Here is a 288,358-nt window from a genome sequence, read left to right as displayed (position 1 = left end):
AACAGCTGACGTTACTGAACCCCAATAACAGAGGAGGGACTGTTGGGACTGTGCGTACAGCACTACCAGGCAACAACTATCGGTGTTGGAGCCCATGGACAGGTGGAGGAGGAGGAGGTGGAGGAGGTAGGAGGGATTGCCACACACACAGCAGGGGAACAGCTGACGTTACTGAACCCCAATAACAGAGGAGGGACTGTTGACTGTGCGTACAGCACTTCTGGATGGCAACTGGCGGTGTTGGAGCCCAGGGACAGGTGGAGGAGGAGGAGGTAGGAGGAGGTAGGAGGGATTGCCACACACACAGCTGGGGAACAGCTGACGTTACTGAACCCCAATAACAGAGGAGGGACTGTTGGGACTGTGCGTACAGCACTACCAGGCAACAACTAGCGGTGTTGGAGCCCAGGGACAGGTGGAGGAGGAGGAGGTGGAGGAGGTAGGAGGGATTGCCACACACACAGCAGGGGAACAGCTGACGTTACTGAACCCCAATAACAGAGGAGGGACTGTTGACTGTGCGTACAGCACTTCTGGACGGCAACTGGCGGTGTTGGAGCCCAGGGACAGGTGGAGGAGGAGGAGGTAGGAGGAGGTAGGAGGGATTGCCACACACACAGCTGGGGAACAGCTGACGTTACTGAACCCCAATAACAGAGGAGGGACTGTTGGGACTGTGCGTACAGCACTACCAGGCAACAACTAGCGGTGTTGGAGCCCAGGGACAGGTGGAGGAGGAGGAGGTGGAGGAGGTGGAGGAGGTAGGAGGGATTGCCACACACACAGCAGGGGAACAGCTGACGTTACTGAACCCCAATAACAGAGGAGGGACTGTTGGGACTGTGCGTACAGCACTACCAGGCAACAACTAGCGGTGTTGGAGCCCAGGGACAGGTGGAGGAGGAGGAGGTGGAGGAGGTAGGAGGGATTGCCACACACACAGCAGGGGAACAGCTGACGTTACTGAACCCCAATAACAGAGGAGGGACTGTTGACTGTGCGTACAGCACTTCTGGACGGCAACTGGCGGTGTTGGAGCCCAGGGACAGGTGGAGGAGGAGGAGGTAGGAGGAGGTAGGAGGGATTGCCACACACACAGCAGGGGAACAGCTGATGTTACTGAACCCCAATAACAGAGGAGGGACTGTTGACTGTGCGTACAGCACTTCTGGACGGCAACTGGCGGTGTTGGAGCCCAGGGACAGGTGGAGGAGGAGGAGGTAGGAGGAGGTAGGAGGGATTGCCACACACACAGCTGGGGAACAGCTGACGTTACTGAACCCCAATAACAGAGGAGGGACTGTTGGGACTGTGCGAACAGCACTACCAGGCAACAACTAGTGGTGTTGGAGCCCAGGGACAGGTGGAGGAGGAGGAGGTGGAGGAGGTAGGAGGGATTGCCACACACACAGCAGGGGAACAGCTGACGTTACTGAACCCCAATAACAGAGGAGGGACTGTTGACTGTGCGTACAGCACTTCTGGACGGCAACTGGCGGTGTTGGAGCCCAGGGACAGGTGGAGGAGGAGGAGGTAGGAGGAGGTGGGAGGGATTGCCACAAACACAGCAGGGGAACAGCTGACGTTACTGAACCCCAATAACAGAGGAGGGACTGTTGGGACTGTGCGTACAGCACTACCAGGCAACAACTAGCGGTGTTGGAGCCCAGGGACAGGTGGAGGAGGAGGAGGTGGAGGAGGTAGGAGGGATTGCCACACACACAGCAGGGGAACAGCTGACGTTACTGAACCCCAATAACAGAGGAGGGACTGTTGACTGTGCATACAGCACTTCTGGATGGCAACTGGCGGTGTTGGAGCCCAGGGACAGGTGGAGGAGGAGGAGGTAGGAGGAGGTAGGAGGGATTGCCACACACACAGCTGGGGAACAGCTGACGTTACTGAACCCCAATAACAGAGGAGCGACTGTTGGGACTGTGCGGACAGCACTTCTGGATGGCAACTAGCGGTGTTGGAGCCCAGGGACAGGTGGAGGAGGAGGAGGTAGGAGGAGGTAGGAGGGATTGCCACACACACAGCTGGGGAACAGCTGACGTTACTGAACCCCAATAACAGAGGAGGGACTGTTGGGACTGTGCGTACAGCACTACCAGGCAACAACTATCGGTGTTGGAGCCCATGGACAGGTGGAGGAGGAGGAGGTGGAGGAGGTAGGAGGGATTGCCACACACACAGCAGGGGAACAGCTGACGTTACTGAACCCCAATAACAGAGGAGGGACTGTTGACTGTGCGTACAGCACTTCTGGATGGCAACTGGCGGTGTTGGAGCCCAGGGACAGGTGGAGGAGGAGGAGGTAGGAGGAGGTAGGAGGGATTGCCACACACACAGCTGGGGAACAGCTGACGTTACTGAACCCCAATAACAGAGGAGGGACTGTTGGGACTGTGCGTACAGCACTACCAGGCAACAACTAGCGGTGTTGGAGCCCAGGGACAGGTGGAGGAGGAGGAGGTGGAGGAGGTAGGAGGGATTGCCACACACACAGCAGGGGAACAGCTGACGTTACTGAACCCCAATAACAGAGGAGGGACTGTTGACTGTGCGTACAGCACTTCTGGACGGCAACTGGCGGTGTTGGAGCCCAGGGACAGGTGGAGGAGGAGGAGGTAGGAGGAGGTAGGAGGGATTGCCACACACACAGCTGGGGAACAGCTGACGTTACTGAACCCCAATAACAGAGGAGGGACTGTTGGGACTGTGCGTACAGCACTACCAGGCAACAACTAGCGGTGTTGGAGCCCAGGGACAGGTGGAGGAGGAGGAGGTGGAGGAGGTAGGAGGGATTGCCACACACACAGCAGGGGAACAGCTGACGTTACTGAACCCCAATAACAGAGGAGGGACTGTTGACTGTGCGTACAGCACTTCTGGACGGCAACTGGCGGTGTTGGAGCCCAGGGACAGGTGGAGGAGGAGGAGGTAGGAGGAGGTAGGAGGGATTGCCACACACACAGCTGGGGAACAGCTGACGTTACTGAACCCCAATAACAGAGGAGGGACTGTTGGGACTGTGCGTACAGCACTACCAGGCAACAACTAGCGGTGTTGGAGCCCAGGGACAGGTGGAGGAGGAGGAGGTAGGAGGGATTGCCACACACACAGCAGGGGAACAGCTGACGTTACTGAACCCCAATAACAGAGGAGGGACTGTTGACTGTGCGTGCAGGACTTCTGGACGGCAACTGGCGGTGTTGGAGCCCAGGGACAGGTGGAGGAGGAGGAGGTAGGAGGAGGTAGGAGGAATTGCCACACACACAGCAGGGGAACAGCTGACGTTACTGAACCCCAATAACAGAGGAGGGACTGTTGACTGTGCGTACAGCACTTCTGGACGGCAACTGGCGGTGTTGGAGCCCAGGGACAGGTGGAGGAGGATGAGGTAGGAGGAGGTAGGAGGGATTGCCACACACACAGCTGGGGAACAGCTGACGTTACTGAACCCCAATAACAGAGGAGCGACTGTTGGGACTGTGCGGACAGCACTTCTGGACGGCAACTAGCGGTGTTGGAGCCCAGGGACAGGTGGAAAAGCAGAGGAACACAATGTAGGCCGAAGCCTGAGAAAGTCGAAAGGGAACCTTTAACCCCCCCCAAGGCGTTTGTAGCTGAAAGAGCCAGCTTGTGCAGCACAAAAGATGCAAAAGGAAAAGGTGGCTCTTTTCATCACGCTCATTGCAAACACAGAACTAAACACTTATAAAATGTGTCCCCTGAAACCGTGAAACCGTCCCGGAGGTGGGACTTTCCTTCGTAATATGACGCAGCACAGCCGTCATTCCTACCCCCCCGGCGCCGCACCCCGGCTCCTCAGCGTTGTTTGATTCCGTCCCGGAGCCTGCGCTGTTATGTTATCCCTTGGCCAGGCACACTTAGCGCTGCCCATCTTCTGACATCATTTGGTGTCAGGCTGGCTGCGCCTGTGCGGCCGCGCTGGCCGAGAGCCCGCCTCGCAGTGTCTTCTGATTTTATCCCACTGGGGGCCTGGGATCCATGGCCATGCGCAGTGCATATCCTCGCCTCTCACTCCCCTCCCTACGGCTTCTTAAGACTGTGCGGTGTCACGGCCGTGGCATGCTATTAGGGACCAGCTGACACCGAACAGTTTGAAGAAGCCATAGGGAGATGAGTGTGAGGTGGAGGTTCAGATATGCACTGCGCATGTCCATGGATCCCAGGCCACCAGTGGGATTAAATCAGAAGACACTGCGAGGCGGGCTCTCGGCCAGCGCGGCCGCACAGGCGCAGCCATCCTGACACCAAATGATGCCAGAAGACGAACAGCGCTAAGTGTGCCTGGCCACGGGATAACATAACAGCGCAGGCTCCGGGACGGAATCAAACAACGCTGAGGAGCCGGGGCGCGGCGCCGGGGGGGTAGGAATGACGGCTGTGCTGCGTCATATTACGAAGGAAAGTCCCACCTCCGGGACGGTTTTACGGTATCAGTGGACACATTTTATAAGTGTTAAGTTCTGCGTGTGCAAGGAGCTAAAACAAAATAGCTACCTTTTCCTTGTGCAGCATTACTGCTGCACAAGGTGGCTCTTTCAGTAACAAACGCCTTGGGGGGGGGACAGATTCCCTTACATTTCAGTTGTTGTGTCAGCGTGGCGGTCGCATGACACATTGCCGGCTACACAGCTGGGGATCAGCTGACGTTACTGAAACCCAATAACACTGGGTCGTATGTTTTGACTGTGCAGACGGCACTTCTGAGCCTCAACTGGCGGTGTTGGAGCCCAGGAATTTAAGTTCAGGTGGTAGAAAGATGAACACAACAGGAGACCTGGATAACGTATACAGTGACCTAATTATTTAATCAGGAGGAGGAGTGGCAAATTCCTGCGAGATCCAGGCCTTGTTCATTTTCAGGAAAGTAAGCCGGTCAACGTTATCGGAGGATAGTCGCATGCGACGGTCAGTTAGTACACCACCTGCAGCACTAAAGACACGTTCCGATAATACACTGGCCGCAGGGCAAGACAGCACCTCCAATGCATACTGGCTTAGCTCTGGCCATGTATCCAGCTTTGAGACCCAAAACTTGAAAGGGGAAGAGCCGTCTGGGAGTACAGCAAGAGGGCAAGACATGTAGTTTGTCACCATCTGACGGAACCGTTGCCTCCTGCTGACTGGAGCCGTCTGTGATGGTGTAGACTTTTGTGGGGGGCACAGAAAACTGTGCCACAGTTGGGCCATACTGGTCTTGCCTTGGGCAGAGGCACTGCTTCTGCTCCCTCTTTGTGCAGAGCCTCCACCACTGCCTGGACGCACTGAGCTGCTTTGGAATGCACTAGCAGCACTTCTCTTAGTTGGAATGGAGAAGATGATGGAATTGACCAGTGTGTCTTGGTACTCCCGCATTTTTCGCTCCCGGTTCAACGGTGTGATGAGGCTTTCTACGTTGTCCCGGTAGCGAGGATCGAGGAGGGTGAACACCCAATAATCAGACATGTTGAGAATGTGGGCGATGCGGCGGTCGTTTCTCAGGCACTGCAGCATGTAATCCACCATGTGCTGCAGACTGCCAACTGCCCAAGAAACGCTGTCCCCTGCTGGAGGCGTGATCTCTGCCTGCTCGTCATCACCCCACCCTCGCTGTACACACTGAGTACTGGACAATTCGGTAACTCCCTCCTCTGGATGGATGTCTTCCTCCTCCATTGACTCCTCCTCATCCTCCTCACAAACTGTCCCCTGCCTACGCATTTGTGAGGAACCACGTGGCGCTGACTGTCCAGAAGATGATGGAAATGCTGAATCCTCATCCTCCACCTCTTCCACAACATCATCCCTTAGCGCTTGCAGTGATTTTTCAAGCAGGCAGATAAGGGGGACAGTCATGCTGACTAGTGCATCATCTGCACTCGCCATCCGCGTGGAATAATCAAAGGGACGCAAAACCTGGCAGACGTCATTCATAGTGGCCCACTCTGTGGTTGTGAAGTCTGTACGGCGCTGACTGCGACTTCTTTGCGCCTGAAGCAGCTGGTACTCCATTACAGCTTGCTGCTGCTCACACAACCGCTCCAACATATGTAACGTGGAATTCCACCTGGTAGGTAGGTCACATATGATGCGATGTTCCGGCAGGCGGTGTCGGCGCTGCAGAGCCGCAATGCGCGCTTTTGCCGTGCTGGAACGCCGCAAGTGAGCACACTCTAGGCGGACCTTGTGCAGCAGTGCATCAAGATCCAGATAGTCCCTCAAAAAGCTCTGCACGACCAAATTGAGCACATGTGCCAGACATGGGATGTGAGTGAGGTTGCCGAGGCCCAGAGCTGCCACCAGATTTTGGCCATTATCACACACTACCATGCCTGGCTGGAGATTCGCTGGCACAAACCACACATCGCTCTCCTGCTTGATGGCATTCCAGAGCTCCTGCGCTGTGTGGCTACGATTCCCCAAAAAAATTAATTTCAAGACGGCCTGTTGACGTTTGGCCACGGCTGTGCTCATGTCGGTCGTAACAGGTACACGTTCATCACGGGTCCATGTGGAGGTGGACTGTGACGGCTCCTGCAGCGATGATTCTGAGGAACTGGTGTAAGAGGAGGAGTCAATGCGTACAGAATGGATTCCTGCAATCCTTGGAGTGGGCAGGACACGTCCTGCGCCACTCGCACGGTCTGTACCCGGCTCAACGACATTAACCCAATGGGCAGTGAGGGAAAGGTATCGCCCCTGTCCATGTTGACTGGTCCACGCATCGGTGGTGAGGTGGACCTTGCTACTGATGGCGTTCAGTAGCGCGTGTTTTATGTGTCCCTCCACATGCTTGTGCAGGGCAGGGACGGCTTGCCTGCTGAAGTAAAAGCGGCTGGGCACATTGTACTGTGGGACTGCCAATGACATCAAGTCACGGAAGCTGTCAGTCTCCACCAGCCTGAATGACAGCATTTCCAGTGAAAGAAGTTTGGCAATGCCTGCAGTCAGAGCCTGTGCTCGTGGGTGGTTTGACGAGAAAGGCCGCCTTTTCTCCCATGCCTGTACTACCGATGGCTGTAGACTGGGCTGGGGGTGTGTGGATGACTGGGAAAGTGGTGCTGCGGGTGGAATTACAGCGGGTCTCTGGACAACAGGGCCAGAGGTTCTTCCACGGCGATCCTGGGAGAAACCGAACCAGCTGCGTGTGAGCTAGAGGAAGAGGCAACACGAGCTGAAGAGGTGGTAGCTGCCGCTGTTGGTTGGCCTAGCTCTTCAGTGTGTTTTTCTAACTCCGCCGGGTGCCTGTTGCGCACATGTTTCCACATGTTGGAGGTATTGAGGTTGCTGACATTTCGACCTCTTTTGACTTTTTGATGACACACCTTGCATCTGACATAGCAAATGTCATCTGCAACTGTGTCAAAAAAGGACCAGGCACTGCAAGTCTTGGGAGCGCCCTTTTTGGCTTTTGGAAGAGACATGCTCCTAACGGGTGCCAAAGCGGAGGCTGCAGGATCCGCAGTCTTCCCCCTCCCTCTCCCTCTTTGGGCCGTACGGGGAATCTCTTCCTCAGAGCTGCTCCCACCACCTTCCTGTCCCTCACGCCAAGATGGGTCAAGGACCTCATCATCTACACTACCCTCTGCCCCCAACTGCTCCTCCTGGGTAGTCTCAGCAGCAGAGCACGCACCAGTAAGTGGCACCTGAGTGTCATCATCAGCTGATGCGGCCTGCGATGTGGTGACCGGAGCCACTGGCCCACCCGCCTCTTCAGAGGAAGAGAGAAAAAGCTGTTGGGCATCACTGCACCCTGCCTCTTCTTCCATTTCTCCAATGCTGCTTGGCTGGCCCCCTGTTTCCAAGCCAAGAGATTCAGAGAACAGAAGTAGAGACGGCTCCTGTCCTGGGCTCTCTGTCTGCCTGGGCAATTTGGCAGGTGGTGAAGAGACAGATGGCTGCTCTCCAGTGCTCTGTGTCTGAGAGGATGTGGCACTAATTGAAGTTGATGCATTAGCTGCCATCCATCCGACAACGGCTTCAATTTGTTCTTCACGCAGCAGCGGTGTACGGCGCTCTGACACAAAGCTGCGCATGAATGACTGTTGCCTGGTGAAAGTGGGTGCTGATGAGTCACCGGTGCCCGCAGCAGGCACAGAATCCCCACGTCCCCTCCCTGCTCCGCGCCCACGCCCACGTGCCTTACTCACTGCCTTCTTCATCTTGGTTGACTGATAAAGATAAGCAGAAAAGTACTAACGGCTTTGTGTGCTTATTCCTGAGCAACTCCTCCTAACAGGTATAAGAAACACTAATTTTCTAAAGTGTGGACTAGACTTTAATATGAGCTAATGTGGCCTACACAAATGTAAAGTGGTGTAACTGGTGTGTTTGGTGAACTTTATTATTTATTTATTTTTTGGGGGCTGAACTGACAACGGATAGAGCTGCAGTCACACGGAGACCGTGCAGACAGACGTAAACGGCGCTGCAAGGCCCAAAAACCCTCCTCTACGTTATCCTATGTAGTGTTTTTCCACAAGTTAGCTGGAGACAGGTGGAAAGACACTAATAGGATTTTTTTGAAAAAATGTGCAGCAGCCTGCACTACTTAAAACAAAATGAAAATTGATTTGGCGGTATGACGCAGTGAAGAACCCTGAGCTGGAGACAACCAGGCTATGGCTGCTCACAGACTACAGGGCGAGCTGCAGTCACACGGAGACCGTGCAGACAGCCGTAAACGGCGCTGCAAGGCCCAAAAACCCTCCTCTATGTTATCCTATGTAGTGTTTTTCCACAAATTAGCTGGAGACGGGTGTAAAGACACTAATAGGAATTTTTTGAAAAAATGTGCAGCAGCCTGCACTACTTAAAACAAAATGAAAATTGATTTGGCGGTATGATGCAGTGAACAACCCTGAGCTGGAGACAACCAGGCTACGGCTGCTCACAGACTACAGGGCGAGCTGCAGTCACACAGAGACCGTGCAGACAGCCGTAAACGGCGCTGCAAGGCCCAAAAACCCTCCTCTACGTTATCCTATGTAGTGTTTTTCCACAAATTAGCTGGAGACGGGTGGAAAGACACTAATAGGAATTTTTTGAAAAAATGTGCAGCAGCCTGCACTACTTAAAACAAAATGAAAATTGATTTGGCGGTATGACGCAGTGAACAACCCTGAGCTGGAGACAACCAGGCTACGGCTGCTCACAGACTACAGGGCGAGCTGCAGTCACACGGAGACCGTGCAGACAGCCGTAAACGGCGCTGCAAGGCCCAAAAACCCTCCTCTACGTTATCCTATGTAGTGTTTTTCCACAAATTAGCTGGAGACGGGTGGAAAGACACTAATAGGATTTTTTTGAATAAATTAGCAGCAGACTACACTACTTGAAAAAAAAAAAAAAAAGAACAGTATGAGGCAATGAACCACCCTCCCTGAACTGAATACAACCAGCTATGGATGGCCTATGTGGCTGCACTCAGACTAGAGAGTGGGCTGCACTCACACACACACACAGACCTTGCAGATCGCTGTGAAAACAGCGCTACAAGGCAAAAGCAAGGTGAATAGTAGGTGAACACAGCGATTGCTAAATTAGCCTTTGGAAAGCACAAAGAAGCAAATCGCTATCTCTAAACTGTCCCTCAGTCAGCAAACAGCGTCCTGTCACTAACTGAATTCACAGCAGAGTGATCGCAAAATGGCGCCAGCGACTTTTAAACTGCATCATGACATCATTTCAGCAGCCAATCACAGCCTTGCCAGTAGTTTCATGCCCTCCATGCTAAACAGGATGTGCCCACACTTGGAATCATTCTCATTGGCTGAATTTCTGCATTTTGAATCTTGGAACTTCCGATTCCGGTATCCGATACGCGGCAAGTATCGGAATCCCGGTATCGGAATTCCGATACCGCAAGTATCGGCCGATACCCGATACTTGCGGTATCGGAATGCTCAACACTAGCTGTGATCTTTGTAGCGGACAGCTCTCAGCTATCATCCAGACATTGACACAATTGGGCGACTGTTAACAATAATTAGTTCTTTGAAAAGTAATAGTGAGAGTACAGCTTATTCACCTCTGGAGAAGAATGCATGGAATATGTGTATATCCCGCTGTACGATCACTGCTAACGCCAAAATAACTCTTCACTTCTCACTGCCACCACCATTCCTGTTTTTAGCCAAATAAAAAAATACAGGCTGATTTTTTTGAGGTTCACATCATCAGGGTGTTCCATCCCCTCTCCCTCAGTCATATACTGTCCCCCAGGCTCACCCATCCACTTCCTTGACTACTTTTATGCATTGCTGCCACACTTCATTTCTCAGAATTGTCAACCCTTATCCTGGAAGACTTCAACAGCCCCACCTCCCCAACTGCATCCCAGCTTCTTTCCACAACTTAAACATTTTTAGGCACTCCCTAAAAACACATGTTTAGGGCAGCATAGCATGTTCCCTAATCAAAGTCCTTTATATACAGCTCTGGCAAAAATGAAGAAACCACTGCAAAATTTTCAGTTTGTCTGATTTTTCTCTTTCTTTGTATATTTTTGAGTAAAATGTAAATTGTTCTTTTATTCTATAAACTACTGACAACTAGAGTTGAGCGACTTTTACTTTTTTAGGATCGATTTGGGTTTCGCGAAACCCGACTTTGTCAAAAGTCGGGTCCGGTGAAATTGGCCGATTATTACGAAAAGTCGGGGATCCGACTGAAATACGAAACCCAATGCATGTCAATGGGGAAGCAAAGTCAGCAGTGAGTGGAGGACAGGAAAACACCTACAGTGCCCATTTTAATGCCAAAAACATCCATTCTTGTTACTTAAGCTTGTCAATCTTAATTTACCTTATAATAATAGTTAGGCATTGAAAATTGGGGGTCATTTGGCTAAAGTTGTGGGGGGGCAGGGCTGGCTCAAGTTTTTTGTGGGCCCAGGAAACGCGGACTACGTCATGGCGGTGGAGCAGGGATAGGTAAGTATTTCAACTTTGCAAGTGCTGTGATCCTGAGCAAGCAGGGGGGCACACTCATTCGCATTGGCACTGGCACAGGGCCCCTCAAAGTACGGCGGTGTGTTTGACAGCTGGGGCGCCTCCCACCGGCAGAGACACTTTTGCATACTATGAGGGGCCCTGTGCCAGTGACGTCACCAATGAGTATGCCCCCCCACCTGATGAAGGAACCTGCACTTTCATCTGCACCTTCCTCTTTGTCCCCATGTAAGGTGATATAGTATGCGGGAAGGGGTACCTGACTTTCAGCAGGGTCAGATTCTGGCTGTGTAGAGTGCAAGGGGAATATAGTGGTCTGGGTCAATGTACCAGCAGACTCATCTAGCACTGGCTGGGCAATGGGCAGGATGAGGAGGAAACACAGATATAGGCCCAAATAATAAAGTGGGCTAAATGCAGTTCAAAATTGGTACAGGACTAACCAGGTGGCATTGCTTTGTTCAGTGGAGGACAACTGTAATGAGAGGCTGACACAGTGATTAGGCCCAAATAAGTAACTAGGCTAAATGCAGTTCAAAATTGGTAACAGGACTAACCAGGCGGAATTGCTTTGTTCAGTGGAGGACAACTGTAATGAGTGGCAGACACAGTTAGTAGGCCGAAATAATAAAGTGGGCCAATTGAAGTTCAAAATTGGTAACAGGAGTAAACAGGCGGCACTGCTTTGTTCAGTGGAGGAGAAAAGCAAGGAGCGGCAGACACCATTAGTAGGCCCAACCAAACTAGTAGGCCAAATGCATTTTCATATTCTAAATATAGGACAAAAGCCTGAAGATTGAAGCTCAGCTTTGTTCAGTGGAGGAGAACACCAAGGAGCGGCAGACACCGTTATTAGGCCCAACCAAACAAGTAGGCCAAATGCATTTTCATATTCTAAATATAGGCCGAAAGCCTGAAGATTGAAGCTCAGCTTTGTTCAGTGGAGGAGAACACCAAGGAGCGGCAGACACCGTTAGTAGGGCCCAAACAAACAAGTAGGCCAAATGCAGTTTAATATGTGATCTAGGCTGAAAGACTTAAAATTGAAGCTCAGCTTTTTTCAGTGGACGACAACAACAAGCAGCGGCAGACACCGTTAGTAGGCCCAACCAATCAAGTAGCCCAAATGCAGTATAATATGTGATATAGGCTGAAAGCCTGAAAATTGAAGCTCAGCTTTTTTCAGTGGAGGAGGACAACAACAAGCAGCGGCAGACACCGTTAGTAGGCCCAACCAAACAAGTAGCCCAAATGCAGTTTAATATGTGATATAGGCTGAAAGCCTGAAAATTGAAGCTCAGCTTTTTTCAGTGGAGGACTGCTGTATTGAGTGGCGCAGACAGACACAGGTGGTAGGCCTAAAATAAAAAAGTAGGCTCAATGTAGTTTAATATAGGTTACAGGGGTACACAGGCAGCATTGGTTTGGTCAGCGGAGGACGATTGCAAGGAGTGGCGCAGACTTACTAGGCCTAAAATAAAAAAGTAGGCTTAATGCAGTTTAAAATGGGTTACAGGGGTACACAGGCAGCATTGGTTTGGTCAGCGGAGGATGATTGCAAGGAGTGGCGCAGACTTACTAGGCCTAAAATAAAAAAAGTAGGCTCAATGCAGTTTAAAATGGGTTACAGGGGTACACAGGCAGCATTGGTTTGGTCAGCACAGGACGATTGCAAGGAGTGGTGTGGACTTACTAGGCCTAAAATAAAAAAGTAGGCTCAATGCAGTTTAAAATGGGTTACAGGGGTACACAGGCAGCATTGGTTTGGTCAGCGGAGGATGATTGCAAGGAGTGGTGCAGACTTACTAGGCCTAAAATAAAAAAGTAGGCTCTATGCTGTTCTAAACTGGTAACAGGAGTAAACTGGCTGCACTGCTTTGTTCAGTGGAGGACAACTGGAAGAAGTGGCTGACACAGTAAGTTGGCCAAAATAGTAAAGTGGGCTAAATGTCTGCAAAAAAATGTTCCTAAATAAACAGGTGGCAAAGCTAGGTACAGGGGTGGGTTCCTCTGCTGAGTAGCAGACAGTGGCAGTATTCACAGGTCTAAATGGAGGGCAGGGCCCCTGTTTATTTTTACTATCATCTATCATTTCAACAAATTTGTATTGGCAGTGCCATTGAAGGATTTAACAGCACACACTAAACAGTGGTGGAGCAGTGAGAGGTAAGTTTTGCAAGTGGTGAAGCACTGTTTGAGCTGGGGGGACACGCTCTCATGGGCGGCGTTACTGGCCCAGGGCCCCTCATATTACGATGGTGTGTCTGATGTTGGGTGTGCACCACCACCGCCAGAGACATTTCATTGTACTATGAGGGACCCTGTGCCAGTGCCGTCTGCCAAAAGTGGGCACACCCACCTGTCCAGTCAAACGGCACTTAAAAGGGTGCTTGCGCCAAGTGGTGACCACGGCCCCATGGGGGGAGTCAGCCCATTTAGGGAAGTGTAAAAATGGCCTATGGTGGACATTCAGCAGCTGCAAATGGAGGAATTGGAGCAGTCAGTAAGAGGAGTCCAAAAGCAAGACCTTTTTACAGGAAAGCTACGTGTCAGCAGGGGAAGGTGGGGCAAAATAATTAGAAATCCATGATTGGTTCATTTTAATGAAGGTTAGATCATCAACATTTTGGGTAGCCAGACGAGTCCTTTTTTTGGTCAGTATTGAACCAGCAGCACTGAATACTCTTTCTGATAGCACACTAGCAGCTGGGCAAGCGAGCTCCTGTAATGCATATTCTGCCAATTCAGGCCAGGTGTCTATTTTAGATGCTCAGTAATCAAAGGGGAATGACGTGTGAGGGAGAACATCAATAAGGGAGGAAAAATAGTTCATAACCATACTGGACAAATGATGTCTCCTGTCACTTTGAATTGATACAGCAGTAGCTGTCGTGTCTGCGGTCATTGCAAAAACACTCCACAACCTGGTCATAAATCCCCTCTGTCCAATGCCACTACTGATTTGTGCACCTCTAACACCTCTTGCATGTTGCCCCCTGCAGCTCATGTGAGAACCATCACCTCCGCTGTGATAATGCGGGGGTCCCTTTTTAGGATACGCAAGGCATAATCAGCCATGTGGGCCAATGTTCCAGGTGTCAAATCACTGCTTGTGCTGGATTGAGGAGCACTTTCTGGCAAATCAACATCATTTTTCTCCCGCAAAAACCCTGTACCTGACCTTGCAATGCCACCAGTTTCTATTGCCCCCTGAGAAGTTTCCTCCTCCCATAAATATTCCCATCATCCTCCTCCTCCTCCTCCTCTTCGTCCTCCACCTCGTCCAGGAGAGTTCCCTGAGTAGACAATGGCTGACTGTCATCAAGGCTTCCCTCCTCCTCGGCTGCAGATGCCTGCTCCTTAATGTGCATCAAACTTTGCATCAGCAGATGCATTAGTGGGATGCTCATGCTTAGGATGGCGTCGTCTGCACTTACCAGCCATCTGCATTCCTCAAAACACTGAAGGACTTGACAGAGGTCTTGTAGCTTTGACCACTGCACACCTGACAACTCCATGTCTGCCATCCAACTGCCTGCCCGTGTATGTGTATCCTCCCAAAAATACATTACAGCATGCCTCTGTTCGCACAGCCTCTGAAGCATGTGCAGTCTGGAGTTCCACCTTGTTACAATGTCGATTATTAGGTGGTGCTGGGGAAGCTTCAACGATCTCTGATGGTTCTGCATACGGCTGAAGTGTATGGGCGACCGGCGGATGTGCGAGCAAAGTCTTCACACCTTCAGGAGCAGGGCTGGTAACCCCGGATAACATTTCAGGAAGCACTGCACCACCAGGTTCAAGGTGTGAGCCAGGCAAGGTATGTGTTTCAGTTCAGGGCTATGGCAGCCATAAAATTCCTCCCGTTATCACTGACTACCTTGCCTGCCTCAAGATGTACACTGCCCAGCCATGAATGAGTTTCTTGCTGCAAGAACTCGGCCAGAACTTCCGCGGTGTGTCTGTTGTTGCCCAAACACTCCATTTCCAACACAGCCTGCTGACGCTTACCACTAGCTGTTCCATAATGGGACACCTCATATGCAACAATGGCAGCTGCGGATAGAGTGGTAGGGCGACTTCGCTCTGTGGACGAGCTTTTGCTTCTGGAGGAGGAGGAGGGGTGTCGAACGCCTACTGCCAACTGTTTCCTAGACCGTGGGCTAGGTAGAAGTGTCCCACTATCGCTGTCCCCTGTGGACCCTGCATTCACCACATTAACCCAGTGTGCTGTGATGGACACGTAATGCCCCTGGCCATGCCTACTGGTCCATGCATCTGTTGTGAGGTGCACCTTTCTACTGACTGATTGCCTGTGTGCATGGACAATGCGGCCTTTGATATGCTGGTGGAGGGCTGGGATGGCTTTTCTCGCAAAGAAGTGTTGACTGGGTAGGTCATAGCATGGTACTGCGTAGGCCATCAGGGCTTTGAAAGCTTCGCTTTCAACCAACCGGTAGGGCATCATCTCTAATGAGATTAGTCTAGCAATGTGGGCATTCAAACCCTGTGTACGCGGATGTGAGGATGAGTACTTCCTTTTCCTAACGAGAGTCTCTTGTAGGGTGAGCTGGACTGGAGAGCTGCATATGGTGGAACAAGCAGCGGTGGTGGTGGTGGTGGACATGGCGGATTGAGAGAGGGTTGGTGATGGTATTCTTGATGTTGACCTACATACAGTGTTTCCTACCAAAACCTTGTGATTCCCTGACTGCTTTGGCCTTGCGACGATACCTCCGCATTTGCTGCAGGTGGTGTCCTAAACGGTGGGCTTACAGTGAGGGAAGCAATGTAGCGTTGCTGACTACCTTCATTATGAGTGGGTGCACCAAAGTAATGGGACGTTTGGTAGTTAGTCCAGGCTTGCAAGTGCATGCTGGTTAAATGTCTACGCATGCACGTTGTATTTAAATTTAGAGGATTCTTCCCTCTGCTAAAGGTCTTTGAGCATTTCTTACAGATAACTTTGCACTGATCATTCGGATCTTGGTTAAAAAATTGCCACACTGCACTCTTCCTACTATTGAATAACTTTTCAGGCATTGCATGCTGTGCTACTTTCACTGGATGGCCATGCTGTCCTAAAACTGTTTTTGTTTTAGATACACGTTTTGGGCCTGATACGGGCCTGCCAGATGAAATTGCGATGTTGATGCCTGCTGCGGGTCATCCTCCTCCGCTTCAGAGCTACTGCCAGCGGCACCCTCTTCCCCCAATGGCTGCCAATCTGGGTCAACAACTGGGCCATCTATCACCTCCTCTTCAATGTCCTGTGCACCTTCCTCTGTGTCACCGTGTAAGTTGCTATAGCGTTCGGGACGGGGCACCATATTCTCATCAGGGTCAGATTCTGGCTCAGTACACTGCGAGGGCAATGTAGTGATCTGAGTCAATGGAACAGCATAATAATCTAGCTGTGGCTGTGCATCTGTGCACTCCATGTCCGATTCATCTTGTAATGGGCTGTTAACTATTTCGCTTTCTAACCCTGGCACGTTATGTGTAAAGAGCTCCATGGAGTAAACTGTAGTGTCGCCTGCCGCATCCTTCACTTTTGCTTTGGGTGAAAGACTCAAGGAAGTGACTTGTTCCTGACCAGGAGCATCCACTGATGACTCACTGCTTTTATATTTCGAACTTTTGAAAGCGGAGGCGAAAGAGCCAGAGGCTGAGTCAGCAATGAAAGCCAAAACTTGTTCCTGCTGCTCCGGCTTTAAAAGCGGTTTTCCAACTCCCAGATAAGGGAGCCTTCGAGGCCTTGTGTAGCCAGATGATGATGCCGGCTCAACAACTCGAGCCCTAGGTGCTATTTTGCTTTTCCCACTACCACCAGATGCTCCACCACCACCACCACCATCATAACCAGCTGGCAATGACCGCCCACGGCCTTTTCCACCAGACTTCCTCATTTTTGGGAAAGTGTAACCAAACTAACAACCGTTATATGGTACTATGAAACAAGGTAGAAGGTGTATATAAACTTGTTGAGAATTCAAATCTCCCTTTATTATGTGGGAGACTGCTGCAAAAAACCAGGCCCGCTGTATTATACTAAACAATGTAAGTGGCAGAACGTGGCAGGCAGATATACGACAAACAGAACTGATGCTGATCCACTTAGGAGCAATTTAAATCTCCCTTTATTATGTGGGAGACTGCTGCAAAAAACCAGCCCCGCTGTATTACACTACACAATGTAAGTGGCAGAACGTGGCAGTCAGATATACGACAAACAGAACTGACGCAGATCCACTTAGGGGCAATTTAAATCTCCCCATATTATGTGGGAGACTGCTGCAAAAAACGAGGCCCGCTGTATTACACTACACAATGTAAGTGGCAGAACGTGGCAGGCAGATATACGACAAACAGAACTGACGCAGATCCACTTAGGGGCAATTTAAATCTCCCCATATTATGTGGGAGACTGCTGCAAAAAACCAGGCCCACTGTATTACACTACACAATGTAAGTGGCAGAACGTGGCTGCAAGATACTGTATAAAAAAAATTAGACCGTGCTACAATAACAATCTCCCTACCATGATCTCAGGACAAGTATGACAACAATAAAAAGGACTGCTGCACACAAAAGTGTGGACAAATAAACAATAGAACTGTGCAGAAAGGAGCAACAGGATTTTTGCTTTTAAAAAAGCAGTTGGTTTGCACAGCGGCATACAAACAGCAATGCAGCTATCATGGAGCCTTATAAGCTACAGAGCTGATGAACAAAAATTTAGCCTCCACTGTCCCTGCAAAGAAAAGGTGGTGTTGGACAGTGGAAATCGCTACAGCACAAGCGGTTTGGGGGTTAATCTTTCCTCCCTAATAATATCCCTGCTTCTGACGAAGCTGCAGCAACCTCTCCCTATGCTCAGATCAGTAGAAGTAAGATGGCGGTCGGCGTGCACGCCCCTTTATAGCCCCTTTCTAGCCCCTAAGGATCTACAAAGTCCACCGGGTAGACAAATCGTGGCCTCCACTGACTCTGTCCTAGCTCCCATTTCTATTTATTTAGAAAAAATTCTAACTCCTCTGATTAGGAACACTCGGTCCTTCCTACTCGACACCGGAGCCTTTCTCCAAATCATTAAGGACATCACCCCAGTCCCTCCGGACACTATTTTCGTCTCTTTTGACGTAAAGAACCTGTATACGTAAATACCACACGTAAATGGCATCCAGTCTACCCAATGACTTCTTTCTAACAGTAATATGAGCTCAGACTTAATTGATTTTTGTTGTACACTTCTATCAATTGTCTTAAACAACAATTTTTTCCTTTTTGAAGACACCTATTATCTTCAAACCAAGGGCTCGGCCATGGGCTCAAACTTGGCACCTCCATATGCCAATGCCTATATGACCCACTACGAGGATACCTCAATATACACCCATGAGCTCTTCCGCAACCATGTCTTGACATGGAAATGATATATCGATGATGTCTTTTGTATTTGGAGGGGTGATGTTGATTCTTTGCAGGCCTTTTTTCAATTTCTAAAAACCACGTGGCCCGGCTTGGATTTTACAGTGACATACGATCTCCACCAGATCAGTTTCCTGGACACATTGGTCACATTTGGATCTTTACTCCAAACCCACTGATCGCAACAGTTTGTTGCATTTTGATAGCTTCCATCCGCTTAACATGAAAAAGTCGATTCCTAAATCTCAACTGAATAGGATCACTAGAATAGTCTCTGATCCTGATCTCAAAGACCACCGATTATCTGAAATGAAGTCAAAATTCTGTGAGAGGGGCTACCCGCCAAGAATTCTAGAGAAGTCCACTACGGACCTCGCCGCTAGGGAAAAAATTCCTGCCACTTCACATATTCCATTTGTCCATCAGTACCACCCTGCTGCTTACAGATTACACAAGACTATTCGCCAACACTGGCATATCCTTCAAAAAGCGTACCCCTCAGTCAGGGAGTTTCAACAACCCTTTCTTCCATGTTTTAAAAGGCCCCGCAACATAAAAGACTGTTTAGTCCGTGCCGACATAGGCTCAACACAACTCCACACCACTCAGCGGTTCTTAACTAACCCCAAAACAGGAACTTTCCCCTGTCTTAGTTGCAACCAGTGTAACAATGTTCTTAAGGGCAACATCATCCACCACCCACATACAGGCAAGGGATACCCCATTAACAGTTTTTTCACCTGCAACACCAACTTCGCGGTATACCTGATTAAATGCCCCTGCGGTCTTCTGTACATCGGTGAAACCACCCAACCAGTTAAATCTAGGATATCTAAACACAAATCGACAATAAGATGCAAGAACCTCTTACTTCCTATACCAGCACATTTTGTTGAAAAAGGCCACAACTAGTGTTGAGCGATACCTTCCGATATGCAAAGGTATCGGTATCGGATTGGATCGGCCGATATCCAAAAAATATCGGATATCGCCGATACCGATACCCGATACCAAGGCATATCAATGTGACCCAAAATATTGGAATGGTTCCCAGGGTCTGAAGGAGAGGATACTCTCCTTCAGGCCCTGGGATCCATATTCATGTATAAAATAAAGAATAAAAATAAAAAATATTGATATACTCACCCCTCAGACAGCCCCGGCTCTCACCGGTCCAAGCATCTGCCTCCGTTCCTAAGAATGCAGGGAGTGAAGGACCTTCGATGATGTCGCAGCTTGTGATTGGTCGCGTGACCGCTCATGTGACTGCTCACCCGACCAATCACAAGCCGTGACATCATCGAAGGTCCTTCACTCCCTGCATTCTTAGGAATGGAGGCACCGCTAAGAGCCAAGGTCCGCCGGAGGGGTGAGTATATCAATATTTTTTATTTTTATTATTTATTTTTTACATGAATATGGATCCCAGGGCCTGAAGGAGAGTCTCCTCTCCTCCAGACCCTGGGAACCATACGCACCGCACACTTCCGATTCCGATTTCCAATATCGCAAAAATATCGGAACGCGGTATCGGAATTCTGATACAGCAAATATCGGCCGATACCCGATTTTTGCAGTATCGGAATGCTCAACACTAGCCACAACGTATCTCAGCTTAAATTCCAAATAATAGAACAAGTCACACCACCCCGCCGTGGCGGAGACTGCGTCTCAATACTTAAGCGTAGAGAGGCGTACTGGATTCACGAGCTCAATACACTTAGCCCTAGGGGGCTTAACAGAGACTATGAGTTATCATCTTTCATGTAATGTTACTATCCCAATATGATTTTGTATAGAAAATTTGTGAGGTTAGCCGAGCCGTACGGCTTTGTAATCATATGGTTTTTGCATTATATTTGTTCACCTTTTATGATGGTTTATCATTTTCAGCTCAACCTCCTTTACCAAATATACCATTGCGGTCCTAAATGTGATGTCCGTCAGCCAGGTTCCTTTTATTATGCAATTGCACAGTTAAGCTCACTTGCTTATTCTTGTTTGTCATCTACCCAACAAGAACATGTTTATTTACACAAACTGTGGCCAGCAATGGATGACGTTTAATGTGATTTCTTATGCTAAGATACGTACATCTGCCTCATTATATTATATACTAGGTGCAGGACCGTTATTTATTATTATTTTCATTAATTATGCTGTTGGTTGGTATCATACTAATCTTTTCCCTCTCCTTACAGAATCGGCCTCTTTGAATCCACTCCTCTGCCATCTGTGACACTCTGCGGCCACCGTACTGCACTTCTGCACAAGCAAACCCACCGCTCTGGAACGCACTCCCATCTTTTGTTCTTACAGTGGGACGCATTGCACACTGCCCCTTGCGGTCATGTGACACCGATGTCACCTTAGCTCCGCCCCTTCCAGCTTCATGTGCCAGCATTCCAATGCGCACACCATCCTCTCTCCCCACTATTTAGGGAGGTCCCGGGCACACCACCCTCTAGCCTGCACTTGCAGTGGATACCGCGTGTCTCCTGCGCTTATTGAGCGGGTAAGTCCTGTGCACCACACGCTCTTCAGCACAGCGGTTCACTGTGTCATGCTATCTATGACATACCATTCTCTTTATGCAGATAGTGCTCACCACCCTATAACCTACACCTGCGGTGGATACCGCGTGGCTCCTGTTTTTTGGGGGGCGGGTAAGTCCTGTGTACTGTATGGGTTTACAATACAGCGGCACACTGTGCCATTCATATCAAACTATTTTTCTCCTGCAGATAGTGTCACTTGTGACTAGTGTTGAGCATTCCGATACCGCAAGTATCGGGTATCGGCCGATACTTGCGGGTATCGGAATTCCGATACCGAGATCCTATACTTTTGTGGTATCGGGTATCGGTATCGAAACAACATTAATGTAAAAATGTGTAAAAGAGAGAATTAAAATAAAAAATATTGCTATACTCACCTCTCCGACGCAGCCTGCACCTTACCGAGGGAAGCGGCAGCGTTCTTTGTTTAAAATTCGCGCTTTTCTTTCCTTTACGTGAAGTCCCGGCTTGTGATTGGTTGCGTCGCAGTCACATGGGCGACGCAACCAATCACAGCAAGCCGTGACGTAATTTCAGGTCCTTAAGGATTTTAAAATTACGTCCCGGCTTTGTGATTGGTTGCGTCGCAGTCACATGGGCGACGCAACCAATCACAGCAAGCCGTGACGTAATTTCAGGCCCTTAAGGATTTTAAAATTACGTCCCGGCTTTGTGATTGGTTGCGACGCAGTCACATGGGCGACGCAACCAGTCACAAGCCGTGACGTCACGGGAGGCTGGACACGCGCGCATTTTAAAATGGGCGCGTGTCCAGCCTCCCGTGACGTCCCGGCTTGTGATTGGTTGCGTCGCGGTCAACCAATCACAAGCCGGGAGGCTGGACACGCGCGCATTTTAAAATGCGCGCTTGTCCAGCCTCCCGTGACGTCACGGCTTGTGATTGGTTGCGTCGCCCATGTGACTGCGACGCAACCAATCACAAAGCCGGGACGTAATTTTAAAATCCTTAAGGGCCTGAAATTACGTCACGGCTTGCTGTGATTGGTTGCGTCGCCCATGTGACTGCGACGCAACCAATCACAAAGCCGGGACGTAATTTTAAAATCCTTAAGGACCTGAAATTACGTCACGGCTTGCTGTGATTGGTTGCGTCGCCCATGTGACTGCGACGCAACCAATCACAAAGCCGGGACTTCACGTAAGGAAAGAAAAGCGCAAATTTTAAGCAAACAACGCTGCCGGTTCCCTCGGAGAGGTGAGTATAGCAATATTTTTTATTTTAATTCTTTCTTTTACACATTAATATGGTTCCCAGGGCCTGAAGGAGAGTTTCCTCTCCTTCAGACCCTGGGAACCATCAGGAATACCGTCCGATACTTGAGTCCCATTGACTTGTATTGGTATCGGGTATCGGTATCGGATTGGATCCGATACTTTGCCGGTATCGGCCGATACTTTCCGATACCGATACTTTCAAGTATCGGACGGTATCGCTCAACACTACTTGTGACACATCATTCCCCTTCTGCAGATTGCTTCCACTACCCATGGCCCATACATCCTCAGGCCTCTTTATTGGTATGTAAGTCTTATTATATACACAGCACCATATGCCCCAATGAGATTTCATTTAGCCTATATATGCACTCATTGTTCACATCAATATGCACATACTGGTTCATTAGGTAGGTTTTATCCTCCCCCTCATACCTTATGGCCATTTTGTGCCCCCTATCTACACCCAACCACCTTTGCACACCCCAACCCCTCAGTCTCCTCTTCCTCCGTGGTACTCTACCATATCTATACATTTATACATCTGGATTTTGCAGCAAATATATCTCGGCTACTTTGTTCTGATGGTCCTCCATTGGAGTTGTTGTTTTTTACCTTCAATCATGACTTTTGTTCATTTTGTTTTTTGTTTATGTTTATTTTCTATATTTTGTTCCATTTGTTTTATGCATTGGATGTCACGTTCTTTGTATATATTTCCCTTTAGCACACTGATGAAAGTCCAGTAACGACCGAAACGTTTGTGATTACCGTATGTTAAATAAACCCCCTTTTTGCATCACAACACTTCTGGAGTGTGCCAGTCACTTGTAGCTTACACCTTTATAGCCCCTGTGATGCCACAGAAAGCAAGCCAATCACTGTCATGCCCTTCTCTAAGATGGTGGGAACTGAGACCTATGTCATCACACTGCCCACACTCTGCGTCCTCCTTCATTGGCTGAGAAATGGCGCTGAAAGCATCATACGAAACGCGACTTTGGTGCAAAGATTGCCGACAGCATGGCTGATCCCACACTGGAATGGGTCGGGTTTCACGAAACCCAACTTTGCCAAAAGTCGGCGATTTTTTAAATTGACCGATCCATTTTGCTCAACCCTACTCAACAGTGCTACTACTGGGAAAGTTCACCTAACCATGGACACGTGAACAAGTGCTTTTGGGTAGAGATGGCACACTGGGTTAACATAGTGGAAGCCAGGACCCAGTTGGACCTTGGGATGGAACACGTCCTCCCACCGCTAAGGATTGCGGGCCCTATGTCAGTCAGGATTGCACCCACAGTCTACAGCTCCTGCACCTCCTCCTCCTCTTCAGCCTCCATCTCTGAACTGAGCATATCAGTCAAAAGCTGGAAGCACTGCAGCACTGCCTGAGCCAAGCGGCAATGGCTGTGCTGAAGCTAATCTGCTTAGGTGATGAACCACACAATGCTGAAGAGTTGTGGACAGCTCTGAAAGAGCAGTCAGATTTGTGTCTGACACTGCTGAACCTACAGCCAGGCTTGGTCATGTGTGACAATCGCCGGAACCTGGTGGAGACTCTGAGGCGAGTTGAGCTCACACACGTATCATGTCTGGCCCATGTGCTTAACCTTGTTGTTCAACAGTTTTTCAAAACTACCAGGAGATGCCAGATCTGCTTGTGGAAGTGCGCCACCTGTATGCCCATTTTAGAAAGTCAGCTACAGCTTCAGCCACCCCTGCCGTGCTTCAGCAGCGTTTGCAGCTTCCGGCTCACAGACTGGTGTGTGATGTCACCACGCATTGGAACTCTACACTGCATATGTTGGAAAGGATTTGTGAGCAGAAGAGGGCAGTTGTCGACTACCAGCATCATCAAGGCCATCATTATTCAGTTCAGACTCCACATATAAGACTTCAGGAGTGGACATGGATGTCAGACATATGTACCATCCTAAAAAACTTTGAGGACTCCACCAAGATGGTGAGCGGCGATGACACCATAATTAGCATCACCATCCCGCTCCTCTGCATTCTGAAAATCTCTCTGCTCACATTGAAGGAGGATGCATTGCAGGCGGAGCACAAGGATATGGATCAAGGAACCATACAGGGTGATTACACACAGCCCAACCTCATGTCATCCCAACGTGGATTGGTAGACAATGTGGAAGAGGAGGAGGAGGAAGAGGAGGACAGGATGTTCATTCATCCTGTTGGTGAGGACACGGAAGTCTTGTCTATTTGCAGTCTGGCATGCATGGTTGACTTTATGTTGCGCTGCCTTTCCCGTGACCCTCACATTATGAAAATCTTCGGTGACACTCATTACTGGTTGATGTTAGGTGTCGAGTTCCTGCCGCTGTACAGGGGGAATCTCGAACCATGTCTGCTGTGGTCTCCCATTCTGCTCCAGCCGCAGTGGAGCCTGCTCAGCAGAGACGTCAGTCCCAGCATCTGGCTCAAGCTGATACTGTGTGGCTGGTTACTGCTGTCCTTCCAGGCTCAGCCATCATAACCAGTACTGATCACTGGTGAGCAGGCGCTCCTGGGACTAAGTCCTGCTTTTCTTCTTCTGAGCATCCCCAAGGGATGACCTCTCATTGGAGGTCGGGGATCACATGCTCAGGTCCTGTAGCAGCTCCTCTTGGACCACTAGGGAGGTCCTGGAGAACTTCTGCTATAAAAGATTTGCATGGCCGTATGGCTAGTATAAATCAATTATTGTGTGTGTGTGGATGTATGCCTGTTCTGGTGAAAGCTCCGAATCATACCCATGCCTTTTGTTGATGACTGCTCGTAAATGTTGAAGCTATCTAGTGCCAGTTAATGCCATCCAGCACCAGGCACAATCTATAGCGTCTATCTGCAGCATTAGCCAGTGCGGCACCATGCGCAACCAGTGTGCTTACCTTTCCCTACTTGGGCGGTTAGTGGTGTCCACCAGAGCGGCTCTAACCCCGCATCTTGGGTCAGAGTTCTGTGACTCAATACTTGCATTTCTTCTGTGGTATTGCAGTCCTGTGATGCAACAGGGTTTGCTTCATTCATACCGGGTGTAGCTAACCGTGTGTGTTTTCATTAAACCGCCAATTACTGTCCGCCATTACCTAGCAGCAGGTATCACCCCTGCACGGTGGACCCCGGGCTGCGAATGCACCTTATTTCATCTGTAGAATTATTTGGTGCATTCCGCCAGCCCTAACAGTTGGTGACACTTCTAGACACATGTTACAAGGCAAATAAATCTCTTCTTTCAGAGGCAGACAGGTCTACTAAAATGGTGCAGTACCAGAGGGCCCTTTTTTGTGGAATTATTAAAAAAAATTCCCATCTGAGAACTCTGGCGACAGATGTCATAGTTCATTGGACAACCAAGGAGTACAGGTGAGAGAGAAACAACTCTGATCGAGCAGAAGCAGGGGAGCACTGGCAAAGTTCTGGGAGAGATTTTTCAAACCCTCCCATCGCCCTAGCCCAGAGGCACAGGGTACTGTCACCTGGAGTGCAATGTTTGGGAAGTTGCTGAGGGAGTACCTTGCTGACCGTACCAACGTTCTCTACGCCTTGGAGGTCCTGGCCTGCCCTGCTGCTAGCGATTTGTCAGAGTGGGTTTTTAGTGCTGCTGGTGGAATTTTAACTGATAAGCGCATCCGCCTGTCAACTAAAAATGCCGACAAGCTCACTCTTATAAATATGAACAAGGGCTGGATTGGGCCACACTTCTGTACACCACCGAATGATAACAGCGAAACATAACCTCCAATACAGTGTCTATTTTGGGAGGTGTATTCCCATGCACCTCTTCACACCCACACATAGGTATACACTTTCGGATTTTTGCTATTTGGTGTTATCCTCCGCCTTCTCCTCATTCTCATTGTCCACCACCACTTGAACACCAGGGTGAAGGTGTTCCATGATGCTACAGCCACTCTATTTTTTTTCAAGGCTGTTTATGATGCCAGTAAAAAAAAAAATTAAAAAAATAATAATAATATGTACCCCCCAGGGTCCAAGTATAGGAGACCCGCTCTTTTAAATTGGGAAAAGTGTCATAGGAGGACATCCACCATGTCTCTTCAGAAACCACCACTAGAACACCAAGGTGAATGAATTCTGTTATGCAACAGCCACTCTATTTTTTGGCAAGGGTGTTTATGATGCCCGTAAATATTTTATTTTAAAATAAAAAACATGTGTACCCTCCAAGGGGAAATGTTAGTCAGCCCATACACTTAGTGTATGGGCATTACTAGTTTAGGCGACCCGCTCCTTTATAATGGGAACATTTCTTTAAGAGGCCATCCTCCACATCTCTCTCAAGGGGCATTGGAGCACCTCCTAATTTTTTGCAGGCCCTGCATTCACTGCATATGCAAACACTATGGGAGACCCACTTCCTAATAATGGGAACATTGTTTTCAGGATGCCCACCTCTTACTTATCTTCCAAGGCTTATTTGAGTGCATGTGAATTTGGTGCAGGGCAGGCCTTGCATTCAATGCATAATCAAACAGTATGTCAATACCAAATGAATAATGTGAACTAGTTTTTCCTGTGGCCATCCAGTACGTGGGCTCAAAGGCTTATTGGGTTGCATGTAACTTTGGGGCAGGGCAGGCCTTGCATTCAACGCATAGGCAAACAGTATGGCAGTACCAAATGAACAATGTTAACTAGTTTTCCCGTGGCCATCCAGTACGTGTGCTCAAAGGCTTATTGGGGTGCGTGTAACTTTGGGGCAGGGGAGGACTTGCATTCAATGCATAGACAAATAGTTTGGCAGTACCAAATGAATAATATGAACTAGGCTTTCCTTTGGCATCCAGTACATGTGCTCAAATGCTTATTGGGGTGCGTGTAACTTTGGAGCAGGGAGAGATATGATGCACACACTGCAAAGTTCAGAAAAGTAGGTGCTGGCTGGACACCCAAAGTCAAATATAAAAGAGAAAAACAGCTGCACTCAAGTCTTTGCGTTTATGCAGAAAGTTTAGTTGCTTTTATTCACATGTACAAGCACCACCCAAAAATTTTTTTTCAAGGAAATAGTGACTGCGGACAACAAGGTTAACATTTCAACCAGGTACGGTCTTTGTCAAAACCTCACTTTTGTAAGGGGAGTAAATAGGAGAAAGATGTACAGGAAGAGAGTCCAAAAAGGCAGCTCCAGGCAAGGTTCAAGAACCAGGTGTCCGTCTCCTTGGTGATGCAGTCCTGGAAAAAAAAATTTTTGGGTGGTGCTTGTACACGTGAATAAAAGCAACTAAACTTTCTGCATAAACGCAAGGACTTGAGTGTGGCTGTTTTTCTATTTTATATTTAACTTTGGGGCAGAGCAGGCCTTGCATTTAATGCATAGGCAAACAGTATGGCAGCACAAAATGAATAATGTAAACTAGGTTTTCCTGTTGCCATCCAGTACATGGGTTCAAACGCTTATTGAGGTGCATGTAATTTTGTGGCAGGGCAGGCCTTGTATTCAATGCATAGGCAAACAGTATGGCATTGCCAAATGAATAATTTGAACTAGGTTTTCCTGTGGTCATCCAGTACATGTGCTCAAAGGCTTATTGGGGTGCGTGTAACTTTGGGGCAGGGCAGGCCTTGCATTTATTGCATATGCAACCACTATGAGAGACCCACTTTCTTATAATGAAATTATTTTTTTTCAGAAGGCCCTCTTGTACGTCTCATGAAAGGGGTATTGTAGTGAGTCCTAATTTTTTCCAGCCCAGCCACTCAGTGCATAGGCAATAACAGTATAGGAGACCCACTGTTTAATAATAGTTCCTTTAAGAATATTAAAGCCACGTAATGCCACTATAAAAATAGGCTTAGTGACTTTAAGAGTCCCTCCTTCATAAATGAAACAAGATGGAAAGGATGTTCCTTAACATATTTCCCAGGAAAATCCATTTTGTTTTTGTTTTTGTATGTTTTAGTGTGGGCCTGTAAAAGTGGCATCACACTCTGACTACATTGGTCACAGCTGTGACCTAGGAGTCAGAAATGATTCCAGGGGTCTTCCCCATGATGTTCACATGTCATTTGAGCACTGTTCCCATCAATTTCTGACATCTTTACACCCTAAAAGGACCCCCGGGTTGATCGTGTCAAAAATGCTTGGGTTTCCCATAGACTTGCACTTGGCTCACTGCTCAGGTCGAGTACCGGAGAATTCTAATTTGCTCAACCCAAGCAAAGAGTACCCGAGTATTTTAGTGGTCGTCCATCACAAGCTATAGGGAACTTTTCTTTTCTCATCTTTGCGGTCTAGAAGTTTTGAAACTCCAGTAAACTTGCACCATGGCAAATCCTGAGTTCCAAGAGAGCCAATTCCATTAAAAGTAATAAACTATGACATATACAGTATTTTCCGACAGAGATGCTTCAGTTCCTCAAATGATACAGTTATTAATCCAGATGCAAAATCAAATTCTTTTTTACAGGTACAACACACTTAGAGGTTTTGCGAGGGTTTTTATATGTTGTACATTATCACTGTAATGCTGACGCAGTGCAGTTTGCACAGCCTCTACCAGGGGGAGCTGGTGGAGGAAGAAAGGTTGCTCTGACAGAGTAGCACCACAGTGCACCAGCGCAGATGCCACTAGGTGACGAGAGAGTCAGTAATGGTCAGGAAACAGTACCAGAGGAAACAGCAACAAACATGGTAAGATGCAAGCCAGAGAAGTCAAAACCCAGACAGGAACAGAAATGCCAGAGATGTGAGACAGGTCATATACCAGGAGGTCAGAGCACGGGAAACAAACACTAATTCAAGCGGGGTAGCAGGAGTGGGAAAGCACGGGGACTGAGCAAATGGGCAGAGGACAAATCAGGGTGTAACGGGGTCAGCCACTCAAGCCTGGGCTGGAACTGTAACTAAAAGTGCCTGCAGACAGCAGTGGGCAGAAATAGCCAAACAAATCCCATACAGAGGAAATTTAACCCCTGCATGACCAGACCGGGGAGAGAATAGTAAAAAACAAACCCCTGCCTGCTGGATCATGACAATCACGTGATAAACCACACAAAGTGCTTCTGTCAGAGGTTCATGACATATGTCATAGGGTATTAGCATTAGTTTGACATACTTCATCTTTTTGGCTTCATAACTTTAACAGTTAGGTATGTATGAAAACAAGAACAATTATAGATTAAAATGGATTAGAAAGGTTTAAATTAATAAACAACAATTTTCTTAAATGTTCAGTTTTTGGTATTCTGCTTAGAATATTATACATTTTATTTTCATGCACAGTTGAAAGCTACCTAATATCTAATGCCAAACAACCGTAACTTGAAGGTAAATACTAAGTTTATAATTTAAGATACAAATGAACAAAGACTGCAAACTGTTGTGGATTTTAAAGGTAAGGATATAAATCATCAGTGGATAATAAATTGTTTGTATCACTGGGTTTTGAATGATGTATGGGGTTGTCATAGCATACAGAACTTTACTTTATAGAATATTATTTTAAAATTGCAACTTTTTCATAATGTTCCTTTAAAATATTAATTTCATATCATTACAACTCAAATGAAAGTTTATATACACTAAGTTAGCAATTTTACAAATATTCAAGTAAAAGGTAGCCAAATTAGTTATTGATTATTTTTAATAAAGATGGATAAAAATAATTCAATGCTACATTGGTTAATATTGGTATATTTAATTTGTAATGCTTTTTCAACATTGTACTTTTGAGAACGAAGATCATTATTTTTCTCATTTAAAAAGTAGCAAAGCAAATATAAGAAACCTTAAATATATCTTGTTAAATTATTATGCTTTGGTCTCCTCAATAACTGATCATTCACTCTCAATTCACTGCTAATATCTGTCTTAGGTGACTAAAGATTTTCAGCTCAGTGAGCTATGAGATGACACTAGCTTTTGATAAATGTATGTGAAGGAGAGAGGAGGAAGAGACAGACAGAGACATGTAGAAAATTCATGTTTTAACACTTACAATTTAACCTACCAACTATCCTATAACCATAACTATCAAGTAACCTATACAGCTCTGGCAAAAATTAAGAGACCACCACATCAAAACCATGTCATGGGCAGCCCAATCTCCAGACCTGAACCCTATTAAAAACCTCTGGAACGTAATGAAGAGGATGATGGATCACAAACCATCAAACAAAGAAGAACTGCTTACATTTTTGCCCCAGAAGCAGTGTGAAAGACTGGTGGAAAAAATGCCAAGATGCATGGAACTGTGATTAAAAACTATGGTTATTCCACAAAATATCGATTTCTGAATAGTGTTGAGCATTCCGATACTGCAAGTATCGGGTATCGGCCGATACTTGCTGTATCGGAATTCCGATACCGAGATCCGATATTTTTGTGGTATCGGGTATCGGTATCGAAACAACATTAATGTAAAAATGTGTAAAAGAAAGAATTAAAATAAAAAATATTGCTATACTCACCTCTCCGACGCAGCCTGCACCTTACCGAGGGAAGCGGCAGCGTTCTTTGTTTAAAATTCGCGCTTTTCTTTCCTTTACTGAAGTCCCGGCTTGTGATTGGTCGCGTGCCGACCATGTGGCCGGGACGCAACCAATCACAGCAAGCCGTGACGTAATTTCAGGTCCTTCAGGATTTTAAAATTACGTTCCGGCGTTGTGATTGGTTGCGTCGCAGTCACATGGGCAACGCAACCAATCACAGCAAGCCGTGACGTAATTTCAGGTCCTTAAGGATTTTAAAATTACGTCCCGGCTTTGTGATTGGTTGCGTCGCAGTCACATGGGAGACGCAACCAATCACAAGCCGTGATGTCACGGGAGGCTGGACACGCGCGCATTTTAAAATGGGCGCGTGTCCAGCCTCCCGTGACGTCCCGGCTTGTGATTGGTTGCGTCGCGGTCAACCAATCACAAGCCGGGAGGCTGGACACGCGCGCATTTTAACATTTTAAAATGCGCGCGTGTCCAGCCTCCCAGCTTGTGATTGGTTGATCGCGACGCAACCAATCACAAGCCGGGACGTCACGGGAGGCTGGACACGCGCCCATTTTAAAATGCGCGCGTGTCCAGCCTCCCGTGACGTCACGGCTTGTGATTGGTTGCGTCTCCCATGTGACTGCGACGCAACCAATCACAAAGCCGGGACGTAATTTTAAAATCCTTAAGGACCTGAAATTACGTCACGGCTTGCTGTGATTGGTTGCGTTGCCCATGTGACTGCGACGCAACCAATCACAACGCCGGAACGTAATTTTAAAATCCTGAAGGACCTGAAATTACGTCATGGCTTGCTGTGATTGGTTGCGTCCCGGCCACATGGTCGGCACGCGACCAATCACAAGCCGGGACTTCAGTAAAGGAAAGAAAAGCGCGAATTTTAAACAAAGAACGCTGCCGCTTCCCTCGGTAAGGTGCAGGCTGCGTCGGAGAGGTGAGTATAGCAATATTTTTTATTTTAATTTTCTTTTACACATTAATATGGTTCCCAGGGCCTGAAGGAGAGTTTCCTCTCCTTCAGACCCTGGGAACCATCAGGAATACCGTCCGATACATGAGTCCCATTGACTTGTATTGGTATCGGGTATCGGTATCGGATTGGATCCGATACTTTGCCGGTATCGGCCAATACTTTCCGATACCGATACTTTCAAGTATCGGACGGTATCGCTCAACACTATTTCTGAACTCTTCCTGCCTGAGATAAAACATTAGTATTGTTGCTTCTAAATGATTATGAACTTGCTTTCTTTTCATTATTTGAGGTCTGAAAGAAGTTTTTTTTAAATTTTGTCCATTTCTCCTTTTCAGAAAAATAAATACAAAATGTTTTGCTTGGAAATTCAGAGACATGTCAGAAGTTTATAGAATAAATGAACAATTTACATTTTACTCAAAAATATACTTATAAAGAGAAAAATAAGACAAACTGAACATGTTGCAGTGGTCTCTTAATTTTTGTCAGAGTTGTATCTGGCCAGTGGCCAAAGGACTCATCAATGTCTTATCTTCCAGGATTCTTGTCATGGCTTTTGATTAGCTGGGCTGTTGAGACATCATCTGTGAGTTGCGTCACAATGATGACACCATGCCAACCTAAACAGCATTCAGAGACTTCTGATTGAACTTATGAAAATCGATCTGCCGCAATCTTCTATAAACCTATTGTTTTTAGAAAGTTGTTATCCACAATGCTTTCTTACTGAAGCTCTTTTATTTGTGATAGTTTTTCTTGAGCCAAAAAATGATTCGAAAATTTAAATGAAAAGTGTTTACTTCTCCTTTCTGTTGAATCTATTCCTTAAGCTTTTGTTTTAGCTTTTGTCAGGGTGCTCTATGTATGATATCTTTGAAGTACCTAATAGGGTTTCCAAGGAAAAGTTGTGCTATAGCCACTCCATCTAGCAGATCTCAGTAGCTGCTTTGACCTTCATCCTTTAATAACTATACTGGAATCTGTGTTTATATACAAGCCACTGGGTTGGGTCCGCAGCGTGTCTTCTGGCCATTGGAAAGGACTTACTATAAGCGGTGAGAAAGCAAAGTCAACACAAGGCGATTAGGAAAAAAACACAGAATCATTAAACAACTATATTGTCGAAACACAGGCAAGGTCAGAAACAAGAACATTTGTAGCATGGCAGTAGAAAAGAACAAAATAAGGCAAGAAGCCAGGGAATTAAAATGTGTTAGCTCCACTTGAGTATTTTAGCTCAATTCAGGATTTAACTTCCAAGCTACCTACCTGGATCCAAGAAGTATTGTTTCTCCTTGCGGAGAGTGACATGTTAAGCCTGTTGAGATCAGGAGACTTAAAGCCGTATTGCTCCTCTGGCAAATATGCAAATTGTCTCTACAGAGAGGAAGAGGACTAGAACTCTAGTGCCATCTATTGAAAGTAGCAATCCTAACAGTCAATATCGTCCCCTTTAATGAGCCTTGTCACATTACTTGGGGTAAAAGCCAAACCAGAATCTGAATCTGCAGAAACTGTGTTTTGGGGTATTGCCCCCCATGAGTGCAAAGTGGAGATCTGGTTTTGCTGAGTGAGAAGCGTCTGACCGGGATCCAAGAAGTATTTTTTTTTTCCTTAAGGTGAGTGACATGTTAAGCATGTCGAGGTGAGGAGACTTAAAGCTGCAATGCTCCTCTGGGAAATATTCAAATTGTCTCTCCAGAGAGGAAGAGACCTAGAACTCTAGTGCCACCTATTGGAAGTAGCAATCCTAACAGTCAATGTCAACTCTGTAACGAGCCTTGTCACATGACTTAGGATAAAAGCCAAACCAGAATCTCAATCTGCAGACACTGTGTTTCGGGATACTGCCCCTCATCACTGCAAAGTGGAGATCTGATTTGGCTGAGTGAAAGGCATCCAACCAGGATCCAAGAAGTATAGTTTCTCTTTGCGGAAAGTGACATGTTAATCATGTTGAGATAAGGAGACTTAAAGCTGCAATGCTCCTCTGGGAAATATGCAAATTGCCTCTCCAGAGAGGAAGAGTATTAAAACTCTAGTGCCACCTATTGGAAGTAGCAATCCTAACAGTCATTGCCAACCCTTTAACGAGCCTTGTCACATGATTTACTATAAAAGCCAAACCAAAATCTCAATCTGCAGACACTGTGTTTTGGGATACCGCCCCTCATCACTGCAAAGTGGAGATCTGATTTGGCTGTGTGAGAGGTGTCTGACCGGGATCCAAGAAGTATTGTTTCTCCTTGCGGAGAGTGACATGTTAAGCATGTCAAGATGAGGCGACGCAAAGCCACAATGCTCCTCTGGGAAAAATGCAAATTGTCTCTTCAGAGAGGAAAAGGACTAGAACACTAGTGCCACCTATTGCAAGTAGCAATCCTAAGGCCCATTTCATAAATCAGATTTTTGCCATCAGTAGCAATCCGTCAAATTTTGAAAAAAACAAATCCAGCGACTGATGCCTCCGGATCTGTTTTTTTTTCTCATGGCCTCACGTTTCATCCATCGTTCGCCGGATCCATTGAAAATTGTCACTCTGGCGGCCAGAGATAACGGACAAAGTAATGTTTCTTGTGTCTGTAGAAAAAACGGACAGCGACAGATCTGTAGCCGTCCATCATTTGCCATAATGGAAGCCTATGGCTCTGATCCATCAAATGAGGGATTCCGTTTTTTTAAACTTAGCATGCTCCGATTTTTTTAGGATCCAAATAGTTGGATCAGCTAGTCAGATCCAGCAAAAATACGTATCCTTCGCATCAGTTTTTCACAATCTGCGATGGATCTGTTTTTTTTGAAAATTCAACAGATTGCGACTGATGGCAAAAAACTGATGTGTGAAAGGAGCCTAACAGTCAATGTGGACCTTTTAACGAGCCTTGTCACATGACTTAGGATAAAAGCCAAACCAGAATCTCAATCTGCAATTGCTACTTCCAATAGGTGGCACTAGAGTTCTAGTCCTCTTGCTCCTTGAAGAGACAATTTGCATATTTGCCAGAGGAGCATTGAGACTTTGAGTCTCCTCATCTCGACATGCTTAACATGTCACTCTCAACAAGGCGAAATGATACTTCTTGGAGCCCGGTCAGACCCTTTTCAATCAGTCAAATCAGATATCCACTTTGCACTGATGAGGGGCAGTACCCCGAAACACAATGTCTGCAGATTGAGATTCTGGTTTGGCTTTTATACTAAGTCATGTGACAAGGCTCGTTAAAAGGTCAACATTGACTGTTAGTATTGCTACTTCCAATAGGTGGGTGAAGAGACAACAAGCTACCTATCTGAAAGATATCACTAATCTCTGAATATCAACCCAAACAGTGCAATCAACTGCCACCCAGCATCACTCATGGAGATGGCATGACACAAAACAGTCAACAGAAGCAGAGGCAGACAGAGTGAATGTAGATGTGACTGCTTTGGCTCAAAAGGCCGCATCAAAATTTGTAGTGTCTTTTTTCTAAACTATTGTAGATATTTTTTTTGAAAGTGTAATTTCAATTGGATCTTTGTTATACATATATGAAATAAAAAAAAACATAGGAAAAGCATATAGGAAAAGTTATCAGAGTTTACAAAAATGTATTCAGTAAGTAACCAATGTCTAATAACAAATAATTTAATTAATCCCTTAATGACTGCCGATACGCCTTTTATCGGCGGCCGCTAAGGGTACTTAAACCACAGCGCCGTTAATTAACGGCGCTGTGGAAAAAGCGAATAGCGCCCCCCAGAGTCGGATTTTCTCTGGGGTCTCGGTTCCCGGCAGTAGCCGAGACCCCAGAGAACATGATTCGGGGTTTTTTTACCGACCCCCGAGTTGCGATCGCCGGTAATTAACCATTTACTGGAGGTTGCAAAAAAAAAAAAAAAAAGCGATTTCCCATTTAATATCTCTGTCCTGCGATGTGATCGCACATCAGAGGACAGAGAAATGGGGTCCCTGATGGCCCCCGATGGCTCCCCGATACTCACCTGTCTCCCCCGGTGCTCCTCGTGGCTCCCGATGGGCGCCGCCATCTTCTTCTGGCAAAAAAATGGCGGGCGCATGCGCAGTGCGCCCGCCGTCCGGCACCCGGGAGATCTTTGGGGTCTTGGCTGCTGGGGGTAGCTGAGACCCCAAAGAACATGATCAGGGTCGGTTTTTACCGACCCCTGTTTTGCGATCGCCGGTAATTAACTGTTTACCAGCGACCGCAAAAAAAAACCAAAACGATGTGTAATTCTCTGTCCTCTGATGTGATCGCACATCAGAGGACAGAGAAATAGGGGGATTCGGGGACCCTACCATACTTACCGGTGTCCCTGGGTCCTCCTGGGTCCTCTCCTGCCTGCCGGCTTCTTCCTATGGAAAGAAAATGGCGGGCGCATGCGCAGTGCGCTCGCTCTCTGCTGCCATCTGCCGGCCGGCAGGAGAGAGGAGTTGGGGCTAAAATTAGGGTTAGGGTTAGGGCTAGGGTTAGGGCTAGGGTTAGGGTTAGGGTTAGGGCTAGGGTTAGGGTTGGGGCTAAATTTAGGGTTAGGGCTGGGGCTAAATTTAGGGTTAGGGCTAGGGTTAGGGTTGGGGCTAAAGTTAGGGCTAGAGTTAGAGTTGGGGCTAAAGTTAGGGTTAGGGTTGGGGTTAAAGTTAGGATCAGGGTTGCGGCTAAAGTTAGGGTTAGATTTGGGATTAGGGTTTGGATTAGGGTTGGCATTAGGGTTACATTTGGGATTAGGGTTAGGTTTGGGATTAGGGTTAAAGTTAGGGTTGGGATTAGGGGTGTATTGGGATTAGGGTTAGGTTTGAGGTTAGGGTTGAGATTAGGATTAGGGGTGTGTTGGATTTAGGGTTCTGATTAGGGTAATGGTTGTTTTGGGGTTAGGGTTGTGATTATCCTTAGGGTTGTGATTAGGATTATGGATCGGGTTGGCATTAGGGTTAGGCCTCTTTCACACTTCAGTCTTTTGGCGTCAGTCTGAAACCGCCATTTTCGTCAAATAGCGGATCTGCCATTTTTTTGGGGGCGGATCCGCTATTATCCCATAGACATGCATTAGCGACGGATTGTGGCGGATGGTCGTCCATTCCATCCGCCATGTGACGGATCAGTCGAGATTTGGCAGACGTCATCTAGACATTGACGGCCATTGTAACGTTTTTTGTCTGCCCCGATCCGTTTTTTCAATTGCGCATGCTCCAAAAAGTAGATACTTTTCCCAGACAACCCCCAAGTAAAGGATCCGTCAAAAAAACGGATCCGTTAGAACCATTTTCTCAACAATTTTGACTGACGCCAAACAACTGAAGTGTGAAAGAAGCCTTAGGGGTGTGTTGGGGTTAGGGTTGGAGTTAGATTTGGGGGGGTTTCCACTGTTTAGGTACATCAGGGGGTCTCTAAACGCCACAGCCAATTTTGCGCTCAAAAAGTCAAATGGTGCTCCCTCCCTTCCGAGCTCTGCCGTGCACCCAAACAGTGGTTTACCCCCACATATGGGGCATCAGCGTACTCGGGATAAATTGTACAACAACTTTTAGGGTCCAATTTCTCCTGTTACCCTTGTGAAAATAAAAACTTAGGGGCTAAAAAATCTTTTTTGTGGAAAAAAAAATTTTTTTTATTTTCACAACTCTGCATTACAAACGTCTGTGAAGCACTTGGGCATTCAAAGTTCTCACCACACATCTAGATAAGTTCCTTGGGGGCTCTAGTTTCCAAAATGGGGTCACTTGTGGGGGTTTCTACTGTTTAGGTACATCAGGGTCTCTGCAAACGCAACATAATGCCCGCAGACCATTCTATCAAAGTCTGCATTCCAAAATGGCGTTCCTTCACTTCCGAGCTCTGCCATGCGCTCAAACAGTGGTCCCCCCACACATGGGGTATCAGTGTACTCAGGACAAATTGCTCAACAACTGTTGGGGTCCAATTTCTCTTGTACCCTTGTGAAAATAAAAACTTGGGGGCTAAAAATTCTTTTTTGTGGAAAAAAAAAGGATTTTTTATTTTCAGGGCTCTACTTAATTAATTTTTGTGAAGCACTTGGGAGTTTAAAGTGCTCACCACACATCTAGATAGGTTCCTTAAGTGGTCTAGTTTCCAAAATGGGGTCACTTGTGGAGGTTTTCTACTGTTTAGGCACATCAGGGGCTCTCCAAACGCGACATGGTGTCCGATCTCAATTCCAGCCAATTCTACATTGAAAAAGTAAAACGGCACTCCTTCTCTTCCAAGCTCTGCGGTGCGCCCAAACAGTGGTTTACTCCCACATATGGGGTATCGACGTACTCAGGAGAAATTGCACAACAACTTTTGTGGTCTAATTTCTCCTGTTACCCTTGGGAAAATAAGAATTTGTGGGCGAAAAGATCATTTTTGTGTAAACAAATGCAATTTTTTATTTTCACGGCTCTACTTTATAAACTTCTGAGAAGCACTTGGGGGCTCAAAGTGCTCAACACACATCTAGATAAGTTCCTTAAGGGTTCTAGTTTCCAAAATGGTGTCACATGTGGGGTTTTTTCACTGTTTAGGCACATCAGGGGCTCTCTAAATGTGACATGGCATCCGATCTCAATTCCAGCCAATTCTGCATTCAAAAAGTCAAACGGCGCTCCTTCTCTTCCAAGCTCTGCGGTGCGCCCAAACAGTGGTTTACCCCCACATATGGGGTATCGGCGTATTCAGGAGAAATTGCACAACAAGATTTATGGTTAAATTTCTGTTTTTATCCTTGTTAAAAATAAAAAGATGGTTCTGAATTAAAATGTTTGCAAAAAAAAGTTAAATTTTCATTTTTGCCTTCCACATTGTTTCAGTTCCTGTGAAGCACGTAAAGGGTTAATAAACTTCTTGAATGTGGTTTTGAGCATCTTGAGGGGTGCAGTTTTTAGAATGGTGTCACACTTGGTTATTTTCTATCATATAGACCCCTCAAAATGACTTCAAATGTAATGTGGTCCCTAAAAAAAAGGTGTTGTAAAAATGAGAAATTGCTGGTCAACTTTTAACCAGTATAACTCCTAATAAAAAAAAAAATTGTTTCCAAAATTGTGCTGATGTAAAGTAGACATGTGGAAAATGTTATTTGTTATCTATTTTTTGTGACATATCTCTCTGATTTAAGGTCATAAAAATAAAAATTTTGAAAATTGCAAAATTTAAATTTTTTTTGCCATATTTCCATTTTTTTCAGAAATAATCGCAAGTAATATCGAAGAAATGTTACCACTGCCATGAAGTACAATATGTCACTAAAAAACAATCTCAGAATCAGCAGGATCCGTTGAAGCATTCCAGAGTTATAACCTCATAAACTGACAGTGGTCAGAATTGTAAAAGTTGGCCTGGTCATTAAGTACCAAATTGGCTCTGTCACTAAGGGGTTAAAATACCAGAATAAATTACATAAGATATTGGCTTAATTAGTTTTTTTTATATATTGCAGCTCAGTTGAATATCATCCTTTTGTTCCTCCCTTATCCTCAATAGACTTTTGCAGACTGCAACTGTAATCTTATTCAGAGGGAGATAAAGGGGTGGTCTACTACTCTCGTTCCTCATGCTTGGCCTCGATAAAGCAAAAACCTATGCTCATCTCCCATGCCGTTGCAGTTATAGTCAAGTTGGCACTCATGTTCATGCAGTCCTGTGAGGTTATTATGTCACGTGGGCCCTAAACCGAACAGGTGTAAGCTTCACTATCCCCAATGCAAAAGTAATCAAGAAGAATTGAGACCTGTGGTTGCTCTCTGACTTCCTCTTGATTTTCCAGAAGGTGGAAATAGTGATTGGACCAGAGCTCACATGATAAAACAACCTCGCATGAGCTCCGGGAATGAAAGTGCCGACACCGCTGGAACGATGCCAGCACTAGAGATGAGTTTAGGTGTTTTTATTATAATAATGCCAAACATGAGGAATGAGAAGGGTTTGTTCAAATAGTGGACAACCCCTTTAATAACCTTTCTTTTCAAAGAAAAGATTTGGGAAGTGAATACAGACCAAGTGTGTGACAAGGATGTGGAGAAAAAGAGTCTGAAAAGTGCAAAAATAATTATTTTCTCTAATAAGACAACACATTATAGAGTGGTTCTTATTTCTTTTCTTGCACTATTGATTTAGGGAAAAAATGAAGCAATCAGTATTTAAATTTATGCTGCAATATTCTCATTGAAAAAAATGGAAGATAATGCAATCAGATATTGATCACTATTTGTTGTGGTAGAGAGCTTTGATAGCAAAAAAAAAAAGGTATAAAGGTAAAGAAATATGTAATCAAATATCCATGTCTTGGATAATCAAAATGGTAATGTGTTAGTGAATTGCATAGGTGGTAAGCAAATCTATTTTGTATGTCAGAAAAAAGGGATTACTAGTTGAAAGTACTATGAAGCCTGCTTAAAAAAAAACCTATGTTCAGATATTCATTGACATTCTAGGCTACATAAGCAAGCTCACAAATCATGTCAATGGCTTTGATTGTCTATCATATGTGAGGCACTAAGAGCAGTGAAGAGGCAGTGACCCACAGAGTTCAAACATAACATTCTCTTTAATGCGTTATCTTCACACAGAAAAGATAACAAGCATATAACTTAAATGCACATAACTTCAGTGTTCAATTCACACCAGTGCATATAAGAGCATCCTTTAGATTGCAGTCACTACACATCAGTGGCAGATTATAACAGGGTCAATCTGGGCGGCAGCCCAGGGCCCAGTGGTGTGGGGGGGCCCTCGGCTACCGCTCAGGTTGCCCGCCGCCATCAGGGCATTACTGTCCTGGCTGGTGTATGGGCCCGGTGGGCAGAGAGGCCCGGTCTCATCTGCTCAAAGGGTCCCTACCGGCGCTGTGGCAGTTTCACCTATTGACGTGCGGGCACGCGCCTGCACGTCAATAGTTAACAACTGCCACCAGCCAATTGGAGGCTGGCAGCTGAAGTCGGCCGCAGGCGCAGCACACACGTCACCGGCATCTGACATCATTGTCAGTCACCTGCGAGTGCGCGCTGCTGGAGGGAGCTTTGCTGCTGGAGTGCAGGTCAGGTGAGGAGATCTCGTTTTTTGGGGGTTTTTTGCTAACAGCAATCCGGGGGGCCCGGGCCAGAATGCTGGACACTGGGGGCAATATGCTGGACACACTTTGGCAGATTGCTGGACACACTGGGGGCAATGCTGGAGACACTGGGGCAGATTGCTGGACACAATGGGGGCAATGCTGGAGACACTGGGGCAGATTGCTTGACACACTGTGGGCAATATACTGGAGTCAGACACTGGGTCAGATTGCTGGACACACTGGGGCAATATGCTGGACATACTGGGGCAGATTGCTGGACCTACTGGGGGTAATATGCTGGACACGCTGGGGGCAATATTGTAGACACCGGGGCAGATTGCTGGACACACTGGGGGCAATGCTGGAGACACTGGGGAAGATTGCTGGACACACTGGGGGCAATATGCTGGAGTCAGACACTGGGGCAGATTGCTGGACACACTGGGGGCAATATGCTGGAGTCAGACACTGGGGCAGATTGCTGGACACACTGGGGCAATATACTGGACATACTGGGGCAGATTGCTGGACACACTGGGGGTAATATGCTGGACACACTGGGGGCAATATTGGAGACATTGTGGCAGAATGCTGGACACACAGGGGGCAATAGGCTGGACACAATGGGGCAGATTGCTGGACACACTGGGGGCAACATGCTGGACACACTGGGGGCAACATGCTGGACACACTGGGGGCAAAATGCTGGACACTTTGGGGGCATTATGCTGGACACACTGGGGCAGAATGCTGGACACACTGGGGGCAATAAGCTGGAGACACTGGGGCAACATGCTGACACACTGGGCGCAACATGCTGGACACACTGGGGGCAACATGCTGGATATTTTGGGGGTAATATGCTAGACACACTGGGGAAGATTGCTGGACACACTGGGGGCAGGATGCTGGACACACTGGGGGCAGGATGCTGGACACACTGGGGGCAGGATGCTGGACACATTAGGGGCAGGATGCTGGACACATTGGGGGCAGAGATGCTGGACACATTGGGGGCAGAGATGCTGGACACATTGGGGGCAGAGATGCTGGACACATTGGGGCAGAGATGCTGGACACACTGGGGGCAGGACTGGAGACATGGGCAGAATGTAGATATGGGGCATGATTGGAGACATGGGGCAGAATGAAAGACATGGGGCAGGATTGGAGACAGATCGTGCATGATCATGGGGCAGGATGGATATGATGGAGACTGATGGGGCAGGATGGGGAGATCATATGGGGCAGGATGGGGAGATCATGAGGGCAGGATGGATGGGAGAACATATGGCTGGAGCCAGGAATGAGATACACAGGGCCAGGATGGGGGGTATTATTATTACCATAGGGGCTAATTAAGGGATATTATTACTGCAGTGATGTATTTATTTTATTTTTTGAGGACACTGTTTTAAATGGGGGGGGTCCTGTTACTGTATATATTTACACTATGTTGCCTCTTTTTCTTCATGTGGTGTATTGTAGAAGTTGGGAAAAATTAAGTAATGTGTTCTGCAATCGGAGATCGAGATAACTGTTATTTCCTGCAGAGACGAGTCCTGGCTGGAAGATGTGATGGCGGTCTGTGCTGGATGAAAAATGAAGGACTTCACCTAGAGAGGTCACTGGTGAGTCAGTGTTACCTGTACACTGACACTATACACTGTATACTATATACTGAACTGAAGGGTAAATTGACTAGATCAATGGATGTTTGACAGGTTATAGTTTCACACAGCAACTATTTTTCTGGAATAATCTGGTTCAGGTATATGATGACCTCGTCACATGACCCCGTCACATGACAGGGGGGTCTACAGTGTCTGAACATCCTGGGGCCCTGGCTACCCTTAATCCAGCCCTGCTACACATGCTAGTCTTTCTCTGACTACTTCCATGGGTGTCCTGCACCACTGTATCACAGTCTCTACTCACAGCCGTACACAGACCTTGACATTCTCCTGTCTGCAGCTGTGACACGTGACATGCCAGTCCTTCCTTTGGGCACAGGACAGTCTACCTGCGGTTCACCTCTGGGCACAAGACCTGTCCACATCCGTGACCAGCCTTCATGGACAGCAGCTCCACTGTGTATGCTGTGGGCTGTCAGGCCTCACTCTGGCCTTGACACACCTGAGACGCCTCAGACTCAATTCTATAACCTCTCTATACTACAGGGTTTCTAATAATTGTAATCACAGCCAGACCTGCAACTACAACGCCCCCTCATGGCTTCACTATGCCTCTGTGTGCATCCTGGGGAGAACAAACAGTGCCCCCTAGTTGTAATAGGGGTCACTGTCTCACAAATTCTCCCCCTTGTTCATACCTGTGGGTTTGAACATTTGTTACCCAGTATGGACATATGCCTGCCCCTGTGACATCCCCGCACAGCACTACAATAAGAAACCAAAGTAGAGACCAGAACCATCGATCGGTGCATGCATCCCTCTCCTTTTAATTTCTCCTCCATACTTCCTTACTGAACCACCCACCACCCCGGTATCCATTGCTGACGACATGTGAACTTTCATGTTTTACCATAGGTTTGGTCCGGTTTTGGGTGATCTCAACCTTGATTATTTTGGGTTCACTAACCCCACAGCTCATCCTGTCACCTAAATACTGGCCTTCAGGCCCTTGGTACCATTTACTCTGTACTCTTACATGTGGCCCGGTGACTATGTCATGCTGAAACACAGCGGACCGCACCAGCAACTGTGAGCATGAGCATATGTCTGTATTTTGTCGCACCCGAACCTGAGCTATCTAATTTACCCTGACCCCCAGCCCCATCCTTGGCCAGTGCCAGAGGGTTCCGCCTGCTCATGTCCCCAGTTGCCTCCTTGATCATACACTCCCCGCTCTTCTCAGCGCCTTTTCTATTTGCACGTTTCTTATACCTGTGTCTCCGCGTGAAACCCTGGATTTGCACTGTCCCGAACTTACCTGGGAACACCTCTAGCTCGGGGTTCAATGGGGTCCCCACGACCTCCACTGCCACAACCTCTAGGGGGAGCCTATCATGGTTACACTGTAGCCTAAACTGGCTACCCCTGTTGCAGACATCTTAGCATCTTCTGGTTCTACGCCCCAAAGAACATTTTCAGTTTCTCCTGCCATTATCTCTAGGGGGAGCCTATCTGGGTTACATTATGTCCCTAGGTTAGCGACCCCTATGGAAGGTATCTTAACATCTTTGGGTTTTGCACCCTGTACAACATTTCCTGTGAGAGGGGTGACCTTGGTCTCCCACAGGGACGAAAGCAGGGGCAAGTCTCTCCCCAACACAGTCTCATATGGAAGGGACTTTGCCACTCCCAACACCTGTTTAAAGTCCCCACATGGTGTGGAAAAATTGACCTCCTCGGTCTGGTACTCCCAGATTTCCCCCGTGGATACCCATCACCTCCACTTTCTGTCCTTTGGTGTTGCCCCATCAACAAGGGACCTATGGACAAGAGTCACTTAACTCTCTGTGTCCAGGAGAGCCTCTGTTCGGCACCCATTCAAAAGTACCTGGCACAATCGTGGTTTGTTGCCAACAGTGCCTTTAATGATGGCATATACTGGCTGGGCACACATAGATTCATGGTGAGTGTTCCCACAGTCCATGGGCTCAGATGTCACCAAACAGTTACTAGCCCCATGCCCAAGATCTGGTACAATGTCCTGAAAGTGTTTATACTGCTCAATCAATTCTATCAGCAGTTCCAGGGTGCCTAGGTCCCTTAGCGCGACACAATGCTGCATGGTGGCTGGCAGAGTCCTCACCATCCAGTCAACCACGATTCTCTCCATCATCTCAAATGGGGAAAAAAACTCAGGCTGGAACCATTCCTCCACCAACTGCAACAAGTCATGTGTCTAAGACCTGGCGGATCGAGACTCTACATAGGACCACTGGTACACCCAATGATCATCCCTTACATTTGCGGTCTCTTCATGACTGCTGATTGCCCCTCCTCTTAGGGGACTCCTCTTTACCATGCCGAAGCTCTGCTAGCTTCCACTGCAGCGCCTCTTGCTGTCGCTGCTGCTGCAACTGCAGCTCCTGCTGCTTCAGAACCTCTTGCTGCGACCTCTGAAACTGCAGCATCTCTTGCTGAAGCTTTTGCTGATTGAGCACAACCTGCTCCAAAAGTTCCTCCATTTCTCCAGCAGACTTGCTCAATGATCTGCAGCATTCTCTGGGGTATGCCTTAATTCACGTGTCCCACATTCTTTCCACCATATGTAAACACCGGTAGCATTGAAGAGGCAGTGATCCGCAAAGTTCAAACATAAAAGTCTCTTTAATGTGTTATCTTCACGAATAAAAGATTCCAAGCATATAACTTCAATGCACATAACTTCAGATTTCAATTCACACCAGTGCATATAACAGCACCCTTTAGATTGAAGTCACTACACATGCTAGTCCTCCTCTGACTAGTTCCATTTGTGTCCTGCACCACTGTATCACAGTCTCTACTCACAGCCATACACAGACCTTGACATTCTCCTGTCTGCAGCTGTGACACAAGCCAGTCCTTCCTTCGAGCACAGGATAGTCTGTCTCCAGTTCACCGCCGGGCACAAGACCTATCCTCATCCGTGACCAGTCAACATGGACAGCAGCTCCACTGTGTATGATGTGGGTTGTCAGGCCTCACTCTGGCCTTGACACACCTGAGACTCCTCAGACTCAATTCTAAAACCTCTCTACACTACAGGGCTTTTAACAATTGTAATCAAATCCACGCCTGTGACTACAACGCCCCCTCATGGCTTCACTATGTCTCTGTGTGCATCCTAGGGAGAACAAACAGCATGCTCTTGCTGTAACAGGGGTCACTGCATCGCACAAAAATAAATGATTCAATGTATAGTTTGCTCAGCATAGGATAAGATACAAAGGACTAGCACATGACTCATTCCTTCCAAAGACCTTACAAAGGAACAAGAATAGAGATGGGCAAACCCGAATAGAAAAGTTCGGTGCCCATACCAAACACCTACTGTTTGGGCATGGACACCTAACACAGACCTCACCAGGAACTCCGTGTTACTGTTCAGGTTTGATCCCCCAAACACCGGGTGTTTGTCGTGCTGTCAAGTGCATGACATTGCGGCAAGCAGTGCTTCTGATTGGCGATAAAATCATCACCACCGGTCAGACAACATTAGTTCCACACTTTCAAATGACAGTGTGAGCCTGCAGCTGTGATTGGTTGTATAAAGTTTAGCTCCTGTCATTGATGTCGGCTGGTGAGACTACTGCTTCCATCAGCTGAAACCTCCTGCCGTTATTATCGGTAAGAGCAGGAGATAGGAGCATTCATCAGCCAGCGCCTGCAATGTAAACAAATAATATTAAAAAAAGGCATGTGTTCTCCTGTATTTTGATAACCAGCAAGGCAAAACTGACAGCTGAAGGCTGCAATTTTCAGCTGTCAGCTTTAGCAAGGCTGGTTATCAATAATAATGTGGTCCCATGCCATATTTTTCAATTATTCAAATAAATAATGCTCCCCAATTCTGACAACCAGCCAAGCTAAAGCATACAACTGGGGGCTGGTATTCTTAGGCTGGTAAGAGGACATGGATATTGGCTCCTACCAGCCTAAAAATAGCATCTCACAGCCACCCAGAAAAGGTCCATCTATAAGCTGTGCCAATTCTGATGCTTTTCCTGGCTCTTCCCACTTGCCCTTTAGTGGTGGCAAGTGGGGTTCACATTTGAGGGGTTGATGTCACCTTTGTATAGTGCAGTGACATCAAGCCCATGGCTTAGTGATGGAGAGGCATCTCGTGACCAGAGGTAAACTTTATACCTATGATCAAAGCTGTGCACTTATGCTGTCTTTTGACAGCATGGGAAACGCAGCTCTCTGACTGGCATTGATGATTTTACAGCCGATCAGAAGCGATGTTTGTCATGCTGTCATGCAAATGACAGCATGGCAAACACTGGATGTTTGGGCCCCCCATTCAAGTCAAACGGGTTCGGGTCCTGGTACGGTTCTGGTAACCAAACCCACATTTTTTGTAACTGTTTGGCCAAACATCCAGACCTGAACATCCAGGTGTCTGAGCATCTCTAACCAAGGGACATTCTTATATCTTGAGGAAAGACAGCTAAATAGGAAAGAGTTCTTTAAATTTAAAGTAATCAGACTGTGGAATCCCCTACTTCATGAGGCTGTAATAGCAGATACTATAACAATTTATTAAGGTTAGATGCTTTTCTCACAACAAATAGCATTGCGTGTTAAAAATAATCTAGTGATAGAAAATGAATAACTGTTGAAGAAAGGTGAAACTTATGGACGTATATACTTTTTTAACGTATGTAAGTATGTAACCGTATAATCTCCAACTTTTTTGTGAATGTAAAATTATTTAATTTTTTCTATTGTTATGTGTCAAGTTCCAGCCGCTGCACAGTGTGAATCTCGAACCATGTCCACTGTGGTCTCCCATTCTCCTCCAACCACAGTGGAACCTGCTCAGCAGAGACGTCAATCCCAGCATCTGGCTCAAGCTGATACTGTGCGCTTGGGTATTGCTAACATTCCAGGGTCTTCCTTTGTAGCCAGCACTGTCCAGCAGCAAGCAGGCATTTCAGGGACTAAGTCCTGCTTTTCCCACTCTGAGCATGCCCACGGGACAACCTCCCATTGGAGGTTGGGGGTCACATCCTGTTGCGGTTCCTATTGGACCATCAGGAAGGTCCCAGAGCGCTACTCCTATAAAATGTTTGCATGGCTGCTTTGCCATGCTCTAGTGTAAACTTATTAACTTGTGTTTGTGTGGATGAATGCCTGTCGATGGTTGAAAGCTCAGAATTAGGGTTGAGCGAAACGGGTCGGCCATTTTCAGAAGTCGCCGACTTTTGGCAAAGTCGGGTTTCATGAAACCCGACCCCTGTGTGGGGTCGGCCATGAGGTCGGCGATCTTCTGAATCTGGTATCGGAATTCCGATACCGAGTTCCGATATGTTTGCGATATCGGAAATCGGTATCGGAATCCACATTTAAGTGTAAAATAAAGAATTAAAATAAAAAATATTGATATACTCACCTCTCCGACGCAGCCTGGACATCGCCGCTGGTAACCGGCATCTTCCGTTCCTAAGAATGGCGCTTGAAAGACCTTTCGATGACGTCACGGCTTGTGATTGGTCGCGGCCGCCCACGTGACCGCTCAGCGACCAATCACAAAGCCGTGGCATAATTTTCAGGTCCTAAATTCCTCATTCTAGGAATTTAGGACATGAGAATTACATCACGGCTTTTGATTGGTCGCTGAGCGGTCACGTGGGCCGCCGCGACCAATCACAAGCCGTGACGTCATCGAAAGGTCCTTCACGCGCTCATTCTTAAGAAGGAAGGCTGCCGGAAAGAAGCAGGGCGCGTCCGAGGGTGAGTATATACCTAATAGGAATATACTCACCCTCGGCTTCTTTCCGGCAGCCTTCCTTCTTAAGAATGAGCGCGTGAAGGACCTTTCGATGACGTCACGGCTTGTGATTGGTCGCGGCGGCCCACGTGACCGCTCAGCAACCAATCAAAAGCCGTGACGTAATTCTCATGTCCTAAATTCCTAGAATGAGGAATTTAGGACCTGAAAATTACGTCACGGCTTTGTGATTGGTCGCTGAGCGGTCACGTGGGCCGCCGAGACCAATCACAAGCCGTGACGTCATCGAAAGGTCTTTCAAGCGCCATTCTTAGGAACGGAAGATGCCGGTTACCAGCGGCGATGTCCAGGCTGCGTCGGAGAGGTGAGTATATCAATATTTTTTTATTTTAATTCTTTATTTTACACTTAAATATGGATCCCAGGGCCTGAAGGAGAGTTTCCTCTCCTTCAGACCCTGGGAACCATAGTATCCCATTGCACTGCATTGGGTTTCGTGTTTCGGCCAACCCCGACCCTGACTTTTTTATAGGATCGGCCGATTTCACTCGACCCGACTTTTGAGAAAGTCGGGTTTCGTGAAACCCGACCCGATCCTATAAAAATAAAAGTCGCTCAACCCTACTCAGAATCATTCCCATCTCTAGTGTTGTTGCCTGTTCACGAATAGTATAGCTACCTAGTGCCCAACAGTGCTATCCTGCACAATTTCACAAGTTGCTGAATCCAGTTAGCAGTGACTGCCAGAGCGGCGCTGTGCGCAGATAGTGAGCCCTAATGGCCCTAGTTAGGGTGGTTAGTGGCATCCACCAGAGCAGCGTTGCATGCACTCCTTAGAAAATATTTATTTTAGTTGTTTTCCTGGCACCGCTACAGCAGTGTTGAGTGCAACAGATCTCGAGGGACTCTTACCCTTAGTCTTGGGGCAGAGTTCCGTGTCGCCTTGCTTACGCTCTCTGTGCGGTATCACGGCCCTGTGATGCAACAGGGTTCGCTTCCTTCATACCAGGTGAAGCTAACCGGTGTGTGTATTCACATTATACAACCATATAGTCCGTCATTACCATGCAGCAGATGTCTTAGCTGCATGGTGGACTCTGGACTGGACTGCGAACGCACCTTATATCATCTCTAATTATTATTTGATGCATTCTGCCAGTCCTAACATTACCCTATCGCCAGGGTCTGGCTTCTAATGCCGGACGAACAGTGTCTACACTGGTACATCCAGCAGCTGGAGAGTAGGTTGGCGGCTCTTGAGCGTACAACCTCGTCTGTGGATGTCTCCGCAGTCGGCATTAAGGCTGCTACCGTAGCTGCAGCCAGTTTGTCCACTGCTACCCCTGCTCTGACCTTATCCCATCTCCTGCTACCTGATAAATTTAATGGGGACAGTAAGCTGCATAGGGGATTCGTGAGTCAGTGTGCCATACACCTTGAGCTCCTGGCTGAACATTTTCCCGTGGAGCAGGTGAAGGTGGGATTTATTGTATCCTTGTTGTCGGGCAGGGCGTTGGAGTGGGCAATGGTGCTGTGGGATCGTGATGATCATGTGGTGCTGAGTGCTCCAAGGTTTCTGGACTCTCTGAGACAGATCTTTTTGGGACCTCGTGTCACTCATGATTCAGCACTCCAACTGCTGGCTTTGACTCAGGGTTCATCCATGGTCAGTCATTTTTCCGTTCACTTCCAGACTTTGGCATCTGAGCTGGAGTGGCCTGATAAAGTCCTTATCCCTGTGTTCTGGAAAGGACTGGCTGACCCTTTGAAGGATGCCTATGCCACTAGGGAGATTTCCGCCACACTGGAAGAGCTGATAGCCATATCTACTCGCATTGACCTCCATTTTCACGAGTGGGAGTTGGAGCGAGCCAAGTGTTGGCAGGGGTTTCGGCTGGCACCTACCTTCACCAAGCCTCTGGAGTCCCCTGTTCAGGCGTCCGAGCCCTAAGAGGCCATGGAGGTTTCTCGAGTGGGTCCTAAGTCTCGGGCAGCTCGAATACCCATGGTCTGCAATGTCTGCCAGCAGTCATGACATTATACCAAGAAATGTCCACAGCGGCAGGGGAAACCACTTTGTCTAGTAACTGTAGGAGGAGGTTCACTAGACACAGCGGCATTTTCCTCCAGATTGTCCTTTAAGGGGACAATTACCTTTGGCCCTTCCACTTTTATGGTTGAGCTTTGTGTGGATTCCAGGGCGGAGGAAAATTTCACATCCTCAGCCTTTGCCCAACGGCACGCAATACCCCTGATTATGCTAGCCAAACCAGTGGCCATAAGAGTGGTGAATGAGTCGATACTGCACTCAAAAATTACACACCAGACTATCCCGTTTACATTATCCATGTCTCCATCCCATCAGGAGATCATTTCCCTTCTTGTCATTCCTGAGGGAATAGTCAAGATTCTGCTAGGAATACCTTGGTTTCGTAACCAACCTCCACATATAGAGTGGTCCTCTAAGAGAATTCTGGGATGGAGTAAATCTTGTGAGGGCAGATGTCTGAGGGAGTGCATTCAGGTTGCCACAGCAGAGGTACCTGCAGATCTTACCTCTCTCCCAAAACACTATTGGTCTTATGAGGACGTATTCTCCAAGAGCTGCAGAGACTCTTCCGCCTCACAGCCCCTATGGCTGTCCAATTGATCTCTTGCCTGGGTCAGACCCTTCCCAGGGATGAGTCTATCCCCTGTCTCTCCCGGAGATGGAGGCATTGTCATTTTACATCCAGGAAAATCTGGGTTCTTCTTTGTGCAAAAGAAGAACGGAGAATTGCGTCCATGTATTGACTACCGGGATCTTAATGCCATCACCATTAAGAATAAGAACCCTCTGCCTTTGATATCTGAGCTCTTCGATAGACTACAAGGGGCGAGGGCATTTACTAAGTTAGATCTGCGGGGTGCTTACAACCTGATTTGCATCCGTGAGGGGGAAGAAAGGAAGACTGCTTTTAATACCAGGGATGGGCACTATGACTATCTGGTGATGCCCTTTGGGCTCTGTAATGCCCCAGGCATCTTCCAAGACTTTGTGAATGACATCGTCCGGGATATGCTCTCAACCTCGGTGGTAGTCTATCTGGATGATATTCTCATCTACTCTCCAGATATAGATTCCCTCTGGAGAGATGTTTGCAGAGTCTTCGACCTCCTACAGGCAAACTCCCTCTATGCCAAGTTGGAGAAGTGTCCGTTTGAGCAGAAGTCCTTGCCTTTCCTGGGCTATATCATCTCAGGGATTGGCTATGGATCCTGCCAAGCTACAAGCAGTGATGGACTGGCAGGAACCTCATACTCTCAAAGTGGTGCAGCACTTTATGGGGTTCATTAATTATTATCGACAGTTCATTCCCCATATCTCCACTTTGGTAGCTCCCTTGGTAGCTCTCACCAAGAAGGGTGCAAATCCCAAATTGTGGTCGGAGGAAGTCTCCAATGCCTTCTTATCTGTTAATTCTTAAGTCCCATTTCATTAGCGCTCCTATTCTGCATCGTCCCGATGTAGATAAGCCCTTCATTATTGATGTGGATGCCTCATCTGTCTGTCCTGGAGCTGTCATCTTCCAAAAGGACGCTAAAGGTCGAAAGCATCCTTGCTTCTTCTACTCCAAGACCTTCACTTCGGCAGAGAGGAATTATTATTGGACTATTGTAACTCTCTACTAATCGGCCTCCCTCTTACCAAACTCTCCCCGCTCCAATCTGTCCTGAATGCTGCTGCCAGGATCATATTCCTCACCAACCGTTACACCGATGCCTCTACCTTGTGCCAGTCATTACACTGGCTACCCATCCACTCCAGAATCCAGTACAAAACTACTACCCTCATCCACAAAGCACTCCATGGCTCAGCACCACCCTACATCTCCTCTCTGGTCTCAGTCTACCACCCTACCCGTGCCCTCCGCTCCGCTAATTGTTATGATCCCAATGGCAGAGGATCTCTGATATTCCGGCAAGATAGCAAAAATATAAATACTGCTCTAGGGAGGTGGAAACTGGGCTAACCGCAAACCTGATCCTGACAGAAACAACTAAAAGTAGCCGGTGAACGTTCCTACGTTGGTTCTAGATGTCTCGAGCCAGCCGGAGAACTGATTACTAGTGTTGAGCATTCCGATACCGCAAGTATCGGGTATCGGCCGATATTTGCTGTATCGGAATTCCGATACCGAGATCCGATACTTTTGTGGTATCGGGTATCGGTATCGAAACAACATTAATGTAAAAATGTGTAAAAGAAAGAATTAAAATAAAAAATATTGCTATACTCACCTCTCCGACGCAGCCTGCACCTTACCGAGGGAAGCGGCAGCGTTCTTTGTTTAAAATTCGCGCTTTTCTTTCCTTACGTGAAGTCCCGGCTTTGTGATTGGTTGCGTCGCAGTCACATGGGCGACGCAACCAATCACAAGCCGTGACGTCACGGGAGGCTGGACACGCGCGCATTTTAAAATGCGCGCTTGTCCAGCCTCCCGTGACGTCACGGCTTGTGATAGGTTGCGTCGCGATCAACCAATCACAAGCCGGGAGGCTGGACACGCGCGCATTTTAAAATGCGCGCTTGTCCAGCCTCCCGTGACGTCCCGGCTTGTGATTGGTTGCGTCGCCCATGTGACTGCGACGCAACCAATCACAAGCCGGGACGTAATTTTAAAATCCTGAAGGACCTAAAATTACGTCACGGCTTGCTGTGATTGGTTGCGTCGCCCATGTGACTGCGACGCAACCAATCACAACGCCGGAACGTAATTTTAAAATCCTGAAGGACCTGAAATTACGTCACGGCTTGCTGTGATTGGTTGCGTCCCGGCCACATGGGCGGCACGCGACCAATCACAAGCCGGGACTTCACGTAAAGGAAAGAAAAGCGCAAATTTTAAACAAAGAACGCTGACGCTTCCCTCGGTAAGGTGCAGGCTGCGTCGGAGAGGTGAGTATATCAATATTTTTTATTTTAATTCTTTCTTTTACACATTAATATGGTTCCCAGGGCCTGAAGGAGAGTTTCCTCTCCTTCAGACCCTGGGAACCATCAGGGATACCGTCCGATACATGAGTCCCATTGACTTGTATTGGTATCGGGTATCGGTATCGGATTGGATCCGATACTTTGCCGGTATCGGCCGACACTTTCCAATACCGATACTTTCAAGTATCGGACGGTATCGCTCAACACTACTGATTACCCCTAGAGGGAAAAAATAAGACCTCGCTTGCCTCCAGAGAAATTGAACCCCAAAGATATAGAAAGCCCCCAACAAATAATAACGGTGAGGCAAGAGGAAAACACAAACGTAGAGATGAACTAGATTCAGCAAAGTGAGGCCCAATAGTCTAGATAGCAGAAAATAGATAGTGGACTATGCGGTTAGCAGAAAACCCTACAAAACATCCACGCTGAACATTCAAGAACCCCCACACCGACTGACGGTGTGGAGGGAGAATATCAGCCCCCTAGAGCTTCCAGCGAGTCAAAAATCAAATGTAAAGCAAGCTGGACAAAAACACTGAATAATGCAAACGATCCAAATTGTACAAAACAGACTTAGCTTTTCTTGCATGAGGCAGACTGAAAGGAATCCGGAGGAGACCAAATAGGTCTGGATACAACGATGCCAGGCAAGAGACTGAGTCCAGAGGACACTCAAATAGGAAACACCCGCTGCTTAACGACACAGCTGGAGCTCAGGCCTGCAACAAGACATACCTAACACAATACCGTTAGTGACCACCAGAGGGAGCCCAGAAACACAGTTCACAACAGTACCCCCCCTTGAGGAGGGGTCACCGAACCCTCACCAAGACCCCCAGGGCAATCAGGATGAGCAGCGTGAAAGGCATGAACCAAATCAGCCGCATGAACATCAGAGGCGACAACCCAGGAATTATCCTCCTGACCATAGCCTTTCCACTTAACTAAATACTGGAGTTTCCGTCTAGAGATACGAGAATCCAGAATCTTCTCCACCACGTACTCCAACTCGCCCTCAACCAAAACCGGGGCAGGAGGCTCAACAGCAGGAACCATAGGCACCACGTACCGCCGCAACAAGGACCTATGGAACACATTATGAATAGCAAAAGACGCTGGAAGGTCCAAGCAAAAAGACACCGGGTTAAGGATTTCCAAAATCTTATAAGGACCGATAAAGCAAGGCTTGAACTTAGGAGAGGAGACTTTCAAAGGAACATGCCGAGAAGACAACCAAACCAAATCCCCAACACGAAGTCGGGGACCCACACTGCGGCGGCGGTTGGCAAACCGCTGGGCCCTGTCTTGTGACAATTTCAAATTGTCCACCACATGGTTCCAAATCCGCTGCAACCTATCCACCACAGAATCAACCCCAGGACAGTCAGAAGGTTCAACCTGACCCGAGGAGAAACGAGGATGAAAACCAGAGTTGCAGAAAAAGGGTGAAACCAAGGTGGCAGAACTAGCCCGATTATTAAGGGCAAACTCGGCCAGTGGCAAAAAGGTAACCCAGTCATCCTGATCAGCAGAAACAAAACATCTCAAATAAGTCTCTAACGTCTGATTAGTTCGCTCGGTCTGGCCATTAGTCTGAGGATGAAAAGCCGATGAAAAAGACAAATCAATACCCATCTTAGCACAAAAGGATCGCCAGAATCTGGACACAAACTGGGATCCTCTGTCAGATACAATATTCTCAGGGATGACATGCAAACGAACCACATTCTGAAAGAACAAAGGAACCAAATCAGAGGAGGAAGGCAACTTAGGCAAGGGCACCAAATGGACCATTTTAGAAAAACGATCGCACACCACCCAGATGACAGACATCTTCCGAGACACCGGAAGATCCGAAATGAAATCCATGGAAATGTGCGTCCAAGGCCTCTTTGGGATAGGCAAGGGCAAAAGTAACCCGCTGGCACGAGAACAGCAAGGCTTAGCCCGAGCACAAATCCCACTGGACTGCACAAAAGAACGCACATCCCGCGACAAGGAAGGCCACCAAAAGGACCTGGCCACCAAATCTCTGGTACCGAAAATCCCAGGATGTCCCGCCAACACCGAAGAATGAACCTCAGAAATAACTCTGTTGGTCCATCCATCAGGGACAAACAATCTCTCTGGTGGACAACGATCAGGCCTATCAGCCTGAAATTTTTGCAGCCCTCGTCGCAAATCTGGGGAAATGGCAGACAAAATTACTCCCTCTCTGAGAATACCAGCCGGCTCAGAGACTCCCGGAGAATCAGGCACAAAACTCCTAGAAAGTGCATCAGCCTTCACGTTCCTCGAACCAGGCAGGTACGAGACCACAAAGTCAAAACGGGAGAAAAACAACGACCAACGGGCCTGTCTAGGATTCAGGCGCTTGGCAGACTCGAGGTAAATCAGATTTTTATGATCAGTCAAGACCACCACACGATGTCTAGCTCCCTCGAGCCAATGTCGCCACTCCTCAAATGCCCACTTTATGGCCAACAACTCCCGATTACCAACATCGTAGTTCCGCTCAGCAGGTGAAAATTTCCTTGAAAAGAAGGCGCATGGCTTCATCACGGAGCCATCAGAACTTTTTTGCGACAAAACAGCCCCTGCACCAATTTCAGAAGCATCAACTTCAACCTGGAAGGGAAGAGAGACATCCGGCTGGCACAAGACTGGCGCTGAAGTAAACCGACGCTTCAGCTCCCGAAAGGCCTCCACGGCCGCAGGAGACCAATTTGCAACATCAGAACCCTTCTTGGTCATATCCGTCAAAGGTTTAACCACGCTGGAGAAATTAGCGATAAAATGACGGTAAAAATTAGCAAAGCCCAAGAACTTCTGCAGGCTCTTAACAGACATGGGCTGAGTCCAGTCATGAATGGCACGGACCTTAACTGGGTCCATCTCCACAGTAGAAGGGGAAAAAATAAAACCCAAAAAAGAAACCTTCTGTACCCCAAAGATACATTTTGAGCCCTTCACAAATAGAGCATTCTCCCGCAAAACCTGAAACACCATCCTGACCTGGTTCACATGGGACTCCCAATCATCAGAAAAAACCAAAATATCATCCAGATAAATAATCATAAATTTATCCAGATATTTCCGGAAGATGTCATGCATGAAGGACTGAAACACAGAAGGAGCATTAGATAATCCGAAAGGCATCACCAGGTACTCAAAATGACCCTCAGGCGTATTAAATGCCGTTTTCCATTCATCTCCCTGCTTTATGCGCACAAGGTTATACGCACCACGAAGATCTATCTTGGTGAACCAACTGGATCCCTTAATCCGAGCAAACAAATCAGACAACAATGGCAAAGGATACTGAAATTTAACAGTGATCTTATTCAGAAGACGATAATCAATACAAGGTCTCAGAGACCCGTCTTTCTTGCCCACAAAAAAGAATCCTGCACCAAGAGGAGACGAGGATGGGCGAATATGTCCCTTCTCCAAAGACTCCTTTATATAACTCCGCATCGCGGCATGCTCTGGCACAGATAAATTAAAGAGTCGTCCCTTAGGAAACTTACTACCAGGAATCAAATCTATAGCACAATCACAGTCCCTATGAGGAGGAAGGGCACTGGACCTGGCCTCATTAAATACATCCTGAAAGTCTGACAAAAACTCAGGGATCTCAGAAGGAGTAGAAGAAGCAATAGACACCAATGGAGAATCGCCATGAATCCCCTGACACCCCCAACTAGAGACAGTCATAGCTTTCCAATCTAAAACTGGATTATGGGCCTGTAACCATGGCAGACCCAAAACGACAACATCATGCATTTTATGCAGTACCAAAAAACGAATCACCTCCTGATGTACAGGAGTCATGCACATGGTCACCTGCGTCCAATACTGAGGTTTATTCTCTGCCAATGGCGTAGAATCAATTCCTCTAAGAGGAATAGGATTTTCCAAAGGCTCCAGGACAAAACCGCAGCGCTTGGCAAATGACAAATCCATCAGACTTAAAGCAGCACCAGAATCCACAAAAGCCATAACTGAGTAAGAAGATAATGAACAAATTAAAGTCACAGACAAAATAAACTTAGGCTGAAAAGTACCAATGGCGACAGGATTAACTTTTTTCTTTAAACGTTTAGAGCATGCTGAGATAACATGTGTTGAATCACCACAGTAGAAACACAACCCATTTTGACGTCTATGATTTTGTCGCTCGGCTCTGGTCAGAATTCTGTCACATTGCATAGAATCAGGTGACCGTTCAGACAGCACCGCCAAAGGATTATCAGATTTGCGCTCCCGCAAACGTCGATCAATTTGAATGGCTAGAGCCATTGAATCATTTAGACCTGTAGGGATAGGAAACCCCACCATCACATCTTTAATGGCTTCAGAAAGACCATTTCTGAAATTTGCGGCCAGTGCACACTCATTCCATTGAGTAAGCACGGACCATTTCCGAAATTTTTGGCAATATACCTCAGCTTCGTCCTGACCCTGAGAGATAACCAGCAACATTTTTTCAGCCTGATTTTCAAGATTAGGCTCCTCATAAAGCAAACCAAGTGCCAGAAAAAACGCATCAACATTCACCAATGCAGGATCTCCTGGCGCCAGAGAGAAGGCCCAATCCTGAGGGTCCCGCGCAAGAAGGAAATAATAATCTTAACTTGCTGAGCGGAATCACCAGAGGAATGAGGTTTCAGAGACAGAAACAATTTACAATTATTCCTAAAATTCAGGAATTTAGATCTATCTCCAAAAAACGGCTCAGGAATAGGTATTTTTGGTTCAGACATAGGGCTATGGATAACAAAATCCTGAATGCTTTGCACCCTAGCAGCAAGCTGATCCACACTAGAAGTCAAAGTCTGGACATTCATATCTGCAGCAGAGTTTCAGCCACTCAGAGAAAAAGGGGATGGAAGAATCTAGGCAAACTGCAGCAAAAAAAAAACAAAAAAAACCTCAGAACTTCTTTTTAATCCCGCTTCTGCGATGCATTAAACATTTTCTTTTGGCCTGGCATTCTGTTATGATCCCAATGACAGAGGATCTCTGATATTCCGGCAAGATAGCAAAAATATAAATACTGCTCTAGGGAGGTGGAAACTGGGCTAACCGCAAACCTGATCCTGACACAAACAACTAAAAGTAGCCAGTGAACATGCCTACGTTGGTTCTAGACGTCTCGAGCCAGCCGGAGAACTGACTACCCCTAGAGGGAAAAAATAAGACCTCGCTTGCCTCCAGAGAAATTGAACCCCAAAGATATAGAAAGCCCCCAACAAATAATAACGGTGAGGCAAGAGGAAAACACAAACGTAGAGATGAACTAGATTCAGCAAAGTGAGGCCCAATAGTCTAGATAGCAGAAAATAGATAGTGGACTATGCGGTTAGCAGAAAACCCTACAAAACATCCACGCTGAACATTCAAGAACCCCCACACCGACTGACGGTGTGGAGGGAGAATATCAGCCCCCTAGAGCTTCCAGCGAGTCAAAAATCAAATGTAAAGCAAGCTGGACAAAAACACTGAATAATGCAAACGATCCAAATTGTACAAAACAGACTTAGCTTTTCTTGCATGAGGCAGACTGAAAGGAATCCGGAGACCAAATAGGTCTGGATACAACGATGCCAGGCAAGAGACTGAGTCCAGAGGATACTCAAATAGGAAACACCCGCTGCTTAACGACACAGCTGGAGCTCAGGCCTGCAACAAGACATACCTAACACAATACCGTTAGTGACCACCAGAGGGAGCCCAGAAACACAGTTCACAACAGCTAATGACCTCAGGTTAGCATCCTCAATAATCAGAACCTCCCACTCCCGTCTCCAAGACTTTACACGTGCTGCGCCGATTCTTTGGAATGCACTACCTAGGTTAATACGATTAATCCCCAATCCCCACAGTTTTAAGCGTGCCCTAAAAACGCATTTGTTCAGACTGGCCTACCGCCTCAACGCATTAACCTAACTATCCCTGTGTGGCCTATTAAAAATGGAAAAAAAACCAAAACACATAATCAGGTTCCTTGCATCGTGTTTTCATACACTTTATGCAGTTAATAGCACTCTGTGTCTGTACTGCTACATACTTAGGCAGTTAACTGGTTCATGTAGCTTTACATGAACACCCGAGCCTTACACTATGGCTGGTCCAAATAACTAAAGCAATTGTTACCATCCACCTCTCGTGTCTCCCCTTTTCCTCATAGTTTGTAAGCTTGCGAGCAGGGCCCTCATTCCTCCTGGTATCTATTTTGAACTGTGATTTCTGTTATGCTGTAATGTCTACTGTCTGTACAAGTCCCCTCTATAATTTGTAAAGCGCTGCGGAATATGTTGGCGCTATATAAATAAAAATTATTATTATTATTATTATTATTATTCCATCGGGGACAGGGAGTTGCTAGCAATGAAGTTGGCCTTTTCAGAGTGTAGACACCTCCTGGAGGGAGCTCGCTTTCCCTTCCTAGTTTACACTGACCACAAAAACTTGGTGTATTTGCAAACAGCCCAGCGGCTAAATTCTAGCCAGGCTAGATGGTTCGTGTTCTTCTCCCGGTTCCACTTCACCCTTCATTTACTCTCTGGAGAGAAGAACATTTGTGCTGATGCTCTCTCCCACTCCGTGGTGTCATCATCATCAGAGGAGGAGCCTCAGCTAATTGTCCCCTCCAAGAGTCTGAGAACGGTGGATCCAGAGTCGCTAAAGACTGTTCCCCCGGGCAAGATTTTTGTGCCATCTAATTTGCAACCAGAGGTTCTCTCTTGGGCTCACTCATCCGGGGTGGGTGGACATTTTGGTATCAAGAGGACATCAGAGCTTCTGGCAAGGACGTACTGGTGGCCGCATATGACCCGTGACATTGAAGTCTATATTCGGGCATGCGTCTCCTGCGCCAAGAATAGGTTTTCCCGACAACAGCCTGCTGGGCTACTTTACCCATTACCGGTTGCTGATAGGCCCTGGGAAATGGTCGGGATGGACCTTGTGGTTGGCTCACCCAAGTTCCATAGCTGCACCGTTATTTGAGTAGTTACCAATCATTTCTGTAAAATGGTGCATTTGGTGCCTCTCCCACGGTTACCTTCTGCACGGGCCTTGGCGGCGTTGTTTGTCAAACATGTCACCGCTTACACGGTATGCATGATAAGATTGTCAGTGACCGGGGTCCCCAGTTTGCGTCAGTTCTGGAGAGAGCTTTGTCACCTGTCAACTTAGTATTGAGATGCATCTCTATTCAGCGTACCATCCCAAGGGGAATGGGTTGGTAGAGAGGGCCAACCAGACCCTGGTCACATACCTATGACATTTTGTCTCGGCCAGGCAGGATGACTGGGCATCCCTGCTACTGTGGGCAGAGTTTGCCTTGAACAACAACATAACCAACTCCACTTGGTAGACCCCATTCCTCCTTAATTACGGCCAGCATCTGCGGGTTCCTGTGCCCATGCTCGTGTCTTCCACCGACTCTAGGGTGGCAGACTGGGCAGTGGAAGCACGGGACATCTAGGACCGCACACAGGATGCCATCTGGGCCTCCAAGGAGAGAATTTGGGTCTCTGCCGATGAACATTGGCGCCCCGCTCCGACCTTTGCTACTGGTGACTTAGTGTGGCTCTCCGCCCGTAATATCAGGCTGTGAGTTGAGTCCACTAAGTTTGCACCTCACTACTTGGGTCCCTTCAAGGTTCTGGAGCAGATTAATCCTGTGGTCTACCGTCTGGCTCTTCCTCCATGTCCGGGTCTTCCTCCATGTCCGGGTATCACCAACACCTTTCATGTGTCCCTCTTAAAGCCCGCTTACATGTCCCGGTGTTCCGAGTAATCTGCCGGGACATCGGGTTCATCCACAGATGAGTATGAGGTGAATTCTATCTTAGGGTGCAAGGTGGTATGTGACAAAAAGTACTATCTGGTAGACTGGAAGGGTCATGGCCCAGAGGGCAGAGCCTGGGAAGCACATTCGGGCTCCGCTGCTCATTGCACACAGCGATGCTCAAGGAGGGGGGTCATGTTAGGTGTCGAGTTCCCGTCGCTGCACAGGGGGAATCTCGAACCATGTCCACTGTGGTCTCCCATTCTCCTCAAGCCGCAGAGGAACCTGCTCAGCAGAGACATCGATCCCAGTGTCTGGCTCAAGCTGATACTGTGCAATTGGGTATTCCTAGCTTTCCAGGCTCTGCCTTTGTAGCCAGCACTGTCCAGCAGCAAGCAGGCATTTCAGGGACTAACTCCTTCTTTTCCCACACTGAGCATGCCCACGGGACGAACTCCCATTGGAGGTTGGGGTCACATGCTCAGGTCCTGTTGCGGCTACTTTTGGACCATCAAGAAGGTCCCAGAGTGCTACTGCTATAAAAGGTTTGCATGGCCTCTCGGCCATGCACTAGTGTAAACTTATTAACGTGTGTGTGTATGAATGCCTTTCGATGGATGAAAGCTCCAAATCATTTCCATCCCTAGTGTTGTTGCCTGCTCGCGAATGGTAGAGCTACCTAGTGCCCGACAGTGCTATCCTGCATAATGGCGCAAGTTGCTGAATCCAGTTAGCAACGACCGTCAGAGTGGCACCGTGCGCAGATAGTGTACCTTCTTGGCCCTAGTTAGGGTGGTCAGTGGTGTCCGCCAGAGAGGCGCTGCATGCACTGCTGTGCAGTAAATATTTACTTTAGTTGTTTCCCTGGCACCACAGTAGCGGTGTCGAGCGCAATAGATCTAGAAGGACTCTAACCCTGAGTCTTGGGGCAGAGTTCTGTGTCTCCTTGCTTGTGCTCTCTGTGCGGTATCGCGGCCCTGTGATGCAACAGGGTTCACATCCTTCATACAGGGTGAAGCTAACCTGTGTGTGTACTCACATTATACTGCCATATAGTCTGTTATTACCAAGCAGCAGGTGTCTTAGCTCCACGGTGTGGATGAATGCCTGTTGATGGATGAAAGCTCAGAATCATTCCCATCTCTAGTGTTGTTGCCTGTTCACGAATAGTATAGCTATCTAGCGCCCGACAGTGCTATCCTGCACAATTTCACAAGTTGCTGAATCCAGTTAGCAGCGACCACCAGAGCGGTGCCGTGCGTAGATAGTGAGCCCTAATGGCCCTAGTTAGGGTGGTTAGTGGCATCCGCCAGAGCAGCGTTGCACGCACTCCTTAGCGGTTAATATTTACTTTAGTTGTTTTCCTGGCACCGCTGTAGCAGTGTCGTGCGCAAGAGATCTCGAGAGTCTCTTACCCTTAGTCTTGGGGCAGAGTTTTGTGTCGCCTTGCTTACGCTCTCTGTGCGGTATCGCGGCCCTGTGATGCAACAAGGTTCGCTTCCTTCTTACCAGGTGAAGCTAACCGGTGTGTGTATTCACATTATACCACCATATAGTCCGTCATTACCATGCAGCAGATGTATTAGCTGCAAGGTGGACTCCGGACTGCGAACGCACCTTATATCATCTCTAATTATTATTTGATGCTTTCCACCAGTCCTAACAGTTATCTTTACATTATGCTGTGCATTTTAACTATATATGTATATTCTTTGAAACATAAAGTTTGCAATAATTGAAATGCTGACATTACTACAAAGAGGGCTGCCAGCACTTGTCCATATCTTCTATGTTATTATAGGTCTCTAGATATCTTGTCAATGTGATTTTATTGATTTAATTTTTGATATTCTATTTTTCAATGTTAAAATTAACCTACCTTTAAAATTATAGACTATTAATGTCTTTGCCCATTTTCAGCCTATTTTTTTAGGCTGAAAGTGCCCCTCTTGGCTTATACTTGAGTCATTGTCCCAGGGGGTCGGCGGGGGAGGGGGAGCGGCTGATGTCACATACTCACCTGCTCCTGGCGTGGTACCTGCATCTCCTATTGTCTCTGCCACCAGCTCTTCCTGTGTTCAGAGGTCACGTGGTACCGCTCATTAAAGTAATGAATATGGACATGACTCCACTCCCATAAGGGTGGAGCGCATATTCATTACTTTAATGAGTGGTACCAGTGACCGCTGAACACCGGAGCAAGCTGCCGGCGCAGAGACTATCTGTCAGTGATAAGCAGGGACCATGTCGGGAGCAGGTGAGTATAACGTGGGAGGGTGAGCATTGCAATATTCACCTGTCCCCGTTCCACAGCCGGGTGCCGCTCCATCTTCTGCATCCTCTGGCTGTGATGTTCAGGGCAGAGGGCATGATGATGAGTTAAGTGTGCACTGCGGTGGAATGGGGACAGGTGAATATCGCAAGTGCCGGGGGCCTGAGCAACGAGGCGTGAGTATGCCATTTTTTTTTTAATCACAACAACAGCATATGGGGCATATTACTCTATGGAACCATAATCAACCTTTATACAGCATTGCATGGGGCAAAAGTTTCTAAGGAGCATCTTATCAGCCATAATCAACTTTTATGCAGCATTATATGGGGAAAATGTTTCCATGGAGCATATTATGGGGCCATAATCAACCTTTATGAAGGATTGTATTGAGCAAATGATTCCATGGAGCATCTTATGGGGCCATTATTAACCTTTATGCAGCATTGTATCGGGCAGATGTTTCTATGGAGCATCTTAAGGGGCCATTATTAACCTTTGTGCAGCATTATATGGGGCATATTTTGTATGGAGCATCTTATGGGGCCCATCGTGAACTGTATGGAGCATTATATAGGGCTCCTGATTCAATATGGATATTCAGAAACACAATCTACTGATGTCTCAATTAATTTTACTTTTATTGGTATCTATTTTTATTTTTGAAACTTACTAGTAGCTGCTGCATTTCCTACCCTAGGCTTATACTCGAGTCATTAAGTTTTCCCAGATTTTGGAGGTAAAATTAGAGGTCCCGGATTATACTCAGGTCGGCTTATACTCGAATATATACAATATATATAATTTGAGAAATGTATTTTATATGTTTTAACTTCTTTAAGGACCATGTTCTCCTGCTGTTCATCATAAAGGCACCATATGAGCACATAATTGATGCCATGGGTGCCATGCATTACTGTAGATCACTTTGCGAAAGGGTTTATCAGTTTTTACACTAATGAATAATATCTCCGGACGCAGAGAAAACATATGAACTGAATTATTAAGTCCCACTAGAAAACATCTCTAATTTATTTTATATTCCAAGGATGTCACATTTGCATGTTCAAGACTTATTATACAGCAGCTAAGGCAACAATTATTTACATTGTATGGTCTTTTTAAAATGTAATGTGACATCTCTCTGAGCCACATTCCCTTGTCTATGGCTTTAAGGTCATTAGTAGGGTTGAGCGACTTTCATTTTTTTAAGATCGAGTCGGGTTTTGCGAAACCCGACTTTGTCCAGAGTCGAGTCGAGTGCAGTCGGCCGATTATCGCTAAAAGTCGGGGGTCGACCGAAACACGAAACCCAATGCAAGTCAATGGGGAAGCATAGTCGGCAGTGAGTGGAGGCCAGGAAAACACCTACAGTGCCCATTTTAATGCCAAAAACATCCATTCTTGTTTCTGAAGCTTGTCAATCTTAATTAACTTTATAATAATAGTTGGGCATTGGAAATTGGCGGTCATTTGGCAAAAGTTGTGGGGGGTAGGGCTGGTTCAAGGTTTTAGTGGGCCCAGGAAACGTGGACTACGTCACGGCGGTGGAGCAGTGAGAGGTAAGTATGTCAAGTTTGCAAGTGCTGTGATCCTAAGCAAGCAGGGGGGGGGGGCACTCATTGGCATTGGCACTGGCACAGGGCCCCTCAAAGTACAGTGGTGTGTTTGCACGGCGGGGGCGCCTCCCACCAGCAGCGACACTTTTGCGTACTCTGAGGGGCCCTGTGCCAGTGACGTCGCCAACGAGTATGCCCCCCCACCTGATGAAGGAACCTGCACTTTCATCTGCACCTTCCTCTTTGTCCCTGTGTAAGGTGGTATAACATGCGGGAAGGGGAACCTTACTTTCAGCAGGGTCAGATTCTGGCTGTGTAGAGTGCAAGGGGAATGTAGTGGTCTAGGTCAATGTACCAGCAGACTCATCTAGCAGTGGCTGGGCTATGGGCAGGATGAGGAGGAAACACAGATATAGGGCCAAAGAATAAAGTAGGCTAAATGCAGTTCAAAATTGGTAACAGGACTAAACAGGCGGCATTGCTTTGTTCAAGGGGAGTAGCAAACCCAGGAGCAGCAGACACTGTTTTAAGGGCCCAACCACACTAGTAGGCCAAATGCAGTTTAATATCTGCTACTATAGGCCAAAAGCCTAAAGACTGAAGCTCAGCTTTATACAGTTGAGGAGAACACCAGGGAGCGGCAGACAGTTATTAGGCCCCAACCACCAATTTTTTTTTAAAAAAGCACTTAAGGAGAGCCAGAAGGTTGAAGCTCAGCTTTACACAGTAGAGGGCAAACACCTGGGAGCGGCAGACACCATTAGTAGGCCCTAACCACCACTTTTTTTAAAAACAGCACTTAATGAGAGCCAGAAGGTTGAAGCTCAGATATATTCAGTTGAGGAGAACACCAGGGAGCGGCAGACAGAGTTATTAGGCCCCAACCACCAATTTTTTTTAAAAAAGCACTTAAGGAGAGCCAGAAGGTTGAAGCTCAGATTTATTCAGTTGAGGAGAACACCAGGGAGCGGCAAACAGAGTTATTAGGCCCCAACCACCAATTTTTTTTAAAAAAGCACTTAAAGAGAGCCAGAAGGTTGAAGCTCAGATTTATTCAGTTGAGGAGAAGACCAGGGAGCGGCAAACATAGTTATTAGGCCCCAACCACCAATTTTTTTAAAAAAAGCACTTAAGGAGAGCCAGAAGGTTGAAGCTCAGCTTTATACAGTTGAGGACAAACACCTGGGAGCGGCAGACACCGTTAGTAGGCCCTAACCACCAATTTTTTTAAAAACAGCACTTAATGAGAGCCAGAAGGTTGAAGCTCAGCTTTATACAGTTGAGGACAAACACCTGGGAGCGGCAGACACCGTTAGTAGGCCGTAACCAAAGTTGAAGGCCAAATGCAGTTTAATATCTGATACTATAGGCCGAAAGCCAGAAGGTTGAAGCTCAGCTTTATACAGTTGAGGACAAACACCAGGGAGGGGCAAACACCGTTAGTAGGCCCTAACCACCAATTTTTTTAAAAACAGCACTTAATGAGAGCCAGAAGGTTGAAGCTCAGATTTATTCAGTTGAGGACAACACCAGGGAGCGGCAAACAGAGGTATTAGGCCTCAACCACCAATTTAAAAAAAAAAAAAAATGAGAGCCAGAAGGTTGAAGCTCAGATTTATTCAGTTGAGGAGAACACCAGGGAGCGGCAGACAGAGTTATTAGGCCCCAACCACCAATTTTTTTGAAAAAAGCACTTAAGGAGAGCCAAAAGGTTGAAGCTCAGATTTATTCAGTTGAGGAGAACACCATGGAGCGGCAGACAGAGTTATTAGGCCCCAACCACCAATTTTTTTTAAAAAAGCACTTAAGGAGATCCAGAAGGTTGAAGCTCAGATTTATTCAGTTGAGGAGAACACCAGGGAGCGGCAGACAGAGTTATTAGGCCCCAACCACCAATTTTTTAAAAAAAAGCACTTAAGGGGAGCCAGAAGGTTGAAGCTCAGCTTTATACAGTTGAGGACAAACACCTGGGAGCGGTAGACACCGTTAGTAGGTCCTAACCACCAATTTTTTTAAAAACAGCACTTAATGAGAGCCAGAAGGTTGAAGCTCAGCTTTATACAGTTGAGGACAAACACCTGGGAGCGGCAGACACCGTTAGTAGGCCGTAACCAAAGTTGAAGGGCAAATGCAGTTAAATATCTGATACTATAGGCTGAAAGCCAGAAGGTTGAAGCTCAGCTTTATACAGTTGAGGACAAACACCTGGGAGTGGCAGACACCATTAGTAGGCCGTAACCAAAGTTGAAGGGCAAATGCAGTTTAATATCCGATACTATAGGCCGAAAGCCAGAAGGTTGAAGCTCAGCTTTATACAGTTGAGGACAAACACCTGGGAGCGGCAGACACCGTTAGTAGGCCGTAACCAAAGTTGAAGGCCAAATGCAGTTTAATATCTGATACTATAGGCCGAAAGCCAGAAGGTTGAAGCTCAGCTTTATACAGTTGAGGACAAACACCAGGGAGGGGCAGACACCGTTAGTAGGCCCTAACCACCAATTTTTTTAAAAACAGCACTTAATGAGAGCCAGAAGGTTGAAGCTCAGATTTATTCAGTTGAGGACAACACCAGGGAGCGGCAAACAGAGGTATTAGGCCTCAACCACCAATTTAAAAAAAAAAAAATGAGAGCCAGAAGGTTGAAGCTCAGATTTGTTCAGTTGAGGAGAACACCAGGGAGCGGCAGACAGAGTTATTAGGCCCCAACCACCAATTTTTTTTAAAAAAGCACTTAAGGAGAGCCAGAAGGTTGAAGCTCAGATTTAGACAGTGGAGGACAATTTGAATTAGGGACTGCAGACAGACTTAGTAGGCTGTCCCCTGTGGACCATGCATCCACCACATTAACCCATTGTGCCGTAATGGACACGTAACCTTCCGTGGCCATACCTACGGGTCCATGCGTCTGTTGTCAGGTGCACCTTTGTACTCACAGATTGCCAGAGTGCATGGACAATGCGGTCTTTTACATGCTGGTGGAGGGTTTGGGATGGCTTTTCACGCAAAAGAAGTGTCGACTGGTTAGCTTGTAGCGTAGTACAGCGTAGTCCATCATGGCTTTATTAATATTAAATAAAATATATAAATAGGCTCTATGAACTTTTAAATAGGTTCCAGGGGTACACGGGCAGCATTGGTGTGGTCAGCGGAGGACGATTGCAAGGAGGGACCGCAGACAGGCTAACGAAGGCCTAAAATAACAACAGATTGGCTCATGGCAGTTTTAAATTGGTTACATGGATACACAGGCAGCATTATGGTCAGTGGAGGAGTATTGCAAGGAGGGACCGCAGACAGGCTAATGAAGGCCCGCAGACAGGCTAACGAAGGCCTAAAATAACAACAGATTGGCTCATGGCAGTTTTAAATCGGTTACATGGATACACAGGCAGCATTGTGGTCAGTGGAGGAGTATTGCAAGGAGGGACCGCAGACAGGCTAATGAAGGCCCGCAGACAGGCTAACGAAGGCCTAAAATAACAACAGATTGGCTTATGGCAGTTTTAAATCGATTACATGGATACACAGGCAGCATTGTGGTCAGTGGAGAAGTATTGCAAGGAGGGACCGCAGACAGGCTAACGAAGGCCTAAAATAACAAAAGATTGGCTCATGGCAGTTTAAAATCGGTTACATGGATACACAGGCAACATTGTGGTCAGTGGAGGAGTATTGCAAGGAAGGACCGCAGACAGGCTAATGAAGGCCCGCAGACAGGCTAACGAAGGCCTAAAATAACAACAGATTGGCTCATGGCAGTTTTAAATCGGTTACATGGATACACAGGCAGCATTGTGGTTAGTGGAGGAGTATTGCAAGGAGGGACCGCAGACAGGCTAATGAAGGCCCGCAGACAGGCTAACGAAGGCTGTTGTGAAATTGGATTTTGGGCTCCCCCGGTGGCCACTGGTGGAATTGAACTTGTGTGCATCATCCCCTCTGTTCACCTGTTCCCATCAGGATGTGGGAGTCGCTATTTAACCTTGCTCCTCTGTCACTTCCATGCCGGTCAACATTGTAATCAGAAGCCTTTCTGTGCATGTTCCTGCTACCAGACAACTTCCAGCTAAGTCGGACTTTTGTCCTTGTTTGTTTTTTGCATTTTGTTCCAGTTCACAGCTGCAGTTTCGTTTCTGTGTCTGGAAAGCTCTTGTGATCTGAAATTGCCACTCTGATGTTATGAGTTAATACTAGAGTCTTAAAGTAATTTCAGGATGGTGTATTGATAGGGTTTTCAGCTGACCATGAAAGTACCCTTTCTGTCTTCCTGCTATCTAGTAAGCGGACCTCGATTTTGCTAAACCTATTTTCATACTACGTTTGTCATTTTCATCTTAAATCACCGCCAATATATGTGGGGGCCTCTGTCTGCCTTTCGGGGAAATTTCTCTAGAGGTGAGCCAGGACTATATTTTCCTCTGCCAGGATTAGTTAGTCCTCCGGCCGGCGCTGGGCGTCTAGGGATAAAACGCAGGCTACGCTACCCGGCTACTGTTAGTTGTGCGGCAGGTTTAGTTCATGGTCAGTTTAGTTTCCATCCTTCCAAGAGCTAGTTCCTATGTATGCTGGGCTATGTTCTCTTGCCATTGAGAACCATAACAGTTTGACCGGCCCGCAAAGGGTTAAATTAATTGGCAGAGAAAGGAGAGAAAAAAGAAGTCTGCTGAAAATTTTTTTTTTTTTTTTTTTTCCTTCAGTTCTGAGTGTGCTTTCAATTGAATCACTTGCAAGTCTGCCTATATTGCAGCCTTCCTCTCTCTCTCTCCTTCTAATCCTGGAATGGCTCTGTGTTCACCTGTTTAAAATGGATATTCAGAGTTTAGCTGCAGGTTTGAATAATCTCACCACGAAAGTTCAAAATTTACAAGTTTTTGTTGTTCATGTTCCTATATCTGAACCTAGAATTCCTTTGCCTGAATTTTTCTCGGGGAATAGATCTTGCTTTCAAAATTTCAAAAATAATTGCAAGTTGTTTTTGTCCCTGAAATCTCGCTCTGCTGGAGATCCTGCTCAGCAGGTCAGGATTGTGATTTCCTTGCTCCGGGGCGACCCTCAAGATTGGGCTTTTGCATTGGCTCCAGGGGATCCTGCGTTGCTCAATGTGGATGCGTTTTTTCTGGCCTTGGGGTTGCTTTATGAGGAACCTCATTTAGAGCTTCAGGCAGAAAAAGCCTTGATGTTCCTATCTCAGGGGCAAGATGAAGTTGAAATATACTGCCAAAAATTCCGTAAATGGTCTGTGCTTACTCAGTGGAATGAGTGCGCCCTGGCGGCGAATTTCAGAGAGGGTCTCTCTGATGCCGTTAAGGATGTTATGGTGGGGTTCCCTGTGCCTGCGGGTCTGAACGAGTCCATGACAATGGCTATCCAGATCGATAGACGTCTGCGGGAGCGCAAACCTGTGCACCATTTGGCGGTGTCTACTGAGAAGACGCCAGAGAATATGCAATGTGATAGAATTCTGTCCAGAAGCGAACGGCAGAATTTTAGACGAAAAAATGGGTTGTGCTTTTATTGTGGTGATTCAACTCATGTTATATCAGCATGCTCTAAGCGTACTAAGAAGCTTGATAAGTCAGTTTCAATTGGCACTTTTCAGTCTAAGTTTATTCTATCTGTGACCCTGATTTGTTCTTTATCATCTATTACCGCGGATGCCTATGTCGACTCTGGAGCCGCTTTGAGTCTTATGGATTGGTCCTTTGCCAAACGCTGTGGGTATGATTTAGAGCCTCTTGAAACTCCTATACCTCTGAAGGGGATTGACTCCACCCCATTGGCTAGTAATAAACCACAATACTGGACACAAGTAACTATGCGAATTAATCCGGATCATCAGGAGATTATTCGCTTTCTTGTGCTGTATAATCTACATGATGTGTTGGTGCTTGGATTGCCATGGCTGCAATCTCATAACCCAGTCCTCGACTGGAACGCTATGTCTGTGTTAAGCTGGGGATGTAAGGGGATGCATGGGGACGTACCTTTGGTTTCCATTTCGTCATCTATTCCCTCTGAGATTCCTGAATTCTTGTCTGACTATCGTGACGTTTTTGAAGAACCTAAGCTTGGTTCATTACCTCCGCACCGGGAGTGCGATTGTGCCATAGATTTGATTCCGGGTAGTAAATACCCTAAGGGTCGTTTATTTAATCTGTCTGTGCCTGAACATGCTGCTATGCGAGAATATATAAAGGAGTCCTTGGAAAAGGGACATATTCGTCCTTCGTCATCTCCCTTAGGAGCCGGTTTTTTCTTTGTGTCTAAGAAAGATGGCTCTTTGAGGCCGTGTATTGATTATCGGCTTTTGAATAAAATCACGGTTAAATATCAATATCCGTTGCCACTGCTGACTGATTTGTTTGCTCGCATAAAGGGGGCAAGTGGTTCTCTAAGATAGATCTCCGTGGGGCGTATAATTTGGTGCGAATTAAGCAGGGGGATGAGTGGAAAACCGCATTTAATACGCCCGAGGGCCACTTTGAGTATTTGGTGATGCCTTTTGGCCTTTCAAATGCCCCTTCAGTCTTTCAGTCCTTTATGCATGACATTTTCCGTGATTATTTGGATAAATTTATGATCGTGTATCTGGATGATATTCTGATTTTTTCGGATGACTGGGACTCTCATGTCCAGCAGGTCAGGAGGGTTTTTCAGGTTTTGCGGTCTAATTCCTTGTGTGTGAAGGGTTCTAAGTGCGTTTTTGGGGTTCAAAAGATTTCCTTCTTGGGATACATTTTTTCCCCCTCTTCCATCGAGATGGATCCTGTCAAGGTTCGGGCTATTTGTGATTGGACGCAACCCTCTTCTCTTAAGAGTCTTCAGAAATTTTTGGGCTTTGCTAACTTTTATCGTCGATTTATTGCTGGTTTTTCTGATGTTGTTAAACCATTGACTGATTTGACTAAGAAGGGTGCTGATGTTGCTGATTGGTCCCCTGCTGCTGTGGAGGCCTTTCGGGAGCTTAAGCGCCGCTTTTCTTCCGCCCCTGTGTTGCGTCAGCCTGATGTTGCTCTTCCTTTTCAGGTTGAGGTCGACGCTTCTGAAATCGGAGCTGGGGCGGTTTTGTCGCAAAGAAGTTCCGACTGCTCCGTGATGAAACCTTGTGCTTTTTTTTCTCGTAAATTTTCGCCCGCCGAGCGGAATTATGATATTGGGAATCGGGAGCTTTTGGCCATGAAGTGGGCTTTTGAGGAGTGGCGTCATTGGCTTGAGGGGGCTAGACATCAGGTGGTGGTATTGACCGACCACAAAAATTTAATTTATCTTGAGTCCGCCAGACGCCTGAATCCTAGACAGGCGCGCTGGTCGTTGTTTTTCTCTCGGTTTAATTTTGTGGTGTCATACCTACCGGGTTCTAAGAATGTTAAGGCTGATGCCCTTTCTAGGAGTTTTGAGCCTGACTCCCCTGGTAATTCTGAACCTACAGGTATCCTTAAGGATGGAGTGATATTGTCTGCCGTTTCTCCAGACCTGCGGCGGGCCTTGCAGGATTTTCAGGCGGATAGACCTGATCGTTGCCCACCTGGTAGACTGTTTGTTCCTGATGATTGGACCAGTAAAGTCATTTCTGAGGTTCATTCTTCTGCGTTGGCAGGTCATCCTGGAATCTTTGGTACCAGGGATTTGGTGGCAAGGTCCTTCTGGTGGCCTTCCCTGTCACGAGATGTACGAGGCTTTGTGCAGTCTTGTGACATTTGTGCTCGGGCCAAGCCTTGTTGTTCTCGGGCTAGTGGATTGTTGTTGCCCTTGCCTATCCCGAAGAGGCCTTGGACGCACATCTCAATGGATTTTATTTCGGATCTTCCTGTTTCTCAGAAGATGTCTGTCATCTGGGTGGTGTGTGACCGTTTCTCTAAGATGGTCCTTTTGGTTCCCCTGCCTAAGTTGCCTTCTTCTTCCGAGTTGGTTCCTCTGTTTTTTCAAAATGTGGTTCGTTTGCATGGTATTCCGGAGAATATCGTTTCTGACAGAGGAACCCAATTCGTGTCTAGATTTTGGCGGGCATTCTGTGCTAGGATGGGCATAGATTTGTCTTTCTCGTCTGCTTTCCATCCTCAGACTAATGGCCAGACCGAGCGGACGAATCAGACTTTGGAGACATATTTGAGGTGTTTTGTGTCTGCAGATCAGGATGATTGGGTTGCTTTTTTGCCTTTAGCGGAGTTTGCCCTCAATAATCGGGCCAGCTCTGCCACCTTGGTGTCTCCTTTTTTCTGTAATTCGGGGTTTCATCCTCGATTTTCCTCCGGTCAGGTGGAATCTTCGGATTGTCCTGGAGTGGATGCTGTGGTGGAGAGGTTGCATCAGATTTGGGGGCAGGTGGTGGACAATTTGAAGTTGTCCCAGGAGAAGACTCAGCTTTTTGCCAACCGCCGGCGTCGGGTTGGTCCTCGGCTTTGTGTCGGGGACTTGGTGTGGTTGTCTTCTCGTTTTGTCCCTATGAGGGTTTCTTCTCCTAAGTTTAAGCCTCGGTTCATCGGCCTGTCATGATTCTCAATGGCGAGAGAACATAGCCCAGCATATATGAGAACTAGCTCTTGGAAGATGGAAACTATATGACCATGAACTAAACCTGCCGCACAACTAGAAGTGGCCGGGTAGCATGCCTACGTTTTTTTATCTCTAGATGCCCAGCGCCAGCCGGAGAACTACCTAATCCTAGCAGAGGAAAAGACAGTCCTGGCTCACCTCTAGAGAAATTTTCCCAAAAGGCAGACAGAGGCCCCCACATATATTGGCGGTGATTTTAGATGAAATGACAAACGTAGTATGAAAATAGGTTTAGCAAAAATCGAGGTCCGCTTACTAGATAGCAAGAAGACAGAAAGGGCACTTTCATGGTCAGCAGAAAACCCTATCAAAACACCATCCAGAAATTACTTTAAGACTCTAGCATTAACTCATAACACCAGAGTGGCAATTTCCGCTCACAAGAGCTTTCCAGACACAGTAACAAAACAGCAGCTGTGAACAGGAACAAAATGCAAAAACACACAAGGACAAAAGTCCAACTTAGCTGGGAGTTGTCTAGTAGCAGGAACATGCACAGAAAGGCTTCTGATTACATTGTTGACCGGCATGAAACTGACAGAGGAGCAAGGTTATATAGCGACTCCCACATCCTGATAGGAGCAGGTGAACAGAGGGGATGATGCACACAAGTACAATTCCACAAGTGGCCACCGGGGGAGCCCAGAATCCAATTTCACAACAGTACCCCCCCTCAAGGAGGGGGCACCGAACCCTCACCAGAACCACCAGGGCGATCAGGATGAGCCCTATGAAAGGCACGGACAAGATCGGAGGCATGAACATCAGAGGCAGTGACCCAAGAATTATCCTCCTGACCGTATCCCTTCCATTTGACCAGATACTGGAGTTTCCGTCTGGAAACACGAGAGTCCAAGATCTTTTCCACAACGTACTCCAACTCACCCTCAACCAACACCGGAGCAGGAGGCTCAACGGAAGGCACAGCCGGTACCTCATACCTGCGCAACAATGACCGATGAAAAACATTATGAATCGAAAAGGATGCAGGGAGGTCCAAACGGAAGGACACAGGGTTAAGAATCTCCAATATCTTGTACGGGCCGATGAACCGAGGCTTAAACTTAGGAGAAGAAACCCTCATAGGGACAAAACGAGAAGACAACCACACCAAGTCCCCAACACAAAGCCGAGGACCAACACGACGACGGCGGTTGGCAAAAAGCTGAGTCTTCTCCTGGGACAACTTCAAATTGTCCACCACCTGCCCCCAAATCTGATGCAACCTCTCCACCACAGCATCCACTCCAGGACAATCCGAAGATTCCACTTGACCGGAGGAAAATCGAGGATGAAACCCCGAATTACAGAAAAACGGGGACACCAAGGTGACAGAGCTGGCCCGATTATTGAGGGCGAACTCCGCCAAAGGCAAAAAAGCAACCCAATCATCCTGATCCGCAGACACAAAACACCTCAAATATGTCTCCAAGGTCTGATTAGTCCGCTCGGTCTGGCCATTAGTCTGAGGATGGAAAGCAGACGAAAAAGACAAATCTATGCCCATCCTAGCACAGAATGCCCGCCAAAATCTAGACACGAATTGGGTCCCTCTGTCAGAAACGATATTCTCCGGAATACCATGCAAACGAACAACATTTTGAAAAAACAGAGGAACCAACTCGGAAGAAGAAGGCAACTTAGGCAAGGGAACCAGATGGACCATCTTAGAGAAACGGTCACACACCACCCAGATGACAGACATCTTATGAGAAACAGGCAGATCCGAAATAAAATCCATCGAGATATGCGTCCAAGGCCTCTTCGGGATAGGCAAGGGTAACAACAATCCACTAGCCCGAGAACAACAAGGCTTGGCCCGAGCACAAACGTCACAAGACTGCACAAAGCCTCGCACATCTCGTGACAGGGAAGGCCACCAGAAGGACCTTGCCACCAAATCCCTGGTACCAAAGATTCCAGGATGACCTGCCAACGCAGAAGAATGAACCTCAGAGATGACTCTACTGGTCCAATCATCAGGAACAAACAGTCTACCAGGTGGGCAACGATCAGGTCTATCCGCCTGAAACTCCTGCAAGGCCCGCCGCAGGTCTGGAGAAACGGCAGACAATATCACTCCATCTTTAAGGATACCTGTGGGCTCAGAATTACCAGGGGAGTCAGGCTCAAAACTCCTAGAAAGGGCATCCGCCTTAACATTCTTAGAACCCGGTAGGTAAGACACCACAAAATTAAACCGAGAGAAAAACAACGACCAGCGCGCCTGTCTAGGATTCAGGCGCCTGGCAGACTCAAGGTAAATTAAATTTTTGTGGTCAGTCAATACCACCACCTGATGTCTGGCCCCCTCAAGCCAGTGACGCCACTCCTCAAAAGCCCACTTCATGGCCAAAAGCTCCCGATTCCCAATATCATAATTCCGCTCGGCGGGCGAAAATTTACGGGAAAAAAAAGCACAAGGTCTCATCACGGAGCAGTCGGAACTTCTCTGCGACAACACCGCCCCAGCTCCGATTTCAGAAGCGTCGACCTCAACCTGAAAAGGAAGAGCAACATCAGGCTGACGCAACACTGGGGCGGAAGAAAAGCGGCGCTTGAGCTCCCGAAAGGCCTCCACAGCATCAGGGGACCAATCAGCAACATCAGCACCCTTCTTAGTCAAATCAGTCAATGGTTTTACAACATCAGAAAAACCAGCAATAAATCGACGATAAAAGTTAGCAAAGCCCAAAAATTTCTGAAGACTCTTAAGAGAAGAGGGTTGCGTCCAATCACCAATAGCCTGAACCTTGACAGGATCCATCTCGATGGAAGAGGGGGAAAAAATGTATCCCAAGAAGGAAATCTTTTGAACCCCAGAAACACACTTAGAACCCTTCACACACAAGGAATTAGACCGCAAAACCTGAAAAACCCTCCTGACCTGCTGGACATGAGAGTCCCAGTCATCCGAAAAAATCAGAATATCATCCAGATACACAATCATAAATTTGTCCAAATAATCGCGGAAAATGTCATGCATAAAGGACTGGAAGACTGAAGGGGCATTTGAAAGACCAAAAGGCATCACCAAATACTCAAAATGGCCCTCGGGCGTATTAAATGCAGTTTTCCACTCATCCCCCTGCTTGATTCGCACCAAATTATACGCCCCACGGAGATCAATCTTAGAGAACCACTTGGCCCCCTTTATACGAGCAAACAAATCAGTAAGCAGTGGTAACGGATATTGATATTTAACCGTGATTTTATTCAAAAGTCGATAATCAATACACGGCCTCAAAGAGCCGTCTTTCTTAGACACAAAGAAAAAACCGGCTCCTAAGGGAGATGACGAAGGACGAATATGTCCCTTTTCCAAGGACTCCTTTATATATTCTCGCATAGCCGCGTGTTCAGGCACAGACAGATTAAATAAACGACCCTTAGGGTATTTACTACCCGGGATCAAGTCTATGGCACAATCGCACTCCCGGTGCGGAGGTAGTGAACCAACCTTGGGTTCTTCAAAAACGTCACGAAAGTCAGACAAGAATTCAGGAATCTCAGAGGGAATAGATGATGAAATGGAAACCACAGGTACGTCCCCATGAGTTCCTTTACATCCCCAGCTTAACACAGACATAGCTCTCCAGTCGAGGACTGGGTTATGAGATTGCAGCCATGGCAATCCCAGCACCAAAACATCATGTAGATTATACAGCACCAGAAAGCGAATAACCTCCTGGTGATCCGGATTAACACGCATAGTCACTTGTGTCCAGTATTGTGGTTTATTACTAGCCAATGGGGTGGAGTCAATCCCTTTCAGAGGTATCGGAGCCTCCAATGGCTCCAAATCATACCCACAGCGTTTGGCAAAGGACCAATCCATAAGTCTCAAAGCAGCGCCAGAGTCGACATAGGCGTCCGCGGTAATAGATGACAAAGAACAAATCAGGGTCACAGATAGAATAAACTTAGACTGTAAAGTGCTAATTGAAACAGACTTGTCAGGCTTCTTAGTACGCTTAAAGCATGCTGATATAACATGAGTTGAATCACCACAATAGAAGCACAACCCATTTTTTCGTCTAAAATTCTGCCGCTCGCTTCTGGACAGAATTCTATCACATTGCATATTTTCTGGCGTTTTCTCAGTAGACACCGCCAAATGGTGCACAGGTTTGCGCTCCCGCAGACGCCTATCGATCTGAATAGCCATCGTCATGGACTCATTCAGACTCGCAGGCACAGGGAACCCCACCATAACATCCTTAATGGCATCAGAGAGACCTTCTCTGAAAATCGCCGCCAGGGCGCACTCATTCCACTGAGTAAGCACAGACCATTTGCGGAATTTTTGGCAGTATATTTCAGCTTCATCTTGCCCCTGAGACAAGGACATCAAGGCCTTTTCCGCCTGAAGCTCTAAATGAGGTTCCTCATAAAGCAACCCCAAGGCCAGAAAAAACGCATCCACATTGAGCAACGCAGGATCCCCTGGTGCCAATGCAAAAGCCCAGTCTTGAGGGTCGCCCCGGAGCAAGGAAATTACAATCCTGACCTGCTGTGCAGGGTCTCCGGCAGAGCGAGACTTCAGGGACAAAAACAATTTGCAATTATTTTTAAAATTTTGAAAGTGAGATCTATTCCCCGAGAAGAATTCAGGCAAAGGAATTCTAGGCTCAGACATAGGTGCATGAACAACAAAATCTTGCAAATTTTGTACCTTTGTGGCGAGATTATTCAAACCTGTAGCTACACTCTGAAGATCCATTTGAAACAGGTGAACACAGAGCCATTCAAGGATAAGAAGGAGAGAAAGAGAGGAAGGCTGCAGTATAGGCAGACTAGCAAGTGATTCAATTAAGAGCACACTCAGAACTAGAGGAAAAAAAAAAAAAAAAAAAAATTGTAGCAGACTTCTTTTTTCTCTCCTTTCTCAGCCAGTAATTTAACCCTTTTTTTTGGGCCGGTCAAACTGTCATGATTCTCAATGGCGAGAGAACATAGCCCAGCATATATGAGAACTAGCTCTTGGAAGATGGAAACTATATGACCATGAACTAAACCTGCCGCACAACTAGAAGTGGCCGGGTAGCATGCCTACGTTTTTTTATCCCTAGATGCCCAGCGCCAGCCGGAGAACTACCTAATCCTAGCAGAGGAAAAGACAGTCCTGGCTCACCTCTAGAGGAATTTTCCCAAAAGGCAGACAGAGGCCCCCACATATATTGGCGGTGATTTTAGATGAAATGACAAACGTAGTATGAAAATAGGTTTAGCAAAAATCGAGGTCCGCTTACTAGATAGCAAGAAGACAGAAAGGGCACTTTCATGGTCAGCAGAAAACCCTATCAAAACACCATCCAGAAATTACTTTAAGACTCTAGCATTAACTCATAACACCAGAGTGGCAATTTCCGCTCACAAGAGCTTTCCAGACACAGTAACAAAACAGCAGCTGTGAACAGGAACAAAATGCAAAAACACACAAGGACAAAAGTCCAACTTAGCTGGGAGTTGTCTAGTAGCAGGAACATGCACAGAAAGGCTTCTGATTACATTGTTGACCGGCATGAAACTGACAGAGGAGCAAGGTTATATAGCGACTCCCACATCCTGATAGGAGCAGGTGAACAGAGGGGATGATGCACACAAGTACAATTCCACAAGTGGCCACCGGGGGAGCCCAGAATCCAATTTCACAACATCGGCCCGTACAAGATATTGGAGATTCTTAACCCTGTGTCCTTCCGTTTGGACCTCCCTGCATCTTTTTCTATTCATAATGTTTTTCATCGGTCATTGTTGCGCAGGTATGAGGTACCGGTTGTGCCTTCCGTTGAGCCTCCTGCTCCGGTGTTGGTTGAGGGCGAGTTGGAGTACGTTGTGGAAAAGATCTTGGACTCCCGTGTTTCCAGACGGAAACTCCAGTATCTGGTCAAATGGAAGGGATACGGTCAGGAGGATAATTCTTGGGTGACTGCCTCTGATGTTCATGCCTCCGATCTGGTCCGTGCCTTTCATAGGGCTCATCCTGATCGCCCTGGTGGTTCTGGTGAGGGTTCGGTGCCCCCTCCTTGAGGGGGGGGGGTACTGTTGTGAAATTGGATTTTGGGCTCCCCCGGTGGCCACTGGTGGAATTGAACTTGTGTGCATCATCCCCTCTGTTCACCTGTTCCCATCAGGATGTGGGAGTCGCTATTTAACCTTGCTCCTCTGTCACTTCCATGCCGGTCAACATTGTAATCAGAAGCCTTTCTGTGCATGTTCCTGCTACCAGACAACTTCCAGCTAAGTCGGACTTTTGTCCTTGTTTGTTTTTTGCATTTTGTTCCAGTTCACAGCTGCAGTTTCGTTTCTGTGTCTGGAAAGCTCTTGTGATCTGAAATTGCCACTCTGATGTTATGAGTTAATACTAGAGTCTTAAAGTAATTTCAGGATGGTGTATTGATAGGGTTTTCAGCTGACCATGAAAGTACCCTTTCTGTCTTCCTGCTATCTAGTAAGCGGACCTCGATTTTGCTAAACCTATTTTCATACTACGTTTGTCATTTTCATCTTAAATCACCGCTAATATATGTGGGGGCCTCTGTCTGCCTTTCGGGGAAATTTCTCTAGAGGTGAGCCAGGACTATATTTTCCTCTGCCAGGACTAGTTAGTCCTCCGGCCGGCGCTGGGCGTCTAGGGATAAAACGCAGGCTACGCTACCCGGCTACTGTTAGTTGTGTGGCAGGTTTAGTTCATGGTCAGTTTAAGTTTCCATCCTTCCAAGAGCTAGTTCCTATGTATGCTGGGCTATGTTCTCTTGCCATTGAGAACCATAACAGAAGGCCTAAAATAACAACAGATTGGCTCAAGGCAGTTTTAAATTGGTTACATGGATACACAGGCAGCATTGTGGTCGGTGGAGAAGTATTGCAAGGAGGGACCGCCGACAGGCTAATGAAGCCCTAAAATAACAAAAGATTGGCTCATGGCAGTTTTAAATCGGTGACATGGATACACAGGCAGCATTGTGGTCAGTGGAGGAGTATTGCAAGGAGTGATTGCAGACAGGCTAATGAAGGCCCGCAGACAGGCTAACGAAGGCCTAAAATAACAACAGATTGGCTCATGGCAGTTTTAAATCGGTTACATGGATACACAGGCAGCATTGTGGTCAGTGGAGGAGTATTGCAAGGAGGGACCGCAGACAGGCTAATGAAGGCCCGCAGACAGGCTAACGAAGGCCTAAAATAACAACAGATTGGCTCATGGCAGTTTTAAATCGGTTACATGGATACACAGGCAGCATTGTGGTCAGTGGAGAAGTATTGCAAGGAGGGACCGCAGACAGGCTAACGAAGGCCTAAAATAACAAAAGATTGGCTCATGGCAGTTTTAAATCGGTTACATGGATACACAGGCAGCATTGTGGTCAGTGGAGAAGTATTGCAAGGAGGGACCGCAGACAGGCTAATGAAGCCCTAAAATAACAAAAGATTGGCTCATGGCAGTTTTAAATCGGTGACATGGATACACAGGCAGCATTGTGGTCAGTGGAGGAGTATTGCAAGGAGGGACTGCAGACAGGCTAATGAAGGCCCGAAGACAGGCTAACGAAGGCCTAAAATAACAACAGATTGGCTCATGGCAGTTTTAAATCGGTTACATGGATACACAGGCAGCATTGTGGTCAGTGGAGGAGTATTGCAAGGAGGGACCGCAGACAGGCTAATGAAGGCCCGCAGACAGGCTAACGAAGGCCTAAAATAACAACAGATTGGCTCATGGCAGTTTTAAATTGGTTACATGGATACACAGGCAGCATTGTGGTCAGTGGAGAAGTATTGCAAGGAGGGACCGCAGACAGGCTAACGAAGGCCTAAAATAACAAAAGATTGGCTCATGGCAGTTTTAAATCGGTTACATGGATACACAGGCAGCATTGTGGTCAGTGGAGGAGTATTGCAAGGAGCGACCGCAGACAGGCTAATGAAGGCCTAAAATAACAAAAGATTGGCTCATGGCAGTTTTAAATCGGTTACATGGATACACAGGCAGCATTGTGGTCAGTGGAGGAGAATTGCAAGGAGCGACCGCAGACAGGCTAATGAAGGCCCGCAGACAGGCTAACGAAGGCCTAAAATAACAAAAGATTGGCTCATGGCAGTTTTAAATCGGTTACATGGATACACAGGCAGCATTGTGGTCAGTGGAGGAGTATTGCAAGGAGGGACCACAGACAGGCTAATGAAGGCCCGCAGACAGGCTAACGAAGGCCTAAAATAACAACAGATTGGCTCATGGCAGTTTTAAATCGGTTACATGGATACACAGGCAGCATTGTGGTCAGTGGAGGAGTATTGCAAGGAGCGACCGCAGACAGGCTAACGAAGGCCTAAAATAACAAAAGATTGGCTCATGGCAGTTTTAAATCGGTTACATGGATACACAGGTAGCATTGTGGTCAGTGGAGGAGTATTGCAAGGAGCGACCGCAGACAGGCTAATGAAGGCCCGCAGACAGGCTAACGAAGGCCTAAAATAACAAAAGATTGGCTCATGGCAGTTTTAAATCGGTTACATGGATACACAGGCAGCATTGTGGTCAGTGGAGGAGTATTGCAAGGAGGGACCGCAGACAGGCTAATGAAGGCCCGCAGACAGGCTAACGAAGGCCTAAAATAACAACAGATTGGCTCATGGCAGTTTTAAATCGGTTACATAGATACACAGGCAGCATTGTGGTCAGTGGAGAAGTATTGCAAGGAGGGACCGCAGACAGGCTAATGAAGGCCCGCAGACAGGCTAACGAAGGCCTAAAATAACAACAGATTGGCTCATGGCAGTTTTAAATCGGTTACATGGATACACAGGCAGCATTGTGGTCAGTGGAGAAGTATTGCAAGGAGGGACCGCAGACAGGCTAATGAAGGCCCGCAGACAGGCTAACGAAGGCCTAAAATAACAACAGATTGGCTCATGTCAGTTTTAAATCAGTTACATGGATACACAGGCAGCATTGTGGTCAGTGGAGGAGTATTGCAAGGAGGGACCGCAGACAGGCTAATGAAGGCCCGCAGACAGGATAACGAAGGCCTAAAATAACAACAGATTGGCTCATGGCAGTTTTAAATCGGTTACATGGATACACAGGCATCATTGTGGTCAGTGGAGGAGTATTGCAAGGAGGGACCGCAGACAGGCTCATGAAGGCCCGCAGACAGGCTAACGAAGGCCTAAAATAACAACAGATTGGCTCATGGCAGTTTTAAATCGGTTACATGGATACACAGGCAGCATTGTGGTCAGTGGAGGAGTATTGCAAGGAGGGACCGCAGACAGGCTAATGAAGGCCCGCAGACAGGCTAACGAAGGCCTAAAATAACAACAGATTGGCTCATGGCAGTTTTAAATCGGTTACATGGATACACAGGCAGCATTGTGGTCAGTGGAGAAGTATTGCAAGGAGGGACCGCAGACAGGCTAACGAAGGCCTAAAATAACAACAGATTGGCTCATGGCAGTTTTAAATCAGTTACATGGATACACAGGGAGCATTGTGGTCAGTGGAGAAGTATTGCAAGGAGGGACCGCAGACAGGCTAACGAAGGCCTAAAATAACAACAGATTGGCTCATGGCAGTTTTAAATCGGTTACATGGATACACAGGCAGCATTGTGGTCAGTGGAGAAGTATTGCAAGGAGGGACCGCAGACAGGCTAACGAAGGCCTAAAATAACAAAAGATTGGCTCATGGCAGTTTTAAATCGGTTACATGGATACACAGGCAGCATTGTGGTCAGTGGAGGAGTATTGCAAGGAGCGACCGCAGACAGGCTAACGAAGGCCTAAAATAACAAAAGATTGGCTCATGGCAGTTTTAAATCGGTTACATGGATACACAGGTAGCATTGTGGTCAGTGGAGGAGTATTGCAAGGAGCGACCGCAGACAGGCTAATGAAGGCCCGCAGACAGGCTAACGAAGGCCTAAAATAACAAAAGATTGGCTCATGGCAGTTTTAAATCGGTTACATGGATACACAGGCAGCATTGTGGTCAGTGGAGGAGTATTGCAAGGAGGGACCGCAGACAGGCTAATGAAGGCCCGCAGACAGGCTAACGAAGGCCTAAAATAACAACAGATTGGCTCATGGCAGTTTTAAATCGGTTACATAGATACACAGGCAGCATTGTGGTCAGTGGAGAAGTATTGCAAGGAGGGACCGCAGACAGGCTAATGAAGGCCCGCAGACAGGCTAACGAAGGCCTAAAATAACAACAGATTGGCTCATGGCAGTTTTAAATCGGTTACATGGATACACAGGCAGCATTGTGGTCAGTGGAGAAGTATTGCAAGGAGGGACCGCAGACAGGCTAATGAAGGCCCGCAGACAGGCTAACGAAGGCCTAAAATAACAACAGATTGGCTCATGTCAGTTTTAAATCGGTTACATGGATACACAGGCAGCATTGTGGTCAGTGGAGGAGTATTGCAAGGAGGGACCGCAGACAGGCTAATGAAGGCCCGCAGACAGGATAACGAAGGCCTAAAATAACAACAGATTGGCTCATGGCAGTTTTAAATCGGTTACATGGATACACAGGCAGCATTGTGGTCAGTGGAGGAGTATTGCAAGGAGGGACCGCAGACAGGCTCATGAAGGCCCGCAGACAGGCTAACGAAGGCCTAAAATAACAACAGATTGGCTCATGGCAGTTTTAAATCGGTTACATGGATACACAGGCAGCATTGTGGTCAGTGGAGGAGTATTGCAAGGAGGGACCGCAGACAGGCTAATGAAGGCCCGCAGACAGGCTAACGAAGGCCTAAAATAACAACAGATTGGCTCATGGCAGTATTAAATCGGTTACATGGATACACAGGCAGCATTGTGGTCAGTGGAGAAGTATTGCAAGGAGGGACCGCAGACAGGCTAACGAAGGCCTAAAATAACAACAGATTGGCTCATGGCAGTTTTAAATCGGTTACATGGATACACAGGCAGCATTGTGGTCAGTGGAGAAGTATTGCAAGGAGGGACCGCAGACAGGCTAACGAAGGCCTAAAATAACAACAGATTGGCTCATGGCAGTTTTAAATCGGTTACATGGATACACAGGCAGCATTGTGGTCAGTGGAGAAGTGTTGCAAGGAGGGACCGCAGACATGCTAACGAAGGCCTAAAATAACAACAGATTGGCTCATGGCAGTTTTAAATCGGTTACATGGATACACAGGCAGCATTGTGGTCAGTGGAGAAGTATTGCAAGGAGGGACCGCAGACAGGCTAATGAAGGCCCGCAGACAGGCTAACGAAGGCCTAAAATAACAACAGATTGGCTCATGGCAGTTTTAAATTGGTTACATGGATACACAGGCAGCATTGTGGTCAGTGGAGGAGTATTGCAAGGAGGGACCGCAGACAGGCTAATGAGGGCCCGCAGACAGGCTAACGAAGGCCTAAAATAACAATAGATTGGCTCATGGCAGTTTTAAATTGGTTACATGGATACACAGGAAGCATTGTGGTCAGTGGAGAAGTATTGCAAGGAGGGACCGCAGACAGGCTAATGAAGGCAGGCAGACAGGCTAACGAAGGCCTAAAATAACAAGAGATTGGCTCATGGCAGTTTTAAATCGGTTACATGGATACACAGGCAGCATTGTGGTCAGTGGAGAAGTATTGCAAGGAGGGACCGCAGACAGGCAAATGAAGGCCCGCAGACAGGTTAACGAAGGCCTAAAATAACAACAGATTGGCTCTTGGCAGTTTTAAATCGGTTACATGGATACACAGGCAGCATTGTGGTCAGTAGAGGAGTATTGCAAGGAGGGACCGCAGACAGGCTAATGAAGGCCCGCAGACAGGCTAACGAAGGCCTAAAATAACAACAGATTGGCTCATGGCAGTTTTAAATCGGTTACATGGATACACAGGCAGCATTGTGGTCAGTGGAGGAGTATTGCAAGGAGGGACCGCAGACAGGCTAATGAAGGCCCGCAGACAGGCTAACGAAGGCCTAAAATAACAACAGATTGGCTCATGGCAGTTTTAAATCGGTTACATGGATACACAGGCAGCATTGTGGTCAGTGGAGAAGTATTGCAAGGAGGGACCGCAGACAGGCTAATGAAGGCCCGCAGACAGGCTAACGAAGGCCTAAAATAACAACAGATTGGCTCATGGCAGTTTTAAATCGGTTACATGGATACACAGGCAGCATTGTGGTCAGTGGAGAAGTATTGCAAGGAGGGACCGCAGACAGGCTAATGAAGGCCCGCAGACAGGCTAACGAAGGCCTAAAATAACAACAGATTGGCTCATGGCAGTTTTAAATCGGTTACATGGATACACAGGCAGCATTGTGGTCAGTGGAGAAGTATTGCAAGGAGGGACCGCAGACAGGCTAACGAAGGCCTAAAATAACAACAGATTGGCTCATGGCAGTTTTAAATCGGTTACATGGATACACAGGCAGCATTGTGGTCAGTGGAGAAGTATTTGCAAGGAGGGACCGCAGACAGGCTAATGAAGGCCCGCAGACAGGCTAACAAATGCCTAAAATAACAACAGATTGGCTCATGGCAGTTTTAAATCGGTTACATGGATACACAGGCAGCATTGTGGTCAGTGGAGAAGTATTGCAAGGAGGGATCGCAGACAGGCTAATGAAGGCCCGCAGACAGGCTAACGAAGGCCTAATATAACAACAGATTGGCTCATGGCAGTTTTAAATTGGTTACATGGATACACAGGCAGCATTGTGGTCAGTGGAGAAGTATTGCAAGGAGGGACCGCAGACAGGCTAACGAAGGCCTAAAATAACAACAGATTGGCTCATGGAAGTTTTAAATCGGTTACATGGATACACAGGCAGCATTGTGGTCAGTGGAGAACTATTGCAAGGAGGGACCGCAGACAGGCTAACGAAGGCCTAAAATAACAAAAAATAGGCTCAAGTCAGTTTTAAATCGGTTACATGGATACACAGGCAGCATTGTGGTCAGCGGAGGAGGATTGCAAGGAGTGTCTGACACAGTTAGTACTCACAAAAAATAAATAGATGTTAATGTCTCGCAAAACAACAACAAAAAAAGTGTGGCATACTTAGGTACAGGGGTGGGCTCATCTGCTGAGTTTCTGACAAAGTATTTTGGCAGTAAGTATTTACTGGTGTCAATATAGGACACTGACCCAGACTACTTTAACTAGCCTCATAGATGTCAACAAATTGGTATTGTCAGTGCCAGGCATTGAATGATGTCAGCGCATAGACTAAACATTGGTGGAGCTGTGCGAGATAATTTTGCACGTGGTAGAGCACAGTTTGAGCTGGGGGGGGGAACTCTCTTGTGGCCGGCGGTACCGTCCCAGGGCCCCTCATGTTACAACGGTGTGTCTGACGTTGGGTGCGCACCTCCACTGCCAGAGACACTTCATTGTACTATGAGGGACCCAGTGGCAGTGCCGTCGACCAAAAGCGGGCACACCCACCTCTTCAGACAAACAGCACTGTAACGGGTGCTTGCGCCAAGTGGCGAGACCACGGCCCCGTGGGGGGAATTTTCCCATTGAGGGAGGTGTAAACATGTCGTATGCTGGACAAACAGCTGCTGCAAATTAAGAGATTGGAACACTCAGTAAGACCAGTCCACAAGCAAGACCTTTTTATAGGAAAGCTAGGTGTCAGCCGGGATAGGTGGGGCAAAATAATTTGAAATCCAGGAGTGGTTCATTTTAATGAAGGTGAGATCATCCACATTTTGGGTAGCCAGACGAGTCCTTTTTTCGGTTAATATTGAACCAGCAGCACTGAATACTCTTTCTGATAGCACACTAGCTGCTGGGCAAGCAAGCTCCTGCAATGCATATTCTGCCAATTCAGGCCAGGTGTCTAATTTGAATGCCCAGTAATCAAATGGGAATGACGGTTGAGGGAGAACATCGATAAGGGATGAAAAATTGTTAGTTACCATACTGGACAAATGTTGTCTCCTGTCACTTTGAATAGATGCTGCAGTACCTGTCCTGTCTGCGGTCATTGCGAAATCACTCCACAACCTGGTCAGAAAACCCCTCTGTCCAACGCCACTTCTGATTTGTGCACCTCTAACACCTCTGCCCTGTAGCCCCCTGCAGCTCGTGTGAGAACCATCACCGGCGCTGTGTGCTGGGAATGCCTGAATCAAACGGTCTACAAGAGTGGCTTGTTTGGTTGCTAATATTTGTTCTAGGTTCTCATGTGGCATTATATTTTGCAATTTGCCTAATAGCGAGGGTCAAGGATGCAGGCCAACCAGTAATCGTCATCGCTCATCATTTTAATAATGCGTGGGTCCCTTTTGAGGATACGTAAGGCATAATCCGCCATGTGGGCCAAAGTTCCAGTTGTTAAATCTGCGGTTGTGCTGGTTTGAGGGGCAGTTACAGGCAAATCTACGTCACTTGTCTCCCTAAAAAAAACAGAACCCGGCCTTGCAACGCCACTAAATTCTGTTGGCCCAGGAGAAGCTTCCTCATTAAAAAAGTACTCATCCCCATCATCCTCCTCGTCCTCCTCCTCCTCTTTGCCCTCTACCGAATCCTCTACACGGCCCTGACCAGACAATGGCTGACTGTCATCAAGGCTTTCCTCTTCCTCGGCTGCAGACGCCTGCTCCTTTATGTGCGTCAAACTTTGCATCAGCAGACGCATTAGGGGGATGCTCATGCTTATTATGGCATTGTCTGCACTCACCAGCCATGTGCATTCCTCAAAACACTGAAGGACTTGACACAGGTCTTGTAGCTTCGACCACTGCACACCTGACAACTCCATGTCTGCCATCCAACTGCCTGCCCGTGTATCCTCCCACAAATACATAACAGCATGCCTCTGTTCGCAGTCTCTGAAGCATGTGCAGTGTGGAGTTCCACCTTGTTGCAACGTCGATGATTAGGCGATGCTGAGGAAGGTTCAAAGACCGCTGATAGTTCTGCATACGGCTGGAGTGTACGGGCGAACGGCGGATATGCGAGCAAAGTCTGCGCACTTTGAGGAGCAGGTTGGGTAACCCCGGATAACTTTTCAGGAAGCACTGCACCACCAGGTTTAAGGTGTGAGCCAGGCAAGGAATGTGTTTCAGTTGGGAAAGGGCTATGGCAGCCATGAAATTCCTTCCGTTATCACTCACTACCTTGCCTGCCTCAAGATGTACAGTGCCCAGCCATGACTGAGTTTCTTTCTGCAAGAACTCGGACAGAACTTCCGCGGTGTGTCTGTTGTCGCCCAAACACTTCATTGCCAATACAGCCTGCTGACGCTTGCCACTAGCTGTCCCATAATGGCACACCTGGTGTGCAACATTGGCAGCTACGGATGGAGTGGATGTGCGACTGCGGTCTGTGGACGAGCTCTCACTTCTGCAGGAGGAGGAGGAAGAGGAGGAGGGGGGGCGAATGCCTACAGCCAACTCTTTCCTTGACCGTGGGCTAGGCAGAACTGTCCCAATATTGCTGTCCCCTGTGGACCCTGCATCCACCACATTCACCCAGTGTGCCGTGATGGACACGTAACGTCCCTGGCCATGCCTACTGGTCCATGCATCTGTTGTCAGGTGCACCTTTGTAGTCACAGACTGCCTGAGTGCATGGACGATGCGGTCTTTAACATGCTGTTGGAGGGCTGGGATGGCTTTTCTAGAAAAGAAGTGTCGACTGGGTAGCTCATAGCGTGGTACAGCATAGTCCATCAGCGCTTTAAAAGCTTCGCTTTCAACTAACCGGTAGGGCATCATCTCTAATGAGCTTAGTCTAGCAATGTGGGCGTTCAAACCCTGTGTACGTGGATGCGAGGATGAGTACTTCCTTTTCCTAACAAGAGTCTCATGTAGGGTAAGCTGGACTGGAGAGCTGGAGATCGTGGAACTAGCGGTGGTGCCGGTGGACATGGGTGACTGAGAGAGGGTTGGAGATGGTATTCTTGCCGGTGCCCTACATGCAGTGTTTCCTACTGCAAACCTGGTGATTCCCTGACTGCTTTGGCCTGGCGACGAAAGCTGCACAGATACTGCCGGTGGTGCGGGAAATGGTGGGTTTACAGTCAGGGAAGGGATGTAGCGTTGCTGACTAGCTTCATTGGCCGAGGGTGCTGCAACCTTTAGGGACGTTTGGTAGTTAGTCTAGGCTTGCAAATGTATGGTGGATAAGTGTCTATGCATGCAACTTGTATTTAGACTTTTAAGATTCTGACCTCTGCTTAAGGTAGTTGAACATTTTTGACAGATGACTTTGCGCTGATCATTTGGATGTTGTTTAAAAAAATGCCAGACTGCACTCTTTCTACTATCGGATACCTTTTCAGGCATTGCAGACTGAGCTTCTTTAACCGGATGGCCACGCTGTCCTCCAACTGGTTTTGGTTTTGCCACGCGTTTTTGGCCAGATACGGGCCTGGCCGATGGAACTTGTTGTGATGTTGATGCCTGCTGCGGCTCCTCCTCCTCCGCTTCAGAACTACTGCCGCCTGCACCCTGTTCCCCCAATGGCTGCCAATCGGGGTCAACAACTGGGTCATCTATGACCTCCTCTTCTATGTCGTGTGCAACTTCGTCTGTGTCACCGTGTAAGCCGGTGGTATTGCGTTCGTGACGGGGCACCATAGTCTCCGCTGGGTTTGATTCTGCCTCAGTACACTGCGAGGGCAATGTTCTGGTCTGAGTCAAAGGAACAGCATAGTAATCTGGCTGTGGCTGTGCATCTGTGCACTCCATGTCCGATTCAACTTCGAATGGGCATGGCCTGTTAACTGTTTCACTGTCTAACCCAGGAAGGGTATGTGTAAAGAGCTCCATGGAGTAACCTGTTCTGTCGACTGACGCATCCTTCACTGTTGTTCTGGGTGAAGGACACAAGGAAGCGACTTGTTCCTGTCCGGGAGCATCCACTGACGATGCACTGCTCTGACATTTGGCACTTTCCGAGGAGGAGGCGAAAGAGCTAGAGGCAGAGTCAGCAATGAAAGCCAATACTTGTTCCTCCTGCTCCGGCTTCAAAAGTGGTTTTCCTACTCCCAGAAAAGAGAGCGTTCGAGGCCTTGTGTAGCCAGACAACGAACCTGGCTCAACAACTCGAGACTTAGGTAATGTACTGCTTTTACCACGACCACCTGATGCTCCACCACCACTACCATCATTACCAGCTGACAATGACCGCCCACGGCCACAACCTCTTCCACTAGACTTCCTCATTGCTTGCAAAATGTAACCAAAGTAACGGTATTTGTTACTGTAAAACAACTTATAAGGTGAACTCAAACTTCTGTAGGATTTATATATACCTTTACAGGTGCCTGACACTGAAAGGAAAATCAGGCCCAATGTTACAAACTTGGTTTTCTGTGCCCCAATAATTTGAGACAGATGGCACACAAAGGACCGGCACTCAAGCAGAAATGCCAATCTCCCACTATTTTTTTTTTTCAAGGAGAATCTAAAAAAAAAAAAAATGGCCAAGTATTACACAGTGGTTTTCGGTGGCACACAATGAGAGACAGATGCCACACACAGGACTGGCACAGAGGCAGACTTGCCAATCTTTATCTCCCTGCAGTAATCTCAGGAAAGTATGGCAGGCAGCTATAAAAAGGACTGCTGCACCCAAAAGTGGGGACAAACACACAAGATAGCTGTGCAGAAAGGAAGGAACAACAGGATTTGTGCTTTGAAAAAAGCAGTTGGTTTGCACAGCGGCGTACACACAAAGCAACGTAGCTATCAGGGAGCCTTCTAGGGCAGCCCAATGAGCTACAGCGCTGAGGAAAAAAAATGTAGCTTCCACTGTCCCTGCAAACAAAAGGTGGTGTTGGACAGTGGAAATCGCTACAGCACAAGCGGTTTGTGGCTTTATGTACCCTGCCTATCACTATCCCTGCTTCTGACGAAGCGGCACCTCTCCCTAAGCTCAGATCAGCAGCAGTAAGATGGCGGTCGGCGGGAACGCCCCTTTATAGCCCCTGTGACGCGGCAGAAAGCAAGCCAATCACTGCAATGCCTTTCTCTAAGATGGTGGGGACTGAGATCTATGTCATCACGCTGCCCACACTCTGTGTCCACCTTCATTGGCTGAGAAATGGCGCTTTTAGCGTCATTGAAACGCGACTTTGGCGCGAAAGTCGCGTACCGCATGGCAGACCCCACACAGGGATCGGGACGGTTTCATGAGACGCCGACTTTGGCAAAAGTCGGCGACTTATGAAAATGAACGATCCGTTTCGCTCATTCCTAGTCATTAGTGTTGAATCTATAAGAAAGATGCCATGAAAAACAGATAGGTGATAAATATGCAAAACTTTCTCTATGTGCAGACCATATTTTTTCATTGATCCTGAAGACGGCATTCTTATTTTAACGACTATATAGCTTTTAAATAATCTAAGGTAATATAATGAAATGTATAAACCAGAATTGCCATAATTTTGAAAAATATAGTACCTTTAGAGAAAACAAAAACCTAATTGAGGATTAGCAAGCAATTGAAACTTTTTCAATTGCCCCTTTGTATTTTCCTACAATGCTTCTTTTCAAATTGCCAACAATTGTTAGTAAAATGTGCAGATAATTACTTAATTAGCAAAGTGTCATACTTGTTTTGTCAAGAATCATTCTTAAAATGATAACATACATAGCATATTCTCAGAAGTTATTCTATTATAGGAGCCATTCATAAGGTGCAATGGCAAAGAATAAATGAGATTTACATGTACCAATTAGTTGAAAGTGTTTGGCTTTTCATGAAAATACAAGACTTACACTATGAAATGTCAGCATAATGAATACTTACCCACCATTGCTCTTGCGACTGCACTATCAAGACTGCGCTTGTGACTTCACATCTATAGCCTTTACAGCAAACAGTGTGGTGAGGAGAAAAGGTGATTTTGTAAGGAACAAAGCCCATGCTCACCTAATTGCCTTCTAAAGAGCAGAAGTAATTCAAAGTAGCCATCCTGCCCAAATATCTGGAATTGTGTAATTTTCCCATTTATCGAACAGCCTTAAGGCTTCCATACACAGTAGACTATTGGACAACCAAACACGCCAATGTCAACAGACCCAACCGACAGTCTATTGTTAATAGGGGCCTCCAAATAAAAAGGAGCCAGCATGTCTAATTTAAGAAAGTCAATTATTTGGTTTTGGCAAAAGCTATTTCATAGAAAACACAGCAGCACTCAACAGACAGAGAGAGAGCACTCCTGGGCATACAGGCTGAGCAACCGGCTGAACCATTAATCATCTGCAGCTATCTAGCTATCTATTGTGTATGGGACCCTTTACTATTGTTATTGCTGGTGCTAATGTTTTTATGATGGCAGGTTGTGTTTTAACAAAAGACTCCAAGCCTTTCCAGCACTAATGTTTAAATCTTTTTAAAGAGCCATTCACATCCATATAAAATACAGCACAGCTACAATGTTATTTAAAGTTGGAATATTATTTTAAGTTCATGAATTTAAAATATGAGGATCAGATAGGGTCATAGTTAAACCCAATATCTCAGACTGTGATATCGTTGCAACTGCTGTATTTGGTTGGGGCATTGTCAATGTCTGCTTGGTGATTTGTATTTTGATTGAAGTTCTGGTTAAAGGAAAAAAAAGTTCACTTGTTCTCACTGTTAATTATTGGTTTCACCTGTTAACTATTGCCCAAGCTAAGCGAGGTCTGCTGAGTGAAGCGAGGAGTTCATTAAAGAGCAAGTGCATAGTTAAACCCAAGTAATCTCACAATAGCATGGTAGCTATTAATATCCATAAATAGAAGTAATAAACCACAAGATACCAAATCGAGGAATAATAATGGCCGTGGTGTTTATTTAGGGTAACTGAATAGTCCAATATAACATTTAATAAATTAGTAACCAAGAGACCAATAAATTTACAATATCATATAATAATACAATCCACCCAGAAAACTGGATGATTTTACAAACGACATGGTTCAAAGAGACATGCCCCCCCAAAAAACAACACAGCCATTTCTCAATTATGGATTAAAGATCCAAATTAACTCTATTGAGGCCAATGACAGAAAGGTGAACTAGGTCGTTCCTGTATATGCCAGGGTGAAACCGGCTAAGTCTATATGCCTGAAAGAAAAAACATTCTTTTCCATTCCTTTATTAATCCTCCAAATTTTTTTCAAAAATAATAGGTTTTGCCTTGACAAGAGCAATCTGGGAATGATTTAGGAAAAAAACACAGGCGCTATTGTACTCTAACTTTAAAAAGGAGAGATCTCTTCTAGTGATGAGCAAGTTTACTCGTTACTCGGGTTTCCCTGAGCATGCTCAGATGGTCTCCGAGTATTTTGGCGTGCTCAGAGATTAAGTTTTCATTGCTGCAGCTGCATTATTTGTGACTGCTAGACAGCCTGAATACATGTGGGGGCTGCCTGTTTGTTTGGATTCCCACGTGTATTCAGCCTGTCTAGCAGCTGCAAAGTATGCAGCTGAGGCGACGGAAGCTAAATCTCCAAGCATGCCAAAATACTTGGAGACAACCCAAGATGCTCGGGGAAACCCGAGTAACGAGTATACTCGCTCATCAAAGATCTAATGTATTATTTTTCCCCAGATCATTCCCTCCTAAGTGAACTATAACTAAGTCTTGAGTAGACCATTTAATTGTTAATTTCCTCAATTCGGGACTCAATTTTTTCCATTTAATTCCCCTGATGCTGTGCCAAAAGTCCTATATTGAAGAAGAACTAAATCAAAGGTTTTTGGTATAGGACCTCTCGATTGCTTACCTCTTATCCCAGTGTATAAATAAGTGTCCAAAAATCCATACTATGAGAGGTCCTAACAAGTAAATATCAACAAATAATAGAAATAAAGTTCTGGATGGATGTATAGTTAAAATCTTCTAGACTCCCATCTACCTATTCTCACATTTTTCATCCCTTAAACCTAAACTGGAAGCTTCTGTCACAGCTCCAATCCTGGAGGAGTGCGATTAAATTTTTGAATTATCTTTCCCTAAACTAACCAAGCATTTTTCAGTACCAAATTAAAATGGTATATAGTAGCTGGCTCTTCATTGGGATGAATAAAGAATTAGTACTGGATTTTAGGCCTCAGTTCCAGCCATCTTTTTGCATTACCTATAGGGAAAATGGTAGAATCTGAAATGAGTTCTAATCTTATAGTTGAGCCCCTCCAATGGTGATCAGTTTTTTTATTTCCTTATAAATAAAAGAATATGTGAATCCTTAAACAAAGCATCAGATATCGACAGACCTGAAGGATCAGATTTATTTGATGAAACTAATTCACCCACTCTAAGAATGGCAAACAAAGCTAAACAAAATGCTAAATAAACTAAATAAACATTTTTAGCTAAAATTTCTGCAAATTGAATTCAACACCAAGCAAAGGTCTTTTAATAAAGCAAAGATATTGGATGTCTACCGTTTGATTCATTTAGACCTCTCTTGAACCCTTTCAAAACTTGCTTTACTGGAAATTATCCAGTTCAAGGGGTTTTACCTGCCAATTTCAAAAAGAAAGAAACTCCTACCAATGACTTAAATAAAGCTGAATATGACAGCCCTTTATTAATTAAAGACTCCTAAATGCTGGTTTAAGATGAGAATCTGAGTAGTCAAACATGTTCGAGGCAAAAATTTACCCACTGATGCCATGTGGCTGAGTAGTCAGCTCATGTTTGATTAACTAGGGATTTTTCATTGAAGTGTTGAATTAACCTATTTCCCATAGATGAGGTGGGCATGTTGCTCCTTCCTTGTTGGTGCCTGGTGCCATTTGGCAGAATACTGACTACTGGCGGTGACAAAGGGAGTTACAAATAAAACAAAGTTGCTCAGAAATAGCCTGGCTTTCAATCAAATAATGTACTTTAAGCAGTATAAAACCAAATGTCTAATAATTCTAGCTGCCCAACTAGTTTTTGATGGTTACCGGAGAAGACTAAAGTTCTCGTATTTTGAAGAGAAGGGCCCCAGAGATAAATCGATAGCAAAAGTGAAAAGAGGTCAAGAACAGATGCATTTCTTGTAACGTTATTGAGAAACCACTTCTCTGGCCACTGTTGAGCTGAAAGATGGTAAGAGAAAAAGATCCCAAAACCTTTATCGACATCTCTTGAAATTAACAAGGGTAATGAGTCTGCAGTAACAAAATAACTCTGCCAGCAAGATGTACCATTAAAATTTGACAAGAATTCCAGCTATATTTGAATATCTTCTTTTAACTTATACCTAGTCTAATGTGGGAACCTTAAGCACGATAAGACAACACTTAGTGGTGTCATAGAGGCGTCTGGAAAAGACTCTGCTCTTAGAAATAATTCTTAGGGCAAAATTTAACATGCCCAAAAGAGATTGAAGATCTTTTAAATTGAAGTCATCCTTGGAAAAAACCTCAGGACATTGCAAAGTTTTATAAATTTATCTGCAGGTAGTCTACATTCCATCTTAGCCTAGTCTAATGTTATACCAAGGAATTGTAATGACCTAATAGGATAAGCTGTTTTCTCAAAACCAATAGGGACATCAAAATCATTACACGTAAAAATGAGTTAATCATTAAATTCAGACAGTATTTTCTAAGAATATCAACCATCAAGTCAAAAGAAGCATAATTGACTGAACATGACGATTTGTCAATCTTTTCGTTCAGAAAAAAAATGTGAGAAAATGACAAATGGTGTATTAGTCTAAAAGAATTAGACTCTTTCTTAGGGACAACACGTAAAGGAGAAATACAAAAATTTGGGAATGGGGAGAATTAAAATGACCCGCTACACGGTTTAACTTCAATAAAGAAGGTAAATTATTAACCAAATTGCAGCTGTTACCTTTAAAAGGAGGTATATAAAACTCATTGGAAAAACCTTGGTATAACAAATTCCTACTCTCCAGATCTGGGTACCTGTGTAGCCAAGGTAACATTCTTTACAACTTCACTGGGGATTTTAAAATTAGATTCCTTGCTAGCAATCTGCTTGATACTTTGGGATTTTTTTTTTTTTAATATTTGGACATATTGTATGATCTCCCACAGAATGAGCATTCATGTCTAAACCTGCAATTATGGAGTCATTTGCACAATGTTTTGTTAAATGCAAAGCAAATGCCCTTTTTATTGCTTTTATTAATTGGCTGCTTGTTAACCCCTTCATGACCCAGCCTATTTTGACCTTAATGACCTGGCCGTTTTTTGCAATTGTGACCAGTGTCCCTTTATGAGGTAATAACTCAGGAATGCTTCAACAGATCTTAGCGGTTCTGAGAACGTTTTTTAGTGACATATTAAGCTTCATGTTAGTGGTAAATTTAAGTCGATAATTTTTGCGTTTATTTGTGAAAAAACTGGAAATTTGGCAAAAATTTTGAAAATTTTGCAATTTTCAAAATTTTAATTTTTATTCTGTTAAGTGAGAGAGTTATGTGACAAAAAATAGTTAATAAATAACATTACCCACATGTCTACTTTACACTTTTTGTTGTGTTTTGGTTTGGGTTTTGGCAGTTTGCCTTGGTTTTTAAACAATAAAATACGTTTTAAAGTTAGGGCATTTTCTATATGATTTGTTCCACATGTCTACTTTGCATCAGCACAATTTTGGAAACAACATTTTTTTTTGCTAGGAAGTTATAAGGGTTAAAATTTGACCAGCAATTTCTCATTTTTACAACGAAATTCATAAAACCATTTTTTAGGGACCACCTCACATTTGAAGTCAGTTTAATTGGTCTATATGGCTGAAAACCCCCCAAAATGACAACATTCTTAAAACTGTACCCCTCAAGGTGCTCAAAACCACATGCAAGAAGTTTATTAACCCTTCAGGTGTTTCACAGCAGCAGAAGCAACATGGAAGGAAAAAATGAACATTTAACTTTTTAGTCACAAAAATGATTTTTAGCAACAATTTTTTTATTTTCCCAAGGGTAAAAGGTGAAACTGGACCACAAAAGTAATTGTACAATTTGTCCTGAGTACGCTGATACCCTATATGAGGTGGGGAACCACTGTTTGGGCACACAACAGGGCTCGAAAGGGAAGGAGCGCCATTTGACTTTTTCAATGAAAAATTGCCTCCATTCTTTAGCGGACAACATGTCGCGTTTGGAGAGCCCCTGTGTACCTAAACATTGGAGCTCCCCCACAAGTGACCCAATTTTGGAAACTAGACCCCCAAGGAACTTATCTAGATGCATAGTGAGCACTTTGAAACCTAGGTGCTTCACAAATTGATCCGTTAAAATGAAAAAGTAACTTTTTTTCACAAAAAAATTATTTTAGCCGCAATTTTTTCATTTTCACATTAGCCACAGGATAAAATAAATCCTAAAATGTGTTGGGCAATTTCTCCTGAGTACACAGTTACCTTACATGTGGGGGTAAACCACGGTTTGTGCACACGGCAAGGCTTGGAAGGAAAGGAGCGCCATTTGACTTTTGAATGAAAAATTAGCTCCAATCGTTAGCTGACACCATGTCGCGTTTGGGGATTCCCTGTGTGCCTAAACATTGGAGATCCCCCACAAGTGACCCCATTTTGGAAACTAGACCTCCCAAGGAACTAATTTAGATGTGCAGTGACCACTTTAAACCCCCAAGTGCTTCACAGAAGTTTATAATGCAGAGCCGCGAAAATAAAAAAAAAACATTTTTCTTTCCTCAAAAATTAAATTTTAGCTTGCGACTTTTTATTTTCACAAGAGTAACAGGAAAAATTGGACCCCAAAAATTGTTGTCCAGTTTGTCCTGAGTACGCAGATACACCATATGTGGGGAGGAACCACTGTTTGGGCACACGTCGGGGCTCGGAAGGGAAGTAGTGACGTTTTGTAATGCAGACTGATGGAATGGTCTGAGGGCATCATGTTAAGTTTGCAGAGCCCCTGATGTACCTAAACAGTAGAAACCCCCCACAAGTGACCCCATATTGGTAACTAGACCCCCCAAGGAACTTATCTAGATATGTGGTGAGCACTTTGAACCCCTCAGTGCTTCACAGAAGTTTATAATGCAGAGCCGTGAAAATAATAAATCATTTTTCTTTCCTCAAAAATTATGTTTTAGCAAGGAATTTTTGATTTTCACAAGGGTAACAAGAGAAATTGGACCCCAAAAGTTGTTGCCCAGTTTGTCCTGAGTATGTTTATACCCCATATGTGGGGGTAAACCACTGTTTGGGTACACGTCGAGGTTCGGAAGAGAAGTAGTGACATTTTGAAATGCAGACTTTGATGGAATGGTCTGCGGGAGTCACTTTGCGTTTGCAGAGCCCCTGATGTGCCTAAACAGTAGAAACCCCCACAAGTGACCTCACTTTGGAAACTAGACCCCCCAAGGAACTTATCTAGATGTGTGGTGAGCACTTTGAACCCCCAAGTCCTTCACAGAAGTTTATATCACAGAGCCGTGAAAATAAAAAATCATTTTTTTCCCACAAAAATAATTTTTTAGCCCACATTTTGTTATTTTCCCAAGGGTAACAGGAGAAATTAGACCCCAACGTTGTTTTGCAATTTTTCCTGAGTACGCTGATATGTTTGGGTAAACCACTGTTTAGGTGCACGTCGGGTCTCGGAAGGGAGGGAGCACCATTTGACTTTTTGAAAGCTAGATTGGCTGGAATCAATGGTGGCGCCATGTTGCATTTGGAGACCCCTGATGTGCCTAAACAGTGATAACCCCTCAATTCTAACTCCAACACTAACCCCAACACACCCCTAACCCTAATCCCAACACACACCTAACCCTAATCCCAACTCTAGCCATAACCCTAAGCGCAACTGTAACCCCAACACACCCCTAACCACAACCCTAACCCCAACACACCCCTAACCCTAATCACAACCCTAACCACAACCCTAACCCCAGCACACCCCTAACCTTAACCATAACCCTAACCACAAGCCTAATCTTAACCCTATTTCCAACCCTATCCCTAATTCCAACCCTAACTCTAATTCCAACCCTAAGGCTATGTGCCCACGTTGCGGATTTGTGTGAGATTTTTCCTCATCATTTTGGAAAAATCCACAGGTAAAAGGCACTGCGTTTTACCTGTGGATTTACCACGGATTTCCAGTGTTTTTTGTCTGGATTTCACCTGCGGATTCCTATTGAGGAACAGATGTATAACGGTGTGGAAACCGCACAAAGACTGGACATGCTGCGGAAAATACAATGCAGCATTTCCGCGTGGTATTTTCCGCACCATGGGCACAGCGGATTTGGTTTTACATAGGTTTACATGGTACTGTAAACCTGATGGAAAACTGCTACGAATCTGCAGTGGCCAATCTGTTGCGGATCCGCAGCCAAATCTGCATCATGTGCACATAGCCTAATTCTAACCCTAATTCTAACCCTAATTCTAACCCTAACCCTAGTTCTAACCCTAACCCTAGTTCTAACCCTAGTTCTAACCCTAACCCTAGTTCTAACCCTAATTCTAACCCTAACCCTAGTTCTAACCCTAATTCTAACCCTAACCCTAGTTCTAACCCTAACCCTATTTCTAACCCTATCCCTAGTTCTAACCCTAATCTTAACCCTAACCCTAGTTCTAACCCTAACCCTGACCCAAGTTCTAGCCATAACCCTAGCCCTAACCCTAACCTTAGTTCTAACCCTAACCCTAGTGGAAAAATAAAATTAAATATATTTTCTTTATTTTATTATTGTCCCTACCTATGGGGGTGATAAAGGAGGGTTCATTTACTATTTTTTTTATTTTGATCACTGTGATAAAACCTATCACAGTGATCAAAATGTAACTGGAATGAATCTGCCAGCCGGGAGATTCGGCGGGCGCACTGCGCATGCGCCTGTCATTTTGGAAGATGGCGGCACCCATGGAGAAAATGGACGGACACCAGGAGGGACACCGGAGCTCGCTAAGTATGGGGGGGTGGGATTGGAGCATGGGGGGGTGGGATCAGAGCACAGAGGGAGCGGACAGGAGGATGGAGGGGAGCGGAGCACATTACAGGACAGGAGGGAGGACTAGGGAGGAGATCATGGCAGTGGCGGGGGCATATCAGGGTTTCCAGCCATGGCCGATGATATTGCAGCATTGGCCATGGCTGGATTGTAATATTTCACCACGTTTCATAGGTGAAATATTACAAATTGCTCTGATTGGCTGTTTCACTTTCAACAACCAATCAGAGTGATCGTAGCCACGGGGGGCGAAGCCACCCCCCTGAGCTGAAGTACCACTCCCTCTGTCCCTGTAGGTCAGGTGAAATTACAGTTAACACTTTCACCCGACCTGCAGGGACGTGATCATTCTGTGATACAGCATATGCGTCACAGGTCAGATTGACACCGACTTTCATGACGCATACACTGTGTCACAGGTTGGGAAGGGGTTAAAGGAGTCCCTCTGTGGGAGCATTAAGTTAATCCAGAGGATGATGTCCTTAACACCCCAATGTAACATTTTAATGAACCACTAATTTCTGTCTAAAAGCTTCATCATAACTTAGCAAGGCCAAGAATTATGTTGGTTTGCTGAAAAGGCCCACAGCATAAATTAGGAAATTTCCCATGAAGAACAGCATAGTAAGTTGAAATTTCTTGGAGCCTGTTGTTGAAAGATTTTGGTAGAGCTCCCTGTTTTTTATCATCAAAATCAAACTTATCATCTTTTTTTCAATTCTACTGTGATGCTCTCTCTTAGTTGGTAGTAAAGAAAACAGATCAACATAATGCTTGCTCCAAATATGCTCTTTCATGGAGGCACTCAGATGAAATCCCAATGAAGATAATTCACAAGTTAAAGCCTACTTCCAATGAGTCTCTGTCACACCAGGTCAAGAATGCACAATCCAAATGCTGCTGATTGGATTCAGGCAAAATAGCAATAACTGAATCGTCCAAAGCATCAGCCCAAACCTTTTAAACCAAAGCTTTCTGGTCTAAATCTGACACAGACAGCAGCACATGGAGAGTCTCATCCCCTCTGGATTATCCTTGATCCTGGCCCATATTTTCTGCACTGTCCATGCTCAAGCTTGACATATGGGGCAAACACAGCCGCACTGGAGCTCGTGGTGCACAATCCGTTTCATCGTCAGAGTCGCTGGCTGAAGCTCTCCATGAAAGGGATCCTACCACATCAGGCTTAAATCTCTTTCTGCTGTTGTGGGTCATGGCTTCAGCTGCGGTGTCTGTCTTACCCTAGGCCGCCGCAGTGCTTTTACAATGGTGTCGGCTAGACGCGTCCTGGGTGAATCTTGATCATGCCACACGCACCGGTTCCTGATGACGCGATATATCTTGCATTGGACTGTGATATTTAGGGGGACAAGGCAGCTGCTTCCTCATATGCCCTTCTGGTGTGCGGCCTACGGTTCTCGTAGAATATGCTGGTGGAGAATGAATACAACACCTTGGGTCTCCGAATCCTCCTGCTACACCGAGATGCCAGCAATGTTTCATCTGCAGACCAATGAGGGTAAGCAATCCGGGAGGAAAAGTAGCTTCATATGCTGCTGAGGTAGGTTTTATAGAAAGGCAGCTTCTTAGCCAATCTGCTCTGTCTTCTTCACCGGCCCTCCGCACCAAATGCTGTAATGAGCTATCCATCTTCTATCTTCGTTCTTCTGACAGGATGACAAGATAACCACAAAAATGCCCCCCAAATTATTAGACAGGTCATATAATGTTTTGTTTTAAAACAAATATTTTTATTTATATCAGAAGGATAAAACCTTAGTTCAAATACACAAACAATTATAGAAATGCCTCCAATCCAATACAAATCGCGTGTGGGTACACAGATAATTATATAATGTAACCTACAGTATGTGGCAACTGTAGTGCTTCTATAGACATTACCATAACATTCTTAGATAATATTCCTGGCACATAGCCTAAAAAGAAACCCCTACTAAAGTACTTTAGTGCATATACATGGCTAGTTTATAAAATACAACCTATAAGGCTCATACCAAAAAGCCTCAAATGGCATTTCTGTAGATATTACAATAATATTCCCAGTTAATATCCCGGTTAAGTAACCTGATCAGAAACCCTTGCCAAATTGCCTCAGTGCATATGCCAATTATGGGCTCATACAGCCACCACAACTAAGTTTATCTGGTCATAGTTACCTCTGTGCCACCACACGAGATCTGCACAATCCCCTACGCGCATTTCGATAGATTCTTCTTCCAGTGGTGTATATGATATATGATATCATATACACCCCGGAACACGAATCTATCGAAACGCGCGTAGAGGTTTGTGCAGATCTCGTGTGGTGGCACGGAGGTAATATTGACCAGATAAACTTACTTGTGGTGGCTGTATGAGTCCATGGTGGCAAGATTTCCTGACTGCTGGCAAACATGACAGTCCAGGGTGGATGTCTCCATTTTTCCAAAATGGTGCACTAGGTGCCTCTTCCATGGCTACCTTCTGCACAGGGCCTTGGCAGCATTGTTTATAAAACACATTTTCCGCCTACACGGTATGCCGGACAAAATTGTCAGTGACCGGGGTCCTCAGTTTGAATCTCAGTTCTGGAGAGAGCTTTGTGATCTACTCAGCATCAAGTTGAATCGCTCTTCAGCATACCATCCCAAGATGAATGGGTTGGTAGAGAGGACCAACCAGACCTTGGTCACATATCTGCGACATTTTGTCTCTGCTAGGCAGGATGACTGGGCATCCTTGCTACTGTGGGCAGAGTTTGTGCTAAACAACGCTGTAGCCGACTCCACTGGACAGACCCCATTCCTCCTTAATTACGGCCAGCATCAGCGGGTTCCTGTGCCTATGCCAGTGTCTTCCGCCGATTCCAGGGTGGAAGACTGGGCTGTGGAGGCACGTGAAATTTGGGACCGCTCTCAGGATGCCATATGGGCTTCCAAGGAGAGAATGAGGTCTTCCACCGATGCATATCGGCGCCCTGCTCCGACCTCTGCTTCTGGCGACTTAGTGTGGCTCTCCGCCTGTAACATCAGGCTGCGAGTTGAGTCCACTAAGTTTGCACCTTGCTACTTGGTTCCCTTCAAGGTCCTGGGACAGGTTAACTCTGTGGTCTCCCGTCTGGCCCTTTCTCCATGCCTAGGTATCACTGACACCTTTCATGTGTCTCTTCTAAAGCCTGTTCACATGTCCCGGTTTTCTGAGTCATCTGCTGGGACATTCGGACAGGTTTATCTACGGATGATTATGAAATGAACGCTATCTTGGGGTGTAAGATGGTATATGGCAAAAAAAATTATTTGGTGGATTGGAAGGACTATGGCCCAGAGGACAGGTCCTGGGAGCCTGCTGAGCACATTCAGGCTCGGCAACTCATTGCTGCCTTTGAGCGTAGTGAGGTCCAAGGAGGGGGGCCCTAGGAGGGGGGTAATGTTAGGTGTCGAGTTCCAACTACTGCCCAGGGGGAATCTCGAACCACCTCCGCTGCTGTCTCCCATTCTTCTTCAGCAGCAGTCGAGCATGCTCAGTGGATACGTCGGTCTGGCTCAGGCAGATACTGTGCGCTTGGTAACTGCTGACATTCCAGGCTCAGCCATTGTTACCAGCACTGTTCTGCGGCGAGCAGATGCTCCTGGGACTAAGTCCTGCTTTTCCGCTACTGAGCATGCCCAAAGGACAACCTCTCCTTGGATGTCGGGGGTCACATGCTCAGGTCCTGAAGCAATTCCTATTGGACCACTAGGAAGGTCCTGTGGAGCTCTCTCTATAAAAGGTTTGCATGACCGCACGGTCGAGCGCTAGTATCAACTATGTTTATGAGCTTAGCTACCTTGTGGTCTGTGTCTGAATGTAGGGTTGAGCGAAACGGGTCGGCAATTTTCAGAAGTCGCCGACTTTTGGCAAAGTCGGGTTTCATGAAACCCGACCCGACCCCTGTGTGGGGTCGGCCATGAAGTCGGCGATCTTCTGAATCTGGAATCGGAATTCCGATACCGATTCCCGATATGTTTAAGATATCGGGAATTGGTATCGGAATTCAGATTTAAGTGTAAAATAAAGAATTAAAATAAAAAATATTGCTATACTTACCATCTGACGGGCCCTGGTACTAACCGGGAACCTTCCTTCCTTAGAATCAGCCTTCCAGGACCTCGCGGTGACGTCGCGGCTTGTGATTGGTCGTGCGGCCGCCCATGTGACCGCTCGCGCGACCAATCACAAGCCGCGACGTCACCGTGACGTCACCGAAGGTCCTGGAAGGGCTGATTCTTAGGAAGGAAGGCTGCCGGAACGAAGCAGGGCGTGTCCGAGGGTGAGTATATACCTAATAGGAATATACTCACCCTCGGCTTCGTTCCGGCAGCCTTCCTTCCTAAGAATCAGCCCTTCCAGGACCTTCGGTGACGTCACGGTGACGTCGCGGCTTGTGATTGGTCGCGCGAGCGGTCACATGGGCGGCCGCGCGACCAATCATAAGCCGCGACGTCACCGTGACGTCACCGCGAGGTCCTGGAAGGCTGATTCTAAGGAAGGAAGGTTCCCGGTTAGTACCAGGGCCCGTCAGATGGTAAGTATAGCGATATTTTTTATTTTAATTCTTTATTTTACACTTAAACATGGATCCCAGGGCCTGAAGGAGAGTTTCCGCTCCTTCAGACCCTGGGAACCATTGGAAACCCAATGCACTGCATTGGGTTTCGAGTTTCGGCCGACCCCGACCCCGACTTTTTTATAGGATCGGCCGATTTCACTCGACCCGACTTTTGAAAAAGTCGGGTTTCGTGAAACCCGACCCGATCCTATAAAAGTAAAGGTCGCTCAACCCTATCTGAATGTGCTCAGGGTCGGCTGTATAGCCACTAGAATTCCGGCACCTCCGGGGAGGAGTTGTTTGTGTGCTGATGCTGACTGTATGACCACTGTATGCTATCTGCTCTGTTAGTGAGCTTTGATCCTCTGTGAAGTCAACAGGGCACAGCGTTATTCTAATCTCAGCAACTCTGTGAAGCAACAAAGTTCGCTCCTATACAGACCGGGTGATGGAACCTGTGTGTATTCAGGCATTGTACCACCATATAGTGCCGCCATTTACTAGCAGCAGGTTCCACTCCTGCACGGTGGACCCCGGGCTACGAACATACCTTTATTATCTCAATATTTACTCGGTGCATTCCGCAAGCCTTAACACACTTAGCGTTTTTGATGCATTTTTCAACTTTAGCATTGCTTTCAACCAAGACAAATTCATTCACTGGGAAATGTAATTTTACCTTTTCACAACCTTAGCTGGCCATGTGGAGGGTGACACATCATCATCAGACAAAGCCTGTTTCATTTACGAAGGAGAGACTGATAAAGGAGGAGGGCCATCAGGCGGACTTTAATATTCTTAAAGGCACAGCAGTTGGTCCTCATTATTTTTAGAGAGCCATCAGCCAGCTATGCTTTGTTGTTCCAATTATTATACAGTGTGTCTCCTCTACTGTTATTGCTTATGCATTGAATGCAAGGCCTGCCTCAATTTTGGGTGCACACCAATAACCAATTAAACAGACATCCTGGATGGTCACATGAAACCAAAGTTTGCATAATTATTTATTTGGTACTGCCATACTGTTAGACTATGCATTGAATGCAAGGCCTGCCCCAAAGTTAGTTAATAGAGTTCAATTTTCAAATAATTTTCAAATTTTATTGGAACAGCCGGACATCATAGATTAACAGACATAATTTCATCCAATGTTTCGACAATAATGCCTTTGTCAAGGAAGTCTATGAACATTAAAACATAAATAGACAGCTTATGATTTACATCATGATATAGGCTGGAAAAAAATAGATGCAGCTTCATTGCAAAAAGAGTACAATATAATATCTGCCATTATAACATGTGGCTATATATGGCCGTATATCTCCCTTTAAATAAGTCAGGATATCTATGAGCAATAGTGAAATAAGTGACCAAAACTCATTCATACCCATTCGAAAATATAAATAAATCCATAAGTAAGATGGGAAATCTTGCAACAAAAAGAAGGAGGGAGGACGAGGGATAAAAAGGGGGAAAAGCTTCCCTGCAAGAGTTAAGTACCAATAACACCCACAGTGTAGATTTATGTAATAATCATATTAAATATAATAGTAAATAGAAAGATGCTTCACAACTAGAGACATAAAGAATATATAAAGAAATAAAACAAAAAATAAATTAGTAAGAAAGAAAAGAAGAAAAAAGATTAAAAAATACAAGGATAATAGTGATTCCAGTGTAAATATCAAAGAAAATAAATAACCTGCGACCATATACATAAGAATATACTCCAGGTACAAAGTGAACAAATGAACATCAGATCAAGATACCTGTTGCAGACTATTAGAAAGTATTCAGTGCAACATGCCGTTAGACTTAAAATGGAAACAGCCCATGTGCTAGAAAGAAATGTGACATAACGATTACATTAAACCTATGCTCGATATAGGTAAAAGAAACCCAGCAGAAAGAACCATGATAAGCATAGTTACCTGTGCATGGGAGAGACCGGCATGCCTCCGGTGCGAACATGCGTTGAAGTGCAGAACGCTACAGGAAGTTGTGTATAAATGTGACCGCGACATGACATCACATCCCGTGGTGGACTCGGAGAGTGTACAAGAGGACCCGAAAGGAAGATCAGGTTCGCACGCGCGGTAAAGAATCCGACACCCGGTGATAAAAAGAGCTGGAGAACAAAAAAGGAAAAAAAAACAGCACATGCGCCGCTAACGCAGATAAGAACTAAAGAATACATGCATTTTAATGAAACTTCCTCCCATATAGGTACCAAAACCATAATTAAAAAGCAATAGATGGAATTAAAGAATAAAAAGGAGAGATGACAATGAAAAACAATAAAGATGAGACTAATGTGAAAATGAAAAAATAAGAAAAAGGAAAAAAGGAGAGAGAGAGAAAAAATATAATGGAATAAGGAGGAATGAAAAAGAAGGGGGAGAAAAAAGAAAGAAGGGGGAGAAAAAAGAAAGAAGGGGGAGAAAAAAGGATTAACCCTAACCGAGATATATGATAGAACTAGGACCTACAAGAAAAACATAATGAAAAACATAAAAAAGTAGGGAGAGGAAAAAAAGGGAAAGGAGTGTCACCCAGTAGGAAATTGGATCTATGGAGAATGTTGCATTTAAAGGGGAATCTAGAAGAGATCAGAAAGATATAATTAACATCATGAATCCAACGATAAACAATCATACCAACAGGAATAATCAAGTCAACGTTGTCTGGAGTGTAAATATCCAGAACGCCTCCCTCTCTTTCAATTTACAAATTCTGTTGTCACCCCGCCTAAATGAGGGAATACTCTCCTGGACCTGAAATTTCAATTGAGATTTCGTATGTCCTGTCGTAATGAAATGAGAAAGGACTGGTAACATCATGCGTTTACAACGGATTGTAGATTTATCTTGTGATATGCGGTCCCGGATATGTTGGGTAGTTTCTCCCACATATCTGAGACCGCAAGGGCATTTAGCAAATAAACCACATAAGTGGAGTCGCACGTAAAAAAACTTTAATCTGAAAATGTTTATCGGACCTAGGGTCAGAGAAAGAACCACCTTTAATCACATTAGAACATTGTGGACAGTGCAAGCAGGGAAATGTCCCTCGTTTTTGTGTCACCAGTGCTAGCTGTCGTTGTATAGGTTTCCAGGAACTGATGTTTTCTTTGACTAACATATTTCTGATATTCTGTGGTCTCTTATGGAAAATAAGGGGATAATACTGAACTACGGAATGGTGGGATAAGCCTTCCCCAAGAGAGGCCAATGTTCCAAAATACAACCTTTCAAAAAATTATTATAGGGATGATATGTGGTAATAAAAGGTATCCTTTTGGGTTTATTAATCTGAGCCAGGGTTGGTTGTATCGCCTTCTCCAACAAATCAGAAGGATAACCGCGGTCAATAAATTTATTTTGCATTTCCATGATGAGTTGTGCCTTAAGAGAGGGATCTGTGACAATACGTTTAACCCAATGTATCTGAGATCTAGGTAATTATTTTTTTTTAATATGAGAGGGGTGACAGCTAGAAAAATGTAATAAACTATGTTTATCAGTGGGTTTGATATAGAGATCAATGTCTAGCTGACCACCCTCTAGTATTGTCACCAAAGTGTCCAAAAAAATTCATGCTCCATTATTCCTTATACATTGTAAATGACAAGTTTGGAACCTGAGAGTTAATGTCCTCATAAAATTGCATTAAAGAGAATTTGTCCCCTTTCCATATCAAAAAAACATTGTCTATGAATCTTTTCCAGTACATTGAATATTTCTGAAAAAGTCTATGTGTGTAAACATATCTTTCCTCAAAAAGCGCCATATACATATTAGCATATGGGGGCGCTACGTTGGACCCAATTGTGGTCCCAACTTTCTGAATAAAAAATTGATCCGAGAAAAGGAAAACATTTTTTGTAAGAATCAGAGTCAGTAAAGTCATACAAAAATCTTTCTGAGCCAATGAGAAACTAGTATGTGTATTGAGAAAAATGCGTACTGCTTCCAGGGCCCTAGTGTGATGTAAAAAATCATTACTTAGATCTCAGATACACCGGGTTAAACATATTATCACGTATCCCTCTCTTAACTCCTTTCTGACATTAGATGTACTATCCCGTCGAGGTGGGATGGGCCCGTATGACCACCGACGGGATAGTACGTCACATGCCATCAGCTGCGCTCACGGGGGGATCACGGCCGATCGGGACCGTGTGTGTCAGCTGCCTATCGCAGCTGACATCCGACACTATGTGCCAGGAGTGATCATGGACCGCCCCCAGCACATGATCGCAGTGTTCCGGTGGTATAGGGAAGCATCGTGCAGGGAGGGGGCTCCCAGCGGGCTTCCCTGAGACCCCTGGAGCAACACGATGTGATCGCATTGTTCCGAGGGTCTCCTACCTTCTTCTCCCTGCAGGCCCCAGATCCAAAATGTCCGCGTGGCTGCATCTGGGTCCTGCAGGGAGGTAGCTTACCAGCGCCTGCTCAGAGCAAGCGCTGGTAAGCCTGCAACACTGTAAGTCAGATTGCTGATCTGACACAGTGCTCTGCAAAGTGTCAGATCAGCAATCTTACACTATAACATGATGCCCCCACTGGGGCAATATTATAGTGTAAAAAAAAATATTCAGATGTGTAAAAAAAAATTAATAAAAAATTCCTAAAAAAAAAATATACATATATATATATATATATATATATATATATATATATATATATATATATATATATATATATATATATATATATATATATATATATTGTTCCCATAAATACATTTCTTTATCTAAATAAAAAAAATAATAAAAGTACACATATTTAGTATCGCTGTGTCCATAACGACCCAACCTATAAATCGATCCCACTAGTTAACCCCTTCAGTGAACACCATAAAAAAAGGCAAAAAACAACGCTTTATTATCATACCGCCGAACAAAAAGTGGAATAGCATGCGATCAAAAAGACGGATATAAATAACCATGGTACCGCTGAAAACGTCATCTTGTCCCACGAAAAATGAGCTGCAATACAGCATCATCAGCAAAATTATAAAAAAGTTATAGTCCCCAGAATAAAGTGATGCAAAAATAATAAATTTTTCTATAAAATAGTTTTTATCGTATAAAAGCGCCAAAACATTAAAAAGATATAAATGAGGTATCACTGTAATCGTACTGACCCAAAGAATAAAACTGCTGTATCCGTTTTACCAAACGCAGAACGGTACAAACGCCCCCTCCAAAAGAAATTCATGAATAGCTGGTTTTTGGTTATTCTGCCTCACAAAAATCGGAATAAAAAATGATCAAAAAATGTCACGTGCCCGAAAATGTTACCAATAAAAACATCAACTCGTCCTGCAAAAAACAAGACCTCACATGACTCTGTGGACCAAAATATGGAAAAATTATAGCTTTTATAATGAGGTAATGCAAAAAATATTTTTTGCAATAAAAAGCGTCTTTTAGTGTGTGACGGCTGCAATCATAAAAATCCGCTGGACAACCCACTATAAATAGTAAATCAACCCCCCCTTCATCACCTCCTTAATTAGGGAAAAATAAAAAATATAAAAAAATTAATTTATTTCCATTTTCCCATTAGGGTTAGGGCTAGGGTTAGGGCTAGGGTTAGGGTTAGGGCTAGGGTTAGAGTTTGGGTTAGGGCTAGGGTTAAGGTTAGGGTTAGGGTTAGGGCTAGGGTTAGGGTTAGGGTTAGGGCTAGGGTTAGGGTTAGGGCTAGGGTTAGGGCTAGGGTTAGGGTTAGGGTTGGGGATAAAGTTAGGGTTAGGGTTGGGGATAATTTAGGGTTAGGGTTGGGGATAAAGTTAGAGTTAGGGTTTGGATTACATTTACGGTTGGGAATAGGGTTGGGATTAGGGTTAGGGGTGTGTCAGAGTTAGGGATGTGGTTAGGGGTACCGTTGGGATTAGGGTTAGGGTGTGTGTTTGGATTAGGGTTTCAGTTATAATTGGGGGGTTTCCACTGTTTAGTCACATCAGGGGCTCTTCAAATGCAACATGGCGTCCCATCTCAATTTCTGTCAATTTTGCATTGAAAAGTCAAACAGCGCTCTTTCCCTTCCGAGCTCTGCCATGCGCCCAAACAGTGGTTTACCTCCACATATGGGGTATCAGTGTACTCAGAACAAATTTTACAACAACTTTTGGGGTCCAATTTCTTCTCTTACCCTTGGGAAAATAAAAAATTGGGGGCAAAAAATCATTTTTGTGAAAAAGTATGATTTTTTACTTTTATGGCTCTGCATTATAAACTTATGTGAATCACTTAATGGGTCAAAGTGCTCACCACACATCTAGATAAGTTCCGTAGGGGGTCTTCTTTCCAAAATGGTGTCACTTGTGGGGGGTTTTAATGTTTAGGCACATCAGGAGCTCTCCAAACGCAACATGGCGTCCCATCTCAATTCCAGTCAATTTTGCATTGAAAAGTCAAATGGCGCTCCTTCACTTCGCTCTGCCATGCGCCCAAACAGTGGTTTACCCCCACATATGGGGTATCGGCGTACTCAGGACAAATTGTACAACACAACTTTTGGGGTCCATTTTCTCCTGTTTCCCTTGGTAAGATAAAACAAATTGGAGCTGAAGTAAAAAATTTTGTGAAGAAAAGTGTAATGTTCATTTTTATTTAAACATTCCAAAAATTCCTGTGAAACTCCTGAAGTTTTAATAAACTTCTTGAATGTGGTTTTGAGCACCGTGAGGGGTGCAGTTTTTAGAATGGTGTCACACTTGGGTATTTTCTATCATATAGACTCCTCAAAATGACTTCAAATGAGATGTGGTCCCTAAAAAAAAATGGTGTTGTAAAAATGAGAAATTGCTGGTCAAATTTTAACCCTTATAACTCCCTAACAAAAATAAATTTTGGTTTCAAAATTGTGCTGATGTAAAGTAGACATGTGGGAAATGTTACTTCTTAAGTATTTTGTGTGACATATCTCTGTGATTTAATTGCATAAAAATTCAAAGTTGGAAAATTGCAAAATTTTCAAAATTTTCCCCAAATTTCCATTTTTTTCCACAAATAAACGCAGGTAATATCAAAGAACTTTTACTAATATCATGAAGTACAATATGTCATGGGAAAATTATGTGAGAATCACCCAGATCCGTTAAAGCGTTCCAGAGTTATAACCTTATAAAGGGACAGTGGTCAGAATTGTAAAAATTGACCCTGTCATTAATGTGCAAACAACCCTTGGGGGTAAAGGGGTTAAGGCACAAGTCATCGTGGAGATGCAAAATAAATTTATTGACCGCGGTTATCCTTCTGATTTGTTGGAGAAGGCAATACAACCAACCCTGGTTCAGATTAATAAACCCAAAATGATACCTTTTATTACCACATATCATCCCTATATTAATTTTTTGAAAGGTTGTATTTTGGAACATTGGCCTCTCTTGGGGAAGGCTTATCCCACCATTCCGTAGTTCAGTATTATCCCCTTATTTTCCATAAGAGACCACAGAATATCAGAAATATGTTAGTCAAAGAAAACATCAGTTCCTGGAAACCTATACAACGACAGCTAGCACTGGTGACACAAAAACGAGGGACATTTCCCTGCTTGCACTGTCCACAATGTTCTAATGTGATTAAAGGTGGTTCTTTCTCTGACCCTAGGTCCGATAAACATTTTCAGATTAAAGTTTTTTTACGTGCGACTCCACTTATGTGGTTTATTTGATAAAATGCTCTAGCGGTCTCGGATGTGTGGGAGAAACTACCCAACATATCCGGGACCGCATATCACAAGATAAATCTACAATCCGTTGTAAACACATGATGTTACCAGTCCCTTCTCATTTCATTACGGCGGGACATTCAATATCTCAATTGAAATTTCAGGTCCTGGAGAGTATTCCCTCATTTAGGGGGGGGGGGGGTAGCGACAGAATTCATAAATTGAAAGAGAGGGAGGCGTTCTGGATATTTACACTCCAGACACTCCACTCACGTGGTATGAATAGAGAATATTAAGCTCTTTAATGTTAACTTGATTATTCCTGTTGGTATGTTTTTTTATCGTTGTATTCATGATGCTAATGATATCTTTGTGATCTCTTCTAGATTGCCCTCTGAATGCAACATTCTCAATAGATCCCATTTTCCTACTAGGTGACACTCCTTTTCCTTTTTCCCCCTCCCTACTTTTTCATGTTTTTCATTATGTGTTTAATGTAGAAGTAGATCCTAGTACTATAATATATCATGGTTAGGGTTAAAGGGACTCTGTCACCTGAATTTGGCGGGCCCTGTATACGGTCCGATGGGCGGTATTTTCTGTTCTTTCATTCACCCCTTCCTTTCCCGCTGGCCGCAATGTTGTCTTGAATTTGATTAGGTTTCCTCCGTAGAACACGCGTACGCAATGCAATCTTGCCTTGTGCACGCGCAGTATGCTTTGCCCAACTGCGGGCAAAGCCGAATAGCATTAGTGCGCATGTCCTGGAAGTATTTTGCTGTGTTCCAGGACATAGTGCGCCGGCGCATGCGCACTAATGCTTTTCGGGAGCGGGAAAGGAAGGGGTGAATGAAAGAACAGAAAACACTGCCTATTGGACCATAAACAGGGCCCACCAAATTCAGGTGACAGAGTCCCTTTAATCCTTTTTTCTCCCCCTTCTTTCTTTTTTCTCCCCCTTCTTTTTCTTTCCCCCTTATTCCACTATGTTTTTTTCGCTCTCTCTCCTTTTTTCCTTTTTCTTATTTTTTATTGTTCACATTAGTCTCATCATTATTGTCCTATTGTGTCCTTTCATTTTCCTTTTTATTCTTTAATCCCCCCTATTGCTTATCAATTATTATGGTCTTGGTACCCAAATGGGTGGAAGTTTCATTAAAATGCATGTATTATTTAGATCCTATCTGCGCTAGCGGCGCATGCACTGTTTTTTCCCTATTTGTTCTCCAGCTCTTTTTATCACCGGGTGCTGGATTCTTTACTGCGCATGCACAAACCCGATCTTCCTTTCGTGTCACCTCGTACACTCTCCGAGTCCACCACCGGATGTGATGTCATGCCGCGGTCACATTTATACACAACTTCCTGTAGCGTTCTGCACTTCAACGCATGCCGGTCTCTCCAATGCACAGGTAGCTATGCTTATACATGGTTCTTTCTACTGGGTTTCTTTTACCTATATCGAGCATAGGTTTAATGTAATCGTTATGTCACATTTCTTTCTAGCGTATGGGCTGTTTCCATTTTAAGTCTAACGGCATGTTATGCACCATACTGCACTGAATACCTTCTAATAGTCTGCAACAGGTATCTTGATCTGATGTTCATTTGTTCACTTTTTACCTGGAGTATATTTTAGTGTATATGGTCGTGGGGTGTTTATTTTCTTTGATATTTACACTGGAATCTCTAGTGTCCTTGTATTTTTTAATCTTTTTTCTTCTTTTCTTTTCTTTCTTACCAATATATTTTTTGTTTTATTTCTTTATATATTCTTTATGTCTCTGGTTGTGAAGTATCTTTCTATTTACTATTATATTTAATATGATTATTACATAAATCTACACTGTGGGTGTTATTGGTACTTAACTCTTGCAGGGAGGATTTTTCTCCCTTTTTTTTCCTTTTTTTTCCTTCTCCTCCTTCCTTCTTTTCGTTGCAGGATTTCCCATCTTACTTATGGATTTATTTATATTTTCAAATGGCTATGAATAAGTTTTGGTCACTTATTTCACTATTGCTCATAGATATTCTGACTTATTTAAAGGGTGATATACAGCCATATATAGCCACATGTTATATGGCCAGATATTATATTGTACTCTTTTCGCAATTAAGCTGCATCTATATTTTTTCCAGCCTATATGATGATGTTAATTATAAGCTGTCTATTTATGTTTTAATGTTCATAGACTTCGTTGACAAAGGCATTATTGCTGAAACATTGGATGAAATGGTGTCTGTTGATCGATGATGTCTGGCTGTTCCAATAAAATTTGAAAATTATTTGAAAATTGATCTCTCTTAACTGATTGAGTGCCAAAGGTTACCAGCTTTATATTTGACTTTATTCCTTTGAGCCCCATATTTACGATTGAGTGCACCACTTTTGACCTATCTGCCTCAAAGTTTCATGCACCCCAAAAACCATTTGAACCAACGTACTGGATGGCCACATGAAACCAACGTTCCCATTATTATGATTTTCTTTACTCCCAAAAGTTTGCACATGAAGTGAATGCAAGGCCTGCTCAAAATTTGGACGCACCCCAATAACCTAAAAAACAGACATCCTGTATGCCCACATGAATCCAAAGTTCCCATTATTACGTTTCTTTTACTACCAGAACGTTTGCCCATGAAGTGAATGCAAGGCCTGCCCCAAAGTTTAACGCACCCCAAAAACCCATTGAACTAATGTACTGGATGGCGACAGGAAACCAAAGTTCTCATTATTATTAATTTGCTACTGCCATACTGTTAGCTCATGCATTGAATGCAAGGCCTGCCCTGCCCCAAAGTTACACGTACCCCTAAAACCATTTGAGCCAACATACTGGATGGCCACATAAAACCAAAGTTCCCATTATTATTAATTTGCTGCTGCCATACTATTAGCCTATGCATTGAATGCAAAGCCTGCCCTGCCCCAAAGCTACACGCACCCCAATAACCCTTTGAACCAATGTACTGGATGGCCACATGAAACCAAAGTTCCCATTATTATGATTGTTTTTACTCCCATACAGTTTGCCCATGAAGTGTATGCAAGGCCTGCTCCAAAGTTGGACTCACCCCAATAAGCCTTTGAACAGACATCCTGGATGTCTACATGAAACCAAAGTCTGCATTCTTATTTATTTGATACTTCCATACTCTTAGCCTATACATTGAATGCAAGGCATGTCCTGCCCTAAATTTAAATGCACGCCATTACCCTTTGAACCAATGAACTGGATAGCCACATGAAAACAATGTTCCCATTATTATGATTTTTTAAATTATTATTATTATTTATTGTTATAGCGCCATTTATTCCATGGCGCTTTACATGTGAGGAGGGGTATGCATAATAAAAACAAGTACAATAATCTTAAACAATACAAGTCATAATTGGTACAGGAGGAGAGAGGACCCTGCCCGCCAAGGCTCACAAGCTACAAGGGATGGGTGAGAATACAGTAGGTGAGGATAGAGCTGGTCATGCAGCGGTTTGGTCGATCGGTGGTTACTGCAGGTTGTAGGCTATTCGGAAGAGGTGGGTCTTCAGGTTCTTTTTGAAGATTTCGATGGTAGGCGAGAGTCTGATGTGTTGTGGTAGAGGGTTCCAGAGTAGAGGTGATACGTGAGAGAAATCTTGTATACGATTGTGGGAAGAGGAGATAAGAGGGGAGTAGAGAAGGAGATCTTGTGAGGATCGGAGGTTGTGTGTAGGTAAGTACCGGGAGACGAGGTCACAGATGTATGGAGGAGACAGGTTGTGGATGGCTTTGTACGTCACGGTTAGGGTTTTGTACTGGAGTCTCTGGGCAATGGGGAGCCAGTGAAGGGATTGACAGAGGGGAGAGGCCGGGGAATAGCGGGGGGACAGGTGGATTAGTCGGGCAGCAGAGTTTAGAATAGATTGGAGGGGTGCGAGAGTGTTCGAGGGGAGGCCACAGAGCAGGAGGTTGCAGTAGTCAAGGCGAGAGATGATGAGGGCATAGACTAGAATTTTTGCAGATTCTTGGTTGAGGAATGAACGGATTCATGAAATATTTTTGAGTTGAAGTCGGCAGGAAGTGGAAAGGGCTTGGATATGTGGTTTGAAGGAGAGATCAGCGTCAAGGATTACCCCGAGGCAGCGAGCTTGTGGGGCTGGTGAGAGTGGGCAGCCATTTACTGTAATGGTTAGGTTCGTTGGGGGGTTGCATGAGATGGGGGAAAGATGATGAATTCTGTTTTGTCCATGTTAAGTTTCAGAAATCTAGCGGAGAAGAAAGATGAAATAGTGGACAGACATTGAGGGATTCTGGTTAGTAGGGAGGTGATATCTGGTCCAGAGATGTAGATCTGTGTGTCATCAGCATAGAGGTGATACTGAAAGCCATGAGATTCTATGAGCTGTCCCAGGCCAAAGGTGTAAATGGAGAAGAGCAGGGGTCCAAGGACTGAACCTTGTGGGACTCTGACAGATAGGGGGCGAGGTGAGGAGGTGGTGTGTGAGTGAGAGACGCTGAATGTCCGGTATTTTAGGTCTGATGAGATCCAGGATAGGGCCAAGTCTGTGATGCCAAGGGATGAGAGGGTTTGTAATAATAGGGAATGGTCCACTGTGTCAAAGGCAGCCGACAGGTCGAGGAGGAGGAGGACAGAGTAGTGTCGCTTGCTCTTGGCGGTTAAGAGGTCGTTGGTGACCTTAGTTAGGGCAGTTTCAGTGGAATGGTGTGACCGGAAGCCAGATTGTAAGCGGTCAAAGAGGGAGCAAGAAGAGAGATGGGAGGACAGTTCAAGGTAAACGTGTTGTTCCAGTAGCTTGGAGGCATAAGGGAGAAGTGATATAGGGCGATAGCTAGATACAGAGGATGGGTCAAGAGAGGGCTTTTTGAGGATAGGTGTGATGGAGGCATGTTTAAAGCTTGAGGGGAAAACACCAGTTGTTAGTGATAGGTTGAAGAGATGGGTTAGGGTTGGGATGAAGACTGTGGTGAGGTTTGGGATGAGGTGGGATGGGAGCGGGTCAAGCCCACAGGTGGTGAGATGCGATCGTGAGAGTAGAGTGGAGAGTTGATCTTCTGTAATGGTGGAGAAGTTGGTTTTGGAGGTGGAGGGCTCGGAAATCGGGAGGAAGGGCTCTGGGGTTGTTGACCAAAACTGTCTCTGATGCTATCAATCTTCTGCTTGAAAAATGAGGCAAAGTCTTCAGTGGAGATAAGTGGGGAGGGAGGAGGTGCTGGGGGACGGAGGAGAGCATTGAAGGTGTTGAATAACTGTTTAGGGATGTGAGACAGGGAGGATATGAGAGATGAGAAGTAGGTTTGCTTAGCTGTGGCGAGTGTGGTCTTGAAAGAAGTGAGGGACTGTTTGAATATGATGAAGTGCTCGTTGGAGTGGGATCCTTTCCATCTGTGCTTAGCAGCCCTGGAAGCTCGCCTCAGTTCTTTGGTCAGGCTGGTGTGCCAGGGCTGTTTGTTGATTTTGCGAGTTTTGGTATGTGTAAGTGGGGCAGCAGATTCCAAAGCTACAGCTATTGTGGTGTTATATAGAGCGGCAGCGTCATCCGCATTGTGTAAAGAACTTATGTCTGTGAGAGGGAGGAGGGATTCAGAGAATGAATGTAGGTCAAGATGTTTAAGATTTCTGCGAGGGTGTGAAAGTTTGTGGGGTGGGGATTGTAGACATGGAGTGGAGAGAGATGAGAATGTGAGAAGGTTGTGGTCAGAGAGTTTAAGAGGTGAGTTAGAGAGGTTAGATAGGGTGCAGAGGCGGGTGAAGATGAGGTCCAGTGTGTGACCATTTTTGTGAGTGGCTACAGAAGACAATTGAGTGAGGCCGAAGGAGGAAGTGAGAGATAGAAGTTTAGTGGCAGCTGAGAGGGAAGTGTCAATGGGGATGTTGAAATCGCCCATGATGATAGTGGGGATGTCCGCAGAAAGGAAATGAAGCAGCCAGGTGGTGAAGTGGTCAAAGAAGGTGGTGGCTAGCCCTGGGGGATGGTAAATGGCAGCCAGTTGGAGGTTGGAGGGGGAGTAGATGCGCACAGAGTGCACCTCAAATGAAGGGAGGGTAACAGAGGGTGGCAGTGGGATTGGGGTGAAGGAGCAGTTATCTAACAGGAGGAAACCAACTCCTCCGCCATGCTTGGTGCTGGGGCGGGGTGTGTGAGAAAGGTGGAAGCCACTGTAAGAGAGTGCAGCAGGGGAGGCTGTGTCAGAAGGGGTGAGCCAGGTTTCGGTGATGGCGAGGAAGGAAAGTTTGGTAGTAACAAAAAGATCATGGGTGTAGGAAAACTTGTTACAGACAGAGCGAGCGTTCCACAGAGCTCTTGTTAGTGGGACAGGGGAAGCGGTGGTTGGGCGAATGGGTATAAGGTTAGAGAGGTTACGGAAGTTTGTGATGGAGTGTGGATGGGAGGTAGAAATGACTGTGGGAATATAGTGAGGAGGACCAGGATTTGGAGAGATATCACCAGCAGTGAGAAGGAGCAGAGATAGTGTTATCAGGTGGGAGCAGGAGAGGGCATGAGGGGGCTGCCTGTGCTTTGAGACAGAGGATTGTATGTTAAGGAACAGTTTTGAGGAGGAGGTGAGATGGATGGGGAGGATTGAAGCAGAGATAAAAAGTACCTTACTTGGTGTAGGGATTAGGGGAGGTAGCAGAAAGTGAAAGATTATAGGGGTAAAAGTGAAAACAAACTGAAACATTGTTTGCAGTGACTGGCCAGTTACCTTCAGTTCCCTTCAGGTTCAATTCAGGTTTTAATTCTAATGTAATCCACACTTTTAGGACACACTTCTAGGGATCACACTGCAGACTAAAGTCATTGCAGATTTTTGCTATGCAATATATGGAAAACTAAGTGTGTTCAGGTGAGAAGCAGAGAGGAGTGGTCTCTACTCATCTTGGTCAGTGAATTAAGAGTGGACCAGATGCATACAATCAAGCCTGAGTAAACAACATCATAAATAACACAGGGTAAGCTGGGGTTAGCTGAAAGACATACCATGTGAAAGCAAGGAGCAGAGGGAAGTCTATGTGCAAAGCTGGGTGATGTACTATGTGCACTTCATAGACAGACAGCAGGAGAGCTGGGTGGATGAACATACCATGTGAAAGCAGGGAGCAGAGGGAAGTCTATGTGCAAAGCTGGGTGATGTACTATGTGCACTTCATAGACAGACAGCAGGAGAGCTGGGTGGATGAACATACCATGTGAAAGCAGGGAGCAGAGGGAAGTCTATGTGCAAAGCTGGGTGATGTACTATGTGCACTTCATTTTAATCCCAGAAAGTTTGCCCATGAAGTGAATGCAAGGCCTGCTCAAAATTTGGATGCATCCCAATAACCCTTTGAACAGATGTCCTGGATGGCCAACTGAAAGCATTGTTCCCATTATTAGAAATTTGGCACTCCCATACTGTTTGCCTATACAGTGAATTGTTGAGTAGTGTTGAGCATTCCGATACCGCAAGTATCGGGTATCGGCCGATACTTGCGGTATCGGAATTCCGATACCAAGATCCGATACTTTTGTGGTATCGGGAATCGGAATCGGAAGTTCCCAGTGTATGGTTCCCAGGGTCTGAAGGAGAGGAAACTCTCCTTCAGGCCCTGGGATCCATATCCATGTAAAAAATAAAGAATTAAAATAAAAAATATTGATATACTCACCTCTCCGGAGGCCCCTGGACATCACCGCTGGTAACCGGCAGCCTGCTTTGCTTAAAATGAGCGCGTTCAGCACCTTCCATGATGTCACGGCTTCTGATTGATCGCATGCCGCTCATGTTACCGCCATGCGACCAATCACAAGCCGTGACGTAATTCTCAGGTCCTAAATTCCTAGAATTCGGAATTTAGGACCTGAGAATGACGTCACGGCTTGTGATTGGTCACGTGGCGGTCACATGAGCGGCACGCAACCAATCAGAAGCCGTGACGAGGGTTGAGCGAAACGGGTCGGCCATTTTCAGAAGTCGCCGACTTTTGGCAAAGTCGAGTTTCATGAAACCCGACCCCTGTGTGGGGTCGGCCATGAGGTCGGCGATCTTCTGAATCTGGTATCGGAATTCCGATACCGAGTTCCGATACGTTTGCGATATCAGAAATCGGTATCGGAATCCACATTTAAGTGTAAAATAAAGAATTAAAATAAAAAAATATTGATATACTCACCTCTCCGGAGGCCCCTGGACATCACCGCTGGTAACCGGCAGCCTTCTTTGCTTAAAATGAGCGCGTTTACGGCCTTCCATGACGTCACGGCTTCTGATTGGTCGCGTGCCGCTCATGTGACCGCCACGCGACCAATCACAAGCCATGACGTAATTGTCAGGTCCTAAATTCCTCATTCTAGGAATTTAGGACCTGAAAATTACGTCACGGCTTGTGATTGGTCGCGTGAGCGGTCACATGGGCGGCCGCGACCAATCACAAGCCGTGACGTCATCTAAGGCCCTGAACGCGCTCATTCTTAGGAAGGAAGGCTGCCGGAAAGAAGCAGGGCGCGTCCGAGGGTGAGTATATACCTAATAGGAATATACTCACCCTCGGCTTCTTTCCGGCAGCCTTCCTTCCTAAGAATGAGCGCGTTCAGGGCCTTAGTTGACGTCATGGCTTGTGATTGGTCGCGGCCGCCCATGTGACCGCCACGCGACCAATCACAAGCCGTGACGTAATTCTCAGGTCCTAAATTCCTAGAATTATGAATTTAGGACCTGAGAATTACATCACGGCTTGTGATCGGTCGCTTGGCGGTCACATGAGCGGCACGCGACCAATCAGAAGCCGTGACGTCATGGAAGGCCCTGAACGCGCTCATTTTAAGCAAAGAAGGCTGCCGGTTACCAGCGGTGATGTCCAGGGGCCTCCGGACGGGTGAGTATATCAATATTTTTTATTTTAATTCTTTATTTTACACATTAATATGGATCCCAGGGCTTGAAGGAGAGTTTCCTCTCCTTCAGACCCTGGGAACTGTCATGATTCCCAATGGCAGGGAAACATCAGAACACAAAAATAACGGACGAGCTCTGGGTGATGGAATCTCGAGCTGACCGTGAGCTAAATCTACCACACAACTAATAGTAGCCAGGGAGCATACCTGATTAACCCTAGATGCCACGCGCCAGCCGGAGGACTAACTACGCCTAGTAGAGGAAGGAACAGACCTGGCTTACCTCTAGGGAAATACCCCAAAAGATGATAGCAGCCCCCCACATGTAATAACGGTGAGTTAAGAGGAAAAGACATACACAGTATGAAAGTAGATTTAGCAAAGAGAGGTCCACTTACTAGATAGCAGAAAGATACAAAAGAGGACTTCACGGTCAAACTGAAAACCCTTTCAAAAAAACCATCCTGAAATTACTTTAAGACTCCTGTGTCAACTCATGACACAGGAGTGGCAATTTCAGCCCACAAGAGCTTCCAGCTACAGAGAAAAACAAAACTGCAAACTGGACAAAAGATACAAAACAAGGACAAGGTCCACTTAGCTGATCAGCAGACTAGTAGCAGGAACATGCAACCGAAGGCTCTGGTTACAATGATGACCGGCAAGGAAATGACTGGAGAGCAAGGCTAAATAGGAAACTCCCAAACACTGATGGGAGCAGGTAGGTGAACTGAGACAGCAAAGACACACAAGTCACCAGTACCACCAGCAACCACCAGGGGAGCCCAAAAGCGGATTCACAACAGTACCCCCCCCTTAAGGAGGGGGCACCGAACCCTCACGAGAACCACCAGGACGGTCTGGATGAGCCCTATGAAAGGCACGAACCAAATCCGAGGCATGAACATCAGAGGCAGTTACCCAAGAATTATCTTCTTGACCATAGCCCTTCCATTTAACCAGATACTGAAGTCTCCGTCTGGAAAAACGGGAGTCCAGGATCTTCTCCACAACGTACTCCAATTCACCCTCTACCAGCACAGGAGCAGGAGGTCCAGTAGAAGGAACCACCGGTACCTCATACCTCCGCAACAACGACCGATGGAACACATTATGGATAGCGAAAGATGCCGGGAGGTCCAAACGAAAGGACACAGGGTTAAGAATCTCCAAAGTCCTATAAGGACCGATGAACCGAGGCTTAAACTTAGGAGAAGAAACCCTCATAGGGACAAAACGGGAAGACAACCACACCAAGTCCCCAACACGAAGGCGAGGACCAACACGACGACGGCGGTTAGCAAACTGCTGAGTCCTCTCCTGGGACAACTTCAAATTGTCCACCACTTGTCCCCAAATCCGATGCAACCGATCCACCATAGCATCCACTCCCGGACAATCCGAAGACTCCACCTGACCAGATGAAAAACGAGGGTGAAACCCCGAATTGCAAAAGAAAGGGGAAACCAAAGTGGCAGAACTAGCCCGATTATTAAGAGCAAATTCTGCCAACGGCAAAAAGGCAACCCAGTCATCCTGATCCACAGACACAAAACACCTCAAATAAGTCTCCAAAGTTTGATTAGTTCGCTCCGTCTGGCCATTAGTCTGAGGATGGAATGCAGACGAAAAAGACAAATCAATGCCCAACCTGGAACAGAATGCCCGCCAAAATCTAGACACGAACTGGGTTCCCCTGTCAGAAACGATGTTTTCCGGAATCCCATGCAGGCGAACCACATTTTGAAAAAACAGAGGGACCAATTCAGATGAGGAAGGCAACTTAGGCAATGGCACCAAATGGACCATTTTAGAAAAACGGTCACACACCACCCAGATGACAGACATCTTCTGAGAAACAGGGAGATCAGAAATAAAGTCCATAGAGATGTGCGTCCAAGGCCTCTTCGGAATAGGCAAGGGCAACAATAACCCACTAGCCCTAGAACAACAAGGCTTGGCCCGAGCACAAACATCACAAGACTGCACAAAAACACGCACATCTCGAGACAGGGAAGGCCACCAGAAGGACCTAGCCACCAAATCTCTGGTACCAAAAATTCCAGGATGACCTGCCAGCGTAGAAGAATGACTTCCGAGATGACTCTACTGGTCCAATCATCAGGAACAAACAGTCTACCAGGTGGACAACGATCAGGTCTATCTGCCTGAAATTCTTGCAAAGCACGTCGCAGGTCTGGGGAGACAGCAGACAAAACCACCCCATCCTTAAGGATACCAGCAGGTTCAGAATCCCCAGGAGAGTCAGGCTCAAAACTCCTAGAAAGAGCATCTGCCATCACATTTTTAGAACCCGGTAAGTTCCACAAAATTAAACCGAGAGAAAAACAACGACCAGCGTGCCTGTCTAGGATTCAGGCGCCTGGCAGACTCTAGATAAATCAGATTCTTGTGATCAGTCAAAACCACCACCTGATGTCTGGCGCCCTCAAGCCAATGACGCCACTCCTCAAACGCCCACTTCATGGCCAAAAGCTCCCGATTACCAACATCATAGTTTCGCTCGGCGGCCGAAAATTTTCGAGAAAAGAACGCACAAGGTCTCATCACTGAGCAGTCGGAACTTTTCTGCGACAAAACCGCCCCTGCTCCGATCTCGGAAGCATCGACCTCAACCTGAAAGGGAAGAGAAACATCAGGCTGGCGCAACACAGGAGCAGACGAAAAGCGGCGCTTAAGCTCCCGAAAGGCCTCCACAGCAGCAGGGGACCAATCGGCAACATCAGCACCCTTTCTAGTCAAATCAGTCAAAGGTTTAGCAACGCCAGAAAACCCAGTTATAAATCGACGATAGAAATTAGCAAAGCCCAAGAATTTCTGAAGACTCTTAAGAGAAGTAGGCTGCGTCCAGTCACAAATAGCCCGAACCTTAACAGGGTCCATCTCAATAGAAGAAGGGGAAAAAATGTACCCCAAAAAAGAAATCTTTTGAACCCCAAAAACACACTTTGAACCCTTTACACACAAAGAATTAGTCCGCAAAACCTGAAAAACCCTCCTGACCTGTTGAACATGAGACTCCCAGTCATCAGATAAAAATCAAAATATCATCCAAATACACAATCATAAATTTATCCAAATATTCACGGAAAATATCATGCATAAAGGACTGAAAGACCGAAGGTGCATTTGAAAGGCCGAAAGGCATTACTAAATACTCAAAATGGCCCTCAGGCGTATTAAATGCGGTTTTCCACTCATCCCCCTGCTTAATTCGCACCAAATTATACGCCCCACGAAGATCAATCTTAGAGAACCACTTAGCCCCCCTTATGCGAGCAAACAAATCAGTCAACAAAGGCAACGGATACTGATATTTGACTGTAATTTTATTCAGGAGTCGATAATCAATACAAGGCCTCAGAGAGCCATCCTTCTTAGACACAAAGAAAAAAACAGCTCCTAAAGGAGATGAAGAAGGACGAATATGTCCCTTTTCCAGGGACTCCTTAATATACTCTCGCATAGCAGCATGTTCAGGCACAGATAAATTAAACAAACGACCCTTTGGAAATTTACTGCCAGGAATCAGATCTATGGCGCAATCACAATCTCTGTGGGGAGGGAGAGAACCAATCTTAGGCTCTTCAAAAACATCACGATAATCAGACAAAAATGCTGGAATCTCAGAGGGAGTAGATGACGAAATGGAAACCAAAGGTACATCCCCATGAGCCCCCCGACATCCCCAGCTTATCACAGACATTGTTTTCCAGTCAAGGACTGGGTTATGAGATTGTAACCATGGTAATCCAAGCACTAAAACATCATGTAAATTGTACAACACAAGAAAGCGAATCACCTCCCGATGGTCTGGAGTCATACGCATAGTCACTTGCGTCCAGAATTGTGGTTTATTACTAGCCAAAGGGGTAGAATCAATACCCTTCAGAGGTATAGGGACTTCCAGTGGCTCTAAATCAAACCCACAGCGCCTGGCAAAGGACCAATCCATAAGACTCAGGGCGGCGCCAGAGTCCACATAGGCATCCACGGTAATAACTAATAATGAACAAATCAAGGTTACAGACAGAATAAATTTAGACTGTAAAGTGCCAATTGAAATAGACTTGTCAACCTTCTTTGTGTGTTTAGAGCATGCTGATATAACATGAGCAGAATCACCACAATAGAAGCATAACCCATTTTTACGCCTGTAATTCTGCCGCTCGCTTCTGGACAGAGTTCTGTCACATTGCATATTCTCTGGCGACTTTTCAGAAGATACCGCCAAATGGTGCACAGGCTTGCGCTCCCGCAAACGCCGATCAATCTGAATAGCCATTGTCATGGACTCATTCAGACCTGTAGGCGCAGGGAACCCGACCATAACATCTTTAACGGCATCAGAGAGGCCCTCTCTAAAATTTGCCGCTAGGGCGCACTCATTCCACTGGGTAAGCACAGACCATTTACGAAATTTTTGGCAGTATATCTCAGCTTCATCTTGCCCTTGAGATAGGGCTATCAAAGCTTTTTCAGCTTGAATCTCCAAATTAGGTTCCTCATAAAGCAAGCCTAAAGCCAGAAAAAACGCATCCACATTGAGCAACGTAGGATCCCCTGGTGTCAATGAAAATGCCCAGTTTTGAGGGTCACCTCGCAGCAAAGAAATTACAATCTTAACCTGCTGGACAGGACCTCCAGAGGAGTGAGGTCTGAGAGAAAGGAATAATTTACAATTATATTTGAAATTCAGAAACCGAGATCTATCTCCGGAAAACACCTCTGGTGTAGGAATCTTAGGTTCAGACATCCGAGTATGTATAACAATATCTTGTAAATTTTGAACCTTAGTAGCAAGATTATTTAAACCTGCAGCCAAACTCTGAGGATCCATCTTTAAACAGGTGAGATCAGAGCCATTCAAGGATTAGAAGGAGAGAAAGGCAAAGGCTGTAATTAGAGCTGAAATACAACTGATCCAACTAAGGAGCAAGCATAGGGAAAAAGAAAAAAAAAAAAAAAAAACTCTACAGACTTCTTTTTCTCTCCTTTCTTCTGCCAGTAACTTTAACACTTGGGCCGGTCACACTGTCATGATTCCCAATGGCAGGGAAACATCAGAACACAAAAATAACGGACGAGCTCTGGGTGATGGAATCTCGAGCTGACCATGAGCTAAATCTACCACACAACTAATAGTAGCCAGGGAGCATACCTGATTAACCCTAGATGCCACGCGCCAGCCGGAGGACTAACTACGCCTAGTAGAGGAAGGAACAGACCTGGCTTACCTCTAGGGAAATACCCCAAAAGATGATAGCAGCCCCCCACATGTAATAACGGTGAGTTAAGAGGAAAAGACATACACAGTATGAAAGTAGATTTAGCAAAGAGAGGTCCACTTACTAGATAGCAGAAAGATACAAAAGAGGACTTCACGGTCAAACTGAAAACCCTTTCAAAAAAACCATCCTGAAATTACTTTAAGACTCCTGTGTCAACTCATGACACAGGAGTGGCAATTTCAGCCCACAAGAGCTTCCAGCTACAGACAAAAACAAAACTGCAAACTGGACAAAAGATACAAAACAAAAGGACAAGGTCCACTTAGCTGATCAGCAGACTCAGCAAGGAAATGACTGGAGAGCAAGGCTAAATAGGAAACTCCCAAACACTGATGGGAGCAGGTGAACTGAGACAGCAAAGACACACAAGTCACCAGTACCACCAGCAACCACCAGGGGAGCCCAAAAGCGGATTCACAACAGGGAACCATAGTATCCCATTGCACTGCATTGGGTTTCGTGTTTCGGCCGACCCCGACTTTTTTATAGGATCGGCCGATTTCGCTCGACCCGACTTTTGAGAAAGTCGGGTTTCGTGAAACCCGACCCGATCCTATAAAAATAAAAGTCGCTCAACCCTAGTCTGTTGTGAATCATATTTTTGGGCTCCCTCTAGTGGTCACAAGCGGTACTGTGTAGTGTTGTCTTTCTGCAGGTTGGCTGCATCAGCTGGTTCGTTATCCTTGGTTGGTTTTCTCCTATTTAGCTCACCTGGAGACTCAGTTCCTTGCCTGCTATCAACATATTCAGTGCTCTTCAGATTCCTTGTGTCTACCTTGCTCCCAGTCTCTCCAAGACAAGCTAAGTTTTTGTTTGATCATTTTTTGATTATCAGTGTTCATTATGATTTTAGTCCAGCTCGCTAAAATATGATTTCCTCGCTTGCTGGTTGCTCTAGGGGACTGAGTTTCTCCCCCCACACCGTTAGTTGGTGTGGGGGTTCTTGAAATCTCAGAGTGGATATTTTGTAAGGGTTTTTTACTGACCGCATAGATTCCCTTTTCTATTTTCTGCTATCTAGTATTAGTGGGCCTCTTTTGCTGAATCTGCTTTCACCCCTGTGTATGTGCCTTCCTTTTACCTCACCGTTATTATCTGTTGGGGGCTTCTATATCTTTGGGGATTATTTCTCTGGAGGCAAGAGAGGTCTTTTCTTTCTCTCTAGGGGTAGTTAGTTCCTCAGGCTGGCTTGAGACGTCTAGGATTTTTAGGCACGTTCACCGGCTACTTCTAGTGTGTTTGGATAGGTTCAGATTTGCGGTCAGTCCAGTTTGCCACCTCTCTAGAGCTTGTCCTATGTTTGTTACTTAGCTGGAGTAATTTGTGACCCTCAACCACTAAGGATCATAACAGTATAGCAGGCCAAAAATTGTTTAATGCATCGCAGAAGTGGGATAAAAAGAAGACCTGAGGACATTTTTTTTTTTTCCTCCCGCTTTTCCTTTGCTGCAGTCGGTTCAGCTTCTTTCATCCCCTTGAACTCTGGGTGGTTTTGAGCTCAGCTGCAGACATGAATGTTCAGACTCTGACTTCTAGTGTGGATCATCTTACTGCACGGGTGCAAAGTATTCAGGATTTTGTTATTCATAGCCCTATGTCAGAACCAAAGATACCCATTCCTGAGTTGTTTTCTGGAGATAGATCTAGGTTTCTAAATTTTAAGAATAACTGTAAGTTATTTCTATCTCTGAGACCTCGTTCCTCTGGTGATTCCGCTCAGCAAGTTAAATTTGTTATCTCCTTGTTGCGCGGCGACCCTCAAGATTGGGCTTTCTCTCTGGCGCCAGGAGATCCTGCATTGCTTAATGTGGATGCATTTTTTCTGGCTCTTGGACTGCTTTATGAGGAGCCTAATCATGAGAATCAGGCAGAAAAAGCGTTGCTGGCTATCTCTCAGGGTCAGGATGAAGCAGAGGTGTATTGTCAAAAATTTCGGAAATGGTCGGTGCTTACTCAATGGAATGAGTGTGCCCTGGCTGCAAATTTCAGAGAAGGTCTTTCTGAGGCCATTAAGAATGTTATGGTGGGGTTTCCCACCCCTGCAAGTCTGAGTGATTCTATGGCTTTAGCCATTCAGGTTGATCGGCGTTTGCGGGAGCGCAAATCTGCTCATCCTTGGGCGGTATTTTCCGAACAGAGACCTGAGTCTATGCAATGTGACCGAACTCTGACCAGAATTGAGCGACAAAGTCATAGACGTCAAAATGGGTTGTGCTTTTACTGTGGTGATTCTACTCATGTTATCTCAGCATGCTCTAAACGCTTAAAAAAGAAATCTAAACCTGTCACCATTGGTACTATACAGCCTAAATTTATTTTGTCTGTTACTTTGATTTGTTCTTTGTCGTCCTACCCGGTTATGGCTTTTGTGGATTCGGGTGCTGCCCTGAATCTGATGGATTTGTCGTTTGCCAGGCGCTGTGGTTTTGTCCTGGAGCCTTTGGAATTTCCTATTCCTCTGAGGGGAATTGATGCTACGCCATTGGCTGAGAATAAGCCTCAGTATTGGATGAAAATGACCATGTGCATGACTCCCGTACATCAGGAGGTGATTCGCTTTCTTGTTCTGCATAATTTGCATGATGTTGTCGTTTTGGGTCTGCCATGGCTGCAAGCTCATAATCCAGTTTTAGATTGGAAAGCTATGTCTGTGTCAAGTTGGGGTTGTCAGGGAATTCATGGCGATACTCCGTTGGTGTCTATTGCTTCTTCCACTCCTTCTGAGGTCCCTGAGTTTTTGGCTGACTACCAGGATGTATTTGATGAGCCCAGGTCCTGTGCCCTGCCTCCTCATAGGGATTGTGACTGTGCTATAAATTTAATTCCTGGTAGTAAATTCCCTAAGGGACGACTTTTTAACTTGTCTATACCAGTGCATGCCGCGATGCGGAGTTATATAAAGGAGTCTCTGGAGAAGGGACATATTCGTCCATCCTCTTCCCCTCTTGGTGCAGGTTTTTTTTTGGTGGCCAAGAAGGACGGTTCTTTGAGACCTTGTATAAATTATCGTCTTCTGAATAAAATCACAGTCAAATTTCAGTATCCTTTGCCTCTATTGTCTGATTTGTTTGCTCTGATTAAGGGTGCCAGTTGGTTCACCAAGATAGATCTCCGTGGTGCGTATAACCTTGTGCGCATTAAGCAGGGAGATGAATGGAAAACAGCATTTAATACGCCCGAAGGCCATTTTGAGTACTTGGTGATGCCTTTTGGACTCTCTAATGCTCCTTCTGTGTTTCAGTCCTTCATGCATGACATCTTCCGAGAATATCTGGATAAATTTATGATTGTTTATCTGGATGACATTTCGGTCTTTTCTGATGATTGGGAGTCCCATGTGAAGCAGGTCAGGATGGTGTTTCAGGTCCTGCGTGCTAATGCTTTATTTGTGAAGGGCTCAAAATGCCTCTTCGGAGTACAGAAGGTCTCCCTTTTGGGTTTTATTTTTTCTCCTTCTACTGTGGAGATGGACCCAGTCAAGGTCCAGGCTATTCATGACTGGACTCAGCCCACGTCTGTTAAGAGTCTTCAGAAGTTCTTGGGTTTTGCTAATTTTTACCGTCGTTTCATCGCTAATTTTTCTAACATGGTTAAACCTTTGACGGATTTGACCAAGAAGGGTTCTGATGTGACTAATTGGTCTCCTGCAGCCGTGGAGGCCTTTCGGGAGCTGAAGCACCGGTTTTCTTCAGCTCCAGTCTTATGTCAGCCAGATGTCTCTCTCCCCTTCCAGGTCGAGGTTGATGCTTCTGAGATTGGAGCAGGGGCTGTTTTGTCGCAGAGAAGCTCTGATGGCTCTATGATGAAGCCATGTGCTTTCTTTTCAAGAAAGTTTTCGCCTGCCGAGCGGAATTATGATGTTGGTAATCGGGAGTTTTTGGCTATGAAGTGGGTATTTGAGGAGTGGCGACATTGGCTCGAAGGAGCTAAACATCGTGTGGTGGTCTTGACTGATCACAAAAATCTGATTTACCTTGAATCTGCCAAGCGCCTGAATCCTAGACAGGCTCGTTGTTCGTTGTTTTTCTCCCGTTTCAACTTCGTGGTCTCATACCTGCCTGGTTCGAAGAACGTGAAAGCTGATGCACTTTCTAGGAGTTTTGTGCCTGACTCTCCGGGAGTTTCTGAGCCGGCTGGTATTCTCAGAGAGGGAGTGATTTTGTCTGCCATTTCCCCAGATTTGCGACGAGTGCTGCAGAAATTTCAGGCGGATAGACCTGACCGTTGTCCACCAGAGAGACTGTTTGTCCCGGATAGATGGACCAGCAGAGTTATTTCCGAGGTTCATTCTTCGGTGTTGGCGGGTCATCCTGGGATTTTTGGTACCATAGATTTGGTGGCTAGGTCCTTCTGGTGGCCTTCCTTGTCGCGGGATGTGCGTTCCTTTATGCAATCTTGTGGGATTTGTGCTCGGGCTAAGCCTTGCTGTTCTCGTGCCAGCGGTTTGCTTTTGCCTTTGCCTGTTCCGAAAAGGCCTTGGACGCACATTTCCATGGATTTTATTTCGGATCTTCCAGTCTCTCAGAGAATGTCGGTCATCTGGGTGGTGTGTGATCGTTTTTCCAAGATGGTCCATTTGATGCCCTTGCCTAAGTTGCCTTCTTCCTCCGATTTGGTTCCTCTATTTTTTCAGAATGTGGTTCGCTTGCACGGCATTCCTGAGAATATTGTGTCTGATAGAGGATCCCAGTTTGTGTCCAGGTTTTGGCGGACTTTTTGTGCTAAGATGGGCATTGATTTGTCTTTTTCGTCGGCCTTCCATCCTCAGACTAATGGCCAAACCGAGCGAACTAATCAGACGTTGGAAACTTATTTGAGATGTTTTGTTTCCACTGATCAGGATGATTGGGTGACTTTTTTGCCATTGGCCGAGTTTGCCCTTAATAATCGGGCTAGTTCTGCTACTTTAGTTTCGCCTTTTTTCTGCAATTCTGGTTTCCATCCTCGTTTTTCCTCGGGTCAGGTTGAGCCTTCTGACTGTCCTGGGGTGGATTCTGTAGTGGATAGGTTGCAGCAGATTTGGAACCATGTGGTGGACAATTTGAGGTTGTCACAGGAGAAGGCTCAGCGCTTTGCCAACCGCCGCCGCGGTGTGGGTCCCCGACTTCGTGTTGGGGATTTGGTGTGGCTGTCTTCTCGGTATGTTCCTATGAAGGTCTCCTCTCCTAAATTCAAGCCTCGCTTCATCGGTCCTTATAAGATCTTGGAAATCCTTAACCCGGTGTCTTTTCGTTTGGATCTCCCAGCATCGTTTGCCATTCATAATGTGTTCCATAGGTCTTTGTTGCGGAGGTATGTGGTACCTGTGGTTCCTTCTGTTGAGCCTCCTGCTCCGGTGCTGGTCGAGGGCGAATTGGAGTACGTGGTGGAGAAGATTTTGGATTCTCGTATCTCTAGACGGAGGCTTCAGTATTTGGTTAAGTGGAAGGGCTATGGTCAGGAGGATAATTCCTGGGTTGTCGCCTCTGATGTTCATGCGGCCGATTTGGTTCGTGCCTTCCACGCGGCTCATCCTGATCACCTTGGGGGTCTTGATGAGGGTTCGGCCGACCCCTCCTCAAGGGGGGGTACTGTTGTGAATTCTATTTTTGGGCTCCCTCTAGTGGTCACAAGCGGTACTGTGTAGTGTTGTCTTTCTGCAGGTTGGCTGCATCAGCTGGTTCGTTATCCTTGGTTGGTTTCCTATTTAGCTCACCTGGAGACTCAGTTCCTTGCCTGCTATCAATGTATTCAGTGCTCTTCAGATTCCTTGTGTCTACCTTGCTCCCAGTCTCTCCAAGACAAGCTAAGTTTTTGTTTGATCATTTTTTGATTATCAGTGTTCATTATGTTTTTAATCCAGCTCGCTAAAATGTGATTTCCTCGCTTGCTGGTTGCTCTAGGGGACTGAGTTTCTCCCCCCACACCGTTAGTTGGTGTGGGGGTTCTTGAAATCTCAGAGTGGATATTTTGTAAGGGTTTTTTACTGACCGCATAGATTCCCTTTTCTATTTTCTGCTATCTAGTATTAGTGGGCCTCATTTGCTGAATCTGCTTTCACCCCTGTGTATGTGCCTTCCTCTTACCTCACCGTTATTATCTGTTGGGGGCTTCTATATCTTTGGGGATTATTCCTCTGGAGGCAAGAGAGGTTTTTTCTTTCTCTCTAGGGGTAGTTAGTTCCTCAGGCTGGCTCGAGACGTCTAGGATTTTTAGGCACGTTCACCGGCTACTTCTAGTGTGTTTGGATAGGTTCAGATTTGCGGTCAGTCCAGTTTGCCACCTCCCTAGAGCTTGTCCTATGTTTGTTACTTAGCTGGAGTAATTTGTGATCCTCAACCACTAAGGATCATAACACTAGCCGTGCCGTCATGGAAGGCCCTAAACGCGCTCATTTTAAGCAAAGAAGGCTGCCGGTTACCTGCGGTGATGTCCAGGGGCCTCCGGAGAGGTGAGTATATCAATATTTTTTATTTTAATTCTTTATTTTACACAGACTTCAGACCCTGGGAACCATCAGGATACCTTCCGATACTTGGTGTCCCATTGACTTGTATTGGTATCGGGTATCGGTATCGGCGATATCCCATACTTTTCGGGTATCGGCCGATACTATCCGATACCGATACTTTCAAGTATCGGATGGTATCGCTCAACACTATTGTTGAGTCAAAAGAGCCTGCATTGGAGAATGTCAGTGTTGAGGATGAAGGCCGGGCATTGGAGCACTGCAGTGTTGAGGCTATTCACACAGCAGCGTAGCATTTCAGTGTTGACCATGAAGAACTGGCAGTGGAGAAATGCATTGCCGAAGCTGACCAACCAAGAAAGTTCACATTATTAGGAAGTGGGTCTCCCATACTCCCATCCTAAATTTGGATGCACCTCAATGCACCTTGTGAGAAAATTTGGTTTAAGGGCATCATAGACACCCTTAAAAACAATAATGTGGGTGTTGCGTCTCGGAAAACGGTGACCATGGTGATCTAGTGGTGGTGGATGAAGAGACATTGAGGATGGCCTACTAGAAATCTCTTCCCATTAAAAAAGAGTGGGTCTCCTATTTGTTGTCTTTATGTGGCGGTGATATGAACCTGTGTGCAGACCTAGCAAGCATTAAAACAAAATTATAATATTTTCTGTTGCTGAATGTGATACAGCCCACCATATCCCACATTGTCATGTTGTGGCGGTGATAAGAACCTGTGTGCAGACCAGCACATTAAAATATTTATGTTTTATGTTGATAAACATGATACAGTCAACTATATCTAACCTTTTCATTTAATGGCATTGAAATTGTTCTCTGTGCAGAGCTGCTGCACATTAAAATTATATATATATTTTTTCAAACGTGATACAGCAGCCAAGATCTGAGTTTGAAATAGTTTTACGCATCTAGCAAATGTTATACAGGCCTCATCGACAGGCCCCAAAAAACTCTTCTGTTACTAACATCATACAGTAGGGGACATGTCACTTTGAAATTGTTTGGCGCATCCAGTCAATGTTATACAGGCCTCATCCACACCAAAAAAATCTGTTACTAATGTCATATACTAGAGGACATCTCACTTTGAAAATTTTTGGAGCAGATCTTCTTTGTCATACAGGCCTCATTGACACTGAAAAAAAAATTTCTGCTGTGAGTAACGTGATTAATCACGCCATAGTTCACCTTCTAATTTGTGCCTCTAAAATTCAGCTGTGTGTAGAGGTTGTGCAGGGTAAAAAAATCTATTTTTAGCTCCTCATGGTGTGCTCCTACCACACTATCTGAGCAACATGACTTGGAAAAAGCGAAATTGTGGAGGAAGGGGGATTAGGCTTGGTGTTTGAGGTGTATGTGGGTTAGGTGCTACTGGATGTTTTAGTTTTTAGTGTGCTGCATTGATCTTGTTTAATTGCTGTCTCTGATATCTTTAGTGGGGCTTATGTGCCTGCTGTTACTGCTGCTACTGGAGATGTTAACAATAATTTGTGGAAATGTGAACAGTCCTGATTGCGTATCTATCTGCTGGGTTGAGTGTAGTAGAAGACCGGTCGCTCAATATTAGACTATTTCTGCTGTGGTGAAATTGTTGTCACTTTTGCTGGTGTGTGCAAATAAATTTTTGTAAATGTGTAGATTTCACGTTGGGTCTCCTTGACATGTGTTGCCAGTAGCAGTAGGCTTCCGATACTGGCAGTCCTCCACTGGCTTTGAGTCAACTACCCATGTCCTTTTCAAGGAGGGGAAGTAATAGGCAAAATTAACTTTTGTATTGTGGCTAGAACATACTGGCAACCAAGTAATCAGTATTACAGTATTTGGAATCATAATTATAAGGGTAACAATCATGTTGCAGATAGTGATGCAAGAAGAAGCTCATGGGTCGGTTTCTTTCAGGAGGTCCAACTCAGCAGGGAGTTCATGGTGTTATAACACTCTATCTTACTGCCTCAATCCCCTCCTGATAACCACGGACAACACAAAGGTAATGATTATCGTTTTCGTCTCCTAACTGTTGTGCATGCATTACCTCTTCCTCCTCATCCTTTTCATTGTCCTTCTCCATTTGTTCCTCCGACGGCAAACATCTGTGAGATAACAGACCTGAACTTTTAAGGTACCTTCACACTAAGCGACTTTGCAGCGAGAACGACGACGATCCGTGACGTTGCAGCGTCCTGGATAGCGATCTCGTGTTTGACAAGCAGCAGCGATCTGGATCCCGCTGTGATATAGCTGGTCGGAGCTAGAAGTCCAGAACTTTATTTCATCACTGATCACCCGCTGTCATCTCTGGATCGGTGTGTGTGACACCGATCCAGCGATGTGTTCACTTGTAACCAGGGTAAATATCGGGTTACTAAGCGCAGGGCCGCACTTAGTAACCCGATATTTACCCTGGTTACCATTGTAAAAGTAAAAAAAACAATACATACTCACCTTCTGATGTCTGTCACGTCCCCTGCCGGCGGCTAACCTGCACTGAATGTGTCAGCGCCGGCCGGCCGTAAAGCAGAGCACAGCGGTGAAGTCACCACTGTGCTCTGCTTTACGGCCGGCCAGCGCTGACACATTCAGTGCAGGGAAGCCGCCGGCGGGGGACGTGACAGACATCAGAAGGTGAGTATGTAGTGGGTTTTTTTTACTTTTACAATGGTAACCAGGGTAAATATCGGGTTACTAAGCGCGGCCCTGCCCTTAGTAACCCAATATTTACCCTGGTTACCCGGGTGCAGCAGGGGAACTTCGGCATCGTTGAAGACAGTTTCAATGATGCCGAAGTCGTTCCCCTGATCGTTGGTCACTGGAGAGAGCTGTCTGTGTGACAGCTGCCCAGCGACCACACAACGACTTACCAACGATCGCATCTCTGGTTGTGATCGTTGGTAAGTCGTTTAGTGTAACGGTACCTTTAGACATTTTTAACCCTAAAGGTATCCTCCTCTGCATCCTCCTATTCTCCCCTGGATCACCACCACCACCTGCTTACCCACACTATTTAAAGTGTGCTCCAGCATGTAGATAAGAGTAATAGATATGCTGATTACAGCATCATAACTGCTAGCCATCTTAGTAGCCATTAAGAAAACATACAGAAGGGTGCAGAGGTCCTTCATCTGTATCCAGTACACAAGTGTGAATTGCACACGTCCATAGTGCATTGTGCCACACTATGAAAAATATCATCCTGCACCAGGTCTTGTTGCTGCTGCCACAGTAGTGCAATATGTGCAGAGTTTAATTCTACTGTGTGGTCATATCACATATCAACTGGTTAACCAGTAGTCTGAAAGATCTTTATACCAACTGAAGTGGAATGGTGGAAGTCAGCACGACAGTGGTTTCTGCAGCAGGGCATCCAGGCTGGGACAGTGGCAGAGGAATTGCTGTACCATCAGGTTGAGGATGCGAACCATGCAAGGCACATTTGTAAGGTTGTCCCAGCATAGGGCCGCCACCAGATTTGTACCGCTATGGCACACAGCCTTCTCTGGCTCAAGGTTGAGTGTAGACAGCCATTGTTCAAACTAAGCATGGATAGCTGTCCACAATTGTTGATCTGCATGACTGCGATCTCCAAGACATATTATGGTAGTCACTGCCTGATTATGGTGGGCCATGTCTGCGCAGTATGGAGATGGCGGATGGATTCTCTCAGCAGTGTTGGAACATGTGTTTAATTAAGGCAGATGTTGAGTGTGCAGGTGGAGGACCTAAAGGAGGTGGAGGAGGCAGAAGCACAGCAGGAACTGTTATATACAGATGTTTGTTCTGCAAGAAATGGGTATTCCAAGACTTGGTGTCTAGTGACACCTTGGTGTCTACTGCTTTAGTTCTCCATCCCTGGTGTGTACAATTTTAGTTCTCCAACCCAATCTATGTAGTAGTTTAGTTTTCCAATCCCTGTTATCTATTAGTTTAGTTCTCCATTTTCTGGAGTAAATTTGTTTAGTTTCTGCAATCATAGCAGTTTAGTAATTTAGTTTTCCAACCCCTGCTGTTTATTAGTTTAGTTATCCATCGTATGGTGTGTAGTGGTTTAGTTCTACAACCCTAGCTGTTTAATAGTTTAGTTCTCCAATCCCTGTTGTCTATTAGTTTAGTTCTCCATGTTCTGGTGTTAATTTGTTTAGTTCTGCAGTCATAGCTGTTTAGTAGATTATTTCTCCAACCCTTGTTGTCTATTAGTTTAGTTATCCACAGAATGGTGTGTAGCGGTTTAGTTCTATAACCCTAACTGTTTAGTAGTTTCATTCTCCAACCCCTGTTTTCTAATACTTTAGTTACCCATCTTATGGTGTGTAGTGTTTTATTTCTACATCCCCAAACACCCTGCAAGACTTGGGGATTGCAATACTTGCGGAGCAGCCCCTTCTCTGACTGCCCCTACAGCCACCAGAGTCACCCATTGCCAAGTCATTTAGCTGTAACTCCCCTGTCCATGCTTACTTGTCCAGGTGTCATTGTTGAAATGCACCCTGGCAGACTTAGAATTTTTCAGGGAACAGGTGATGTTGTCTGCGACTTGTTAAAAAAGATGAACCTGCACTATTATTATTATTATTATTATTATATAAATAATAATAATAATAATAATAATAATAATAGTGCAGGTTCATCTTTTTTATAGAAGTAATGGTGACTGGGCAAAAGGTATTGGCGGGACTGTGACTGCCATCAGCTTTCGGAAACCATCTGTATCCATAAGGCATAAGGGCTGCATTTCCAAACAGATGGGAGAGGCCTTGAAATAATCACAGAGATCACAAGCCATGAGTCATACAGAAACAAGCACTGTGATCTTAATAGCGAATAGCTCTCAGCTGGTCCCTATCATCCAGACAATGACACTGTCAGGACTCTGAACATTTTTAACCTTTTGTGCATTACTGCCCTTTTCCAAGATGGCGTCTTTGGTTTCATGTGCACTGTGTCTTCCTGCTATAAAACTCCACCCCAGCCTTCAGTCTGTACTAGAGTATTCTGCCTTGCATCCAGCTCCTGACCTCTGATTACTCCCTGGCTATACACCTGCTCCTGTGAACCTGTGTGGTGATCCTGCTACTCAGCTCTGAGTTCCTGCTGCGTACACAAGTTTCCAGTAAACCTCCTTCATCTGCTGTTCGTGTTTACTTCCATCTGCATTTGCTGGACATGTAAGCTATTTCTGCTTTGCAATAACCTGAGACTGTTAACCAGGCCTCCCTGGTTGAGCTAAGATATGATTTGAACTGCCTAATAAGCATATCTATCTGTGCCTGGACTAAGACAAGGATTTATTTGTGTCAAGTATCCTCAAGAATAACTGTGCTTCATTGACTTTCTGCTTGCTTGCATTTTCCTCTGAAGTTTCCTATAGACTGCTAAGCTGCGTTTATTATTTGCACCAAGTGTTGTGGACTTGAGTTTCTTTCTGCACCTGTTTGAATCACTGTGTGATAATATAGACTTTACCACTTATAAAACTGTGTCCTGTAGTTGTCTTGTTCCACGCAAAGAGTCTCCTGATTTATCCCCTATAATTATTACAGGATACTCTAGCCTAAAAAAAAAAAGGAGACTGCTGGAACAATGACTGCAGAAAGCTAACTAGAGCAGGTGTTTTCCATAATTAGATCACTGCAGAAAGATGTAGAAGGTCTGCAAAAGAAGTTTGGAAGCTTTGAACACAATCAACAAGTGTTTTGACAAACTTTGCAGGACTTGAGTAACCGCATGGCAACCCAGGAAAACAAACTTGCTGGCATAGAGTCCCAGTATGGATGGGCTTTTCAGGACATAAGCACGCAAATAGCTGCACAAGTGACTTTACCCTCTGGGCAACTGCCACCAGCTGGCCCACCTAAGTTGCCCCCATTCAGATTTAATGGTGATCGCGACAAATTTCGTGGCTTTGTGAATCAATGTATGCTATATTTTGATGTGCATGCTGACCGTTTTCCTACTGATAGATCCAAAGTATTGTGTGTAATAATGCTACTGACCTCACGAGAGCTCGCCTGGGCGAATCCGATGATTGAGTCTCGTGACCCACGGTTAAATGACTTGGATGATTTCTTGGCTGCTATGGCATTAATGTTTGATGACTAGTGTTGAGCATTCCGATACCACAAGTATTGGTTATCGGCCGATATTTGCTGTATCAGAATTCCGATACCGAGTTCCGACATTTTTGTGATATCGGAAATCGGAATCGGAAGTTCCCAGTGTATGGTTCCCAAGGTCTGGAGGAGAGGAGACTCTCCTTCAGACCCTGGGTTCCATATTCATGTAAAAAATAAAGAATTAAAATAAAAAATATGGATATACTCACCCGTCCGGCGGCCACTGAACCTTACCGATGTAACCGGCAGCCTCCGTTCCTAAGAATGAGGAGTTTAGGACCTGCGATGACGTCGCAGCTTGTGATTGGTCGCGTGAGTGGTCACATGAGCGGTCACGCGACCAATCACAAGCCGCGATGTCATAGAAGGTCCTAAACTCCTCATTCTTAGGAACGGAGGCTGCCGGTTACATCGGTAAGGTCCAGGGGCCGCCGGACGGGTGAGTATATCCATATTTTTTATTTGAATTCTTTATTTTTTACATGAATATGGATCCCAGGGCCTGAAGGAGAGTTTCCTCTCCTTCAGACCCTGGGAACCATCCAGGATACCTTCCGATACTTGTGTCCCATTGACTTGCATTGGTATCGGGTATCGGTATCGGCGATATCCGATATTTTTGGGATATCGGCCGATACCATCCGATACCGATACCTTTGAGTATCGGAAGGTATCGCTCAACACTATTGATGACCTTAATCACCGTGCAACCGCTGAATCTGCTTTGTTGTCTTTACACCAGGCTAAACGTTCTGTTATTGAGTATGCCACTGAATTCAGGAGATTGGTGGCAGATACCAATTGGGACAGTTATGCACAATTGCCTATTTTTAAATGGGTCTGTCTACTATTGTAAAAAATGAACTATCCCGCTCTGGTTCTCCACAATAGCTAGAGACATTTATAGAGCATTGTGTGCGCATAGACATTCGCCTTACTGAGCGTAGGCAGGAGAAATTTGCTGCATATAACCGTGTTTCTAAGTTTTCTTTTCCTTCTAAAGAGCCTGCAGGTAAAACCTCTCGGGAGGTGGAGGAGGTGCCCATGCAAATTGATTCCGTTCAGAGGCACGAGATTAATGAGCGCCTGGAGCATCACCTTCGTGAAAGTCTATGTTTCTACTGCGGCCTGTCTGACCACGTCTTGATCAATTGTCCTAAGTGTCCTAGACGGCCTAACAAGGTGCTAGCAGCAATAGGGGAGTATGACAACTGTGATGATGAATCTGACATCTCTGAATGTAGCCTGCCTCTAAACGCTGTATTCCATTCACTTTCTATGACTTCACCCCCAAAGGAGCTGAAGGAAAAGAACTCTCACTGTTCTCTCCCTATTAAGATCCTGTGTTCAGGACAGTGGATTTCCAGTTCAGCTATGATTGACTCTGGTGCAGGTGGCAATTTCATGGATATCGCATTTTCCAAGGAACATAGTATTAAATTTCAGCAAAGAGCCTCTCCAATTACCATGGAAACAGTGGATGGGTCACCTTTAATCTCTGGGCCTGTGGATCAGGAGACCATACCCCTTGAAATTTTGTTGGAGCCTAATCATCAGGAGAAACTTTCTTTCTTGCTAATTTCTTCTCCTCATTTTCCTGAGATTTTAGGCATTCCTTGGTTGCGTTCTCAAAACCCAATTATCAACTGGGAGACCAAGGAGATTATCTTCCCAACAAGGAGCAATTCAGCATTAACAGAAGCTGTCCCTGAGTCCATGGCTACGGAACCACATGTACAGGTATTTTATTTACCTCCAGCTTATAAAGAGTTCTCTGACATCTGTGACAAGAATAATGCAGATCAGCTTCCTCCACACAGGCATTATGACTGTCCCATTGAGCTGCTTCCCGGGGCAGTCATTCCTTTTGGTAACGTATACCCTTTGGCGGCACCTGAGCTTCAAGCCTTAAAAGAGTATATTGATGAAAATCTGGCCAAAGGCTTCATACGTCCTTCTTCCTCACCAGCAGGGGCACCTATCTTTTTTGTAAAGAAGAAGGATGGGACCCTGAGACCCTGTGTTGACTATCGAGAACTCAATAAGGTAACCGTACGAAACCATTACCCTTTGCCTCTGATTCCCGAATTACTGGAAACAGTCCGCCATGCTAAGGTGTTCTCTAAACTGGATCTTCGTGGGGCTTATAGTTTGGTGCGTATTCATCCAGGGGATGAGTGGAAGACAGCATTCAGATGCCGGTATGGACACTTTGAATCTCTTGTGATGCCCTTCGGGCTTTGTAATGCCCCTGCAACATTTCAACACCTTCCTAATGACATTTTCAGAGATTTGTTGGACCAGTTTGTAGTGATATATTTGGACGATATACTAATCTTTTCTGACTCTCTACAGGAACATGAAGAACATGTCAAAACTGTTTTAAGATGTCTGAAAGAGAACCATCTGTATATTAAGCCGGAGAAATGCAAGTTTCATCATTCTGAGATACAGTTCTTAGGTTATATCATCTCTCCCCAGGGGCTGAACATGGAATCTGGTAAGATTCAGGCTATCCTTGACTGGCCGGTACCCAAGAACGTTAAGGAGGTCCAACGTTTTATTGTTTTTGCAATATTCTACAGATGCTTCATTCGAAATTTTTCTGATATTGTCCATCCCATTACTTCCTTGACAAAGAAGGAAAAACCCTTTAAGTGGTCATCACAGGCTCAAGAAGCTTTTGATCGGCTTAAGATCTGTTTCACATCAGCACCGCTGTTGATACACCCAGATCCAACACTTCCTTTCATTGTGGAGGTGGACGCTTCTGATAATGCTTTGGGGGCTATTCTCTCCCAAAGAACTGGAGAGAAGGGTCTGCTACATCCTTGTGCTTTCTTTTCCCATAGACTAACCTCAGCATAGAAGAATTACGACGTGGGAGACAAGGAATTGCTGGCTATTATTGCGGCTTTCAAAGAATGGAGGCATCATCTGCAAGGAGCTGCACAACAGATCGTAGTGCTAACTGACCATCGCAATCTAGAGTTCCTTAGATCTGCTAGATGTCTTTCTCCTCGTCAGGCTCATTGGAATTTATTTTTAAATCAATTTAACTTTGTTATCTCGTACCGTCCAGGTTCTCGTAATGGGAAGGCTGATGCTTTTCCCGAATCCATGCTGCGGATTCCGTACCTGGAGCCCCATCCAAGACCATTCTATCTGATGCCAATTTCATCGGAGTTATCCACGATCAGGACTTGTGGAAGGAGTGCAGGGAGGCCTATGAAGGTGATGTATTTCTGGCCAACCCACCTGTGGATATTAATCTTATCTTTAAGGGTGGCATGTGGTTCAGAGATCGATGTATCTACGTCCCTGAGGTCGTCCGTCTGCAGATCCTCAAGTTGATACATGACTCCAAGTTGGCTGTCACAGGGGGGGTACAGAAGACACAAGAGTTCCTGAGCTGATTTTTCTGGTGGCCAACTTGCCTGAAGGATACCAAGGACTATGTTCTCTCTTGCGAGGTATGTGCTCATTACAAGACTCCTCATGTAGCACCTACGGGCCTTCTACAACCATTACCTGTTCCGTCCCGCCCTTGGGGGTCTATATCAATGGACTTTATTGTGGAGCTGCCTACATCGGGGGGCATGAATACAATCATGGTGGTAGTTGATCGCCTGAAGAAAGCTGCTCATTTTGTTCCGTGCACCGGCCTCCCCTCAGCTAAAGATACAGTAAACTTGGTTATACAGAATGTCTTTCGGTTGCACGGGGTTCCGGAAGAGATCATCCCTGACAGTGGAGTACAGTTCACTTCAAGATTCTGGAAGGGGTTATGCTCTGCACTCAATATTAATGTATGTATCTCTTCTGCTTACCATCCCCAGACAAATGGTCAGACTGAGGGTACCAACCAGACGCTGGAACAATATCTAAGATGTTATGTCAGCCATCTCCAGGATGATTGGTTGGAGTTGTTGCCATTAGCCGAATTTTCATATAATAAATCTCAGAGCGCCTCCACTAAATTTACACCTTTCTTTGCCAATCTGGGTTATCATCCGTGTATTTTACCTAGTTCTCCAATTAATTCTCCGGGTCCGGCAGTGGAGGAAAGGCTGACTGTGATGAGACAGAATCTGGAGGTTCTGAAGGAAACCCTGACCACAGCTCAAGAACGTTATAAGAGATCGGCTGATAGATTCTGTAAACCTGTACCCATGTTCAAGGTACAAGATTCTGTGTGGTTAGCAACTAAGAATCTGAAGTTAAACGTTCCTTCACAAAAACTTAGACAGAAATTCATTGGCCCTTTCAAGATCAACGGTATTGTGAGCTCTGTGGCCTGCCGGCTGAAGCTGCCTAGGACAATGAAGGTACACCCAGTTTTTCATGTATCTTTACTAAAGCCTGTATCTCCTAATACCTTCCAGGGACGTGTTGTGCCACCTCCACAGCCTGTGGTGATTGATGGGCAAGAAAAATTTGTGGTGGAGGAAATTATTGATTCCAGGATTCGCAGGAATCGGCTCCAATATCTGATAAGATGGCAGGGATATCCCCCTGAGGAAGACTCTTGGGAACCTGTGGAAAACATCAATGCCCAACAGAAGATTTCTCGTTTTCATCAGAGATTCCCTGAGAAACCAGGTCCAGGATCATCCTGAGGCCACTTCTAAGGAGGGAGTAATGTCAGGACTCTGAACATTTTTTACCTTTTGTGCATTACTGCCCTTTTCCAAGATGGCGTCTTTGGTCTCATGTGCACTGTGTCTTCCTGCTATAAAACTCCACCCCAGCCTTCAATCTGTGCTAGAGTATTCTGCCTTGCATCCAGCTCCTGACCTCTGATTACTCCCTGGCTATACACCTGCTCCTGTGAACCTGTATGGTGATCCTGCTACTCAGCTCTGAGTTCCTGCTGCATACACAAGTTTCTAGTAATCCTCCTTCATCTGCTGTTCGTGTTTACTTCCATCTGCATTTGCTGGACATATAAGCTGTTTCTGCTTTGCAATAACCTGAGACTGTTAACCAGGCCCCCCTGATTGAGCTAAGATATGATTTGAACTGCCTAATAAGCATATCTATCTGTGCCTAGACTAAGACAAGGATTTATTTGTGTCAAGTATCCTCAAAAATAACTGTGCTTCATAGACTTTCTGCTTGATTGCATTTTCCTCTGAAGTTTCCTATAGACTGCTAAGCTGCGTTTATTATTTGCACCAAGTGTTGTGGACTTGAGTTTCTCTCTGCACCTGTTTGAATCACCGTGTGATAATATAGACTTTACCACTTATAAAACTGTGTCCTGTAGTTGTCTTGTTCCACGCAAAGAGTCTCCTGAGTTATCCCCTATAATTATTACAGACACGATTGGTTGACAAATCATCCGATGAGGCTGCAAGCTGTTCAAAATAATTAGTTATCAGAAATGTAATAGTGAGCATATAAAACATCCAGATTACAACACATGGAATATGTGTATATCCCGCTGTACGATAACTGCTAACTCCACGATAACCCTACACTTCTCGCTGCCAAAAAATCCTGTTTTAACCCAATAAATATATGCAGGCAAATTGAATACCATTCTTCTTTTGAGGTTCACACTATCAGGGTGTTTCATCCCCTCTCCCTCAGAGTAGCAGTCATATACCGGCTTCAGAGCTTACTATTTACAATGAGATGGGGTGACACCAATTACAGGTGCTTATTTAAAATGATGGTACAACCATCTTGGGGAAATGAATAGATAAAGGCTGCATGAGGCTTTTGCATGAGGCTTTTTGGTACGGTTGAGTTTGATGGTAAATTATGTTCAGAGAAATAGACCCCCAGGCTCACCCACCCACTTTCTTGATGGTTTAGTTCAATCCCCTACCTAGATCACTCACCTCTTACCCTTTGTCCCCTATAAAACTAGGACAATAACCACAACTTAGACATTTTTAGGTGTCCCTAAAAACACATCTGTTTAGGGTGGCCTATCAAGTTCCCTAATCATAGTCCTTTTTATATATGTAGCTTATTCTCTATTTCTCTGAACATAATTCACCATCAAACTCAACCGTACCAAAAAGCCTCATGCAGCCTTTATCTACCATTCATTTCCCCAAGATGGTTGTACCATCATTTTAAATAAGCACCTGTAATTGGTGTCACCCCATCTCATTGTAAATTGTAAGCTCTGAAGAGCAGTCATCTTTATTTGTGCTTTAATTGTTAATTATCTTAAACTTGATAACTTTTGACTGTTTTATATGAATTGCTGACTTGTAAAGCTATGCATAATGTGTTTGTGATATATAAATAAAGTTTATTATTAGTAGATTGAAGATAATGAAGTTCAAGCTGTTGACTGCGCCATCTGTAGGAGTGAAGAATCTTTTACGTGGACACAACTGCACAAACGAGGGTTTGCTGCTGTGCCGACACAGGGTGGAGTAGGGTGAACACGACAAGCTGCTGGACTGTGAGAGAGGTGCAGGTGGGGATATTACGGTGGATTGAGAAATATGTGGTGTGCTTGGTATGTAAGATCAATCAAAAACAGCAGGCATGTCCAATTCCGTATCAGCTGACAGTCTCTCTCAATCACCTCAAATGTAGGGGTTAAACAAGTGGAGGTTCTTCAGCCGCAGACCTGTGTGACAGCACTTGCAATGGTGAGGGAGGAGGAAGAATCAGAAGATGCATTTGATGGGGTGGATGGTGGCCCACAAGTCTGAATTTTAACATGACATTCTCGGATTAACGTATGTTGATCGCACATGTGCCAGGTCATGCATGTAGTACTGAAATGATTTCATTTTAATTACTGTACTAGGTTGTTTTTAAAAAAGTAGACAGCTATCATGATTTTTTTTATTTTTGCCTGTCTGAAAAAAAGACCCAACATAGCTAACTGCAGAACTGCAAACGCTGCTGTCAACTGCCAGACTTGGGCCTCAGGATGCATTGGTTGTCGTGGTTGCATAACTCTGTGTCTACTTAACCTCCTCGTCATCCTCCTCCTCCTGTGCTGAGCTACTCAGCTGCATGCCTCTGGGTATACACCAAGTGTGATCTACTACCTCACTGTCATCCTCTCTCTTCTCCCACTCCTTGCCCTGAGAGTCAACCTCTTTCTCTTCCTGCCTTGAAAGCTGAGTAGAGTCTGCGGGGGCCTCAAATATCTGAGCTTTGTCACAAATGGATCAGGTTCACCCAATGGGGTTAACCCCTTTCTGCCAGCTGACGGAATAGTACGTCTGCTGGCAGATCACCTGCTTTGAGGTGGGCTCCGGCGGTGAGCCCACCTCAAAGCCGCAACATGTCAGCTGTTTTGTACAGCTGACATGTGCTCGCAATGAGCGCGAGCGGAATTGCGATCTGCCCATGCCCATTAACTAGTTAAATGCCGCCGTCAAATGCTGACCGGCATTTAACTAGTTGCTCGCACCGCTGACCCCCGTCACATGATCGGGGGTCATCGGTGTATTGCCATAACAACCAGAGGTCTCCTTGAGACCTCTTTGGTTGTTGATGCCCAATTGCTTTGAGCGCCACCCTGTGTTCGGGGTTCAAAGCACACCTGCATTTTTGCTACATAGAGTTGATCTGTGCTTCACCTCTATGTAGCAGAGCTGATCATTTAGTGCATGCTTCTAGCCTCCTATGGAGGCTATTGAAGCATGCCAAAATAAAAAAAAAAGTGTTTAAAAATATAAATAAAATAAAAAATATATAAAAGTTCAAATCACCCCCCTTTCGCCCCAATCAAAAAAAAACAATAAAAAAAATCAAACCTACACATATTTGGTATCGCCGCGTTCAGAATCGCCTGATCTATCAATAAAACAAAGGATTAACCTGTTCGCTAAATGGCGTAGCGAGAAAAAAATTACATTTTTTTTGTCGTCGCAACATTGCATTAAAATGCAATAACGGGCGATCAAAAGAACGTATCTGCACCAAAATGGTATCATTAAAAACGTCAGCTCGGTATGCAAAAAAATAAGCCCTCACTTGACCACAGATCACGAAAATTGGAGATGCTACGGTTATCGGAATATGGCGCAATTTTTTTTTTTTAGCAAACTTTGGAATTTTTTTTTACCATTTAGATAAAAGAGAACATAGTCATGTTAGGTGTCTGTGAACTCATAATGACCTGGAAAATCATAATATCCAGTCAGTTTCAGCATTTAGTGAACCTAGCAAAAAAGCCAAACAAAAAACAAGTGTGAGATTGCACTTTTTTTGCAATTTCATCGCACTTGGAAATTTTTTCCCGTTTTCTGTTACACAATGGTATCGTTCAAAAGTACATCTCGTCCTGCAAAAAATAAGCCCTCACATGGCCATATTGACTGAAAAATAAAAAAAAGTTATGGCTCTGGGAAGGAGGGGAGCGAAAAACGAAAAAGCGAAAAAAGCGTCGGGGGTGAAGGGGTTAACATCTGTTGACGTGGTTTTGGTTTATACTCGGACATACTTTGTCCGGCCCTAGATCTAAGTCAGAAAAAATTTGGCCATCAGTGCAGATAATTTCCTCCTCTTGACTTTGTGAATCTTTGGAGTACACTTCATATGCCCATAGCATACAATGTGTGAAGAGATCTGCATACTCAGTAGTGTTGAGCATTCCGATACTGCAAATATCGGGTATCGGCCGATATTCGCTGTATCGGAATTCCGATACTGAGTTCCGATATTTTTGTGATATCGGAAATCGGAATCGGAATTTCCTATAAGTTCCCGGTCATCTTCGGCGTGTGCGGTGCGTATGGTTCCCAGGGTCTGGAGGAGAGGAGATTCAAGCTTGAGGAGGATAATTTGCATATTCCAGGTGCCTTCTGGGAAAAGCGAAGAGTCTCCCTCAGCAAGAAGATCGTTGGGTATAGCCGGGACCAGCTGCTTGGAAAGCATCACCAAACCAGGGATTCAAGCTTGAGGAGGATAATTTGCATATTCCAGGTGCCTTCTGGGAAAAGCGAAGAGTCTCCCTCAGCAAGAAGATCGTTGGGTACAGCCGGGACCAGCTGCTTGGAAAGCATCACCAAACCAGGGATTCAAGCTTGAGGAGGATAATTTGCATATTCCAGGTGCTTTCTGGGAAAAGCGAAGAGTCTCCCTCAACAAGAAGATCGTTGGGTACAGCCGGGACCAGCTGCTTGGAAAGCATCACCAAACCAGGGATTCAAGCTTGAGGAGGATAATTTGCATATTCCAGGTGCCTTCTGGGAAAAGCGAAGAGTCTCCCTCAGCAAGAAGATCGTTGGGTACAGCCGGGACCAGCTGCTTGGAAAGCATCACCAAACCAGGGATTCAAGCTTGAGGAGGATAATTTGCATATTCCAGGTGCCTTCTGGGAAAAGCGAAGAGTCTCCCTCAGCAAGAAGATCCTTGGGTACAGCCGGGACCAGCTGCTTGGAAGGCATCACCAAACCAGGGATTCAAGCTTGAGGAGGATAATTTGCATATTCCAGGTGCCTTCTGGGAAAAGCGAAGAGTCTCCCTCAGCAAGAAGATCGTTGGGTACAGCCGGGACCAGCTGCTTGGAAAGCATCACCAAACCAGGGATTCAAGCTTGAGGAGGATAATTTGCATATTCCAGGTGCCTTCTGGGAAAAGCGAAGAGTCTCCCTCAGCAAGAAGATCGTTGGGTACAGCCGGGACCAGCTGCTTGGAAAGCATCACCAAAGCAGGGATTCAAGCTTGAGGAGGATAATTTGCATATTCCAGGTGCCTTCTGGGAAAAGTGAAGAGTCTCCCTCAGCAAGAAGATCGTTGGGTACAGCCGGGACCAGCTGCTTGGAAAGCATCACCAAACCAGGGATTCAAGCTTGAGGAGGATAATTTGCATATTCCAGGTGCCTTCTGGGAAAAGCGAAGAGTCTCCCTCAGCAAGAAGATCCTTGGGTACAGCCGGGACCAGCTGCTTGGAAAGCATCACCAAACCAGGGATTCAAGCTTGAGGAGGTAATTTGCATATTCCAGGTGCCTTCTGGGAAAAGTGAAGAGTCTCCCTCAGCAAGAAGATCGTTGGGTACAGCCGGGACCAGCTGCTTGGAAAGCATCACCAAACCAGGGATTCAAGCTTGAGGAGGATAATTTGCATATTCCAGGTGCCTTCTGGGAAAAGCGAAGAGTCTCCCTCAACAAGAAGATCGTTGGGTACAGCCGGGACCAGCTGCTTGGAAAGCATCACCAAACCAGGGATTCAAGCTTGAGGAGGATAATTTGCATATTCCAGGTGCCTTCTGGGAAAAGCGAAGAGTCTCCCTCAGCAAGAAGATCGTTGGTACAGCCGGGACCAGCTGCTTGGAAAGCATCACCAAACCAGGGATTCAAGCTTGAGGAGGATAATTTGCATATTCCAGGTGCCTTCTGGGAAAAGCGAAGAGTCTCCCTCAGCAAGAAGATCGTTGGGTACAGCCGGGACCAGCTGCTTGGAAAGCATCACCAAACCAGGGATTCAAGCTTGAGGAGGATAATTTGCATATTCCAGGTGCCTTCTGGGAAAAGCGAAGAGTCTCCCTCAGCAAGAAGATCCTTGGGTACAGCCGGGACCAGCTGCTTGGAAAGCATCACCAAACCAGGGATTCAAGCTTGAGGAGGATAATTTGCATATTCCAGGTGCCTTCTGGGAAAAGCGAAGAGTCTCCCTCAGCAAGAAGATCGTTGGGTACAGCCGGGACCAGCTGCTTGGAAAGCATCACCAAACCAGGGATTCAAGCTTGAGGAGGATAATTTGCATATTCCAGGTGCCTTCTGGGAAAAGCGAAGAGTCTCCCTCAGCAAGAAGATCCTTGGGTACAGCCGGGACCAGCTGCTTGGAAAGCATCACCAAACCAGGGATTCAAGTTTGAGGAGGATAATTTGCATATTCCAGGTGCCTTCTGGGAAAAGCGAAGAGTCTCCCTCAGCAAGAAGATCATTGGGTACAGCCGGGACCAGCTGCTTGGAAAGCATCACCAAACCAGGGATTCAAGCTTGAGGAGGATAATTTGCATATTCCAGGTGCCTTCTGGGAAAAGCGAAGAGTCTCCCTCAGCAAGAAAATCGTTGGGTACAGCCGGGACCAGCTGCTTGGAAAGCATCACCAAACCAGGGATTCAAGCTTGAGGAGGATAATTTGCATATTCCAGGTGCCTTCTGGGAAAAGCGAAGAGTCTCCCTCAGCAAGAAGATCGTTGGGTACAGCCGGGACCAGCTGCTTGGAAAGCATCACCAAACCAGGGATTCAAGCTTGAGGAGGATAATTTGCATATTCCAGGTGCCTTCTGGGAAAAGCGAAGAGTCTCCCTCAGCAAGAAGATCGTTGGGTACAGCCGGGACCAGCTGCTTGGAAAGCATCACCAAACCAGGGATTCAAGCTTGAGGAGGATAATTTGCATATTCCAGGTGCCTTCTGGGAAAAGCGAAGAGTCTCCCTCAGCAAGAAGATCGTTGGGTACAGCCGGGACCAGCTGCTTGGAAAGCATCACCAAACCAGGGATTCAAGCTTGAGGAGGATAATTTGCATATTCCAGGTGCCTTCTGGGAAAAGCGAAGAGTCTCCCTCAGCAAGAAGATCCTTGGGTACAGCCGGGACCAGCTGCTTGGAAAGCATCACCAAACCAGGGATTCAAGCTTGAGGAGGATAATTTGCATATTCCAGGTGCCTTCTGGGAAAAGCGAAGAGTCTCCCTCAGCAAGAAGATCGTTGGGTACAGCCGGGACCAGCTGCTTGGAAAGCATCACCAAACCAGGGATTCAAGCTTGAGGAGGATAATTTGCATATTCCAGGTGCCTTCTGGGAAAAGCGAAGAGTCACCCTCAGCAAGAAGATCCTTGGGTACAGCCGGGACCAGCTGCTTGGAAAGCATCACCAAACCAGGGATTCAAGCTTGAGGAGGATAATTTGCATATTCCAGGTGCCTTCTGGGAAAAGCGAAGAGTCTCCCTCAGCAAGAAAATCGTTGGGTACAGCCGGGACCAGCTGCTTGGAAAGCATGACCAAACCAGGGATTCAAGCTTGAGGAGGATAATTTGCATATTCCAGGTGCCTTCTGGGAAAAGCGAAGAGTCTCCCTCAGCAAGAAGATCGTTGGGTACAGCCGGGACCAGCTGCTTGGAAAGCATCACCAAACCAGGGATTCAAGCTTGAGGAGGATAATTTGCATATTCCAGGTGCCTTCTGGGAAAAGCGAAGAGTCTCCCTCAGCAAGAAGATCCTTGGGTACAGCCGGGACCAGCTGCTTGGAAAGCATCACCAAACCAGGGATTCAAGCTTGAGGAGGATAATTTGCATATTCCAGGTGCCTTCTGGGAAAAGCGAAGAGTCTCCCTCAGCAAGAAGATCATTGGGTACAGCCGGGACCAGCTGCTTGGAAAGCATCACCAAACCAGGGATTCAAGCTTGAGGAGGATAATTTGCATATTCCAGGTGCCTTCTGGGAAAAGCGAAGAGTCTCCCTCAGCAAGAAGATCGTTGGGTACAGCCGGGACCAGCTGCTTGGAAAGCATCACCAAACCAGGGATTCAAGCTTGAGGAGGATAATTTGCATATTCCAGGTGCCTTCTGGGAAAAGCGAAGAGTCTCCCTCAGCAAGAAGATCGTTGGGTACAGCCGGGACCAGCTGCTTGGAAAGCATCACCAAACCAGGGATTCAAGCTTGAGGAGGATAATTTGCATATTCCAGGTGCCTTCTGGGAAAAGCGAAGAGTCTCCCTCAGCAAGAAGATCGTTGGGTACAGCCGAGACCAGCTGCTTGGAAAGCATCATTAAACCAGGGATTCAAGCTTGAGGAGGATAATTTGCATATTCCAGGTGCCTTCTGGGAAAAGCGAAGAGTCTCCCTCAGCAAGAAGATCGTTGGGTACAGCCGGGACCAGCTGCTTGGAAAGCATCACCAAACCAGGGATTCAAGCTTGAGGAGGATAATTTGCATATTCCAGGTGCCTTCTGGGAAAAGCAAAGAGTCTCCCTCAGCAAGAAGATCGTTGGGTACAGCCGGGACCAGCTGCTTGGAAAGCATCACCAAACCAGGGATTCAAGCTTGAGGAGGATAATTTGCATATTCCAGGTGCCTTCTGGGAAAAGCGAAGAGTCTCCCTCAGCAAGAAGATCCTTGGGTACAGCCGGGACCAGCTGCTTGGAAAGCATCATTAAACCAGGGATTCAAGCTTGAGGAGGATAATTTGCATATTCCAGGTGCCTTCTGGGAAAAGCGAAGAGTCTCCCTCAGCAAGAAGATCGTTGGGTACAGCCGGGACCAGCTGCTTGGAAAGCATCACCAAACCAGGGATTCAAGCTTGAGGAGGATAATTTGCATATTCCAGGTGCCTTCTGGGAAAAGCGAAGAGTCTCCCTCAGCAAGAAGATCGTTGGGTACAGCCGGGACCAGCTGCTTGGAAAGCATCATTAAACCAGGGATTCAAGCTTGAGGAGGATAATTTGCATATTCCAGGTGCCTTCTGGGAAAAGCGAAGAGTCTCCCTCAGCAAGAAGATCGTTGGGTACAGCCGGGACCAGCTGCTTGGAAAGCATCACCAAACCAGGGATTCAAGCTTGAGGAGGATAATTTGCATATTCCAGGTGCCTTCTGGGAAAAGTGAAGAGTCTCCCTCAGAAAGAAGATCGTTGGGTACAGCCGGGACCAGCTGCTTGGAAAGCATCACCAAACCGCGTGCCTTACGGCGCGCAAATTTTTGCCTGTAGGACATTATTGCAAGAAAGCTTGGCTGAGTAGATTACACAAGAAGGAAAGCACACAGCAAGTCAGCAGGATCTGGGAGAAACATGGCAGATGTGACAACCTACATGGTGAGCTGCAGCATGTGCTACATGTTCGCAGATCGACCAGAAGAAGAATCCAATTTCACCTGTCAGAAGTGTAGACTAGTGGCCCTTTTAGAAGAAAAGGTGCGGGGTCTGGAAGAAAGAATAGCAACTTTGAAACTCATCAAAGAGAATGAAGACTTCCTAGACAGAACAGAAGCATCTCTACTGGTCACAGAAGGTGAAAAAAGTGTCAGAGAACCTCCAAAAGCAGATGAGTGGAAGCATGTGACCAAAAGAAGCAAGAAGACCATGGAGAAATCACCAACCACACAACTGAAGAACCGATATCAAATCTTTGTAGAGGTTGAAGATGGCACACCTAAGGATGAAGCACTACCAGCAAGCAAAAAAGTAAAGGGTACGCAGCAACAAGTGACAGCAAAAAGTACAGCCAAGAAGCAACGAAGAGTGGTGGTGGTGGGAGACTCACTACTGAGAGGCACAGAAGCAGCCATCTGCAGACCGGACATAACCGGAAGAGAAGTATGCTGCCTTCCAGGTGCGATGATCAAGGATGTGACTGATAGGATACCAAAGCTCTTCAGCTCCAAGGACGTCCACCCATTTCTTCTGATACATGTTGGCACCAATGACACCGCAAGGAAGGACCTACCGACAATCTGCAAGGACTTTGAAGAGTTGGGGAAGAAAGTAAAGGAACTGGATGCACAGGTAGTTTTTTCTTCTATCCTTCCAGTAGACGGGCATGGCACCAGGAGATGGAACGGGATCCTTGATGCGAACAACTGGCTAAGACGATGGTGCAGACAACAAGGATTCGGATTCCTGGACCACGGTGTGAATTACTTGTACGATGGACTCCTCGCCAGAGACGGACTACATCTCAACAAACCTGGGAAACACACATTCGCCAGAAGACTCGCTACACTCATCAGGAGGGCGTTAAACTAGAAGAAGAGGGGACGGGAAGAAAAACATTAGACTCGAACAAAGAAGACCCAGGAAAACATACTCAGAAGGGAGGTAAGAACATTTCTAAAACAATCCACAGCGAGGAGATTGGAACAAAACAAAATCCTCTAAACTGCATGCTCGCAAATGCCAGAAGCCTGACAAACAAGATGGAAGAACTAGAAGCAGAAATATCTACAGGTAACTTTGACATAGTGGGAATAACCGAGACATGGTTAGATGAAAGCTATGACTGGGCAGTTAACTTACAGGGTTACAGTCTGTTTAGAAAGGATCATAAAAATCGGAGAGGAGGAGGGGTTTGTCTCTATGTAAAGTCTTGTCTAAAGTCCACTTTAAGGGAGGATATTAGCGAAGGGAATGAGGATGTCGAGTCCATATGGGTCGAAATTCATGGAGGGAAAAATGGTAACAAAATTCTCATTGGGGTCTGTTACAAACCCCCAAATATAACAGAAATCATGGAAAGTCTACTTCTAAAGCAGATAGATGAAGCTGCAACCCATAATGAGGTCCTGGTTATGGGGGACTTTAACTACCCGGATATTAACTGGGAAACAGAAACCTGTGAAACCCATAAAGGCAACAGGTTTCTGCTAATAACCAAGAAAAATTATTTTTCACAATTGGTGCAGAATCCAACCAGAGGAGCAGCACTTTTAGACCTAATACTATCTAATAGACCTGACAGAATAACAAATCTGCAGGTGGTCGGGCATCTAGGAAATAGCGACCACAATATTGTACAGTTTCACCTGTCTTTCACTAGGGGGACTTGTCAGGGAGTCACAAAAACACTGAACTTTAGGAAGGCAAAGTTTGACCAGCTTAGAGATGCCCTTAATCTGGTAGACTGGGACAATATCCTCAGAAATAAGAATACAGATAAAAAATGGAAAATGTTTAAGAACATCCTAAATAGGCACTGTAAGCGGTTTATACCTTGTGGGAATAAAAGGACTAGAAATAGGAAAAACCCAATGTGGCTAAACAAAGAAGTAAGACAGGCAATTAATAGTAAAAAGAAAGCATTTGCACTACTAAAGCAGGATGGCACCATTGAAGCTCTAAAAAACTATAGGGAGAAAAATACTTTATCTAAAAAACTAATTAAAGCTGCCAAAAAGCAAACAGAGAAGCACATTGCTAAGGAGAGTAAAACTAATCCCAAACTGTTCTTCAACTATATCAATAGTAAAAGAATAAAAACTGAAAATGTAGGCCCCTTAAAAAATAGTGAGGAAAGAATGGTTGTAGATGACAAGGAAAAGGCTAACATATTAAACACCTTCTTCTCCACGGTATTCACGGTGGAAAATGAAATGCTAGGTGAAATCCCAAGAAGCAATGAAAACCCTATATTAAGGGTCACCAATCTAACCCAAGAAGAGGTGCGAAACCGGCTAAATAAGATTAAAATAGATAAATCTCCGGGTCCGGATGGCATACACCCACGAGTACTAAGAGAACTAAGTAATGTAATAGATAAACCATTATTTCTTATTTTTAGGGACTCTATAGCGACGGGGTCTGTTCCGCAGGACTGGCGCATAGCAAATGTGGTGCCAATATTCAAAAAGGGCTCTAAAAGTGAACCTGGAAATTATAGGCCAATAAGTCTAACCTCTACTGTTGGTAAAATATTTGAAGGGTTTCTGAAGGATGTCATTCTGGATTATCTCAATGAGAATAACTGTTTAACTCCATATCAGCATGGGTTTATGAGAAATCGCTCATGTCAAACCAATCTAATCAGTTTTTATGAAGAGGTAAGCTATAGGCTAGACCACGGTGAGTCATTGGACGTGGTATATCTCGATTTTTCCAAAGCGTTTGATACCGTGCCGCACAAGAGGTTGGTACACAAAATGAGAATGCTTGGTCTGGGGGAAAATGTGTGTAAATGGGTTAGTAACTGGCTTAGTGATAGAAAGCAGAGGGTGGTTATAAATGGTATAGTCTCTAACTGGGTCACTGTGACCAGTGGGGTACCGCAGGGGTCGGTATTGGGACCTGTTCTCTTCAACATATTCATTAATGATCTGGTAGAAGGTTTACACAGTAAAATATTGATATTTGCAGATGATACAAAACTATGTAAAGCAGTTAATACAAGAGAAGATAGTATTCTGCTACAGATGGATCTGGATAAGTTGGAAACTTGGGCTGAAAGGTGGCAGATGAGGTTTAACAATGATAAATGTAAGGTTATACACATGGGAAGAAGGAATCAATATCACCATTACACACTGAACGGGAAACCACTGGGTAAATCTGACAGGGAGAAGGACTTGGGGATCCTAGTTAATGATAAACTTACCTGGAGCAGCCAGTGCCAGGCAGCAGCTGCCAAGGCAAACAGGATCATGGGGTGCATTAAAAGAGGTCTGGATACACATGATGAGAGCATTATACTGCCTCTGTACAAATCCCTAGTTAGACCGCACATGGAGTACTGTGTCCAGTTTTGGGCACCGGTGCTCAGGAAGGATATAATGGAACTAGAGAGAGTACAAAGGAGGGCAACAAAGTTAATAAAGGGGATGGGAGAACTACAATACCCAGATAGATTAGCGAAATTAGGATTATTTAGTCTAGAAAAAAGATGACTGAGGGGCGATCTAATAACCATGTATAAGTATATAAGGGGACAATACAAATATCTCGCTGAGGATCTGTTTATACCAAGGAAGGTGACGGGCACAAGGGGGCATTCTTTGCGTCTGGAGGAGAGAAGGTTTTTCCACCAACATAGAAGAGGATTCTTTACTGTTAGGGCAGTGAGAATCTGGAATTGCTTGCCTGAGGAGGTGGTGATGGCGAACTCAGTCGATGGGTTCAAGAGAGGCCTGGATGTCTTCCTGGAGCAGAACAATATTGTATCATACAATTATTAGGTTCTGTAGAAGGATGTAGATCTGGGGATTTATTATGATGGAATATAGGAATATAGGCTGAACTGGATGGACAAATGTCTTTTTTCGGCCTTACTAACTATGTTACTATGTTACTATGTTACTATATTCATGTAAAAAATAAAGAATAAAAATAAAAAATATGGATATACTCACCCCTCCGACGGCCCCTGGCTCTCAGCGGTGCAACCGGCAGCCTCCGTTCCTAAGAATGCAGTGAGTGTAGGACCTGCGATGACGTCGGTCACGCGACCAGTCACAAGACCGCAACATCATCGCAGGTCCTACACTCACTGCATTCTTAGGAACGGAGGCTGCCGGTTGCACCACCGAGATCCAGGGGCAGTCGGAGGGTGAGTATATCCATATTTTTTATGTTTATTCTTTATTTTTTACATGAATATGGATCCCAGGGCCAGAAGGGGAGTTTCCTCTCCTTCAGACCCTGGGAACCATCCAGGATCACTTCCGATATTTGTGTCCCATTGACTTGCATTGGTATCGGGTATCGGTATCGGCGATATCCGATATTTTTGGGATATCAGCTGATCCAATCCGATACCGATACTTTTGAATATCGGAAGGTATCGCTCAACACTAATACTCAGTCATCTGTGGTTCCCAACAGTCAGTTGGGTGCTTGTAAAGTTGTGATGTGGGGGAAAAAAGGTTAATTGGGGTGCCATCACTGAGAACTGTACTGTGTGAGATGTTAAGGTGGATGAAGAGAAGCACAGGCCACTTGATGCAGCACTTGCCATCTACTAAAGCACATGTTCCTTCTGGCCCTCATCTACAAATTATACTATTGTATGGCTGCCAAAGAAAGGGAGCGAAGTTGCCCGTCCAGTAACAGAAGTTGTAAAAATGCTGCGCAAATTCTGACTGCAGCAAATAAACCGACTTCTCATCCCTCATATCATACCTATCTCACAACCTGGAACAGCTATTCAGTACTTTCAATTCTTTCCTGCATCCACCAGTTCCCCCTCCCTTTCATCTCAGCTGAATTCTTTGCCTCACCACCTGTGAACTTGACACAGTAAAGTACCACCTCATTCCAAACTTTACCACAGTCTTCATCACAAGCATAACCCACCTCTTCAACCTGTCACTAACAACTGGTGACTTCCATTCTGATTGAAACATACCTCGATCACACCCATCCTCAAAAAGCCCACCCTTGACCCATGCTCTGTGTCTACCTATCACCCCATATCATTTCTCCCCTATCCCTCCAAACTACTAGAACAACACGTCCATTTTTAACTGTCCTCCCACTTCTCCTCTTGCTCCCACTTTGACCACTTACAATCTGACTTCAGACTGCACCATTCCACTGAAACTGCACTGACTAAAGTGACCAACGACCTACTAACCACCAAATGAAAGTGATGCGAGTTTGTCCTCCTCCTTCTCTGGGACCTGGCATCTGTCTGTGACACAGTGGACCAATCCCTCTTACTACAGACTTTCTGATCTATTGACATTGAAGACAAGGCCCTTTGTTGGATCTCCTCGTACCTAACAGACAGGGCATTCATTGTCTCCCACTCACTCACACTACCTCCTCATCTCACCCCCTATGTGTCGTTGTCCACCAAGATTCAGTTGTAGGACTGGGAACCATACTTAGAGGCCGCACGCGTGCGCTGCCTCCCTCTTAAAGGGACCGCACACATCAACCTAAGGTATTCACAACTTAGAGCTGGGTGACACCTTCTATTTAAGGCTTCTCCTCCAATATGAAGGTGCCTGATCTACATTGTTAGTTTGCCTTGCATGCTTGCTAGTTGTCAGGTTCCCCACATCTGCCTGTCTGCTTATCTACTCTGTATTCATTTGCTCTTACCTGTCTGTGCCCATCTACATGTACCTGTTTGCGCTCTTCTATCCATCAGCTGGTACAGATAGCACCTGCCAGTCCCCATCTGTCTAACACCAGGTCAAGCCCGCACCAGCCAGTGCTTTACTGTTCCTCAGCCGGCCCCAACTGCACCCATGGTTCCAGAATCCCTACAGAGCCTGCCTGCATTTTTCATCCCTCCTTTGGGCCGTAGCAGCTTACTCGCTGTAGGGGGCCAGCTGCCACATTCTGTAGGTCAGCCATGGACTAGCACCTGGTGCCACCTCTTTGTACCTCCTTGGGTCACAGGTTTCGCCCAGATTTGATGGGCCACCTAGATATGCCCCTTCCAGGCTTTCAGAGTGATATTGAACAGTGATTCCACCACCTTGCCTGTTATAGTCTCCATCTGCTGGTTTGGCTGCAGTGGAACAGGTGTCAGACCCCACTATAATAATTCTACTTTATTGCAATTGACATTGTTGGTGTCTGCCACTAATTTCTGTAAATGTGTAGACTCCTGGTTGGGTCTCCTTCATGTGTGTTGCCTGTAACAGTAGGCCTCAGAAACTGTCAAGGCCTCCACTTCCTTGGACTCAACTATCCGTGTTACTATCCTTAAATTTTTCTGACAATGGTAGTCTGCAAAACTGATATTTGTGCCACCTGAGTGTGGCTCAGCCTGAAAGCAGGTACAGGTGTTGCATGTGGTATCAGGGCTTCCAGCACAGGAGGCCTACATTGATCCCTCACCTACCTCATCTTACTGTGACGTTCAATTGAAAACTGTAAATGCTGTCCCAGACAATGATGCCTCATGCCTGGCTGATTGCTGCAGCATCATGCTACAATTAGTACTGTGGGTGAATTGAGGCAACTTTCCTGGTGTCTGCCCCTCATTTGATGTGATTTGATAATATTTGGGTCCATTATAAGATGTTTTGCATGCATTTGTTTTTGCCTCCCATTGAACGTAATGGCGTTTGGTTATGTTCGGCAAATATTTGATGAATTAATCTGTGAATATTTAAAATTCGGTGATCGTAATCCGAACCGAATGTTGAAATATTAGCTCACCTCTACACTAAATATATAACTAATTTAAATGGGTTTCTTATGAGCAAAGTACATTTTAATTAGTAGATCTTGGAATTAAAATAATTTCCACAATTGGATGTCTTAAAATAATGTTCCTGTGCTGAGATAATCTTATAAATATACCCCTGCTAAGTACTGTGTAATGGTTGTGTCTGACAGTGCAGGAACTTGGTCTGAACATACTACAGCTAATGGGCAAGGGAGGATGCTTTGTCTGACTGCAGGAGCATGGTTGGCATATACCACAATGAGTGTACACACATTACAACATGGGATCGCAGATGCTGTTCTCTATGAGATAAAACATTTCTCTGCCTGTTTAAAAATAAGTAGCAAATGCTTTACACCTCTCACAAAGAATCAGCCTTGATCCCATGCTGCGATCCCAGCTGAAAAACACCAATATCCACTTCAAAATAGAAAAATATTGATAAATAATGAAAGAATAGGCAAAGTGATTATGTCTGATTATTTTTATGCTGATATTGATGAGGATTGCATGAAAAGTCAAACATTCCTGATTCATTAGAGGTGCTTGCCTATCATGAGTGCCGTGCACATTCATGCACTGCACCAAAAATCATACTCGTCCTTGACTGCCTTAAGTAATGCCATAGCTCATAATAAATTAGAAAATCTGTGCCATTACACCCCTGCCTAACCCCAATGCCAAAAACTGTTGTGAAACCAGCTAAAAGTAGCTATTTTTTTGCACAACTATGAAAAGAAAGTTGATCACGAATTCTGGCAAAATTGCTGTTATCAATCCGGGTCATGATGTGCAAATATACTAGCAGGCAGTTGTCACGGTTCCTCTTTATGGTGTCTGCACGCAGTGAGTGACAGTTCAGTTGTTCAATCTAGGGCAAGACCATGCTGAGCTGTCTGTATGTTGATGCACAGTTCAGCCACCCAATCAGGGTCAGGGCATGCAGAGTTTCCTCCATGTGTCTCCTGTTCAATGATTACCTCGCTATTTAGCTGGTTCTCTCTTTCCAATTATTGAAAGTTGTAGCTTATGCTCTGTGGTATCTGCATACCTTGTGTTCTTATGCTCAGTATGAGGTCTATTATTACCTGACCTTTAACCTTGTTTATGACAATCCATTAGCCTAGCCCATGTGTCTTGATCCGCTATCTTCCTTTGTTAATGATGAGCTCTCTTTATATCTGATCCCAGACCTCTTTACTACCCGGCCTCACAGGTTGCATGTGAGAAGTGACTAGCTTGACAGCAATAGATAGCATCCAACTACTCGCTGGATGTATTTTAAAACAGTCTAGATTGCTTTCACAAAAGTGATTTACTTTCCTGTGTGGGAGCATGTCTACTTTGGATACCTGTCAACAAAAAATCAGTCGAAAAACAAAATAGCAACCATTTGATTCAATAATATGAAATTAGATAAAATTAGTTGGTTATCTATGAAAGCTTTTTCTCAGATTTTATTTGTATATTAACTGTAGACAAAGCTAGTTTGATAGAATTGATAGTAGTTCTTCATCCACGCTATATTCCTTTCAGGGGACACGTAAAGAAAAGTGAACATGTGCCAGTGAAGGTGTCATAAATGTAACATAATGTCCATATTTAAAAAAAATATTGTTAGGACATCCAGATCTCCTAATAAAAGAATAGCAAAATACATCAAGAATTTAAAACATCTATATATATAATTGTCTAAGGGGTACTTCCGTCTTTCTGTCCGCAACTTCCGTAACGGAAATCCCGCATCGCTGATTGGTCTCGCCAGCTGCCTGTCATGGCTGCCACGACAAATCAGCGACGGGCACAGTCCGATTAGTCCCTCCCTACTCCCCTACAGTCAGTGCCCGGCGCCCGCATACTCCCCTCCAGTCACCGCTAACACAGGGACCGCGTTATGCCGCGGGTAACGCACTCCGTTATCGCTGCTATTAACCCTGTGTGTCCCCAACTTTTTACTATTGATGCTGCCTATGCAGCATCAATAGTAAACAGATGTAATGTTAAAAATAATAAAAAAACAAAAAACCTGCTATTCTCACCCTCCGTAGTCCCCAGGCGCGCGTGGCTGCCGCCATCTTCCGTTCCCAGAGATGCATTGCAAAATTACCCAGAAGACTTAGTGGTCTTGCGAGACCGCTAAGTCATGTGGGTAATTTTGCAATGCATCCTGGGAACGGAAGATGGCGGCAGCCGCGCGCGCATCACCAGAGCTTCGCTGGATCCCGGCGGGTGAGTATATAACTATTTATTATTTTACTTATTTTTTTAAACAGGGATATGGTGCTCACACTGCTATATACAACGTGGGCTGTGTTATATACCGCATGGCTGCTATATACTACGTGGCCAGTGTTAGATACTATGTGGGCTGTGTTTTTTACTGCGTGGGCTGTGCTATATACTATGTGGCCAGTGTTATATACTGCGTGGGCAGTGTTATATACTGTGTGGCCTGTTTTATATACTATATCACCTGTGTTATATACTGCGTGGTTGCTATATACAGCATAGGCTGTGTTATATAGTACGTGGGCTGTGTTATATACTACGTGGGCTATGCTATATACTATGTGGCCAGTGTTAGGATACTATGTGGGCTGTGTTTTGTACTGCATGGGCTGTGCTATATACTGCGTGGGCTGTGTTATATACTGTTTGGGCTGTGTTATATACTGCGTGGCCACTGTTATATATTGCGTGGCCTGTATTAACGCATCAGGTATTCTAGAATATGTATGTATATAGCAGCCACATAGTATATAGCACAGGCCACGTATTATTTGTCTGCTATATACTACATGGCTCCTATATACTACGTGGCCTGTGCTATATACTATGTGGCTGCTATATACATACATACATATTCTAGAATACCCAATGCGTTTGAATCGGGCCACCATCTAGTTATTTTTATAAGCATGCTCTGTCATATCATTGTAAACTGTATTATACTAGTAAACCAAAAGTTCTTATGTACACATTGTTAGGGCTAGCGGAATGCACTAAATAATTAGAAAGATAGAGTAAGGTGCGTTCGCAGCCCGGGGTCCACCGTGCAGAGATGAAACCTGCTGCTAAGTAATGATGGACTATATGGCGGTACATTGTGGATACACACACGGGTTGACTTCACCCTGTGTGAAGGAAGCGAACCCTGTTGCGTCACAGGGCCGTGGTACCGCACCAAGAGCGCAAGCAAGGAGTCTCAGAACTCAATCCCAAGACACAGGACTTGAGTTCATATAGACCTCTTGCGCTCGACACCGCAACTGGAGTGTCAGAGTGAAAGAAAAAATATTAATAAAGATGCACGAGAGTGCGTACGGTGCCGCACTGGCCGACGCCACTAACCACCCAGGCTTGGGTCAAGAAATCGCTGTGAAAGCGCATGGCGCCGCACTGGCGGACACAGCAATAGACGCTGTTTTGTGTGTTACATGCTGATGGCTACGTCGGGCGCTAGATAGCAATCATCCACCTTGCGCGAGCAGTCATACAATAGGGATGGATACTTAAGGATGACTTGCACTCATCAACACACACATATACAAATGTACACTAGCGCATGGCTGTGTGGTCATGTGAACCTTTTATAGCTGCAGCATGTACAGGACCTTCCCAGAAGGACCAATGGGAAGCTGCCACAGAAGTTGAGCACCTTCAGGACCTTCCTGGAAGACCAATGGGATCTGTTGCAGTATCTGAGCATGTGACCCTCGATCTCCAATGGGAGATCTTGCCCTGGGCATGCTCAGACGGGGAAAAGCAGGACTTAGTCCCAAAAGCGTCTGCTTGCCGCTGCCCAGCACTGGCTTCAATGGCAGAAGCTGGAAAAGCAGCAGTAACCCTATGCACAGAGTGAGACTGAGCAAGACGCTGGGACTGACGTCTCCGCTGAGCAGACTCAGTCGTCCTGCCTGGCAGAAACAAAATGTCATAAATATGTGACAGGGTCTGGTTGGCCCTCTCTACCAACCCATTCGTCTTGGGACGATATGCCGAAGAGAGATTCAACTCAATACTGAGTAGACGACAAAGATCTCTCCAGAATCGAGATGCAAACTGGGGACCCTTGTCACTGACAATATTGTCCGGCATACCTTGTAGGCGAAAGGTATGTTTGATGAACAACGCAGCCAGAGCCCGTGCAGAAGGTAGCCGTGGAAGAGGCACTAATTGCACCATTTTGGAAAAATGGTCGGTGATCACCCAGATAATGGTGCAGCTACGAGACTTGGGTAAGCCCATTACAAAGTCCATCCCGACCATCTCTCAGGGCCTGTCCGCCACTGGCAGGGGGTAAAGCAACCCATCTGGCCGTTGCCGAGGAGACTTGATCTTGGTGCAGGAGACACACGCCCGAACATAGTCTGCGACAACACGAGCCATATGCGGCCACCAGTACATCCTCGCCAAGAGCTCAGATGTCCTCTTGGTCCCAAAATGTCCACCCACCCTGGACGAGTGAGCCCAAGAGAAAACCTCCGGTCACAAATTAGATGGAACGAAAGTCTTGCCTGGGGGCACAGACTCTAGCAAAACCGGAGCCACAGTTCTCAGGCTCTCTGAAGGGACAATAAGCTGAGGCTCCTCCTCCTCTGATGACACTACAGAGCGAGAGAGAGCGTCGGCACGAACGTTCTTCTCCCCGGAAAGAAAATGGAGGGTGAAATGGAACCAGGAGAAGAACAAGGACTATCTAGCCTGACAAGAATTTAGCCACTGGGCTGTCTGTAAATACACCAAGTTCTTGTGGTCTGAGAACACATGGAAGGGAAAACGAGCTCCCTCCAGAAGATGTCTCCACTCTGCGAAAGCCAACTTCATAGCTAGCAACTCCCTGTCCCCGATGGAATAATTCCTCTCCGCTGGTGAAAAGGTCTTAGAGAAGAAGAAGCAAGGATGCTTCCGACCTTGAGCATCCTTTTGGAAGAGGACTGCTCCAGCACCAACGGATGAGACATCCACCTCCATAATAAATGGCCTATCTACATCGGGGCGATGTAGGATGGGAGCACCAGCGAAGTGTTACTTAATCGAGAGAAAGGCCTTAGAGACCTCCTCTGACCACAACTTGGGATTTGCCCCCTTTTTGGTGAGGGCAACCAAGGGAGCTATCAAAGTTGAGAAGTAATGAATAGTGTTGAGCATTCCGATACCGCAAGTATCGGGTATCGGCCGATACTTGCGGTATCGGAATTCCGATACCGGGATTCCGATACTTGCCGCGTATCGGATACCGGAATCGGAAGTTCTAAGATTCAAAAAGCAGAAATTCAGCCAATGAGATTGATTCCAAGTGTGGGCACATCCTGTTTAGCATGGAGGGCATGAAACTACTGGCAAGGCTGTGATTGGCTGGTGTAATGATGTCATGATGCAGTTTAAAAGTCGCTGGCGCCATTTTGCGATCACTCTGCTGTGAATTCAGTTAGTGACAGGACGCTGTTTGCTGACTGAGGGACAGTTTAGAGATAGCGATTTGCTTCTTTGTGCTTTCCAAAGGCTAATTTAGCAACCGCTGTGTTCACCTACTATTCACCTTGCTTTTGCCTTGTAGCGCTGTTTTCACAGCGATCTGCAGGGTCTGTGTGTGTGTGTGTGTGAGTGCAGCCCAGTCTCCAGTCTGAGTGCAGCCACATAGGCCATCCATAGTTGGTTGTATTCAGTTCAGGGAGGGTGGTTCATTGCCTCATACTGTTCCTTTTTTTTTTTTTTTTCCCAAGTAGTGTAGTCTGCTGCTAATTTATTCAAAAAAATCCTATTAGTGTCTTTCCACCCGTCTCCAGCTAATTTGTGGAAAAACACTACATAGGATAAAGTAGAGGAGGGTTTTTGGGCCTTGCAGCGCCGTTTACGGCTGTCTGCACGGTCTCCGTGTGACTGCAGCTCGCCCTGTAATCTGTGAGCAGCTGTAGCCTGGTTGTCTCCAGCTCAGGGTTTTTCACTGCGTCATACCGCCAAATCAATTTTCTTTTTTTTCAAAGTAGTGTAGTCTGCTGCTAATTAATTTAAAAAAATCCTATTAGTGTCTTTCCACCCGTCTCCAGCTAATTTGTGGAAAAACACTACATAGGATAAAGTAGAGGAGGGTTTTTGGGCCTTGCAGCGCCGTTTACGGCTGTCTGCACGGTCTCCGTGTGACTGCAGCTCGCCCTGTAATCTGTGAGCAGCTGTAGCCTGGTTGTCTCCAGCTCAGGGTTTTTCACTGCGTCATACCGCCAAATCAATTTTCTTTTTTTTCAAAGTAGTGTAGTCTGCTGCTAATTAATTTAAAAAAATCCTATTAGTGTCTTTCCACCCGTCTCCAGCTAATTTGTGGAAAAACACTACATAGGATAAAGTAGAGGAGGGTTTTTGGGCCTTGCAGCGCCGTTTACGGCTGTCTGCACGGTCTCCGTGTGACTGCAGCTCGCCCTGTAATCTGTGAGCAGCTATAGCCTGGTTGTCTCCAGCTCAGGGTTTTTCACTGCGTCATACCGCCAAATCAATTTTCTTTTTTTTCAAAGTAGTGTAGTCTGCTGCTAATTAATTTAAAAAAATCCTATTAGTGTCTTTCCACCCGTCTCCAGCTAATTTGTGGAAAAACACTACATAGGATAAAGTAGAGGAGGGTTTTTGGGCCTTGCAGCGCCGTTTACGGCTGTCTGCACGGTCTCCGTGTGACTGCAGCTCGCCCTGTAATCTGTGAGCAGCTATAGCCTGGTTGTCTCCAGCTCAGGGTTTTTCACTGCGTCATACCGCCAAATCAATTTTCTTTTTTTTCAAAATAGTGTAGTCTGCTGCTAATTTATTCAAAAAAATCCTATTAGTGTCTTTCCACCCGTCTCCAGCTAATTTGTGGAAAAACACTACATAGGATAAAGTAGAGGAGGGTTTTTGGGCCTTGTAGCGCCGTTTACGTCTGTCTGCACGGTCTCCGTGTGACTGCAGCTCTATCTGTTGTCAGTTCAGCCCCCAAAAAATAAATAAATAATAAAGTTCACCAAACACACCAGTTACACCACTTTACATTTCTGTAGGCCACATTAGCTCATATTTGTGTCTAGTCCACACTTTAGATAATTAGTGCTTCTTATACCTGTTAGGAGGAGTTGCTCAGGAATAAGCACACAAAGCCGTTAGTACTTTTCTGCTTATCTTTATCAGTCAACCAAGATGAAGAAGGCAGTGAGTAAGGCACGGGGGCGTGGGAGCCGTCGCGGAGCAGGGAGGGGACGTGGGGATTCTGTGCCTGCTGCGGGCACCGGTGACTCATCAGCACCCACTTTCACCAGGCAACAGTCGTTCATGCGAAGCTTTGTGTCCGAGCGCCGTACACCGCTGCTGCGTGAAGAACAAATTGAAGCTGTTGTCGGATGGATGGCAGCTAATGCATCAACTTCCATTAGTGCCACATCCTCTCAGACACAGAGCACTGGAGAGCAGCCATCTGTCTCTTCACCACCTGCCAAATTGCCCAGGCAGACAGAGAGCCCAGGACAGGAGCCGTCTCTACTTCTGTTCTCTGAATCTCTTGGCTTGGAAACAGGGGGCCAGCCAAGCAGCATTGGAGAAATGGAAGAAGAGGCAGGGTGCAGTGATGCCCAACAGCTTTTTCTGTCTTCCTCTGAAGAGGCGGGTGGGCCAGTGGCTCCGGTCACCACATCGCAGGCCGCATCAGCTGATGATGACACTCAGGTGCCACTTACTGGTGCGTGCTCTGCTGCTGAGACTACCCAGGAGGAGCAGTTGGGGGCAGAGGGTAGTGTAGATGATGAGGTCCTCGACCCATCTTGGCGTGAGGGACAGGAAGGTGGTGGGAGCAGCTCTGAGGAAGAGATTCCCCGTACGGCCCAAAGAGGGAGAGGGAGGGGGAAGACTGCGGATCCTGCAGCCTCCGCTTTGGCACCCGTTAGGAGCATGTCTCTTCCAAAAGCCAAAAAGGGCGCTCCCAAGACTTGCAGTGCCTGGTCCTTTTTTGACACAGTTGCAGATGACATTTGCTATGTCAGATGCAACGTGTGTCATCAAAAAGTCAAAAGAGGTCGAAATGTCAGCAACCTCAATACCTCCAACATGTGGAAACATGTGCGCAACAGGCACCCGGCGGAGTTAGAAAAACACACTGAAGAGGTAGGCCAACCAACAGCGGCAGCTACCACCTCTTCAGCTCGTGTTGCCTCTTCCTCTACCTCACACGCAGCTGGTTCGGCGTCCTCCCAGGATCGCCGTGGAAGAACCTCTGCCCCTGTTGTCCAGAGACCCGCTGTAATTCCACCCGCAGCGCCACTTTCCCAGTCATCCACACACTCCCAGCCCAGTCTACAGCCATCGGTAGTACAGGCATGGGAGAAAAGGCGGCCTTTCTCGTCAAACCACCCACGAGCACAGGCTCTGACTGCAGGCATTGCCAAACTTCTGTCACTGGAAATGCTGTCATTCAGGCTGGTGGAGACTGACAGCTTCCGTGACTTCATGTCATTGGCAGTCCCACAGTACAAAGTGCCCAGCCGCTTTTACTTCAGCAGGCAAGCCGTCCCTGCCCTGCAGAAGCATGTGGAGGGACACATAAAACACGCGCTACTGAACGCCGTCAGTAGCAAGGTCCACCTCACCACCGATGCGTGGACCAGTCAACATGGACAGGGGCGATACCTTTCCCTCACTGCCCATTGGGTTAATGTCGTTGAGCCGGGTACAGACCGTGCGAGTGGCGCAGGACGTGTCCTGCCCACTCCAAGGATTGCAGGAATCCATTCTGTACACATTGACTCCTCCTCTTACACCAGTTCCTCAGAATCATCGCTGCAGGAGCCGTCACAGTCCACCTCCACATGGACCCGTGATGAACGTGTACCTGTTACGACCGACATGAGCACAGCCGTGGCCAAACGTCAACAGGCCGTCTTGAAATTAATTTTCTTGGGGAATCGTAGCCACACAGCGCAGGAGCTCTGGAATGCCATCAAGCAGGAGAGCGATGTGTGGTTTGTGCCAGCGAATCTCCAGCCAGGCATGGTAGTGTGTGATAATGGCCGAAATCTGGTGGCAGCTCTGGGCCTCGGCAACCTCACTCACATCCCATGTCTGGCACATGTGCTCAATTTGGTCGTGCAGAGCTTTTTGAGGGACTATCCGGATCTTGATGCACTGCTGCACAAGGTCCGCCTAGAGTGTGCTCACTTGCGGCGTTCCAGCACGGCAAAAGCGCGCATTGCGGCTCTGCAGCGCCGACACCGCCTGCCGGAACATCGCATCATATGTGACCTACCTACCAGGTGGAATTCCACGTTACATATGTTGGAGCGGTTGTGTGAGCAGCAGCAAGCTGTAATGGAGTACCAGCTGCTTCAGGCGCAAAAAAGTCGCAGTCAGCGCCGTACAGACTTCACAACCACAGAGTGGGCCACTATGAATGACGTCTGCCAGGTTTTGCGTCCCTTTGATTATTCCACGCGGATGGCGAGTGCAGATGATGCACTAGTCAGCATGACTGTCCCCCTTATCTGCCTGCTTGAAAAATCACTGCAAGCGCTAAGGGATGATGTTGTGGAAGAGGTGGAGGATGAGGATTCACCATTTCCATCATCTTCTGGACAGTCAGCGCCACGTGGTTCCTCACAAACGCGTAGGCAGGGGACCGTTTGTGAGGAGGATGAGGAGGAGTCAATGGAGGAGGAAGACATCCGTCCAGAGGAGGGAGTTACACAATTGTCCAGTACTCAGTGTGTACAGCGAGGGTGGGGTGATGACGAGCGGGCAGAGATCACGCCTCCAGCAGGGGACAGCGTTTCTTGGGCAGTTGGCAGTCTGCAGCACATGGTGGATTACATGCTGCAGTGCCTGAGAAACGACCGCCGCATCGCCCACATTCTCAACATGTCTGATTATTGGGTGTTCACCCTCCTCGATCCTCGCTACCGGGACAACGTAGAAAGCCTCATCACACCGTTGAACCGGGAGCGAAAAATGCGGGAGTACCAAGACACACTGGTCAATTCCATCATCTTCTCCATTCCAACTGAGAGAAGTGCTGCTAGTGCATTCCAAAGCAGCTCAGTGCGTCCAGGCCGTGGTGGAGGCTCTGCACAAAGAGGGAGCAGAAGCAGTGCCTCTGCCCAAGGCAAGACCAGTATGGCCGAACTGTGGCACAGTTTTCTGTGCCCGCCACAAAAGTCTACACCATCACAGACGGCTCCAGTCAGCAGGAGGCAACGGTTCCGTCAGATGGTGACAGACTACATGTCTTGCCCTCTTGCTGTACTCCCAGACGGCTCTTCCCCTTTCAAGTTTTGGGTCTCAAAGCTGGATACATGGCCAGAGCTAAGCCAGTATGCATTGGAGGTGCTGTCTTGCCCTGCGGCCAGTGTATTATCGGAACGTGTCTTTAGTGCTGCAGGTGGTGTACTAACTGACCGTCGCATGCGACTATCCTCCGATAACGTTGACCGGCTTACTTTCCTGAAAATGAACAAGGCCTGGATCTCGCCGGAATTTGCCACTCCTCCTCCTGATTGAATAATTAGGTCACTGTATACGTTATCCAGGTCTCCTGTTGTGTTCATCTTTCTACCACCTGAACTTAAATTCCTGGGCTCCAACACCGCCAGTTGAGGCTCAGACGTGCCGTCTGCACAGTCAAAACATACGACCCAGTGTTATTGGGTTTCAGTAATGTCAGCTGATCCCCAGCTGTGTAGCCGGCAATGTGTCATGCGACCGCCACGCTGACACAACAACTGAAATGTAAGGGAATCTGTCCCCCCCCCCCAAGGCGTTTGTTACTGAAAGAGCCACCTTGTGCAGCAGTAATGCTGCCCAAGGAAAAGGTAGCTATTTTTGTTTAGCTCCTTGCACACGCAGAACTTAACACTTATAAAATGTGTCCACTGATACCGTAAAACCGTCCCGGAGGTGGGACTTTACTTCGTAATGTGACGCAGCCCAGCCGTCATTCCTACCCCCCCGGCGCCGCGCACCGGCTCCTCAGCGTTGTTTTATTCCGTCCTGGAGCCTGCGCTGTTATGTTATCCCGTGGCCAGGCACACTTAGCGCTGCCCGTCTTCTGGCATCATTTGGTGTCTGGATGGCTGCGCCTGTGCGGCCGCGCTGGCAGAGAGCCCGCCTCGCAGTGTCTTCTGATTTAATCCCACTGGGGGCCTGGGATCCATGGACATGCGCAGTGCATATCTGAACCTCCACCTCTCACTCATTTCCCTATGGCTTCTTCAGACTGTTTGGTGTCAGCTGGTCCCTAACAGCATGCCACGGCCGTGACACCGCACAGTCTGAAGAAGCCATAGGGAGATGAGTGAGAGGTGGAGGTTCAGATATGCACTGCGCATGTCCATGGATCCCAGGCCCCCAGTGGGATTAAATCAGAAGACACTGCGAGGCGGGCTCTCTGCCAGCGCGGCCGCACAGGCGCAGCCATCCAGACACCAAATGATGCCAGAAGACGGGCAGCGCTAAGTGTGCCTGGCCACGGGATAACATAACAGCGCAGGCTCCTTGACGGAATAAAACAACGCTGAGGAGCCGGTGCGCGGCGCCGGGGGGGTAGGAATGACGGCTGGGCTGCGTCACATTACGAAGGAAAGTCCCACCTCCGGGACGGTTTTACGGTTGCAGGGGACACATTTTATAAGTGTTTAGTTCTGTGTTTGCAAGGAGCATGATGAAAAGAGCCACCTTTTCCTTTTGCATCTTTTGTGCTGCACAAGCTGGCTCTTTCAGCTACAAACGCCTTGGGGGGGGGTTAAAGGTTCCCTTTCGACTTTCTCAGGCTTCGGCCTACATTGTGTTCCTCTGCTTTTCCACCTGTCCCTGGGCTCCAACACCGCCAGTTGCCGTCCAGAAGTGCTGTACGCACAGTCAACAGTCCCTCCTCTGTTATTGGGGTTCAGTAACGTCAGCTGTTCCCCTGCTGTGTGTGTGGCAATCCCTCCTACCTCCTCCAACCTCCTCCTCCTCCACCCGTCCCTGGGCTCCAACACCGCCAGTTGCCGTCCAGAAGTGCTGTACGCACAGTCAACAGTCCCTCCTCTGTTATTGGGGTTCAGTAACGTCAGCTGTTCCCCTGCTGTGTGTGTGGCAATCCCTCCTACCTCCTCCAACCTCCTCCAACCTCCTCCTCCTCCACCTGTCCCTGGGCTCCAACACCGCCAGTTGCCGTCCAGAAGTGCTGTACGCACAGTCAACAGTCCCTCCTCTGTTATTGGGGTTCAGTAACGTCAGCTGTTCCCCTGCTGTGTGTGTGGCAATCCCTCCTACCTCCTCCAACCTCCTCCTCCTCCACCCGTCCCTGGGCTCCAACACCGCCAGTTGCCGTCCAGAAGTGCTGTACGCACAGTCAACAGTCCCTCCTCTGTTATTGGGGTTCAGTAACGTCAGCTGTTCCCCTGCTGTGTGTGTGGCAATCCCTCCTACCTCCTCCAACCTCCTCCTCCTCCACCCGTCCCTGGGCTCCAACACCGCCAGTTGCCGTCCAGAAGTGCTGTACGCACAGTCAACAGTCCCTCCTCTGTTATTGGGGTTCAGTAACGTCAGCTGTTCCCCTGCTGTGTGTGTGGCAATCCCTCCTACCTCCTCCAACCTCCTCCAACCTCCTCCTCCTCCACCTGTCCCTGGGCTCCAACACCGCCAGTTGCCGTCCAGAAGTGCTGTACGCACAGTCAACAGTCCCTCCTCTGTTATTGGGGTTCAGTAACGTCAGCTGTTCCCCTGCTGTGTGTGTGGCAATCCCTCCTACCTCCTCCAACCTCCTCCAACCTCCTCCTCCTCCACCTGTCCCTGGGCTCCAACACCGCCAGTTGCCGTCCAGAAGTGCTGTACGCACAGTCAACAGTCCCTCCTCTGTTATTGGGGTTCAGTAACGTCAGCTGTTCCCCTGCTGTGTGTGTGGCAATCCCTCCTACCTCCTCCAACCTCCTCCAACCTCCTCCAACTCCACCCGTCCCTGGGCTCCAACACCGCCAGTTGCCGTCCAGAAGTGCTGTACGCACAGTCAACAGTCCCTCCTCTGTTATTGGGGTTCAGTAACGTCAGCTGTTCCCCTGCTGTGTGTGTGGCAATCCCTCCTACCTCCTCCAACCTCCTCCAACCTCCTCCTCCTCCACCTGTCCCTGGGCTCCAACACCGCCAGTTGCCGTCCAGAAGTGCTGTACGCACAGTCAACAGTCCCTCCTCTGTTATTGGGGTTCAGTAACGTCAGCTGTTCCCCTGCTGTGTGTGTGGCAATCCCTCCTACCTCCTCCAACCTCCTCCAACCTCCTCCTCCTCCACCTGTCCCTGGGCTCCAACACCGCCAGTTGCCGTCCAGAAGTGCTGTACGCACAGTCAACAGTCCCTCCTCTGTTATTGGGGTTCAGTAACGTCAGCTGTTCCCCTGCTGTGTGTGTGGCAATCCCTCCTACCTCCTCCAACCTCCTCCAACCTCCTCCTCCTCCACCTGTCCCTGGGCTCCAACACCGCCAGTTGCCGTCCAGAAGTGCTGTACGCACAGTCAACAGTCCCTCCTCTGTTATTGGGGTTCAGTAACGTCAGCTGTTCCCCTGCTGTGTGTGTGGCAATCCCTCCTACCTCCTCCAACCTCCTCCTCCTCCACCCGTCCCTGGGCTCCAACACCGCCAGTTGCCGTCCAGAAGTGCTGTACGCACAGTCAACAGTCCCTCCTCTGTTATTGGGGTTCAGTAACGTCAGCTGTTCCCCTGCTGTGTGTGTGGCAATCCCTCCTACCTCCTCCAACCTCCTCCTCCTCCACCCGTCCCTGGGCTCCAACACCGCCAGTTGCCGTCCAGAAGTGCTGTACGCACAGAGCCAAACACCTCGCCAATGTGTTAGTGGGGTTCAGCACCGCCAGCTGTTCCCCTGCTGTGTATACGGCAACGTGTACTGCGACCGCCACGCAGGCACAACAAGTTAAATGTAAGGGAACCTGACCCCCCCCCCCCCAGGCGTTTGTTACTGAAGGAGCCACCTTGTGCAGCAGTAATGATGCAAAGGGAAAAAGTGCCTCTTTTCGTGATGCTCCTTGCACATGCTGAACCAAACACTTATGAAATGTGTCCCCACACAGCGTTAAACCGTCCGGTAGGTGGAACTTTCCTTTGTCGTGTGACGCAGCACAGCCATCATTTTTACCCCCTTGGCGCCGTGCGCCGCCTCCTCAGCGTTGTTTTAATCTGTCCCGGAGCCTGCGCTGTTAGGTTAGCCCTTGGCCATGCACACATGTTGCGCTGCCCGTCTTCTGACCTCATTTGGTGTCAGGCTGGCTGCGCCTGTGCGGGTGCGCTGGCCGAGATCCCGCCTCGCAGTGTCGTCTAATGTAATCCCACCGCGGGCCTGTGATCCGTGCCCGTGCGCAGTGCATATCCTCTCCTCTCACTCCCCTCCCTACGGCTTCTTCAGACTGTGCGATGTCAGCTGGTCCCTAATAGCATGCCACGGCCGTGACACCGCACAGTCTGAAAAAGCCGTAGGGAGGGGAGTGAGAGGAGAGGATATGCACTGCGCACGGGCACGGATCACAGGCCCGCGGTGGGATTACATTAGACGACACTGCGAGGCGGGATCTCGGCCAGCGCACCCGCACAGGCGCAGCCAGCCTGACACCAAATGATGTCAGAAGACGGGCAGCGCAAAATGTGTGCATGGCCAAGGGCTAACCTAACAGCGCAGGCTCCGGGACAGATTAAAACAACGCTGAGGAGGCGGCGCACGGCGCCAAGGGGGTAAAAATGATGGCTGTGCTGCGTCACACGACAAAGGAAAGTTCCACCTACCGGACGGTTTAACGCTGTGAGGGGACACATTTCATAACTGTTAGGTTCCGCATGTGCAAGGACCATAATTAAAAGAGCTAAGTTTACCTTTTCCAGCATTAGTGCTGTACACAATGGCTCTTTCAGCTACAAACGCCTGGGGGGGGGGGGGTTAAAGGTTTCCTTTCAACTTGCTCGAGTGCAGGCTTCGGCCTACACTCCGCTCCCCCTGCTCCTCCTGCTGACCCTGGGCTCCAACACCGCCAGTTGGGGCCCGGTACTGCTAGCTGCACAGAGAAAAACACCTCGCCAATGTGTCAGTGGGGTCCAGCACCGCCAGCTGTTCCCCTGCTGTGTAGCCGGCAACGTGTCCTGCAAAAGTCACGCAGACACAACACACCCAAAGCTGCCGCCTGTGCAGGCTTCGGCCTACACTCCCCTCCCCCTGCTCCTCCTCCTCCTGCTCCTCCTCCTGCTGTCCCTGGGCTCTAACACACCGCCAGTTTTTGCCCAGATGTGCTAGCTGCACAGAGAAAAACACCAGCCAATGTGTCAGTGGGGTCCAGCACCGCCAGCTGTTCCCCTGCTGTGCAGCCGGCAACGTGTCCTGCAAAAGCCACGCAGACACAAGAACTGAAATTGAAGGGAACCTGTCCCCCCTCCCCCAGGCGTTTTTACGTTATCCAGCCACCTTGTACAGCGGTAATGCTGCATGTGTGCAAGGTGGCTCAGAAACGTATTCTCCTCGCACATGTGGAACTGAAAACACGTCTGCAATGTGTCCTCTGTGTGACCATTTAACCGTCCCGGTGGTGTGACTTTCCTTTGTAATGACACGCTGCAACCCCCTTGGTAGCGCTGCCCGTCTTCTGGCATCATGGTTTGGCTGCCTGCGCCTCTGCGGCCGCCCTGACCCACACAACGCCCCTCGGTGTCTTATTTATTGGGACTGCGAGGGTGTGATTGATGGGCAGGATCAGTGCATCAGTTCGCCTGTCCCTCCTCTCCTTCCGCCTTCTTCAGACTGTGCGGCTTCATGGCCGTGGCATGCGATAAGGGATCAGATGACGCCGCATAGTCTGAAGCGGGTGTAAGAACCCAAGCGAGAGGCGAACATATGTACTGCGCCAGGCCATGAATCCCAGCCCCGCAGTGTTTAAACTATGTCAATACACTGCGGGGCTGTGATTCATGGGCATCGCGAACCGCACCGGCCAACATTAAATGAGGTCAGAAGATGGGCAGCGCTAACGGCGCTAGGCCAGGGGATAACACGACAGCGCAGACTCCTGTACAGCAAATAACAACGCTCAGGAGGCTGCACCCAGCACCAAGGTGGGATTCTTGACATCTGTGCTGCGTCTCATTACAAAGGGAACTCGCGCCTCCAACACAGTTTGACTGTATAAAGGGCTAAATGTTATACGTGTTTCATTCAGCGTGTGCAAGGAGCGAAATTAAAAGAGCAACCTTTGACTTGTGCAGCACTACTGCTGCATAAGCTGTGGCTCTTCTACTTTCTAACCCCTGAGGGGGGGTTAAAGGTTACCTTTGAAATTGGTTCAAGTAGGCTTCGGCCTACACTCTGCTCCCCCTGCAGAGCCCGGGCTACAACACCGCTCGTTGCTGTCCGGAAGTGCTGGCTGCACAGAGCCAAACACCTCGCCAATGTGTCAGTGGGGTCCAGCACCGCCAGCTGTTCCCCTGCTGTGCAGCCGGCAACGTGTCCTGCAAAAGCCACGCAGACACAACACACCCAAAGCTGCCGCCTGTGCAGGCTTCGGCCTACACTCCCCTCCCCCTGCTCCTCCTCCTCCTGCTCCTCCTCCTGCTGTCCCTGGGCTCTAACACACCGCCAGTTTTTGCCCAGATGTGCTAGCTGCACAGAGAAAAACACCAGCCAATGTGTCAGTGGGGTCCAGCACCGCCAGCTGTTCCCCTGCTGTGCAGCCGGCAACGTGTCCTGCAAAAGCCACGCAGACACAAGAACTGAAATTGAAGGGAACCTGTCCCCCCTCCCCCAGGCGTTTTTACGTTATCCAGCCACCTTGTACAGCGGTAATGCTGCATGTGTGCAAGGTGGCTCAGAAACGTATTCTCCTCGCACATGTGGAACTGAAAACACGTCTGCAATGTGTCCTCTGTGTGACCATTTAACCGTCCCGGTGGTGTGACTTTCCTTTGTAATGACACGCTGCAACCCCCTTGGTAGCGCTGCCCGTCTTCTGGCATCATGGTTTGGCTGCCTGCGCCTCTGCGGCCGCCCTGACCCACACAACGCCCCTCGGTGTCTTATTTATTGGGACTGCGAGGGTGTGATTGATGGGCAGGATCAGTGCATCAGTTCGCCTGTCCCTCCTCTCCTTCCGCCTTCTTCGGACTGTGCGGCTTCATGGCCGTGGCATGCGATAAGGGATCAGATGACGCCGCACAGTCTGAAGCGGGTGTAAGGACCCGAGTGTGAGAGGCGAACATATGTGCTGCGCCAGGCCCTGAATCCCAGCCCCGCAGTGTTTTAACAATGTTAAGACACTGCGGGGCTGGGATTCATGGGCATCGCGAACCGCACCGGCCGACATTACATGATGCCAGAAGATGGGCAGCGCTAACGGCGCTAGGCCAGGGGATAACACGACAGCGCAGACTCCTGTACAGCAAATAACAACGCTCGGGAGGCTGCACCCAGCACCAAGGTGGGATTCTTGACACCTGTGCTGCGTCTCATTACAAAGGGAACTCTCGCCTCCATTACACAGTTTGACTGTCTAAAGGGCTGAATGTTATACGTGTTCCATTCAGCGTGTGCAAGGAGAAAAATTACAAGAGCAACCTTTGACTTGCGCAGCACTGCTGCTGCATAAGCTGTGGCTCTTCTACTTTGTAACCCCTGAGGGGGGGTTAAAGGTGACTTTTGAAATCGGTTCAATTAGGCTTCGGCCTACACTCTGCTCCACCTGCAGAGCCCGGGCTCCAACAACGCTAGTTGCTGTCCGGAAGTGCTGGCTGCACAGAGCCAAACACCTCGCCAATGTGTCAGTGGGGTCCAGCACCGCCAGCTGTTCCCCTGCTGTGTAGCCGGCAACGTGTCCTGCAAAAGTCACGCAGACACAACACACCCAAAGCTGCCGCCTGTGCAGGCTTCGGCCTACACTCCCCTCCCCCTGCTCCTCCTCCTCCTGCTCCTCCTCCTGCTGTCCCTGGGCTCTAACACACCGCCAGTTTTTGCCCAGATGTGCTAGCTGCACAGAGAAAAACACCAGCCAATGTGTCAGTGGGGTCCAGCACCGCCAGCTGTTCCCCTGCTGTGCAGCCGGCAACGTGTCCTGCAAAAGCCACGCAGACACAAGAACTGAAATTGAAGGGAACCTGTCCCCCCTCCCCCAGGCGTTTTTACGTTATCCAGCCACCTTGTACAGCGGTAATGCTGCATGTGTGCAAGGTGGCTCAGAAACGTATTCTCCTCGCACATGTGGAACTGAAAACACGTCTGCAATGTGTCCTCTGTGTGACCATTTAACCGTCCCGGTGGTGTGACTTTCCTTTGTAATGACACGCTGCAACCCCCTTGGTAGCGCTGCCCGTCTTCTGGCATCATGGTTTGGCTGCCTGCGCCTCTGCGGCCGCCCTGACCCACACAACGCCCCTCGGTGTCTTATTTATTGGGACTGCGAGGGTGTGATTGATGGGCAGGATCAGTGCATCAGTTCGCCTGTCCCTCCTCTCCTTCCGCCTTCTTCGGACTGTGCGGCTTCATGGCCGTGGCATGCGATAAGGGATCAGATGACGCCGCATAGTCTGAAGCGGGTGTAAGAACCCAAGCGAGAGGCGAACATATGTACTGCGCCAGGCCATGAATCCCAGCCCCGCAGTGTTTAAACTATGTCAATACACTGCGGGGCTGTGATTCATGGGCATCGCGAACCGCACCGGCCAACATTAAATGAGGTCAGAAGATGGGCAGCGCTAACGGCGCTAGGCCAGGGGATAACACGACAGCGCAGACTCCTGTACAGCAAATAACAACGCTCAGGAGGCTGCACCCAGCACCAAGGTGGGATTCTTGACATCTGTGCTGCGTCTCATTACAAAGGGAACTCGCGCCTCCAACACAGTTTGACTGTATAAAGGGCTAAATGTTATACGTGTTTCATTCAGCGTGTGCAAGGAGCGAAATTAAAAGAGCAACCTTTGACTTGTGCAGCACTACTGCTGCATAAGCTGTGGCTCTTCTACTTTCTAACCCCTGAGGGGGGGTTAAAGGTTACCTTTGAAATTGGTTCAAGTAGGCTTCGGCCTACACTCTGCTCCCCCTGCAGAGCCCGGGCTACAACACCGCTCGTTGCTGTCCGGAAGTGCTGGCTGCACAGAGCCAAACACCTCGCCAATGTGTCAGTGGGGTCCAGCACCGCCAGCTGTTCCCCTGCTGTGCAGCCGGCAACGTGTCCTGCAAAAGCCACGCAGACACTTGCTCTTGTACCTTCTGCTCCCCATCCTGGTTCCAGTACCGTCAGCTGGTTCCGGGCAGAGCCTTTGGCTTAGGTGCCTCCCTCTGGGTATCCGAGTTCCACCAACGTCAGGTGGTCCTTGGTAGTGCTTTCAGGCACGGGTACCTCCTGCTTAGTAACCCGGTTCCAGTAACGTCAGCTGGTCCTCGGTAGTTCCATTGGCTCTTGGACCTTCGGCTACCCATCCGGGTTCCAGCACCGTCAGCTGGTTCTCGGCAGTGTCTTTTGCTCTTGTACCTTCTGCTCCCCATCCTGGTTCCAGTACCGTCAGCTGGTTCCGGGCAGAGCCTTTGGCTTAGGTGCCTCCCTCTGGGTATCCGAGTTCCACCAACGTCAGGTGGTCCTTGGTAGTGCTTTCAGGCACGGGTACCTCCTGCTTAGTAACCGGGTTCCAGTAACGTCAGCTGGTCCTCGGTAGTTCCATTGGCTCTTGGACCTTCGGGTAGCCATCCGAGTTCCAGTTCCATCAGCTGGTTCTCGGCATTTTCTCAGCCTTCTTGTACCTTCTGCTACATTTCCAAGTTCAAGAGACTAAACACGATGACCCGGAAGAACACCCCTAAGATGACGACGACACCAGAGACGACAACCACCGTGATGACGACGACCCTGGAGACGATGACCCTGAAGACCACCCCGATGACGACGACCCCGGAGACCACCCCGATGACGACGACCCCGGAGACGACGACCCTGGAGACGACGACGACCTGGAAGACCGAGAAGCAGAAGAACAAGAGGCTGCAGAACAAAGAGCAGAAGGACATTAAGCATAACACAAAATATCAGAGCAAAAAAATATTATGTAAATTATAAGCAGAAGAAGACTAAGCAGTGTATGGGGGTGAGTCCGTTCCTCCTCGTGGTGCCCCTGGATAAAGCCTGATGCTGCAGGCCAAACTGAACGCGGACAAATGTAACTGGTTTGTGACAGGCAGAACGGAAGGTGTAATCTTCAAACTTTTATAGATAACAACTACGGGAATGCCTGTCACAAATAAGAATATGATGAAGAAGTTGAATATGATGAAGATAATAGTAAAATAAAAAGAATATGAACAATGTAACCCAAAAAATAATAGGTAGAAGATGAAGAAGAAGATGAATAAGGTGAAGAAGTTGATGTCAAAGAAGCTGATGATGAGGATAATTAAGAAGAAAGCGTGGGAGAAGTAAAAAAGAAGGTGAAGGGCGTGGAAGTAGTGAAACATCAATATCTGACATAAAAAAAAAAAAAAATAACATAGTCACATTCTTTCTAACGCCGAACTTCATAAAAAAAAATTAAAAATCCTGCTATTCTATTACATTGGGCTAAACCTCTGTCCCTTTAATATCTCCGCCACGTCCCCCAATACATCCTACATTATTCTTAGTTGTTTTCCTTCATGTAGAATGAACCTACAAGTTTATAAAGGGTTTATTTTAATTCCGATATTTTCGTCCCATTGACTTGCATTGGGATCGGGTATCGGTATCGGATTGGATCCGATATTTTGACGGTATCGGCCGATACTTTCCGATACCGATACTTTCCGATATCGGAAAGTATCGCTCAACACTAGTAATGAATGAACTGGTGATAGTAATTAATGAACCCCATAAAGCACTGCACCGCTTTGAGAGAATGGGGTTCCTGCCAGTCCATCACAGCCTGTAGCTTGGCAGGATCCATAGCCAATCCCTGGGCAGAGATGATATAGCCAAGGAAAGGCAAGGATTCCTGCTCAAACACACACTTCTCTAACTTGGCATAGAGGGAGTTAGCCCATAGGAGGTTGACGACCTAGCAAACATCTCTCTGGCGGGAGTCTATATCTGGAGAGTAGATGAGAATATCATCCAGATAAACTATGACTGAGGTGGAAAGCATATCCCGGAAGATGTCATGTACGAAGTCTTGGAAAATGGCTGGAGCATTACAGAGCCCGAAGGGCATCACCAGATATTCATAGTGCCCATCCCTGGTGTTAAAAGCTGTCTTCCATTCGTCCCCCTCACAGATGCAAACCAGGTTGTAAGCACCTAAGCAGATCTAATTTAGTAAATACCCTTGCTCCCCGTAGCCTATCAAAAAGCTCAGATATCAGGGGTAGTGGGTACTTATTTTTAACGGTGATGGCATTAAGACCCCTGTAGTCTATGCATGGACGCAGATCTCTACTCTTCTTCTGTATGAAGAAGAACCCAGCCCCTGCAGGTGACACTGACTTCCTAATGAATCCTCTTGCCAGATTCTCTCGGATATACTGTGACATTGCCTCCATCTCCGGGAGAGACAAAGGATAAATGATAATTACTTACCGGTAATTTGATTTTCCAGAACCATGACAGCACCGTACATGAGAGATGGCATCCGCCCCCAGGAACAGGAAACCTGCAGCAGAGATAAAAGAATGGGGTGGCACCTCTCTCCTCAGTTTGTGTCAGAGCATGGAAGATGACCGCCTTGTTAGCACACACTCATGCATTACATTTACATTGTACAGCTCTTTATTAGTTTCTATCTATACATATATCGCCTTTATATATATATATATATATATATATATATATATATATATATATATATATATATATATATATATATATATATATATATATATTCTCTTATATTTAATAAATGTTCTTTTCCTTTTGTGAATGACACAACCATCACCAAGATAGGGCGGGAATTAATGCGGTGCTGTCATGGTTCTGGAAAATCAAATTACCGGCAAGTAATTATCATTTTTTCCCTTCACCATAACAGCACCGTACGTGAGAGGAAGAAATAGAAAGACTCCTAGGGTGGGACAACAGCAGATAATACCTTTCTCCTGAAAGACAAGTTTGATAGACCTAAGTCTAGCCTAAAATGTCGGGAGAAGGTAGAGGGTGAAGACCATATTGCCGCTCTACAAATCTGTTCCACCGAAGCGTTGCCCTTTCCGCCCAGGATGTGGCAATAGCACACGTGGAGTGGGTCATAACACCCTGTGGGGGAACTTGGCCAGAAGAGGAATATGAAAGTGAAATAGCCGAACGCAACCACCGTGCAATAGTTGCATTTGAGGCCTTTTTTCCCCTGTTTATCCACTGGAAGGCGACAAAAAGGGCTGATGACTGACGCCAAGATTTTGTGGCTTCTATGTATTGAAGCAGGCAGCGTCTGCCATCAAGACAATGGAAGGTTTGCTCTCCCTGGGATTTTGGATGAGGACTAGGGTTGAGCGACTTTTATTTTTATAGGATCGGGTCGGGTTTCACGAAACCCGACTTTCTCAAAAGTCGGGTCGAGTGAAATCGGCCGATCCTATAAAAAGTCGGGGTCGGGGTCGGCCGAAACGCGAAACCCAATGCAGTGCAATGGGATACTATGGTTCCCAGGGTCTGAAGGAGAGGAAACTCTCCTTCAGGCCCTGGGATCCATATTTACGTGTAAAATAAAGAATTAAAATAAAAAATATTGATATGCTCACCTCTCCGACGCAGCCTGGACATCGCCGCTGGTAACCGGCATCTTCCGTTCCTAAAAATGGTGCTTGAAAGACCTTTCGAATGCTTCACGGCTTGTGATTGGTCGCGGCGGCCCACGTGACCGCTGAGCGACCAATCACAAGCCGGTGACGTAATTCTCAGGTCCTGTTCTGGTTCTCAGGTACATGAGAATTACATCACCGCTTGTGATTGGTCGCTGAGCGGTCACGTGGGCCGCCGCGACCAATCACAAAGCCGTGACGTAATCGGAAGGTCCTTCACGCGTTCATTCTTAAGAAGGAAGGCTGCCGGAAAGAAGCATGGCGCGTACGAGGGTGAGTATATACCTAATAGGAATATAATCACCCTCGGCTTCTTTCCGGCAGCCTTGTGATTGGTCGTGGCGGCCCACGTGACCGCTCACTTAGTTCCTCTAACCATTTGACCATAGCACGTGCTGTGCAAGTGGCAGCAACCCCGGGTTTAAATGACCATGTCACTGCCTTCCAAGCTGATTTTAGAAAGGCATCTGCTTTCTTGTCAAGGGGGTCTTTTAGGGCTCCCATGTCCTCAAATGGCAATGCTACTCCCTTAGAGGTGCTGGCAATGGCTGCATCTAACTTAGGAGCCTTTTCCCACTTTTCACAGACCTCTTCATCAAAGGGGTACTTGCGCTTGATGCCTGAGGGATATATATCTTTTTATTGGGCTTTTTCCACTTTCTTTTAATTAAATTGACAATATTATCATGGAAGGGAAAAAAATTACGCTTTTTTCCCTCCAAGTTGCTGAACATGGTGTCCTGAATTGACTGCTGCTCCTTAGGGGTCTCTACCCCCATAGCCGCTCTAACAAGTTTAAACAGTTTCCCAATATCTTCCGATTGAAAATAAGGGTGGCCATACTCCTCATCCGAGGAGTCTAGGTCTGAGGCATCAGAGGGGGTTAATTCTCCCGGTTCATCTCCTGAATCTACATCCGACCCTTGTTCACTTGTTGGGGAAGGGGGAGGCGGGGTTCCCTTTGCTGTATGATGTTTCAACTGCTCCTTAACAGTGGATTTGACTTCCTCCCATATAATCGTTTTAATATTTTGTAATAAGGAAGAGGATTCTTCTGCAACCGTTCTGTCAACGCAAGGCTGGCAGATTTTCTTGCTATATAGTCTAGGGAGCTGTACAATTTAAATGTAATATACGAGTGTGTACTAACAAGGCGGTCATCTTCCATACTCTGAAACAAACTGAGGAGAGAGGTGCCGCCCCATTTTTTTATCTCTGCTGCAGGTTTCCTGTTCCTGGGGGCGGATGCCATCTCTCACGCACTGTGCTGTCATGGTGAAGGGAAAAGACTCGACCCCGGGGAGGCTCAGCACCAGGCAAGAGGTCATTAGGGCAGTCATAGGGGCGGTGAAGCGGAATGGTCTCCACAGCCCTTTTGTAGAACACGTCCGCATAGGGCCAATATTGCTTGGGAAGAGAAGATAAATCTGCGGGTACCTCAGTAGTAGCAACCTGAATGCTCTGCCTCTGACATCTACTCCCACAAGATTCACCCATCCTAAAATTCAGCCTGTGGACCACTCAATATGAGGAGAGTGATACCGTAGCCAAGGCATCCCAAACAGGATCTCATCAATTCCCTCAGGAATGACGAGCAGAGATAATCTCCTGATGAGATGGTGACAAGGCCAGAGTGAAAGGGATGGTCTGGTGTGTTATCTGTGAGGGCAGTGTTGACCCATTCACCACTCGTACAGTTACTGGTTGAGCTAGCATTACCAGGGGTATTGCGTGACGTTGAGCGAAGGCAGAAGACATAAAATTGCAATCCGCTCCGGAATCAAGGCAGAGCTCTACCGAGTGAGTGAATGAGCCTATTGTAATTGTCCCCTTAAAGGACAATTTGTAGGCAAACGTCGCCTTGTCTAGTGTACCTCCACCTACTACCACTAGACGCTGACATTTCCTCGACCGCTGGGGACATCTGGTGGCAAGATGTCCTGGCTGCTGGCAAACAAGACAAACCTGGAGTGCACGAGTGGTCCGGGACTTAGATCCCACTCGTGACACTTCCATGGCCTCATGTGACTCAGGGGCTTGGACTGGAGATTCCAAAGGTTTGGCGAAGGTGGGAGCCAGCTGAAACCTCTGCTTATACTGGGCTCGCTCTAACCTCCGCTCGTGAAAACAGAGGTCAATACGAGTGGACACTGCTATCAACTCCTCCAGTGTGGTGGGAATCTCCCTAGTGGCCAGGGCGTCCTTCACGTGGTCAGCCAGCCCCCTCCAAAATATCAAAATAAGGGCTTTATCCGACCACTCCAGCTCAGATGCTAGGGTGCAAAAGTGGACGGCAAAATTGCTGACCAAGGACGAGCCCTGAGTCAATGCCAACAGTTGGAGCGCCGTATCATGGGTGACCCGAGGTCCTAAAAAGACCTGTTTCAGAGCGCTCAGGAACAACGAAGCACTCTGCACCACATGATCACCACAGCGGCGTAGCCCACTCCAACGCCCTGTCCGACAGGAGAGACACAATAAACCCCACCTTAGCCCACTCTGTAGGGAAACGAGAGGCCAGAAGCTCGAGATGTATAGAGCACTGACTCACGAAACCCCTACAAGACTTACTATCACCAGAAAATTTTTCTAGCAGCAGGAGGCGAGATAGAGTTGGTACAGGGGTGGCAGTGGACATGGTTGCTGCAGCCACACTAGCAGCCTGAACAGCAACTGCGGTTACATCCACATCTGAGGTTGTGCTCTCGAGAGCCACCAAGCCACCCTCCAGCTTCTGGATGTACAGCAAGGATTGCTGTTTGTCCGTCATTGCTAGCCAGACCCTGGTGCTAGTGTAATGTTAGGGCTAGCGGAACGCACCAAATAATTAGAAAGATAGAGTAAGGTGCGTTCGGAGCCCGGGGTCCACTGTGCAGAGATAGAACCTGATGCTGAGTAATGACGGACTATATGGTGGTACAATGTGGATACACACACGGGTTAACTTCACCCTGTGTGAAGGAAGCAAACCCTGTTGCGTTACAGGGCCACGGTACCGCACCAAGAGCGCAAGCAAGGAGTCTCAGTACTCAATCCCAAGACATAGGATTTGAGTTCATATAGACCTCTTGCGCTCGACACCGCAACTGGGTTGTCAGAGTGAAAGAAATAATATTAATAAAGATGCACGATTGTGCATGCAGTGCCGCACTGGCGGACGTCACTAACCACCCAGGCTTGGGTCAGGAAAGAGCTGTGAGAGCGTAAATATACACTAGCGCATGGCCGTGCGGTCATGTGAAACTTTTATAGCTGCAGCATGTACAGGACCTTCCCAGAAGGACCAATGGGATGCTGCCACAGAAGTTGAGCATCTTCAGGACCTTCCTGGAGGACCAATGGGATCTGCTGCAGTATCTGAGCATGTGACCCTCGATCTCCAATGGGAGATCTTTTCTTGGGCATGCTCAGTAGGGGAAAAGCAGGACTTTTCCCAAAAGTGTCTGCTCGCCGCTGCCCAGCACTGGCTTCAATGGCAGAAGCTGGAAAAGCAGCAGTAACCCTATGCACAGAGTGAGACTGAGCAAGACGCTGGGACTGACATCTACACCGTAGCAGACTCCGCCATGGCTGGGGAAGAATGGGAGACCGCAGCAGAGTTGGTTTGAGATTCCCCTGTGCAGAGGGGGGAACTCGACACCCAACACACATCTTTACATTTAGCAAAGAAAAACTGGAGAGGAATATTTATCATAAATGTGCAAAGTGTAGGAAGATTTATGAATTTGAATCCTTAATACCGCAAAGTCAAAAAGCAGATGTTGAATGATTTGGCATTTTTGGTGATTAACGAAACTAGGGACTCCCCTGTGTCAAGTCAGTTGGCTGTATCACCATAAACATGATTCTGCTTAGAGAAAATCTTGCTCTACTCACTTTTATGCCATTATTAAGTTGTTTTATGTTATTTTGTTTAAGTAACACACCATTTTATTATATTATTTGTGTTTGTACATTTTTACACATACAACTTATTCCACTGTTTGATATTGTCAACAAGCTATACAACCTAGCTTCAGTTTTATTTTGTTAATAATTTTTTTTGTTGACTTCTATCCTGAGTTGAAATGTTCCCACACAGGAAACCAAATTTTATGAAAGGAACATAGATGGATTTGAAATATGTTTAGTGAACTGTTGGATGCTATGTATTGCCAGCAGTTACAGTGGGGGAAATACCTATTTGATCCCTTGCTGATTTTGTAAGTTTGCCCACTGACAAAGACATGAACAGTCTATAATTTTAAGGGTAGGTTAATTTTAATATTGAAAGATAGAATATCAAATATAAAATCCAGAAAATAACATTGGATAAATTATATACATTTATTAGTAGTCGTGCCCATGGCAGAGAAACCAAAAAATAATGTTTCCACCCCCATGGGGACGGTGTTCATTGGTTCATAGGCAGCATTTCTCTTCCTCCAAACACAGCGAGTTGAGTTAATGTCAAAGAGCTCAATGTTTGTCTCATCGGACCACAGCATCTTCTCCCAATCACTCACAGAATCATCCAGGTGTTCATTGGCAAACTTCAGATGGGCCTGCACATGTACCTTCTTGAGCAGGGGGATCTTGCGGGTTTTCTTGGTGATTGTGGTCCCAGCTGCCTTGAGATTATTAAGTTCCCCCGTGTAGTTTTAGGCTGATCTCTCAACTTTCTCATGATCAAGGCTACCCCACAATGTGAGATTTTGCATGGTGCCCCAGATTGATATCGATTGAAAGTCACTTTGTATTTCTTCCATTTTCTTGCTATTGCACAGTTGCATCCTTCTCACACAGGGTCTTACTTATGGTTTTGTAGCCCATTCCAGCTTTGTAAAGATCTAAGCTCTTGTCCCTGACATCCTTAGAAAGCTCTTTGGTCTTGCCCATGTTGTAGAGGTTAGAGTCAGACGGAATAATTGAGTCAGTTGACTGGAGTCTTTTATAATGGTGACTATGTAGACAGCTGTCTTTAATGCAGGTAACAATTTGATTAGGAGCATCTAACTGATTGGTAGGAGCCAGAACACTTAATGGTTGGTAGGGGATCATATACTTATTTCTCACTGCAAAATGCAAATAAATTTATATAATTTATACAATGTGATTTTCTGGATTTTATTTTTATTATTCTATCTCTCAATGTTAAAATTAACCCCATTCTGCCAGCTGATGGAATAGTACGTCAGCTGGCAGATCCCCTGCTTTGAGGTGGGCTCCGGCGGTGAGCCCACCTCAAAGCCGCGACATGTCAGCTGTTTTGTACAGCTGACATGTGCGTGCAATGAGCGCGAGCAGAATCACGATCCACCTGCACCCATTAACTAGTTAAATGCCGCCGTCAAGCGCTGACAGCGGCATTTAACTAGCGCTCCCGGCGTGGCCGGAGGTGCTCACACCGCTGACCCCCGTCACATGACCGGGGGTCAGCGGTGCATTGCCATAACAACCAGAGGTCTCCTTGAGACCTCTATGGTTGTTGTTGGCCGATTGCTTTGAGCGCCACCCTGTGGTCGGCGTTCAAAGTACACCTGCATTTCTGCTACATAGAGGTGATCTGTACTTCACCTCTATGTAGCAGAGGCAATCGAGTTGTGTATGCTTCTAGCCTCCTATGGAGGCTATCGAAGCATGCCAAAATTTAAACAAAAAAGTGTTTAAAAATATAAAAAAATAAAAAATATATAAAAGTTCAAATCACCCCCCTTTCGCCCAAATCAAAATAAAACAATAAAAAAAAAAATCAAACATACACATATTTGGTATTGTCGCGTTCAGAATCGCCAGATCTATCAATAAAAACAAAGGATTAACCTGACCGCTAAATGGCGTAGCGAGAAAAAAAATCAAAACGCCAAAATTACATCTTTTTGGTCGCCGTGACATTGAATTAAAATGCAATAACAGGCGATCAAAAGAAGGTATCTGCACCAAAATGGTATTATTAAAAACGCCAGCTTTGCACGCAAAAAGTAACCTTGCCTGGCCCTCATCTGACCCCAGATCACGAAAATTGGAGACGCTACGTGTATCGGAAAATCGCTCAATTTTTATTTATTTATTTTTTAGCAAATTTTGGAATTTTTTTTCACCACTTAGATAAAAAATAACCTAGACATGTTAGTTGTCTATGAACTTGTAATGACCTGGAGAATCATAATGGCAGGTTAGTTTTAGCATTTGGTAAACCTAGCAAAAAAGCCAAACAAAAAAATCAAGTGTGAGATTGCACTTTTTTTGCAATTTCATCACACTTGGAATTTGTTTCCCATTTTCTGTTACACTGCTTGGTAAAACCAATGAAATCGTTCAAAAGTACATCTCGTTCCGCAAAGAATAAGCCCTCACATGGCCATATTGACGGAAAAATAAAAAAGTTATGGTTCTGGGAAGGAGGGGAGCGAAAAACGAAAAAACGGAAAAAGCTCCGGAGGTTTAACCTACCCTTAAAATTATAGACTCTTCATGTATTTATCTGTGGGCAAACTTACAAAATCAGCAAGGGATCAAATACTTATTTACCCACTGTATATTTGCACTGCAGACATTATCTCTCATTATTTATCAAGTTTTTGATATCTTTGAGTAAACACTGGTGTCATTCAACAAAGTAACTAGATCCGCAGTATCATTATCCTAACTAGACTCAAGTAGGGAACACGTGTCTTGTTATCCCAGGATCGGACACTATCCTATTACACTGTAGTGAAGGATAGGGCAGGCTGATTTGGATACCAAATCGTAAAGTGTGTTGAGAAATATAAATACGATATGAATATCATATTGTATAGTGTAGTGAAACACATCCATACTATTGAAGTGTCTTAAGTATTCAGCTTGCAGAGTTAGCAATATACATTTGTCTCAGTTTATCAGTATTGTAGCCTGTAAAATGCAAATAAATTGCAATACAACCTGCAAGAGATACTATTTCAGCTTAAAAATCTAAAGTCAGCATGGAGACAAATAAGGGAATGTATGTTTATATGTCTTTGAACTTTATTTCATTTTTATAGCTATACCACTTTTTTAATTATTTCATTTATACTATCATTGTTGCAACTTTATAGTAATCTTTTCAGCACAAAAGTGCTGTGTCCTATAATATGCCTGAAAATTTTAATTCAAAGCATTGTGTCCAACAAAATGCATACAAACTGTACGAAAATATAACTTTATGTCTGTCATGTATTCCATATCTTAGCGATCGTGCACACAGCTGTATTTTTGGTCTGAATGTTATTCGTTATATCAATGGATCACATTCACACCTATGCTATTCAATGAGACAGTGTAGATAAACAATTTTTTTCACTAATGAATTTGGCATGTGAAAAAAATTACAGCCTCGTATGAGACTCACCCATTCAAGCCTATGAGTGTGAAAAAAAATCATATGTCACAGTAAAGTATCCTATTTTCATGGCTACATTGCAATTCTGCAACATTGTAAACTGTAAATGGTCTTGTAAATGATTAAAGGGGTTATCCACTACAAGGACAAACCATTGTTAAATGAAATGTAAGGCCATATAAAATAATTAAGCTTATACTCACCTCCCATGTTGGCATGTCATGCAGTGTTGGTATCCTTTTTCCCTCGTACTTTAATGCGGTTTTATGAGAAATGAAGCCGGCTCCCAATAAGTGCTGACGTCAAATTTTCTACCTTCGTTCGAAATGAACATGAAGAGGATCCAGTCTGAAGCTCATCCAGGATTTCTTCTTACTGCTCAGTTTATCCAAAGGCAGAGACAGTGACACCAGAACTGATTGGATACTGGTCATCATGGTCCATTTAATCGCATCACAACCCCAGGACCTCGAGTGCCAACAATTCTGGAATGACACCAGTATAGGTGAGTATAGGCTTTATTATTTTGTTGGGCCGAACAATTGGTTCAACAAGGGTTTGTCCTAGCAGTGGACAACCCTTTTATCATTTAGAGTATGTGTCCATGGGCTGGATTACATCTGGATTAGCTGCGGATTGAACGCTGCGTACAACCGCAGCGTTCAATCCGCAGCATCCAGATGTTACAGCATAGTGGAGGGGATTTTATGAAATCCCATCTCCATTATGCGTGTGAACACGCATCTAGCGGCCCTGCATTTACGGACATGTGGTGCGTATTTTTAGAATGTAGCATGTCTGTTTACCTTGAGGCGACGCTCTGTCTCCCTGCAAGGTAAATAACAGGGTCCTATGTATAAGGTGCGGCGATTCCGGATTTGTACAATGAACACATCCAGAATTACTGCACGTAGAGAAAGGAGCGGCGCATTGGACGGAGTGGGTTTTCTGCTCCGTCCAAAGCACCAAAAATCAGGATCGTGGACACGCACCCTTACAAGACCACTTACAGCTTCCTATGTCACAGAATTTCAATGTATCCATAAAAATAGGATAATTTACTGTTTTAAAAAATATAATATATACTGTTGTAAAATAAAAAGTGACAAAAATCAAACAGTCATGTGAACTTATCCATAAATGTATTATAGTGTTTTATACACGTTTGTCTGAATGTTCAGATTTGCAAATTATAGGAGTTAGTATTTTATTTTGCTTTAAAGCATCTTCAACATCGATATTAACTCGATAAAGATTCATTTTTATTTTGTTCCATGAGAGCCCAGTGGTAGTATTTTTTTTATCTACATTCAGTCTGTATGAAATTATGTATTCTTTGAAAATATTATTAAAATCTATATTTCTAGGTGGATTTATATGTGTTGATGATTATTTCATTTTTACAGAACTCAAACTGGCCAATAAATAAATGTCTCTGAAGTGTAACAAGGTAAATGCATATATTATAGCTAATATCATTAAACCTAACATCAGTGTTAATGCAAAAAATAAATAACATACGAGACAAAAAAAAATGTGTAGGTCTAAAGAGGGTCTGTATTATCCATATTGTCATTATTTTATTAGTTATTACATAAGCATAAGCTTTTTTCACTACATAAATGTACGTCACTTTGTGTGGTATTTAATTTTTGTGTTGACCATGGGATTTTCTTTTTAAGATGTAAAGTCAAATTCTTGCTAGTTTTCATAGTATAGTTATGTGCAAAAAAATAGAAGTGTGTTTAAAACAACTGAGGAAAACCTCAGTCCTCAAAGTGGCATTTATTTCCATATACACAAAGGCACTTGGCAATTTCAAATGAAAATATGAAAAAAATAACAATTTTTAACCTGAAAATGAAGAAAATGATTTGATTGGCTGCCAAAAACACAGCAGTGTCTCCATTTTCATTTGAAAACTCAAACATGTACAGTATAAACTGAAATTTGTTTACAGACTTTGTTAATCACTGAACTAATAATTAGTTGCATAACCTATATTTCTGAAAGCTGCTTTACATCGGTGGAGTCAATTAACATCTGACACTTTAGAACGGATATTCTAGTCCAAGCTGACTGGACTACATTCCACAACTCTTTCGCATTTTTAGGTTTTGTATCAAAAACAACATTTTGATGGTTGCCATTAGACATGAGTGAACCTTTCAAGGTTCAGTTCGGTTCGATTTGCCTAACGTTTAGACGTTCACTGAACATGTTGTTCGAATGGTTCGACAAACGTACCCGAACCCCATTACATTCAATGGGAGGTCAAGCCAAATGTATACACAACACCTTAAGGGGTGACAAAAAGCTTCCTAAACAGTTAAAATTAGGGGTAGACACCATGAAAACTGGCATCAATTGACTCACAGTAGAAATTTGCAAATGGCACAGCAGAAGTCAGTCATGGGCCATGCATTAGGTATCAGGGTCTGGCCCAGCATTTACAATTTGGAATTGAAGTTTCAATGAGGACCTAGTGGTTAAAGGAGCACTGTATGCCTTCTTAGCTGGGAGACCTGATTATATCTGCAACACCTCCATTTTTTTTATTCCATACACACTCATGGCACAAACATTAGTTTCATACAGTACTATTGGTAGAAAAATGTAGGGAAAGTAAAACAGGTTGCTGACTAGTCAATTGACCAACAGTAAAACCTTTTCTAATGGCACAGAAGCACTCAGCCATGATCAATACATGAAGTATCAGGGTGTGGCGTAGCATTTAGAGCTTGGAATTGAAGTTTTACTGAGAACCTCGTGGTTATTGGAGTGGTGTAAGCCTTCTTAGCTGGGAGACCTGACACCTCATGCAACACATTTTTTTTTCCATTTTTTTCCTGCCACACTCAGATGGCACAAGCATCAGTTTCATAAAGTACTATAGGTACAAAAATGTAAGGAAAGTAACACAGGTAGTTGTCTGAAAGTGAGTGCAGGCCTGCCTGTCTGGGAGCACTAATTACACAGACAATCCACCAGATGGAGACCCAACTTGAAGTCTCCACAATTCAAAAAATAATTGCCACACACCACTAAAGTTGCATCAATTTCCACAAAGTAGAAACAGTATAATAGGACTCTGACACATGTTCCACCACAGGCAACCTACCAGATGAAAAGCCAACTTGGAGTCTCTACATTTCAAAAAATTATTATCACAAACAGCTGAAGCGGCATTAATTTCCACAGAGTAGAAACAGTATATTAGAACTCTGAAACACCTGCTACTACAGGCAATCCACCAGATGGAGAGCCAATTTGGAGTCTCCACATTTCAAAAAATTATTATCACACACCACTTAAGTGGCATTAATTTCCACAGAGTAGAAACAGTATAATAGTACTCTGACACACATTCCACTACAGACAACCCATGAGATAGAGAGCCATCTTGTAGTCTCCACATTTCAAAACATTTTTATCAAACACCACAAAAGTGGCATAAATTTCCACAGATTAGAAACAATATAATAGGACTCTGACACATCTACCACTACAGGCAACCCAACTGATGTAGCCCAACTTGGTGTCTCCATATTTCAAAAAATTGTTTACAACATCACCAGCAGTAGCAACAGCAGGCACAGAAGAAACCACAAAGATGGCACAGACTGCAATAACGTGAGATCAATACATGACACTAAAAATGTACCATCATCTAGTCTGCTCAATCTAAGACTGGTGCAAAAGTCATTGGAGATCCAATATTTACTCATTTTGATGAAAGTTAGGAGGCCTACACTTTCTGGGGACAGTTAGATGCACTTTTCCATGAGGACCCCACTAGCAACGCTGAAGACAAGTTTTGAGAGCGATGGATAACAAGCATGACAAAACCTCCAAGGCGTGACAGATGAGATCAGGCTACTCTTCAATTTTTGGAGACCAAAATGCAAAAGGATCCAAACTCCCCCTGATGGCATTGATTAAGCTCCAGACACTTCTGCTCCATCCACTCTACTCGTTCACAACTTGTCAGACGTGTACTCCGTTCTACTGGTGCACAGGCTGGTTTCAAAAATGTGTTAAAAGACTCACAGAAATTGCTTATGCCACTTACACTGCTGTGTTTTGATACTACAGGATGCGTATATCCCTTTACAGGGTTGAAGCATCTAGCTAAATTTACCCTTGTACCGTGTATCTAACAGAGTGGCAACCCAGTAGTCAGCACTATTTCTAACACTAGTAACACAGATGTAGTGCTGAAGATAGTGCATCAAAAAGGCGCACATATGTCGGGAGCTTCAAAGTCCAAGTCTATGGTGTGCTGGTGGTGGAGTAACGCTCAAGGATGCTTCCTCCATCCCCTCATGTCAACCACAGTTAACAAAGAGCGGTTCATTATACTCTTCATCTCCTGACTGTTGCGTGTCCATCATCTCATCCTCCATTTGGTCCACATGCTCCTGCATTTTCACTAACAGTTTGTCTGGTATCATGAGCCCCCCTGATATGCCACCCTCCCATAGCACCTGCTTGTGTGACAAATGCCTTGAAATTTCAGATATTGCTATCCCTTCTGCATCCTCCTTTGCATCCATGTCTTTCTCTGTGATCATCATCTCCTCACTCAGATTATTCAAAGTGTACTTTAGCATCTAGATGATCAGAATAGTGATGCTGAAGATGGCATAATGAGCGCTAACCATCTTAGTAGCCATTTCAAAACAGTGCAGAAGGGTGCAGAGGTACTTCATCTGTGCCCAATCTGCAAGCGTAATTTGCACCTTGTCCGGACTGCATTGGCCAAGGCTATGCCATAGGACATGCTGCACTAGGGCTCTTTGCTGCTTCCAGAGCAGCTGCAACTTGTGCAGAGTAGAATTCCACCATGTTGAAACATTGCTAATCAAACATTTAACCGGTAGGCCAAAAGACCTCGGTAGTGATGCAAGTCGATGACCTGCGGGGTGCAATCTTCAGAAGTTAGCACACAGTAACCATGCTTTCTGCAGCAGCAAATCCAGGCAGGGATAATGGTGGAGAAAATACTTTCTGAGGATGTGAGAAATGCAAAGCATGCATGTTAGGTTGCCACAGCGTAGGGCCACCACTGGGTTTGCACCATTATAGCACATGGCCTTTCCTTGCTCCAGGTTTTGTGGAAACAGCCATTGCTCTAATTTATCCTGGATAGCTGTTGACAGCTCTTGAGCTGTGTGATTGTAATCTCCAAGGCATATTAATTTATACACAGCCTGGATGCGGGGAGCCATGGCTGCGCAGTACAGAGGTGGGGGAGATTCTATCTGCACTGCTGGAATGCATTTCTAATTAAGAGAGAGGCTGAGGGCACAGGTGGAGGCTTTAGAGGAGGTGAAGGAGGCAGAAAAACTGTTGAATGCCAGTGCCTATGTTAACTCGTCCAGGTGTCAGTGGTGAATTGCACCCTGACAGACATAGATTTTTTCAGGGAATGGGTGATGTTGTCAGTGACATGCTTGTGTAGCATGGGCACAGCTGCCTTAGAGAACTAATGGGCCACTGAGCAACTGGTACTGGGGGACTGTGACGGCCATCAGCTTTCTGAAACTGTCTGTATCTACCAGTCGAAAAGGCAGCATTTCCATTTCCAACAGGTTGGAGAAGGTGGAGTTCAAGCTCTTAGCTTTGTCATGTGTAGGAGAAAACATTCTTTTATGTGACCACAACTGCTTGACCGAGGGCTGGCTTCTGTGCTGAGAAAGGGCGGAGCATGGAGAACAGGACAAACTGCTGGACTGTGAGTGATGTGCAGTTGGAAATGTTATGGTGGATTGAAAAAGATGTGCTTTGCTAGGTGATATAAAAGGAGCAGCCTTGTCTACTTCCATAACAGCTGACAGGCTATCACTCACCCCGACTGTAGGGGTAAACAAGTGTAGTTTCTGTGGCCGGAGATGTGTGAGAAGACTTGGAATGGTTATGGAGTAGAAAGAAGCATCACATGAGATTGATGGGATAGCCGTGCATTGGCGATGCCCACTACTCTGCATTTGAGCTCAGTGAGATTCCCACACTAAGGCATGTTGAACATGCATGTGCCATTTCATGCTTGTACTTGTCAAATTATGGCAATTTTTGACTACTGAGGTTTTTTTAAAGTTGACAAATAACATGTGCTAGGTCATCCTTTGCTTTCTCTAAAAGGGCCCAGGCTAGGCAACCATTGCCATCCCTGCACACTAACAACTAGTGCTGGCCACAGACAGAGTTGTGACTGAGGATGCAATGTTTGTCATGGTTGCATCACTTCATATCTGTATTGGGTGCCACAAAGTAACCTCCTGATCCTCTTCCACCTCCTCTGCTGAGCTACTCATCTGCATACCTCTGGGTTCACATCAACTTGATCTACAACCTCATCATCATCCTTTCTCTTCTCACACTCCTCACCTTTAGAGTCATACTCCTCCTCTGCCTGCCCTGACATCACAATACAGTCCACTTGAACCTCGGATATCTGAGTCTCATCAGGATCACCTCTACCCTTGGTGGTTAATGTCTGATGATAAGAGTCTATTTTCTACTAATACCCTACTACGTCCATCCTCAGATGCAACATAAAAAAAGTCAGTATTAGTGCAGATGCTTTCCTTCTCTTGATTCTGTGATTCTACTGAGCAGACTTCTAATACCCATGGAGTCGAACATGTAAACAGATCTGCTGATAGGCCCATCTGAGGTTCCCCACAATCAATTAGGTGTTTAGAGATTTTTGACTCGAGGGGAAAGAAGGGTGATTGTGGTGCCACCTCTGAGGATTGCACTGTGTGTGATCTTAAGGTGGAGGAAGAGGAGGAGAGGCCACTTGTTACATCGCTTGACATCCCCTGAAGTACATGCTTTTTCTGAGCCTCATCTAAAAAGCCTACCACTGTGCAGCTTCCAAAGAAAGGGAGTCAAGTAGCCCGGCCAGTAACAGATGTCTTCGGTGGTCTTTGGATAGGTCGAGACAGTGTTTTTTCAGTTATGCTTTCATTCACATTAACACCTAACCCATGTATATTTCAGACATCAAGCTTATTCTCCCTTCCACCATGACCTAGTTTTTTTCCCACTCATTTTTTATGTAGCCTTCCCCTCTTGTAACATGCTGTTTTACAATCTTAGGCCCACAGCTGTCAGTCACCTGTCACTAAATGAACTATCACTATTTATTTTCTTTGATAGTGTGCCTGAACAACACTGTTATACCTAACAATTTTAAAGTGGAAATCTGGCCTTCTGATTTGCGACTGAAATACAGTTTTACCACAAATGATTTGGAGCAGCTATTTGGGCCTCGTGGCTGCATCCCATTATTTGGCCTAATGATTTTTCAGTGGACATCTTGCCTTCTGATTTGTCTCTGAAACAGTTTTATCACAGACTATTTGGACTAGCTAATTGGCTCCCGAGGCTGCACCACAATGTCAGGCTTAATGATTTTTAAGTGGAGATCTGGCCTCCTGATTTGTCTCTGAAACAGTTTTATCACAAATGATTTGGAGTAGCTAATTGGTTCTCCAGGCTTCACTCCAACATTAGGCCTAACAATTTTTAAGGGGAAATCTGGCCTTCAGTTTTGCCACTGAAACACAGTTTTATCACAAATGATTTGGAATAGCAAATGGGGCTTCCGGAGAGTGCCATAACGTTTTTGCACAATCTACTTTGATGCTGGAAGATCGATTTCACACAGACAGGATCCTATCTATTTAACTGACAAGTTCACTTTAAGCAGAAGCATTAGCGCAGGAGCGACCTCTCTGCACTGTGACACTGAGATAATGGCACCAGCAAAACAAGATGTCTGCTTTTTATCTGACCGGGAACATGTGACATCATCAGCCAATCACAGAAGACCTTGTGTCATGACATGTGGATGGTTTCTGTGCCCTGTGTGGCTGATGGAATTAACACACATAGAGTTAAGGGGGAAAAAAAGTGTGGCCGCTCCTTTAACCAAGGAAAATAATGAAGTCAGCTTACCATTTTCTGTGTTTGGACTTCCTGATGCCGGCCAATGCCTCGCACAGATTAGGTTGATAGTCATGATAATTAGAAAAAAGAAAGGAGGATTCAGTGATAGGCGGAGGTAGCTAAAAAAAATATCTTTTATTATAAAGTTATTTAAATGAAAGACACATAATGTAGGGCACTGAACACTGTTAGGACAGTGTGCAATGCCTGGCATTATGTGCTTTTCATTGTAATATCTTTATAATAAAAGTTATTTTTTAGTCACCTCCGCCTATCACTGGATCCTCCTTTCTTGCTCCTCTAACCTTTCCACCACTATCCTAGCCAAAGTAATAACAAAATCATTAGTGGAAATGCAATGATTTATTAAACTGTGACCTAATTTTGCCGACTTTGAGTAAAAATGCTTGTGAACGCGAACACGAATCCGTATGTGCTACGTTCGCGCCAAATTTGAAATTGGCGAATGTTTTCCGAACACGTTCTCTCATCTCTAGTTGCCATTTCTCAACTACATCTAGTCTTGAATTTTTTCCATGTTGTATCATCTTTTCAACTAAAAACAGTGATTACATACAATAGTAATGTTAGACTGCTATTATTTTTGCACATAATTGTATGCCAGTTTCACATAGTTTTGTCTGTGATAGCTAAGTGAGGTTTAAATGATCAAGAAATGTTTTTAAGACTAACTGATTGAATTGAGATATGTTAGAATATAGATTTACGCTATACAATAAAGCTTAAAATTGTAAAAATAGATTGTCAATACCTGGAAGGGAATTCTCATCTTTCAAGCATGAGATTTCATTGCCTGCTAGAATCGCTCCTGGTTTATTATTTTTGCCAGTAGTATTATATCATTTTCAACTTTCATAAGACTAAGTTATGGTTATATACATAAATCTGACTTAGTTGTTGATATAAGGATGAGATCTACATGGCATGGGATGCTGAGTAGTAGTATTTAGTTAAAGGGAACCTATCACCCCGTTTTTTAAAGATTAGATAAAAATAGTGTGAAATAGGGGCAGAGCTGGGCTTTACATTAGTGCCTTTTTGGTGCCTTTACACCCCCGTTAGGCTGCCGAAATACCTTTGTGAAGTGGCCATTTTGTCCTGTCACTCAAGTTGGTCAGGTCGGATGGGCGTGGTCACAGCGCTGTTTCTCCCCCAGATCAGGCTCATCATTACGTTGGTGGCGTAGTGGTGTGCGCATGTCCAAGGTCCCGAATCCTGCACAGGGGAGTGAAAATAGCAGCGATGTCCGTTATTTCATTGATGGTCGGTGGGCGCGGCCATCTTGCTTTGGCCGCGCGTGCGCAGAAGCGGCGCTCTGCTGGCCGCGGCTTCAGGAAAATGGCCGCGGGCATCCACGAGTGCGCAGATGGCTATCGCGGCGGCCATTTTCGTGAAGCCGAGATGCGAACTCTGCTACACGAAAATGGCCGCCGCGATAGCCATCTGCGCACGCGCGGATGCCCGCGGCCATTTTCCTGAAGCCGCGGCCAGCAGAGCGCCGCTTCTGCGCACGCGCGGCCAAAGCAAGATGGCCGCGCCCACCGACCACCAATGAAATAACGGACATCGCTGCTATTTTCACTCCCCTGTGCAGGATTCGGGACCTTGGACATGCGCACACCACTATGCCACCAACGTAATGATGAGCCTGATCTGGGGGAGAAACAGCGCTGTGACCACGCCCATCCGACCTGACCAACTTGAGTAACAGGACAAAACGGCCACTTCACAAAGGTATTTCGGCAGCCTAACGGGGGTGTAAAGGCACCAAAAAGGCACTAATGTAAAGCCCAGCTCTGCCCCTATTTCACACTATTTTTATCTAATCTTTAAAAAACGGGGTGATAGGTTCCCTTTAACATATACAGTTTACAAAGTTGTGATTGGAGCTTTATGCACAGTTGGGTTCTCATTTTCATACTATGAGAAGATTGCTTTATAAAGTGTCAATTTTTTAGCCTTGTGGTGACATGACAAGGTAGAATTAGATAATGGATTTGTTTGTTAAGGTTAAAAAATTCTCCTGTAATACAATTGTTGTATTAGAGACACATTTTGGGCAGGCTATGATATAATTGTTGAGGTGCCAAATGGGATTGGAGGAATCATTACATAATCCCTTAGTATTCATATTAATAGGAATGTGATTTGACCAGAAACATACTTTTACAATTTATAGTGAGTGTACTTGGGAAATGGGGAACTTTTTTACTATAAAGAAAAATGTATCTTGATATACAATTTTTAAGGATGGGAAAAGGAAGTATAATCCCTCTCATTTAAATGTAGTAAGGACCAGATGTTGTATTAGTTATGTTTTCATAAATGTTCACAATTTGCTTCTTTATACACATGGGTTTAAGAAGACTCTACAACTGTTTAAGATGTTTTATTAAGAAACTTCTTTTTCTTCATTAACTAGGTATAAAACTCCTTTAAAGAAAGTGTATTTTTGAGTATTTGGTGTGTATAAGGATACCAGAGTGTATTTTCTGTTATGTATCAAACATATGAAAGTCAAAACTATACCATAGTTATTTAACCCCTTTTCTAAATTGGGCATAATAGTACACCAATGTCAGACTACCCCTGTCAGCGCTGGAGCCCGCACCTATCTGGGCACTTCACAGCTGATCTACATAGATGACAAGTGCCCACAATAGGGAATCGCAATCCATCAGCAGCTGTTAACTAGTTAAATACTGCTGTCAATTTATGACAGCGGCATTTAACATGCGCTTATCGGAAGCGCATCACTAGCAGAGGCAATCAAAGTAGTGCAGTTCTAGTATATTAAAAAAGTAAAAAAATATAAAAGTTCAAATCACCCCCCTTTTAGTGGAGTAAATGCTGCAACACCAAGTTCAGGAAGTGAACCAAGCAAGTCATGTGATTGAGCTTTCCTCACCATTGGGTTGCGACAAGGTTCACATCGTTATTGACACAGCATTTCCTGGATGCAGGTTCAGCGGAGACAGCCATTGCTCAAACTCAGCTTGAAGAGCTGTTCACAACTATTTAGCTGTATAACTGAAATCTCCAAGGCATATCAATTTTAATACTGCCAGATTGAGGTGAGCCCTGGCTGCGCAGAACGGATGTGGTAGGGATTCACTCTGCACTGTTGGAATAGGTGTGTCTAATTAAGGCAAAGGTTGAGGGCTCAGGTGAAGCCCTAGAAGAGATAGAAGAGGAGGCGAGGAGGCAGAAGCAGTGGAGGAAGTGTGAAGTATAGAAGTTTGTTCTGCAAGCCTTGGGAATTCCAAGACTTGCAGAGCAGCACCTGCCCCCAGAGGCAACAGAGTCAACTGGTGCCCAGTCTGTGAGATGTAACGTCCTTGGCTATGCTAACTCATCCAAGTGTCTGTGGTGAAATGCACCCTAGCAGACAAAGAATTAGTCAAGAAGTGGGTGATGTCGTCTGTGACATGCTGTGTAGGGCAGGCACAGCTTTTCTAGAAAAGTATTTGTGAATGGGCAATTGGTACTGGAGGACAGTGACGGCCATCAGCTTTTAGAAATCATCTGTATCTACCAGGCGGAAAGGCAGCATTACCATGGCCAACAGATGGTGGAGTTCAACTTCTTAGCTTTGTCATGCTTAGGAGTAAACAGTCTTTTATGTGAACACAACTGCAGTACTATGGGCCGGCTGCAGTGCTGACAGAGGGCAGAATTGGACAAATTGGACAAATGGTGAATTGGACAAACTGCTGGACCATGAGAGAGGTGCAGACGAAGATGTTAGAGTGGTTGGAGAAAGTTTTGGCATGCTCATTCTCTGTGATCAGTAAAAACCAGCAGGCATGTCCGCTTCCATTACCGCTGATGGTGGGCTCTCAGTCTCATGACTGGAGTAGGTAGAGAACCTGAGGTTCTGCGGTCAGAGACCTATGTCTCAATAGTTGGCACAGTAACAGAGAAGGAGGAAGAAGCAGCACATGCAATTAATGGGGCGGATGATGGTTGTTGAGGTCTTCTGTTCTCCATTTTAGCGCAGTGGGATTCCCAAAGTAATGCATGTTGATTGCGTATCTGAAGGATCATACATGTAGTAGTCAAATTATTGCACTTTTTACACAGTTTTTTTGCAAAGTTGGCAGATTACATGAGTTGGCTCATCCTTTGCAGTCTCAAAAAAGGCCCAGGCTAGGCAAATCTTGCCACCCCTGCAAGCTGCAGACCCACGGACACTGCTGTTCACAGGCACAGTTCTGGTAGAGGATGCATTGCTCATAGTGGCTGCATTACTACATGTCTGTGATGTACGGTGCAATGTAACTGCCTCATCTTCCTCCTCTGATGACCTACTCAGCTGTGTGCCTCTATGTTCACACCAACTAGGATCTAACACCTCATCATCTTCATCCTCTGTTATCACATTCCTCACCTTTTGAGTCACCCTCCCCTCTTCCTACCCTGACAGCACAGTACAGTCCATGTGAGCCTCAGATATCTGATTCTCATCAGGATCACCTCCTCACCCAGGGGTTAACATATGATGATAAGGGTTAAGATGCTGTTCGCACCCTACTTCTTCCTGCCTGGATCCAAGCCAAAAAAATGGGCATTGGTGCAGATTTCCTCCTCTTGACTCTGTGAAGCATTTGAGTACACTTCTGATGACAATGGCATAGAATGTGTGAAGAGTTTTTCAGACTCACCCATTTGTGGTTCAGTACAGTCAGTTGTACAGTTGGGAGGCTGGGAGAAGCAAGGGGAATTTGGGTGCCAATCTTTGTGGACTGTACTGGTTGTGATGTTAAGGTGGAGGAAGCGGAGGAGAGGCCACTTGATGCTGTGCTTGGCATCCACTAAAGCACATGCTCTTTCTGGGCATCATCGACAAGGCGTACTGATGTGCGTCTGCCAAAGGAAGGTAGTGGAGTAACCCATCCAGTAACAGAAGTTGTAAGTTGTCTTTGCATACGACCTGACGTTGGTTCACTAGTGCTAATACAAACATTATCACCGACCCCATGTACAGCTTGAACACTAAACTTAATATCCCTTATAACACGGCCTCACTTTTTCCCAGTCATGTTGCTTAAATACCATGGTAGGAGCACAGTATTAGCAGCAAAAAATTAGTTTGTAAACTTTTCATCACCTCTGCAAACAGCTGAATTTCAGCGACATTATATTTAGTTGAATTAAGCAAATTTCCTCTTCAGAGAAATATGTGCATATTGCACGACTCGTTAAAGGGTTGATTGTGACTTGTAGGATCACTACTTCCAACAGGTGGTGCTATAGAGTTCAAGTCATCTTTTTCTCTGAAGAAGCAATTTGCATATTAAATTTACCAGAGAAGCATTGCATGGCGAATAAGCCCCTATACCTTGACAAGCCAGAGATGGCATGTCACTCTCCACAAGGAGAAACCTTACCCCTAAGTTGAAATAAAGCATTCTGTATCATGTTAGTCAAAGAAAAAAGAATTGCTTGAGTGTGGTTGAGTCCTGTATGACAAAGTATGTACGTTTATGCTACAATTTGAAAGTCAGGTTCCCTACTGTCTAACTTTTTGCAACTGAATTTTTTTTATTGTGCCTTAGGTCTGCACAAAGTTTTATATCACCACAGCACAAAATGACAAGGTGGGATACAGCAGGCTTCTTCACATTTAGCTGCTGAAAAAATATTATTTAAAATGCTATACTCATGCATGGAGCACAATAGAAGCAGTGCACAACACACTTGAAGGACATGTGCCCTGCTGGCACTGTCTGTGGCCAAAAAAATGAAACAGTGCTGGAAGGTAAATTTAACAGACACAACCGACAGTAGCTAAGAGGGGACTGGATGCCTTTCTTGAAAAGTATAATGTTACAGGGTATATACTAGATTCCTTGTTAGGGTGTTGATCCAGGGAACTAGTCTGATGAGTCAGAAAGGAATTTTTTTCCCCAATGTGGAGCTTACTCTTTGCCACAATGTTTTTTTTTCGCCTTCCTCTGGATCAACATGTTAGGGCATGTTGGGTTAGGCTATGGGTTGAACTAGATGGACTTAAAGTCTTCCTTCAACTTTAATAACTATGTTACTATGTTACTAAAATTGCTGTTCGTAGAAGGCACCCTTCTAAAATGAGAGACCTGCAGCAGTTTGCAAAAGAAGAATGGTCCAAAATTCTAGTTGACAGTTGATAGAAGCTTCTTGATGGTTATATGAAGCGATTGATTGCAGTTATTTATTCCAAAGGATGTGCAACCAAGTATTAAGTAAAGGGTGTCAATTTTGTCTGGCCTATTTATGAGGTTTTGTGTGAAATGATCTCCAATTTACCTTTTTTCTATGTTTCTTTTGTGTTGTTCTAATATATACAAAGGAAATAAACATGTGTATAAAAAACAAGTGTAATTGCAATAATTTTCTGAGATAAATACTTCTTTTCTGCAACAATTTTAAGGGTGCCAACACTTACTGTCATGACTACATGTTGGGTTTCCCAGCTTGACACATGCATTCCCACATTTCCAAATTCTTGTTAACTTGCAAAATTACAGTACATGGTATTAAACTGCTCTCCAAGTTTGCAGTTGCAGCCTATGATAATTGCTATCAAACTGCTACTAAAGTGCAGTGTTGCTATTGTAGTGTATCACAGATCAAATTACAGAATTACACTAAATGTGCAGCTACAGCAACTCCCTATCTCAGTTGAATCTTTGGATTTGCATTCAAAGATTAATTAGGGGTCGAATGCACATGGTCTAGCACAGGTAGCAATGGGACAGCAACAGTCCTTAACTCATCTATGATTCATTTGAACCTTCCCACTACACTCTTTACAGCAGACATATTCTGGGTTTACTATTATAGTTTGGTATGTGTTATTATAAGGACTCCTGTTGCTACTACCCATCTATTCATATTGCATTTAAACCACGTAGTAAATACTTGAGTTTTCACCTTTGAATCTGATTTTTCTACTACTTTGTATATTTCCCGCCACCTTTGTAATCTTTAATAAAACTTGCTCTTTACATAGTTTGTGGATTTATGACTCCCTGCAGCATTTATATTGACTTTTGGAGTTTTTTCTTCTATATTGCTATGTTATATCATATGGCTAGTGGCCCTGATTTTTTGGTTTCAATGACCTTACCAGTTTGGATGACATTGATAGTATTAAGATGCAGTGTATCACAGATTAGTGAATTTGCAGACTCACACCAAATATGCTGCTGCGGCCACTTTCTATATAACTTGAATATTTGGGTTAGTATTCTCAGACTAAGGACCATACCCATTTTCAATGTTATTCAACATTAGTGTTGGAGTACATCACAATCTAATTTAGGCCCTTTTCTATCCCTACGTTGAATGAGTTTTGTGTTCTGACAAACTTTCTCTTCTCTGTAAAAGCATAAAAAGGTGCTGCTTTGGTATTCCTTGTATTTTTATAGTGATTGAATAATGTCCCCTTATTGTCTATGCTAGACCATAAGCCACAGGGCATTTTGGAGAAACCCATCTGACTGTGCCTGACATCATTAGCCCATTTTGTAACTTTTCAGCAGTGTGTGCAATGGCTACAGACTTTTTTAACTTTTTGGCCATTCAGCGCAAATTGAATGGCAAATTGTTAAAATTTTGGTGGACCTACGGATTTCAGGAACATTTTCTTAAATTTGATGTTTAATGAATCAGTCCAATTACTTATAGTAATCAACATAATGAAAGTCTGTAACTGGGAAGCACCTCATCATTTTAAGAGTAGTAGTCTTCTTTTCACTTCCTCTTGTCATAGCATTCTCTAAATTTTGCCAAGATTCAGCACTATAGAATTATGTCTACTTTAGGCCAGTTCAGCTGATCTTTGTCTTATAAATATTGGTAAGTCCAGGAGCAGTGAAATCATTTGTGCCACTGAACCTGCCCCCAAAACAAAAATATATATATATATATTATATCTACCTCACCATCCACCTGTCCTGCCACTGCAGTTTCCTGCCCAGTCATCTGTTGGCTCTTTCTCCTTTGAGTCTTTTCTCCTTCTCATTAGTCTTCACTCTGATGCTTCCGGGACAGACAAAACCTCCTTTGACACCACAAAGTGTATCACCTTGTGGCATCATGACTTCAATTGAAGTCTAATCAGCATCAGAAGCACAATAAAGTGAACAGTGAAGAGAAAAAGACTGGAGTCACGGAAAGGGAACCAGCAGAAGACCGACTATGAAACTGTGGTTATAGGACAGGTGAAGGGCTGTTATGATCTGGTGGCCTAAGAGCAGCATGAGACGTACTCTGGAGAAGGTGGTTCCTGTACTGACTGCAGACCCTGAACTTAACACCGCAACTAGAAGTAGCCGTGGAATGTACCTAGCGCTCCCTAGACATCTCGACACAGCCGGAGGACTAATTACCCCTAGAGATAGAAAAGGGAAAACTATCTTGCCTCAGAGAAAATCCCCAAAGGATAGACAGCCCCCCACAAATATTGACTGTGAGAGGAGAGGGAAAAAACATACACAGACTGAAATGAGAATTTAGCAAAGGAGGCAACTTCTAGCTAAATAGAAAGGATAGGACAGAGTACTATGCGGTCAGTATTAAAACACTAGAAAATATCCACCACAGAAAATACAAAATCTCCACAGCTAACTTAAGATATGGAGGGTATATCTGCATCTCCAGAGATACCAGCTTGGCTAAACAAATCCTTATACAGACCAAGCTGGACAAGACAAAAACATGGAAAAGAACTGAACAATAAAGCGACAGCATGTGGACAGCAAAAATCAAGGCCAGAACTTATCTTTGTTGAAATGAACTGCAAAGCAGAAGAGACCAGGCAGGGATGTGAATCGTCCAGGAACAATGGACAACTGGCACTGACTAAAGGGTGAAGCAAGATTAAATAGCCCAGTCAAAATTGCATAAAGTGAACACACCTGATAAATGCTGCGATTCAGAGACAGCAGCGCTACCAATTACAACCACCAGAGGTAGCCCAAGAGCAGAATTCACAACAAAGGGCATGGTGAGCATAATATTTTATATTTTATTATTTCATTCCTTCCTGACCCTAAAAAATAATACACAAAATGGAAACCAGAAGGCCACCATTATGCTGTATTCCAGGGAATTGCTGCAAATGTGGATTTTTGCTATTCTGAATTATGGGGTAAATTTTGTGGAAAATATAATTTAATTAATTTCAAATTAGTTTGTTCACCACTACTCATGAAATGAATTGACTGAACAGAGAATGCATAATTTTCTGCTTGATTCATACAAGTTATCATCCAAAATATTTGCCCAGAAACAGTTTGTTTCCAAAAATGCCGTTAATCCTTGTAGGATATGATCCTCCAGCTTTTTAATTCACACAACTCTGGATGATAATCACTCAGTTTTTTTTATTTTATCTAAAAAAAAAAAAACCCTATCACAAAGCATCACTTTTTTTTTATCACAATAAGCCATATGGAAACATCCTACAATTTTCAGTCCTTCCAATAAATTGATATAAAGAGGTTACAGTAGAGTAAAAAACTGTATATATAAAATGTACTAATAAAACATAGTAACCAGATACATAAAAGCAGTTAACAAATATGGTATTGTTTGGGTAAAACTGTGTTGGAGTCCACAGTGTTAAATAATATCTATAAGGCATCATTGTTAGACAATGTTATTAAACTATTCTTGTGATTAATATTACTAATATTATTAGCATCAGTAGCAGACTTTTTAGCAGTCATACTATGTGATCTACTTTTTCAAAATGTCTCTATACTTTTTATACATTACAAAGTCATCTAACTGTCATAAAAATTCTAATTCTATGATGCTAGAAAAGTTTATGACTTTTCCGAGTTTAGAGTAGATGATGTTGACAACCTTAAACTTTGGACATTCTGACATATCTAAAAGAAATTGAGAACTAAATAAGAGAGAATAATTAAACTAAATGGGATACTGAAGTCTCTGCTGCAACATAAACAACATGTGTAGATTGAAGATTGAAAATGTTACTGTATTTCTAAAGGTTAGGGAGTGTAAATTATAAAAATTGTCAAAACTCTCAACTATAGTTTTAAATGGCAAAACATTAGTGTAATAACTTGTAGAGAGAAAATAATGAGAATAAAAGTAAGTCTACTTTGAAACTTTTGTATTAGAAGATGTCAACATATTGTGCAAAATATCACATTCATACATTTAAACGAGCTGAGGAAAAAAAAATCAATCACTTTAGGTCAGAAATATGGCTTTATGAAAAGGTCACATGCATACAAGCATGCCATCATGCATCTGCCTAATGCAATTTATGCTACAAGCAAAATTAGTGAAAAGTAGCAGGTTTTAGACATATTCACACTGAATGATATTATTTATCAATTTTTTTTTAAGGAAAATGTACAAAAAAAGAACTCTTATTTATTTATAGAGTGATAGAATATAGCCAGGGTTTCTGAAGCATAATGTCAATTACTCAATTAGTTCCATAATTGGGTTTTAAGAAGCCTTTATAAGTAGACGCCTCACAGTTATTTTATCATCGGTTGCATTTTAATGGAAATTAAAAAACAAAATACTCAGATATTTTAACCATACATTTTTTTCTATAGAGTAAGAAAATACCTACAAATGCACAGTCATTTACAGAAATATAGGTGTGACTGACATAATGCTTTTCCATATATCTTACATTTGATATTTGATATACCTATTAATTATCTACAAATAAACCTAAAACTTTTGAGTTGAATTTTATGTTTTGATATAGATTATAAAATCAGTATGAACCAAACAATCAACATTATATAAGAATAAGGTAATGCATCATGGACAGTTGCCTAAAGGTAAGAAAACATATCTGAATAGTTCTAATGGACACTTCCTAACATACTGTATATTGACTACAAGAGCCACAGTGTCGAAGTCCACCAATATAAATAAGTTTCACAATAAATTTATTAAAAAATGCATAAAGAAAACAATACACAAACAAAAATCGAATAACACAATTAAAAAGTCAATAACAAAGACACAGGTGTTAGTAGCAACTTATCCACAATTATGTGGCTGATAAAGGTAATGCAGGTCACCTATACATAAACACCATAAATCAACAGCATACTTTATACACTAATGGCACATCTGATTAAGAGACAACATGATAGATCTCCCATAACTATGTTTGCTGTACATCATCTACTAAAGTGCTAATGCATAGATTCTAAATCACTTATAATGTGTAAGTTAGATCTGCCAAGCCAATAGGGGATGCTAAGAAACTACTATGCCTGTAAATACAGATGATATTAAGCATTGTAATCACTACAGTGCTACAAAAGTAGCTGGGGGGCTGCCATACTTACACTTTCTTTATTACTCACCTCTCTGACCCTCCAATCCTCACTTTTACCCCCAATCCTCAACATATCTTCTTATCACCACATCAAATGGTTGACTCTGTATGTTTGGCACAGACGTATGCATAATATAGTTGGAGTGGAAAGGTGAGTGGTAAGGTGATTAAAAGGTGTTTTTTATTTATTAATGTTTTTATTGGCCTTTATGGTTAAGCAAAATGGCTACACACTTATGACATTGCTGAATGTGGATGTTAGGGCTAGCGGAACGCACCAAGTATAGGTAGGAAGCAACAAGGTGCGTTCACAGCCCAGGGTCCACCATGCAGAGATATATGCTGCAAAGTAATGACGAATAAACTGTGAGCTCACACGTGGGTTAAGCTTCACCCCGTGTGAACTGAAAGCGATCTCTGTTGATGCACAGAGTCACGCTGTACACAAAAACTATAGCCCTAACTAGGGTTGTGCTTGCAAGCAAGCCAATGGCTAATTACCCCCACTGACGCTAACTGCCTGCCTGAGTGTACAGTCTCAGCGCTACAGTCTCACACCACATGTATAAAGAGTGGTATAGTATCCACTGGCCTAAGCCATACACATTTGATACTAGCGCATGGCTGTGCGGTCATGCGAACGTTTTATAGTTGCAGCTCTTCAGGACCTTCTTGGAGAACCCATAGGAGCTTCTACAGGGCTTGAGCATCTGACCCCCGACCTCCAATGAGAGGTCCTCCCGTGGGCATGGTCAGTGTGTGCAAAGCAGGACTTAGTCCCAGAAAATCCTGCTCGCCACTGACCATGACTATAATGAATCAGAGGCCTGTAGTCTTGATACTGGTGCTGAAGGTGAGCCATAATACTAGCAGCCCTTCTAAGGCTAGGGTCACATTGCGTTAGGGCAGTCCGTTTAGCGCATAGCGCTACGGACTGCGCTAACGCAATGTCCCAAAAGGGATCGCATTAGCCGATCCCGCTAGCGCAGATCCCTGATCTGCGCTAGCGAGGAACGGACCGGGAATGCTGCAAGCAGCGTTCGCGGTCCATCACTCAAATGATGGCACATCGCTAGCGCACGCCCAATGTGGGCGTGCACTAGCGATGCATTCACCATTACAGGCAATGGTGGCGTTAACGAACTACGTTACACCGCATTATGCCGCGGTGTAACGTAGTCCATTAAATGCGGTCACAGAACGCAATGTGACCCTAGCCTAAGGACTAATAGTTTGTATCACAAACAATCTGCATTTAGCCTAATATGAGAGAGTGGCAGAAGCAGGGAGAGTCACAGGATCCAATCTGTAGACAAGGATTAGGCCTGTACATCCATTGGAACATACACTCACCGGCCACTTTATTAGGTACACCATGCTAGTAACGGGTTGGACCCCCTTTTGCCTTCAGAACTGCCTCAATTCTTCGTGGCATAGATTCAACAAGGTACTGGAAGCATTCCTCAGAGATTTTGGTCCATATTGACATGATGGCATCACACAGTTACCGCAGATTTGTCGGCTGCACATCCCAAAGATGCTCCATACAAGGCAGGATGGATCCATGCTTTCATGTTGTTTACGCCAAATTCTGACCCTACCATCCGAATGTCGCAGCAGAAATCGAGACTCATCAGACCAAGCAACGTTTTTCCAATCTTCTACTGTCCAATTTCGATGAGCTTGTACAAATTGTAGCCTCAGTTTCCTGTTCTTAGCTGAAAGGAGTGGTACCCGGTGTGGTCTTCTGCTGCTGTAGCCCATCTGCCTCAAAGTTCGACGCACTGTGCGTTCAGAGATGCTCTTAGGCCTACCTTGGTTGTAACGGGTGGCGATTTGAGTCACTGTTGCCTTTCTATCAGCTCGAACCAGTCTGCCCATTCTCCTCTGACCTCTGGCATCAACAAGGCATTTCCGCCCACAGAACTGCCGCTCACTGGATTTTTTTTCTTTTTCGGACCATTCTCTGTAAACCCTAGAGATGGTTGTGCGTGAAAATCCCAGTAGATCAGCAGTTTCTGAAATACTCAGACCAGCCCTTCTGGCACCAACAACCATGCCACGTTCAAAGGCACTCAAATCACCTTTCTTCCCCATACTGATGCTCGGTTTGAACTGCAGGAGATTGTCTTGACCATGTCTACATGCCTAAATGCACTGAGTTGCCGCCATGTGATTGGCTGATTAGAAATTAAGTGTTAACAAGAAGTTGGACAGGTGTACCTAATAAAGTGGCCAGTGAGTGTATATAGCTTCAGTTTTTGTGGGGGATGAAAAAATTGAATATATTTTGATCCATCAAATAATACTTGCTTTGAGCCCCTTTGTGTGTTATACAACACACCCAAAATATATTGCATAGTGTGGAGTACATTTATGTGCTCTCTAAAACTGAGAAAAGCTTTTAAATTTTTTTGTAGACTTCTATTTTTCAGCCATACAGTGTTACATGGTCTGTGAACATTTCTGTGATTTCTGATACTGATAAAAAGCATTTAAAAATTTTGTAGGTTTCCATTTCTCAGCTTTACAGTGTTATGAAGTCTGTGAACATTTCTGTGATCTCTAAAACTGAGAAAAAGCATTGAAGCATTTTTCTTTATTGAATTTCATTGCCATTCATACAATTTTGCTTTCATTCTGTTACAATATGGAAGAATAATCTTAAACTTGGTTTTCAGAAACCTAACAATTGCAAAATTCGTAAGGTAAGTTTCGGACTGGACCAAGGGAACGCAGTGGAATAGTGTGTATATGGACTTTTCAAAAGCTTTTGATACGGTGCCACACAAAATGTTGATACATAAATTGAGAATAATGGGGATATGGGAAAATATGTGTAAGTGGGTTAAGAGCTGGCTCAGGGATAGGAAACAAAGGGTGGTTATTAATGGAGCACACTCGGACTGGGTTGCGGTTAGCAGTGGGGTACCACAGGGGTCCGTATTGGGCCCTATTCTTTTTAACATATTTACTAATGACCTTGTAGGGGGTGTACAGAGCAGAATTTCTATATTTGCAGATGACACTAAACTCTGCAGGTTAATCAATACAGAGGAGGACAATTTTATATTACAGGATGGTTTATGTAAACTAGAAGCTTGGGCTGACAAATGGCAAATGAGCTTTAATAGGGATAAATGTAAGGTCATGCATTTGGGTAGACGAAACAAGATGTATAACTATGTGCTTAATTCAAAAACTCTGGGCAAAACCATCAATGAAAAAGACTGGGTGTATGGGTGGATGACAAACTCACATTTAGTGGCCAGTGTCAGGCAGCTGCTACAAAGGCAAATAAAATAACGGGATGCATTAAAAGAGGCATAGATGCTTACAAGGAGAACATAATTTTACCTCTATACAAGTCACTAGTTCGACCACACTTAGAATACTGGGCACAGTTCAGGTCTCCGGTGTATAAGAAAGACATAGCAGAACTAGAGCGGGTGCAAAGAAGAGTGACCAAGGTTATTAGAGGACTAGGGGGTCTGCTATACCAAGATAGGTTATTACACTTATGGCTATTTAGTTTGGAAAAACGAAGGCTAAGGGGTGATCTTATTTTAATGTATAAGTAACTGGTTCATGCAGCTTTATATGAACACCCGAGCCTTACACTATGGCTGGTCCAAATAACTAAAGCAATTGTTACCATCCACCTCTCGTGTCTCCCCTTTTCCTCATAGTTTGTAAGCTTGCGAGCAGGGCCCTCATTCCTCCTGGTATCTATTTTGAACTGTGATTTCTGTTATGCTGTAATGTCTATTGTCTGTACAAGTCCCCTCTATAAGTTGTAAAGCGCTGCGGAATATGTTGGCGCTATATAAATAAAAATTATTATTATTATTATATAAGTATATGAGGGGACAGTACAAAGACCTTTCTGATGATCTTTTTAATCATAGACCTGAGACAGGGACAAGGGGGCATCCTCTACGTCTGGAGGAAAGAAGGTTTATACATAACAACAGACGCAGGTTCTTTACTGTAAGAGCAGTGAGACTATGGAACTCTCTGCCGTATGATGTTGTAATGAGTGATTCATTACTTAAATTTAAGAGGGGACTGGATGCTTTTCTTGAAAAGTATAATGTGGCATGTTATATATATTAGATTCCTTGATAGGGCATTGATCCAGGAAACTAGTCTGATTGTCATATGTGGAGTCAGAAAGGAATTTTTTTTCCCCAATGTGGAGCTTACTCTTTGCCACATGGGTTTTTTTTTGCCTTCCTCTGGATCAACATGTTAGGGCATGTTAGATTAGGCTATGGGTTGAACTAGATAGACTTAAAGTCTTCCTTCAACCTTAATAACTATGTTACTATGTTACTATGTATGTTAAGGGACATGAAAGTGGAAGTGCAGATGATGGTGCATGCAGATGCCGAGGAAATGAGGAAAATTTGACAATGCCTGTTTCTGGAGCATCCCATCTATGACACATAGGTTCCTTTCCCACTTTACAGGGAGGCACGTTACACCACTTCTGAAGCCAAAGCAGTGCAACAGGTGTTCGGTTGGATAGCAGATAATGCTTCCAGCAGACTTGTCAGCATCATACAGTCATCCGCCCGGTCTATTCTCACCAGACTAAAGTCTGTATCACTTAATCCTCGTCCTGATCCTCTTTTTTTCTAACATTTTGAGTCTCAGGAGACTAGTGATCCCACACTATGACACTCTAAGGAGCACTTTACATAATTGTTTCTTGATTGTGGCCTCTCAAGTTGCATGCTCCAAGAGGGACAGGAGGACATGCTGTTTAGTGATGCACAAACCTTAGTGCAGCCATAGCCACAACAACATGATGATGGGGAATGGCAAATTTGTGATTAGGAGGAATATGATGAAAAGACATAGTTGCTGCTAAGTCTTGAAGTTGTTAAGTCACAAAGTCAGGAGGACCAGATTGTGACTGTGGAAGACAAGGTGGTGGATGACAAAGTCATCAACCTCACCTGGGAAGTTGGCATGCAGATCGAGGCCAGCACTGCTGAGGGAGAGAGATCAGTAGCACCAAAACAGACAGGATGAGGAAGTGGGGTGACCGGAGGGAAAAGGTGGGCAACTGTTCGGCAAAGCACCGACACTCATGAATTTCTTCATCAAAAGTTAGATGTTCCACAGTCTGGGACTTTTTAAAGTAAGTTCTGAGACAAATAAAATGGCCATGTTCAACTTGTGCCATGAAAAGATCAGCAGGGACCTGACCACTAACAATCTAACCATCACCAGCATGATCAGGCACTTGTCATCTAAGCTCACGACTCAATGTGCCAAACGCCTGGGTCCACGACTTGTGCCATCGCATGACACCACTGTCTCTTCCCCTGTACTAGGTGCTTCTCAATCCCCTGTCCACAACACTGGTGCTGATGCCTCCTGCAATACACCTACCCTTGCACATTCCTACTTTACATCATCAGGCTCTTCCAAATCCTTATCCCAGCCAAGCGTTCAACTGTCCCGACCCCAGGCCTTGGAACAAAAAAGAAAGTTCCAAGCCACCCACCCACATGCCCAAATGCTAGACAGGCACATACCCAGGCTGCTTTGCCGTGGAAATGTTGCCATTTAGGCTGGAAGACATGGACGATTTCCTCTGACTCATGATGGCAGCCGTCCTTTGGTACTCGGACCAAACCACCACTTAGTCTCCTGGTGTGGTGTCCCCGCCTTGTGCCAACATGTGTCCAGGAACATCCCCAGTGCCCTAATCACTTACAGTAGAAAAAGATGTTTCGCACTTCCCTCTTGTAGCTGGAATTCCCAAAATACCTTAATTCTGAAAAAAACTCCAGGTAGTGTTAAAGACTAACAGTATTACACTTGTGTCTTTAAAATTCAATTTATTCAAAAAATATTTTTTATGTGCTCATGCACTAACAGTATAAAAGACTTTTAAAAAACACCACCTGGAGGTTGTCCGCAAACAAGGTATTTTTGGAATTCCAGCTACAAGACTAAAGCACCTCCGAAAAATCTTGTCCACCACATTTTCATTTGGAGCAGTGAACAGAATAGGACTAACACTTCTCCACCCTATTCGGATAGGCAGCAAGCCACAAACTTGGAATCCAATGTTTAACAAAATCATTCATAGAGTTGTGCCTAGTCTGCACAACCCCTACAGGTGAGCATATATAAACGCATCACTCTTGTCATTTTAATTTTTTTTATTGTGCTTAGGTAGTGCATCTTGTTTTCTCTCCCACTCCTCAGCTTCCTGCTATCATACAATGCACTTACAGGAATTGTCCAATTAACGACAGACACGTGCACAAGCATTTGCGGCCAGGGATGCTATATTTCCCTCATGACACATTGCATGAACATTGTGGAGGCTGAGGCTGTCACACCCTGGCACTGCGTATGCACTCCCGATACTGAGGATTGCTGTCCCAACTTCTATCAGGGTTTCTATCACGTCCTACAGCAGTTTCATCATCCCCTCTTGCTCTTCCCCATCCTCCATCTCCAATGTGCTCTCTCAGAGCATGCTTAGCACATGTGTTCAACTTGGAAGTTCAGTAGTTTCTGAAAACTTACCCAGATTTGCCAACGCTTCGGGTCAAGGTATGCTGCGTCAATGCCCATTTCTGCAATTAGGCTTCAGCTGCCTTCACTCTAGCACAACTCCACACTGCACATTTTGATAAGGCTTTGTGAGCAGAAGAAGCAAGTGGTTGAGTCCCAGCTACAGCATGCCCGTTGGTATTCTAGTCATTCTTCCCACATAACAAGTGAAGAGTGGGCATGGATGTGTGACATCTGTTTGGTTCTACAAGACTTTGATAACTCCACAAAGATGGTGAGCAGTGATGACGCCATAGTCAGTGCAACAATCCCGGTTCTGTGCCTACTCAAACAGTCGCGGCTCACAATTAAACATGAAGCATTGCATACAGACCAGTTGGGGATGGATGAAGACATAGCATAAATAGATTGTAGCTAGCTCAGCATCATCTCATCTTCTCAGCAAGAATTGAGTAACAATGAGGAGGTGAAGGTTTAGGAGGATGAGGATGAACAGGAGCTGATGGCTAGCATAACAGAGGCTAGTAGCCACACAACCTTTGTCCCGTCTCTCCTACATGGATGGACTTAAGATGGGAATGAAGAGGAAGAAATGGAGGAGTAGCAGATTGATAGGAAAATGGATTAATGAGGAATATGATGAGACACAGTTGCTGCTAAGTCTTGAAGTTGTTAAGTCACAAAGTCAGGAGGACTAGGGTGCGGCGGTGGAAGACGAGGTGGTGAATAACAAAGTTTTGTGGCTACTAGCCTCTATTGTGCTAGCCAACAGCTCATGTTCCTCCTCAGCCTCCTAAGCCTCCACCTCCTCATTGTTACCCAATCTGCTCAGGCTAATGCTCAGGCTAATACTGTGCGTTGGGTTGCTGCTGCCATCTCAGGTCCAGCTATAGCCACCAGCATTAGTCAGCGGCAAGCAGACTCTCCTGGGACTAAGTCCTGCTTTTCTCCATCTGACTATGCCCATGAGATGACCGCTCATTGGTGGTCGGAGGTCACATGCTCAGGTCCTCAAGCAGCTCAGATTGGGCCATCAACAAGGTCCCGGAAGACTGCGGCTATAAAAGGATCACATGGCCGCTAGTATATCCTATATTCCTGGTGTGTGTGCAAGCCTATATGTCTCTGCACCACCGTGCACTCAGTTTACACTTCACAATAGTTAGCGTCAGTTATTGGCGATCACCTGTGCGACGCCACACACACTCAGTGAGCTAAATCTCTTCAGTTAGCGTTTGTTAGTGGCGTTCGCCTGTGTGTGACGCCGCGCACACTCTGTACTCTAAATTTAGTCTAGCAGCTCTGTGAAGTAACAGGGCTCACTGCAGTACACATCGGGTGATGATTAACTCGTCTGTGCTCAGTTCTATACCGCCATCTAGTGTCCGCCATTGCCAAGCAGCAGTTACCATTTCTGCACGGTGGATCCCGGGTTGAGAACACACCTTATTATTATATTTATTTGGAACCCTAGCACAGGTACGCACTAATTGTTTTCAACAACAGTGAGTGAGGATATTTAACATGTGTGAGATCCACATCAGTACATACATAAGGGCTATAGTATTGCAAGTTAAGTTGACTAGCACAGAGTGCAACTTGTTTTAAAGTCCAATTTAAACCATTGCAATAGCCCTATATCTTTGCATACTGGATAGTATACTGCAGATATTTTTAAAAAAGTGGCTTACCACGCAATCAGGTCTGCATGCCACTTTTTAGACCCTTACTCCATATTGCAGCCTATGTTCCTCATAGGTCATCATACAGTACAATCACATATAGGGATCATAACATGACATAGGTAAATATAAAAGATCTCACTGGATTTAAATGGCAGTATTATTCATACATTCATTTCACCCATGTTTATTACATGATCAGTATTCATCCTTAGTCTTCCTCCCACTATTTGAGCTGGGATATCAGTATGACATTTTGCAAATAGTGAAAGGAAAGGTCTCATCTGACTCAGGGGAAGATATATGATACCGTACCAGTTGCTATATTTCCCTCTCAATAATCAGCAGTGGACACTTTCCCTCATTTCTCTCTTCTCCCGATGTTATTTTGCTTATTCATAGACTATTCCGTGGTCTGGAGCACATCTCATTGGTATGTAAACCTCCAAAAACTTGTTTACAAAATGTATTGGTATTTTATTGCTCATTTATAATGTATTACATCTTATTGGGTACAATTCATTGCTATAAAAGCCTCAAAAAACATGTGCAAACTTTATTGGTATATTGCTATCTTATATATATATATATATATATATATATATATATATATATATATATATATATATATATATATATAGTAACATAGTTTTTAAGGTTGAAGGAAGACTTTAAGTCCATCTAGTTTAACCTATAGCCTAACCTAACTTGCCCTAACATGTTGATCCAGAGGAAGGCAAAAAAAAAACCATTCTGGCAAACCGTAAGCTCTACATTGGGGAAAAGTAAAATCCTTCCCGACTCTACATACGGCAATCAGACTAGTTCCCTGGATCAACACCCTATCAAGGAATCTAGTGTATATAACCTGTAACAATATACTCTTTGTTCTGCCTTCCTCCACGTGTGATACTGTGGGGATTCTAGCATATGGCTAAACCTTCATCCATTTCCTCATTAAACAGACTGCATAGGTTCTTAAGTCTATATTTATTGAGATGGTGAACGATGAACAACAATAGTGGATGATATTGTGAGATATGCGATATAATTGATGATTAGGTAAAAACTACAAAGGAAATAACAGTGCATCAGTACTTGGCACATTACAGTATGATACAGGATGCAATAACATGAATAACAGAGATTACAGAGCTAACACAGTATAAGGCAGATACACAGTTATCATGGCTATCTTAGGGCAAGTTCAGGCTGTCAGCATTGTATTACTTTACACAGGCAAACATCTATCTGCATACACAGAAACAGCAATATGAAACAAGCACAACATGCCTAACTACACACTCTGCTACACAGTGGCTGTATAACTGTTCTAACATAACACACACATGTAAGTACATTTGTGCCTCACCAGAATCCACTTATCCAGAGCAATGATCTGCAGGAAGAGAGAGCAAGATCATGTGTGTAAGACTCAAGGTACGGGGGAAAATGGCTACTCTTGCCCGGGAAACTACGGCGGCAGTTTTAGTCAGGACACAGGCTTAAAGAAAAATGCTCCTCGATACAGGAATAGGATAAATGTGTACCTAATGACCTCTAATAGTGACAACTGGTACTACATTTTGAATTAACTTGCTCTACATTAACAGGCACAACACTCCCCGCTTGGCTTCAACAGATGCCACTATTTGGTTCTTTTGAGGAAAGTAACAATACAAGTTCAGTTACAGGCAAGAGGAACAGTTAGTTCTCCCCAAGCTTGCACACTCAGATCTCTATGTTGCGCACTTTCCCGTCCTTGCTAGGAAAAGGGCTTGGTGATTAGGTCGAGTGGCCACTCATTTTGATGTGACTGATTGTCTGTAACGAGTAGAACATCAACAGGTTGGATGTTTGGGTGGTCTTTCTGCCACTTTGTCCTGATTTGCAGGGTGGAGAGATATTGCTTTCTCCATCTGTCGCAAAAGATATTGGACATGCTTTGTACAACAGGAAGTATTGCAACCTTGGCTCTTTCTAGGTTGGGAGTGGTAAACGCATGATTGCAGTGATGCCAACCTTAATAAGGTTTCTGGCATATAGATAGTGCTGACTTGTAGGACAGGACTGGGCTACATGAAGTAGACAAGCGATGGCTTGAACAAGTGACTTCCAGGTTGAGAACCTGATGAACCGATGAGATTCGAGTTGTTGACTTGAAATCACTGTATGTAGAGCAGACACTAAAGGATGGAGCTCTTCATCAGTATCTGGATCCACTAGTTCGAATATATCAGGCCTGCTTATATGGGGCATCAAACAGTTCAAGGAGGCAGGGCCTGTGAACCATGTAGTGTCCTTAAGATGACTTGGTGCAATGGATCTAGTCACATGGTCTGCAGCATTGTGGTGAGTAGGCACATAGTGCCATTGATTAGGGCAGGTGGATCATCTTATCCTCAGTTCCTGGTTGCTGACGTAGACATAGAAGCATCACGTTTCGTTGTAAATGTATCCAAGTACTACCTTGCTATCGGTGTAAAACTCTGCATCTTTGATCTTCAGATTCATCCCATCTGAGATAAGCTCAGCCAACTCAACTGCGCGGATGGCAGCGCAGAGTTCCAGTCTAGGTATCGTGTGTTCATGTAGTGGTGCCAGTTTAGTCCGGCTCATCATGAAGCCAATATGGCATTGTTTCTTCTCGTATATGGTTTTCAGGTATGCTACTGCTGCAATCGCTTTGACTGAGGCATCACAGAAGATGCAAAGTCTTTGTGTTTTGACTTCTGTGGATGGCACAGAAGCATACGGTTTTTTCACAAGAAGGTCAGTCAAGGCTTCGAGAGACTTCCTCTACTCTGCCCACAGGTCAGCCTTTTCTGCCAGAAGTGGATCGTCCCAATCAGATGTGTCTTGGGTGAAGTCTCTTAGCATAATTTTTCCTTGGATAATTACCGGAGCTACAAATTTCAGGGGGTCGTATAGACTATTCACGAAAGGAAGAACTCCTCTGCGCGTGAAGGATTTCTCATCCTTGCTGATCTGAAAAGTGAAGGCATCTGTCTTCAGATCCCAAAGCAATCCAAGGCTCCGTTGCATGGGAAGGGAGTCGATGCTTAATTCTAAGTCTTTTAGATCGCTGGAATAGTCTTTAGAGGGAAAGGCTTCCATCAACTCTCAGCTGTTGGAGGAAATCTTGTGTAACCTTAGGTTAGACTGAGCGAGCATTTCTTGAGCCCTTTTTAGTAGACTGATGGCAGCTTCATTTGTTGGTGTGGACTTCAAACAGTCATCTACGTACAAGTCCTTTTCTATGAATGATCTGACTTCTGACCCATACTCTTCTTCGCCCTCTTTGGCGGAATGCCGGAGGCCATAGATAGCGACTGCAGGGGAAGGGCTGTTCCCAAAGATGTGTACTCTCATCCGGTACTCTGCAATGTCTTTGCCCGGGTCATTAATATTGTGAGTATTTCGTTGCACAGCTGAAAGTGGTGCACAAGTGGGAACCCAACCTGTGAATAGTATAAATATATAACTTGGCACTCAATTTATGTTTAATTTTGAATATTTTAATGCAGTCAAGCAAAAATAAACAACGTTTCGGTCCTCACCGGACCTTCATCAGGTACTGCGATACATAATAAAAAAGTGCATAAACAAATAAGAATATCCATACACAACAATGTCAGAAACATTGGTATAGAATCATTCGAAGACACAAATATCATATACAAAATCATAATAACAACAACAAACCGCCTATCTGGCATAGTCTCCATGCTCAGAAGCAAAGAAAGAAAAAAAGGAAAAAAAAGGAGGAAAAAAATGAGAAGAGAAGGACTAATCGTCAAGAAGTATACCTGACTGCTAGGTGCTATTAAAGTCCCAATGTGGTGGAGCATCGAATAGGCTATGGGGCAAGAAAGTGTGAATAGCCACTGTGTACTTGTGAGTACTGTAGTGGATCTGTAACTTTGTATGGAGCCTAACCAAACAAGGAATACAAAGAAAGATAAGTATGGGAGTGGTTTCGTGCAACACACATGTGATGTGTGACTGAAGTAATTATGTCACTGACCAGAGGCTTAAGACGAGGCAAAAGGTCACCGTATTCCTTTATGTTGTGTTCCGGAAAACCTAAAATTAAGGTTTTGGTTAGGCTCCATACAAAGTTACAGATCCACTACAGTACTCTTAAGTACACAGTGGCTATTCTTACCATAGCAGCGGTATGTTTTTGATTCTCACTATCTACTAGAGTCACCATATCCTCTACTTTTCACATAGTCACACTTTCTTGCCCCATAGCCTATTTGATGCTCCACCACATTGGGACTTTAATAGCACCTACCAGTCACGTATACTTCTTGACGATTAGTCCTTCTCTTCTCATTTTTTCCTCCTTTTTTTTCCTTTTTTTCTTTCTTTGCTTCTGAGCACGGAGACTACGCCAGATAAGCGGTTTTTTATTATTATGATTTTGTATATGTTATTTGTGTCTTCGAATGATTCTGTACCAATGTTTCTGACATTGTTGTGTATGGATATTCTCATTTGTTTATGCACTTTTTTGTTATGTATCACAGTACTTGATGAAGGTCCGGTGAGGACCGAAACGTTGTTTATTTTTGCTTGACTGCATTAAAATATTCAAAATTAAACATAAGTTGAGTGCCAAGTTATATATTTATACTATTCACAGGTTGGGTTCCCACTTGTGCACCACTTTCAGCTGTGCAACGAAATATGTTGCATAAAGTTTAATGATTGCCCCATAAGATGCTCCATACAAAAATATGCCCCATATAATGCTGCATAAATGTTAAGGATGGCTCCATTAGATGCTCGATGTTAAAATATGTCCCATATAACGCTGCTGCTGTGATATAAAAGAAAAAAATGACATACTCACCTCTCATTGCTGCCCGCTGCTCCTCAGCGTCACCGGCTCTCTGCAGTGACTGTTCATACAGAGGGAGCTCATTAACAACATCATCACACCCTCTGACCTGAACGTCACAGCCAGAGGGCCTGGAAGGCACAGAGCGGCAGTGGATCAGCGAACAGGTTAATATTGCATGGCTCACCCTCCCCCAGTCCTACTCACTCTACTGGTGCTGCATATCAGTCCCTGCTTCTCGGGCACCTGCATCTCTCTTCCTTTCTTCCTTCCTATAAATTTCCATTGTGTGAACAGCACCATCTTGTAAACTGTGGTGTCTGTTCACATGGGATGCATCTGGATAGTGCTGGGCAGCCCGCCTGATTTAACAGTATGGGCATAACTAATAGGCTGTTGACCTGGATGCTGTGCATTTCCATTGTGTGAACAGTGCCACATACAAGTCTTCTTTGTGAAATTATATACATGCAACCACCCCACCCATTGGGATTGGCAAGCTGTGAGTGGTAGTCTCATCAGTATTTTTGCACCTGTGTTACCGCCATCTTAACTACATGGGTCAGTGCATCTTGGACCATCAGCCTACATGGGTCCACTGCATCAGTCTCCCCCTCAGAGGAAGCCTACAGTGGCTGGGCTTCCTCTGAGGGGGAGACTGACAAAGCTGCTGCAGCGGGGCCTGGGATGGGTCTTCATGCTCACTAGACCTCTGCCAGCGTAGGCTGCAGACCTGTCTTTTCCCGATTCTCCTCACAGCCTCCGGTGTGCCCACTGCTGTGTGCCTTTCCTGGCGTATGGGTGGAAGGAGAAGTCTCAATTGAATGACGGTCTTGGTGGTCTTTTTAGTAGCATTTGTGACCTGGGGATGGGAGCAGGAAAAACATGCGTCCGTCTTCATAGCTGCCAGGCCACACCCCCTGATTTGGTGCATTTTTATCACATTTTTTTCTGCGCAGATTTGTGACAAAACCTGATGCCAGCAAAGTGAATGAGAAACCTGAAGTGTCATGCATAAGGTGAACATTTTTGACTTGCAGGTTTGGTGCAGAAAATAATATACAGCTTTGTCAATTCTCTATGGATTTTTGGCCTGTGTTTTCCAATATTAACTTCACTTAAATGAATCAAATGGTGCCCAAATTTTACTCAATGGTTGAACATACCCTTATCTATATTATATTGTTCATCCATAGACTATCCAAGGTCTGGAGTACATTTCATTGGTATGTTAATTTTAAAAGTGCATAGTCTTTATTAGTCTATGTCTGATGACCAATACATGACAACTTGAACAGAATGTATGTGAGGCCCTCCTTTATGTCTAATACAGGGTGTATCCAAGTCCCTTATTTTTCACAGTTCTTGCTTCCTTCATAAATGAAACAGAAAATGTCTTATTTTTTTAATTAAAAAAAGAAGTTTTGGTTTACTTAAAGAATCTGTTTTTAAAACCTTTTTTAAATTTTGCTATATATACTGTGGTGTGAAAAAGTGTTTGCTTCCTTCCTGATTTCCTACTTTTTGCATGTTTGTCACAATTAAATGTTTCTGATCACCAAACAAATTTAAATATTAGACAAAGATAACACAATGAAACACAAAATGCAGTTTTTAAATGACGGTCTATATTATTAAGAGAGAAAGAAATCTAAACCGGCAGGTCACCTCTGCATACAGATGATGCAGTGTGATGATTTCACAAACCACCACACAATTTGATGTAGCATCATGCTCCACACACAGTATAATGAATCCACTTACCCCAATGGCTTATGCACATTATAGTGGCTTAACAGACCCTATATGAAGTATGATTGCATAGCAGCCCACTGTATTCAGCATGATGACCCCACAGCCTCACTAAACACAATGTGATACCTCCACACCCCCTTAAACACAGTATGATGGTCCCATAACACCCCTATTCTGAGTTTTATGGTCCCACTGCCCATCTATATGCAGCATGATGGCCTTGCAGCCCAAATAAACACAATATAATGGACCCCAACTCTCTTTATACACAGTATACTGGCATTTCACCCGCCTTATACAAATTATAAGCCCCCACAGCCTCCAATATCACTGACTGACAAAATAATAAAAACACAACTGACAAAATAATAAAAACACAACTACACACCCAGTTATATTCTCTCAATGTACTTGTCCACTGTGTGCAGTGTAAGCCTGAGGCATTGCAAAGTAGATGATGTTTAGGGACATCATCACACCTGTTGAATGAAGCCTCAGATGTAGGGGATAAATGGAATAAGAGGAAGCCACTGTCTCTCTCCTCTATTGCATTCAACTGTGTCTACATACTGAGGATGTATATACCATTGAAATCCAGACACCGCGTGGATGTGGCTCTGTAGTGGTTGTGTGGTCTGCCGCTATGGTCAGCATGCCCCTTACTGTAGGTAGTTTTTTACTTTAAAACATGATAGTGTATTATAACTTATGTTTATTATAGTAGAATATTTCCTGTTCATAAAAAAGTGATTGGTATCTGTTCATTATTATCTAAATTCCTATTATTCGACAGTCAAGTAGAACTTTGTCAGAAAGGATCAGAATACCAACCATGGTAGAGAATTATCAAATGGAGATGACACACATGATCACAATGATGTATATATTTCTTAATTTGTCATATATCCTTAAGTCATTTCTTAAGTAATTTGCTTGTTAAAAAAATATGTAATTATAATGCAACACGAATTAAAAACTTGGCACTAGTGATGAGCAAGTGTACTCATTACTCAAGATTTCCAAGCATGCTCGGGTGTTCTCTGAGTATCTGGGGCATACTCGTGTTATATGTTTGTGTTCCCACAGCTGCATGATTTTCAGCTGCAAGACAGCCTGAATACATGTGGGGTTTCCCTAACAAACAGGCAATCCCTGCATATGTTCAGGCTGTCTAACAGCCGCAAATCATACAGCCACGGGAACACAAACATAAAACATGAGCACGCCCCAGATACTTGGAGAACGCCCAAGCATGCTCAGAAATCTCTAGTAATGAGCACACTCATATTTCACTACTTGGCACAAGTCTCTAGAGAGGAAAGTGGTGAAGGGGTCATCAAAATATTTCATAGTTCAAAGGCCTTTAAACATTCAAAAGCCAGCCTTCAAAACAGGAGTCTTCATTGATGTTGATGTGTGAAGGATATTTGCCTCCTGATCACTCACTGATGTTGTCTGTCAGCAAAGGGTAGGACTTCTGTTGTATTTGCATTAAAAATGGAAAAGGTAATTAGAATAAGGAAATAAGAAAAATACAAGCAAGAAAATAAGAGTTAGGATCCACTTGGCCAAAGACCAGGGTTTATTTTAATCTAAGGATGGATTTTTCATAATTAATGTACGGTATATTAATAAAATCACAATTGTAGTCTGTTCTGCTGCATTATCTTGCTTTATTTTTACATCATAGCATTTTCAATCCTAAAAATATGAAAGAAACAATCCAGCAAATTAATGTCAAATCATCAGCTATTCAGGTCTTACGGACATGTTTTGATTGCATTAACAATGTAAGATAATAGCCTAATAATGCATTCATTGCATACAGCTGTGAGAAACAGACTAGGGATACTATTTTTGTCAAGATCAGTTTTCCTTAGAGATTTAATATTATCTGATTGTCTTATATATTTGGAAAGTGTTAAATGTATTTAAGTTTGCTTTTTATTCTTTCCAATTCACTTTCAATTATATTGTTTTAAGGTAAAAAGGCTTGATCTATTCTTTTTGGTTAAATATCATGGTGATAATTAGAAAAATGTTTTTATACAGCAACATTGATTTAAGCGCTAAAGAAAATGAACCCCTTAACAACCGCCGATACGCCTTTTAACGGCGGCCGCTAAGGGTACTTAAACCACAGCGCCGTTAATTAACGGCACTGTGGAAAAAGTGAATAGCGCCCCCCAGAGTCGGATTTTCTCTGGGGTCTCGGTTGCTGGGGGTAGCCGAGACCCCAGAGAACATGATTCGGGGTTTTTTTACCGACTAGATAAGTTCCTTGGGGGGTCTAGTTTGCAAAATGGGGTCACTTGTGGGGGGTTTCTACTGTTTAGGTACATCAGGGGCTCTGCAAACGCAACATAACGCCCGCAGACCATTCTATCAAAGTCTGCATTCCAAAATGGCGCTCCTTCCCTTCCAAGCTCTGCCGTGCGCCCAAACAGTGGTTTACCCCCACATGTGGGGTACCAGCATACTCAGGATAAATTGGACAACAACTTTTGTGGTCCGATTTAACTTGTTGCCTTTGTGAAAATAAAAACTTGGGGGCTAAAAAATCTTTTTTGTGGAAAAAAAAATATTTTTTATTTTCACGACTCTGCATTATAAAGTTCTGTGAAGCACTTGTGCATTCAAAATTCTCACCACATATCTAGCTAAGTTCCTTGGGGGGTCTAGTTTCCAAAATGGGGTCACTTGTGGGGAGTTTCTACTGTTTAGGTACATCAGGGGCTCTGCAAACGCAACATAACGCCCGCAGACCATTCTATCAAAGTCTGCATTCCAAAATGGCGCTCCTTCCCTTCCGAGCTCTGCCGTGCGCCCAAACAGTGGTTTTCCCCAACATATGGGGTACCAGCATACTCAGGACAAATTGAAAAACAACTTTTGGGGTCCATTTTCTCTTGTTACCCTTGTGAAAATAAAAAATTGGGGGCTAAAAAATCTTTTTTGTGGAAAAAAAACCATTTTTTATTTTCATGACTCTGCATTATAAACTTCTGTGAAGCACTTGGGCTTTCAAAGTTCTCACCACATATCTAGATAAGTTCCTTGGGGGTTCTAGTTTCCAAAATTGGGTCACTTGTGGGGGGTTTCTACTGTTTAGGCACATCAGGGGCTCTCCAAACGCGACATGGCATCCGATCTCAATTCCAGCCAATTCTACATTGAAAAAGTAAAACAGCACTCCCTCTCTTCCAAGCTCTGTGGTGCACCCAAACAGTGGTTTACCCCCACATATGGGGTATCGACTTACTCAGGAGAAATTGCCCAACAACTTTTGTGGTCTAATTTCTCCTGTTACCCTTGTGAAAATAAAAATTTTGGGTCAAAAAAATAATTTTTGTAGAAAAAATGTGATTTTTTATTTTCACGGCTCTACGTTATAAACTTCTGTGAAACACCTGGGGGTTTAAAGTGCTCACCACACATCTAGATAAGTTCCTTAAGGGGTCTAGTTTCCAAAGTGGTGTCACTTGTGGGGGGTTCCCACTGTTTAGGCACATCAGGGGCTCTCCAAATGCGACATGGCATCAGATCTCAATTCCAGCCAATTCTACATTGAAAAAGTAAAACGGCACTTCTTCTCTTCCAAGCTCTGCGGTGCGCCCAAACAGTGGTTTACTCCCACATGTGGGGTATCGACGTACTCAGGAGAAATTGCCCAACAACTTTTGTGGTCTAATTTCTCCTGTTACCCTTGTGAAAATAAGAATTTTTAGGCGAAAAGATCATTTTTGTGTAAACAAATGCGATTTTTTATTTTCACGGCTCTACGTTATAAACTTCTGTGAAGTACTTGGGAGTTCAAAGTGCTCACCACACATCTAGATAAGTTCCTTAAGGGTTCTAGTTTCCAAAATGGTGTCACATGTGGGGGTTTTTCACTGTTTAGGCACATCAGGGGCTCTCTAAATGTGACATGGCATCCGATCTCAATTCCAGCCAATTCTGCATTGAAAAAGTCAAATGGCGCTCCTTCTCTTCCAAGCTCTGCGGTGCGCCCAAACAGTGGTTTACCCCCACATATGGGATATCGGCGTATTCAGGAGAAATTGCACAACAAGATTTATGGTTAAATTTCTGTTTTTACCCTTGTTAAAAATAAAAAAATGGTTCTGAATTACAATGTTTGCAAAAAAAAGTTAAATTTTCATTTTTGCCTTCCACATTGTTTCAGTTCCTGTGAAGCACGTAAAGGGTTAATAAACTTCTTGAATGCGGTTTTGAGCATCTTGAGGGGTGCAGTTTTTAGAATGGTGTCACACTTGGTTATTTTCTATCATATAGACCCCTCAAAATGACTTCAAATGTAATGTGGTCCCTAAAAAAAATGGTGTTGTAAAAATGAGAAATTGCTGGTCAACTTTTAACCAGTATAACTCCTAATAAAAAAAAAAAATTGTTTCCAAAATTGTGCTGATGTAAAGTAGACATGTGGGAAATGTTATTTATTAACTATTTTTCGTGACGTATCTCTGTGATTTAAGGGCATAAAAATACAAATTTTGAAAATTGCAAAATTTTAAAATTTTTTGCCATATTTCTGTTTTTTTTCATAAATAATCGCAAGTAACATCGAAGAAATGTTACCACTATCATGAAGTACAATATGTCACGAAAATACAGTCTCAGAATCAGCAGGGTCCGTTAAAGCGTTCCAGAGTTATAACCTCATAAAGTGACAGTGGTCAGAATTGTAATAATTGGCTCGGTCATTAAGTACCAAATTGGCTCTGTCACTAAGGGGTTAATTACTTGAAGCAAAAAGCACAACCTACTGTTATTGTCTATATATGCTAGGTATGTATATTTAGATATATTTGATGGAACCTTTGGTTCACATTTTTATATCTTCATAAGGCATCAAAATATCACATTCTTCTGTGAGCCATCCTAGAATCACAACCCTCAGAGAAGACCCTCACCAACTTGCATAATTGACCACTTTGAATTAAAATTATAGGACACCAAATGACAGAGTTAAAATCTGCTCTACAGAAACACTCTACTGAACAGTTTTTGCAGTCTGACCTATATTTGATTGAATGCTGACAGGAGGACCTTGGGTTGAATAGGATTGGAAGTTATTGATAAATTCTCAAGTTGAGCCAAAAAAAAATAATCACAGAGCATTGGTCCACAGGCCAAGTTTGTAGTCCATGATAAGAATACTCCAAACCTCTTACTACAGTGCTTGCAGAATCCATGGAACATCTTCTGAATGGTAGGTCCCCACAACATCAAGTGTGCAACCTGTCCTTTAATAAACCCACATATTGAGTAGCTCAAATGTATGAAAAAGAGCAGCATGCAGAAGTGATCTAATTTCATTTTTTCCATGTTTACTGCTGGTGTACCCAGTGATATGTTTATATGCTTAAAGAGACATTTACAATTACTGTAGAATTATGTATTTAGGTGAAAAGCGAATATTCTCATGAAAGCTTCTCTGGCTATCTACTAGTGCTTAAGGCTGCTTAAGACTTGAAGATTTATATGTGTCATTTTAAAACTCAGCACATTACTTTTGCAAATGGCAAAGAATATTTGTATGAAAATATGGATTTTTATTATAAAAACTAAAGCATTATATTGTTACACTGTGAAATACAGTTATTCTGTAGATTAAACTGGAGTTTGCTAAGAAAATCAATAAATACATTGATGAAGGTTATAAACTGAATATACTCTGAATTTTCTTATATAACTCACATTTTCATGTTGTATCTATCTATCTATCTATCTATCTATCTATCTATCTATCTATCTATCTATCTATCTATCTATCTATGATTCTATGTAGCTTCTCAAATGATTTTATTGGCTCTTTTTCATATCAAATTCCCACACTATTCTAGTTGTTTTACATAAGGTGACAATTAGAAAGTCAATATATATTTTTGTTTTTATAACCCTTTATCAGGCCTAAGAAAATCACCAAGTCAATATAGGGGACTGTGTAGAAGAGTTCATGATTTGAGGTGGCATTCAGCAATAGTAGACCCTTATATGTCTCGTATCTTGTGGGGTTAAAGAGATGATGTGATAGGCCCAAAATCAGCATCCTTTCTTAAGGTACCGTCACACTCAGCGACGCTGCAGCGATATAGACAACAGGCCGATCGCTGCAGCATCGCTGTTTAGGTCGCTGTAGAGATGTCAAACACAGCAGCTCCACAACGATGCAGGAGCGATCCTGTGACGTAGCGGTGACTCACTTATCTCACAGGTCGTTAGCTCCATGTAAAACATTGCTGGCATCGTTGCTTTTGATGTCAAACACGACTATAAAAACCGATCTGACGACCAAATAAAGTTCTGGAATTCTGGCTTCCACCAGCGATATCACAGCAGGATCCAGATCGCTGCTGCATGTCAAACACAACGAGATCGCTATCCAGGACGCTGCAACGTCACGGATCGTTGTCGTTCTCGTTGTAAAGTTGTTTAGTGTGAAGGTACCTTTAGACTTTCTTAGACATTTTAAAGGATTAAAAAATTGTTGCTTTGTTATTTGTCATCTTTTGTCAAAGAACTACAAGGTGTCTACATTGGATATGATAAGAAACCAATAAAATCAGTGTGTGGCTACTTTATATGAGTTTGCGATACAGATGAATAGATGAATTTGGAGCACAGTGGTTGGCTCCAGAAGAACCAGTCCATTTTTAAATATGCATCTTTGATTCTTGGCTTGGATGTGTTACCCACTCTATCTATCTATCTTTGGCCTATAGTGATGACAAAAGTTTTGGTCCAATTGAGGACCTTTCTTCAATTTATCTATCTGTCTGCGTGTCTATCTATATTTCTGTCTAGCCATCCCTTAAATACTCTAAACACATACAGATACATAAATATATATTTATCTATTTGCAACAAATTGCATGGCACAGTGAAAGATTATTATTTTATACATACTGTACAGATTCATATTTCAAATATCTCATGGCTGAATCCCATGACAAATGAACTCTAATTATATTTTTAGTAGAAATTATTGATATCAACACAGTTATAATAATAATGCCACCCACTAACAACAGGTGGGGGTTTCAATATACCATGTCTTTTTAAAACCAATAATGTGAAAAGCCCTTGGCATTCTGCTGACAAATGCAATTATCATTAACACCATGTGGAGTTAGAGGCTGGATTCTAAAAATATGTGTAGTACTGTACACTGTCCTTTCTCACTATGTTTTCCATTTTAAAGCGCTAAAGTGAACATACAGTAGTTTTACAGTACATGGATTGATTTATAGCACATTAATGAAGCTCACATATACACTGTAGCACTTCTATCTATTTTATGTCAAACTTAATATCATTGATAGCAGTCGCTATAAATGCAGATAATATATTAAAACTCAATAAGAGAACAGTTACATGTACAGTACAAATAAAGTATTCTTTCATGTAACACCTCTGGAAATATTGATAGTTTTAATGTGTAACATGATTCGTTGCTTCTGATGCTTATTTTCCTGCATTCATTAAAATATGCATATTGTAAAAGAAAAATAAATAATGTTGAGATTCAATTGTACATGAAACATCTGTGCCTGTTCTTTCTTTTCACTTTAGCCTTGTGATATGCATATGCATGCTTGTTCATGAATATGTTTTCATTGGCTTCATTTTCTTTTTCTCTGCAACTTTTCACCATATTAGCAATACACAATTGTTATTCACTTTTCTCTACCTATATAAAGGGAAAGACACAAAATATATAATGTATACAATAAGCTGCAATAGCAGCTTTAGGCCACGGAAACACATGCATCTATTGTCCTTTAAACTTAGCATTACTGTCGGTCCCATAAATATTTAAAACTCACAAATGACTGTTAATAATAGTAATAATAATAACAACAATAACATAATGAACATGGGTAAGGATTTAAAAAGAAAGGAAAATGTTTTACCTCACTGAAAGAATTAGCTGTGATTCCTCGCTGTAATGTCCCATGAATTTTCTATGAACATAGTACATTATTATTAATAATAATACGTTCCACAATTGAATTTATTTAAAAAAAAAATGTTATGATCTGAAATCTTCTTATAAAAAATCCCCTGCCTAAGGGGAGGAAGCAAAAGTGTATAAAGACAGGACAGCATGGGATCGTGGCTGATACTTTATGTGAGGTAAAACATTTCATTGCATGTCTTTAAACAATGTTTCACCTGAAAGAAAAAAATCATTTGTGATTCCATGCTGTCCTGTCTATATCTTCTCTTTTGCTTCCTCCCCTGCCCAGGAGATGTGATATGGGCAGAGGAGTTCCTGCATGGTCAGACATAGGCATTATACAGCACAAAGTAGGGACACATTTTTAAGATTATCTAAGCCCAGGAACATTTTTTCAACACATCCAAATTCAGAACTTATTTCAATTCCCAAATCTATTTATTAAAATGTACTTTGTTCATGGGCTAACTCTGTTAAAATATCCACAGAATTTAGCATATTACTGAAATGCCTTAGCACCAAAACAAAATTCAAAGAATAAAAACTGACTGCAAAGTTCACCAACAGGATGCACTCAGGTCATGACAGTTAGCGATTAAGATAGACATGGACAGTAGAGTTGGTAAGAGAAGAACCTGGAAGGCTCCCATGTAGAGTATCTGAGAAGACTAGAAGTAGGAAACTTCTAGTGCTAGTAGGAAAAGGTGTTGTACAGTTGAGTCTTACTCCCAGCGAAAAAGGTTGAGAAAGGGGCAACAGTGTAAGAAGTGAGAGAGGATTGGAAAGGGAGCAGTAATACTACCAGTTTGGTAGATGTGGGGAGGTGGAATAAAAGAATCAAAAGGAAAGTAATTTAAATTAGGGCAATGATGCCACATGAGTGGGAGGTGAGGGAATAAAAACAATGATGCACTACTTTTTATTGGTGCTGATTTGAGGTGTCTGTCACTACTTGCAAGACACTTTATACTGCCCTGTGGTATTTAGCATTACCTGGGAGGTGTTCAGTGATGCACTTTGGTATGAGGTGCTGCTTGGGAGGTACTCAATGCTACACTTAAACATTTGGCACCAATATCATACTATACAGTTGTACATTGCTTGGGGAAGTATTTAATACTGTATTGTTATATTTGCCTCTTCTGTGGAAGTATTTAGTGCGGCCGCTGTGATAATTAGTGCAACTAGAGACAATATATTAAGCTGCACTCTGACTGTTTTTTGTGAGCTTAGGCCAGGTTCACATTTGCGTCTGTGTGTGCAGCGTATGATCGCATGTGTCATGCGTACATATCTTTAACATTGTGTATGCAGGGACATGATTTTGCATGTGTTCGCTTGTGGATGGGTATGCATGCGTCGTATTTAGGTGTGCGGCAGGGTCCGGCAAGAGCAACATGTTGCATTATTTTAGGCGTCAAGTATTGCGCAATTGTCCGCATGCGTAAAAAAAGCATTAGTGTCTATGGGAACGCATTGGTATGCAATGACATGCATACGAATGCGTTCGATACACATACATACTTTAGACTGCGCATGTCTAGAAAATGATGTCACCGCCTCCACCAACCATGCACATACAAAAATGCAAACACATGACAAAACGCATTTAAATGCATGCACACACAGCATTTTTGTTTGCATCATGCACAAGATGATGCGCAGGGTAAGCATGCTTTTGCAAGCGTTTTGGCATGCGTGTGCGCATGCCAATAATACGCTCTGCACAGAAACATAAAGTGAACTTAGCCTCAGAGATGTATTTAATATCTTACTGCAACATTTTGCACTTCTGGGGAGGTAGATAAAGCATACGTTTCTTTCTAACATAACAATGCACAACAAATTTCAGGGAAGTTCTTGTCCCTGAACACGTGCTCCAAAAGTCTGTATCACGTAAGGTTTTTAACCCCTTCATGACCGGATCTTTCTTCGATTTTTCGTTTTCGTTTTTCGCTTACCTTATTCCCAGAGCCATAACTTTTTTATTTTTCCATCAATATGGCCATGTGAGGGCTTATTTTTTGCGAGACGAGCTGCCGTTTTTAAATATACCAAATTTGTTCAGATACATTCTTTTGATTTCCAGTTATTGCGTTTTAATGCAATGTCATGGCTACCCAAAAAAACATAATTCTGGTGTTTTGATTTTTTTATCGCTACGCCATTTAGCGATCAGGTTAATTTTTTTTCATTGATAGAGCTGGCAATTCTGAACGCTTCAATTCCAGATATGTATAGGTTTGATTTTTTTATTGTTTTATTTGATTTGGGAGAAAGTGGGGTGATTTGAACTTTTATGTTTTCATTTTTTTTATATTTTTAAACACTTTTTTTACTTTTGGCATGCTTCAATAGCCTCCATAGGAGGCTAGAAGCTGCCATAGCGTGATCTCCTCTGCTACATAGGAACGATGCTAAGATCACCTCTATGCAGCAGAATTACAGGCTTGCTATGAGCGCCGACCACAGGGTGGTGCTCATAGCAATCTGCCATCAACAACCATAGAGGTCTCTAGGAGACCTCTGGTTTTGATGGCAACGCAGCGATGACCCCCGATCACATGACAAATAGAGAGTGCCAGAACTGTCTTACCTGGGCCAAGGAGAAAAACAACTGGACTGTTGCTCAGGGGTCAAAGGTGTTGTGTTCTGATGAAAGTAAATTTTTCATTTCATTTGGAAATCCAAGACCAAAGTCAGCGCAGCCATCTACTAGGAAATTTTAGAGCACTTCATGCTTCCCTCTGCCGACAAGCTTTTCGGAGAGGGAAATGTCATTATCCAGCAGGACTAATCACCTGTCCACACTGCCAAAAGTATGAATTCCTGGTTTAAAAATAACAATATCACTGTGCTTGACTGGAAATCAAAATCACCTGACCTTAACCCCAAAGATAATCTATGGGATATTGTCAAGAGGAAAATGAGAGACACCAGACCCAACAACGCAGATGAGCTGAAGGCTGATTTCAAAGCAACCTGGGCTTCAATAACACCTCAGCAATGCCACAGGCTGATCTTCTCCATGCCACATTGATGCAATACTTGATGCAAAAGGAGCCCAGACCAAGTACTGAAAGCATTTACTGATCATACATTTCAGTAGGTCAACGTTTGGATTTTAAAATCATTTTTCAAGGTGGTGTTATAAAATATTCTAATTTACTGAGTCAATAACTTTAACAGAAATAAACACTTGAAATAGATCACTCTGTTGTAATCACTATATAATACAGAATATGAGTTTCACTTTTTGTATTGAAGAACGTAAATAAATTAACTTTTTGAGGATTTTGTTGTACTTTTGTGAGAAGTACCTCTATATATTGATAAATTTGACTTTTAAAACATGCCCATAACAAAAATTGTTTATTTATTTTTATTTCTTTATCTTTGAATGTTAAAAGGAAGATGATTTAAATTTTTATATATTACTTTATACATTTTTATCATTTATTTTTTATAGGATTAAAACCTGTGATCTCTTATTCACTCATATTATATACTGCAGTGCTATTTCAATATATAGTGTGCTTCATCATAAGATCATCATTATAAATTGACAGTAAATGTTATCTTGTTTCTATTAAAAGGAACCTGTCAGGACCTCTTGGGGCATGAAAATAATTGCATTGCTAGGTAAGGTAGTAAAATATAGCTCTAAACATTTTTGCCTTGCCACATCTACAAGAAAAATCAACATTGAATCTTTATGCAAATTAGGGTGATTGACATCCCATCTGTGCCATGGAAGATGTTTTACAAGAGGGGAGTCAATCATATACCAAGGAGTGGTGCTAAAATGGGAATAATGAGGAAGATCAGTGCACTAACTGGGATTTTTCCTGCCCTTAGTGTACTTGTAATCTTATTTATATACAGATCTAAAGTTAATGCACAGCTTTAGAAAATCCTTGATCTTATATTTTACCAGCCAACCCAACAATACAATTAGCTTTGTGACAGTTAAGGTACCATTACACTAAACGACTTACCAACAATCACGACCAGCGATACGACCTGGCCGTGATCGTTGGTAAGTCGTTGTGTGGTCGCTGGGGAGCTGTCACACAGACAGCTCTCTCCAGCGACCAACGATCAGGGGAACGACTTCGGCATCGTTGAAACTGTCTTCAACGATGCCGAAGTCCCCCTGCAGCACCCGGGTAACCAGGGTTAACATCGGGTTACTAAGTGCAGGGCCGTGCTTAGTAAACCAATCTTTACCCTGGTTACCATTGTAAAAGTAAAAAGAAAAACAGTACATACTCACATTCTGATGTCTGTCACGTCCCCTGGCATCCTCAGGGTTAAAACTGCTTTCGGCAGGAGCGCTGCTAATATGCAGGCGCTGCTGCCGAGAACTTCCCTGCACTGAATGTGTCAGCGCCGGCAGTAACAGCGGTGACGTCACCGCTGTGCTCTGCTTTACGGCCGGCGCTGACAAAATCAGTGCAGGGAAGTTCTCGGCAGCAGCGCGTGCATATTAGCAGCGCTCCTGCCGAAAGCAGTTTTAACCCTGTGGATGCCGGGGGACGTGACAGACATCAGAATGTGAGTATGTACTGTTTTTTTTTTTTACTTTTACAATGGTAACCAGGGTAAATATCGGGTTACTAAGCGCGGCCCTGTGCTTAGTAACCAAATATTTACCCTGGTTACAAGTGAACACATCGCTGGATGGGTGTCACACACGCCGATCCAGCAATGACAGCGGGTGATCAGCGACCAAAAAAAAGGTCCTGATCATTCCCATCGACCAACGATCTCCCAGCAGGGGCCTGATCGTTGGTCGCTGTCACACATAAGGAGATCGTTAGTGGGATCGTTGCTACGTCACCAAAAGCGTGATGTTGCAACGATATCGTTAACGATATTGTTATGTGTGACTCAGCTTTAAAGCTCTTTACAGGTAACCTATTCATTAATGGTTTTACAATTTGATTGAAAATTTTCTATCAAGATTCTTCTCACTTGCCTAAAAAACAATCAAGACATTGCATTTTACTTTGTCAATGAATATTGTTAAAATCATACCATCCAAAATCAGAAATAAAATCATATTGATCCATTCCAACAGTCCATGTATAGAATTTAATACAGGTATTCTCTATTAAAGAACAAAATATTGGTTAGAAAAAATAACTACTGTAGAGGTATACTTTTTATTGTTTGCAATCTTCTGGTTTTAAAACCTGAATAAACACCTCCTTTTGCTGGTGTTTACTGAAGAAGTTGGTCCTCTTAATAACAATAGTCCTCTTCATTCTGTACATCAATAAATGCTATGGGCTTTTTTGTTGAAATTTTGTTGTGGAAACACAATGATTTCACTGTAAAATGACAACCCATGCAGAAAAATAATTGCAGGTATAAGAGGCAGATGAAGCAGGAAAGAGACTGGATTGTTTTAATAGGAGAGAAGTAGAGGACAGGCACACAAACTGGGATTTAAATCCTAGATATACAGTACAATGGTGTGAAAAGTGTTTTCCCCTTTCTGATTTCCTATTAATTTGTGTTTGTCACACTTAAGTTTTTCAGATAAAAATCAAATTTAAATATTAGACACTGATAACCCAAATAAAAGCAAAATGCAGTTTTTATATCAAGGTCTTTATTATTAAGAGAAAAATAAATTCAAATTTACAGGGCCCTGTGTGAAAAAGTGATTGCCCCTAAACATAAAACCAGTTTTTAAGTGAGCACTGCTTCACTTTTATAATTTTTATCTTGTATATTAGAAGTTATACTTTTCTTTGATATCTGATCTTGCTTGCCTCTTCTTAGATTGATGGGATTGTTGTACCTCAATTATGGTTTGCTTCTTGGGTAACACTAGTACTGGTAGTAAAAAAAACTAACAAAAAAATGCTGTGTGCATGATAGGCTGGACAAGTTTTTCTTTGTGAATTCCGAATCAAATTTCAAAATATTCGTATTTGAGTGAAACTGCAAATTTCAGGAAATTCTACTCGAACTCAAACCTACAGAGACTGATATGCTCATCTTTATTGATAAGTCTACAAGTACCTTTCTTTTGTCATGCATTTAATAATAATAATAATAATAATAATAATAATAATGTTAACAATAAATTTATTTATATGAAGCCAACATATTCTGCAGTACTTTATGTTTTAGGCTATGTGCACACGCAGAATGGTCCTCTGCGGATTTTTCTGCAGCAGATTTGATAAATCTGCAGGGCAAAAGCGCTGCGTTTTTGCTGTGGATTTACTGCGGATTTACCGCGGTATTTGTGCAGATTTCACTGCGGTTTTACACCTGCGGTTTTCTATTGGAGCAGGTATAAAACCGCTGTGGAATCCACAGAAAGAAGTGACATGCTGCGGAATGTAAACCGCTGCATTTCTGCGCGTTTTTTTCCACAGCATGGGTATAGCGCTTTCAGTTTCCCATAGGTTTACATTGTAATGTAAACTCATGGGAAACTGCTGCGGAAACACTGCGGATCCGCAGCAAAATCCACATCATGTGCACATAGCCTTACAGTGGACTTGTACGGACAATAAAAGACTTTACAGATTAGAAATAATACATAAATCAACAGATACCAAGAGGAGTGAGGGCCCTGCTTGCAAGCTTACAATCTGGTAAAGCTGGTATCGCTCTTCATGTTTGTAGGGTTTTATTTTCACACTGGAATTTGTAGCAATGACCCACTACATTGAGATTACTTGCTCAAAATAACGTTAGCCTACAGTAAGAAAATGAATAATGAACATAAAATGTTAAATTACTCCCATAATTTTTAAACAGTTTTAAAACAACTTATAGATAAATTTAAGTAAAGGCGTCTTATAATAACTTATTTAATTTCTTTATGACCAAGCCTTAACCCCAGGCCATTTTCCATCTTTCGCTCCCCTTCTTCCCAGATCAATAACTTTTTTAGTTTTTGGTCAATATGGCCATGGGAGGGCTTGTTTTTTATAAGACAAGTTTTGCTTTTCAGCGACAACATTGGTTTTAACATATCATGTACTCTAAAATGGGAATAAAATTCTAAGTGAGGTGAAATTGCAAAACAGTGCAATTGCAGTTTTTTTGTTACCATGTTCACTAAATGCTAAAATTGACCTCCCATTGTCATTCTCCAGGTCATTATGAGTTCACAGACATCAAAGATTTGTAGGTTTATTTTTTATTTAAGTGGTGAAAAAAAAGATCCAAAATTTGCTTTAAAAAATGGCACCATTTTCCAAGACCTGTAGAGGTACTTTTTTTCGGGATCTGGGGTTGAGTGAGAACTTATTTTTTGTTTGCCGAGCTAATGCTTTTATTAATACAATTTTGGTATAGATATAATGCTTTGATCTCTCGTTATTGCATTTTATTGCAATGTAGTGGAGACCAAATAAAGTAATTCTGCCTTTTATAATTTTTTCCTCATTATTCCATTTAGCGATCAGGTAAATTTTTTTCTATATTGATAGATTAGGCAATTCTGAACAAGACAATACAAAATATGTTTATATTTGATTTTTTCTTGTTAGATTTAGCATGCTTCAATAGTCTTCATGGGAGATTAGAATCTGCAGTATTTTGATCACCTCTGCTACACACAGGCGATGATCAGATCACCTGTGTGTTGCAGAAATGCTCACTTGCTATTAGCGCTGACCAAGGGGAGGTGCTCAAAGCTGAATAGATCAGCTGTCATGTGCCCGAAAATGTGCAGGCTCAGTGCTGGAGCATGCACCAAACAAGGGGATTCCAACATGTGCACACTATTATGGCACATGTCGGAAATGGGTTAAAAACTCTTGGTAACAAGCTATATTTTTAATAGTTTAATAGTTTACTACTGCTCAATGGAGCAACTAGATTTTTTTCTTTTTTACTGACATAACTTGTTAAACTTTTTTTTTATGCAGAGCAAATTGTAATACTCTTGGGATACATAAAAACTAGTGTGAAATTTAGGTAATTTTTCTTTTTGACTTGTGTATAGAAAAAAAATATTTTTATTTATTTTTTGGCTCATATTTTTACTATTCATGCTTCACACCAAATAACCTGTTGGCTGAATACACCAACTTATTACAGTTGTGGGGATATCTAGTTTGCTTTTTTATTGTTATGTGTACTTAATAAAAAGTATTTTATATAAAACATAATTTTTTTTACATTTTTATTGCTTAATCGTTTAGGGCCCAATTCATGTAGGTGTGTTAATTTGTTGCCAAATTTTAGTGAAATAAAAAATGTGCAATATTTTGTGCATTCACTACTTTCTTAGCCAGCTTTATCAAAATGGGTGGAGCATGGGTGTGGCAAGACATGGCTAGGCCAGTCTGTCTAATTCATTAAAATTTACTCCACCTCAGTAGCATAAATTTCATTAGTAATGTATTTCAGTGCCAGACTGGAGTATATTTCCTGTGGAGGCAAATGCCAGCATAGAGACGGGCCTAATTCATAAAGTGGTATGACCCTTTCAATTAATTAATCATGTTGTACTTCAGCAATATAGTCCATTATATATTGTGCTTGCCAGTCTTATTAAACTGTACCTAATTGTCTTCTTTTCTTTTTATGCTGATGTTTTATATTTGGAAGTCGTGCGAACATTTTCTAAATAAGGAGTTTTTCACACCAGTTCTGGCTATTTAAGTACATTTGTGGAAGAGGCATACTCCAGTTAAGAGATGCACCTAATTTATTAAATGCAGAGTTAAAATTCCAGCTCACTCACCAGTAGGTGTACAGATAACATAGCCAATAGGGTGCAACAGAAAAAATCTTGCATCATTATTATAGTAAAATATCTTTATTTTGCTTTTCCTGAAGTACCTACAAAATACAGTACCAAAGACGACACAGGTAAAGGAAATTATGCATTTCAAATCAATTATAAATCTTAATCATACTTTTCAAAAAGTTGCTGGATCTGTTCAAGAGAAATGTAGAAATGCAGAAAGTCGATGATATTTGTGCAGTTTTTGGGTTCCAGAAAGATTTGTGATTTTTCAAACTGCTATGATATAATTTTTGCAAAAACTATTTAATGAATCGGCACTTTTTTGTACTTTATATTTGAACATGAAACATTAATTAGAACATTGTTGCCTTGTGGATAATTGTAATGTAAAGCATGGTTTTAAAATAACAAAGTTTCAAAAAGAATCCTTCCATAGCTTTTCTGATGCTTTAAAAAGTCCGTGTTTATGTATGCAGATGTAGCAATTCCACTGCAATCATTGCTATTTCTTGTGCTTTGTATAAACATCCATCCCATAATATGAAAAGGAAGGTATACGATGTCTTTCTGCAGTCAACAAATGCATAATGCAGTTATGCTAATGCCAGTGTGTGTTCAAGTAAATCAGCATCATTTGTTCAGTAATATTTACTTTGCAAATTTATTTTTTTATTATGATCCCAGGTTGAAGATTTCAAAAATGTTTGATGTACAGTATCATTTTTATACATAGGTTTCAATTCTAGAATTTAGATGACATTTTGTTGCTTTCTTTAATATGTTTATTAGTTCTTTAAATTCACTAGAATGTGTTTGTAAATATATTTAGCTTATGGCTGCACATTTTACTTGTATAAAGGATCTTTAGAGAAGCAAAACCGCCAACAAGAAGTAAAAGCTAGATGGACGAAACAGATGAAGTGTGCGGTAAATGCAAACAATACAATACTTTGAGTAAGCCCACTTAGAAAAAAAACAGCATAAATTCTAACACAATGGAATCAAAATCTGCAAATTATAAAATGCTGATTCTATCAAGTTTCTGTTACTGAAAATTTAAACTTCCATTTTTTTTATAGCTGCAGGGTCCAAATACAAACTGTTCGCAAATTCCAGAGTTGCATGTTACAGATGATATTTATTTATTACATGATTTGCAGCAGATATTCAAAGCCGGTATTCAGGTTTGTGCAGCATTCTTACAGCCATGGTGCCGTGGAATAGATTTTCCTTGTATAGTTAGTATGCTACTTATTTCTACAGTAGATTTTTTTTTCTTAAATGCACGCAGAAATTTTCCACATAATTCAAATACATGAGATCTGGATTATAAGTGGATTCTATAAGTTGCGCATGGAAGACAAGAGACCTTTGGTGTTTTCACGATATTTTATGCAGCTACACTAAAGTGGGCAGAGCTTGAGGCGAGTTTGGGTGGGATGTGGTGTAGCAGCAAATTCAGCAAAAGTGGTCTTGTACATTATGCTAAAAATGTTACTTGAGTCTATAAAAAGAGTAAGGCTCCATTCACATTGTGTTTTGTCCCATTTTTAGTAGTCCCATTTGGGCTTTCATCAGAACGCTCCTCAAAACAGGATTTGGTCATATAAGCAAACCGGGCCATTGACTATAATCTGCAATCAATTGCTTACTTGTCCACCTTCAGTAGGCTTATTTGCCCAAAAATGATGAGTGTCAGAGCACATGTTGATTCTGTTGGCACCATTCTGAACAATGGCCTTGTCGAAGCATACTCCTGAATAACGCTAATATCACTTACTAAAAATTGCTACATTTTTTCTCAATGATGAGGTGCACAATAAGAGTTTTATGTTGAAATATTGGCAAAAACTGTTGATGAATCTGAGTCATAGACATCTGATATACTGTTTGCTCATAGATACAAAGAGGCTTTGCTTTCAATCACATTGAGGACTGAAAAGCTCTAATTAGTGAGAATTCCTCAGTTATATAAGAGATCATGTTATATTCATGAGAAAACAAATAGTGCAGAAAAATGTCATCTTTGCTGGTTTCACACCTGGGGATTATAACAAATATTGGTATAAATACAAGCTGCACTTCACATGAGAAGGTCAGCAACTTACTTTTTGCAAAATAAGAACCATTGCCGGCATGCAATAGACATATTTGAATTTTTTTAAAATTATTGTTTTTATAATATGTGTTAAAGATCAGATGCAGAACAGGCTGAACAGTTTTATAGAAAAAATATGTTTGGTGAATACAAATCTTTTTATTATTATTTTCTAATATTCTACTCATAGACAACTTTAGAAACATAATTTCTTTTTAGCACCCCTTCCCATCACAAGACATAGTTATAAACAATACAAATTGTTACATTTCGTACTGTAAATTTGGGTCACTGCGCTAAAAGAAGTAAACCTCTGGAGTAAACCTCTTTAAAATATTACAAAGGTTTTGTGCATCTCATAGTTTTGTGATTTTTAAGTCAAACACCAGGAAGTATCAAAAACAAAACAGCTTTATTTAAAACATAACATAGCAAAAAGAGACAAGAAATGCAGTGTCAAAAAACAAGGTAAAAATGCAATGAAAATACTCAAGTTACCAAACAGGTAAAAACACTCACCCAATACTACTGTAATTGTGGGAATGCAGCCTTAGACAAAATTATCCATTTTACATCCAGAAAAAAGCTGATATAATTTTTCATCTGTATTGTGATCTGTATGCAATTCATATACCATCCTTTTGTCCATTTTTTTACATCCATATGCAATGTGTATGTCCATTTTGTACTATCCCTATGACATCCATTTTTTACATGAACGATTTAATAAATAATAAAGATCAAATACAGCTTCCTATCTTTAGTTGAAATGAAAAATGTAAGGCATGCTGATGGTCTCCTATATGTTATCCATTTTTTATGTAACCATTGACTGAGGCTGGATTCACATCAGTGTATGCCGAAATGGCCATTTTACATCCAGAAAAAAATGATAATGTTTCAGCCATACTGTCATCCGTATGCAATCCGTATGTCCATTTTGTTCACCTTTACGGCATCTGAAGTTTTACATGAACAATTTATTAAATAATAAAGTACAAATATAGTTTCCTATTTTTATGCTTGTAATGTATCCATAAAAAATGCATGACATATAAATGAATACCTACATGTGATCCCTTTTTACTTATTTATTGCCTTATAGTGGGCAAGTCTTATCCAGAATACAGATCAAAATAGTGGAAGAGTGAATTTTACATGCAGACCATCAGTCCATGTGTAAAAATGTTCATGTGAAATAACACATTAATTTGAATTGGTCAGTATGATCTTCGTGTGCCATTGGTTTTGCATATGAACAGCCACAGATGGTTAATACATTCGGATCTATGACCCTTTAGGATCAAGTCAGGTTTTCATGCATGAATCCTGTCTAACTATGAAACTATGGGTCTGTTCATATGTCCAGGATTTTTGGTGAATCAAATGATCCAAGCAAAATCGTGGAGGCATGTCAGAAATTGATCTGACTATCAGATTATACTCGGAAATGAAAGTCAATAAGCCATAAAAAAAAATTAACGGTACTCGGATGCCATCCATGTACAGTATGTTCTTCAGAGACTACGGGCTCTAGCACATAGAACAAAAGAGAATGGAGTAAACCAGTCCAAAGCAACATAGTTTAAAAAAACAAGTACAAAGTTAATTAATCAATAACAATTACATCACAAACACATGTATATCTGCTGTATGCAATATATACCAAACAGGAAAATGAAGTAGCTAGAACATGACGGTACGTCAGGTGACATGTGGTTTAACAGGAAATCATCCCTAGAAGGTGCACACAGTGTAAAACTATATCAATAGGTCAAGGGAATAGCAAACAGCTTAACAAAGCGTCAATGACACATCAGACTATTCCAAAAATAATGACCATACAACTCATAGTTGCGCTATCAATTGTGCACGCTTACCCATAAATCAGAGGGGAAAATGACCACACTGCACCTGATTGCCCCGGAAGCGTGTTTCGCGGTGAGCTTTTTCAACATCCATTCTTCCCTCTACCTTTGAAATGTTCCAGCACTTTTGGCTGTAACCCAACCCCAAAACATGATTGATCCACCCCCATGCTTAACCCCTTCACCCAGAAGCCTGTTTTCATCTTCCTGACCAGGCCAAGTTTTTCAATTATGAGCAGTGTCATTTTATGATTTAATAACTCTGAAACGCTTCAATGGATCCCACTGATTCTGAGAAAGTTTTTTCATGACATAGTGTGCTTCATTACAGTGGTAAGTTTTGTTCTATTCGCCTTGCGTTTCTTTATGAAAATATCTGAAGTTTGGCAAAAAATTGGAAAATGTTGTAATTTTCAGTCTTTTAATTTTTATGCCATTTAATCAGACAGTTATGTCACACAACATAATTAATAAATAATGTTTACCACATGTCTACTTTACATAAGCACAATTTTTGAAACATAATTTTGTATTATTGGTAGCTTAGAAACTTTCATTGTTAAAAGTTGACCAGCGATGTCTCATTTTTGAAACAAATTTACAAAACCACTTTCTTGGGACCACATTACATTTAAAGTGACTTTGAGGGGTCTATATGACAGGAAATATCCAAAAGTGACACCATTCTAAAAACTGCACCCTAAAGATGCTCAAAACCACATTCATGAAGGTTATTGACTCTTCTGATGCTTCGCAGGAAGCAATGTAGAAGCAAAAAATGAACGTTTAACTCTATTTCACAAAAAAATTAATTTAGACCCAATATTTCTTATTTTCACAAGGGTATCAAGAGATAATGCACCTTATAGTTTGTTGTGCAATTTCTCCTGAGTATACTGATACCCAATATGTAGAGGAAAACTACTGTGTTGGCACATGGCGAGGCTCAGAAGAGAAGGAGTGCCATTTGATTTACTAACTGAAAACATTTCTGGAATCATTAGCGGATGCCATGTCACATTTGGAGAGTCTCTGATGTGCCTAAAATGCAGAAACTCCCCACAAGTGACCCCATTTTGTAAACTAGACCCCTCATTGAACTTATCTAGATATGTGGCGAGCACCTTAAACCCCCAGGTACTTCAAAGAAATTTATAATGTTGAGACAAGAAAAGATGTTCCTTTAGCCCCCAATTTTTTTTAAAATTCACAAGAGTAAAGAGAGAAAATGGACTCCAAAATTTGTTGTGCAATTTCTTCTGAGTATGCAGATACTCCATATGTGGGAGAAAACTATTGTTTAGGAGCACAGCAGTTCTCAGAATGAATAGATTGACGTTTTGGAATACAGATTTTGATGGAATATTCTGCAGGTGTCATGTCGCATTTGGAGAGCCATTGATGTGCCTAAAAGTGTAACACCTGTCATGATTCTCAATGGCGAGAGAACATAGCCCAGCATATATGAGAACTAGCTCTTGGAAGATGGAAACTATACTGACCATGAACTAAACCTGCCGCACAACTAGAAGTGGCCGGGTAGCATGCCTACGTTTTTTTATCCCTAGATGCCCAGCGCCAGCCGGAGAACTACCTAATCCTAGCAGAGGAAAAGACAGTCCTGGCTCACCTCTAGAGAAATTTTCCCAAAAGGCAGACAGAGGCCCCCACATATATTGGCGGTGATTTTAGATGAAATGACAAACGTAGTATGAAAATAGGTTTAGCAAAAATCGAGGTCCGCTTACTAGATAGCAAGAAGACAGAAAGGGCACTTTCATGGTCAGCAGAAAACTCTATCAAAACACCATCCAGAAATTACTTTAAGACTCTAGCATTAACTCATAACACCAGAGTGGCAATTTCCGCTCACAAGAGCTTTCCAGACACAGTAACGAAACAGCAGCTGTGAACAGGAACAAAATGCAAAAACACACAAGGACAAAAGTCGAACTTAGCTGGGAGTTGTCTAGTAGCAGGAACATGCACAGAAAGGCTTCTGATTACATTGTTGACCGGCATGAAACTGACAGAGGAGCAAGGTTATATAGCGACTCCCACATCCTGATAGGAGCAGGTGAACAGAGGGGATGATGCACACAAGTACAATTCCACAAGTGGCCACCGGGGGAGCCCAGAATCCAATTTCACAACAGTACCCCCCCCTCAAGGAGGGGGCACCGAACCCTCACCAGAACCACCAGGGCGATCAGGATGAGCCCTATGAAAGGCACGGACAAGATCGGAGGCATGAACATCAGAGGCAGTGACCCAAGAATTATCCTCCTGACCGTATCCCTTCCATTTGACCAGATACTGGAGTTTCCGTCTGGAAACACGAGAGTCCAAGATCTTTTCCACAACGTACTCCAACTCACCCTCAACCAACACCGGAGCAGGAGGCTCAACGGAAGGCACAGCCGGTACCTCATACCTGCGCAACAATGACCGATGAAAAACATTATGAATCGAAAAGGATGCAGGGAGGTCCAAACGGAAGGACACAGGGTTAAGAATCTCCAATATCTTGTACGGGCCGATGAACCGAGGCTTAAACTTAGGAGAAGAAACCCTCATAGGGACAAAACGAGAAGACAACCACACCAAGTCCCCAACACAAAGCCGAGGACCAACACGACGACGGCGGTTGGCAAAAAGCTGAGTCTTCTCCTGGGACAACTTCAAATTGTCCACCACCTGCCCCCAAATCTGATGCAACCTCTCCACCACAGCATCCACTCCAGGACAATCCGAAGATTCCACTTGACCGGAGGAAAATCGAGGATGAAACCCCGAATTACAGAAAAACGGGGACACCAAGGTGGCAGAGCTGGCCCGATTATTGAGGGCGAACTCCGCCAAAGGCAAAAAAGCAACCCAATCATCCTGATCCGCAGACACAAAACACCTCAAATATGTCTCCAAGGTCTGATTAGTCCGCTCGGTCTGGCCATTAGTCTGAGGATGGAAAGCAGACGAAAAAGACAAATCTATGCCCATCCTAGCACAGAATGCCCGCCAAAATCTAGACACGAATTGGGTCCCTCTGTCAGAAACTATATTCTCCGGAATACCATGCAAACGAACAACATTTTGAAAAAACAGAGGAACCAACTCGGAAGAAGAAGGCAACTTATGCAAGGGAACCAGATGGACCATCTTAGAGAAACGGTCACACAGCACCCAGATGACAGACATCTTATGAGAAACAGGCAGATCCGAAATAAAATCCATCGAGATGTGCGTCCAAGGCCTCTTCGGGATAGGCAAGGGTAACAACAATCCACTAGCCCAAGAACAACAAGGCTTGGCCCGAGCACAAACGTCACAAGACTGCACAAAGCCTCGCACATCTCGTGACAGGGAAGGCCACCAGAAGGACCTTGCCACCAAATCCCTGGTACCAAAGATTCCAGGATGACCTGCCAACGCAGAAGAATGAACCTCAGAGATGACTCTACTGGTCCAATCATCAGGAACAAACAGTCTACCAGGTGGGCAACGATCAGGTCTATCCGCCTGAAACTCCTGCAAGGCCCGCCGCAGGTCTGGAGAAACGGCAGACAATATCACTCCATCTTTAAGGATACCTGTGGGCTCAGAATTACCAGGGGAGTCAGGCTCAAAACTCCTAGAAAGGGCATCCGCCTTAACATTCTTAGAACCCGGTAGGTAAGACACCACAAAATTAAACCGAGAGAAAAACAACGACCAGCGCGCCTGTCTAGGATTCAGGCGCCTGGCAGACTCAAGGTAAATTAAATTTTTGTGGTCAGTCAATACCACCACCTGATGTCTGGCCCCCTCAAGCCAGTGACGCCACTCCTCAAAAGCCCACTTCATGGCCAAAAGCTCCCGATTCCCAATATCATAATTCCGCTCGGCGGGCGAAAATTTACGGGAAAAAAAAGCACAAGGTCTCATCACGGAGCAGTCGGAACTTCTCTGCGACAACACCGCCCCAGCTCCGATTTCAGAAGCGTCGACCTCAACCTGAAAAGGAAGAGCAACATCAGGCTGACGCAACACTGGGGCGGAAGAAAAGCGGCGCTTGAGCTCCCGAAAGGCCTCCACAGCATCAGGGGACCAATCAGCAACATCAGCACCCTTCTTAGTCAAATCAGTCAATGGTTTTACAACATCAGAAAAACCAGCAATAAATCGACGATAAAAGTTAGCAAAGCCCAAAAATTTCTGAAGACTCTTAAGAGAAGAGGGTTGCGTCCAATCACCAATAGCCTGAACCTTGACAGGATCCATCTCGATGGAAGAGGGGGAAAAAATGTATCCCAAGAAGGAAATCTTTTGAACCCCAAAAACACACTTAGAACCCTTCACACACAAGGAATTAGACCGCAAAACCTGAAAAACCCTCCTGACCTGCTGAACATGAGAGTCCCAGTCATCCGAAAAAATCAGAATATCATCCAGATACACAATCATAAATTTATCCAAATAATCGCGGAAAATGTCATGCATAAAGGACTGGAAGACTGAAGGGGCATTTGAAAGACCAAAAGGCATCACCAAATACTCAAAATGGCCCTCGGGCGTATTAAATGCGGTTTTCCACTCATCCCCCTGCTTGATTCGCACCAAATTATACGCCCCACGGAGATCAATCTTAGAGAACCACTTGGCCCCCTTTATACGAGCAAACAAATCAGTAAGCAGTGGTAACGGATATTGATATTTAACCGTGATTTTATTCAAAAGTCGATAATCAATACACGGCCTCAAAGAGCCGTCTTTCTTAGACACAAAGAAAAAACCGGCTCCTAAGGGAGATGACGAAGGACGAATATGTCCCTTTTCCAAGGACTCCTTTATATATTCTCGCATAGCCGCGTGTTCAGGCACAGACAGATTAAATAAACGACCCTTAGGGTATTTACTACCCGGGATCAAGTCTATGGCACAATCGCACTCCCGGTGCGGAGGTAGTGAACCAACCTTGGGTTCTTCAAAAACGTCACGAAAGTCAGACAAGAATTCAGGAATCTCAGAGGGAATAGATGATGAAATGGAAACCAAAGGTACGTCCCCATGAGTTCCTTTACATCCCCAGCTTAACACAGACATAGCTCTCCAGTCGAGGACTGGGTTATGAGATTGCAGCCATGGCAATCCCAGCACCAAAACATCATGTAGATTATACAGCACCAGAAAGCGAATAACCTCCTGGTGATCCGGATTAACACGCATAGTCACTTGTGTCCAGTATTGTGGTTTATTACTAGCCAATGGGGTGGAGTCAATCCCTTTCAGAGGTATCGGAGCCTCCAATGGCTCCAAATCATACCCACAGCGTTTGGCAAAGGACCAATCCATAAGACTCAAAGCAGCGCCAGAGTCGACATAGGCGTCCGCGGTAATAGATGACAAAGAACAAATCAGGGTCACAGATAGAATAAACTTAGACTGTAAAGTGCTAATTGAAACAGACTTGTCAGGCTTCTTAGTACGCTTAAAGCATGCTGATATAACATGAGTTGAATCACCACAATAGAAGCACAACCCATTTTTTCGTCTAAAATTCTGCCGCTCGCTTCTGGACAGAATTCTATCACATTGCATATTTTCTGGCGTTTTCTCAGTAGACACCGCCAAATGGTGCACAGGTTTGCGCTCCCGCAGATGCCTATCAATCTGAATAGCCATCGTCATGGACTCATTCAGACTCGCAGGCACAGGGAACCCCACCATAACATCCTTAATGGCATCAGAGAGACCTTCTCTGAAAATCGCCGCCAGGGCGCACTCATTCCACTGAGTAAGCACAGACCATTTGCGGAATTTTTGGCAGTATATTTCAGCTTCATCTTGCCCCTGAGACAAGGACATCAAGGCCTTTTCCGCCTGAAGCTCTAAATGAGGTTCCTCATAAAGCAACCCCAAGGCCAGAAAAAACGCATCCACATTGAGCAACGCAGGATCCCCTGGTGCCAATGCAAAAGCCCAGTCTTGAGGGTCGCCCCGGAGCAAGGAAATTACAATCCTGACCTGCTGTGCAGGGTCTCCGGCAGAGCGAGACTTCAGGGACAAAAACAATTTGCAATTATTTTTAAAATTTTGAAAGTGAGATCTATTCCCCGAGAAGAATTCAGGCAAAGGAATTCTAGGCTCAGACATAGGTGCATGAACAACAAAATCTTGCAAATTTTGTACCTTTGTGGCGAGATTATTCAAACCTGTAGCTACACTCTGAAGATCCATTTGAAACAGGTGAACACAGAGCCATTCAAGGAGTAGAAGGAGAGAAAGAGAGGAAGGCTGCAGTATAGGCAGACTAGCAAGTGATTCAATTAAGAGCACACTCAGAACTAGAGGAAAAAAAAAAAAAATTGTAGCAGACTTCTTTTTTCTCTCCTTTCTCAGCCAGTAATTTAACCCTTTTTTTTGGGCCGGTCAAACTGTCATGATTCTCAATGGCGAGAGAACATAGCCCAGCATATATGAGAACTAGCTCTTGGAAGATGGAAACTATACTGACCATGAACTAAACCTGCCGCACAACTAGAAGTGGCCGGGTAGCATGCCTACGTTTTTTTATCCCTAGATGCCCAGCGCCAGCCGGAGAACTACCTAATCCTAGCAGAGGAAAAGACAGTCCTGGCTCACCTCTAGAGAAATTTTCCCAAAAGGCAGACAGAGGCCCCCACATATATTGGCGGTGATTTTAGATGAAATGACAAACGTAGTATGAAAATAGGTTTAGCAAAAATCGAGGTCCGCTTACTAGATAGCAAGAAGACAGAAAGGGCACTTTCATGGTCAGCAGAAAACTCTATCAAAACACCATCCAGAAATTACTTTAAGACTCTAGCATTAACTCATAACACCAGAGTGGCAATTTCCGCTCACAAGAGCTTTCCAGACACAGTAACGAAACAGCAGCTGTGAACAGGAACAAAATGCAAAAACACACAAGGACAAAAGTCCAACTTAGCTGGGAGTTGTCTAGTAGCAGGAACATGCACAGAAAGGCTTCTGATTACATTGTTGACCGGCATGAAACTGACAGAGGAGCAAGGTTATATAGCGACTCCCACATCCTGATAGGAGCAGGTGAACAGAGGGGATGATGCACACAAGTACAATTCCACAAGTGGCCACCGGGGGAGCCCAGAATCCAATTTCACAACAAACACCCCTGCAAATGACCCCATTTTGGAAACTAAACTCCTGACAAAATGTATCTAGAAATGAGGTGAGCATCTTGAACCTAATGGTGATTTACAGAATTTTACAATGTTGATGTGTGAAAATTAAAAAATATATATTTTTCCTACAAAAATATTGTTACATTCCCCAATATTTCATTTCACAAGGATAGCAGGAGAAAACGGACTTCAAACTTTGCTGTGCAATTTCTCCTGAGCACACTGATACCCCATATATGGTCAAAAACTATTAACTTGAATTCATGCTGCATGTGCTGGCGCTGCCATCCCACACTCCGTCACTCCCTGATGAAGCAACATGTGAAACGTGCATTGGGGTGTGGGGTGGCAGTGTCAGCACATGCAGCATGAATTCAGGTTAGTTTATATTTACTTTTATACTTACCACTCTCCTTACCTCCCTCTTACCTTTCTGGAGGCACACTTCTATTCATGTCTCATCATGCACCTTTTTGTAACTCCAGTGTTGCACATAATGGCTACATACCACACCTTCTGATTATGATTTTATGTGACAACACATAGGTGTTTATCACAATTTTCCCATGCACTGCACTTTATTTTTGCCTCAATTGCATGTTACCTATTATGGGCTAAATCTTCCAGATGCACACTGGTTATATTTAATAAGTACTGTATGTGCTGATCTGTCCCCCTTCTATTATTAATTGTTTTGTATCTCCCCCTCGTTTTTACCATGTCTTGTTATCCTGTGTTATTTTTAAACATTGTTGCTCTTGTTGGTGTCTCAATGTAATAAAATGTGATTTATCATATGGAATTGATATTTTCTTTGATTTAATTGTTCAAGTGGATTCTTTTTCAAATTTGGTTCTCTGTGCTTTCTACTTGAACTATATACACTCACCGGCCACTTTATTAGGTACACCTGTCCAACTTCTTGTTAACACTTAATTTCTAATCAGCCAATCACATGGCGGCAACTCAGTGCATTTAGGCATGTAGACATGGTCAAGACAATCTCCTGCAGTTCAAACCGAGCATCAGTATGGGGAAGAAAGGTGATTTGAGTGCCTTTGAACGTGGCATGGTTGTTGGTGCCAGAAGGGCTGGTCTGAGTATTTCAGAAACTGCTGATCTACTGGGATTTTCACGCACAACCATCTCTAGGGTTTACAGAGAATGGTCCGAAAAAGAAAAAAAATCCAGTGAGCGGCAGTTCTGTGGGCGGAAATGCCTTGTTGATGCCAGAGGTCAGAGGAGAATGGGCAGACTGGTTCGAGCTGATAGAAAGGCAACAGTGACTCAAATCGCCACCCGTTACAACCAAGTTAGGCCTAAGAGCATCTCTGAACGCACAGTGCGTCGAACTTTGAGGCAGATGGGCTACAGCAGCAGAAGACCACACCGGGTACCACTCCTTTCAGCTAAGAACAGGAAACTGAGGCTACAATTTGTACAAGCTCATCGAAATTGGACAGTAGAAGATTGGAAAAACGTTGCTTGGTCTGATGAGTCTCGATTTCTGCTGCGACATTCGGATGGTAGGGTCAGAATTTGGCGTAAACAACATGAAAGCATGGATCCATCCTGCCTTGTATGGAGCATCTTTGGGATGTGCAGCCGACAAATCTGCGGCAACTGTGTGATGCCATCATGTCAATATGGACCAAAATCTCTGAGGAATGCTTCCAGCACCTTGTTGAATCTATGCCACGAAGAATTGAGGCAGTTCTGAAGGCAAAAGGGGGTCCAACCCGTTACTAGCATGGTGTACCTAATAAAGTGGCCGGTGAGTGTATAGTACAGTATAGAGTTATATGTATTAACTATTGGGTATCAATTTTCTCCTCTTCTTGGTATGAAGTAAATTTGTGCAGGTGTATCGGAACAGGAGAACTATGTGCCAAAACTCCAGAGTCTACTAAATCTTTCTGAAGGTCTTTTGCAGTCAAGCAGAGGTTATGATTTGCCTCAAGATCAATCCTACAAGCAGCTCTCACTGAAATTTTGCTTGGTCTTCAAGAGTTTATGTGAGCACACAAATCTCCAATGGTGACCAACCTTTTGCGTGGGCCCATTCTGTAAGATAAGAAACTGTAAATGATCTTGAAAACAAATAATAACTGCTGCTGTAAAAAAAAAAAGGATTTCACACAGACTGCACATGAATGACAAGTGAGAAAAAAATCGTCCCACCTTTTGGATGAAAAACGGGCCTATTTTATATAATGTAATATGACCCTAGCCTCATGGATAAGAGAAGGTCATGACTTTTTTTTCTCATCAGTGAAAGACTGAAATTGTCATTAAAGGAAACATGTCAGGTCCCCTGTGCCCTCCAATCCAGTAACATTCCACTATGTGTGATTAAACTAAATCCCCAACCAGCCCTGTATAACAAAATTCAGCTAAATGCTTTAAAAAAGCATTTATAACCAAAGCTTTTCCTATGCTAATGAAGTTTTTGACTGCTCATTGGGGCGTTTGCTCCCAAGACTAGTCAGCCCTCTTTCCAGTACCCTGTGGGAGTGGTAACATAAGTTGCATGAGTAGGCCACATTGCCAGCTCATGCAAATCTGCACAAGTGCGCTGCTCCTACCGGCAGCATCCAGGCATCTCTGCAGCCGGATGTATGCTTCCCAGTTTCAGAGGCGAGCAGGCCTCATGACCGGAAGCAATCTCCTGAACATTCCTTTAAGATCTCTGATCAAACTTGGTCCGTTTTTCTCTTATGTGGACTAGACTGATGTCTGAAAGAGACCTTAATAAAGTGCCACACCAATTATTTATATAAAAAAATAGCTTCTGCAGGATCTTCATCAAGTATTTCATAAAAGTATTGTATGCTTAATTGCGTTGTAGTGTTTAAGCAAGTTCACGAAAAAATGATATTGGTGTCATCAGTGTTTTGCTTCAGTCGTGTCACCAGTGTACGGTCCATGTGTCCTTTTTTACCATCAGTGTGCATCAATGTTTTTCACGGATGGATAAAAAATTATTAATCTTTACCTATCCTTTGTAATTTTAAATACGTGCAGTACACGATGCTATACAGACCCATAGACTCATCAGGACGTTTCAGTGAGCTTTGCCCAGACACATGGTCTGTCAAAAATCATGGACATGTGAACAGCAGCATAGATTATAAATGGCACAAATTCAAGTTCTGTCCATGACAAAATGGATAGGCCATGCACGTGCAACATGTCCAACTGTATAAGGAATTAGTGTGGCCAATATACAGCACATTAATAGTAGGTAAATGATTTTTTTCCATATGACATTGTGTACAATGAAGATATTGAACTGCTGTTTATATGTATTTTAAATAATAAAATCACTTGTCACTGCAAGGTATAATTACTAATGAATTGATATTCTAAAACTGTTAAAATCTAGGCAGTATTTCCATGTAGGTCTGATTACTTTGCTGCTTTGGTGTTAAAAGGCATTATTGATTTGGAATTTTTGCATGTTCTGGTAATGGTTCACAGATGTTAGGAGTGGGAAGTTAATGAACTGCAGATTCAGGTCTGGAACTGAATATCATGTTATAAAATTGCATTCCATAAAGTTTATACTGTAAAACCTATTTAAGCATCATGTCATAAATCACATAGTCAATAGATAATCAATCATCCTTTCAAACTAAAACAATTTGAATAATTTACACAGTATTAACTAATAGAAATCTACTATAATCATGAGATGAAACATGTCATTTACATTTTCTCGGTAGGGTTTTTTTGTCATTTAATGTATGTTTTCAGAATGTTTGATACCTTGCACATGGTATATAAATATAGTATAATACATTTGAATGAAGTGTAATATCAGGATAATTAGCAAATTTGAAAGTACCATATCCCTCTAACAGATACCAAAGCTCGCAAAATCAACAGACAGCCCTGGTACACCAGCCTGACCAAAGAACTGAGGCGAGCTTCCAGGGCTGCTGAGCGCAGATGGAAAAGATCCCACTCCAACGAGCACTTCATCACATTCAAACAGTCCCTCACTACTTTCAAGACCACACTCGCTGCAGCAAAACAAACCTACTTCTCATCTCTCATATCCTCCCTGTCTCACAACCCTAAACAGTTATTCAACACCTTTAATTCTCTCCTCCGTCCCCCAGAACCTCCTCCCTCCCCACTCATCTCAGCTGAAGACTTTGCCTCATTTTTCAAGCAGAAGATTGAGAACATCAGAGACTGTTTTAGTGGACAACCCCCAGAGCCCTTCTGTTGTGAATTCTGCTCTTGGGTTCCCTCCGGTGGTTGTTGATAGTAATGCAGTTGTCCCTGGGTTGCAATCCTGGGCAGGTGTCCCTGCTGATTGCAGCTCTGACTAGGATATTTAGGGTTAGCCCTTGCCAGTTGTCCATTGTTCTTGGAGGTTTTGCATCTCTGTCTGGTTCCTCCTGCCCTGCTGCCAAATCAGCTAAGATAAGTGTCTGGTTTTGTTTCTGCAGTACACATGCTGTGTGCTTTACAATTCAGTACTATTCAATGTTTTTTCTTGTCCAGCTTAGACTGTGTTTGCATATTTCAGTCAAGTTGGATTCTCAGGAGATGCAGATATACATTCCATGTCTTTAGTTAGATGGTGGAATTTTTGTATTATCTGCTGTGGATATTTTTAGGGTTTTAATACTGACCGCTTAGTATTCTGTCCTATTCTTTCCTATTTAGCTAGCGTGGCCTCTTTTGCTAAATCCTGATTTCTGCCTGCGTGTGTCTTTCCTCTAATACTCACAGTCAATATTTGTGGGGGCTGCCTATCCTTTGGGGTTCTGCTCTGAGGCAAGATAGAATTCCCATTTCATCTATAGGGGTATTTAGTCCTCCGGCTGTGTCGAGGTGTCTAGGATGTGTTAGATACACCCCACGGCTACTTCTAGTTGCGGTGACAGTTTAGGGTTTGCGGTCAGTATAGGTTCCACCTACACCTGAGAAAGTCTCATGCGGCTCCAAGGTCACCGGATCATAACACCCTTCCTTCCAACTACCCAGCCCTCCACCTCCAAAACAAACTTCTTCACCATTACAGAAGATCGACTCCCCACTCTACTCTCAAGATCACATCTCACCACCTGTGCACTTGACTCGATCCCATCCCACTTCATCCCAAACCTCGTAACAGTCTTCATCCCAACCCTATCCCACCTCTTTAACCTATCACTAACAACTGGTGTTTTCCCCTCAAGCTTTAAGCATGCCTCAATCACACCTATCCTCAAAAAGCCCTCTCTTGACCCATCCTCTGCATTTAGCTATCACCCTATATCACTTCTCCCCTATGCCTCAAAACTACTGGAACAACACATCCATCTTGAACTGTCCTCCCATCTATCTTCCTGCTCCCTCTTCGACCGCTTACAATCAGGCTTCCGGTCACACCACTCCACTGAAACTGCCTTAACTAAGGTCACCAATGACCTATTAACTGCCAAAAGCAAGCGACACTACTCTATCCTCTTCCTGCTGGACCTGTCCTCTGCCTTTGACACAGTGGACCATTCCCTGTTTCTGCAGACCCTCTCATCCCTTGGCATCACAGACTTGGCCCTATCCTGGATCTCGTCATACCTAACTGACCAGACATTCAAAGTCTCCCACTCACACACCACCTCCTCACCTCGCCCCCTATCTGTCGGAGTCCCACAAGGTTCAGTCCTAGGGCCCCTGCTCTTCTCCATCTACACCTTTGGCCTGCGATAGCTCATAGAATCTCACGGCTTACAGTATCATCTCTATGCTGATGACACACAGATTTACATCTCTGGACCAGATATCACCACCCCACTAACCAGAATCCCTCAATGTATGTCCTCTATTTCATCCTTCTTCTCCGCTATATTTCTAAAACTTAACATGGACAAAACAGAATTCATCATCTTTCCCCATCTCATGCGACCCCCCAACAAACCTATCCAATACAGTAAATGGCTACCCACTCTCCCCAGTCCCACAAGCTCGCTCTCTTGGGGTAATCCTTGACACTGATCTCTCCTTCAAACCACATATCCAAGCCCTTTCCACTTCCTGCAGCCTTCAACTCAAAAATATTTCACGGATCCTTACATTCCAAACTAAGAATCTGTAAAAACCCTAGTCCATGCCCTCATCATCTCCCACCTCGACTACTGTACCTCCTGCTCTGTGGCCTCCCCTCTAACACTCTCGCACCCCTTCAATCTATTCTAAAATCTGCTACCCGACTAATCCACCTGTCCCCCCGCTATTCCCCTGCCTCTCCCCTCTGTCAATCCTTTCACTGGCTCCCCATTACCCAGAGACTCCAGTACAAAAGCCTAACCATGACATACAAAGCTATCCACTCCCTGTCTCCTCCATACATCTGTGACCTCGTCTCCTGGTACTTTCCTGCACTCAACCTCTGATCCTCACAAGATCTCCTTCTCTACTCCCCTCTTATCTCCTATTCCCACAATCGCATACAAGATTTCTCTCGCGCATCACCCCTAATCTGGAACTCTCCACCACAACACATCAAACTCTCGCCTACCATTGAAACCTTCAAACAGAACCTGAAGACCCACCTCTTCCGACAAGCCTACAACCTGCAGTAACCACCGATCGACCAAACCGCTGCATGACCAACTCTACCCTCACCTACTGTATCCTCACTCATCTGTTATGGTTCTCAATGGCAAGAGAACATAGCCCAGCAAACATAGGAACTAGCTCTTGGAAGGATGGAAACTAAACTGACCATGAACTAAACCTGCCGCACAACTAACAGTAGCCGGGTAGCGTAGCCTGCGTTTTATCCCTAGACGCCCAGCGCCGGCCGGAGGACTAACTAATCCTGGCAGAGGAAAATATAGTCCTGGCTCACCTCTAGAGAAATTTCCCCGAAAGGCAGACAGAGGCCCCCACAAATATTGGCGGTGATTTTAGATGAAATGACAAACGTAGTATGAAAATAGGTTTAGCAAAATTGAGGTCCGCTTTCTAGATAGCAGGAAGACAGAAAGGGCACTTTCATGGTCAGCTGAAAACCCTATCAAAACGCCATCCTGAAATTACTTTAAGACTCTAGTATTAACTCATAACATCAGAGTGGTAATTTCAGATCACAAGAGCTTTCCAGACACAGAAACGAAACTACAGCTGTGAACTGGAACAAAATGCAAAAACAAACAAGGACTAAAGTCCAACTTAGCTGGGAGTTGTCTAGCAGCAGGAACATGCACAGAAAGGCTTCTGATTACAATGTTGACCGGCATGGAAGTGACAGAGGAGCAAGGCTAAATAGCAACTCCCACATCCTGATGGAAACAGGTGAACAGAGAGGATGATGCACACCAGTTCAATTCCACCAGTGGCCACCGGGGGAGCCCAAAATCCAATTTCACAACACTCATCCCTTGTAGATTGTGAGCCATCGTGGGTAGGGTCCTCTCTCCTCCTGTACCAGTTGTGACTTGTATTGTTCAAGATTATTGAACTTGTTTTTATAATGTATACCTCTATACCATACTATGTATACCAGACTTTTTGAATTATTTATTCACTTGTTCAATTTATGTGTATTTACTATACTTGCTGTTTTTATTGATGTGTGGGTACCCATCTTCTATGGTGTCACCATATAACCAATTGTCTGCTAATAAAGGTTTCTTACTTTTTGAGATCTCTTTTGTCCTGACCTGTTTTATGACCACATGTCATGACCGAATGCTCTTCCATTCACTATCTAGCGGATATTTGTCAGTAAAATACTTTGCTTTACATGTGTTGTATACATTTCCCTATAGTTTAACATGTATAATCTGCTAAGTCCAGAATGATATAAACCTGGAGTAATGCTGGAGTAATGCTCTAGTACATATAGTACTAAGAGTTGTCAATCAGCGACTTTAAGGTCAGTTTTAATTGTGAACCACTGAAGAGTTAGGGCTAGTAGGCAGCTCACCATCTCTCCACCCCTGGGTGTGGTTCACATTGTAAAATGGAACATCTTTATTTGACATATGGTTCTGTGTATGGAGGTTGCATACCTCCTGGAATGTATGGCTTTGCAAAAGGACTAAGAAGTTGGACTCTAAGCCAAGTGTGCAAATCAGGATTTTTGTGTGAACTGTTTACTCTATGTTTTACTTTGTGCTAGATGAAGGCTGTATCTAAGTTTCTTGTGATGTGGTTGATGAGTACTGAAATAAATCAGCCAGACTTTAAATAGAAATGGTTCCTGTGATACCTCAATTCACTTCAAACTGAATAGCATTGTTACATTTAGTGTTAAAAAAAAGTGGACAGCATTCCCAGGGAACACGTGTGACTGCTACAGAAGTACTGCATTTCTTGAGTGAAGGAGGCAATAAGTCAAGGAGCAGCTTTAGACAGCATAGAGGACCTTATTAAACATCTGGTGAAAGCCTAGCAGCAGCACCAGCAAGAACTACAGCAGCAACAGCTACAGCAGCAACAGCTGGCACAACCAGAGATAAGCAAGCTGCTTATGCAACAGCTCAGGCAGCAGCAGAACTGACAATAGCAGCAGCAGATTTAAGTACACATAGAGGCGGTTCATGGCACTGCGGCAGCTCTGACTCCAAGATCAGCTGATGATTTCTCTGTCTGTAAGGCAGTAAGGAGAGCCTTGCAGATAATGGTCCCGTGTGACGACACAAAGGCTTTTTTAACCATGTTTGAAAAAGTCACCAGTAGGAAAAAACTCCTGCCCAGCAGTGGGCAAAGACTTGCAGCCATGCTTAATGAGGAAACCACTAAATGTCTACTATTATTTAGCCTTCCAAAACAACCAAAATCATGGATTTCCAAAGAATACCAACCAAGAAATAGATAATAAAATGCCTTTATTAGATAAAAGTGGCAAAAGTATTATATAAAAAAACAATGTGCACGTATCAGAACAAGGAATATACCATTAACCCCTTTCTGCCAGCTGACGGGATAGTACGTCAGCTGGCAGTACCCCCGCTTTGAGGTGGGCTCCGGCAGTGAGCCCACCTCAAAGCCTCGACATGTCAGCTGTTATAAACAGCTGAATTGTGGCCGCAATGGGCGTGAGTGGAATCACGATCCACCCGTGCCCATTAACTAGTTAAATGCCGCTGTCAGTTTAACAAGTGCCGTGTCACATGATCGGGGGTCATCGGTGCATTGCCATTACAACCTGAGGTCTCCTTGAGACCTCTATTGTTGTTGATGGCCGATTCCCATGAGCGCCACCCTGTGATCAACCCTCATAACAATGCTGCATTTCTGCTACATAGAGGTGATCTGTGCTTCACCTCTATGTAGCAGAGGCGATCGTGCAGTGCATGCTTCTAGCCTCCTATGGAGGCTATTGAAGCATGCCAAAAAAAATGTGTTTAAAAATATAAAAAAATAAAAAAAATATAAAAGTTCAAATCACCCCCCTTTCGCCTCAATCAAAATAAAACAATAAAAAAGATCAAACCTACACATATTTGGTATTTCCAAGTTCAGAATTACCTGATCTATCAATGAAGAAAGGATTAACCTGATCGCTAAATGGTGTAGCGAGAAATAAAATCAAAATGACAAATAATAACATTTTCTTGGTCGCCGCGACATTGCATTAAAATGCAATAACGGGCGATCAAAAAAAGTATCTGCACAAATGTGGTATAATTAAAAATGTCCACTGGGCATGCAAAAAATAAGCTCTCACCCACCCCAGAAAATAGAGACGCTACGGGTATCGGAAAATTGCGCAATTTTTTTTTTTTTTTAGCAAATTTTGTATTTTTTTTTCACCACTTAAATAAAAGAAAACCTAGACATGTTTGCTATCTATGAACTTGTAATGACCTGGAGAATCATAATGGCAAGTCAGTTTTAGCATTTAGTGAACCTAGCAAGAAAGCCAAACAAAAAACTAGTGTGAGATTGCACTTTTTTTGCAGTTTCATTCCACTTGCAATTTGTTTCCGGTTTTCTGTTACACGACATGGTAAAACCAATAGTATCCTTCAAAAGTACAAGTTATCCTGCAAAAATAAGCCCTCACAGAGCCATATTGATGGAAGAATAAAAAAGTTATGGCTCTGGAAAGAAGGGGAGAGAAAAGCGAAAACGAAATAATGAAAAAAGCTCTGGGGGTTAAGGGGTTAATAGATTATATATATATATATATATATATATATATATATATATATATATATATATATATATATATATATATATATATATATATATATATATAAACCAGATAGAAAGAGGCAGACCCAATTGCATAATATTAAGATTTATAGATTGATATTATACAATATTCCTCAACTGCAAAACAAAGAGCAACAATGTGTACAATATATAACAAAGAAACCAATTAATTTGAAAAAAAGTTTCAATATTAATAATCACATAAAAGTGCATGATATGAAATAAAAAACACAGCTAGATGTGATTATTGTGTAAGTGGATCTAATAATAGATTAAATGCAGTGCCGTAATCAAAGTGCAAAGTGCATAGAAGGAGGGAACGAGGAATACTATATAAGGGTAATATACCTTTAACCCCTTCACCCCCGGAGCTTTTTCCGTTTTTCCGTTTTCGTTTTTCGCTCCCCTCCTTCCCAGAGCCATAACTTTTTTATTTTTCCGTCAATTTGGCCATGTGAGGGCTTATTTTTTGCGGGACGAGTTGTACTTTTGAACGACATCATTGGTTTTAGCATGCCGTGTACTAGAAAACAGGAAAAAAAATCCAAGTGCAGTGAAATTGCAAAAAAAGTGCAATCCCACACTTGTTTTTTGCTTGCCTATTTTGCTAGGTTCACTAAATGCTAAAACTGACCTGCCACTATGATTCTCCAGGTCACTACGAGTTCATAGACACCTAACATGACTAGGTTATTTTTCACCTAAGTGGTGAAAAAAAATTCCAAACTTTGCAAAAAACAAAGCAAAACAAAATTGCGCCATTTTCCGATACTCGTAGCGTCTCCATTTTTCGTGATCTGGGGTCGGGTGAGGGCTTATTTTTTGCATGCCGAGCTGGCGTTTTTAATGATAGCATTTTGGTGTAGATACGTTCTTTTGATCGCCCGTTATTGCATTTTAATGCAATGTCATGGCGACCAAAAAAACGTAAATCTGGCGTTTCAAATTTTTTTCTCATTACGCCATTTAGCGATCAGGTTAATGCTTTTTTTTTATTGATAGATCGGGCGATTCTGAACGCGGCGATACCAAATATGTGTAGGTTGGGTTTTTTTTTATTGATTTATTTTGATTGGGGCGAAAGGGGGGTGATTTAAACTTTTATATTTTTTTTATTTTTTTCACATTTTTAAAAACTTTTTATTTTTACTTTTGCCATGCTTCTATAGCCTCCATGGGAGGCTAGAAGCAGGCACAGCCCGATCGGCTCTGCTACATAACAGCGATCATAAGATCGCTGTTATGTAGCTGAAATGCAGGTGTGCTGTGAGCGCCGACCACAGGGGGGCGCTCACAGCCACCGGCAATCAGTAACCATAGAGGTCTCAAGGACCTCTATGGTTACAATGGAGGAGCATCGTCGACCCCCGATCATGTGATGGGGGTCGGCGATGCGCTCATATCCGGCCGCACGGCCGGATGCGGTAGTTAAATGCCGCTGTCTGCGTTTGACAGCGGCATTTAACTAGTTAATAGCGGCGGGTGATCGCGATTTCACCCGCCGCTATTGCGCGCACATGTCAGCTGTAAAAAACAGCTGACATGTCGCGACTTTGATGTGCGCTCACCGCCGGAGCGCACATCAAAGCGGGGGTCCCGACATGTGACGTACTATTCCGTCACATGTCGGGAAGGGGTTAAGGGTCACCACGTCCTGTTACCGCACGGGACATGGCACTTTACAAAATGACTGTCAATTGACATCGATCTGGGGCACCAGGCAAAATCTCAATTCGTGGGGTATCCTTGATCATGAGAAAGGTGAGAGATCAGCCTAAAACTACACAGTGGGAACTTGTTAACGATCTCAAGGCAGCTGGGACCACAGTCACCAAGAAAACCATTGCTAACACATTACGCCGTAAAGGTATAAAATTCTGCAGTGCCCGCAAGGTCCCCCTGTTCAAGAAGGCAAATGTGCAGGCCCGTCTGAAGCTTGCCAATAAACAATTAGATGATTCTGTGAGTGATTGGGAGAAGGTGATGTGGTCAGATGAGACAAACATTGAGCTCTTTGGCATTAACTCAACGCGCCGTGTTTGGAGGAAGAGAAATGCTGCCTATGACTAGTGTTGAGCATTCCGATACCGCAAGTATTGGGTATCGGCCGATATTTGCTGTATCGGAATTCCGATACCGAGTTCCGATATTTTTGTGATATCGGAAATCGGAATCGGAAGTTCCCAGTGTATGGTTCCCAGGGCCTGGAGGAGAGGAGACTCTCCTTCAGGCCCTGGGATCGATATTCATGTAAAAAATAAGGAATAAAAATAAAAAATATGGATATACTCACCCCTCCGGCGGACCCTGGACCTTAGCGATGTAACCGGCAGCCTCCGTTCCTAAGAATGCAGTGAGTGTAGGACCTGCGATGCGGCTTGTGATTGGTCGCGTGAGCGGTCACATGAGCGGTCACGCGACCAATCACAAGCGGTGACGTCATTGAAGGTCCTTCACTCTGCATTCTTAGGAACGGAGGCAGACGCTTGGACCGGTGAGAGCCAGGGGCCGTCCGAGGGGTGAGTATATCGATATTTTTTATTTGTATTCTTTATTTTATACATGAATATGGATCCCAGGGCCTGAAGGAGAGTTTCCTCTCCTTCAGACCCTGGGAACCATTCCGATATTTTGTGTCCCATTGATATGCATTGGTATAGGGTATCGGTATCGGCGATATCCGATATTTTTTGGGTATCGGCCGATCCAATCCGATACCGATACCTTTGCATATCGGAAGGTATCGCTCAACACTACCTATGACCCAAAGAACACCATCTCCACTATCAAGCATGGAAATGGAAACATTATGTTTTGGGGGTGTTTCACTGCTAAGGGCACAGGACTACTTCACAGCATCAATGGAAGAATGGATTTAGCCATGTACCGTAAAATCCCGAGTAAAAACCTCCTTCCCTCCACCAGGACATTAAAAATGAGTCGTGGCTGGGTCTTCCAGCAAGACAATGACCCAAAACAAACAGCCAAAGCAACAAAGGAGTTGCTCAAAAAGAATCACATTAAGTTCATGGAGTAGCCTAGCCAGTCTCCAGATCTTAATCTCACATAATACTAATGGAGGGAGTTGAAGCTCTGAGTTGCCAAGCGACAGCCTCAAAATCTTAATGATTTAGAGATGATCTGCAAAGAGGAGTGGACCAAAATTCCTCCTGACATGTGTGCAAACCTCATCATCAACTACAAGAAACATCTGACTTCTGTACTTCCCAACAAGAGTTTTGCCAGCAAGTATTAAGTCTTGTTTGCCAGAGGAATCAAACACCTATTTCTCACTGCAAAATGAAAATAAATTCATATAATTTATACAATGTGATTTTCTGGATTTTATTTTTGATATTCTATCTCTCAATGTTAAAACTAACCTACACTTAAAATTATAGACTGTTCATGTCTGTGTCAGTGGGCAAGCTTACAAAATCAGCAAGGGATCAAATACTTATTTCCCCCACTTTATGCACTCATATGTTTCAGGGTATCTCAAGAGGTTTGCTTGTTTGAAAAAAAATGTGAATATCATGGGTGATTTAACATAAAAAGGTATTGCAAAACAAAAAATATTGACGTGACATATAGTTTAAGCACAGCAAATTTTATACCAATTTGGGTACTTGATAACGACTAAGTTGTTTGAAAATCAAGTTATAGTGGTGTTTGTAATTAGCTAGACTTGTAATTACAATGTATACATAATACATTATCTCAGATACAAAATGACTTGATTGACATGACATCTAATTACTAACAAGGGATTTTTATACCTTGACACATTGTAATTATACATTTGTACTACTTATGTGATGTTTTAATTATTAGACATGCAAATTTAAATTTTATTTTTTTATGTATAGGCAAAGAAAGAAGTGACAGTGATTTACCAGCATAAAATAGGAACTGAAATCAATCTGCAAGTAAAATTATCAAAAAGTTAGAAATGAACTCCCTTTTAAATGTATTATTGGAGAAGAGACAAATAGTGGTGAGCGAGTATACTCATTGCTCGGGTTTTCCCGAGCATGCTCGGGTGACCTCCGAGTATTTTTGACTGATCAGAGATTTAGATTTCATTGCGGCAGTTGAATACTTGGAGATCATAAATACTCGGAGGTCACCCGAGCGTGCTCGGGAAAATCCGAGCAACGAGTACACTCGCTCATCACTAGAGGCAATTGATTCAATACAAATCAAATTTTTGGCCAAGTTGACAATTTTAGTGTAGTAAAATAAAAGTACTGTATATACTCGAGTATAAGCCCGACCAATGTGTAAGCCGAGACCCCTAATTTTGCCACAAAAAACTGGGAAAACTCACTTACTTGATTATAAGCTTAGGGTGGGAAATGCAGCAGCTACTGGTAAATTTCAAAAATAAAAATAGATACCAATAAAAGTAAAATTGATTGAGACATCATTAGGTTAAGTGTTTAGGAATATCCAGATTGAATCAGGAGCTCCATATACAGTGCCTTGTGAAAGTATTCAGCTCCCTGGAACTTTTCAACCTTTTCTCACATATCATGCTTCAAACATAAAGATTCCAAATGTAAATTTTTGGTGAAGAATCAACAACAAGTGGAACACAATTGTGAAGCTGAATGAAATTTATTGGTTATTTTAAGTTTTTGTGGAAATTCAAAAACTGAAAAGTGGGGTGTGCAATATTATTCGGCCCCTTTACTTTCAGTGCAGCAAACTCACTCCAGAAGTTTATTGTGGATCTCTGAATGATCCAATGTTGTCCTGAATGCCTAATAATGATAAATATAATCCACCTGTGTTTACTCAAGCCTCCGTGTAAATGGACCTGCTCTGTGATAGTCTCAGGGTTCTGTTTGAAGCACAGAGAGCATCATGAAGACCAAGGAACACAACAGGCAGGTCCTTGATACTGTTGTGAAAATGTTTAAAGCCGGATTTGGATACAAAATTATTTCCAAAACTTTAAACATCCCAAGGAGCACTGTGGAGGCATTCATATTGAAATGGAAGGAGCATTATACCACTGCAAATCTACCAAGACCCGGCCGTACCTCTAAACTTTCATCTCAATCAAGGAGAAGACTGATCAGAGATGCAGCCGAGAGGCACATGATCACTCTGGATGAACTGAAGAGATCTAAAGCTGAGGTCGGACAGTCTTTCCATAGGACCACAATCAGTCGTACACTGCACAAATCTGGCCTTTATGCAAGAGTGGCAAGAAGAAAGCCATTTCTCAAAGATATCCATAAAAAGTGTCATTTAAAGTTTGCAACAAGCCACCTGGGAGACACACCAAACATGTGGAAGAAGGTGCTCTGGTCAGATGAAACTGAAACTGAACTTTTTGGCAACAATGCCAAACAATATTTTTGGCGTAAAGGCAACACAGTTCATCACCCTGAACACACCATGCCCACTGTCAAACATGGTGGTGGCAGCATCATGGTTTGGACCTGCTTTTCTTCAGCAGGGGCAGAGAAGATTGTTAAAATTGATGGGAAGATGGATGGAGCCAAATACAGAACCATTCTTGAAGAAAACCTGTTGGAGTGTGCAAAAGACATGAGATTTGTCTACCAACAAGACATGGATCCAAAACACAAAGTAAAATCTACAATGGAATGGTTCACAAATAAACGTAGCCAGGTGTTAGAATGGCCAAGTCAAAGTCCAGACCTCAATCCAATCGAGAATCTTTGGAAATAGCTGAAAACTGCTGTTCACAAATGATCTCCATCAAACCTCACTGAGCTCGGAGCTGTTTGCCAAGGAAGAATGGGCAAGAATTTCAGTCTCTCGATGTACAAAACTGAAAGAGACATACCCCAAGCGACTTGCAGCTGTAATTGCAGCAAAAGGTGGCGCAACAAAGTATTAAGTTACAGAGGCTGAATAATATTGCACGCCCCACTTTTCAGTTTTTGAATTTCCCCCAAAATTTAAAATAACCGAAAATTTTGTTCAGCTTCACAATTGTGTTCCACTTGCTGTTGATTCTTCACCAAAAATTTACATTTGGTATCTTTATGTTTGAAGCATGATATGTGGGAAAAGGTTGAAAAGTTTCAGGGGTCTGAATACTTTCGCAAGGCACTGTAATGCTCTATACAGTTCATGATGGACCCCATAAGGTGCTCCATACAAAATACGCCCCATATAATGCTCCATAAAGTTCATGATGGGCCCCTTTAGATACTCCATATTAAAATACGCCCCATAAAATGCTGCACAAAGGTTAATAATGGCCCCAAAAGATGCTCCATGTTAAAATATGCCCCATATAATGCTGCATAAAAGGTTAATGATGGCCCCATAAGATGCTCCATACAAAATACGCCCCATATAATGCTCCATAAAGTTCATAATGGGCCCCATAAGATGCTCCTTATAATGTTATGCACCATATAATGCTGCACAAAGGTTGATGGCCCCATAAGATGCTCCTTAGAATATTATGCCCCATATAATGCTGCACAAAGGTTGTTGGCCCCATAGGATGCTCTATAGAATAATATGCCCTATATGCTGCTGCTGTGATTAAAAAAATGACATACTTACCTCTCATTTCTGGGGGTCTGGTTCCGGTGTCCTGAGCAGGCGAGGACACCGGCACACTATGGGGGCCAGAGATGACACCTGCTGCTCGGTAATGGCGGACATTATATGGCGGTATAATGTGAACACACACGGGTTAGCTTCACCCGGTATGTAAGAAAGCAAGCCCTGTTGCGTCACAGGGCCGCAATACCGCAGAGTGAATGCTAGTATTGGGTCTCACGTCTCTGCCCCAAGGACACGGGGTTAGAGTCCCTCTAGACCACTAGCACTCGGCTCCACAACTGCGGTGCCAGGGAAAGCCTAAATAATGATTTACCGCACTGAGTGTGTGCAGCGCCGCTCTGGCAAACACCACTAACCGCCCTAACTAGGGACAGGTAAGTACGCTGGTTGCGCACAGTGCCGCACTGGCGAACGCTGCTGTTAGACACTATAGATTGTGCCTGGTGCTGGATGGCACTAACTGGTGCTAGACAGCTCCAACATTCCTGAGCATTCATCAACACTAGGGATGGGAATGATTCGGAGCTTTCACCAGAACAGGCACACATCCACACACATACAATAACTGATTATACTAGCACATGGTGGATCAGCCATGTGAACCTTTTATATCTGTAGCCTTCCAGGACCTTCCTAGTGCTCCAATCGGAGCCACTACAAGACCTAAGCATGTGACCCCGGACCACCAATGAGAGGTCGTCCCGTGGGCATGCTCAATAGAAGAAAAGCAGGACTTTGCCCCTGGAATGTATGCTCGCCTCTGATCAATGCAGGTTACACAGGCTGAGCCTGGAATGGCAGCTGTAACCAAACGCACATTATCTGCTTGAGCCAGATGCTGGGACCGACGTCTCTGCTGAGCAGGCTCCACTGCGGCTGAAGGAGATTGGGAGACCGCAGCGGACATGGCTCGAGATTCCCCCTATGCAGTGGTGGGAACTCAACACCTAACAGACTATGTGCTACACGCCTTTGGGAGTGGAGTCGCGTCCATATTCATTACTTTAATGAGCGATACCATGTGACTGCTGAACACAGGAAGAGCTGCAGGTGCCCAGACCATCGGAGAAGCAGGGAAGTGCGGAGACCGCGACGGGAGCAGGTGAGTATGATGTGACAGCAGCCACTCCTGCTGCTCTCCCTCCCCCACGACCCCCTGGGACAATGACTCGAGTATAAGCCGAGAGGGGCATCTTTAGCCTAAAAAATGGGCTGAAAATCTAGGCTTATACTCGAGTATATACAGTATGTCAATAAAAAAAGTTGCAATGACAATGGGCTAAGTAATATAAAAGACAAAATTCTCAAAGCACGGCCTTTGGCAATAGGAATGTGTTAGCCACAGTAGCTACAGCAATATCACTACTGTCACCAGTTTTCTGTGCATAGGCAACAATTGCTCCACTTGGAATTTGACAAGTGTGTAAGTGAGTAGATAGTGGAAGAGGTTATGGAACTTGCGGCACATCACTCATCTCAATCCCAGTAGGATTACATTAGTCCTGACAGTGTTCTGCACATTCCTCCTACTACTACTCTGCAACAGTTTTTACATTTTGGTCTTTCATTTCTATCGATAACATCACTGCTTTTTCCGAACCCTTGTCCCCAACTGATGCAATGATGAAACTAGAGAGCATACACCTGGGTTTATGGCTCATAACGAGACACAAAACACTGCGCTCATGGACACAACAGTTGCTGATGGTGATGTTGTCAGTGAGTGATTTTAAGGTTCAAAGCAGGGCTAGTCTGGGATAACCAAGTTTTCTTAATAGTTCAAAAAATATTTGTATAGATTTTTCAGAAGTTGGTATTTGTCCTTGAAAATCATTTCTGCTTTACTATGATTACCTTATCTAACACCTTCAAAAAATACATTTATAATATATTCATGACTATGAACAATTTGCCAATGTGAAAATAAATGAGGTGGAATATTTTAAAATAATAAAAAAGTAGTAATTTTAATATCCACCAAACGTGAATAATCATTTTCAGAACAGCTTGCTCTAAAAATGTGGTAGAGATGTAGTGGTGGAAGAATAAAAAAAAATAGAAAGATTGAGAAGTTTTATCGCTTACTTTAAAGAAATCTGTCACCATTATTATGCTAGCTATAGAGAGCAGTTTTATGGCACAAACCAAGCCAAGAATGTCAATTGAAACAAGGATAATCAAGCTATGATTTGCCTACTTTGGACACATCATACAAAAAGAGCAATCATTTGGGGGAAGAGAAGGAGCAAGGAAAAGAGGAAGATCAGCAACCTGATGACTTGATTTTATCAAAGTAATGGAGGAGAGCATCCTGGTGGACTTTTTTAGGCTTTCACAAGATCGATCTTCTAAGTGTTCATCCATCAAGTCGCCATGGCTCGGGATCATGCTGAAGGCTGATAAATAATAAATTTATAGAGAGAAGTGATAGAGATCCCGATTCAAGATTTGGGTCACTGAAAAAATGCTGTAATTTTTGTATATTCACTGATTAATCGCTACAACAGAGGCTAAGGCAGAGTTTTCACAGTATAATGCATTCAAGGCATAAGGAGAAAGTTGTCAATCAGGGGGTAGAGGGTGAGAATAGCTCGCAAGGAATATCATATTTCTAATTAACAATTAAAATTGCAGTGATGCAGTTTTACCAATAAAAATAAAGGCTGCATATTATGCAACGTATGTCATGCCATTCATAAACAGTGGAAAGCATTTAAGACTTTTTTAACATAATACTTAACTTTATCGCTGCTAAGTTTAATTACTGAAAGCAGCTGTCTCACAAGCTGATCCTGTTCCATATAGTGTAAGTGTTGGTTAGCTGCTCTCAAGAGTAGCTGCTGCTGATAGGGCTAGCTCCATTTGCAACAGTTGAACCTTTTAAATGCATATGGTGATTGTGAATACAGCATGTAAGAAGTTAAGAATGGGGTGTCAAGTTCAAAAGCAAATTGGCCCTCCTAAAGAACTATTACAGAATACCGTTGAGTTGTCATCCTTGCAAAAAGCTTACTTTAGGCCCTGCCTGCCATGGCTTCAGACCTTGAAGCCTCTGGCTGAGTTTTATTGGATCTCAATAATTGCACAATAGACTCCAATTTTACTGTATTGCAGTGTACTTTATAAGCGATCAAATAAATGCAGGCTCAAGAACCCTAAGGGAACTAAAAAAATAAAATAAAGTAGAAAAAAAGTTTAAATCACCATCCTTTTCCCTAAAAGTAAATAATTACATTTCTAAAGCATTTATTTTTAAACAAAATAATAACACTATATGATATTGCCTCTTGTGAGGTCTGCTGAGTGAAGTGAGGGCTGCGCTAAAGAGCGAAAAGTCAGAAAAGTTCATAATTAAACTTAATATCATAGTCTGTGATAACTGTGCAATTGCTGTATTTATTTGGGGCATTGTTTGTTTGTTTTTTGTGTTGTAATTATAGTTTTTGGTAAAGGGTCATAGAAAAAAAGTTTTTTTTTTGTGTTAGTGGCTCTAGTAGCTACACCTGCACCTTGCTAATTTAGAGCACAAGTTCCAGAGACTCAAAGCAAGGCCTACTGAGTGACCCGAAGGGTGCACTAAATTGCGGCACTAAATTGCGGCTGCTACAGATAAGCGGATAGAAAACACATTATCATACTTCAAGACAAGCTGTGAGTTTTAGTGTCAGGACAGACACCACTTAAAAAAAAATAATGAACTATATATTATATCATATGCTGACCAGAAAGAAACACACAAGGGAGTCATCCCATTGTTAGAGATGGAAAATCTACATTGTAAAAAATGGAACGATCACAATATCTAAGCAACCTGTAGAGCAAATGGGCAACTTTACCCCTTGGAGCCTCCCTACAACACTTGGCCCATGTGCAGCTGAAGCTGCTTCACATGTGATATGTCCACCCCTGTCCAAAAAGCAAAAGAAAAGCTTTTAAATTATGTCCCTTCCTGCAGTCAGAAAACTAGTTCAGGACTGCTGGCAATCAATGCTACTGTGTGGTGGGAGCACACCTACAGAAGTGTGACTGACACCCCAACATGTGCAGGGTGGAGGAGATGAGGGTTGACAACGGTTTTAATTATTATTATAGAGGCTATTAGGAGGCTGAAAAATCGCTGCTTTTAGTGTTAAATAACGATGTCCGGTTCCATTTAAATTGATGAAAAAAATGGGAAATTTGTAAAAGAAAAATTGGGTTTCTGTCACTATTCTGAGAACAATAATCGTTTTATTTTTCTACTGATGGAGCTGTGTGAGGGCTCGTTTTTCATGGTGAGATGGCATTTTTATTTATAATATTATTGGTTGAACAAGATAATTTGATCTCTTTTAGTACATTTTCTTTGGGATCTGTTGTGTCTCAAAACATGTTGGAGTCCTGTTTTTTTTTTCTCTTTATGACATTTTCTGAAGATATTATTTTCTTATTTTAACAGACCAGCATTAACAAATAATAAATATTTGAATTTTTATGTTTTTAAATTAAAAAAAAACTTTTATTTTTTACTTTTTTATTGGCTTAAGAGACATGAATTTGTGATTCTTCTATACAATACAATGCTATAGTATCGTAATATATAGACAAAAATGATGTTCTCCTACATAGGTCAGCCATAGTATGTACTAATCTTGTCTGTTATAAAGACCAGGCTAGTGCATGTCATTCGCTGGCCTCTGTTGTGCTCCATTAATATGCACTCAAAACCTGTTACGTCTGCAACTTGCTAACACGACTGGCTCTTCGGATCAGACTTGTCCAGGGCAAACAAGACACTTGTTCTTCATCCCCTGACAGCCCATCATAGATGTGCTCATAAAGATGATCCTGTGAGTGGCTGACAAGGAATGAGACCTCAAGAGTGTGCAGTGACTCTTCCTATATAAGGGCCCCTCCTGTCTATAGTGGTTGTGGGTGATATATACCCTTAGCCACTGGTGTAGCTAGAGCTTTTGCCGCCCGGGGCTGTTCCCTAGTTTGGCACCTCCCCATTGCCATCACACAACGCCGGGCACCGCCCCCTCAGTGCTGTTTACCCATGAAATCCGGCGCCTGCGCTGTGTATCGCTGTTTGGTGCAGGCGCAGAGAGCTCTGGCCGTCTGACGTCACAGCCAGGCTTGCAGACTGCGCCTGTGCGGCGAGTGCGGCCACCCACCTTGGTAATCCCAGCCCCGCAGTGTGTTATGCATTATGCAGAGTGCGGGGCTGGGATTCACAAGCAGGGCGGCCGCACAGGCGCAGTGTCCAGCATTGCCCAGTGTGTCCAGCAATCTGCCCCAGTGTTCAGCATTGCCCCAGTGTGTCCAGCAATCTGCCCCAGTGTCCAGCATTGCCCCCAGTGTGTCCAGCAATCTGCCCCAGTGTCCAGCATTGCCCCCAGTGTGTCCAGCAATCTGCCCCAGTGTCCAGCATTGCCCCCAGTGTGTCCAGCAATCTGCCCCAGTGTCCAGCATTGCCCCAGTGTGTCCAGCAATCTGCCCCAGGGTCTCCAGCATTGCCCCAGTGTGTCCAGCTATCTGCCTCAGGGTTTCCAGCATTGCCCCAGTGTGTCCAGCATTGCCCCCAGACAGTGTGTCCAGCAATCTATCTGCCCCAGTGTGTGCAGCAATCTGCCCCAATGTGTCCAGCATATTACCCCCAGTGTGTCTGAGTCAGACATAAAGAAAAAAAAAGTAAAATCCTCACCTCTCCCGTTCCCAGCGCAGGACCGGTGCACTCAGCGTCTCTCCGGCTCTGCAACGCTCAGGACAGAGAGGCTGAGCGTGCAGTGATGACTAGGGTTGAGCGACTTTTATTTTTATAGGATCGGGTCGGGTTTCACGAAACCCGACTTTCTCAAAAGTCAGGTCGAGTGAAATCAGCCGATCCTATAAAAAAGTCGGGGTCGGGGTCGGCTGAAACACGAAACCCAATGCAGTGCAATGGGATACTATGTTTCCCAGGGTCTGAAGGAGAGGAAACTCTCCTTCAGGCCCTGGGATCCATATTAATGTGTAAAATAAAGAATCAAAATAAAAAATATTGATATACTCACCCTCGGACGCGCCCTGGTACTAACCGGCAGGCTTCCTTCCTAAGAATGAGCGCGTGAATGACCTGCGGTGACGTCGCGGCTTGTGATTGGTCGCGAGCGGTCACATGGACAAGCCGCGACGTCATCTAAGGTCCTTCACGCGCTCATTCTTAGGAAGGAAGGCTGCCGGAAAGAAGCAGGGCGCGTCCGAGGGTGAGTATATAGGAATATACTCACCCTCGGACGCGCCCTGCTTCTTTCCGGCAGCCTTCCTTCCTAAGAATGAGCGCGTGAAGGACCTTAGATGACGTCGCGGCTTGTCCATGTGACCGCTCGCGACCAATCACAAGCCGCGACGTCACCACAGGTCATTCACGCGCTCATTCTTAGGAAGGAAGCCTGCCGGTTAGTACCAGGGCGCGTCCGAGGGTGAGTATATCAATATTTGTTATTTTGATTCTTTATTTTACACTTAAATATGGATTCCGATACCGATTCCCGATATTGCAAACATATCGGAACTCGGTATCGGAATTCCGATACCAGATTCAGAAGATCGCCGACCTCATGGCCGACCCACACAGGGGTCGGGTCGGGTTTCATGAAACCCGACTTTGCCAAAAGTCGGCGACTTCTGAAAATGGCCGTCCCGTTTCGCTCAACCCTAGTGATGACGTCATTGCACCCTCTGCCCTGAGACGTCGCAGAGTCAGAGGGCGCCAAAGTGTTTTTTACTAATTATGTGTTATGGCGCAACACAGGGCACAAATGTCAAACATAAATCACGCACAGATCACATGTCACACAAGCGCATAAATCATAGATATCATACAAGCATAGAGAAAGCCGCATCCATGCAATGATGCATCGTACATATCATACATATTAAACACATAAACAAGCTCACGGAACATGTAACACAAGCACCGAGCAGTGCACACATTTTACACATCACACAAGAACAGAGTACTTGTCATACACATTGCACAAGTAGAATCCACACATCAAACGAGGCATTTTATCAAATGTAACAACACAGGGTGCAGATATTACATGCAAAAAACATGAAACATGCACAAGGCACATTTCACATAAGCAAAGTACACACATCATACATGTCAAACAAATGAACAAGCACAGGTCACAAGCAGAGCGAACACTTCTTATATGTAACTACACAGGTTACACGTCAAACATGTCACATAAGCATTGAACACACTTCAAACATTCAAACAGCGCAGTGCACACATTATACATTTTATAAAACAAAGGGCACACATCATCCATGTCAAATACATTAAGCAAGAGCAAGGAAGTCAACTACAGGTTATACTTAGCACAAAACCACATTATATACATGGCAATAAAGGATCAGTCACATTGATATGATTACTTAGACACTGCTGTCTTCAAAAAGTTCCACCCTCCATATCACAAATACTCTCTCTGTGAACTTTGGTGAAATCACTGAGCTCAGTGCTGCACTGTGAGACTTTTTCTCACAGTGCTAGCGATGAGGTCACCGTAGTTCTTTGGCTCAGCTGGGATTGCGGCCTCAGTGACCTGCAGTAACCTTGATAACGTCACCACTAATCACAGATGCTGCACTAGCAACAGCTCATTCTCCAGTGGTTTTCAGTCTGGACAATCGCTTCTTGGTGCCGTCCAGGTTGAAAACTACTTATGGCAGATGTGGATTATGGCGTGGGACAGAATGTTGGACAGCTGAGGGATATGGTTGTTTTTTATTTTTGTTTTTACAGGAGACAATGGATTCAATGGAATGGGTGTAAGATGAGTATGATGTGTGCAAGATGGCCATTAGACAGGTCATTCAGGGGAGATATGTATCATCGAGGTTGATAGCTTTGGTGATGTAAGCTCGGGAATGCATGCTCCAGCACATATAGTACTGAGAGAGTTATTAGGGCATTCCAGGGCTGGGTTTTATGAGCAGTCAACAGAGATGGGTGGGATTGACTGCTCACATATCCCCACACCAGGGGCGTGGTTTGGCAGATAAAATAGAGACCAAGTGTCTCGTTCAGTGTCTGTGACTGGAGGTGAGGAGGTCTCCAGTGTGTTTGCTATAGACACTGACCTGAGCGGGCACACCCACAGTACTATGTGGACTGTTTCTTTTTGTTTGTTTTAACTGTGTGCTGGAGAAGGTTGTTTTTTTGTTTTGCTTATGCTTAAGTGGGTTTATGGAGTTTAATAAACCTGTCTGGACATTTTTATGAAACTGCTTCCTTTGCTTACGTCAACCATGTTACTTTTTAGAGAACAAAATGTGGGCACTGTTTTCTAGGGCACTTGCACAGGGCATTAATATTTTAACCCCTTCACGACATGCATCATACATGTACAGGGCATGTTGTGTCTCCCAGTGAGGGGAGCCTTTAATATGGGCTCCAGCGCTGAGACCACATCTTTTTCAGCACATGTCAGCTGATTCATTAGCTGACATGTGCCCCTAACAGTCATGGCTGGAATAATGATCCACCCACAGCAATTCACATGTTAAATACCGCTGTCAATCTGTTACAAACCTTGCCCATCTGCACCCATGTCACATGACCATGGGTCGCTGTTGGATTGGCATGACAACATAGGGTCTGCAGGAGACCCATGTGGTTGCCATAGCCGGGTTGCTATGAGCACTGCCAGTGGTCGGTGCTCATAGCAAATGAGCACTTCTGCTAAATAAAGTGGGAATTTATTTTCTTCTGCTTCCATTATAATTGTAGATTTACATATTATTCTTTCTCAGTACCCTGTTTCCAACAATTAGGACTACATTTTTATTTGATTTACATCTGTTATCTTACCAGATTGGGAAGTCTTTACATGTAAACAAACCTCTCCTCTTTGTTTATTTGTACTGTTATTCCTGAAAAGACTATAGTTCTGTAAAATTACAATCCAGCCAAGGCTGTTGTCCAACCATGCCTCTGATATCCCCCACTACATCTTACATCTTACTTTTCTTCAACATTATTAATTCTAACTCATCAATCTTATTTGACAGGTTTCTGACGCACTATGTTACCCTCTTTTACAATAACTGCCCTCCCTTAATGAATAGCTTAAACACTTCTCCAGTATCCAGTTATTTTTTCTTCCAGCACAACTACACCTCCCTATTACATACTGCACCATTCTTACATACTCTGGAACAGTATCCATCTAGTGTGCATGGCATCACTCCATACACTTGTGTTGAGCAAGGCCGCACCCCGCTTAGTGACTCTGCTGTCCAGTATGCATGGCCTACTAGAGTGTGTGGCTTCACTTCATACAAGTGTATGGATGCAAAGCCATTCCCACTGTCCAGAGGTATGAATAACTCATGCATACTCTCAGACCCCAGCTTAGAAACTGGCAAATCCCCAAAGTGCTCAATGCATGAGCTGAGGGGATTTATAAGTCTGCAGTCACACAGAGTGACTGCAGACTTTTTGATCTGAACCAGGCAACTCCTTTAACCACTTATTTATCTCCCTAATATCCTTCTGCCTTTGGAACAAGGCACATGATACCAGTGTGATTTCAGAGAATACTACCTTCAAGATCGTTTCTTTAAGCTGCCCAAATCCCTGCAATAACTTTGAAGAACCTTCCATATGTCTCTAACTTTGTCATGCTGATGTGCATTATAAGTTCAGAAATTCAGTGTGTTTACAGGTAGTGTGCTTGTAATTTAATATACATAGAAAAGACCAGAAGAAAATATGTATTTCCATGACCCTATATATAAACAAAAAAAATCCACATTTTATATTACATTTTTTCTACTTGCTGCATTTAGAAATATATTATGATGCACAGCAGAAGTAACATAAATTTTGAAGTAGATTTTTATAATGACAGCTTTGTTTATATTAAAAATATTTATAACATCTTTAAGTGATCAATTAATGTCATAATAGCAATTACTGATGAGAAATAAAAAAAATCTGTTAATTTACCTTTGGCATAGCAACAACTGCCTAATAACTCATGTCCCAGTTAATAACGAAATAGAAGAATAGAATAAAGAAATAAAGTAGTATTTAAGTAGCATTTCTTGAAATCTACATTCAGTAGCATTGGTCAGAATTGCCTAATTGGGCCCACAGTGTATGGCCAAACTGAAATTACAGAGAACGCTATAGGGATTTTCCAAAATATGTTATCTGAAGATTTGGATATCAACGTCAAATATGTTAATTGTGTCCTTCTGTATTATATGTCCATAATAGGGAAGAATGAATATATTTGAATGGAAATTAATTCTACTTGAACATTACAAAAATACTCAAACACCAAAATGCTGATTGTTCTAAGTTGCTTCCGTGCGGATTCAGCAAGACTGTATTTGATAATTAAAAAGGATAAAAAAAAATTACTTCAACCATATACCACTTGCCCATCTGGCCCTCAACTCACTGTTCCCCGTCAGGTCATCAACTTATCTTCTTATCACCATTGTGTCAGTGTCATGGTGCACTCCTTGACATAATGACATTGTGACTTTGCATACACTTGTTCAGAACCAACTCAGGCCTCATCATAGCTGAAAGTTTTGATTCAGTATGAAGAAGCCCCGGGGAATTCAGCTCTTGTGATGATAAAAAGAACATGTTCCAAGGACCAAACTGTTGAAAGTGTTAAGTGAAGGAGCCAGAGTGGTAACGTGAGTATAAGTATTAATATATATATATATATATATATATATATATATATATATATATATATATATATATATATATATATATATATATATATATATATATATATATTTTTTTTTTTACATCTTACACTTATTCAGCTCTGTGGTCTAGAAAGACCCAAGATCATGAAAAGGAACATTCAATTGGTGGAGAATAGCTTTACTGTGAATCAAATTTCCTTTTAAATAATGCACAGACAGGCAAAAATAAAATTTGCCTGATCTGCTCATCTCCAGTCCATAAAGATAACTATCTTCATAAACTTCAGATGTGAAAGGTCAAGTTGATTTTAACCCCTTTCTGTCATCGGACGTACTATTCCGTCCATGTGGGGTGGGCCTTACTTCCCAAGGACAGAATAGTACGTCCAGCACAATTGGCCGCGCTCACGGGGGGAGCGCGGCCGATCGTGGCCTGGTGTCAGCTGACTATCGCAGCTGACATCTGGCACTATGTGCCAGGAGTGGTCACGGACCGCCCCCGGCACATTAACCCCCGGCACACTGCGATAAAACATGATCGCAGTGTGCCGGCGGTATAGGGAAGCATCGCGCAGGGAGGGGGCTCCCTGCAGGCTTCCCTGAGACGATCGGTACAAGGCGATGTGCTCATCTTGTACCGAGTGTCTCCTCCCTGCAGTCCCCGGATCCAAAATGGCTGCGAGGCTGCATCCGGGTCCTGCAGGGAGGTGGCTTCACAGCACCTGCTCAGAGAAGGCGCCGGGAAGCCTCCCTACTGTGCTGTGTGATCGCCGATCTGACACAGTGCACAGCAAAGTGTCAGATTGGCGATCTGTCACTTTACTCTGATGCCCCCCCGGGGCAAAGTAAAAGTGTAAAAAAAATAAATAAATTACATGTGTAAAAAAAAAAAAAAACCTAAATAAATAATAATAAAAAAAATATTGTTCCAATAAATACATTCCTTTAGCTAAATAAAAATAAAAAAAACAATAAATGTACACATATTTAGTATCACCGCATCCGTAACAACCCGACCTATAAAACTGTCCCACTAGTTAACCCCTTCAGTGAACACCGTAAAAAAAAAAAAAAACACGAGGCAAAAAACAACGCTTTATTATCATACCGCCGAACAAAAAGTGGAATAACATGAGATCAAAAAGACGGAAATAAATAACCATGGTACCGCTGAAAACATAATCTTGTCCCGCAAAAAACGAGCTGCCAAACAGCATCATCAGCAAAAAAATAAAAAGTTATAGTCCTCAGAATAAGGCGATGCAGAAATAATTGTTTTTTCTATAAAATAGTTTTTATCGTATAAAAGCACCAAAACATAAAAAAATGATATAAATGAGGTATTGCTGTAATAATACTGACCCGAAGAATAAAACTGCTTTATCCATTTTACCAAACGCGGAACTGTATAAACGCCCCCCCCAAAAGAATTTCATGAATAGCTGGTTTTTGGTCATTCTGCCTCACAAAAATCGGACTAAAAAGCAATCAAAAAATGTCACATGCCCGAAAATGTTACCAATAAAAACATCAACTCGTCCTGGAAAAAACAAGACCTCACATGACTCTGTGGACCAAAATATGTAAAAATTATAGCACTCAAAATGTGGTAATGCAAGAAACATTTTTTGCAATAAAAAGCGTCTTTTAGTGTGTGACGGCTGCCAATCATAAAAATCCGCTAGAAAACCCACTATAAATAGTAAATCACCCCCCCTTCATCACCCCCTTTGTTACGAAAAATTAAAAAATTAAAAAAATGTATTTATTTCCATTTTCCCACTAGGGTTAGGGTTAGGGCTAGGGTTAGGGCTAGGGTTAGGATTAGGGCTAGGGTTAGGGCTAGGGTTAGGGCTAGGTTTAGGGTTAGGGCTAGGGTTAGGGTTAGGGCTAGGGTTAGGGTTGGGTCTAGGGTTAGGGCTACAGTTAGGGTTAGGGTTGGGGCTAAAGTTAGGGTTGGGGCTAAAGTTAGGGATGGGGCTAAAGTTAGAGTTAGGGTTTGGATTACATTTACAGTTGGTAATAGGGTTGGGATTAGGGTTAGGGGTGTGGTTAGGGTTACAGTTGAGATTAGGGTTAGGGGTGTATTTGGATTAGGGGTTGAGTTATAATTGGTGGGTTTCCACTGTTTAGGCACATCAGGGGCTCTCCAAATGTGACATTGCGTCCGATCTCAATTCCAGCCAATTCTGCGTTGAAAAAAGTAAAACAGTGCTCCTTCCCTTCTGAGCTCTCCCGTGCGCACAAACAGGGGTTTACCCCAACATATGGGGTATCAGCGTACTCAGGACACATTGGACAACAACTTTTGGGGTCCAATTTCTCCTGTTACTTTTGGGAAAATACAAAACTGGGGGCTAAAAAATAATTTTTGTGTAAAAAAATATTTTTTATTTTCACGGCTCTGTGTTATAAACTGTAGTGAAACACTTGGGGGTTCAAAGCTCTCACAACACATCTAGATGAGTTCCTTAGGGGGTCTAAAATGGTGTCACTTGTGTCACTTGTTGGAGGTTTCAATGTTTAGGCACATCAGTGGCTCTCCAAACGCAACATGGAGTCCCATCTCAATTCTAGTCAATTTTGCATTGAAAAGTCAAATGGTGCTCCTTCCCTTCCGAGCTCTGCCATGCGCCCAAACAGTGGTTTACCCCCACATATGAGGTATCAGCGTACTCAGGACAAATTGGGCAACAACTTTTGGGGTCCAATTTCTTCTCTTACCCTTGGGAAAATAAATAATTGGGGGCGAAAATATCATTTTTGTGAAAAAATATGATTTTTTATTTTTACGGCTCTGCATTATAAACTTCTGTGAATCACTTAGTAGGTCAAAGTGCTCACCACACATCTAGATAAGATCCTAAGGGGGTCTACTTTACAAAATGGTGTCACTTATGGGGGGTTTCAATGTTTAGTCACATCAGGGGCTCTCCAAACGCAACATGGCATCCCATTTGAATTCCAGTCAATTTTGCATTGAAAAGTCAAATGGCGCTCCTTCACTTCCAAGCTCTGCCATGCGCCCAAACAGTGGTTTACCCCCACATATGGGGTATCGGCATACTCAGGACAAATTTTAAAACAACTTTTGTGGTCCATTTTCTCCTGTTACCCTTTGTAAAATAGAACAAATTGGAGCTGAAGTAAATTTTTTGTGTAAAAAAGTTAAATGTTAATTTTTATTTAAACATTCCAAAAATTCCTGTGAAACACCTGAAGGGTTAATAAACTTCTTGAATGTGGTTTTGAGCACATTGAAGGGTGCAGTTTTTAGAATGGTGTCACACTTGGGTATTTTCCATCATATTGACCCCTCAAAATGACTTCAAATGAGATGTGGTCCCTAAAAAAATGGTGTTGTAAAAATGAGAAATTGCTGGTCAATTTTAACCCTTATAACTCCCTAACAATAAAAAATTTTGGTTCCAAAATTGTGCTGTTGTAAATTAGACATGTGGGAAATGTTACTTATTAAGTATTTTGTGTGACATATCTCTGTGATTTAATTGTATAAAAATTCAAACTTAGAAAATTGCTAAATTTTCAACATTTTCGCCAAATTTCCATTTTTTTCACAAATAAACGCAGGTAATATCAAAGAAATGTTACCACTTTAATAAATTACAATATGTCGAGAGAAAACAATGTCAGAATCACCAGGATCCGTTGAAGCGTTCCAGAGTTATAACCTCATAAAGGGACAGTGTTCAGAATTGTAAAAATTGGCCCGGTCATTAACGTGCAAACAACCCTTGGGGGTAAAGGGGTTACATAAATTGACATGTCTGACATTTACAAAATACCCACTGCTATCTACTTTAGGCCTCATTCAGATGTCAGTGTTTTTTACATGTGTTTGTCTATATGTGTCATCATTGTTTAGGATCAGTGTGCCATCAGTGTTTTTCGTATGGGAATAAATAAACAAATTATAAATCTTCTATCCTTTGAAATATTAAATGTGGACAGTGTATGGATGGGACATGAATGCCTTACATGTGCTATCCATGTTTTTCACAGAACCATAGAATCATATTGGTACATTTTATCCATGCTATCTGGAAAAAGCAAATATGTCTTTGTGATTTTTACATGAAAACATGGTCCAGAAAAAACACAGACAAATGAATAGTAGCATAGATTTTGAGGAGTACATGTTGTATCTATGAAGAACATGTGTAGAAGTCATACATGCAACACGGACAACTGAATGGGGCCATAAGAAGAGCGCCAAGCTAGGGCCTCATTTACACATCAGTGTTGCATATTTATGTTTTATCTGTGGGGATGACACATTGATCTAAAACTCTGATGACGCTAATACCATTTTTTGGCCTGCATGAAATACTCTGACATTTGAATAAGGCCACAATATGTACTAAGTAGTGTTGAGCATTCCGATACCGCAAGTATCGGGTATCGGCCGATACTTGCGGGTATCGGAATTCCGATACCGAGATCCGATACTTTTGTGGTATCGGGAATCGGTATCGGGATTAATATCAATGTGTAAAATAAAGAATTAAAATTAAAAATAGGGATATACTCACCTCTCCGGCGGCTCCTGGACTTTACCGCCGTAACCGGGAGCCGTTGTACCTAAGAATGCGCTCTTGAAGGGCCTTAGATGAGGTCACTGCGCTCTGATTGGTCCGTAGCGGTCGCGTGACCGCTACGCGACCAATCACAAAGCAGTGAAGTCACCTAAGGTCTTTCGAGCGCTTGAAATACCTTAGAAGACGTCACTGCTTTGTGATTGGTCGCGTAGCGGTCACGCGACCGCTACGCGACCAATCAGAAGCTGCGGACGTCTTCTAAGGTATTTCAAGCGCTTGAAAGACCTTAGGTGACGTCACTGCTTTGTGATTGGTCGCGTAGCGGTCACGCGACCGCTACGGACCAATCAGAGCGCAGTGACCTCATCTAAGGCCCTTCAAGCGTGCATTCTTAGGTACAACGGCTCCCGGTTACGGCGGTAAAGTCCAGGCTGCGTCGGAGGGTGAGTATATCCCTATTTTTTATTTTAATTATTTCTTTTACACATTGATATGGATCCCAGGGCCTGAAGGAGAGTTTCCTCTCCTTCAGACCCTGGGAACCATACAGGATACCGTCCGATACTTGGTGTCCCATTGACTTGTATTGGTATCGGGTATCGGTATCGAATTAGATACTTTGCCGGTATCGGCCGATACTTTCAAGTATCGGACGGTATCGCTCAACACTAGTACTAAGGTAAATTGAGCATCCAAGCTAAAATTAAAAAAAAATGTTTTTGTTGTGTACCATATTTTATTATGTGTTTTTGACCTCATACCAATGTTAATTTTGAAATTACATATGTGTTCTTTCCCTGTTTTTCATAGGTACAACACAAACCCATTAAAGTGTCTGGGGATGTTAACATGTTTGTGATTTTTCACTACCATGTATTTTTACAAATCTCATGGAGACATGACCATTTTTTTTCCAAAAACACAGATGAAAAGTACTGATATAAATCTATGGGTCTGTAAAACACAAGTGCAGTACACAGATGGTATCCCTGTGCTATCCATATTTAACGTTGCAAAGGACAGAGATTTATTTATTTATTTATCCATACATGAGAAACACTGGTAACATACTGATCAAACACTCATGAACATTTTTTTGTGAAAGTGACTACTGAATGAGGCCTTAGACAACATTTGCATTCTGAAAAGTGGCTGTAGAAAAATATTGTTGCTTTAAAATGGCAATCAGGAATAAGGGTATAGCAACCCCTCAAAGTCCAAAATTATCTGGGATTTCAGCTACCAGGGATAGCATAGACCTTGGAGAACACGATCAAGGCCGTTATTTACGTACCTCGATCATGTGATCAATGTTATTCAATGAATAATGGCCATCATGTAAAGAAAAAGTGTGCCCACTACTATAATCATTTATCTCTCTTCTGAAATGATAAGCATGTCGGAGAAGAGGGAAATTATGTTTATAATTTCCCCCCAGTACCTCCATCATCCCCCCGGGCCCTCCTACTCCATCCCAAGCTCTCTACATCCTTTTCCTGAAAAAAAAATGATGGACACATGCGCAGTGCACTCGCTGAGGTCTTCAGGCCAGCATTCGGCATCACCAGGGAATTTTCACTGAGGTATCCAATTGATCACTGTGATAGACGCTATCACAGTAAACAAAAAACAATAATTAGTAAATCATCTCCCATGTCATCTCCTTGGTCAGATTATTTCTTTTTATTTTAAAATTTTTATTTCTTTCATTCTTTTTTGTTTAGGTTAGTGTTGGGATTAGGGTTATGATTGTTCTTAGGATTAGGACTGGGCTTGGGGTTAAGGTTGGGCTTGGGGTTAGGGTTATGCTTAGGGTTGGGGATGGGCTTTGTGTTCCATTTTTTCAAAAGTAAAAATAAAAGTTATGACAATATGACAGCTTGTCTTGAGAGCAAATGCTGCTACTCGAGTTTGCATCGGGTATGCACCAAGTATCGCGGGTGCTTGAGTGACATGCTTGAGTCCCCGCCCGGCATGTTGTGTGGATATTAGACAGCCAAAAAACATGCTGGGATTGCCTGCCATGCATGGGCAATCCCTGTATGTTTCTTTTGGGTGTCTATTAACCACAAAACATGTCACTTAATATGATGCTCTAATGTTATCAATTTCTGTGTAGGAGCCTTGAGTTAAAAATCCTCACTATAACCCTGGATAAAATCTGTGAGGGGTGTAGTTTTCAAAATGGGGTAATTTGTGGGGGGGTTCTGGTGTTTAGGCACCTTTGGGGCCCTGTAAATGTGACATGTTGCCCACAATCTATTTCAGCCAATTTGTGTTAAAAAATTCAAATGATGCTCCTTCCGTTTCGGAGCCCTACCATTTGTTCAAACAGAGCATTTTGACTACATATTGGATATTGCTGCGATCAAAAGAAAGTGAGTAGCAAATTGTGCTGTCCACTTTTTGGTGTTACTGTAAAGACATAGCATTGTATCTTAATTAACCAGATGCCTATTTTTAGAAAACCAAGAAGAATAGACTTATGTGTATGTTAGCTTTTGAATTTAACCATTTTTTGGGGTAAGCATGTAATATTGACTTGTAATCTGATATGTGATATAACATAGTGTGCTCTTATCCTTGATGACTAGTGATATGCTAGTTATGCATTGGGTAGCCCAGATAGTTTGTTGATTTTTAAAATAGAGGAGGAAAATCTATGCAAATAGATTACATAATCAAACAAGGCAACTTGGTTGTCATCATTCTTCCCCTTATCTGTGATGGTGAACTGAAGGACACTGGTTTAATATAAAAAGGTCATATGCCACTGAGAGAGACAGAGACAAAGAGACAGAGAAACTGAGAGAGAACCAGAGATTCTGCCAAGACAATCAAACATCCAGGGCACCCTACAGGACTGCTGCCATTACACCATGGCTCTATCATGAGTGAAACAGATCTATCATTATACAGGAAACAGCCTAGGATACCTAGGTCCTGGATGGAAGAATACAGATCAGCTCCATTGACCATCGTTGAACCATGGATACATTTGGACAAAGCCAGGATTGGGACCAGCTGGTTGCCTGGCTCCTTAGAGATGTACAGAGAAGCCAGGTTGTGACCCTCAGGTCAACTGACCTTGTACCTCACTGGACTGTCATCTTCTTAAGCTTGTTGTTACCTCTTCTCAAGTGTGTACCACTGTTGCAGTCGACCCTGGGAGCTCTGATGTAACAGCTGCCATTATCCTGGCTAGTCAACGGAAGGGTGAGACTCTGTAATGTGCACAATATTTTGGTACAATATTTGTGACTCCTGCAGATGATTCCATCTAAGTCTGCATTCCAAAAGGCGCTCCTTCCCTTCCGAGCTCTGCCATGCGCCCAAACGGTGGTCCCCCCCACATATGGGGTATCAGCGTACTCAGGACAAATTGTACAACAACGTTTAGGGTCCAATTTCTCCTGTTACCCTTGCAAAAATACAAAACCGGGGCTAAAAAATAATTTTTGTGGGGAAAAAAAGATTTTTTATTTTTATGGCTCTGCGTTATAAACTGTAGTGAAACACTTGGGGGTTCAAAGTTTCACAACACATCTAGATAAGTTCCTTGGGGGTCTAGTTTCCAGTATGGGGTCACTTGTGGGGGGTTTCTACTGTTTATGTACATCAGGGGCTCTGCAAATGCAATGTGACGCCTGCAGACCATTCCATCTAAGTCTGCATTCCAAATGGCGCTCCTTCCCTTCCGAGCTCTGTCATGCGCCCAAACTGTGGTTCCCCCACATATGGGGTATCAGCGTACTCAGGACTAATAGGACAGCAACTTTTGGGGTCCAATTTCTCCTGTTACCCTTGGAAAAATACAAAACTGGGGGCTAAAAAATAATTTTTGTGGACATTTTTTTTTTATTTTCACGGCTCTGCGCTATAAACTGTAGTGAAACAATTGGAGGTTCAAAGTTCTCACAACACATCTACATAAGTTCCTTAGGGGGTCTTCCTTTCAAAATTGTATCACTTGTGGGGGTTTCAATCTTTGGGCTCATCAGGGGCTCTCCAAATGCGACATGGCGTCCCATCTCAATTTCAGTCAATTTTGCATTGAAAAGTCAAATGGCGCTCTTTCCCTTCCGAGCTCTGCCATGCGCCCAAACGGTGGCTTACCCCCACATATGGGGTATCAGCATACTCAGGACAAATTGAACAATAACTTTTGGGGTCCAATTTCTTCTGTTAATCTTGGGAAAATAAAAAAAAATTTGGTTCAAAAATTGTGCTGATGTAAAGTAGACATGTGAGAAATGTTACTAATTAAGTATTTTGTGTGACATATCTCTGTGATTTAAGGGCATACAAATTCAAAGTTGGAAAATTGCTACATTTTCAAAACTTTCACCAAGTTTCCATTTTTTTTATATAATCGCATGAAATATCAAAGAAATTTTACCATTATCATGAAGTACAATATGTCACGAGAAAACCTTGTCAAAATCTTCAGGATCTGTTGAAGCGTTCCAGAGTTATAACCTCATAAAGGGACAGTAGTCAGAATTGTAAAAATTGGAAAACCA

Source organism: Ranitomeya variabilis, chromosome 6 (assembly GCF_051348905.1).
Source record: "Ranitomeya variabilis isolate aRanVar5 chromosome 6, aRanVar5.hap1, whole genome shotgun sequence".
Taxonomy (NCBI): domain Eukaryota; kingdom Metazoa; phylum Chordata; class Amphibia; order Anura; family Dendrobatidae; genus Ranitomeya; species Ranitomeya variabilis.
The sequence above is the reverse complement of the archived record's forward strand: the minus strand, read 5'-3'. Positions refer to the sequence as shown.